A 288,358-nucleotide genomic window follows, 5' to 3' on the forward strand; every position below is an offset into this window, starting at 1 on the left:
GAAGGCCTGAATAGCTCCAGTGGGTCAGCAGAACCCTTCATTCATTTAGAACCTTGCCCATCTGAGACCTTTAGATGTTCATTTGTATTACAGAGAGCCAGGAAGAGGAAAGAAGGGTCAGTATTTGACAGGATCAAAATTTGAGGAATAGGAAGATTTTTCTAGGGTAATACCTGACTCTGATAGAGCCTCCTTGTGCCCCTACCATGAAAACTGAGAGTCAAGGTGACTGGCCCACACAAAACTAGAGCTGGCCAGAGGGTCAGTCCAGACTGAACCCCTTGATAGCAGAGCAGGAACACTAACTGAGTTATTCCTCCTTTCTTTCTCCGTTACCTTGGGTGGTCAGCGATGGATTTGCAGCCGTTTGGCTAATCCCAGTGCTTGACTGAACTTTTCAGCAGGTGTTGAGGAACAGGGTTGGCTGAAGAATCAGGCAGAGAACAGGAGCTGGGAAAGTAGCATTAAGAAGGGGAGGGAAATGAACAGCTCTGTGGTGAGGTGGGGGGGGCCCTCTGCTTTTTCTGAAAGGCCACTAATGCTCCATGTCAATATAACATTGCTCTGAGTTGCAATATTACTTTAAAGAATCAACCAAGGTGGAGCAGTAATGAACTGAACCAGCTACGCCCAGGAAAGAACTCTGGGAGATGAATAAGAACCATTACATTGAATTCCCAATCCCTATATTTTTGCCTGCCTGCATTTTTGATTTCCTTCACAGGCTAATTGTACATTATTTCAGAGTCTTATTCTTTTTGTACAGCAAAATAACAGTTTGGACATGTACACTTATTTTGTATTTAATTTATACTTTAATATATTTAACATGTATTGGTCATCCTGCCATCTAGGGGGAGGGGGTGGGGGGAAGGAGGGGAAAAATTGGAACAAAAGGTTTGGCAATTGTCAATGCTGTAAAATTACCCATGCATATAACTTGTAAATATAAATCTATTAATTTTTTTTTTTTTAAAAGAATCAACCAAGGGAACTAGTGCATTTTCATTTCTCTTCTGCTCACCCCAGGTGTGTATGCAGGCTCCCTGCAGGATTTGACAGATTTCAGCAATCATTATTTATTTATTTACTATTTTTTAATTTTTAATTTTTATTTATTTTATTTGAAAAAAGTAAGAAAAAAAACAAAAACAGGAAAGAAATACAAAGTAAAATAAAGCAAAACAAAAGAAAACATTGTCATAAGCCCAGCAGAACATCAAGGAGAATTCAAAATATATAACAACAAATTACCCCATCAAGAAAGTTATATGTTAGAAGAAATTATATCCAGGAATATCCATTTTCTTTACTTCCATGTAAATTGTCGTTTTGATTGTCGGTAAATATCATTCAGGACCTGCAGTCTTTTATTGTAGCTGCTGATGAGTCTTGTACAATTCTAATTGTAGCATATCTTTTTCTTGTTTTTCGTAAAGCTTTCTCTTTGATCTGGGGGGTTTAAAAGTTTGGCAATAATATTCCTGTGTGTTTTCCACAAAGGAGCTTTTGGAAGTGGTGACGGATTTTTTTTTCTATTTCTACTTTTCCTTGTGTTCTATCACTCCAGGACAATTTTTTGGGCTTATTTCCTGCATTTTTGTGACAAGGATCTCTTTTTGGTCACAACTTTCTGAAAGTCCGATTATTCTTATGTTTTCCTTTCCTGATCTGTTCTCCAGATCTGTTGTTTTTCTTTTGTTTCACATTCTATTCTGTTTTCTAATTCTTATAATCTGTTTTGTTATTTCTTGGTCTCTCATAACTTCACTGGCTTCCCCTTGTCTGATTCTAATTTTCAAAGAATTATTTTCATCTTTGAGACCCTATACCTCCTTTTCTAGCTGGTTAACTTTTTTTTCATAAACTTATTGTTTTCCTTGGATGGTTTTTATTTTTTTAGTTTTTCCTCAATGTCTCTCATTTGATTTTTAAATTCTTTTTTGAGTTCTATAAATTCTCTCTGGGCAGGAAGTAATTTTTACTCTTTGGGTAAAAGTCTTTTTTTTAACTAAAGTGTTCTCCTTTGAAGATAAATCCTGATCTTCCCTGCTCTTATAATGTTTCCATGGTAGGGTTCTTTCTTCTTTGCTGATTCATTTTTTTAAAAAATAAAAGATATTAGAGTAAGCACCTCTAATCTTGGAGTGGGGGAATGATGCCTCAAGCTTCTCTTTAGCTTTCCACTCTGACCAGGAACCCCAAACCAAGAGCTCCTCCTGCAAGTGCCCACAACCAGCAGCATCTTTACCTCTTCCCCCCTTCCCCCCTTTCCCCTTCTCCCCCACTTACCTGATGCTGGTTCCTTCTCACCCAGGGCCAAGTCTCAGCAGCACAGCTGGACCTGGCATTCCTAATCAGCTGTGGTTTAGTCTTCCCCAACTCAAACCCCAACTCCCCAAACAGTCTGGTAGGTGAAAGTTTCTGTGGTTCCCACTGAGGCTCCAATCACACATTTAGAGCCTCTGGATTCCCCACATGGTATTTTCTCAGAGCTAACCGGGAGGTGTTTGCCCTTCAGACAGCTTAATCATGGCCCACAGTCTTTTTTAGGATCTTCTAGGATTGTATTGGGAGGACCCAGTTCTGCCCCAAATCCTCTTGATTTTTCACCAATCTATATTTTCCCTGAGGCACAAATTTGTTCTATTTGTGGGGGGAATTGGGATAGCTTGAAATTTACCAACCTACTCTGCTATTTTCCCAGAATCCTCTGCAGTCATTTATTTTAAAAAAGTTTTAAACGCAAAAATCTATTTTAAAATACTGATTTCCCAAAGCAGAATTTAACATGGTGTGATTATAAGGACTGATTTTGGCTTGAAAGAAGAGGGGAGAAAATATACCTTCTTTCCTTCTTTGTGGAGATGGGGCCACTATGGGTGTGCAACATAGCATGTACTGTCAGACTCAGTGGGTGTGTTGATTTTATCAAGGAACACCTCCCCTTCACCTCCACTCCTTTATTACTTGCATGATTAGGGCCAAAGAAAGAGAGAAAGAGGGGGAAGGAAGGAAGGAAAGAAGGAAGGAAGGAAGGAAGCAGGGAGGAGAGAAGCAGGGAAAAAGGGAAGGGAGAGAGAAAAGGAGGAAAGGAAGGAAATAGGAGGGAAAGAAAGAAAGTAGCAGGGGAAGGAAAGAAGGAAAGGAAGGAGGGAAGAAAGAAGGAAGGAAAGGAGGGAGGAAGCAGAGAAGGGAAGGAAGGAATGAAGAGGAAGGGAAGAAGGAAGGGAGGGAGGGAGGAAAGAAGGAAGGAATGACAAAGAGGGAGAAAAAGAAGAGAAGGGGAGAGAATGGAAGAAAAGAAGCAATTAATTTCTTCATATGTGCTGAGCACCATACTAAGAAGTGGGGAAAAAGCAAATTTAATCTTTGGCTCCAAGGAACTTGCATTCTGCTGAGTGAGACAGCGCATCCGGGCGAGTGGTGACCAGAGAAAGGTGTTTTTGTTTGACAAGTCACAGTAACTCCCAATGGCACAGAGGGGCAGTCAATCGATCTGTCCTTTGCAGAAGCAATAATATGGTTGTTTTGATTGTGGTTCTAGAAGTAGGGAGAGTGGGAGGAGGGGATGCAGGCAGCAGCAAGCATCTAGTGAGAAGGTCAGGCTGGAGCTCCTTACCAGTCCCGGGGGACCCAGGAGGGGAAGGTCTGGTGATGAGAGGGTTAAGTATTGTAGGGCACAGTCTCTGGTCTAGACAGCAACACAAAGATGGCTTTAGAGCATGTCATTACATGGGAGAGCCCGAGCGCAGACGCCCAGTCTGGCCTAAGCAGCCTCTCAATTGGCTTTAGCAAAACAAGCTTCTTCATAACTTGAGGGAAAGGCAATCATGAGACAAGAGGCTCAGCCCAGAGAGACAGCAGTCACCCGCCGGGACAGCCAGCCATCTATCCGGCCATAGAACCACTCACCTAATGACCTGAAAGCATTCCAAGGCAGACCACGGAGACTTTGCAATTTCATTGGGAGCCACTGGAGTAATCAGAGAAAGGTTAAATATTAACAGAAAATAGAGCATCAGGATTATATAAGCAAGCAAGCAAGCACAAGCCATTCATTGTTCTGCGTGGAAGCAGCCAAGTTTCCCTCAGGTTTATTGGAGCAGCCATCAGCCTTTGTGGTAGAGTCAGGCTCCCTAGAAACACAATGGAGCAAGATGTCGGGCCTGGGATTGGGAGGACATCGTGGTCTGCTGCTGTCTCTTCCCCCCCCCCCCTCCTCCATTTTCCTTATATTACTTTTATACACTGCATGGTTCCTGGGGGATATGAATAAAAATAAAATTTTAAAAGAAAAGGGAAAAATACTGATTTCACAAAACCTTCAGAAAGGATGCTCTTTGTAGGCACTTCCAGGAAAATGTTTTTAAGGGAAGATCGGGGACTAGGACATGTTATGAAACAGCATCTCCCTGATTTAGCACAGGGCATGGGGCGGTGTCTGCCTGGGCAAGAGGTACCATTGTGGGCCCCTCTGCTTCAGAGAATGAAGCTTCAGCAACAGATTAGGTAAAACCAGGTATTCAGTGCGAACCCATAGGCCTCCAGGTGGGGGTGGGGGAGGTGAGTGGAAATTCTAGAGAGCAGCCCTGGCTTAGCATCTGGTGTCAATCTGCCCTAATGTGGGGCAAGGTGAATCCATGAAATGATCATTCACAGGAGAAACTGGTCAGAGAAAACATAACAGGAAAGCAAAGTTTATACATACTTATAAATGCACACGGGGCAGCTGAGGTAGCTCAGTAGAGAGAATGCCAGTTTTAGAGTCAGAAACTCATCTTCCTGAGTTCAAATCTGGCCTCAGACACCTTCTAGCTGGGTGACCCTGAACAAGTCACTTTATCTTTTTTGCCTCAGTTTCCTCTTCTGTAATATGAGCCGGAGAAAGTATCTTTGCAAAGAAAAACCCCAAATGGAGGCACCGGGAGTCCAAAATGACTGTACAACCACCACAGCATATATATTCAAATACATATATATGTATGGCTATATATGATGTCTATACTATGTTGCCTCTGCAAAGAAGGGAAAGAGCTACATTTCCTTCTCTCTTCTTTGGAGCTAAGATTAATTCTTAGTTACACAATAACAAATTCTACTTTGAATCCTCCAGTTTGGTGTGGAAGAGAGGTTAATTGAGGCTCTCCAATCGTCCTGATCTCTCTCTGGCCACTGGACCCAGATGGCTCTGAGGGGAAAGTAAGGCAGGTGACCTTGCACAGCCCTCCCTCACTTCAGTCCAATTCACTTACCTGTCACGGCATCCCCGCCCTGATGCCATGGTCTCTTCGAGAAGGAAGGACAAACAATAACAATAAAAATAACCCCAATAATGTAAATCAGTGAGAGCTTCCTCTGAAGGTCTAGGACAGCTGGGTCTTCGATGACTACCTTTGGGGTAATGAAGGTTAGCTCCTCTTCCCTAATCTGAAAAACCTTTGCAAGGATCCGGCAGACCTCTAAGAGTGGAGTTACTGAGGATTTTAATTTTTCTGGCTGTCACCTATCCCAAAGGGAGATAGATCCCAAACACTTATTCTTTTAAGACAGAAAGCTAACTACTAATAAAAGCAGAACACCAGAAGCTTCCAGGTCTTGTAAAGTCATTGATAAGTTATCCTCTTGCCCCAGGACAAAACTATCTCCAAAGCATCTTTAATAGGCCCCAAACCTTTCTATGTTAGTTTTTTTGGGGGGGAGGAAAGAAGGCTTATTCATTCTTATAATATTTCTATAGAATTTTATGGTTTATAAAGTGCCATGCAAATATTATTTCACTTGATGCCTCTGAGAGATAGAACTATAAGCCCCATTAGTCAGATAAGAAAGTTGAAGGGGACAGATAAAATGATTTGCCCATTTAGTGAATACGTGTCTGAGACTGGATTTGAACAGAAATTTTCCTGATTCTGGGGCCAATGCTCTATGGGCCCTAGCTGCCCTCTTCCAGCCTTATTTCTCATGTGGAGGGCACATTATACACTCTTTTGGAAAGACTTCTGGGGCTTCACCTAGCTCTGTTCTGTATTGTCTGGAGTTCTGTCAACATGTTGTCCAGGTATCCAGTGCTATGTACTTCAGGTATCATGGGATGGCTCAGGTGAGTTGTGGAAAGCCCCAAGACCGTCCAAGATAGGGTCTAATTGCTACCTGCTATACTTTTGGGCCCAGCCTTTCAAGAGGCTCTCTCTGCTTTAGATGTGACTTCTCATCATGTTTGGCAAAATGAGCACTTTGCAAACTTGAATGCATTATCAAAATGGTAGCTAGTATCATTATTGTCGGCCCCTCTACCCTTCCCTTTTCTGTAATTATACAGACCTAGACATTTCCATGCTGTGCTCAGCCTTCCTAATTGTTAGCTCCCTGCCTGTGATATTGGAGGTAAAAAACCGATCGGATGCAACTGAGCAAGATGACTTCCTTCCCCATAAAACCCTCGGTGCCGCTTTATTTTCCCTGGCCCAGCATGGAGGTTGCCTTTGGATGCCCTAGGTTCCGGGCTGTGGACGCAGGCAGGTACAACCCCAGATGTCCCCAGCTGCCCTAATCTTAGAGATGATGGCTCCCAGCCCCAGGATCAGAGTGCTTTCTGCTGCCCTGGTGACGAACAGGAAGCTCCAGTCTTCTCTGGCAGTAAGTACCAGGAAAGACGAATCTGGGACCCCAAAGACCAAGGAGAAGCCTTTCTATGGATCATCTCTACCCTACGGTCATTGTCTAGAGACCCTTAGAGATCGCTTTGGTTTTATCTTTCCCCTCTTGCCCTTGTCTCTCCTTTCAAGCCTCTTCCCCTCCCCTTTAGAAACTAAGTGCTCATGAATAGAGATTGTTCCAATCATTGTACTTCTGTCCCCAGGAGCATAATAAATGTTTCTCGATCAATTCCCTTGTATAAATTAAAATATAGAAAATTAGAGTCAGTATGATTCTGTCACAAAAAGCTGCTAAATTGCTCACAATGGACTGGAACAGCATCCCAGAAAGTTGAGAAGTGATCTCTGAATAACTAACTTCTGGAAGAAATTCAACCGCAGTAAGGTGGTTTTTTAACTGGGAGAAGGACTTGGAAAGTCTGGCTAAGGGGAAAAACATTTGTAGATTCAAATACCATGTTGTTGTCATTATTTAGAGTAGTCTCATAAAGAAAATCTCTCTTTATACATATACATGTAGGGATGTGTATATATATGCACAGACAGGATATATATATATGTATATAAGTAGGATATATATATGCACACATATATATCTTCTCTCTGTGTAAATATACATGTGTGTATATATATATATATCCTACATATGTATACCCATAAAACATACTATATATAAAGTATCTAAACATACACATATATGTATACATAATACACACACATATGTCTCTCCGTGTGCAGGTATGTCCCTTTCTCTCTTTCTTCCTCCTTCTTCCTCTCTCTTGCTCTTCCTCCTCCTCGTCCTCCTCCTTTTTCTCTTCCTCCTCCTAATTTCTCTTTCTCTCTCCCTTTCCCTCTTCCTCCTCCTTTTTCTCTTCCTCCTCCTAATTTCTCTTTCTCTCTCCCTTTCCCTCTTCCTCCTCCTTTTTCTCTTCCTCCTCCTAATTTCTCTTTCTCTCTCCCTTTCCCTCTTCCTCCTCCTGATGGAGCTAGTATTACAGCTGCTACCAGAGAAATGGGGATTTTTTGGATTAGCCATAAACATCCCCACCTGATCTCTTTCTTTTCCTCCTAGTCCCATTTCTGATTTCTTCAAAATCATTCCAGATTTGTGATGTTATCCTGGAACTCCCCTTAGTTCCAGTGGCCTTCTTGCTGAGCTCTTCCAGAAACTCAATTTCATTTATGGGCCCAGGGTAGCCTGCCTTTATTCCCCTGCTCACCCTGTTCCTGACTTTCTCTGGACTTCAAAATGATGCTCCAAAGATGGCTACCTTCCTTTCCTCTCCCTTTTCCCCATCCAGCGCTTTTTCATTCTTTTTCTTTTGTGCATTGTCTTAGAAGCTTCTTGTGAGCAGGAATTATCTTATTTGGTTGTATCTGTATCCTCTGGGCTTAGCACAGTGTCTGACACATAGTAACTGCTTCCTTCCTTTGATTTCTCCCAAACGGATAGCAGCTGAGAGCATTTGGTCCAGAGCTGGCAAGCCCACATGGTCCCTCAGTTCACATTTCTTGGTTGGGCAATGAGCTGAGTCCAGAATTACTTAGGAGTCAATCAGGCCAGATCACAACAACTTTGGGAAACAACTTTCCCAGCGACCCCCGATGGTCCTGCGGTGCGAATGCTCCCCTTAGTACTATTCTCCTGAAGATGCTCTGTGTCTTGGGATCATGGAACACTGAACTCAGCAGTCACAATCCAAGTGGTCCAAAGCACAAGTCAAGGACATGTAGTGGGAGCAGCTTGTTACTAATGAGAACTGTAATAAAGACCCCCAAAAAGTATACAGGAGGGAGAGACTTGATAACCTGGGCAGCCTCAGTGCTCCTTGGGAATCGTGAAATGATCAGGGCAATTAGGTGGCTCTAGAGTGCATTGAGTTCAAATCCCACCTCAGGAGCTTCCCATCTGGGTGATCCCAGTCAAGTCATTTAACCGGTTTGCCCCAGTTTTCTCATCTGTAAAATAAACTGGAGAAGGAAATGGCAAATCACCCCAGTATCTTTGCCAAGAAAACCTCAAATGGGGTCATGAAGAATCAGGTATGACTGAAGTAATTGGATAGTGGCAACTACTGGGCATCAGGAAGGCATAGTGGGAAAAGCACTGCATTTGGGGTTTGGTGACCTGGATTCAAATCCCAATTAGGATACTTATTGGCCATGTGATCCCTAAGCATGTGTCTTACCCTCCCTGGACAGAGACGCACAGAGTATTCATTTGTGTCCAAGCTGTAGTAGAGTATTCTGAGATCATATTGGTCTGATCAGCTGCAGTTGGACACACTGGGACTCAACTCTAACATAGTCATTGGTCCTCTTCGAGAACGAAGAATAATCACCAACGTGCATGTGTACACATGCATATACACATACACACAGACACATATATGCACATGTGTGTGTATATATATATAATAGACGACCTCAAATCTCTAAATCTATGTTCTGTGACTAGGCAAGGCCATGGAGAAGAATTATATGTGATATACAGATAATTATGCCATCTGTACCAATTGAGGGATCAGTTGAGATCAGAATAAATATGCCAACCTGCACATTTAAATCCTAATTGCCAATATTCACATAACAAACAGAGGCAGAAAATACTTCAGAGTAAAATTTAAAGAAATGTAAATTGATACAAACTAAGTAATTTTTCTGACATTAACCATACATTTCTCTTAATCATTGTTCATAAGAAGTAGGTCAATACTAGGGAGGAGATAACCAGAAGCAATACAAACTCCTTGATCCCAAAAGTGAGATTAAAAGGAGTAGAAGGGAGAAGAAAGGCAAATAATTAGAGTTTAAGTGGGGGTACCTATCAACTGGAGAATGGGTGGAGCAATTAGAGTATTTGGATGTCATGAAATATTATTCCATAAGAAATGACACAATTTCAGAGAATGATGGTTAATATGAATGGATGCCCAGTGAAGTAAATGGAACCATTTTATACAGAAAAAATAAAAACTAAAGAAAAATAATTTTGAAAGATGTAAGAATTCTAATTGATGTAATGACCAATCATTTCTCCAGAGAATCTATAATGAATGGAACATACTAGCTCTCTCCTGACAGAGCAATGATAGAAACAAAATGGAGAAAACCTCCATTTTTGGATATTGCCAGTGTGTTGGATTCATTCATGCTTTCCCTCTTCAATTCAGTCTTAATGACTTCCCAGCATCCTTTAAGTCTCAACTAAAAATAAGTAACAAAACTTATAGAAACCTTTTCTAGCCCTTTAATTCTAGCTCCTTTCAATTCCTACTTTTCCTGTATGATGCCTGCTTTGTACACATTTGTTGGCATGATGTCTCTCCCATTAGATAGTAAGTTTCTTAACTTATAACATAAAAGGAATTAACTTCTGCTTCTTTTTGGATTCCCGGTGCTTAGCATAGTGCTTGGCACATAGTAGGTCCTTAATAAACACTGAATGATTTTCTTGACTATATGATTTGTTGCTTATTTATTAAAAATAAATTTCCTCTTCTCTTTTGATTGTTATTTTGGGGGACAGTGTTGCAGATAAGAGAGAGGAAAGTAAGCAATAGTGATGACCCCCAAAAGTCATTAAAACATTTTTTAAATGCTGAGAAGAGAACAGAAGGAAACATAGGCAACAAAAACAGCTTTGAAAGTTATATGTGGAATTTATCATGTGCTTAAAAAAACATGCAGTAAGAAATGGAGATTCAGTTTAATATTTAGTTCTCTTAGTCTTCACTTAAATGCTCTTTTTTGATGTTTAAATATTTTACTCCAGATGAAAAATAAAATTCACAAAAGGCGGGGGATAGTAAACTTTTTTTTTTCAATTACTACCTATTTAGTGCTGATTTTCCTTATTCTTCTTTCAGGAGAATTTCTGACCTATGGCAATGCAGATTTTTTCAGAGCTCCAACCTGAAACAAAACACAGCTTGATATTGGTTTTATCTCTGATGTTGCTGTGGCAGTTTTCCTCTCTCAGAGTGAGTTGATAGTACCCAGCTCTTCCCTATAAACTGATTCCCTCTCTGAATAAAAAAGATGTATTGTGCTTCCCATTTGGCCTTTTGCTTTCTGGAATGAGTCTCTCTCTTTTTTTTTTTTTCTTTCAAAACCACCAAGAAGAAAGCAGAAAAAGGGCTTAGATACATCATCTGCTTGATAGTCCCATGGCTATCTTCCCCAACAAGAAAGGATTGATTGCCTTGCACCCTTCTTTTACATAACTCAATACAAGAAGTTCCTGATTGTTCATTTCTACTTTATGACAGAAATTTCTTGACACCGAGTTGATGTTTCAATGCTTTTTATGACCTGCTTCTTAAAGGAGCAATAAAAAAAAATCCAAATCATACTAAGTTGTGGAATTTTAATATCAATTTCTCTAGAAATTCCTTATTTTCACTCACTTCCTTGTGTATTTGTTTCTTGTGCTCATTTTGGTTAATTTTATTTCTTCCTTTAATTTCCTCGGCGTCTTTATTATCCATTTATTACATCTTGAAACAGGTATGCCTTTGTTTTAAATGCTGTTTGTTATTGTTGTTTCCATACATTCTTCTTCTGTTAATTTTACCTGCTTCTTTTAATCTGTAATATGATTTTATTGTATTATTTTTCATTTGTTTCTTTATCCCTTTTTAGTGTTTTTAATTTCCCTTTGGGGAATTCCTGACAATTTGGCCTTTGTGAGTGTTTCTGCTACTGTTTCAGGGCAATGTTGAGGAACTATCCTTTCTCATTCTACCATCTTCCTATAAGATTATTGTTCAGTCATGTCTGACTCTTTGTGACCTCGTGCTCTGTAAAAGACATTAGTCTGTGGGGTTTTCTTGGCAAAGATACTGGATTGGTTTGCCATTTCCTTCTTTATTCCATAAGATGAGATTTTTTTGCTTTTCTGAACATCTTAAAATACATTTGAACATAGCAGCACGATGCTAATCATAGCTGGCATTTATTTAGTGCTTTGAGGTTTATGCTGATTATCATTTTATTCCTTTTTCATAAATGCAAAAACAGGGCCAGTGAAATTAAGTGATATGCCCACGGTCAGACAGTGGGATTCCGATATAGATTCTTCCTGGCTTTGAGCCTCACCCTCTAAGCAGTGGTTTCCTTACACAGACATTTACATCTTGATAATGGAGCTAAATCACTCTTTTTATTGTATATTCTTTTCCTTGGCTCCCAGTTCTGAAGTTGTGGGACACTAATGACAGCCCCTCTTCGATACTAGCATATTCTACAGCTGACCACAATAAGACTAAATGCCACAGGAGACACATGGAGGGCAGAGAGCAAGTTGAGTGAACTAACCAGAATTTGGTTTGACCAGAAGAGCAACAGTTTTTCATAGGATGGATTTTTTAAAAATGCTTTTAAAAAACCATATTTGAAGTCAATGAATTTTTGTCAACATATATTATTTGCTAAGTATCAATGGCGTCACTTTCTGCATAATAACCCACAGTCTGAGTAGGCCCATCTTTTCTGCCTTGGTGGAAAACGACTTTCCCTTCTCTGTCTTAATTTAGTGAAATTTCACAGAAACCTTGTTTCACTTTGAAGTAAATATTTTGTCCAGTTGAGTCATTCCTATGGGTGTCCCAAAGGCCTCTGTCTTGCATCTTCTTCTCTTCCAACCTTTAGACTATTTCGTTTGGTCAGCTCGTTAATTCCTAAGGATTCAATCATCTTCTCTGTGCTGATGACTCCCAAATCTACTTATTTATGTCCTTCTGCTGACTTCCAGGCTCACATCTCCAATTGCCTATTAGACATTTCAAACTAGATGATTTCTACACATCTTAAACTCCCTTCTTTTGTGTAGCAAGAAGATAAATCATAAGATATGGAGAGTAAGCAATCTAAAACTTTTCTTTCTCATAATAAGATGATGAGAGTAAGCAATGGAGAACTTTTTTATGGGCACTGACATTTTCAAGACGTCCTCTCCCTAGGTCAAACAAATTTATTTTAGTTAATAGGATTAACAGATAGAAAGCTTAAATTAATCTCACTGACCCTCAGTTTCCTCCTCTGTAAAATGAGAAAGTTGGATTAAAGGACTTTAAGGTTGCTTTCAGTTTTAAATCTGATTTTTTTGACCTTTCATTAAACACCATGAAAAAAAGAGTCACATCCTACTTTCCTCCCCTCACCAAATTTATAGAAAGATATGGAGAAGAATCACATAGGATGAGCAGGTGTTAAGAGGTCACAATCCACACTGGAAGAGAGATTATGTATAACAATAAGATCATGTATCCATTCAGATATTGAAGTTTCCAGAGAAGTCTCTCAAAATTTCTTTTGTATAGAAAGAACCACTGACTTCACGCACTTAAGGATATATGTGAGATACAAAGATGGTAGTGATACACTCTATTAAAAGGGATCCACATTTTCAGAAATCATATTCACTGAAGAATTGCCACATAAAGGGCTAATTGGCGATAGTAGTAGGACAGCACAATAGGGATGAGGAAAACTGTTCCCAGAATAATGTCCACAGAAACTGTCTTGGGACACTCAAAGGCCAAAACTCATTGGCCAAGAGGAAGCTGAAAAATGAGTTTGGCCAAAACTCCACTCTTGCCTCAATGAAGACTGGAAGGAACTAAAAAAAAAATCATGATTCCCATCTTTGCCTTGCAAATAAATCCTAACCCATCGAGGGCTCATGGCTGTTAATGGTGACAACATTCTGGAAAGTAATTTGGAATTACACACAAAAAGTTATTAAACAGTGTGTGCCCTTTGGCTCAGCTACCCCACTGCTAGGCCCATACCCAAAAGAAGTCAAAGAAAGGAAAACAAAACATTTGCAGTTGCTTTGTTTGCAATGTCAACAAACCAAAAAATCCTGGAAAATATCGATGTCCATCAATTGAAGAACAGCTAAACTGATGAGAAGCAATGTGGAATGTCAATATGATGAGGTACCACCGTTCTAGAAGAAATGAGGGTATCAATGATTCCAAAGGGACATGAAAAGACTTATGTGACCCAGTGCCAAGGAAAATGAGCGGGACTTGGACAACGTCTACTACTGTAACATCATTATTATAGAAATGGACAATTTTAAGAAATTGTGTAAACTGTTCAAGAATGAAATAAGCAGAACCGGGAGGACAATTTATCCAATGAAAACAACAACACTTTAAAAACAACTTTGAAAACTGCAAGAACTAGGATTAAGTCAATGACCATTCAGGATTCCAGAGGACTGATGATATCGTATGCTCTTCATGAAGGAAGAAAGGAATAAGCATTATATACAGCACTTGCTATGTGCAGACACTATGCTAAGTGTTTTATAAATATTATCTCATTTAATTCTCGGCATAACTTTGTTGAGTTAAGGGCTGTTATAATCTCTATTTTATACTTGGGGAAACTGAGGCAAGCAGGATTAATTGCCTTGCCCCAGCTCACATAGCTAGTATGTATGTGAGGCCAGATTTAAATTTAAATCTTCCTCACTTTCTCCTTTCTCCTCATTGTGCCATTTAGGTGCTTTTATCTATTATAAAGAAGTCATAGATTTAGGATGGTGCAGAATGAGACATATATTTTTGAATACAGCCACTAAGGGAATTTATTTTGTTTAACAATATATATTTGTTACAATATATTTTTTATCTTTCTTTTTTTATTAGTAGAATGAACAGTGGTCAGGAGAAAGAGAAAATAGATTTTTAATTTTTTTTAACAACAGAAAGATAAGGAGATGTTACAGTTGTGGGATGTTACAAGCACTTCAGGTGAGATCACTGGATTATTAGTTTTATTTAAACTGTTTTACATTATTATGAGAGATCTCTCATGAAGCAAAAGTCATTTGTAAACATTTATAATATAAAATAAAATGCATCAATACTTTTGTTAAATAATGGGGATAACAGGAAAAAAATGATTAAAATTGAAGATCTCTTGGGATGAATGAATTCGGATGGCAGCCCACCTCAGGATTTTAACGGCACAGTGTTTAAGAAATTCATCCTCATGTCCAAGAGAAATAATAATATTAGCTTTCATGTACCCAGCACCTTCCATCTTCCATCTCTGTCCTACATTCTTGACATGCTCTCCCTATTTATTTTCCTCCTCTTAGTATCCCTGCCCCCTTTAAAACTTGGCTCAGAGCCTGCCTTCTGCAGGAAGCCTTTCTCTCTAAGGTTATGTTCCTTCTATTTTGTACAGGTCATGTAAGTACCTATTTATTTATGTGTTGCCTTCGGGGCAGGACTGGTGTGGCCTTTTATGTGTGTGTAATTGGAATTAGAGATTTCAGAGGGAAAATTTCCCTGAGTGAGATTGGGATCTCTCTCTTGGTCTGAGCTAAAATCTTATCTCGCGCATAAGAAAGCAGGACCAGCTCCTTCCTTCCTTGACTTGGGTACCCAATATTGTTTCAGCATTTTTTCTGCCATTTTGGAGTCGTATCTCCCTCTGCACATGTAATAGCCTGCAAAATACTCTGGGCTTGATTGAAAGCCTAGTCTATGATTGTATCCCCAGGACATCACACTGAGTCTGACACATAGTAAACATTTAATAAATGATTGTTGATTGATGGATTAATAAGTCCTATGAAGTACTTAAAATCTTGTTGGGAATGAAGGCCAAACCCAACAGGGGAAGGGAGTGCCCTGAGAACTGGGTTGGTTATTGTCATATATAACTATATACGTTCTCCACATTTGGATGATAAGGAAACAATGTCTTAGAAGTGCAGTGAGTGGCTGAGTCACACAGAGCACAAACTTAAATATTCATACTCCAAGCCCTATTTTCCCCATCTACATTAAAAAGTGACCTTCTGGGGAAAGGGACCCGTATGTGCAAAAGTGTCTGTGGCAGCCCCTGTTTGTAGTGGCCAGAAACTAGAAACTAAGTGGATGCCCATCATTTGGAGAATGGCTGAATAAATTGTGGTAGATGAATATTATGGAATATTATTGTTCTGTAAGAAATGACCAACAGGATGATTTCAGAAAGGCCTGGAGAGACTTACAGGAACTGATGCTGAGTGAAATGAGCAGAACCAGGAGATTATTATATACTTCAACCATGATACTATATGAGGATCAATTCTGATGGACGTGGCTCTCTTTGGCAATGAGAGAATCCAAATCAGTTCCAATTGATCTGTAATGAACAGAACCAGCTACGTCCAGTGAAAGAACACTGGGAAATGAGTGTGGACTGCTTGCATTTTTGTTTTCCTTCCCAGGTTATTTTTACCTTTCTAAATCTGATTTTTCTTGTGCATCAAGAGAACTGTATGGATCTATACACATATATTGTATTTAAGATATACTTTAACATGTTTAACATGTATGAGACTGGCTGACATCTAGGGGAGGGGTGGAGGGAAAGAAGTGGAAAAGTTGGAACAGAAGTGATTGCAAGGGAAATGTTGAAAAATTACCCATGTATATGTTCTGTCAATTAAAAGCTATAATAATAATAAAAAAGTGACCTTCTGGAGACCACTCCACTCTGGGGCTGACACTCAAACATGCTTCACACCCCATTTACTTAGTAACAAGGACCCATCCAAGACAGACATCTTGCCGTCTTCCCTGCCACTCCCAGAGTCATGTGAACTTTTCCATCTCTTGATCTAGTGACAGTAATCAAATTAATGGCACCTCTGCTATAGGGAAAGGCTGTGACAATCACTGCTGTAGTGGGTCTAGTCCCCTCTTCCAGGGGTCCTCAAACTTTTTTAAATAGGGGACCAGTTCACTGTCCCTCAGACTGTTGGAGGGCTGGACTGTAGTAAAAACCAAAACTTTGTTTTGTGGGCCTTTAAATAAAGAAACTTCATAGCCCTGGGTGAGAGGGATAATCATCCTCAGCTGCTGCATCTGGCCCGCGGGCCGTAGTTTGAGGACCCTGGAACCATAGTTTCCTTCAGTCCATTATATACTGCACATGTCACTTAACCCATTTTCCTCAGTTTCCTCATCTGTAAATGGAGCTGGAGAAGGAAATGGCAAATCTCTTCAGTATCTTTAGCAAGAAAACCCCAAATGGGATCATAGGGAATTAGATATAACTGAAATACAACACAATTAGAATGTGAACTCCTTTAGGTAGGGAATAGGTCTCTCTTTTAAAAAATCCTACCTTCTCAGTGCCTTGCATAGTGACTGATACATGGTAAGTACTTAATAAACATTTGTTCACTCATTCGTCTATTTGTTTAATGATGAGTATGGAGAAACCGTAGGTGTTCTGAATTCTCCAGTGAGATACCCGACCCTTGCCTCTATTGTTTTTTTTTTTTGGGGGGGGGAATAAAAACCAAAACCAATATTGAAAGCATTTCCCTGAGAACACAGCTTGTTATTGGCATATGTAACTATACATTACTAGTATTCCTTTGTATTAAATTGTGCACATTGTGTTGTAATATATACAATAACACATAATTATTATATATATATCAGCCCAGAGCCTGACATATAGCAAGCTTTTAATAAATACTTATTGATTTCCTTAGTTTCCCTTTAGAATAAAAACTCCATGAAGGAAGGACCGCCCTGTGGTTTTTTGCTTTTACCTCCTTTTCTTAGCACTTCCCATAATACCTTTCACTCCAGAAGGAGGGAGGTTATTCTATATGTGTGGAATGAATGAACAAGGAATGAATGAATGGCCCAGGGCTAACTTGAAACATAAGAAACAATTTTTTTTTCTCTCCAAGCTGAGGTTAATTAGGGTAATGACTTCCGGTGTATTTTAGCCGGCCTATCTGCTCTCTCAATTTTACATTTCAGGTTTTGCACTGCTAGAAATAGGAGATGTTTTCTCCCCACAGACATGCGGGAGACGCATCCAAGTTCCAGATGGAATGATACATCTTATGAAGAAGTCAGCATGAGTTCCTTTACAAAAGTCTGCCTTTTAAACCTCTGACCAATGGCCTCCAGTTTTGAATCAACAATAGAATAAATTGAGAAGAGTTGGAACAGGAAAAGTGTTTTTTTGATAAGCTCTACTTGAACTGAGATTTTTTTTTTTAAATTCTTTGGATAGAAACATCCCTTTGCTTGGTAATAGCTTTTAGGTTATGGCTGCCATTGGGGATTTTATTAAATGAGACATTGTAGCTTCTCATTTATTTCTAATTCATCCATAGATTTTTATTACCTACTAAGCGTGCCCTGATTCCGTTCTTGCCTGCTCAAGCACATTTCCTAGTAAACGCCATGTGGTCATTAGTGCCAGGCCCATGGAAGAGGTGCAGGGAAATATGATAATTTATTCCATTTGCTAATATAAATTTATTCCTGGGTAACATTTTCCAGATCAATATGGTTTTGATTATTTTTTTTTAAACCTTCACTTCCTAGCACCAGTTCTTTCATTATTATACCAGAGACCATCTGATTATAATTCAGGCGGCTTGAACTCTTGGCTCTGACATTTACGCTGGCAGCTGATAGCCCTTGAAAGTGCTGGGAGTTAGTTTATGGGATCCACAGGCACTCACTCCTTCATTCCTCCATCCAACAAGCCCAGCTCCATCCTGAAAATGGGGTTGTGAGCACAGACACAAAGCAGGCAATGACCTCAAGGTTCATACATTTAGATCTAAAAGAGACCTGAGGGGTTATTAAGGAGAACCCTCTCAATTTATCAGGTGATAAAACTGAGCCCCAGAAACACAGTGACTTGTAGGAGGTCATAGAGGAAGCGAAGAACAGAGCCAGGATTTGAACCCAGGCTTTGGATGCAGTGTTGATGACCTCAGTGCTGTTGGGAAAGGAGAGTTATAGAATCAGGGCAGATGAATGAGAGGGACATAAACACAGTATAGGGTGTGCCCCAAATCTTAGTGCCCCTTGAAGCCTTAATAAATTTAATCCCACTGAGCCTTTAGAACCCAGTATCTTTCTGCTGTCTTGTGTTGCCTCCTTGTTCTGCTAGACCCTCATGACCTTTAATTGCGAGAACACCCTCTTTTATAGAGTTTTTTTTCCTAATTTTAATTTTTTCTGCTTTGGCAATTGGGGTTAAGTGATTTACCCAGGTTCACACAGCTAGGAAGTGTTAAGTGTCTGAGATCAAATTTGAACTCAGGTCCTCCTATCTTCAGGGCTGGTGCTCTATCCACTGCACCACCCAGCTGCCCCTGATAGAGTTATTGAATCCATCTAAGGTAAAGTGGGTATTAACCAGACCTAGGCATCTTTATTGAACCAAACACTCCAGCAAAGATATAAATGAGTCACCAAAACAATGAAGGAAATGAGGTCCTACTCTTCTTTGAAGAGAATCAATCAATGTGGGAAGGGCTTGGATCAAACAGCAAGCCAGTTCAGAAGCTCCCATTCCAATAGCAGGACTGTCCAGTGGTGGAACAGCTCCAGCCAATCTCTGAGAGACAATCTGCCAATGAGAATGTCTGTCTCTGTCTGTCTCTGTCTCTCTTTCTCTCTCTCTCTTTAGAGAACAATATTGGCTGCTAGGGAGCTGGAATCCATCATAGGGAGGGAACTCATAAGAGGAGAAAAAAAAGAGAAAGTCTTCTCTTCTCCCATTACTCTTAACCAGAGCCAACTGCAGAGACCCAAAGTGAATAGTCAATGGCATTTCAGCCAGTTCCAAATCCACCTAATTGTGCCGTGTCTAGCCCACGAGTCTCCACCTTCGCCACAAGAATAGCAAGAAAGACCTCGTCAAGCACTTTTATAAACTCTAGCAAATTATTTCTACCTCATTCCTTTGATCTGCCAGCCTAGTAGCCCTGCCAAAGCAAGAGTCAAATCTAGTCTGACCCAATCCATTTTTGAGGAAGCCAGCTGGCTCTTTCTGTTCACCACTCACTTTTCTAAGTGTCCCCTAAAACTTCCTAATGAAGCATTTTTGAATTTTGACAGTAACACTGTGACAGAAATCCAGCCCAAGTTTACTACTCTCTGGTGAATAGATTTCACTCTCTTTCTCCCTCCTCTCGTTTAAAAACAGGGTCAACATTTGCTTTGCTTTGGTCCTGTTATACTTTCCTTTTCTCCATGTTCTTTTGACAGATGTTGACAATGGCTTACCCATCACAACCCACATGTCTCATAGAGCTCTAGGAGTTCCTCTGAGCCTAATAAATTGAATTCATCAAGAGTGGCTGGTGTGCTAGATTCCAGTTCCCTTGTAGTCGATATTGTTCTGTCCCATTCTTTCTCACTGGCAGAGAAAACAGAAGTGAAATACCAGTTGAACAGCTGTGTGTGTGTGGGGGGGCTTTCTCTCTGTTCTCATTTATCAATGTCCCGTCTACTCAAAGCTATTCAACCTTTCTTGATCCCACTATGTTCCCCAGTATAAAGAAAGGACATATTTTATTATCCTTTGCTTTCTTTGTCAGCCTGAACTCATTTTGAGGATTATCACTCTTGAAACTCCTCTTCCAGGACCGGGCCATTCTCCTGATTTACTCTCTGTGAGTTGTTGTTGGTTCCATCTTCTCTGTCTGCTTTATTAATGTCCTCCATAATCTAGCACTCCAAGATCTGGCTTCATACAGATCCTAGGTCAAATTATGGAAGGAACCAAGCAAAATAACATTTTCTCTTTTGTTATTCCCCTCCCAGAATTTGTGAAGAAAATCTCTAAATAAAAGCCTGAGCATTATTTGTGTCTAGGTCTTTACAGATGGTATAGCAAGGATCCCTTAGAAACTATGCAAGCACTCAAGGTGAGAACTCACATGTTGAGTGTAGGATAACTCCTTGGGAAATGCAAATAAATGGACCCATGAACAATGAACAAAGGCCATGAAGAATGCAGAAAAACCACAAAGAATATATAACAGAAAGACGAATCTCATTTCCTTTCCCTCTTCATTCTCCTTCCCCAGTCATCTGGGTTTGTAGTGCCATCCTGCGATTTAGATTCCCCTCAGAAGGAATAGAAATTTAGGTTTAGTAGCGGGGAAACTTCTGAGTATTCCAGTAAGCCCCACATGATATCCTCCAGGCACAGCATCATACTAAGATTCCCGATGAAGGGAAACAAATAAGGGAGTGTTAGGAAGCAGCACCCTGCCAGTCTGATAAATCCCCTCTCACTCCAGAGATCCATGCAGGTCTCCTCATTGTCCTCCATCAGGGCTTAGGTTCTCCCAAAAGAGAAATACACTTCGAAGTGCTAGCTAAATAATTCTTCTCCCATGACATCCGTCCTGGCTGAATAACTCACAAGAATAATGGATAATAAATTCTATGTCCTTTGCTCCACCACACTACTGCTTTAGTCCTAGCCAACTCTTTTAAAGGCTAGGGTTGAGTAACTCTTGACACTCTTTCAGAAAGCTAGAGGACAGGAACTGTGATCTTGCATGAGGGTGGACTCCTGATTCCACATTTTCTCCACCATTTTCTCTATAAAATCTCCTCACTGTGGAAGTTCCATTTCCCTCTGGACTTCTCACACTGGAAGTGTGCTCTCTCTTCTATTGTCGTGACTAGATTCTATTTTAAGGAGAATGTCCATGTTTGCTATATCTTCCTTTTAATTTAGGTTGTACTCCTAATTCTTTAGGCTTTACCAGGTTATTGACTTGGGTACCACATTCCCTTCTCCCATCCTATCTTTTCAGCTCCCATTATTTTAATATTTTCCCATTAGAATGTAAGCTCCTGGAGGTCAGGAACTATTTTCCTCTCTGTTTGTATTTGCTTTCCCATTGTTTAGCCCAGAAAGTAAGTGCTTAGTAAATGTTTGTTGACTTGATTGCATGGTTGTCCTCTTCAATCTGCCATGTGACTGAGACTTAGGGTACTGGCCCTGTTGGCTGGAGGTAGGAACTTTTCCTTCAAGCTGTGTGTATGAAATGAAGCAGAGTAATTCCTATGTTCCTTGAACTCAAGGCAACAATTACAACCTCCCATGGAAGGAACCTCTCTTCCATAAAACCAAGTCTACTCTTATGTCTGTTAATCTCTCTTGATTCATAGACAAGATGAAATCACCAAAAAGAGGAACTAAGTCCAATATAGAGGATTCACTTTTATAGGCAAGAGCTAAGCGTGTCTGCCTTCTCCCACAAAATCCATTCAAAAGGAATGTGACTCAACTAATTTACGATGGAACAATCTTGGTTACTGAGATATATTTTGGGGATTCCTTAGTCCTCTCAATGAGGCACCAATGACACAAATACAACCTCCATAGAGATATGTTCTCAAAATCCCCCTGTGAGCTCACCAAGTTGATCACTCCTTGATCAACCCTTTACATTAAAAAACCAAGTGGGCTAATGAGTTTCCTATGCAACCATCCTTTTAAGAGAAGATTCCCCCTTTTCTTTTCTTTGGAATTGTTTCTCTGGCTTCATATATTCATTCTTGAGTTTTCTGACTCTTTTCAGCTAAGTTATTTTATGGCATTTTAGGATAGAGAATTCAATCATTTCTTTGAATTCTATATTCTTTTAAAATTTAGAGTGTATACAGAGAAAGAACTCTGGGAGATGACTATGAACCACTACATAGAATTCCTAATCTCTTTATTTTTGTCTGCCTGCATTTTTGATTTCCTTCACAGGATAATTGTATATTATTTCAAAGTCCAATTCTTTTTGTACAGCAAAATAACTGTTTGGACATGTATACATGTATTGTATTTAACTTATACTTTAGTATATTTAACATGTATTGGTCAACCTGCCATCTGGGGGAAGGGGTGGGGGGAAGAAGGGGAAAAGTTAGAAAAAAGGTTTTGCAACTGTCAATGCTGAAAAATTACCCATGCATATATCTTGTAAAATTACCCATGCATATATCTTGTAAATAAAAAGCTATAATAATAAAAAAAAGAAAAAAATTCCCATCCTAGAGGGAGATTCAAAAAAAATTTAGGTTGTATAAAAGAAAATACTTGGTTTTGTTTTTATTCTTTATCACAAATTCCAAGATGGAATAAGGTAAATCTGTCTCTTATCCCCACCCACACACGACTCCCATTACTTTTTTCCTCAGTAACCATTTCATCTCTGTATGTCAGAGTTGCATTCAGAATAGTAGCCTTCCCCCACCCCCCACATTGGTTTCTCCAGCTCTTAAAGAATGAAGCTATCATGAAGGCAAGTCAAGAAATTGTGACTGTTTGGGACAGAAGAAGATCTCCAGCAGATGTCCAAATAGCTAAAGTTCTCTGTTACTCCCATATATCCATGTTTCTGAGCCAGGCTTATGGTATTCTTGAACTCATTTACTTCCTTCTTTTGTCCAAGTGATCTCTCGTACATGCTGATGAAAATAACATTGTTGATGTCTATCTCTATTGATCTTCACTTATATATCCTTCACCACACTTATTGGATTTCCTTACATGAGTATATTTTTATAGTGATAGAACTGAAAGAAGGTATAACCCTGCTTAGAGTCATATTCCAGGAATGGACCTTATCCCACCAAGTCTCAGTGATAGCAAATTTGGCTCCTTGCATTAGGATCTGTATTTCAGTTTATTTTGTGAGGAAAATGTTCTCAAAAGCCCCAAAGTCTTATTACTCTATGACCGTATCAAGTATATCAGGAAACTACCTTCTTCAACTCCCAACATTATAGCTAGATTAGCTATTGGCCATCTTGCAGTCATATTCCAATTTTTTTAGGCAGTTCCCTTCTTTTTCCTCTACTTTAATCAGTTGTTTTATTATTGGTACCTTGAATTTTTTTCTATAGTGAATTTCTTGGTATATCTACTCTTATCTTTCCTGTATTATAGCTACTCTTTAAATTTGGTGGATTTTGTGATATTTGCTTCATTGAATTGAAAAGAAGATGTTGACCAGTGCCTTTACTGTGATATATAGACTAGAATATAGTCTATATTCTATATAGTCTATATTATTCTTATATTCTATTAAGTCTATATTCTATAGTCTATATTATAAGAATAATCAGAAAATGATTTTAATGGATGAGACAAGAAGCAACATGAACTTGAAATCAAGTGAATTCTAAAACCAGAGAAACAATGGCCATGACAAGGAGGGGAAAAGACATAAAGAGCAGATCTAACAGTACTTGGCAACTGATTGGATGTAGCAGTTGAGAGATGAAAGAAATGAAGTATGATCCTGAAGTCTCAGACTTGGATTATGGAAAAAATGATAGTGCCATTATGAAAACAGGCAACACATGAGAAAAACTAGGGCTTAAAAGAGAGAGGGAAATGAGGAATTTCATTCTAGCATTTGTTGAATCTATCTATCTATACATATATATATATATATATATATATATATATTATAGATAAAAACAATAATATAGGATGGAAGCTCCATGAAGGCAGGTGAAGTTTTGGGTGGCACATTTGGAATTTCTGTGGCAAAAGAAGTTTGGGCATATACAAGGTTGTATTTCTGTAACTAGAAAAAATCCCATTTGTTATGTCCACTCCACTGATCATCTTTAGACTCCTTTATTCTCTTCAATTTAGAGAATTTTGTCTTAGGGAAGCATCACTTGATTTTTACGTCAAAGGGAAAGCTATGTGAAGTAGAGTATGGAGTGCCACTCTTGGAGTAAGGAAGCCTTCTCATAAATTCAAATCTGACCTCAGACTTTTAACTGTGTGACCTTGGGCAAATCACTTAACTTTGTTTGCCTCAGTTTGTAAAATAAGCTGCAGAAGGAAATGGCAAATCACTCCAGCATCTTTGGCAAGAAAACCCCAAATGAAGTCATGAAGAATCAAATGTAAACCACAAACAAAAACTTGAACTTTGAGCTTTGCCATACAGTTATAGTTTGTGTACTTTGGAGAGTTGGTGATGAGGATGGCAGGAGGAAATCAGACTGGGGACTTCCATGACAACCCCAAATTCCAAAGGGACATGTTTAGGCTGTGACCCTGGGCTGCAGTGGCTGATGAAATCACTGGTTCAGAATTAGGCTCTGATGAAACAAGAAACCAATTCCTATGACCACTGAAGATGACTTTTTAAGTCTCAAAGTTTCAGAGAAGTTATTGGCACACACTGGTAGGGAGAACGTTCTATATTTTAGAATTCTATATTTCTATATAACTTTCTAGATCACTGTCTATACTTATGAAATTACAGGTGTGCTTAAAAAATGTAACCATCAAAAGACAAACTCTGGGGGTCCTGAAGTTGGGGAAGAAGAGAAATGAACATATTAGGAGAAACAGTGAGATCCACAATCATGCAGTACAAAGGGAGTTGAAAGAGAAATATGACTTTAGAAAGTATAATACTTTGCTGATTTTTCTGTGCCAAAAATTCCAAATTATGTGCAAATAGTTTTTTAATGCAAAAAGTCACCTTTTCAAAATTCTTTTTGTCCAATTACATATAAATTTTTTATCACTGAAAAATTTTCTTGAGTTCCAAATTGCCTTCCTTCTTCTTTGCCTCTCCCTCATTGAAAAGGCAAGTAATTTGATATAGTGTGGTCATGCAAAGTGTATTTCCATATTAGTCATGATGTGAAAGAAAACAGACCAAAAAACCCCCCAAGAAAAATAAAGTTAACAAAGTATGCTTTGATCTGCTTTCAGACTCCATCAATTCTTTCTCTAAAGATGGATAGCATTTTTTAAAATCTTAAATCCTTTGAAATTGTCTTAGATCATTGTATTACTAAGAATAGCTAAGTCATTCACAAATAACCACCATATAATACTGTTTTGGTTCTGCTCACTTCACTTTACATCAGTTCAAATGACTCTTCCCAGATTTTTCTGAAAGCATCCTGCAAGTAATTTCTTATAGAACAATAGTATTCCACTTAAGAAAAAAAAAAAAAAAAACACAACGTAATTCAACTATTCCCCAATTGATGGGAATTTCCTTAATTTTCAATTCTTTGATCCCACAAAAAAAGAACTTCTCTATATAGTTTTGTATAAGTAGTTCTTTTTTTTCCCTTTTTTTTTTTTTTTTTTTTTTTAATCTCTTTGGGACACAGACTTGGTAGTGGTATTGCTGGATCAAAAGGTATGCACGGTTTTATTGCTCTGTGGGCAAAGTTCCAAATTGCTCCCCAAATTGTTAGATCAATTCACAACTTCATTAATAGCTAATTAGTGTCTCAATTTCCCACATCCCTTTCAATATTTTCCTTTTCACTCATATTAGTCAATCGGAGAGGTATGAGGTGGTATTTCAGAGCTGTTAATTTGCATTTTTTAATCAATAGTGATTTTGAGCATTTTTTATATGAGTAAAGATAGCTTGATTTCTTAATCTGAAAACTACCTATTCATATTCATTGCATATCACTTGGGAATGACTTGTACTCCTATAAAATTGATTTACTTCTCTATATAATTGAGAAATTTGGCCTTATCAGAAAAGTTTGCTGAAAATCTCCCCTCCTCCCAGTTTTCTCCTTCCCTTTTAATCTTGACTGCATTGGTTTCCTTTTAAACTTAATGTAATCAAAATTATCCATTTTACATATCATAATATTATCTCTTAAATTCTTCCCTTATCCACAGATGTGATAGGTAAACCATTCCATTTCCCTTTAATTTGCTTATGGTGTCCCTTTGTGTCTAGATCATGTACTCAGTTTGACTTTATATTGGCATATAATATAAGATGTTGGTCTGTACCTAGTTTCTGGCAGAGTGTTTTCCAATATTCCCAGAAAATTCTGTTAAATGGCAAATTTTTACCCCCCAAACTTGGCTCTTTGAGTTTATCAAACATAAGATTGCTATTGCCAGATCATACTCTGTATTGTGTATCTAATCTATTCTGCTGATCCACCATCCTATTACTTAACCAGTAGCATATTGCTTTGATAATTACCATTTTTATAATAAAGTTTGAGGTCTAGTATGGCTTAGTATTCTTGATCTTTTATTTTTCTGGATGAATTATTATTTTTCTCCATAAAACCGTTTTTTTTTTTTAAATAAATTTGGTATGGCATTGAATAGCAAATTACTTTAGGTAGAATTGTCCTTTTTATTATATTAGCTTGGTCTACTCATGAGCAATTAATATTTTTCCAATTGCTTAGATATGCCTTTATTTGTGTGAAAAATGCTTTGTAATCATGTTCATATGGTTCCTGGATTTGTTTTGTCAAATAGACTCAAGTATTTTATATTATCTAGAGTTATTTTAAATGAAATTTCTCTTTCAATCTCTTGCTACTGGACTTTGTTGGTAATATGCTGATGAGTTATGTGGATTTTTATATCCTGCAATTTTGCTGAAATTGTTCATTATTTCAATTAGTTTTAATTGATTCTCTAAGGATACCATCATATCATCTGCAAAGGATTGTAGTTTTGTTTCCTCGTTGCATATTCTAATTCCTTCAATTTCTTTTTCTTCTCTTATTTCTATAGCTAACATTTCTATAACAATATTGAACAAGAGTGGTGCAATGGGCACCCTTACTTCATTCATGATCTTATGGAGAAGGCTTCTCTAGCTTATTGTTACAGATAATGTTGGCTGTGGTTTTAGATAAATGCTACTCATGTTTTTTGAAGGAAATTCCATTTATTCCAATGTTTTCTAGTATTTTTTAACAGGAAGGAGTTGTGTACTTTGTCAAAAGCTTTCTCCACATCTATTAAAATAATCACAAGAGTTTTATTATTATATAAAGTGGACTGGAGAAGGATATGTTAAACCACTCAAATATTTTTGCCAAGAAAACCTCAAATGGGATCATAAAGCATTCAACATAACTGCAATGACTGAAGAACAATAGTCAATTATGCTGATCCTTTTCCTTGCATTGAACCAGCCCTGCATTCCTGTATAAATTCCATCTGGTCACAGTGTATGATCTTTGTGATATATTGCTGCAATCTCCTTACTTGTACTTTACTTAAATTTTTTTGCATCAATGTTCATTAGGAAAATTGGTCTATAGTTTTTTTCTTTATTTTTTTTTTTGTTTGTTTCTGGTTTAAGTTGCAGCATATTTATGTCATAAAAGATATTTAGTAGGACTCCTGTGCTTATTTTTTCCAATAGTTTATATGGTATTAGAATGATTTATTCTTTAGATATTTGGTAGAATTCACTTCTGAATTTATCTTGCCCTGAGGATTTTTTGTTTGGGAGATCATTGATGTCTTGTTCAATTTCTTTTTCTATGACACGGTTTTTGAAATATTCTGTTTCTTCTGATGATCTGGGCAATTTATGTTTTTGTAAATGTTTATCCATTTCACTTAAGTTGTTAGATTTATTGTCAGATAATTTGACAAATATGTCCTAATAATTGCTTTAACTTCATCTTCATTAGTGGAGAATTCAACCTTTTTATTTCTGATATTGGCAATTTGCTTTTCTCTTTCTTTTTTTAAAAAAATCAAATTAATTAATGGTTTGTCTCTTTTATTGTTTTTTTTCCCCATACAGCCAGCTTCTAGTTTTATTTATTAGTTCAATAGTTTTCTTACTTTGGAAAATTAAGTTTATTAATTTCTCCTCTGATTTTTTGGGATTTACAGTTTGATATTTAATTAGGAATTTTTAATTTGTTCTTTTTAAAATTTTTTATAATTGCATGCTCAATTCATTCATCTGCTCTTTTTCTATTTTACTGATGTAAACAGTTGTAAATATAAATTTCCCCTATGCTTTGACTGCATCCTACAAATTTTGGTGTGTTGCCTCATCTGAATGAAATACTTAATGAAATTATTGTTTCTATGATCTTTGATCCAACCATTCTTTAGGATTCAATTATTTAGTTTTCGGTTAAAAAATAAATAAATGTGAAAATAGTATGCTTTGATCCACATTCAATCTCCATAGTTCTTTGTCTGAATGTGAATGGCATTTTCCATCCAAAGTCTATTGGAATTGTCTTGGATCATCACATGATCTTTCTGTTATTGTACACAATGTTTTCCTGGTTCTACTTACTTTTCTTAGAATCAGTTCACGAAAGTCTTTCCAAGCTTTTCTGAAATCAGTCTGTTCATCATTTCTTATTGAGCAATAGTATTCCATTTCATTCATATACCATAACTTATTTAGTCATTGCTCCACTTGATGGGCATCCATTCATTGTCCAACTTCTTGCCATCACAAAAAGAGCTGCTGCAAATATTTTTATACACATGGATCCATTTTCTTTTTTTTCCTGAGGCAATTGGGGTTAAGTTACATTCCTTATCTTATTTAATTAGATGTATTTCTGATTTTGCTTTGTCTGAGTTAATAACTGCTACTCTTGCTATTTTTTACTTCAGCAGAAGTATTATAGATTCTGCTCCAGCCTCTTGCCTTTACTCTGTGTGTCTCTCTGCTTCAGGTGTGTTTATTGTAAACAGTTTATTATATGATTGTTGTTTTTAATCTACTTTGCTATCTACTTCCACTTTACAGAGGAGTTTATCTCATTCACATTCACAGTCATGACTAATACTATTTCCATCCATTGTGTTCTCCTTTTCTCTCTCTTCTTTTACCCAGTCCCTCCTCAAAAATGTTTTGCTTCTGACCATTGCCTCTCCCAATCTGCCCTCCTTCTTCCTCTTTTCTTATTTCCCTCCCTTCCTACTTCTCTGCAGAGTAAAAGATTTCTAATGCAACTGAGTGTGTATATTATTCCCTCTTTGAGCCAATGCCAATAAGAGTAAAGTTCAGGCATTGCTCCCCCCTCCTCTGTTTCCCCCTCCACTCTAAAAGCTCTCTCATGATTTTTTTTTTTAAATGTGAGATTTACCTCTGCCTTTCGTCACCCCTAAATTTTATTTTTTGGATAACATCCCATTATAGTCAATTCACACCCATGTTCTCTATTTACACTATTTCTAACTGCTCCAATAATGATAATTCTTAGGTATTACAAGTATCATCTTTCCATGTAAAGAGTCTAATCTTATTGAATCCCTTGTGATTTCTCTTTCTTGTTTACTTTTTTATGTTTCTCGAGTTTTGTATTTGAAAGTATAATTTTCTATTCAACCGTGGTTTTTCTCATGAAGAATGCTTAAAATTCCCAATTAAAGGTCCATTTTTCTCCCTGAAGGATTATATGGTTTTATTGGTAGGTGATTCTTAGTTATAATCCTACATCCTTTGCCCTCTGGAATATCATATTCCAAGCCCCCTGATCCTTTAATGTAGAAGCTGCTAAATTTTGTGTTACTTGATTGTGGCTACATATACTTATTGTTTTTTTCTGGCTGCTTGTAATATTTTCTCCATGATCTGGAGGTCTGGAATTTTCCTACAATATTCCTGGGAACTTTATTTTGTGATCTCTTTCAGGAGGTGATAGACTGGTGGATTCTTTCAATTTCTATATTATCTTCTGGTTCTACAACATCAGGACAGTTTTCCTTTATAATTTCTTGAAATATGATGTTTAGGGTCGTATTTTTAGTCATGTCATTCAGATAGCCCAACAATTCTTAAATTATTTATCAGTTTATTTTTCTGATAAGTTGTTCCTTCAATGAGATAGTTTGCATTTCTTCTATTTTGATTTTGTTTTGTTTCTTGATGTCTCTTGGAGTCATTAGTTTCTACTTGCCCAATTCTAATTTTTATGAAATTACTTTCTCCACTGAGGTTTTAAAAGTACCCCCTTTTTTTTTTATTTGGCCAATTCTACTTTATAAGGAGTTCTTTTCAGTGAGATTTTGTGCCTCTATTAACATCTGGCCTATTCTCTTTTTTAAAGATATTTTCTTCAGTATTTTTTTGTCCCTTCTTTACCAAAATGTCGACTCCCCCCACCATGATTTTCTTGCAGCCCTTTCATTTCTTTTCCAATTTTTCTCTACCTCTTGATTTTTAAAATTAAAAGTTCCTCCAAGATCTGAGACTAATTTACATTTTTCTCTGAGGCTTTGAATAGAACTGCTTTGATTTCATTGTCTTCTTCTGAATTTGTGTTTTGATCTTCTCTGTCACCACAGTAACTAATTATGGTCAGGTTCTTTTAAAAAAATTTTGTTCATCTCTACCAGCCTATTTCTTGACTTTTAACATTATGTTAGTCAGGCTCTGCTCCTGGTGCGGAAGGGGGTGGAGGGAAGCACTGTTCTAAGCTCCAGAATTTTCATGTTGCTATTTCCAGAACAAGTTCTGGGAGAGGACGTGCAAGTTTTCAGTTCTTCCAAAGTAGTATGATCTAATAAGAGGTATGGTCACTGCTCTCCTGGCCTGGGTTCTGCCCTGTGAGTGACCACAAACCTGTTATTCACCTTAGAACTATGATTAAGGTCCTCCCTTCTCTAAATCTCCTCCTTGCCCTGGGACTCTGATCTGGAACCCTATATGGGCAATACAATATGGGACTCCATATGAGAGTTCTGCTCCCAGTGCCAGCAAAGGGTCTCTTGTAATCTCCTTCTTACCAATTCCAGTCCATTTACAGTCCGTGAGCCTTGAACTCCACAACCCTGTTGTCTCCAAGGCCTGCTGCTAACTTGCTGGGGCACAGCTTATACAGACTGCACTTTACATATATCATATGGTAAAAACCAGATAAATTGATCATCACTTAAAGAATACATCAGCATGTATTCATATATATTGAATTAATTGAATTGTATTGAAGTAATAATTGAACACATCTTCTTGGTGAGAATGAGATCAAAAGCAGCAACTAGCCAAATAATTTTTTTTAATCACTGTTTTTCAATGTTCAGTTAAAATGCATAAATAATAAGTAACCTCCATGTACTATGGAGCTAACTGTAATCTTAATCCCATGCACTACAATAAAATCTTAATCCCATCCCGTTTCCTATGTGAAATAAACAATAAATGGAGTTCCCATCTCCTTACTTTAAAACATATTCATACACAGAGATTGAATCTCAAAAATGAATATAATTAATTTTAAAATTATCTGCTTCTTGGGATAATTTATAGCACTGGCCCATTGAAAAGATAACTGAAAATGAAAACTTGTATGGCCTGAACATGATTGAGCTTCTAGAATCACCCCAAAAGAAACATCAAGGAAGAAATATCTTTAATTGGTCAAAGTAGTTTTTCCTTAAGTACAACTTTGACCATATGATTTCTCAACTCAACCAACCCCAGTGCCTTCCTATTACCATTAAAATAAAACATAAATGCCTCTATTTAGTTTTTAAAGTTCTATATAACCTGGTCTCAACCCATTTTTCATGCCTCGTGGTACATTACTCTTCCCTTGAGGCTATGAAATTCAGTAAAACTGGCTTCTGTTTCTCACTTATGGCATCTTCTCCCATATGGAATGCCCTCCCATCTTACCTCCATCTCATAGAGTCCTTCCCTTCTTTTAAGATTCTGTTCAGGCACCATCTTCATGAAGGCTTTCCTTACTCAACTGCCAAGGTCTTTTCTCTTTCCCTATTTTGTATTTAACTAATAATAAATCTGTTATTTATTAACTTTATAGTTATGCCATACCTTAGATGTACTCGTGCTCTCTCATTAGAATGTAAGCTCCCTGTCAGTGGGGCTGGTTTGATTTCTTTCACTCGTGTCCCCAAAGACTAGCTCAGTACCTGGCACACAGAAGGCACTCAGGAAACCCGCGATTCGTTCCTCAACCTACAGAATAAGTCTCGCCCACTGACATGAGCCCTCCTCTTCTTGATCATAATGCTCCCAGGCAAACTCTATAGCAGTAATCTAGAAAACCAGCGGTACATAGGAGAAAATGGCCTTGTTTGTTTGATTCAAATTTTATTGGAAGTTTACAAATGTATTACAGACATTGGTAAAACGTTATATCCATTTTACAGGGCACAGATCTCAAGCAAAATGTTCAAACGGTCTCTGGCAGACAGCCCACACCAAAGGCCCAATGCACATTCTTTAACAAAGAGCTTGGCAATCTTTGACTCAATAGCACAGACTCAGGCCCACTTCACCTACTTGGTCTCTTTGAGGTTTTGTTTGTGCCCTTGAAATCAAAGTAGGAGAGAGGAAAAACAATCCCTTAACATGAAGGAATGTGTGTGTGTTTAGGATGGGAAAGAGGCCAAAGTCATAATTGGTTAAAGAAGATGGAGACTTTATATTCCTTGAAATACAACTGAGCTGGGGGCACTTGTGGCTAGGGTCCCACTGACTATCGTAAAAAAGCCTGGTGGCCACGGGACAAACCACATGTGGAGGAGGAAAAGGTCTTTGTTGAGAATGGGTCAGTTTTTCTGAGGAAGCCAACCTTGCTGAATGTTCGCCATGTTCTAGATCATTTTCCAGATAAGAGACTCATCGGTGGCCCACACGGCCAGTGTTTGCACTTGGGATCACAGACAGTGAGCTGTAAGGAGCCTCAGAGGTCATTTAACTTATTCCCATCATTTTACAGATGAGAACACTGAAGGCCAACAAAGTGATTTGCCCAAAGTCACATAAAGTAGTAAGCAATGAAGTGAGGATTTGTACCCAGTCCCCTGATTCCATATCCAGTGACCGTATAAATTTTTTTTTTTTTTTTTTGCCCTAACCAACCAATCAACTTTCTGCATCCCCCACCCTGGGTAACAAAACACCTTTCTATCCTATACGTTTGGCCGCTAAATCACAGAAATATTTTCCTAACACTACAAACATTTCCCCTCCCACTCCCATCCCCATTCTGTGAAATCTAGTTTGGTCGGCAGGAAATATGTTTATTAAACATTATACCTCCTAACAATGTCACGTTTTATGGAATTTTCATGTTGATCAGGGTTACTAATCTGAATTTTATTAGGAAATGGAAAAGAAATCCAATTCCCCCAACTTGGATAACTTCTTTAAACTAATCATGCTGACTAACCATAGTCCCTACTGCTCATTAAAAATAGCTGACCACTTGTGGTTCCCAACCTGAGTTGGAAAGTTTCCTTTCCTTTCCTAGCCGAGTCTTATAACCCAAGCAGCCCAGGAAGATGCCTTTTGAAACTGACTTCCAATACTTTTTGCATGTGGGCAAGGATTCCCCTAAATTAAAATGTCATCCTCATTTGGCTACAGGAAAGGTACAGCAGTCACTTTGGGGACCCAAATTATCCAAGCAAACAAGCATCTCAATTCTCTACTTTGCTTTGGGAAACTCAGACTTCTCTGGGACTGAGAGCATTCTTTTCAATTCCTGGATGAGGGGAAAACACAAAGAGCAAATTGTTCCCATGCTGTTTATTTCTCATCTTATTTCCTTACTTGAGGAAGGAATTACGAGAGTCCTAATGCATCATCATAAAAATGAAAGAAAAGGCAAGCGAAGGTTGTTGTATACAAGTTGACAATAAACATAAGAAGAGAGTGTCCAAAGCGTTTCTATCATGAGGTCTAGAAAGCCATGTTCCCCTAGAATCTGTGGGCTTGCTGAGCTTGAAAATGCCCTCACCGCTGATTCCTAGCTGTGTAGCTTTGGTATTGACTTTCAGCTCATGAGATAAGGGCACTTAATATGATCAACTCAGCCACGGCCACTGGCGTCCCCAGAGCACAAAGCTTGGGCTAGAGAATGGGAAGATTGTGGGAATTTTTTTTTTTATCACCACATCTTATTCTATTGCAGGGACATAGAAACAAGAGAGAAAATTGCTTCTGGATCCAAGACTGGTAAGATGAAGGATGCATTTGACTGATTGGTGGGACTAAGTAGATAAAGATAGAAGGTATGAGAAAATGGAGATAAGTAAATGAGAATAGGTGACACTTTCCCCTGCCCACTGATAGGCTGGGAACCAGGAATTACAGTTCTGATATCTCCCTTTCCTCACATTTTCACATCTCAGTGGCCATTCCTGAAGTGATTATTTACAGACAGGAAGACTCAGAGTAATGGGTTTGCCCTTCCTCCCCCCACCCCGTCACCCCCCAAGGAAAGAACAAAAATAATGGGTAGGAGTTGAAAAGTGACAAATTCAGTTTTGAGGTCAGGAACGATTTCCTACCATTTAAGCCACCTCAAAAAGCTATGAATTTTTCCTTTTAAAAGTCTTCTGGCAAAAGATGTAAAATTTCTTCTTGGGTCTTTCAGAGGGGATTCTTTTTTTGGGGGGGGCAGTTTAGATTAAGAGGATCATTAAAGTCCTTCCAACTCTAAAATTCTATGATTCTGTGAATGTAAAAAAAGAGGGTGTGAATAAATGACCCCTAATTCTTTCAGGAAATGATGAGAAAGATAATCTGTCTCGAATGATAAGACAGTTAAGATGTTTGAAATATCTCTTACCCCCATCTCTTCAGCAGTTTGAGTGCATCTATAAGTTTTATTCTCTCACCTTAACTTAGGAGGTTGATTGGTTATTTCAAGTATATTGACTGAAAATCTTCATCAAATTGGGCAAATTCTCTGGCTCTTCAAACACGAGATTCTCAGTTCCAGCTTTATCTATGCAGACAATTGCTCTGAGAATCTCATGCTTAAATTGAGAGGTTCTGGGATAGGGTCGATTCCTTTTTTATTGAATTCATCTGTAAAACAATGTGAACTATATTTCAAATCAAAAGTAGGCGTAAGACAGAAGAGATAAGTACCAAGAATGAAAGAAACAAACTAGGATGTAAAGGGGGAGAAGAAACCAGGGCCAATGTCTCAAGATGGAAAAGTCTTTGATCTTGAGTTAAAAGTGTGCCCCCTCCTGTGATACAGCCAGCCACTTATTCAGCCATAGCTAAACACTCTTTTGAACATAAAAAAAAAGTCTGTCTATGAGAAATCTAGGGAGAGGGCTCAAATCCAAGATTCCTTCAACCAATATCAAGAGATGATTGTGACTGCCACAGAAGCGCTACCTCAGCCTCTCACCCAAATCATGGCAGTGACTCTTGCTTCTTAAAGGATATGCAGGTGAAATGCATGTTCCAAAAGGTCTTACCAAGCTGGAAAAGTCATAGCTATGTAAACAGAGATGGCCCGGATCTGCTGTCTGAGGAACTGGCAAGCTCAATGGGGAGGGGCTCTTCACAGATTATCTCAAGGATGATGATTGTCTCTCAAAGAAGAGAGAAAATCTGTCTTTCTGCTTTCTCTCAGAGACCGTCTCCTAAGTTAGAGAGGTAAGGGACTGCCCACATCGTGGGAATTACAAATCTTTAAAACAGTCCATTAACCAATGTCCCAAACCATTCCTCTACTTAACGAGAGAAGAGAAATTAGAAATCATGAGAGCTAAATACTTACTTGTTAGTGGGCTGGCTTCATATAGGATGCTGATCTACTGGGGATTCCCTGGCTTTTCATAGGACATTTGTTTGATTTGTTTTTCCAGTAACAGTGAAATAATGGTCATGAGTTCTTTCCTACTTTCCCCTTAGTTACTCCGCTCCTCTTGTTATAAATGGCATCTTGGGGGAAGTGGTCTGCGATTGCTGAGTGTTGTTCACGGTCACAGACTAAAAACCAAGTCAGCTGAACTTCTATTAGTTAAAATAATTGAACCAAGGTGGATGTGGAACAACAAAGGGACTATGAAGATGACATCTTGCTTCTTTTGCCTTGTCCCTTAGGAGTAATTAATAGATGTTAATTTCTAGGTCTCTTTTCTTCTTCGGTGGACATGAAATGATCAGAACCTTTTTTTGGCAAGGGAAGTATACGAATACTTTGAAGGGGTGTTGGGGAGCAATGTTACCGAGAGAGTTTCTTTTGTTGGGGGAAATAGGAGACGACTTCTCAGCTGCTCTACAATCATTCAAATTCTCCCCTTTTCAAATTTCCTTTTTGTTCCCATCAATGAAATCAAAACTCCAAATACGTCATGTCTTTCTACCAGAAACCTGCCCCTTAATAAACTGGGGTTGCAGATTATTTCTTAATCAGTTTGCCAAGCAGTTTACAAACTTATTATACAAACATAACACAATTCTCCAGAGGCTCAGATAATTAACAAAGCGCTTAGATATGAAACATAGCATGCGGGAAACTGCCACGACCAACATCTGCATTGCTTTTTTTTTTTTTTAAATCAGTGACAATGACAAATGTTCTATTTATACCTGAAAAGCAAATTATTTTCATATATCCTGCATTGAGTGCCATATATATATATATATATTTCCTTTAAAGCCTTCCTTCCCCCAGACCCATTTAGGATGGGATCTGAAAATCTGCTGATCACTTCCTCTTAATAAAAAGAAAAATACTAAGAAAAGGCATGTACTATACTGGAAAATCATCACGTGCTCCCCACCAAGGCCAGTTACCAATGAGATACGAAGTGTAACACACTTAAATGTAGGTCTCACTAAATGTCAATTCTCTGTTGGATTATCTTAACTGCCATAATCAATGAAGGATGAGAAAGGAGTAGAAGCAACGTAGGTGCTTCTCTGTGTTGTATTTTTAAATAGAATCAAAGTAGGAAAATTAGCATTAAGGTAGACAACACAAGCCCAAATGACCTCTTTAAATAAATGTGCAGTCCTTGCCTTATGACCCCAACCTTCCAGTTGGAAATCTTCCTTCTCTATGGTTTCTCCTTTTATAGCCAATGGGATTAATTATTAACCCCAGTTCTCTTGGCTTGTTCAGGTAAGCCAGATCCCTCGACCACTGAAGGTTTCCTACACTAGACACGTTTTTTCTTGAAGGGTACCCTTCAATTTCCACCTTGAAACCAGAAAGAGACAAGGGAAGCAGTTCTCCCAACAGGATCTCGGTTAGTTGGCAAACCACTGGCCTCCACTTCTGTTCTCACTAATTTCCATAAAATTTCTACCTTTGACATGCTCCCTGTTTACAATTTACCTTGCCTTTTGATGAACAACCCAGAGAAAAAGAAATCACCTCAAACTCTGTCCCACCTGTTTGAATTCCCTTTTCACTCGAGCTCCCAGAATTCTAATTCACTCGTTTTAAGGCTATTGGGTTGTCTATCGATGACGGCAGTCCTCCCTCTGCCTTGGTCAAGAAAAGCAGATAACATAATCCAGGAAACAACAGCACCACACTCAGAACAGGGCCATGCAGACACCACACAATGGAACCACGGACACTTTAAAAAAAAAAATTCCCCAAGGAATAGATCAATATGAAGCAACTCAATGTCCCCAATGGAGATGGCACTTCTCATTGGACTTCACTGACACTGGCTAGCTTCTCAAATTGGCGAAAGTTACAATTGCAATTTTCAAAAAAATGACTATTGCTGGATAGAAAGCAACTTCTACTGAGGGTGTGAGCAGACTTCAGTAAATAAACCCTGTAGACTCCTTTAGATGGAATGAAGCATCAGATGCTTGTGTAGCTATGTTGTTTTTTTTATTTTCCAGCCACAGAGTCACTGTCTTGTGTATGTGCGTATATACACACACACAATATATATGTATATACTCCTTTGAAAAAAATGTCTCACTGATATATAACAAATTTTATATAGAAATCTAAAAAGGGAAAGAAAAAACCGATGGCCTGAAACCATCTTTGAATTCTACTTGACAATGCTGGCTGTTCATGCAATTTCCCACTGAGTCCTACGATATAGAAATTCCTCTGATATTACAAAATACAAAAATATTTTTTATCAGAACTCTCATTTACATTGCATTTACAATGGACATGTAAATAACTTAGTCTTGGGTACTGGCTGATCAACAAATCACTTACTGGAAAAAAAAAGTCCTGAAAAATGAGAGAGTAAGAGAAGCGAGGAGTAAATAATTCGCTAACCTGTGGTAACTGAACACAGATCGGAGGGAAAGGAACGCGACCCCTTAGACAAAGGGACAGTCCGAAGTGTTTCCAAAGTGAGATGTGCAAAAAATATATATATATATTCACCATGCCAAGAACCGTGACTATCTCTAGAAGCTGATCCCTAACCTCGCCTCCATCTGGGTCGCCAGGGCCTTGAGTGACAAACAAGGGAAAAGCGCTTTAAATTGGAAAACAGTGCAAGTGGATGGATTTACATTCTGGGCTCCCGCCTGCTGCAGGAGGCAGGGCGGGCATTAAGATATGATGCAGTTTTTGCTCTTTTGTCTTTTTCGGCTGTGCAACTGTCCTCTGCCCCCCAACGTGGAGGATTTGGGGACGCCGTAGGAGCTGTATTTGTGCAGCAGCTCTTCGCTGGTGACGTACCGAAGCCGGGCCGGTTGGGGGATGGGCTCCCCCAGGAAATAGCCCTCGTTGTCGGACTCGGAAGAGGAGGAGCAGGTGGAGCACCAGTCGTACTCGGCAAAGTAGGGTCCCCAGCGCTCCCCAAAGGCGTTCTGCAAAGCCAGGTCGGAGACAGTCCGCGGGCACTGGCCGTACAGTTCCCGGCGGGATCCCTGCTCCAGGCTCTCCCTGTAGCTCCTCTGATGCATGAACTGGTCGTAGTCCTCCCGGGCTCGCAGGGGGGGCCGTTCTTTCAACCTGCACACGGCCTCCCTCTCGCTGGCCAGGTGGAGGGCGTTGTCCGAACGAGACCTCCGGGAGCGGCGTGAGCGGTGGGGCCTAAAGCGGCGGGCATCGTCTCGGGGGCTGGCCCGCCGGCGCGTACGTTCGCTCATCGGCTGGATCCGGACCCCATCTTGGCCCGGCAGCTTACTGCCGGCTATGCCCCCGTCGAGGTCAAAGCTCTGGTGCATCCTTCCCCGGGACTGCAGGTCCCTGTATCTGATAGGCGTGGACAGCTGGTGGAGGTTGCTCTCCATGTCCTGGTACTGCTGGGCAGACAGGAGGCTGCGCACGGACTCGGCACTGCGAAACTGCATGGAGGAATTCAGGGTTCCCATGTTGCTCAGTTTCTCCGAGACATTCATCCCCGAGTCTTTGCTCAGATCCGGCATGGAAAATCGGGAGAGATGCTCCTGTCGCTTCGCGCCGCCTTCCGCCGAGAGGCCTAAGGGAAAAGAGAGGATTATATAAATTAATGGGTAGGGATGGGACCAAGGGGGGGAAATCCTCAAAGGACCCAAGATCTAAACCTGCAGGTGCTGGGAGGCCCTCCTCCTGCTTCATCCTCCTTTACACTTGCAGAAATGAAGCCTGGGGAAGTGAAGTGTGAATTACCTATATTGTGTGTGCTCATTTTACAAATGGGGAAACTGAGGAAAAAAGTGATCCAATAACTTGATGTGATATGTATAGATGTACATATGAAATGTAAGATTCACACCCAGGTGCCTCTCCCTCCAAGAGGAGCAGGATTTCCAGGACTCCGCCCCACCTCTCAGTACAATTTACATTTGTTGTTCACCGATCTCTCAGAGGTCCTCCACCCTAGGGGTCCTTCCCCTGGGAATGATGCCCTCCTTAAGTGGAGATTAGACCCTTTAGGAAGTCACATTTATTTTTTCAGACCATTTAATCATTTAGCAAATGACCAAGCTAAATGGTGCCCTAGTGTCCTGAAAGGGATGGACATACTCCCCAGGGGCAGCTTCTCCTCCTGTAAAGCTTTCTTTTACTAAGTGGCAGGTATCCTAATGGCACCCCACCCCCTCGTTGAGCCGGGGTTCCCCGCGGCTCCCAGCTGGACTGCTCCACCGTTCATTGCAGTGGCCACTTGGACTCTGGCCACTGGAAGAAAATTGATGGGCGTCCTTGTAACTGTCTATTCCCTTTCTAGGGAAAGCCATTTGTTAGTCTGGGACCAAGGGGAAGATTCAGAACAAGGTAGGCAGCATCAGGGCCCCTTTGAAGGCGTGATGAGTCGTTTCTGCCTTTTCCAATAAAGTGCAACATTCCGCTCCCTCTCATGGAGCCCCATTTTTGCACCCAGCTGCGCAAGCAACGTAAATTGTCCAAAGTCGCAATCTCAGCCAGAGTAAGGCTGGAAGCTAGTGGAAACCTCCTTATTTGATCAAAAAGAAAAAAAGGAAATAAGGAAATGAAATCCCCCAAATCAAATTCATGTTGGTAATTAACAGTAGATACGGCATAAAAAAGGGTAGTAGAAAACCTAGGTTCAAACTCTCATTCAGACATTTAGTAGCTTGGATTCCAGTTTCTTCAACTGTAAACGAGCAGCTGAATCTGGTGACCTTCACGGTCCCTTTCCGGGCCTGAATTTGACATTCTGTGACTCCCAGTTCAGCGCTCTTTCCGTGGCACCAAACCACATTCTGCGCTAACCACAACACCCAGATGACACCATTCCCTGCACTCACCCCAGTCCTTCTGTAAAATCCTAGGATTTTTATACATGACAAGTGGGGTGTTGTATATCATAGATAAGCATCCAGAGAGAAGGTGAAGTTGGAAGAAACAAATCCCCAAAGTTGATTTGCAACAGTCTAATCATTTCCAGAGCCTGCTCCGATGTGGAGGCTCCGATAGAAGGTTATAATGTATGATGATGAATGAGCGGCAGGAGACGGTGAACTTTTAAAGGAGAAAAAAAAATTTTAAATCTCCCAAATCACATTTACCAAGAAAAGTGATCCAGGCAGGCCCCAGTAATACAGATGGTATTCATTTCTCTTCAGAAGGCTTTTTACCTGAGCCCTCTAATAGAATTAAGACCTGCATGAATAACCCCTCCAAATATCATAAATTCCTAAACATGCTGTCTTCCTGACTAACCGTCTACGACCCCAAAGTGAAGCATGAACAGGGGAGCAGATCTGTGTTTCAACAGAGGGGTCAGTCTGGTGCTAAGGAAAGGCAGTGGTCCCTACTGTGTCGGTAGGAGATGATCTCCCCTCTCTGTTGGCCAGTGCATAGCAAGAGAGACCTTAGTGCAATCTTGATCATCCCCAAAAAAGGAAATCGGCTGTAGGAAGAGCAGCACTGATCTCCTGCATTGCTCCCTGAAACTCCAGAGTTTATCATTAATTATTCTCAACAGTAAACACAATGTATGTGGGGAGCAGGGGAAGGAGGTGGGGATGTGTTTGTGAGTTTGAATAACTCATGGCATTCCTATTCGTGAGCAACCTGAAAGATTGAGATTCTTCTCTTGCATAATTCGTACCCAAGTTGGGCAAGAAAAATTGAGGGGAGAATTTGGCCCCCCAGACTCCAAGAATGCTTATGTTTATAGAAAAACCTAAAGCTGTGGCTAGGATCTGTATTATCCCCAAGTTTCCTCCAACCAAAAAACTTGGGAGAAGAAAGCAACCTTCTTGATTCCTAGCAAGTTTGGATATTGAAAAATTATACCAATTATAAATTCAAACAAATTGAGTTTCCCAACTTAAAGAAATAAAAATAACCTGCCTCACACCTGTCAATCTTGTTATGTCTTCCTATTCATTATGGATCCTACCATCTGGGAATGCTCCAATTTGAAGAAAAATGAGGGTTCATAATTAGCCCCCAAATATGCAGCCTCACAAAACTGTTGGAGCCTCTTACTAATCAGAGAGACAAAAATACTGAAAATTAGCAACTCGCATGACTCGTAGATGGCAGGATGATGGGCTACATCAGCCACTGAGAACCATTCCATTGGCAGTGATAGGCCAAGTGAAACTGAGCTTATGTTGTTATTCAGATATCTCTTATTCTCAAACTTGATGCAAGGGATCAAACATATTTACTAATCCAATTTACCAGATAATTACCCGTGACTGCATTTTGGTTGGCCCATGCAGCTCCGCCCTCTGGATTATAGACTTAAAAAACAAACAAACAACTTTTTAATGATCTCTTGGAATCCTAGAACTAGAAGGTGTCACGGAATTCACTTAATCCAATCCTCTCGATTGACAGAGGAAGAGACTGGCTCAGGGTGGTGAAATGACTTGACCTAAAGTCATAAAGCTAATAAGCATCCAGAGTTGAGATTGGAATTTTGGTCCTCCCTCATATTTTCCCATGAATTTCCTCTTTTTTTTTTTTTGCTATATCTACTTTTGGCAAGAGCCACCCCATATAACTAAAAATTTTAAAAATGATATGGATCAAGTAAATTATGAACCACTGTATTCAGCATGGGAGAGTAGCTAAAAGGGCTGTCTTTGGAATAAAGAAGTAGGTTCAAACTTTGCCTTTGAATCATGCAAGTGATGTGACCATGGTTAGCATCCTAACCAACTCTTTAAGACTCTTGAATTGAGGTTTTTTAAATAATGTATTCTTGGATCCTATCAAGAATAGAGATCAACCTTCAGTAGTCTTGTTGATCTGTATCTGTGGCATAATGTATTTCTAAGCTAAGACTTTCTTACATGGATAAAGCAGCCCAATACTGAAATGGATTTTAAAATGTCACCAAAGTCAACTTCTCTTCTATGAATATTAGCATTGGTTCTTCCAAAAACAGGTAGACTAAAACCTGAGTTGAAAGGAAGATTCTATTCCCTAGCTAAAAATTAACAATGTTTTTGTTTGGCAAGAGTTTGGCAAGAAAAACCTGGACAACAACAAGGAATTGTAAAACTGATGGCCTTTTTTCTTTCATTCTTTCTTAGAATGGAAAATTGCTTGTCCACAGGACTCCTCTGCTTGTTTCTCTCAAGTAATGGAGAGCTTGTGCAAGAAACTGATTCAACAGGCCCAGAATTCAAGCCTCCTGTTTATCTTTACCACAAAAGTTAGTGTGATCACCAATAATAGCAATGTCCATTCTCTGTCTCAACTATCCATTTTTTATGTAATGGGGAGGTTCTTCTCTATTAGGAATAAAGTGAATTTCAAACCTTTGTTTTAGCCTATGGTTAAATTTGTCAAGGCAAAGGTTTTGGAAACAGCATTTCAGAGACACTGGTGCTACTTTGCACATAACATTTCTCCTCTGGAAACTGGACTTCAAGCCCTTTCAAGTCCACAAAAATCAGGAAAAAGAACAGAGGAAAACAAATTGGACATAACTGACTATCTCATTTTCACTGAAAACAATGAGGTGCACTTAATTTCTGGAGAAAGGAAGGGCAATCTTAATTTAGAGGCAGCCATTTTATATGCAATTACATTTCTTAGAGGTGGTGTGACAGTGCATTGCACTCAATGTCAAGCAATCCTGCTTCTTATACATATTGGCTTGTGAGAGAACAAATCCATTAATGTCTTGATGCCTTAAGCCTCGATATCTCTAAGACAATAAGTTGCAAGTGAGAGCTATCCTACAAAAATGAAAGGACTTTTCTCACCTGGAAGCTCCTTATACTAAAGAAATCACAAGTCCAATGCCCAATTTATCCCTTACATTTCTAATTTTTCCCTCCTTCCTACACTGACACCTAATAGGTGGTGCTTGTATTTGATAAACTATGAGTACAAATTTGGATTTTGGTCCATATTCACGGCTAATCCCCCTGACTCTCCACATATTTATACAGAATCACCAAATCTCAGAGTTGGAAGGGAAACCAGTGGGTCCAAATGGTAAAAGAGTAAGATCCCAATCTACTATATCACTTATAAGCATCCCAAGGCATCCAATCACAATACTAGACTAAAGTCCTTAGGAAATATGTTCCTTCAAGGAACCTGAATTGACTACTTCTAATTTTGCCCTTTTGACCCAAGAAGACCTCTTTTACAGTGTCAGTCATTAGATGTTGTTGTTGGGTCTTTTCTTCTCCAGGATAAATACCCCCCATTCCTTCAGTCAGTCTTCAGATGGCCTATTTCCAAAACTTATCCCTATCAAGGTGATCCTTTCCTGGAGATCAACACTGTTCCTAAAACACGGCATCCAAAGCCAAACCCAGGACTTTAGATGTGATCTGACAAGGACTAAGAGAATCTCCTTGTTTTGGAAATTATGTCTCCCTTTATGTCATCTAGCTAGTTGCTCTTTCTTTCTTCTTTTTCCCTCCCACAACAAACTACCGACTCGTATTGAGTTGGACTGTCGTCCCCTGGGACTCTCAGCTCTTTTTCGTGTTAATTGTTACCTGACCACGTCTGCCCCATCTAATACTTGTAAAATTGATTTTTGGAATCCCAGAGTACAGCTTTACAGTTAGCTATGTTAACATTCATCTTAATTATATCTAATTCATGGCACTGCATCATCTACCACTCAATCAATTAGCTAACCAGTTTAGCTTTCTGTCCTTTGCAAATTTGACAAACATGGATGCCTTCTTTGACTTTGTTCAAATTGTCAGTCCAACTATGAAACATGAAAGGGCTGGGGCATAAATTGGGTTAAAGCTATAATCAGGGCTCCTTTCAAGATGACATTGACCCATTGATGATGACTTATTGAATCTGACGATACTATCCATTTATATAGGCCCTATTTTTCCCATACGAAAAACTTAGAATTTCTGTTGAATGTTACATCTCTACAAAATTCCTCTGATATGTTTAAGCTGGTTACCCTGATGAAATCACATTGGCTTTTGATTATTACTGTTTTCCTTTCTAAACCAAAGCTCAGAAGTCATCCTTGCAATAATGCATTTTTGAATCAAATTCTCTGGCCCTGATTTGAAGTCTCCAACTTCTTCCAGAGCATTTGCCTTCTTGAGTTCTGAGGCATCTCTTTTATTCTCTGACAGTGTTAGGTCATTAAACTAGCTGATTTTTTTTTTAATTCTTCAGTATGCCAGGACGTAGTTAGCTCTGGCTCTTAACTAGAAAGTCTCTGGGTTCTTTCTTACTTTCTCCTCACTTATCTTCAACATTAAGGCCTTATTAATCATTTTTTTTTTTTAACTTTTCCACTTCCCCAAAACATTGTCCTTAGGAGAGAAAACAGAAGCAAGATAACAGTGGAATAGTTTAGGTTTCTCATCATCAATAATTCCATCCCTCCTGAACAACAAACACTCCTAGCCTTTCTTTACTCCCCTGTAACAAAGCTTTTTGTTTTTTAAAGAAGTCCTTATTTATAGCATTTTGTTAGTCACTTTCTATGTGCCAAACATTCTGAAAATGCTTTTCAGAATGCACTGGAGATACAAAGGAAAAACTTTCCCAATCCTCAAGGAGATTACAATCTCATGAAGGACAAAACCTGTCTTTATAAAAACGTAATATGCATTTGTATCGTCCATCCTGCCATCTTCCTATAATTCATGCTGATAATACACTTTACTTTTTGTTACCCTCATCCTACTTATTACTCCATTAAACTGTTTTGATGTGGCAGGGAGGAAATCAAATCGGGTGAGTCAGAGAAGAGAATCCTTAAAAGCACGTGACATGTCCTTTGTGTGCAACCTGACCAGCACTAGCCCCAGAGGATCAAAAGCTAATTACAAAGTACAGATGTTTTTAGCCAGGTGTCTGTCTCGGGGTCCCTTTCCTAAACGAGTCGATTGATCTCACCCTATTAGGAAGGCACATCAGTCCAACTGGTAACAGCTGGAGAGAGAGAAAACAAGCTGAAGGACAGAGGTTACATACCACGGCATGTTTCTTAGCAACAGGACTTGGGCTATTTCAAAGACCGTGCTTGCATGTGTGTACAAGGTGACTTTTCTGGGACGGTTATTGGTGGGTGGGATGCAGAAACCTGAGAAGGAGCATAAACCCTGCTAGTCACTGAGAGTCACAGAGTCTGAGAGTCACAGAGTCTGAGAGTCACAGAGTCTGAGAGTCACAGAGTCTGAGAGTCACTGCCGCTTCCTCCAGCCCATCCCCAAAAGGAATCAGCCTGGCAAATGTCATAGCCGCTTCCTCCAGCCCATCCCCAAATGGCTGCCCAGGCTCTGCTTGAAGACTTCCAGGGAAGGAGGGGGAACCACATCTTCCCAAACCATCCTTTTCTCTGTGGGCCAGCTCTGATTGTTAAGAAACTTTTTCTGCCATTAAGCTTAAAATCTGCCTCTTTTCATCTTCCACTCATTGCTTCCTGTTCCTCAAATACTTCTACATGACATCCCTTCAGATATTGGACGTGATTTCAAAGTCCCTTGGTCACTGCAGGATGGCACCCTTTTAGCAACTTGGCTGTAGAGTGTAGCCTAAGGCAGGACTGCCAAACTCAAATAGAAGCAGATCCTTGTTAGAAAACAAATGAACATTATATTGCACTGCATTTTTATTTTTTGGCTGAGACAATCGGAGTTAAGTGACTTGCCCAGGGTCACACAGCCAGGAAGTGTTAAGTGTCTGAGGTCAGATTTGAACTCAGGTCCTCCTGAAGTCAGGACTGGTGCTCCACCCATTGCACCACCCAGCTGCCCCTTGCATTTTTATTTTGTTAAAACATTTCCAAATTATGTTTGTCCGGAAGTTTTGTCGGCACAAGCCAGATACCTCCGACCTAAGGCACTGAAGGTACTAAGAGATCTGGCGAGCATCACACAGACCATACAGGTTGGAGGCGGAGCTTGAATCCAGGTCCATGGGGCTGCAAGGACAGCTCCCTCTCTATCACACTATGTAGCCTCTTCTAAGGAAAACTTTTCAAATGAAGAGAACCTTTTTTCAACACAGAGATCAGCTTACACACTGGGGATGCGTGCAGACAGATCTGCCCCCTGAATCTCAGTCCAATGCCGGTCAGGCAGACATTAGGTACTTAATAAGCGTTTACTGAATGAATGATCAACTATAACCAAGAGCCAGCTGATTGCATCTGCTCGATACACAAGGAGAACAAAGTACTGATATGCCATTGAGGCATCAGATGCTCAAGTGAAAGCAGAGTTGAGGTCTTAGGTAGCAACTGCCTGGGGGAGGGAGAGCATTTGGAACTCAAAATTTTAAAAAATGAATGTTAAAAAAGTTACATGTAATTGGGAAATATTCACACATATGTATGTATGTACATGTCCACAACATACACATACACAATACACACACCTATACATGCATACACAATATATATACATACTATAAATTCACACACACACAATACAACATGCATACCCACACACATGTACACATATATACACATACAATACAAATTGCACACACATACACATATGCATACATAATACACACATACTACACATGTGTCTATATATATGCACAACACACAGATATACCTACAGTGTACTTGAATGCAATACAACATACATGCACATATACACATATACATAGACCCATACACAATATATGTGTGTCTATATATGCAAAAATACATGCACATATTTATGTATATATACATATACTTGTATATACACCTATATATTTGTGCGTATATACATACATGCGTGTATATACACACATACATATATATTTGTACACACATATGTATTTGTACACACACACACACACACACATATATATTTGTACCCAGACGCCCATGTAAGCCCCAAGCTGCTGAGAGCTCAGGCCCGGGGGAGCCCCTTCCTTCTTTACTCTGCCCTCTCTGACTTGGCAAGCGTGTGCCCAAAGAGCAGCCAGCCGTAAGCCGGCCACACACCTGCCATCTGGTCCCGTTGCCCCAGAGAGACCAGACTTGGCGTAGTCTCTCTGTGTCTGACCTCTCCTGGGTGAAGACCGGGCACCAAACCCAGGAGGGTGAGCAGAGCTCTTCTGGCCTGGCCCATGCAAGCCTGTGGCTGCCTCTGCCACTGTGCACAAGGGCAGTTTCCCCAACCCCCAAATATAGTTTAAGGCCCAGAAGGGCCCTTTTCTGGAACTGCTCCTGCCCAGTTTGGGAACGATGGGATCACTCAGGGAATGTTCCTGTGGCCTGGAAGAGTCAGATGGAACATGTGACGGCGGCAGTCCTCCCAACTAACACACTATATGTTCATCCTGATAACGGGGAGCATAGCACCAGGATGGGGGCTAAGAGCGGACACACTCCTTTGTTAGCCTCTGGGTCCCGGGTTCTGCTCGTCATTAGGACGAGGGAAGAGCACAAAGTCAGTCAGTCCCCCCTGCCGCACGCCAGATCTGGCGGTGAGTGCTGGGGACACCGGGCGAGGGGGGTCTAGGCTGGTGCAATGTTTACAGTCTCACGGAGGAGAAAACGCGCAAACAATTACAGTCAAACCGGGACGGATGGGGAGGCTTCATGTGGGGCTTTCTGCTTGGACTGGCCAGCTCTTCTCTGTTTGTTCCCAGCCTTAGCACATAGTAGGCACTTTAAATGTTTGCTGACTGAAGAAAGCCAGGAGGTGGAGGAAAGGAGGGAGCACGTGAGGCGGCTGCTGAAAATGTCCAGATTGGGGGACGGAGCGTCTTGTGCCGGGACCAACGACAGGGCCATCATTCCTGGATGGCAAAGAACATGGCGGCAGGGGGACGGTGAGAAGGGTGAGGATCCCATTTACACTAACACACCTAACAGGTTCTCGTCACTTGCAGACCGCCAATAAGGGGGCACCTTTGCTGCACGAGTCAGCCCAGATCCCGCCCCTGGCACAGCTCCCACAGTGAGGGAGCTTTTCCTAAAGCTTTTCTCCGCCACTCCCCAGGCCAAACCCTGACTGAACAAGCCCTGTCCCCCATCCCAGAGCTTCAAATACTTGAGGACGGCCCCCGCTGCTCCAGGCTAATTATCCCCAGTTCTGTTGACCTCTCTATCCTGGGGATGAACGTCCAGGTTCCACGCCATCGTTTGCATTCACTGGCTTTGTCATTTGAAAGCTGCAACAGCCTCTCCAACCTTTGGGTTCCCATCCCCATTGGAGTCTGTTCTGAATTACAAACCATCCCCAAGGATGATGGATGATGGCGCTCTGTGATGAACAAAACGCTTGTCACGGCAGCTTTTTGAGTTCAGAAGTGGAAGTATTGATGATGATGATGATGATGGAGGAAAGTGAGGTCTTCGACAGCTATAGTGGCAAAGCTGGCGAAGGTCCCACCTGGAAGTGGGAGCCAGGCTTTCTGCCCTCAGGCCACTTTCTTCCCAAGGTAAAAAGCTGCCTCTGATGCTGGAGAGCAATCCCTTCCCTGTTTACCCATCAAACACAGTCACCAAGAGACTAGGAGCTTTCTAGATTTCCTCAAGGTTCCCCTGGAAGAGAAGGCACTAGCGGCTGAGGGGAAAAGCAGACTCTTCCCCTAGAAGAGGGTGCTTGTAAGTGAGTGGGTGTTCCCCAGGACACTCCCTGCCCCCCTCCCCATTACCACTCTCTGATTCTTGGGCAGTTCAGGCTCTGCTTGCACAATGCTCTTTTGAGGTTTCTTTTCCTGGAAGGGCCGCCCTCCTGAGTGGGTGGGGTAGGCAGTGGCTTGGACAGTATCAGTGGAGGAACGCGGGAAGGCCTCCCTGACCCCCAGATCACTCCATAGCCATCTGCCGCAGGGTCCGAGCAGGGTATCCTCTGGTTTGAAGTCTCTACGGCCCCTGATTTGTGTCCACAAGTATGCTGGCTGAGGGGACTAGTCCGGACTCAGCCTGGAGCTTCCACATCAGCATGGCTCAGGTGGTTAGAGCTTTGTCAGAGAGCGGAGGGGAAGGGGAGGGGAGCACGGAAAGGTGGGGAGAGCCCCAGGGCAGGTGAGTCTAACTGAGACGGGAGCAGTGCCCAGTGCTGAGAGGCAGGCTAGAGAAATGAGCCACAGTTAGGGGCAAGGATGGGGCCAGATGGGCCAAAGGGTGGGCCAGCATCAACACACCATTTGGCCTCCTCTCACAAGGCTCCCTTTCATTCACGGGAATTTCAACCAAAATGGCTTTTTTATAGTCGGTCATATGTGGTTGTCCATTTTCCCTCTCCGTCCCTTGGCCCCGGCTCTGAATGTAATCCTTCATCTGCATCTCTCAGACTTCCTATTTTCTTTCTAATTTCATCTCCGGGGCCGCCTCCCCCAGCCGAGAGGTCACCTCCAGGCGGCCTCCACTAGGCAGGGGCCCTGCTCCACAGCCCGATCCCAGGGCAATCGGGGAATGGCTAATGCAAGAAATTCAAAAACAGAATTCGACGTCGATGATGTTCACTTATCATTTTCTAAGCTAATGGGTGGCCTACGGGGATCCGTTCTTATTTAAGTTTGACACCACTGGGCTACAGGAGATCTTAACTCATCCCCTCAGCTTCCCTCACACAATCACCTTGTGCTCATTTTTTATATACATACAGACATACACCCATAAAAAATTATATATATACATATATGTGTGTGTGTGTAGTACATCTATATAATAGAAACTCCTATATACCTATACAATACTACATATAATATATTTTATATGTGTATATACATTTATGTGTATATGTGAAGTACACCTATATAATATAAACTATAGACAAATCTATAAGTAATATGTAGGTACCTATATAAAATACAGAACATATACTGGACATACACACTTGGATTCCAGTATATGTTCACCTATATATTCTATATATTTATATACCAGTATACCATAAACCTACCTACCTACATATATATATTCTTTATACATCTGTATATTTTCTGTACCTATTCCCCAATGTGCCATGTACCTACACACACACACACACACACACACACATTCTTTATACGTGTATATTCTACCTACATACCAATATACCATATACCTACATATATATGTGTGTGTATAGTACGTATGTATATAAACACACACACATATCCACATAATTCTTTATACCTGTGTTTATAAAGGATATACACCAACATACCATTCACTATATATATATTCTTTATGCCTATATATTCTATCCATATTCTTTATACCTATGTAAATTCTCTATACCTATACACCGATATACCATATACGATACACAAACTCACACAGCCCCATACTTTATACCTACGATATTCCCATACACTGTACATCTGTTGTTGATTCTTCACTTTGAAGACCACCAGTGACATCTCTGGTGCATGAATTGGCCCCGGGCGAGGCAGAATTGCCCAAGAGCATCCGCCCCAGTCTCCTTCCCAGAGCTACCTGAGCCCAGTGTCAAGGACAAAAGTCAGGATAACGGATGCTGGCCCGGGGGTGGCAGATGATGGTGACACCTTCAGGGTCTCATCTAAGCTCTCTGAGCACCTGCTCCGGCTGCCTCACGGCCACGGGGCCGCATTGTTCTCCTCCGCCCTTTCTGTGGGGGAAGCCTTCATGTACTGGGGATGGCAACATCCCAGACTCACGGGTTTGAGGCCCGTCAGTGACCCTCAGCCTGGTTCATTTAGCCTGTCTGCCAGGGAGCGGCTGCTGTGCACGTATGGCTTCGTGGAGCCACAGGTGGAGTATAAGGGCTGCTCATCCATCCCTGGGGTCTACTTTACCATATATATTGTACCTATTTATACACACATATACACATACATCTGTCTCGATCTCTACCTCTGTTACCTCCCCCAACAGAAAGTAAGCTATTTGAAGGCAGGGACTAGTTTCCGCTTTTGTGCCCCAGTAACAGCAGAGCTTGGCAGATCAGGGGTTTTGTTTGATGTTTAGCCGATTGTACATCTCATGATTTTGCCAGGTGCAGCCCTGGCCTCCTCCTGCTGGGGTTTGGGGAGGTCCTCACCCTGGACCTTTTTCCCCGGACCCCAGGAAGCCAGAGGTCATCACCGAGCCATGTCTCTGGAGGAAGAGAAGATAAAGGCAGCCCGCATGGGAAGAGCAAGCATCGGCAGATGCCACATGAATGCATTTACAGGGCGATTTTCCCTGCTACAGAATGACCTTGGAGATTACGAGGCTGAGAAGGGAACAGTTACATAATTGCAATGAATGAAAGTCGATTAATGAGAGGGAGTCTTGCTGCCATCAGACCTGATGCTTTCTAGGAACTCACTGGTTTTCTTCAGGGCTATCTGACTTGGGCTGGGAATTGGTGGTCCCCTTCTACGGGTTCGCTCACAGAACACCCAAAGTGCATTCTATGGAGCAACACTGGGGTCTCTATGTCTGCACAAGCTGGACAGGGAGAAAAAACAAATTTCCTCGCTGGAAGCCAGTCCAAGGTTACATGATAGGATGCCCAGCTGAGGGCAGAGGGGCAGAGGGGTACATCTGAGGAAGGAGGCAATCTTTTCTGACTCTTGAGGAGGACTTTGGAGAACCAGGAGAGAGCATTACAGAATGAAAAGCATGGACACTGTAATCAGACAAACTGATTAAAATTCTGGCTCTTTTTACCTGTGTGATCTCAACTAAGCCACTTCCTTTCTGTGAGCCTCAAGTTTCCTCAACTATAAAATTAATAGGTTGGATTAGATGACTTTCAAGGTCCTTTCTAGCTTCAAATCGATTTTTTCCCAGAATCTATCTGCCTTTCTAGATTTTTCTAGATTTAAATCTAAATAATTTTATATCATTACCTCCCTGTGTCATGGTTCTCTTCAAGAATGAACAATATTGGAATCAGCATCTTTGCAATTCTCAATCTTAAGAGAAATGTTTGGGGCACTGACCTGTCCAGGGTCACACATCTACTAAGACTTGAGTCACAATTGGAACACATCTTTCCAACTCTAAATCGCTTCAGAAAGGTTTCAGAACCGAAAGCCTCTTCCCCTACATTTCACCCCAAAATTTAAAAAAAAATTTTATTATATAGCGCATCACTCTGTTGGTGATTCGAGGTGTTGAAAGGGAAAACAAAACCCTCCCCACAGCTTGTTCTGAGGTAGAAGAGGTGCAAAGTTATTCACAGCTGTTTTGCAACTGAAAATATCTGGAGCCCATTAGGGGAGCATGACAAATCAGGGTAAGCATTTGCAGAACTTGTAGGTGCTAGGTTCTGGCGCTGGCTTCCAACCCATCTCTATTCCGCCCACACCCTACCTCCATTCCCAAGCCCCCCAAAGTCCGTTGGGGATCCAGCTGCTGAGAGCTAGACTTAAGCTTCTCTGATCAAGGCTAAAAGGATGTCGCCTAAAGACACATCCTGTAGTCAGTGGTCAGCCTCTGAATTCCTCCCAACTGCCCATGGAGCGATGGACTCCTTACTGTTTTCCATTAAAACTTTCTTACGGTGTCTGATCAAATTTTGCCAAATCCTCTTCTGGCACTCACCCAACTCCCCACCTACAGTCAGTGAATCTTGACTCTTAGCATCCATCTTCCCTCCTCTCCAAAGGTTTCTTCTCTCTGCCAATAACCCAAAGCCCCTTCCCTGTCCCATTACCCTCATTTTGTTCTTCCTTGCAGAACTCGCAGGCCACCCGATGGGTCACGGTCCTTTGTCCCCCTCCTTGGGAAATGCTAAACAAAAATGTCATGTCCGTTTCTATCTTTTGGAAATTTGACACTAAGCCTCTACCAAATCCATAGCTCAGGCTGGGGCTCCAACAAGAGCAGGGTTATTTAATCTTTTTTTTTTTTTTTTTTTTTTTTTTTTTAATGTCAAGGACTCCCTTTGACAAGTCTGGTGAAACCTATGGAACATTTTTCCTTATAATGTTTTTAAATATATACAATAAAAAGCATGGGATTACAAAGAAAATTAATTATGTTAAAATATAATTGTTAAAGTCTTAAAAAGCAAACAAAACTTCACAGACCCCACGTTTAGAACTCTTGCTCTGAAAAATACAAATACGTTCCTCAAGGGTGGGAATTCTTTAATTTTGCATTATTAGCGTTTAGGATAGTGTCTGTCACGTAGTAGGTGCTTAAGAAGCAGTTGGCAGATTGGGAAAGGTGAATAAAATATGATCCAAGGATCCAAATGATGTTCGCTTAAAGGTAAACCTTTAATGAGATATAGTTTCAGATTCTACCTAAGCAATCAGCTCAGACCAGGGCCCTATGAGAGTGCAATGGTAACCCCAACAATGGCATGTATTTTTCATTCTACAAATGAGCTGTAATGGGCAGCTAAGTGGAGTGGTGGATAGAGCACCAGGCCTGAAGTCAGGAAGACCTGAGTTCAAATGTGGTCTCAGACATTTAACACTTCCTTGCTGTGTGACCCTGGGCAAGTCACTTAACCTCCAATTGCCTCAGCAAAAACAAACCAATTAATTAATTAATTTTAGAATAGGCTATAAATATGTTAAATAACCTGGCTGAGGTCACATGAGATTGTGAGACCGAAGAGGTCCAACCCTGCTCATTTTACCAATGAGGTAGCAACCTACTCAAGATCATACAGTAAATAATGGAAGAAACTTCTTTACAAAATCCCAAGGAAGGGCTCATGGAGTCTGGGCTTACAAAGTCTCCATCTCGGGGATCCCATCCCCTCATCAAACATTCTGGGGGGAAGTAGGATCATGGATTGTTGTGTCCTTTCCTCTTTCCACTGCAGAAAGGCGGAGAAACAGAGTGAGAGCAATGAATGAGGCATTCTGGACCAGCTGGTGATGCTGGGGCTCTACTAATGTGGCATTGGTGGCAGCGGAGGGTGCTGGCCCTGATCCACCTCCTCTCAGCTGAGACCCTGCCAGCTGCCAGGGCAGCAGATGGGCCAGGCAGCTGTGGTGAGGGGAACAGAACAGAGAGGGTATGGTTACAAGCGGGTGAAGGATGATATACTGAGGCTCTTGTGACAGTTGGCGTAACCTTCCAAATTTGGCTTCATCCGGGGAAAGATAGAGTTCTCTCTGAAGTGTTTTCCTAGCAGACAATGGCTTATTGTTTGGGATTTCTCTTAACTGCTACTATCTGGATCAAGATCAGTGACTGGTATCACCAGGTGACACTCCTTTTCTGAAGAACAGATGCTTTGATTTCCTGCTGTCTTTCCCCCCTTCTCCCATCAAGATAATCCAGCGACTCCCTTGTGTTGACATAACTGGGCCTGCTAAGTCATATTTTTTTTACATCAATAACATGGTCTGAGTTTTCGCCTTATAGCCCTCAGATGGGCAAAGATGACAAGAAAGGAAAATGACAAGTGTTGGAGGGGCTGTGGGAAAACAGGCGCATTAATACATCGTAAGTGGAACTGTGGATCGGTTCGGCCATTTGGAAGTGGGTGGTTTGGACTCGTGCCTCAAAAGTTACTAAACTGTGCATACCATTTGATGCAGTAATATTATCAGGCACATGCCCTAAAGAGATCAAAGAAAGATGAAAAGGAGCCATCTGCACAATAATATTTATAGCAGCTCTCTCTGTGGTGGAAAGGACTGAAAAGTAAGGGCGTGCCCATCAATTGAGGAATGGCTGAACAAATTATAGCATATGAATACTGTAATAGAATACGATCGTCCCATAACATGTCGAAGGGGATGATTTCAGAGATATCTGGGAAACCTCTAGGAACTGATGCAGGGGACAGTGAGGAGGACCAAGAGAAAAACGTATACAAGTCCAAGGACATGACAAAAACAAGCCACTTTGAAAGACATAACGACTGTGATCAATGCAATGGTCAACCAGGATTCCAGAGGACTCAGAAGGAATTATATCTCTTAAGTCATCGAGAGATAGGACACAGAATAATCGCTACACTTTTAGATGTGGCCAGTGAGGGGGATTTGTTTTGTTTGACTGTATAGATTGATTACAAGGCTTTTAATCAATGGAAAAAGTAAAATAAGAAATAGATGAAAATGGTTTAATATAGTTGGGTTCTGTGATTATGCATGGAAAGAAAAAATAGAAAGAATACCCCCAAAGCTATAAATTAAAACCTTCAAACTCTCTCAGAGGCTAGAAACCCATTGAAAGATGGAGACTGCTTTTACCCTAATTATCTTGGCAAAGCATTTTAGGTCATCAAATGAATCAATAAATATTTCTTAAGTGCTTACTATGTGATAGACACTGTACTAAACACTAAAGGAAAAAGAGAAAAAGCTACAAAGGCCATTACCCTCAGGAAGCTTATATTCTAATGGGAGAAACACAGTTTCAACTGAGATTATACAAGACACATACAGAGTAGATACAAGTGAACCTTAAGATGGACAGATTACCTTATACTTCTCTGCCCCTGCATTCTCCCATATTTCAGCCTTGTACAACTTTTTCTGACTCCATTGAGAACTTTTTTTGTTTTTTTTTGGCAAAGATAGGGGTGTAGTTTGCCATTTCCTTTTCTAGCTCATTTGACAGGAAACTGAAGCAGTTAAGTAATTTACTCAGGATCACCCAGCTAGTAGTATCAGTAGCTTCAACATCTGAGGCTGACTTTGAACTTAGGTCTTCCTGAGTCCAAGACCAGTGCCCTATCCAATGTGCCATCCAGCTGCCCCACAATATCACATAGTCCCTGCTACAGAAGGGATTATATTCCACTGGGGGAAACATGATCACACCTTTACGATAAATCATCACACAATGTTTCCTTTTCTCCCAAATCTTTGATTCCCTAGAAAGACGTCAACATTGCAAGGAGATAGGAGACCGATAACATCTGAATGGGAGCTTGGACCAGCAGTCCCACAGCCATGACCAAGGATAAAGCTTTAAACACTCAGGCTTTTTCAAGACTCATTGAGTTGAGCTTCATTGAAAGAATTCATTCTAAATTGTGGCTTCCCTGGGTTAACCTGGACCATTAAGCCCAGCTTCCTGTCACTTGGATGAAGAGATCCATGCCATTAAAACAGTAGTGCTCCCCAAATGAAACCGTCTTAAGAAAGACCCAATGGAAATGCCATTCACCAAGTGGCAAAGTCATATTGCATCTCTCTCTTTTGATAATCAGAGCTCTCCTGAAATCCTGGACATGTGCCTAGTTTTATGATAGCTACATGGATATAATTCCTTGAAAGACATTTCTTTGGCTTAAGAGTCACTGTGATTATGGATCTGTCTGCCTGATTTAAAAAAAAAAAAAAAAAGAATAATCCTAAGCGTTCAATCTTTATTCCTAAAACTTCCAGTGGCTTGTTTCCCCCCACTCTAATTCCATTGCTTTTACTGATTGCATTTTTTGGGGTATATACTTCCTTATATTCATGTATTATATTAATAACTAATATATTAATATATTAATACATATTCATGTATTATATAATGAATAATATATTCATACATTGCAGAAGGTAAATTTGCTGAGGGGAAGAAACATTCTATCCAGGATTTCCCTATTTCAATTAGATTACAGCAGGTACCTTTTGAGAGGCAGCCAGATGGTGCAGCGGAAGGAGCACCAGGACTGAAGACAGGAATATCTTAATTGAAATCTGACCCAAGACATTTTCTAGCTGTGTGACTCTGGGCAAGTCACTTAACCCCTATTTCCATCAGTTCCTCAACTGTAAAATGGGGACATCTTAGAGAAGAAAAATGGCAAACCACTCCAGTATCTTTGCTAAGAAAACCCCAAATGGGGTTACAACCATTAGCACCACCACACTACAATGACCTGATTATGTTCAGGGTACTAGGGAATAGAGACAAAAATAAAACTTCTCCTGATGCTTGGTGAGTGGGATTCTGAGAAGTCAGTCTCAGCCTGTGGGTATCAGAGACAGGACTTGAACCCAATTTTCCTCACTCTGAGGCTAGCTCTCTCTTTACTCCATCACGGCTCTCTCTCCCAGGTACTTTGTACATATTTATAAATTGATTGTATGTAGACTTAGACAAATAGTGCTTGGAGCATTATGGCCCTAGAATCATGAGCCCTGAATACAAATCCCAATTCTGCCATTTACTACCTGTGTGACTTGGGACAACTCATTTCCTATTCTCCTCAGTTTCCTTCATTGTAAAGTGACTCTGAGCACCTTACTTCCTCTGTTCTGGACCTCCATTTCCTCTTCTGTAAAATGAGGAATTGAATTTAGATAACTTCTCAGTTGCCTTTACATTTTTAAAAAATAATTTATTTTATTACATTTTTCATATCTTCTTAAGTAATAGCTAAAGGCCTAAATCTGGCTGACTGTAGCAATAAGAGGAAAAACTCTTAATAAGCCCACAAAACATATTTCTTTTTAGCTTTCTATTTTGAATGTTCACTGTTTAAGTAAAGGCTTTTTCCTTAACCAGAGAGCTCTTAGCTCATATTGGCTACCGGTATCTGCTGAGTCCTGTTCCTGGTACAAAATTTCAACACATGAGGGAAATTCCTGCTTATTTCCACAGACTAAGTGTTGTAATCAAGGCAGGAACTTTTTCTGTAAAAAAAATTCACCTTGGCCTTGCAAATTTTAAGCAGAAGGAAAATTAGTACCAGAGTTTATGAACTTTTCTTTGATCATTTTATCTTAAGATCCTAAATATAGATGTTTACTGGACAGGCTTTGAATTGAGAAGATTTAGTTGGTTCAAATCTTGCCTGTGTGGCCATGGACAATCCAATAAATCCCTCTTCGTCTCAGTTTTCTTGTCTATAAAATGGGGATAACAACACTTATACCTCATCCCTTACAATATTGTTGTGGCCTTCAATGAGGTCATTTACATCAAGCATATTGTCAGATTGTTAGACACTTATGAAAATAGCAGTACTTCATCATTATTATTATAATTGTGGGAGGCATCTGGTAGAGTAGGAAGAGTTCTGTACCAGTTCTCATAGATTTCAATTTAAATCCTGGTTCTCCCACTTCTGCCTGGGGGTCCAAGTAGAGGTTCCTAATTTCTCTGTTTTACTTTAATCTTGAGCATAAAAGGAATTGGTTGGAAAGATTGTTGTTTGCATTTTGTTCTCAAATAGGGACCATGATACATCAGGGAGGTGACGCTATGACATACAAGTGGATTGAATTTAAGTGAGGGAGGACTGTGCAAGGTCACCTGCCTCACTTTCCCCTCAGAGCCATCTGGGACAAGTGACAAGAAGTCAAGCTTTAAAGCCCCTTCTTTCTCCAAGGCCTAGAGTTCTGTTCGTTTCCTTCTCAGGTTCCTATGCAAGCCTTTGCTCTCCTCTGCTTTCTAAGATCCCTCTTGGGCAAAGGTCTGTAACTTGTGCTCCATGAACTTGTTTTTAAAAATATCCTGTCACCTGTATTTTTCTTTGTGAGACTTAAAAACATTATTGGAGAAGGGGTTCATAGGTTTTGTCAGACTGCAGAAGGAGGTATAAAACAGAAAAGAGATGAAGAATTCCTGCTCTCCCAAATGGGGTTCATGTCCCTATTTTCTTAGAGGTTTATAGTAAGGTTGAATTTAATTTTAAAAAAAGTGGTTTGTAAATACATCATGATTCTATATAATGAAAAAAGTCATAATACTGGATCATAAATTCAGGGATCAGGGGCTCTCAGGGCAGATTCACTCAACTATTGGGATGAGGTTTCTGGGCCAATCCTTGGGGTCAGCTGCTGCTAATTCTCACTTGAGGTGGGAGAAACACTGAAGAAGCTGACTTGCCCAAGTTCACACAGATAGAAGCAGCAAGGCCAAGATTTGACTTCAGTATCTACCACAGACCCAGACTTGAGAGAGGCTTTAGAGACCGGTATATCCAGATGCGATGAATGGAGGAGAACTGTTTAAGTGTGGCTGTGAATGGGTGGGAGATGGTCCATCCGCCCTCCCTCCCAAATTTGATTTTTTCTAAAGCATCATTCTCCCTACTTGACAGACCACAGAAAAACAGATCTGCTGTGGAAAGACATCTTACAGGTATTTAGCTCAACTTATTTATTTTATGGATAAAGAAAGGGATCCCTAGAGAAGCTGACTTGCCCTCTCAGGCTAAGATTCCAATCCAACCCAACATTCTTTGCCTCTCATTTCCTCTTCCCAATGTCACAAAGGGCAGAAATTTAGCAAAGTCGTCCCATCTGTTCACTTGGCAAACCTGACCCCTTGAGAAGACAGAGAATTGACAGGGGGGGCCCGGAAGTGGTCAGTTCTGGCAGCTGGCAGACTCTCTGCTGGCTCAATTTGGGTGTGTCAAGGAGAGCCCGAGGGATGCACAAGCAAGCCCTAGATTCTCCTGTCTGCGGGGGGCTGGGTGCAGTCTGTGCTTAAACCAGACAGCTTCACGAGCCCGTTTCAATTGGAGGGGCCAGCTCCGTGTTTCGCTGTCTGGCGGCTATCTCGGGGAGCTTGAGTCCGCTTCTCCTAATCAGACACGAGAAGATCTGACCTGGACCAATCTTTGCGGCAAAACGAAGTCAACGGGGAATTCTCTGAGAAGTTAATTGATACTGACTGAAAAAAAATTTGCTGAAACAAATGAGAAGACAAGCTGAACAAGATGACAGTCTTTTCTTTCTGAGTCTGGGTGGTCGGTCCCATTAGCATTAATAGGTATTACACACGCATAATTAGGCCAAGCTTCTAATAGCCTCTTTTAGCTTACACATGACTGGAAATTCAGATCTGGGAGGAAAAACCATCATCTTTCTTCCAGCACGTGCCGCTGAAAACAGGCTGACGTTCCAGAAAGACAAAGCTTGTCTTCAAGAATCCATAATTGGAGTGAAAAAGGAGGTGAAGGGGATCATAATTTTCATAACTGCCAGGAGCTGTAGAGGTCCCATAGTCTAACTGGTTGATTATATGGATAAGAATAGGGACGTCTCTAGCGGTGAAAGGAGCGGCTAGATGGCACAATGGATAGAACACTGGGTTTCATCTTTCTGAATTCAAATCCGACTTCAGATAATTACTCTTTGTGTGACCCTGGGCAAATCACTAAATCCCTATTTGCCTCAGTTTCCTTATCTGTCAAATGAGCTTGAGAAGGAAATGGCCAACCACTCCACTATCTTTGCCAAGAAAATTTCAAAAGGGGTCATAAAGAGTTGGACACAATCGAAAATGACCAAACAATAACATTATAGAGTGAAAAGACTTGTGGAGGGTCATATAATTAAGCAGAAAAGCTAGGAGTCAGCTCTAAGCAAGTTTCTTGCTCTCTCCAGTTGTCTAATGGGACATCCACTGTGATCATAGTTCTGCCTTTCTTTTATCTCCAGCACTTAGCTACCTCCTTCACAAAGGTTCATTGATTGACTCTCCTCCCTTGCTTGCCAATTCTTGTTCTTGCTTTAGGGACAAAAATAACTCAATCAATAGTCACCATCAATTATCAGATAGTGATTGTAAATTGACTGCTCATAGACTCTACTCCAATCTCTCATTCTGCCTGGACCAAAATTCCCTTCTCTGGCCATCTCTAATCAACACACATTTTTTTTTTTTTTAAAGTACCTTCTCACCAGATGAAGATATAAAGGCAAAAGTGAGAGAGGTTTCCTGCCTTCAAGGAGCTTACATTTGAATGAGGGTGGGTAGACAGGGAACACTGCTTTGCTGTTCTCAAGGTGACTTTGAATATTTTTTGCATACATGTGTGAGCTGTCTGCTCTCTCATTAAAATGTGAGCTCTTTGGGGCCAGTGACTGTCTTAATTTTGTCTCTGTAGCCCATCCAATGTCTAGCATAGCCTTGGCAAATAGAAATAAGTGGTTGCATTGACTAATTCTCCCTCTCCCGCTTTGCTTCTCTGGAATTGGGAGCAGGGAAACCCACAGAAAATCTGCAAATGTCATCTAGCAACTTACTCTTAAGGACTTTGTCCTTACTCAGTCCTAACAATTCCCAAGGGCCAAATTGGACTGCCATGAATTCTATTTCTTTGTCCAATGCTTGCCCATCAATAGACGGTTAATGGATGGGGCAGAGAGCAAAATAAGGAAAGAACAGTAACCACAGCAAGAAAAAGCAGCAGAAATAAGATGGTCCTAAAAAAATCGGGAGGGAGTGGGTTATGGAAGAAAGGAATATCTCTGAAGACGAAAGAAGGCTCCCAGGATCCCCAGAAGGGAGAGGAGAGGGAAATAGTGTAGTATGGAAGAGAAGGAGGATGGATTTGGAGTCAGAGGTTCATATTTTGGTGCTGGAACTCAATATCTGAATGACTTTGGACAAGTGACTTCTGCTGGACCTTAGTTTCCTCATTTGTGAGAAGACCTTTAAAGTCCCTCTAGCTTCAAATCTACAAAATGGTAACTTTCACATAGTGTAAGAGGCTCCACTGGTTTACTAACTTTGACCTGGCAGTAGTAAATACATCAAGATTTATTTTAAGTGAAAACTTGATTTTCCTTGGACTTCCCATATTATTTTCATGGGCTCAGGGATAGGGATATTAGTTCAAGTACCAACCAAATCCTAAGGTTCAGCTTATCATCCTTTGGACTTTCAACATAAGCCAGCTCTGACTCCAGAAAGCTCCTCAAGAAAAGACCCAGGTAAATAAAATCTGACCTGCAGATGGAAAATGGATGCAAACTTGGTCTAATTTTTCTAGGGCTCTCATGTTGTTCTTGACAGGTGAGAGCAGAGCTCTGCCAGGAAAGAGCATGTGAGGAAAGGATCAAGTCCCTCAGAGACTTCCAGGGCTGCTGATTTCCTCTGGGGAAGCCATGTCTATGAATGCAGAGGGCTGGTGGCCTGTTTTCAGCAGAAACTGGGGAGACCAGACTAGCAATAACCAGCTTTCACAGAACATTCTGAACTTGGCAAAATGCTTTTTCAAATTTGATTTTTCCCAACCTGAGAGGTCAGTGCTACTCTGATTCCTGTTTTACAGAGAAGTAAACTGAGGACAGTAGCTTTGTCTAGAGTCACAGACATGTCACCCCCGAGGGAAGATTTGAATTCAAAATTTTTAACTCCAGGTCTAGCATTCTCTTTAGAGTAGATGAAGTCAGTTTTGTACAATCTATCCTGAAGATGACAAGAGTCACAGATTAAGAACAGGAAGGAAAGAGCCCCAAGATCATTTAGTTCAACCTCCAACTTTCTAACTGGGACAGCTGAGACTGAGCAAAGTCAATCACTAGCTCTCAGTGATGGAAGTTGCAGATTGCTCTATGAATGTAAACCATTCTCAGCTTGTTTTTGTCTAGAACCTCCTTAACAATGCTCATTGGCTGATGCTATACCATTCAGAGTGGTCTCAAGCTCCAAGAGTTTAACTAAGTTGCCTAAAGTCACATAGTCAATTATTGTTTTAGTTTGGAGGAAATCCCAATAAATCTGGGTGCACTGAAGGGTTGACAGGAGAACTGTCCAAAGAAAACCACAGTTTTATTTGCTGAAAGGCACCTGGGACAGTTAGCTTTTGTCATTATTTTACTTGGTCTTATTTGTGACAGTCATCCCTGGGAGACGTGTCCAAGGCAGGATGACAAGGAAAAAATGATGCAAGAGTAATGATGTGGAGACCTTCGCAGAAGACCTTCCCCAAGCAAGACTAATCACAAACTAAGAGCATCGCTTTCTGCCATGTTCTTCTGCCATCTTTTTCCCTCTGACAGGTGAAAATCTGGAGAAAGCTAATGAAAGACCAACCTTAAAGTGTCCCATTCCAGCTGCCAATCATGGGCTATACCATATTTGCTTTGTAAGACAGAAGAGACAAAACTGGCCCCTATTTGAGATTCTCGAAAAAGCTCCACAGCTTTTCCAGAGTTTGGGGCTGGACCCAACTTTCCAACATGTTTGGCTGAGCCTTGTCCTTTTTTCATTTGGAATCCACGCTGTGTATTTTAAGGAATTTCCCATCCACATGTTTCACATTAATTTGCACTTAACTCATTAAGATGCTATTTAGTGTACAGAAAGATGTTTGATGTTCAAGATGTCTTTAGAGCCCTTTAAGGGGGAGGCTGTTTCCAATTGCCTTAAGGCCAAGAAAGGATGCACAGGAACCCTGGAATGGAGGATGGTGGTGGTCGGCTTCCTTGTCTGCTTGATTCATTCATTTGTTCCACCAACAAATATTTACTAAACACCTACTATGTGCCAGAGAAAAGAACAGAATACCAGGATTGTCTCTTTCCTTTGGCTTCTGATAGGATCTACTAAATTGAGCCAAATATATTCATCTGCCAGTGGCTGTTGGGTAATATAGAGCTAATCTGGCTCTTTCTAAACATTTAATGGACAGACCAGGGCCAGTTTACCTCTCCATATGGATAAGCAATAGTGGTAGTAGTAGTAGTGATGAGATCTATTTCTATTTACCACTCCTGGTGCCGATTTTAGCTCTTGAGCAGCAGCAGCAATAATTTTATATAGTACTTTAATGTCTGTAATACATTTTACTACATTATCACATTTTATCCTCATAACACTCTCTGAGGAAAGTATTATTATCCTTTTTTATGATGTTGTTCAATCATTAAATCATGTCCACCTTTTTGTAACCCCATGAACTCTTCTATATTCCACTGTCTCTCAAGGTCTGTGCAAGGTCATGTTTGTTGTTTCCATGACACTCTACCTATCTCATCCTTGGTTATCTCCCTTTTCCTTTTTCCTTCGGTCTTCAATTGGAGAGGAATGAATCGTGCTGATTCCAAGCATGGCATCCTTTACACCATTCCACCTAGCAGCCGGTCTCAGAAGCCGAGACCATGTGGCAGAGGATGGGAGTTAGGGGTAAGGAGTAGGAATTTATTCTTACTAGTCCTCCAGAGGCATCTAACAATTGAGGGAAAGAGGGTTGTTAAAGTTCCTACAAGGTCTATGGGTATGCATTTCACTTATGATCCAGGTTTTATGCAGATAGGGATAGGGGTGAAGGAAGGAAGCATGAGGCATAAAAGAATAACATACAAAATTTGGATAGTGAAAGAGAACCTCCATTTAATTACTATACACATTGGCTCCATCCAATAGAATGTAAGCTCTTTGAGGGCAGGGACTGTTTCGTATCTGTTGCCAGTGCTATATAAAACACTGTGCTAAATAAGTGCTTAATCCTTATTTGTCAAATTGTTAAATTGGATTGATTATTAATATCACAGATATTAATCTATCATAGATGCAGAGCTGAAAGAATCTTCTAAGGCCACCTAGTACAACCACATCATTTTATTGACCTCGTTCATGGCAATTCAATCATTTACTCAAGGTCATAAGGTGTGAAATATGGCCCTAGGCCCTTTCATGCCATGGACCGATCTCTTTTTTTATTGTATCTCGCTGCCTCCTTATCCCAAAAGCACTCTGGGGGATGTCACAAATGAGAGTGAACCAGCAAGAATGATTCATTCATTGACTGGGGGTGTCTAAGACATGGCTCAGGCTGGATCTGTGTGGGATCTTCTGAGATCTGAGATGAAATAGCTGTTACTCTTTTAGTGGATAAATGAAGAAGATTCAGAAATGGTCAAGTGTTGGGGAGAGAAGGAGTATCAGGGTTTAAAATAAAATCACTCAAATCACAGGAAGGCATGTGAGCCATCGGGTTTCTCCTTTCTAATGACCAATACCCCAGAGAGGCCTAAAGCTCAAAGTTATAAAAAGGGAACTTTGTGATAAATGGAGTAGCAGACTTCATGAGTATACTTTGTAGTATATATACATATAAACAACTTTCCAGCTCAAAATCGCTCTCTACCCACCGTCCCGTCAGAACCATCTCTCGAGGCAAAATGAATTCAAATGAGCAAAATTTTCTACCATACAACAATCATGATTATTTACCCTGATAATCTCATTCATTATGGACATACAATGGGTTTAATAATTGAATTCTATACTAAAACTATTGTATGTCCATAGTGACTTGGAGACCATCCATTAAAAAATCCCTCCATTGAGATTTCCTTTCATTTATCTCCTGCTTTCTCTTATTCACCAGGTGAGAACACTCTCTTTAAATGAGATCATCAGTGTGAAGGCACTTTGCAACCAGAAGTATCAAGCCTGTGGGATAAGATTTGAACTCAGGAGTCTTCTGGCTTCCAAATCCACTGCTACATCAACTACATCACATTTTCTCTCTTGGAATATCCAGAATTAGAGCAACTCATCAGAGATTCGGACGAGAAGTGTGTTTGGTCAAAACTGTCTGTGGATTCTATCGATGTTTGGTATTGTGTTCACAAAGAGACTTCACATGCTCAAAACTATCTGCCCCACTGGCTTGAAATCCCAATCACTAAAACGTCCCCAGTGGGAAGCAGTCCGGTGCTTAAGGGTTCTCTTTCGAAGGCCCTCTGGGTTTCACCAATTACCACTGATTAATTTCTCACTTTGTCTGTTAATGCGTTCAGGGATAAGTTGCTGGATAGGGAAACTTGGAAGAACAATTACTCGATGACAGTAATAAGCCCTGGTTGGCAGCTTAAAGATGCCAGGCTAGATGACTGGCTAGTAATGAGACATCCCTTTCTGCAGGGGTCGAGGAAAGCAGTGAGAAGGTAGAGAAAGGAGGGGCTCATTGTCTGACAACTTCTCAAAGGACTGAGAAGTCCCTTTGGTCAGTCTAGAAGGATGATGAGCAGGAAAAACTGGGCCCTTTGAGGGCGTGGCCTCTGAAGTGTGGCTCTGGAAGCTAATGTGTGCCAGCTGGAGAGGATGAGTTTTTAACCAACTATTTAAACAAAAGCTTTGGGTTAACAGACAATTAGACAAGCTATGCAAACGAATACTGAGGCAGTTTCTTCATAAAATTAAATTTAGAAACGTTTTGCATTACAGGGATTAAAAACACCATTTCAGCAATGCTCAGTAAACTGAGCTGCGTCCCTCGGCTGCCCCACATATCCAAACTGCCGCTTTAACATTCTTTTCCAGTTTGCTAATGATGCCCTCAACAATCCGCAGCATTTGGGGGTTGCACAAAACAATCTCCATTGCCAAGGTGTGGAGGTTGTGCATCTGAAGGGTGTGTATCCACTGCAAAAATTCCACCCTGACCCAGGGAGACAGTAGGTCTTTCTTTCCTGCATTCACGGTTTCAGTTCAGATAGGACTCTAATGCTCTAATTTCAGGTCCATGTCATGCTTTCTGCTGATTTATGGCAATCAGGAATTGAGGCTTGAGAATGGTAACAGCACAGAGTTTTGTCTTTAGACTGGTTCTATTCTCCTAAAAATCTCATCAGAACCTGCCAAGAAACCCAGCCCAGTCATACTATCCTCTGCTTATCTATAGCAACAGAACACACCCATAGGGTAATCCTATTGATCTCTTGGAACTCCCCATCAAAATCCTGGATTTTTTTTTTCCCCCAAAGAGCTCCCCAGAGAGCCTGGGGCCTTCACTCATCCTGCTCTGGGCATTACCAGGCTGTAGAAGCAAGTTTGGATTTTTAGACTTAAACAAAAACATGGGAAGAGCTATTCCAGAATGGTAGTGATTTCCTCCTCACATTCAGGTAGAGTGTGGCCTGGATGGTCCCTTGCATGACTTATTCTATGAAAGAAAAGAGTGTGTATATCTAATTATTCAGTCCAAACCTTAAAAATCATTATTTAAAAAAATGCCCTAAGTGGTGCAATAGAGAGAGCTGGCCAGAGCCAGGAAGATCTGGATTAAAAGCCAGGATCAGACATTTAGCAGCTATTATGACTCTGAGCTTTGTTAGTTCCTTAACTTCTGTTCACCTCTGTTTCCTCATCAGTAAAATGGGGCAAACAATATTCCCCATCTCCCAAGGTTATTGTAATGTTAAAATGAGATAATATTTGTAACGGTTTTTTGCAAACCTTAAAACATAATATTACCAATAAGCCTTTGTTTGAAGACTTCCAAATGGGAAATGGAAGCCACTATCCCCCAAGGCAGCTCAATGCATTCTGGGATGGCTCCATTTGTTAGGAAGTTTTCCCCTATTTCAAGTCTAAATTTGTTGCCTTTCAATCTACTGCTTCTTACTTCAGACCTCTGAAGTTAAGTAGGGAGGGAGGGGAGGAAAAGGGAGAGGAAGAGGGAAGAATGAGAGGAAAGAAGAAGAAGAAAAAGAAGGAGGAGGAGGAAGAGAAGGAAGAAAAAAAGGAGGAGGACAAAGAAGAGAGGGAGAGAGAGAGAGAGGAGGAGGAGGAGGAGGAGGAGGAGGAGAGAGACACACAGAGATAGAGAGACTCTCTCTTTGAAGGAACAATCTTTCAAGCCAACTCTCATAAACCTCTCGGGTATCCTTCTGTGCAACTGAAGTGTCCTCATATGGGATGAATTTCAGGCCTTCCCTGTCCTGGTTTCCCTCTTTGCTCCTTCTCCAGTTTATTGAAGTTTTCCTCAGATTGGAATTGAAGGTCATACTGTGGAAATGAGCTACCCAGAGGGAGCACAGGAGCCATTAGGGTCAGATTTACTTCCTCCAGGGTGCTACTACCAGGGCACTCCTCTGCCTGCCTCAGACTCTGCATCTTGTCTTCCTCTTCCTCTTGAGTCTCCTATGCTGGACTCTGACTTTGGCTGTCGTCTTCAGACGCTCTCCCTGTGATTCCGGCCCCTCTTCAAGCCTCAGTTTCCCTATCTGTACAAACACTTGCTTATATGGGCTCTAAGATACCTTCCAACTATCAATTTATGTCCCCGAATACTTGCCCCCTACCCCCAGTCTGTGCTGATGAACTATCTGAACATGATGGGGTTATAAGCCAAGATCCAGGTGCTAATGCTCCCCCACCAGACTGTGTCCAGAAGGTGGGGGGGAGGAGTGGGGAGAGGTGGAATGGGGGTGGGTGGGTGCCCTGCCTGACTCGGTCTATAAATGCACAATAAGGGACGGATTGTCTGTTCCGAAAAGAGGTCTGCCCGCTCCTGGTTCCAAACCAAACGTGATGGGGAACAAAACAGGAGGCAGCAGGGCCCTCTGCTTCCCAAACCACTATAGTGACATTGTTCTCGGGGATGCTCGAGGGAAAACGCTGCCTCTCAAAAGGCCTGTTCTCTTTGCCAGACTAACTACAACCTAGTCATTTGATAATGTAAATTACTGACCACTGAAGGGGGGAAAACCATCAATTAAACCCCACTTTGGCTCCAGGCTCAAGGTGTTTAGGCGTCCTCGTTACTCACAGACTGCAGTCTTAAAATTTAAAGACACACTGGCTTCTCAGAATGAGGCTGCTTGCTTTCCAGGGCCAGTTTTTCCAAAATCCACTAAATCTTCGGACCGGAGCGAAGATGGGGGGGAGGAGGGGGAAGATCCTGCCACAAAGAAACCCCAGTAACCTCTCTCCACCTACATGTGTATGGGGGCTTAGAAAAGCCTGACTTTGCAAATCTAGCCAAAGACATGGACTTGCAGCACATATGTGTTCACATGCAACTCTCCAGGCTATTTTCAGCCGGTGACTAATTAAAAAAGCTACTTTTGTGGGATTTGCCGCAATCTCTCTCCCACGCTGTTGCGTCTGACAGGCCCTTGGACGCACAAAGGCCTAAAATGCATGGGGGTGGGGGAACAACACTCTCCTGGAGAAAAAAAAATAGTAGCAAGCACAGATCTGAAGCTAAAGGAGGAGGAAGCACCACCCCAAGCTCAGGAGGAGTTATACTGTCCAAGCATCAACACCCGAGAGAAAAAATCTCCAAGCCATGGCATTTAATTCAGAGCAGAGAACAACCCAGTCCCTTCCCTAGCAGAACAAACTGGATGTGCCCCAAATAGCCTGTTGCACTTTGTAAGAATGGTAATTTTTTTTCCATCATCAAGATGTGATTCTGGGATAACTTCCCTGAGTGGGAGCCAGGGGCAGAAACTCCAGAGGTACTGAGAAGTTAGCGAATTGGCTCAAGGGCACACAGAGGATTGGGGCAGAGGCATCCTTGGCCCCTGCCTCCTTCAGGAACTGAGACTCTTGAACTCCTGCACATTTAGAGGTGCCTCTGAAAATCTCTACACTCCTTTCCTTGTTTCCCTGGACCACCCCCACATTACTGTCTGCTCCCTGCTCGCCTCTCCCATTGCTGAGCACAGAAAATTTCTTTGGCATAAGTTTACGGCTCATTATTTCCAGGGAAAAGTCATTTAGGAGGTGGAGTTAAGATGGTAGCAACCCAGCTGAACTCTCCCAACAATTCCCTTTCAAACAATTTTAAAATAGCTCCTCAAATCAAATTTGGAAGCAGCGGAGCCAACAAGAGGCTCCTGGGAGATATTTTTTCCAGCCTAAGACTTAACTTAGAAGGTTGGCAAGAGAGGTCGTTGACACTAGGGTGGGAGCCAGTCTGGAGTACATGTGTAGCTATTATAGCAGTGGGCCTGGGAGGCAGTCACAACAATGGCAGCAGTAGCAACTTCCAGAGCTTCCAGCCCAGAGACCATAAGGAAGGTCAGGCAACTAGCCGGGGTCCCTCTGCTGACACTGAATGCAGCTGGACCTGATTAGAAACTCTATTATATTGCCCACAGCCATTCTGGGTCACAGTTCTAGAACAGAGGAGAGAGAGCTTCTCATTGGTCACAAGAGAGCAAGAGTCCCAGTCCCAGTTCCAGAGCTGAAAAGAGCCCTAGTGGACCTAAACCCAGGAAGAATTGAAGAAAAAGATAAAAATGATAGAGAAGAAATTGGAGGAAACAAAGTGTGCAAGAATATTTGAAAAAGAGAACAACAGTTTGGTAAAAGAAGCACAAAAATGTTGGAGAAAATAACACCTTAAAAAACAGAATTGGACTAATGGTTAAAAAAAAAAAGGCACAAAAATTGAAGAAAATAAATACTTAAAATAGCAGAATTGGCCAAATGGAACAAGAGATATAAAAGCTCATAGGAGAAAGTAATTCCTTAAAAATTAGAAGCTGGGAAATGGAAGATGATTCCATAAATCAACAAGAAACAATTTTTAAAAAGTCAAAAAAATGAAAAAATAAACAAACCCAACAATTGACTTGGTAAATCAAAGAGAGATAATTTAAGAATTACTGCATTATTGGAAAGCTATGGTAAAAAAAAAAAGAGTCTAGATATCATATATCAAGAAATTATAAAAGAAAACTATCTGATATTTTAGATCTAGAATCAACCAATTACCTTTTGTGAAAGAGATTCCAAAATGAAACCTCCCAGGAATATTATAGTCAAATTCCAGAGCTCAAGATCCAGGAGAAAACATTACAGGCCCTCAAGAAAGAGATAATTCAGATATTGTGGAACCACAGTCAAAATCATACAAGATTTACTCCTTTATCACATTAGAATGTGATATTCCAAAAAGCAAAGGAACTAGGATTAAAACCAAGAATAACCAACACTGCAAAACTGAGTCTAAACTTTCAGGGGGAAAATGGATATTTAATGAAATAGAGGACTTTCAAGCATTCCTCATGAAGACCACAGTTGAATAGAAAATATGATAATCAGGAAAACATAAAAAAAAATAAACTTGAAAACTAATCATCAGAGACTCTGATGTGTGTATTCCTGTCTGGGAAGTTGATACATGTAACTTCCAAAAAACTTTAACATTAAATGGCCCTTAGAAGGTATTTCTATTGATAGAAGACATAAATTGAGTTTATTAGATTGAGATGACCTCAAAAAATATGGAATATTTTATTATCCCAATATATTATTATTACATACATGTATTCCCAATACATTGGGATAAAAAGAAAGGGAAAGATGGAAAGGGGAACATTTTCCCACATAAAAGAGGCATATAAGGAAGAGCTTTTATAATGGAGCAGAGGAGTGACTGGCAATGCTTGAACCTCATTCTCATCACAATTTACTCAAAAAGGAAAGAATATATACACACATACATACCTAAACACATTCAGTTGGGCGTAAGGATCTAGCTTAGCTAAATGGGAAATAGGAGGGAAAGAGGGAGATGATAAAAGAGAAAACAAATTCTCTTGGACCAGAAGCAAAATGGACTTTTAAGAAGAGATAGGAGAGAGACACAGAGACAGAGAAACACAAATTACAGAGAGAGAGAGAGAGAGAGAGAAAGAAACAGAATGAAGGAAAACACAATAGTCCTAATTGTGAATGTGATGAGCTCCCCCACAGAATAGAAGTAGATAGAAGAATGGATTACAAATTAGAATCCACCAATATGTTCTTTGTGAAAGACACTTAAACACATAAAAATAGTTAAAAATTTAAAAGCTGGAACAAATGTGCTTCAGCTGAAGTAAGAAAAAGGCAGGTATATGATCATGATCTCAGACAAAGAAAAAAGCAAAAAAAGACCTAATTAAAAGAGATACTCAGGGAAACTACATATTGCTTGCTAGAAGATAGCATAGACAATGAAGCAATATCAAAAAATTTCACAGCAAGTTTCTCTGATAAAAGCCTTATTTCTCAAATATATAGGGAAATTTATAAATTTATAAAATTAACAACCATTCCCTAATTGATAAATGTTCAAAGGATATAAATTTTTTTTTTCCTGGTTCTTGAAGAAAGTTTTCTGAGGAAGAAATCAAAGCTATTTACAGCCATATGAAAAAAAATGCTCTGAATCATTATAGATTAGAGAAATGCAAATTAAAACAACCCCGAGGCACTACCTCACACCTATTAAAAATGACAAATTTTAAACGAGAATGAGGGAACATTAAAAAAAATTGTTGATGAAATTGTGTACTGGTCCAAATATTATGGAGAACAATTTTAACTTTGCCAAAGGGACTATAAAACTGCATATCCTTTCATCCAGTAGTACCACTAGATCTGTACCTAAAGAGCTTTTAAAACAAGGTGGCAGAGGACCCTTATGCACAAAAATATTTCTAGCAGCTCTTTTTATGCTGGCAAAGAACTGGAAATTGTATGGATGCTCATCAATCGGGAAATAGCTGAACAAGTTGGGGCAGATGATAGTAATGGAATATTATTATAAGAAATGACAAGGGAGGTAGTTTCATAAAAACATGGCAAGACCTGTATGAACTAATACAAAGTGAAGTCACTTTGTGCAGATCATTGTGCAGAGTAATAGCAATGCTATAATGATCAACCACGAAAGACTGATATTCTAATCAGTGCAATGATCCACGGTGATCCAAGGCAATTCTAAAGCAGCTAGGTGGTACAGTGAACTGTGACTGAGTCAGAAAGACTGCTCCTGGCTTCAGCATTAATTTGCTGTAGTATCAGCCCTGACTAGGATTCAGCTTATTCATCTGTAGAATGGGACCAATGAGAGCTTCTTCCCTTCCCTGGGCAAGAAGGGAAATGGAGAGATCTCAAATCTGGAACTAGGAGGAACCTGAGAGGTTGCCCCTTGTCCAACCCCTCCATTTTCCAGAGAAAGAAACTGAGGCTCAAGGAGATTAAGACCTAATCAGAGGTCAGGAAGGAACTGGATGTAAAAGTGCTCATTCCCCCCATACTACATCCTTTCCCTAAGTTTTCAAGTGTGGAAGGAAGGAAAGGGAAGTAAGCGTGATCCCTCCCCGCTATGTTAATGATACTACTGCCCCTCTCCCTCTCTTCCGGGGGCAGAGTCTTCTGCCTTGGCAGCCAGGCAGGCCCGGTGTGTGTCTACGTGATCGCACACACCTACAGACCGCAGAGATCCCTTGGGCTCAGCTGTATTCCTCTGGCCCAGGTGAGAAATCACACCTTCCCCACTCCCCAGCGGGATGCTCTGGGGGCGGATTGGGGGCTGCCCCCGGCTTTGTCCCGCCTCCCCTTCTCTCCCTCACTCCCCCCCAGCCTCAGGGACCGCAAGGATGCTAGATGGGCGACAGGACCGAGCGGAGCCCAGCAGCTTGGGCTTACCTGTGGCATTGGACAGGGCCAACGACTCCATGGAGCCCCGCGGGGTTTGCTCCGTGGGCGTGAGGTCCTCTGTGTACTTCATGGCGCTGAGCGGGTGGCGGGTGCGGCAGGGCTGGGAGGCCAGGCCGCCCTCCTCCTCCTCCTCCTCGTACTTGGGGACTTTGAGGTTCCCGCGGGGTTCGCTGAAGCTCTGGTTGGACATGTCGCTGTAGCTCTCCTGGGAGCGGAGCCTGGCCGGGTAGTAGTCCTCCCGGCACTCCTTCATGAAGCTGCCGCCGTGGCCCTTCATGGCCAGGGAGGAGCTCCTCTTGGGGTTGCCGAAGTGCTTGGGCCACATGTCGGGCTGCGGGGCCCCGGCCACCTGTCCGGGGCTGTAGGAAGTCCTCATGTTGCACTGGCTGAGGAGCTGCATGGGGCTCTGGGACGGGCTCTGCTCCAGCTTGTTCCCGTAGTGGTACAGCTCGTCCCGGCTGCGCCAGATGTGCTCCCTGTTGAGGCTGGGCGTCTGGCTGGACAGGCTGAGCAGGTCCATCTGCAGGGACAGCGGGTCCACGTCGGCAGAGAGCCGGTTGGGGGTGACCTGCAGCTGGCCGCACGGGTTGAGCAGGGACTCCTCGGCCTTGCCTTTGTTCTTGCCGATCTTGGCGCTGCGCCGGGACTCCTTGGCGCGGGCGTTCTGGAACGCCGAGTCCGACGAGTCGGAGCCGTTGGGATCCTCTCCGGCGCTGCAGGCCCGCGAGCAGAAGATCTGGCCTTGCTTGGGCAGGAAGGGCCGGCCCAGGAGGGACTTCTTGCAGTGGGCGCAGCAGAAGCAGGCCTCGGTGGCGTGCCAGTGCTGGCCGTCGTAGGTCATCTGACCCTGGTCGATGCCTGGGGGAAGGACAAGGAGGGAGAAAACATCAGTCTTCCAGCAGGCTCGGGACGCCAGAACCCCTCTTCTCCGCTAACCGGAGGCTCCATGTGTAGTGGGAAACACCCTGGCTCTGGACTCAAGGGACAGGGATTCGAATCTTGCTCTTTACATAAGTTATTTAAATTTCTTTCCATATAATAGGAGGGGTGAACTAGAGCCTCCCTTTTAGCCAGCTCTAGCCAACCTTTGCTTCCTCGCCTCTGGTGAATCCCAAAAATCAGTGATCGCAGTCTCATTTCATATCCCCCTGAAGTGGCCACTGATAATGTCCAAATCTGGCAGGTGACAGCCTCTCTGTCTGAAGATTAGGAGAGCTAAGTTCAGACTGGCTTGCCACAAGCAGCAGGTTAGCCTCCAAATAATAACAGCTGATAATAGCTAACATTGATAAAGCACCTACTGTGTGCTGGGCACTGTGCTTTACAATTAGCAAGCCACTGGATTCTCACAACAATATTAGGAGGAGGTAATAATAATAGCTAACATTGATAAAGCACTTACTATGTGCTGGGCATTATGCTTTACAATTATTATGCCATTTGAGTCAACAACACTAGGAAGTAGTAATGGTAATAATAATAATAATAATAACAACAATAACACTGATAAAGTACTAGGTGCCAAGAGCTATGCTAAACACTTTATGATTCTTATCTCATATTTTATCTTCACCACTCTAGAAGGAAGATGCTATTATCTCCATTTTACAAATAAGGAAACTAAGGCAAACAGGAGTTAGGTGACATGACCATGGTCATACAACGAGTATCTGAGGTCACCCCTGAACTCAGGTCTTGCCGATCCCAAGGGGAGCTGAGTGATGCAGTACAAGGGTGCCAAGAAGTATCCTCTCCCTGAGGTCAAATCCAGCCTCAGGCATTTCCTAGCTGCGTGACTCTGAACAAGTCACTTACTCCAGCTTGCCTCAGTTTTCTTATCTGTAAAATGAGCTGGAGAAGGAAAAGTCAAACCAGTCCAGTATTTTTGCCACGAAAACCCCAAATGGGGACATGAAGACTTGGGCTCGACTGAAATGACTCAAGGACAATAACAACCTCCTGATTCCACAGCTAGAGAGCTATCCACTGAACCACCCACTCCCAAACACAAAGATTGTGGGATCAGAGACTAGAGTTGAATGGGACCTCGGGGGCTTCCCTTCTCTTTACAGATGAGAAAACTGAGGTCCAAGGAGATGAGCGGCATCCAGTCTGGAGGCTGCAGAGGAGGGATTTGGGCCCAGAGCCGGGGAGCTGTCCACTATAATCCCCAGCCACAAAGACACACTGATTTCACTCTGATGAAGTCACAAAGCCTGGAAGCAATCGTCTCTCGAGTGCCTCCGCCCCTAGCCCCCACTTTCCCCATATTAAATATGACTCATTTCCTTTAAGAAAAGATGTCTTGGTGGGAGAATCTAGAGGAATAAACTGGCTCGGTGAGTCGGCTGTGATTCCACAAGCAGCCTGTATCATCAGCGGGCTCTCACAGGGCCCAGGCCGGACGCTGATGAAGGTCCCTGCTCTTGGGAGGAGGGGACTCCTGAGCCTAACTAACTAGGAGCTGATGGGCCCAGGACCTTCTCTGCCAGACAGGTCCAGCTGTACAGTCTTGCTGGGAACTGGGCTGGGAGAAAGGGGGGTGAACCTGGGGCAATGGGGAGGAAGGCAGAGAAGGCGGCTAGAGCTGAAAGGGCATCGGGGCTAGAAGTTGGAAGACTCAGCCTTTCAGCTTCTACCTGAGGGACTTCAGCCAAGATAATCTAGCTCTCTGAGCCTTGGTATACTCATCTGTAAAGTGGGGCCAATAATATCTCCACCTAACTCCTGGAGGGAAGGTCTTCTGCAGAATATAGGATTTGAGTTGAGCCTTGAAGGATGAGACTGAAGTGAGAGGGTAGAGAATTCCGTTTTTTATTTTAATTTTTTTGGGGGGAAAGAATTTCTGGATCCAGGACTAAGCTGCTGCAAAAGCTGATGATTGGACATGTTCCTGAAGGCAATCAATCACAAAAATGCATCTAAATTAATACTCTGTGCCTCAGTTTCCTCATTTGTAAGCGCCTAGAGGAGCTTTGGTCAAGATCCTGTGATTGATGATGCCCTTCCTTCTCCCAGCAGGTGGAGGGAGAAACAATGGCAAAGGGCCATGAATGGGTCTTTAGTCTTCAGAAGGGGAGGATGAACAGGGAGTATTCTTCCTCATAAAGGTTTTGAAAACCCTCTTTCTCAGCAGGGAGGAAACAATTCCAACCTATTTACTGACTGACCCTCCCAAGCAGGGCTCCGAAGCTAACACCATTTTCTCAAGATGGACTTTTAATGATGTGGTGGGGGGAAATTGAGCAAGGAGGTGGCTGGCAGAGGTCCCTAGCAATGCGGGGGGAAAAGCCAGCCAGAAGCTCCTCTTCCCCCTTTCCTGCCGGCCCGGCGAGGTGGGTTCCCCAAGGAGTATGAGGAGATGGGCCCTGGTTAGGCTGAGCTCTCACTGCTTCCACAAATAATGAGGGGAGCCCGATGGTCTGTGTTTGAGCAGAGGATTAAGGAACAGGAGGGAGCAGAGTGGAGGAGGGGGTGAGGGGGACAAAAGAAAGAGATGAAAAGTGGAAAGAAGTGCTCTGTGAACTAGCTGGGAGAAGGCGGCCAATCCCTGCCAGGTTCTGCACTTCTGTTTCTGGCCTAGAACAAGAATCTGAGAAGCTCTGGGGCAGCATTAGTGCTCGTTGGTGAGAAGAGCTGATCTGGAACCAAGCTTTCCTCTATCCCTTTCCCTGGAGAATTGGAAGGTCCCACCTCCTCCAAAACCTGTCTATGGCTTTTTCCTTTCAGCATTCACATCCCCGGGACAGTTGGAGGAAACCGAGATTTGGCCAAGATCCAGGAGCAAGGATTCTAGCATCCTTTCCCGCCTCCTTGGGTAGCCAGAGTCCCTTAGGAAGAGGTCCCATCCAGGCCAGTCTACCCAACCAAACAGTTCTACAACACTTGGGTCTCCTTTCTCCAATTAAATATACATGGTCGAGTCTTATATTCTCTTAGGGACAGGATAAGACTGGACCAGAGATTTCACTGGGGACTCCCAGGTAAGAAAACCCCCTTCTAAGACCCACAAGTCATGTTTGAAAGACTTTGCTCTTCTAGGGGCGGAAGGTAAAACTTATTCAGCAGAGTGGGATCGGGGGCTACGGATGAGGGAGACGGGGGTCAGTGCCTGGCAGTGGCTCCAAGAGTTCCTGAGCCTAGGGCTCTCTATAAGTGACTCTTAAAGCACCAAACAAACACAAGTTCTTATCTGAAATCACAGTGACGCCAACCTTGCTCTTAAGGTTCACTCTGAATGTCTTACCTTTCCCAACCCTTCCTGTAGCCCCGTGAAGCCAATTAGGCTCCGAGTTGGAGATAGATTTTGATTCCCTTTTTTACAGATGAGGGAAGTGAGTCACCCAGAGAGATCATCTGCTCAAGGTCACCTAGCTAGGAAGTGCAAGAGCCAAGATTCCAATGGAGACAGTTGGCTTCCTTTCCATGACCCCAGAGCTGTCTGGTTTTAAAATGCTTTAGGCTGAAAGGGATGTCCCTCCCTCCCTCCTCGGTAGAGACAGGGAATTATGGGTGTGGGCTACTGAGCAGAGTGGGGGACTCTGAGCTAGGAAGGCCCGAGTTCAAATTCAACCTCAGATACTTAGCAGCTGTGTGACCCTGGCAAGCTCTTAACCTTCATTTACCTCAGTTTATTGGGATAACACTAGTATGGATCTCCCAGTGTTGTGAGGATCGAATGAGATCATATATGTAAATTGTTAAACATCTGTTAGCTATTATCATTATTATATTATTAGTACAACTGTTAGACATGATAAATGTGTTGGTAACTTTAGCTCAAATACCTTTTTTTTCCTCTTTCACTTCAAATGAAATTGGGGTATATTCCCAAATGGATGTGATTTAAGATAAAAAACTTCATAAAAAATAAGAGAAAGCTTTTAAAATGTATTTCAAATTTGTGCATCAAATATCAAATGTAAGGGATAATAAACATGTACTCTTAGACATATATACATACATTCATATATATATATTCAGGGGTCCTCAAACTACAGCCAGCAGGCCAGATGCGGCAGCTGAGGATGTTTATCCCCCTCACCCAGGGCTATGAAGTTTCTTTATTTAAAGGCCCACAAAACAAAGTTTTTATTTTTACTATAGTCCGGCCCTCGAACAGTCTGAGGGACAGTGAACTGGCCCCCTATTTAAAAAGTTTGAGGACCCCTGCATATATGCATGTGTGATATAACCTTCAGGAGGAGGGCTGATGTACTTGATAACTTAACATGCACATGGGAGCTCTGTTCAAAGGTAAAATTGTGACTGTCTCTTTTGTAACTAAAATAAAAGGTAAAATTGTGAATGTCTCTTTTGTAAGTACCCAAAAATGCCCTTCAGCATCTGACCCCAGTGGGAATGGCAGCAAAGTATTCCCTTTAGGTGGCAATGTTCTCCCTGGTCTAACCCAAGAGTCAATGGACATGAGTGTGACTCCTATGACTACCACTTCCTTTTCTGGGCAATCTTGGACCCTCTCTGGGTTAGCCCTGGAGGATCCCTAAAGACTCATCCTCCCTTGGAGCTCTAAGTTAAGTCTATAAGAACAGGAGAGCCTTTATTATCATATTATATAGGACTTCTACCATCTTAAAGATCCGTCCATCTTCTGTTATAAATAATAGCTAACATATTTACTATGTACTGGGCACTGTGCTTTTCAATGATCTCATTTGATCCTCTCAACAACCCTGGGAAGGTTTCTCATTTTACATTTAAGGAAACTGAGGCAAACAGGGCAAAGTGACTTGCCCAGCTGGTAAGTGTCTGAGACTGGGTTTGAACTCAGGGCTTCCTGACCCCAGTAGGTCCCGCAGTGCACCACATAGCCATAACTGAAATACAACTGCAGACTGGAGCAAGAGGCAAGTTATGAGATGAATATGGAACTTGGAGTTGAAAGACTGGGATTTGAATCCTGTTCATCCCATTTACTTGCTTTGAGACGGACCCTCCCAGCCCTCCCACCCAGAGAGTAGCTCTGAAAACTTCCCTAACTTTGTAACTTGGGTCACAGCAAGGCTACTGAGGGAGATGCACTGAATCCTCATATTTTACATTTACCAAACTATCATTTGGGGGCACCTACCGGGGGGGGCAGGTATACTGAGGCTCGAGTAGCCAGAGCTCACCCAGAGGATCAGCCCTGCCCATCCTGGAGCACTCAAAGCAGCCAGGTCACCTTTAGGTTCCCCATGAACTCCGCCCATCGCCCAAAAGAGTCCCGTTCTGAGAACAGGTAATTGGCCATGAGAGCTATATCTTCGGAAAGAGGATTTTGACTGCTGGACCTGGTCCCCCCATTCCCATCTTCCTCCGGGCCAAATCTCTTCTGACAAACTCTTCTTCTATCCCAGCCTACAATTAGACTTCTGAGAATGAACAGGACCAATGATTTAGAACTGCAAGGACCTTAAAAGCCATCTAGTATAATTCCATGATTTTACAGATGAGGAAACTGAGGTCAATAATTATCTGAGGTGAAATAACTCCCGGTCACATTACTAGGAAGTGATTTAGGATGAATCTGAACTCAGGTCTTCTACCTCCAAACTGTTTGATGAGATAGAGGAAGATTCCTCCCCAAATGTTCTCCTTAAGTACAGTGTTCCCGCCATGTTTTTTATAAGGGCAAAGGAGCAGAATGTCAGTGGTTTCTCTGTCCTGGGAGACCCACAGAGACAGCTGGAGCCTGACCAAGAGGGCAGTCCGGAGGAGTCCCGGCTCGCGGGGCCCTTGAAAGAGGAATGTTGGGGGGTTTGGGGGGAGAGGCAGCCGATGGAAGGGAGCGGCGTTGAAAAAGCAACTGCATAAACTCCCACAGCTTTGGATGCTCTGCTGACCCATTCCTGAACCCCACACATCTGGAAATGGGCCTGTCCCTTCCACGTCCCTTCCCTGCCTGCTTTACAAGCCCTGTAAGCATTTTTCTGAGAGCGCACGTGCCTACGGCTGCTCCATCCTTAGGTCTGTTTATAGGACTGTTTACTCGGCCGGGTGCGGGGAACGGAGACCGTTTCCCTAGCAACCGGTCCCTGGTATGAGTTTGCAGAGAGCTGCTGTATAAATATGGGATATCTGGATAAGAGGGATCGCTTGCAAAGCTCTGGGATTGTGTGTAAGTACAAACTGCAAAGCACCATACTTTTTCCTGGGGGAAGGAAAATTCTATTTTGCAGCAGAGCCTGCATCTTCTTCACAGTGGAGGGTATTTTTAGCTTCGCGTCCAATGAGATTGCAGGCAGCTGATGAGGATGGCACCTTTCCCATAAAACGTAGATCCTCCCCTCCTTTTTTGTGGAAAAAGGAAGAGAAGGAGGGAGAGTCACACTGTGTTTGAGAAGACGGAAGGGAGGAAGGGACCCAATAAAGTCAGGATCCTGAGGTCGGCTGGACCTCCTCCTGCAGCTGTGTGGTCAGACACACCCGAGGATGGGGGCAGAGGGAGAGGAAGGAGACGGGGATGGGGGATGGGGGATGGGGCTGGCCCTTATCAGAAAACATACTCCACATGGATCATTCTCATTACTGAAGAAGTATCAGCTGCTAGCAAACTAAGGGAATTTCTGTGTTTTTCTAAGTTGGTAAGTTTATATTATTAGAAGTCAAGCTAATTTTCCCATTTTACAGTTGAAGAAACTGAGGCACAAAGGGGCAAAGGGTACGTGTAAGCTTCCAGATTGAGAGCTGGAAAGGATCTTGGAACTCAACAAAATCTAGTCTTCTCAGATTGCATGTGAGAAAACTGAAGCCCTTAGCTTATATTTAATGATTTTTTTTTTGTTCTATAGAGTTTAAATGAGTTAGACTTTGGCATCCAGTCCATCTCCTCTAAAGAGAGAAGGAGACATCTTTCATAAAAGAGAAGCATCACAGACCTGAAAGCAGAAGCTTTAACCCCCTCAGAAAAGGAGCAACTTGTCGAAAATCATCAGACAGTCCAAAAACAAACATTAAAATTCACCAGAAAAATCAATCCCATCCCTGATCTTAATACCTGCCCTCTCTCCTTCCCTTTCCAACATCCCTGGGCAGCAATTTATTCATCTGGAAAATTCAGGCCAGGGCCTGAATGCCTTTGGGGGGCCCTCAGATCTGGAATCTTAACCAGTTGCTTAAGAGTCTCCCTTAAGATGCTTTCTTCTCCTTCCCCTCCCCCTGCATCCCTCACCATCACTCCCCTCAAGGAAAAAACAACACACCCTCTGGAGAGCCAATGGCTCCCCAGCGCTTTCCTTAAGAGGCGATGCTTTGAAAGAGCAAGGATTTCTCCCCCTCCTCTTTTGGGCAGGGGGAAGAGTAGAATTAGGTCAATTTGTAGCATACCAGAGCAATAGAAGAGAGGATGCTTTAGAGCAGAAGTATTCTCCAGGGTGAGCTTTAACATCAGGGCTGAGAAAAGACACATACTGGGGAAGAGACCCAGGCTTTGAAAAGTCAGAGCTGAGTGAGTAAGCAGTCCCTTGGCACCCGTTGGGCACCGAGAGGGCCGATGATCTTTATCAGTCTCCTTGTCTGATGCCGTTAAAAAAACTCCCAGGATTAGTCACCGTATGAACAAATCCCTTCTGATGACACAGGGGGGATTTAACAAAGAAAAAAGCCTTCCCATCCACCCACCCCTCTTCTCTGTCCAGCTGAATTCTCTCCTTCATCATAATGACTCCTAAGTGGGCCTAAATGGCTTGGCACACTACCTCTCCATCTATTTCCTTCAGGTAGATAGTTGGCAGAGGCTGCAGAGACTCTCTAGCATTGCAACAGCAGCCCCAGGAGATGCTGCCGCCAGCTCCATCCCACACAAGCCGCCTGTCCTGGCCCAGTCCTTCCCAGGAGGCTTCCGCCAGGCTCGCAGAGGCAAGCTGAATGGCTGCGGAGTGACGTCTGTTCCCCTTCTCTGCACAGCCCCCAGCGCCTGCCAAGGAGCCACTGGCCTTCTCGTCCTGTGTGGGGTCTGTCTACAGAGACAGACTACACTGTTGTTTCCCAAAGGGACTGTGGGTCAGAGGCCCACTGACATAGGGCTGGAAGGGACACCTAACCCTCTGCCTTAGCTTTGGACACTTTGGTTTTATTCACTTTATATTTACAGTGTGTGTGTGTGTGTGTGTGTGTACAAGGTAAAAACAATATATTATACAGATATAGATATATTACATCTGTACAGTATATGTATGTTTGCATGTATTTGATTTCTGAGAATGATTTAGAACTAAATAGGATCTTACAAGCACTCTCTCATACACACACACCCCTTAGAGACCCTATATATATATGGGCCTTTAAGTTTCTTTGTACCTCTAAATCAATCGTCCATCATTCTCAGAAATGTACATATGCATGTGTAAAGGAAGGGAAGGGAAGGGAAGGGAAGGGGGAGAGAGAGGGAGGGAGGGAGGGAAAAAGGGAGAGACAGAGAGGAAAAAGGGAGAGAGAGAGACAAAGAGAGACAGAAGGAGGGGGAAAGAGATGGAGAGAGAGGCGGAGAGACATGGAGGAAGGGAGGGAGAAAGGGAAAGACAGACACACAGACAGAGACAAATAGAGGGAGGAGAGAATGTGTATGTGTCTGTGTGTAAGATTTCTGAGGACAGGCTCTAATATATATAATATTACATTAATATATGAAAATATATAATATTTTAAAACATAATTATCTTATAGGCCAATGTATTTCCACACATACATGTAAGCTCACTTGCACTGGTAGTATTTCATCATCGGTATGTGTATCCCAATGACTCCCCCAGTCCATGAGCAACAGAATGAGATTTGAGTTTGTCTGTTCTACGACATCACCTTTGAGGGGCCATGGCTCGGCCCACAAAGGGAGCCCCTGGGTGGCTGTGCAGGGGGATGCCTTACCTATGTGCTGGGCGCAGGCGTCGCAGTACTCTGCGTACAGGGATTCGAAGCAGCGGCAGCAGTAAGGTCTCCCTTCCTTCATGATGTAGCGCTGACCGCCCAGCACCGCTTCACACTCAAAGCAGCAGAAATGCTTCATGTGCCAATGGCGGCCCTCGGCCTCTGTGCATTCGTCTGCAAAGATGATCTGGGGGAGGGGGAGAATAAAAGCAGGCTTGAGTGTGGGGAAGTTGCTGAGATTTGGGGCACATCTCCTTGGAGACCAATGACCATCCCTCAAGATTGAAAAGCAAAGACAAATGGCTGCCCACATCCCTCTTAGTTTCAGCTGGTCAGTGGTCTTCTAGACTAGATAATGATGGCCAGAAGGAAAGATAGGGTGGTGTAATGGGTGCAGAGCTGAACCTGGGTTCAAATCCCACCATTGGCTTTGTGACTATGGGCTCTCAACATCCCCAAGCAGCTCTTCCAGAATTTAAGCGGCAAAATAGGTAATAAATTGCTTTTATCTGAAGCCCCCTACACCAATTAAAGGCCAATGTCTTTTTTATAAGGAAGGGTTGAGGATGCAGGATGGGCCTGCACCTTCAACAGTGTTGGTAACTCACAGAATAAAACTTCCCTCTGTCAACAGGGCTCATCACAAGCCGGTCTATTCCTTGTCCTGAAGCATTATTTGATGGGGGCACTATGAGAGTAAGTGACTTTCCCAGGATCACACAGTACTTTTCAGAGTCAAGATTGAATTCGGCCTTCCTGAAGATGAGACCGGTTCCTGACATATATTCACTCAGTATAAGAGAAAGGGAAGGGAATCAGCATTTTTTATGGAGCCTACTATGTGCCAGGAACAGTACTAAGTGCTTTATAAATATTATCTCCTTTGACCCTGCAAACAACACTGAGAGATCAGGGCTGTTATTATTCCCATTTAAAGATGAAGAAACTGAAGAACCTCATTAAATGACTTGTTCAGGATCACACAACTAGTAATGTCTGAGGCCAGATTTGATAGGTCTTCCTGACTCCCAGTCCAGTGCTATCCACTACACTACCTAGCTGCCTTAAAAGAACATTTAAGTGACTACTGTAAGGAAAGAGCATTTATTAAGTGACTATTATAAGGTAAGAAAAGAGCACTTATTAAGTGACTACTGTAAGATAAGAGCATTTATCAAGTGACTACTTAAGGTAAGAAAAGAACATTTATTAAGTGACTACTATAAAGTAAGAAAAGAGCATTTATTAAGTGACTACTGTATGCAAAGCATTACACAAATATTATCAGATCCTCACAACAACCCTGCAAAGTCGATGCCACCAAGCTGCCACACACTTCTCTGAGGGCAGATGGCCCCGCTCACCTTTTTACTGATAGTCTGGACACGCATCTTATCCCCAGTGGGGCAGAAACTGTGTCATATCAGTTTCTCCTTCATTCTTAACATACTGCTTTGTACACAGCAGGTGCTCAATAACTTTCAAATTGAATCTAGTTCTTTGTCCAAATAGTAAGAAACTCCCTGATAGACCTAAGCCCCAAACCTTTCCCAGTTGCAATGCTGTTCAGGTTGGGAATTTCTCTTACACAAGCTTCTGCCCTCTTGCCAGGATTTCTTTTTTTCTGAATGTTAGATCAACACTAAGGAACAGTCAGAGAGAAATTAGTTTGGGGCTATAGGTGACTGACAAAAAAATTCTCAAAATCTAAGGTACTCAGTTCTGTGCTAAACCAGCATTTATTGATGATCTTTGCTAAAGCACCAGACGCAGAGTCAGGAAGATTAATCGACATGAGTTCAAATCTGGTGTCAGATACGTCCTAGTTGTGTCACTTAACCCTGTTTGCCTCAGTTTCTCTGTGTGTAAAATGAGCTGGAGAAGGAAATGGCCAACTATCCTGGTATCTCTGCCAAGAAAACCCCAAATCGGGTCACAGAGGATCAGATGATTAAACAATGGCAGCAAGGAGATTTCAATGAGGATATTCCCTTTACTAATTACCAATTACTCTGCAAGTTACAGTCTTAGAAGAATTGGCTGGGACATAAATCGTCTTGGAATCACATAATCAGCAGGACTTAAATCCTGATTTTCTTGACTCAGAGGCCAGTGTTCTCTATTTACTGCCTCTCCCCAAAGGCAGATAAGTTAGAAAAGGAAACTCTTGTTTCTAATGGCCAGACATACATCCAAAACTTGGGGGCAAGGGTCCTTTAAGAGAAGTGAGATCTCAAGATCCCCAGGACCTTATCCTCATATGTTGGGGCCTATAACTGGTCCAAAGCCAAGAGAAGCTGATTGTGGGGCTCCTTGGCCGTAGCAAACACTTTTCAAGCAGGAAAGAAGATACACTGCCATGATTGATCCTGGTGAGGATGCCCCTAGATAGACATTCTGGTCCTTGGGATGGGTGGGACTCCTAATTAACTTTTTGTCTCCTAAGTTTACAAAAAAAGTAGTGGAGCCCCTAGGTTCCTCTGATGGCTCCCTGAACCCGGGTGGCAGGCAGGGCACCTGGTGCCCACGCCTGCTAGCCAGGGGAAGGCTCCGGGCTGGCAGGGCCCACTCTTACCTCGTCACAGGCTGCACAGCGAGGCTTCAGGCACTCGGCATGGTGCCTGCCACAGTACATCTTCCCATCCTGGTAGAAGTAGATCAGGTCCACGAGGAGCTCGTTACACACTGTGCACATGAAGCACGAGGGGTGCCAGCACACCCCATGCCCGGCCCTCGACGCAAAGACCGCAATGTCGCCTCCATTAATCTGGCCTCCGCACTGCAGGAGAGAGGAAGAGGGGCACCAGCTGAGAAGGGGCCTTGGGGCTGGGGGGCGGCCTCCTTTTGGGAGGAAAATGGACAGAAGCCCAGTCTCCCAGTCCCACAAAGCCCTGGTTAACACTGAGCAGATGGAAGGATCAGCATTGTCTTCCTATTAGAGCCATTATTTTCTCTGCCTTTGAAGGAGCTTTGGGGGCCCCTCATCTCACTCCAATGTGAATGGTCAGGATGTAGCTAGTTTGGTCTTTTGCGGCTTTTGCCCAAACTTACCTGTTCACAAATGGCTCCTGTCATAGTGACTGGAAACGGCCTGACATTTCCTCGGCCCAGATTCTCCCGTTTCCTTTGGTTGCTGAAGAGTTTGAGCTCCCTCTTTTCCTCCTCATCCAGGGAATTGCAATATCGAACCTAGAGACACAGAGAAATCATGGAAAGATGGAGCTCATTAGGACTGTCTCTGAGCCTCCAAGATGGATAGATGGAGGTTGATTGACTGTCCCCACTTACGTTTTAATGACCTTTTGACATATGGTCACTTAAAGAAAACCTTTATAAGGATCAGTTTAAGGTAAAAAGGGGAACAGAAAACTAGGAAACTGTGGAACTATCCCATATTCCTCTTCTGAGTCAGGCTTGAAAGATCTGCCCATTGTCTGTGGGCCAGGCTTGGGCCTGTGTGCATTTACTTTACAATGACTGAAATGATCCCCTCAGCTCTCTCCTCTTTTGATTGGAGGGCTGGGAGGTGGGTTACTAAACTCCCAGTGCCTTCCTTCATAGAGGTCAGAAACTGGACTCAGCTCACTCCTCTCTGCATCCACTGATCTGCCTGGATTCACCTGCACTGAGCAAGACAACCCCAAGACTATCTTCTGGTCTCTCCCCACCCCCATTCCCTGCTTCCTTTTGTATGTTGTTCCTCTCTACTCCCCTTAGTAGATTATGAGCTCCTTGAGTTCAGTATTAATTGTATAGCCAGCACTTTGGACAGTTCCTGGAACACAATAGGTGCTTAATATATGTTAACTGGATTGAACCTTCAGTTTTTCCAATTAGCTTGAAATCCAAATTGTATTTTTTAAAGGGAGGTAGAGCTGAATAGAGACTCAATGAAAGGGTTGGACCTCTTCCTAGATTTGCCATGAATCTCACATGACTCCCCACTGCAAGACACCAACTCAACTAGTCTAGGGAGCTGTGATGGGCCCTCTTGCACCTGATACTTCTCCTATCTGGAGCAGTCCTGTCTTGTTTATGGGTGACTTCAGTGAAATGATGCCAAGGGAGTGGTGGGGAGGGAGAAGAGGGTCTCAGAAATTCCTTCCAAGGCATTTTGGGCACTGACGTGCACACACAAGCATATTTACTTAGGGGCGTGTGTTTGGGAAGTGAAGCAGAAGGGGCTTGGTTTTTCTATTTGCATTTGCTTTTGGTGAGGGAGCTAAGCAGACAAACTCCAGGACTTTTATTTTTTTCATCTCAGGCTATCTTTTGGAGCTTAAAATTTGCCCCCCTTCCCCAAATACAATGAGCCAAGCAAGATGAAGGAACTCTCCGCCATTTCCTTTAGGTTCGGTCTACAGAAGCCCATCTTGGGACTGAATATCAGATGGACGACTTCCAACTCATTAAAGAAAAACGAGTCCCAACAGCTGGATGTGAATCTTGCCTCACTTTACAGGAACACTCCCTCTTAGATTCACTTTCCTCATCTGTAAAAGGGGGATAATAATGGCATGGGGCTGTTGTGAAGATGAACCGGGATAATGTATCTAAAACTCTTGGCAATTGCTGCAGCACTCTGTTAGCTATTATTATTATTATTAAATGATTCAAGGGGCATTTCTCCTTTGATGAGGTCCATAGAGGTCATTTTGTGCAGCCCTCTTTAGAGATGAAGTGACTTTTCTAAGGTCCCGCAGCCATCCGGGGACACGGCCAAAGAAAGGCCCCAGACCTGTTAGAGCTGGGCCCAGTGGTTTCTCTGAAAGCCCAGCACGTGGCTTCTGCCTATGATCAGGTTGTCTGATTTGAGGGAAGAAGTGAATGGTTGGCATATTTACCTTACCAATTATCTTTTGTTCTAAAATGAGCATGCTGAATGGGCCTAATTTGCCCACTGATTTGAACGTATTAAATTGTCACTAACATGAAAAGGCAATTTGTACGGTATCGCTTTTCATTTTTTTTTAAACACCCATGAGCCACAGTTCCCCATCCGGAGAGATCCGCTGATGGATAAAGATAGAAAAAGTAGCTGTGTGATTGTGCTCGAGAGAGAGACTGTGAGCAGCCCCACCAAACACGTATTTAGGGTTTATGGACAAACTTTTAAAAGAATCTTGAAAAATTCTGTATACTCATTCCTGAATTGGCTCATTAGGCATTTTTACAAGTCTCTCTTTTGATTTTAAAGGGGAAAGGGAAAACCTATTTAGATAAAACTAGGTCTGGATTAAATGGCAGCATTTTAATAATCTATTGTATAGCATAAAGCAATACTGGGGGTATTATCAAGAGAAGGCCCAAACGTGCAGGTCCAGGACAGATCTTATTTAGAGCCTGAAAATCACCCTGCCTTTCCCCTTTTTCCTTCAGATAAAATGAGTCAAAGATATAGAAATGCTCAAACACATCCTTTAGGATTCGGTCTTCAGGGCCCAACCTGGGAGTGTCAAATAGATGACACCATCTCACAAAGACATTTCTTTCTTTCATTAGATCTTAATCTGGACCTTTTATATGAGCCTTGTAAATGTCTAGGAGTAGAAAGCAGCTTCTCTTTATGGGATTATCTCCCTTCCCCTCCCCCAGCATTTAAAGAAAAATTCATTTCCAGTTTATAAATCTCATTGCCTGAGGCATGAGGGGTCATAAAAAGCATATTTCAAAATTCACACTCATAGGTGAGTTCAGAGATTGGAAACGTTCGGGGCTCTGACTTGTTTGTTAAAGAAGCATGTGCTGCCAAAGGTTTTGTGGAGTTTTTAAGAGCCTATTTTCTTTCATCTGGGCAATTTTGGGTCGTTGGGGACTTTGCAGACGGGTGTTAGGACGAACAAACTTCAAAATCCAAAATGTGAGCGTTCCCAGAAGTTCCCAGTGCTTAATAATTATTTCTAATGACATCCTAGGTTTAACATTAAATTAACAAATTTTCACCAAATTAAAAGAAATCGACTCAATAGTGACAAAAATGCAGACAGCCATTCTTCAGACACTAGCTGTTGTTTCAGTTTTCTCATCTATAAAATGGGAAAATAATAGCCCGTCTCTCCTTAGGTTGATATGAGGTCAAAGAGACAAAGTACTTTCTAGGCCTTGAAGCATTACATAAATGCCAGCCTTGATAAACGATTACTCATGTGTCCAGAATGACAAATCTAGCCATCTGGCTCACTCTACTCCCCACTCAATGCATAGGTACTGGTGGCAAAAAGTCATGAGAGCCCCAGTGCATTTACCAGGCCAGAACTGGTATTCCAACCAGTTCTAACAACTGCAGTCACCAAATGGACAGATTTTCCTTCTCAGATTGAGCAAGTATGGACACGAGCTGCTGATTTCATTGTGCACATGTTCCAGGTCGTCCCCCTGGGACGCCACATGGGATGATAGCTTCCAATCTGAAGCCCTGACTTAGATACCCCCCCCTTCCCCAGGAATCTAAGCGAGTTTTCTTTGGCTCACACAAACTAAACAGAAATCCAAGTCTCAACTATAAAGACCCAGCTTTGTCTTTGAAGAAGCCTCTGGTGCTGGTACAGGGATTAGCCCCACCATGCCTTTACTCTTCCAGGAACGGTCTGAGGCTCCTTACCTCATTGTCGTGGGGAGGCAGCTGATGCAAGAGCTGTTTGATCCTCAGCTTCTCTCCAGGACTGTTGACATAGGGCACCTTCTCTTCTGGGAGGCAGCTATAATACTGGTGAACCTGGGGGTTAGAAAGCAGACAGCGGTTACCACCCTGGCCGATGCACTCAGACTGCCCCATATGTGCTAACTCACCACGCAGGGACAAGGCCCTTGGACCAGACCAGCACCTGACCCGGTGGGTGAGTCCCGCTCCGGGGAGGACGTGTCTGTCATCCAGGGAAAAGCTAAGATGCTTCGCCCTTGCCCGGAGCTCGGGTAAATCCAAGCCCCGTCCCAGCAAAGGGCGCGGGGCCTTCACGGGAGGGCTTCCCAAAGGCTGGACTTTTACCATTTTCTCAGGTAGACTCCGGTACGCTGGTGTGCATCCCTGGCCAAGGGGATATGTCAGTGCCTGTTTCTGCACTGAGGGGAAAGCTGCACCTTGGCATTCGACACACTCCTCAGGAACCTCAGCCTCCACCTACTTCAAGCCCTCCGGCTCTGGCCCGCCGTGGCAAGGAAGCATCCCAGCAGGCTGAAGGCTGGGAGCAGAATGCTCGATCCTGGGCTCCCCAGCGTGTCATTAGAAATAATCATTAAGGCATTAAGGAGCGACAACTTCTGGGAAGGCTCCTGTCTTGGATTTTGATGTTCGTTTGTCTCAACACCCGTCTGCAAAGTCCCCACTGACCCCAAATTGCCCAGGTTTGAAAGAAAATAGGCTCTTAAAAACTCCACAAAACCTACTTTAGGCCCAAGAGTGGAAAACAATAGGATAAAAAGAAAAGGATGTTTGGGGGAGGCCGGGAAGGAGCCTGTACACGGTCCTGATGATGTCATGGAAAACTCAAGAATCCGTCACCGTCACCTGTGGCTCCCGTAGAGAAAGGTATTCATTTGGTGGGGCTCGGCAGAGGGAAGGCAGGGAGATCAAATCAAGTGGATCCTGCCCAAGTTCTGGGATTTTTTTTTTGATAAGTGTTAAAGATTTTGAGAGTGCTAGGTGAAGAGACTGGGAAAATCTAAATGCATTTAAGCACTAACATTCTGACTGATAGGTGCCCTCTTAGCTTTGTAATAACCAGTTTAAAAAATACAAGAAAGTCATCTTTTTTCACACATACAGATCTATCTGTATATGTCTGTGTGTATGTATGCAGGGTCTTAACAGAGAACCAAGACAAGCTAATCACAGAATGGCCGAGTCGGGACTAGTGGCTTCCGTGCTATGAGCCTGGGGGCTTTTGGCAAGAAGAGACACAGAAGCAAGGCACAAAGATGGTCGCAAATCACCTTCTGTTCCTCCAGTTCATGAATAAGATACAGGTATTAACAATGCTTTAGCTACACACACACACACAGACCAAGTGAGACATAATTTAGGACCAGAAGCTGACCGCTGGCCAATCATCTTCTCGTAGGTTAAGAAACTGCTGCTTGGAGTGGTGGGCCAGGCTCTGGATTTGGAATGAGAAAGGCTGGGGATGTAGGAAAATCTCCCTCCAATACGGGTCTTCACCTTTGCAACTTTAAAGTCTTGTCTATGACATGGAGAGGGCAAGTGACTTATTTATTCAGAGTCATACAGCTACAAGGCCTGAAGTCCAGATGTTTGTGGCTCTCGGACCAACCTCCCACCTCCTACACCATGTGACTCAGAAAACCTGTCACTTCATGTCTCTCTGAGCCTCAGTTTCCCCAGCTTGAAACGCAGAGGTCGACCTTGATCTTTTCTCTGAGGTCCTTTCCCATTCTAAGACTAGGATAATGAAAAAAAAAAAAGACTAGGATATTATGATTTAAGATGCTACATAATGCCCTTATTCTTCCCTTTAGAAGGGAGGGCTCTTATATGCTATTCCTCTTGGGAAATAAGTAAGTTTAATGAATCCCGGGCTCTGGGAATGTGGGGCTGCTGAATGCTCCGGGCCTTTGGGCCAGTTACCTGCAAGGGCCTTTGGTTCCACATCAGTTCATCAACCTCACAATTCCTGTTATGTTTATATCACATTAGGAGCAATTATTAATACCGAGTGATTCATTATTCATGCTGGAATAATAAGGATGGTACAATTCCAGCTTGATTCTGAGTGTGTGTGTGTGTGTGTATGTGTGCTCAGCCACAATCCAAAGCCCTCCCTAGGGGCTCTTGGGAGCTTAGAAAGCTCAGCCAAATCCTTGGTCTCAGGGCCTAGGCCTATGACTGGCTGGGCTGGGCTAGGCTTCTGCAGAGTCTCCTCCAGGCCAGATATATCCCATATCAAATGGGCTTTGCAATAGCTTTTTTTTTTTTTTTTTTTTTTTAATTTGGAAATTCAAGTGACTGTGCAAGAGGATGAAATAATGGCCATAAACACCTCACTTTGTTTTGTTCACCTCAACTTGCTTTATAATGATTTCACTATTATTATCATCATCCTTATTATTATTGTATTGTATGGCATGCAGATTGCTAGCTATGGAATCAGGAATACCTGGGTCAAATCCTGCTTCTGATACAGTCCCTCCCTAACTGTTATATATTTATTTTTTCTTTAATCTTTATTTAGTTATCTTAACAAATATGACAATATTTGATAATAAATCAATCTTTCCTTCCATTCTCACTCCCTTTTTCCCTGTCTTCCTTCCCCCTCTCTTTCTTCTCTCCTTTTCTCTATTCTTTCTTTTCTCCCTCCCTCTTCTCTCCTTCCCTTCCTTCCTCCTTTCCTTTCCTTCCCTCCCTCCCTCCTCCTCTCTCTCTCATTCCTGCTTTCCTTATCCTTTCCTTCACTTTCTCTTTTCTCTCCTTCCTTCTTTCCCTCCTTTATTCTTTTGTCCTGCATCCTCAGTGCCAAGCATGATATCCGACATATTGTGAGTATTTAATAAATCAGTCAACAAACATCAATGACTGAATGACCACTTTTTGGGGCCACAGGCAATTTTCTAAGATTCAGTTGAGTACCCACCTGCATCACTATAGGGATGAGCTCTTTACATCAGTAAAATCATAAGTCCAGACCAAAAAAATGTTACTAATCATCATTATTAAGCTCATGAAAATCAAACCATAATAGAGGTCTAAGTTATGAGATTTTGTGAGTCAGTATTAACTTGTTGCTTAACAGGAAGAAACTGATATCTATGGGCCAGTTTCAAAATTATTTAGAGGATTCATTACTGAGATTGACTTTCATCTGTCCAATGATCAAGTCATCCAGTTCCTCTCATTGTCATTCTAGGCTCCAGAGAGAATCGTAGAATTATGAATGGAAAAAAGCTTTGGAGATCATTGAGTCAAAACTTCTCATTTCACAGATGAAGAAAATGGGAAACCAGAGAAGTGATGATCCACCAAAAGTGCTAGAACCCATGACTCCGATTCCCAATCAAAATGGCCTTTTCCATTTTACCATGAGCTTTAGTCTTCATGAATATCATGTCACTCGTCAGTCTGGTGACTCTCATTATTTATATGGTCATTTTACCAGCCTCATGTAATCAGAAAGTGTAGTGGACTGCTTCGGGGAGGGCTGGATCACCATCTGTCAGGGATGTTGGAGTACAGATTCGTTTTTCAGTTATAAGTTTTGATTGGACGCCCAGTGAGATCCCTTCTGACAATAACATTCTTTCATCTTTATCCTCTGAATACTTGACACTAAATTAATCAGTCAACAAACATTTATTAGGGGTTTACTATGTGCTAAATGTTGGGGATACAAAATTTTCCTCTCTCAATCCAAATGAAAATCTACTGAGAATATCCTCTTAATGGGAGACTACAGGAGAAATTGATGAAAATAAAAGCTTGTTGATGAATCTTGTCTTTAGAATCACTTGATAATCCAGGAAGAAAAATACATTTCTCTAGCACTGTCCAAGAACGGTCCCCCTTTCCCCCTTGGCAATCTTCACCAGAATACAGAGGAAGCAGATGGATTGGAGAGAGTAGGCAAAAAATAGCTCTCCTGAATTCCAGATCTGTTTCTGGCTGAATTCGGAAATGGTGAATATGTTTTCCCTCCATCTTTCTCCATAATAAAACTACTGTATAGCCCAAAATAAATAGAAAGAAAGCAACCAGTGAGGGGAAATATTCAGTGTACTTCCTGGCACTACAAAAACCCATTTGGCTCCATCCAGCCTTGAAAAGTCCTGTGTATGATTTCTTTTTGCCCAAACATATTTTACTCACTAACGTCCATGAGGAAATAAACAAGTCTCTGGACAACAACTGCCAGTAAGCCATCCTTGACCATTTGGATCCTTCTTTTCACCCCCCAGCTTCTTTGCTGAGCATCTACCTACCCAAAAGTCAGCATGAGAGTGGGACTTAAGCAGCAAGTTCAGAGCCAGATTTGGATCTTAAGTCAGGGTTTCTTAACCTGGGATCCATGAACAGTTTGGAAAATATTTTGAAAAATTTTATTTCAATATGATTGGTTTCCTCTGTATACCTTTGTCTTTTAGGCATTTGAAAATATTGTTGTGAGAAAGGATCTTTACTAGATGGCCAAAGGGAATGTGACAAAATAGGTTAAGTTTTGCTGGAGGGTGACTTTTCCTTCACCCAAGACACTTCAGACATTCTACCAAACACGGTCATGGAGAGCCTTGGGTTAAAGTCTTGGTTTAAGCCTTTGCAAATGGGAGGGAGGTTCATTTCCTCTCTGGGCTGGGAAGAGATTTAGAGAGAATAAAGAGACTGAGGTTCTGGGACCTCACCCAGTTTGCAATGAATTTGTGCTGGTAAAGAAGGAACTGATGATTTGACGGCATTTCTCCTGGGCACAGAGGGAGAGTCACATGCTAGTGGGGGAAGTGTTGAGAAGGGGAGGGGGATGGGGTTTCGATTTGGGGAAAAGCACAATAATAAATAATGACATCTGGCACCAGACTCTCCTCCACTTTCCCAAGGATTTTCACTCACTTCTGTTTTGATAGCCCTACTTCGTATCAATCTAGCAAGGTAGATAAGCCAGATATAGTGCAGAAAGATCTGTAGTCAAATCCCACTTGGATCCTTGTCACTTGGATAATTAATTATAGGTCGGGCATTTAACCCTCCCAGAATCTTAGCTTCTTCATCTGTGAAATGGGGATAATCACACACACTTGCAGTAGTGCCACATGGGGCTGTTTGTGAGACTCAAATGAGATACTGGGTAGAAAGAGTTATGTAGATCTTGAAGAGCTCTAGAAAGGCCAGTTCTTATTATTTGAGAAACAACCTGTACACCTGTATAGCTATAATACAAAATCTAGACATAGAAAGAAGCTGGGTTCGAATTCTGCTTCCATCATATTAGTTGTGGAGCTATGGGAAAGTTTTTTTTAACCACCTTGCTCAGTTTCCTCACTGGTAAAAATGGGATTTATTAAAATAACACTTTTGTGAGGAGGAAATGTGCTTGACACACCTTAAAGCACCACAGACAGGTTAGTTGTTAGGCTATTATTATTACTTCCATTTTCTAAATGTGGAGAATGAAATAAAGGTAAATAAAATAAAAATAAATGTCTTGGTCAAAGTCACCATGTTAATGAAAAATCTCCTCACTTTTGAGCCCAGAGCTGTCCCCATCTGCCCCCCCCCCAACCCAACCACACACAGTATTCCATTTCTCATCTGCAGTCCTCCTTCATCACTCACACTTCTTAGCATCCTTCAATGCTCAGCCTAAGCACCATATTCCACATGAGGCTTTTATTTTTAAAAAGTTTTACTCATGTGTTTTGTTTTTACATCACAAACACTTACAGATTGCTTCCACTTGCTGAGAGGTCTCTTCTAACAAAGTGAAGCAGTTAAATAAAGCTAACAATGCAACAATGTCATTTGAAAGTGCATGAAACATCTCACATCTGTAGCAACTCTATTAAAAAAGAACAAAAATGTATTTTCTCTCCCATTCAACCCCCTACTTCAGCGCTTGCTGTCAAACAAAATAAATTCCATCAATGGCTGTATACAAAAATATGTGTGTATGTGTTTATATGTGTGTGTATACAGATTCCAAAGTTGAAAGTTCTTCCTGGTCGCTCCCTAGCACGCAGCCATTAATGCCATCCCTGAAATTACTTTATAATTTTTTAAATCCTCTATCTAGATCTGGAAGGGACCCCAGAAAACATCTAGTCCAACCTTGTCATTTAATAGATGAATAAAATGAGGCACAAGGAAGTTGAATATCTTGCCCAGTCATACAGAGCCAGCTCCTTCCCCTGCCACGTCTTGTTTTTTTGTTTCTCCTGATAGACTGTAAGCTTCTTGAAGGTAAGGGCTAAGCCTCTTAGCCCAGTGTCTGTCACAAAGCTTCTCAGGAAGCTGAAAGAACACTGGTGCTGGGTCTGGGTTCAAATTCCATTTTTGATGATACCAGAACCTCAGTTCTCATATCTGTGAAATAAAGAGACCAAATGACCTCTGATGTGAGTCTCTTCCAACCCTAAATCTCTGATCACACAGGTTTTCTTTCTGCCAGCCCAGAGTATTTCCTTATAAAATGGTTAATGTCTTTGAGGTCAAGGGCAGAAGCCTATGGGAGTCACGGGGAGACAATCCAGACTGAATCCAGAAGCCAAGCCTAGGGAAGGGTCAGACCTTGACCCTTCTCACATCCCAATGCCCTTCCTCTTTAGCTCCAACTCCCAGTGGGAATGCTAGCGGACAGGGAGAAGGAGAAGGAGAGGGGGATTCAGAATGTTCAGAAATGGAACTCTCATCTCTGGCGCACTATTCCATGAACTAAAACTTGGGGAAGATTTTATAGAAGCCTATATTAACCAAGGGACTAATCACAACATTGGGTCTTTATTTCCTGATCTCCCTAGCCTGCATTTTAAGAGAATTGGAACCTCCTTGCCTCTCAGTTAATCTACCTGCCACATGGAAAGGCAATCAATGGTGACCCCAGAGGAGGGATGACAAGCAGAAATGGGCCACCTTGGAGAGCGGTGTCGGAGAAAAACCAAGCCATACAACACCGCACGCATCTCCAGTACCAAGTTGGGTTTTGTTGTTGTTTTGTTTTATTAAAAGTGCCCATTGGTTCCCCAGGTAGATATTTCAATGATATTCATTTAACAAAGCAATTCTGAGCACAGAGAATGGATAAGGGACTTCTTTTGCCTGTGCTTCTGTCCCCCATCCCTTTGCAAAAATTCTTTGGTGCAAGAACTCTGCAAATAACCTTCATTAGTAGCATCTGAGAGGATAAATGGAGTGCTATTTAATAGCACCCACCTCCAATCCCCCCAATCTTTTCTCTTAGATATGCAGATGCCAAGTTAAATTGGCTGACCTCTGAAACAATTTTGGGGGGGAAGCACAGTTTAATATCTAAGCAATATCTCTGCCATATTTATTCCTTTTCCACAATTTCAAATCAAAATCAGAAATGAAAAGCTCAAGTGAGGGATTGCAACAGAGATGTCTCTGAAAGGAGAAAGCAAGTGGCTAAGTTGGAACAAGTTCCCTCCAGGCCCTGGCTTCCCTAATGTGCTGATGGATTCTCATACAAACAATGGCAAAAATGGGACAAAGTGGTAAGAGAGAAGCAAAGTAAATCTGGATCATTCCCTCCATTGTGCCAGGGGTAAACAGTTAAATAACTTCTGAAAAAGAAAAAAAGAAAGAAAAGAAAAGGAAGAAAGGAAAGAAAAGAAAGAAAGAAAATCAGAAAAAAGAAAGAAAGAAATCAGAAAGAAAAAAGAAAGAAAGAAAGAAAGAAAGAAAAAGAAAGAAAGAAAGAAAGAAAAGAGAGAAGGGGAGGAAGGGAAAAAAGTAAGGAAAGAAAATTACTGACAATGTGGTATTTCTTTAGAGAGAGGATAGAGGACAAGTCTTGTAGGAAAAGCTAGAACGTTCTTTAAAGCTAAGCCAATTGCATTTGAATAAATTGAGGAAAATGATCTCATTTCTTCCTAAATTCATGTACTATAACTTCAAGTCACATTAGTGAATCTTTCTCCTTCCCATGACTCCTTACCTCGTTTCCCTTTTAAGGTCCGTTCTTCATTCAGAAGATTAAACTGTCCATTCTAGTTAGGATAGACATTTCCTTTTGGTTAAGTGAATAATCTGTTAGTTAAGAGCATCATCCTGTCTTTTTTTTTTTTTTTTTTTTTTTTTAAGTTCCAGGAATCTGAAGTCCCAGAACTGCATAAAAAAGGAATGTGGGAGCTTGGGTAAGAGCATGTGGTACAGAACCTGGTTTTGCTTCATGTGTAAAAATCCCTGTGGGCACACGTGTCCTTATCTGAAAAAAAAAATGAGGGTTTCAGACTGAATTCCCTGAGGTCCCTCCAACTTTACATGGAGCAATTCCAAGATGATGGCTGCTAGGCTATGTTTCCCCTTGTCTGTGTGCACTCAGGTCACACTTAGAGCTACGAGTGACCTTCCAGGCCTTCCAGGCCATCCCTCTGGTTTTATAGGTAAGGTCCAGAGGCTTCAGCTGTCTTGCCCGAAGTCATACATGTAGGTACAAGCAGAAACAAGTTTCAGACCCAGGGCCTGACTCCAACTCTCTGTGTCTGTCTCTGTTTCTGTCTTTGTCTCTCTATCTCTCTATTTCTGTGTCTCTGTAGTTTATCTCTGTCTGTGTGTGTTTCTGTCTCTCTGTATTTCTCCATCTCTGTCTCTGTATTTCCTTGTCTCTATCTTTCTCTGTCTCAGTCTCTCTGCCTCTCTGTCTCTCCTCTTCTCAGCAATTGGGGTTAAGTGACTTCCCAAGAACCACACAGCTAGTTTGAAGCTTCCCATCCCAGCACGTGATCCACTCTGGTGCCAGAGATATCACAAGTGCAAACCACCCGAGAAGCTCCTTGGAATCTGGAGCGGTTTCCTTCTCATCTCTGGATCACCACCTCTGAGCCGGCTACGGCAGATGCCGGTCGAGTGGATTGATTAAGCAGGGCACATGTGTAGGCAGGAGCCTGAAAACCAAATCATTACAGATCCTTCCTATTTCTACCCTTGAGAGCCCCGGATTTGTGGCCTGAAGCTCTCCTTGCACCCCCTGGAAAGTCCTTGCAGATGGGCCTCTAGATACAAAGACAATGCAATTCACACATTGCTGACAAATGGGGGCCACGGTCTCTGGCTCAGGGTCAGGAAGGACATTGGGATCCGCAAAATGACTCTGATGAATTCCCATGCTCCAGCTCCGCCCTCGGGTCTACCATAATCTCACGAATAAAGCAATTTTAAAAAATGCCTCTGCTCCAAGGACAAGAGTTCTCACTTTCTAGGGGGTTTAAAAAACCAAACTCTACCAGTGTCCCAATTGGGTACTTCCTTCGCCAGCTCAGGAGAGGGTCTTTGTTAAGAACTTATGAATAAAAGGCTCAGACCTCTTGTAGACTTTTTGGCTAGACACGATAAAACGCCTGTTAGGAACAGACACAGGTGGGCAATTCCACAATTCTCCAGGTGTCTTGATTCCAAAGGGCACCCAAGACTAAGCGTTAACTTCTTCCTGTTAGCAGAGTTGACTGACTTAAGATCCCTAGGCTACCATATCCACATGTATAAACATATATTTATTCAAAACACACATATGCACAGTACACACATGTACACACACTAGGTATGGCAGCATATGTGTGTGCATATGTATTATACATGCACAATCTGCTACCATAGTGTGTATACACACATATATATATACACAAATCAGCCTTTCAATATATATATATATACATATACACAAATCAACATGCATATATACACAAATCAACATATATATATACACACACACATCAACATGTAATATACATATACACAAATCAAGTATATATGTGTACACACATATACATAAATCAGCATTTCAGTATATGTGTACATATATACAAGTCAACATTTATATATGTACACATCAACATATCAATATATGTGTACAATACATAAATAAACATTTATATATCTACATATTCACATCAACTTTTCAATATCTATGTACATATACACAAACATTTATATATATACAAATCATTTCAAGATTTATGCACATCTATACAAATAAACATATATATATACATATATACAAATCAACATTTTGATATATATGTACATATACACAAATAAACATTTATACACACACACACACACTCAACACACATATACATACACATGTACAAATCAATATTTCATTGTGGAAACCATATTGAATCTGGGGTCAGGAGACATCAATTTAAAATCTCTTTGCCACTTAGCAGCGATAAGATTTGAGCACATTACTAAGACGCAATCTCCTTATCTATAAAATGAAATTTCTATAGACTTAAATAATAGAAAAACTTAAATATGTACAAATAAAATTAAAACATTTAAAACCAATTTAAATGGTTGGTGTCTATATCCAATCAGATGATATATGTTAACCATCTAGCAACTTTTATAACACTGCTATGTAAATGTCAGGCATTAATATTTGTTTGGCGAATTTTCCATAGAAAAATCTATAATTCTATCCTGGTCTGCCACAAGCCCCGAGAAGGCTCCTGGTCTTTCTCTTTTGCTGTCCTGCTGCCACATATCCAAGCAATTCAAATCTTGATAGATCGGAGCTAATTTCAGAAGGGATCTTTGCTCTACACATAGTGATTCAGAATATTCCAATGCCAAATAAAAACTTTTTAGATTACCTCATTCTGAATTATTCACATTATGGCTTTTCCTTATTAATATAAACCAGAGATGAGAATTCTTTGGGGATAGGGAAAGCTAAAGCCAACTTGCCTCCTTTTGATTTCAAGTAACCCTTTAATTCAATTCAGCAAATATTAAGTGATAGTAATTATGCTGGTTAGTGAGGCTACACACATGGAATAAGATGCAGCTCCTGATTTTGAGAAGTCTATAATCTACTTATTAATATTATTAATAGCTAATATATTTGATGTAATCAATTAAGTTACCTACTTACCATGTGCCAAAATAAAATTAACAGCTTATAGCAAACTTTGAATGGCCATGGAAATATATGAAAATATATCATATTAAATTCAACCAACTATCTCCAGTTATCATTCTTATGGTGGCGTTGTTCTGGCCACTGCTTCTACAGAGGCCGGAAATGAATTTCCCCAGAGTATCTGACATTGTAAAGCTTCTGCAGAATTAAGAAAAAAGAGCAGTTGAAAATCTATGAACAGTGATTAATCTGCTAATTATTATTTCACAGGGCAGTGATAACAGATGAGAACTTATCAGCCCAGTGAACAGTGGGATAGAAGCAGAACTGTTAGCCTTCATTAATACTCTTCTAACAAGCAACTCAGCCTCCTTCCCTTCATCTCCTTTACTTTTCCACCAAGCTCTCAATCTCTGGGTGCTACTTTTAAGTCTTTACTTAATCTTCTCTCTCCTTAATTAGCTATTATCTGGAACTGCCAAATCTTATTTTATTTATTGCTCTCTCTGGTATCAGTAATCCTTGATAGAAAAAAGAAAGATTTTCCACTTCTGATATAGAAAAATGCTATTAATATTTAACATTAATTAACATTAAAATAATATCTCCAAGTCCTTCCTATTTATTGTATACAGTTTCTTAGATGTATGAGAGTGGGCTCATCAATTTTTTTTTTTGATTGATGATACAATGATCTTATCCTATTTCTTTACCCTTCTGCTCTGTTTGCTAAAATGCTCATTAAGTAGAGGCAAAGACTTCTAAAATAAAGTAGCGATGAAGAAATTCCTGAGGTGAATCTAATAATTTTAGAAAATGACAATCAACTGCTCAAATGTCCATAAAAATCCCATTGGCATGCCTCATCATGGTATCAATTAGTTCTTGAAGGTTATGGTGTCGGGGTCCAAGATTTTACAACACTGGACCAGAGATGAACCATTAGAACCTGCCCAGTCAAGTTCCAAGAGTTCACTCCAGTACTTTGTCTACCAGATAATGATCTTTTTTTGGGGGGTGAGGAGGAAGCCTGCAATTTAAAGGGTTTTTTTTTATATTATTAATGTATGACGGGGTAGACATCTGGATCAGTGAAGAGAATTCTCACACCAGTAAACTTACAGATATTTTAAATATTGAAATAAAAATTTTAAATCCTTTAAGGTCTGATCTCTTATTGTCTACTGAAGCAAGTGCAAGTTTCTTAGTCTGGAGTTGGTGACATTCCATCATCTCCCTTTCCCAACAATTCCTTCCAAGTATCTCAGTCACACTAGCCTATTTATTTGCCTCACACACACCCTGTACTTTCCTCCCTCTGTGCCTTTCCAATATGAGTGCCTTTCCAATAGCTGGAATTCTATCCCTAATGAGGAGTCAAGATACCAATCTCTGTAGGCAACTGTGCCAAAGTACCATGAACATTAGGTCAACATTCGATAATGAGAACATAACAAACTTTTCTCTGCACAGAGATGTGAACAACGAAGCTGGCAATTCTAAAAACAATTAGTATTTATTATCAGAATCAATTACATGATTCTTAAAAAAAATAGACCATTATGTTGTTTTGATCCACATTTAGAGTAGAAAGTATTCTCTGAGCATCTGTCAATGAAAGGGTAATATGATACAGGATTGCACTGAGTAGCAGTAGGTGAAGGCCTTGGATTGTCTACAGAATGGTCACAGAGTTATTAAATGGATCTGATATTTAAGTGACTTAAGCTAACAATACAGCTAGGTTCCTTCCCCTGTTACCTACAGTCTTAGGGAATTGGTGGGAATCCTGAGAGCAGGATCACCTAGGCTGAATTGGAAGTGGGATTTAAACTCAACTCTTTCTGCCTCCAAGATCAGTACTTTCTAATAATTTCACTTCTCAAAGATTTAAAGCCAAAGAAGACAGGAAAAAAAATCCCTGAGTCCAACTCTCTAGTTTTACAGACAGAGGCCCAGAGGAATTAAGTGACTTAGCCAACAATTCACAAGTTCTAAGTAGAGAACTGAGATTAGTTACCTCATGCCGACTCTGAATCCATGTCTCTTTCTGTTATCCTGCATATGCATGGTCATTTGGAATAATTAATAGTAATTAATAAATCCAGGCCCTGAATGATGTAATTAATAAATCCAGACCCTGAATGACCTCAGAAGTCATTCTGTCCAACCACCTTATTTTACTTGTGAGGAACCCAAGGTTGGGGCAATGTGCCAGGTCCCATAAGCAGAAAGCGGCAGAGCTGGGGGTGACTCCAGAACCAGAACCAGAACCAGAACCAGAGCTCTTTTCATTATATAATTGGTTTCCTCCCTTTTGATAATCTCAAGGTATTACACCTTGCCTGTTCTTACACACACGGAAGGGAATGGGCTCATAATCTTTGCCCAGAGAAAAATAGCTTGAGAGAAATTACACAATTTGCCCCAGATGATACAGGCAAAGCTTCAATGTGAACAGAAGATCTCAGACACCCCTGCTTCTGGAATCTATGCCCCAAATCATGCGATTTGAAATATTCTTTTTCTACTCAGAGGAATGGTATAGAAAAAAATCCACCAGACTGGAGGTCAAGAAGCATGACTTAGCTCAGAAATAAACTCTATCAAGCCTTTCATGCCTCATCCATAAAGGGATGAGGTTGGGTGAAATCAAAGGGATTAAATAAGTAGCCCTCCTTAGGCTACTCCTCCTGAATACAGCCCAAATCAGATTAAAATGTAATTGTACATGAAAACACTTCCAATCATCTTTTTACCCCCTTCTTTTTCAACTGTGATATGGAAATGCTTTATTCCTTAAGTTCAGAACAAAATAAGTAAAAATTTTAAAAAGAAAAAAACACAATAGAATATAATGTTAAAATGTGATTTTCTAAGTCAAAATATGGCCCAGAAAGATCTTTATGTACAATATACGATGTAATGGTCCCATTCGGATGCCACTGGATTTGTGACCTCTATGATTTCTTCCATTCCTTCCACTGGATAATCCTTATGATGTCTTCTCTTTGGTCAGGAGTTTCACAATTCAAAACCCTCTAGGTTCTTGTTACACAAGTAGGTGATACTGACATTAATCTCTCCATGTTCTATATACTCAGGTTAGATTTTCCTTTTCCATTTCAACTCAATCTCCTGAAAGTTATAACTAGTAACTAGTACAATTAGTTAACAATATTAACAGATATTTTTCAAGCGCCTATAAGTGACACTGAGTAAAGGAAAAGGGATATATAAAGGCAAAAACAAGAGCCCATGTCCTCATAAAGATTATATTCCACTGGGGAATACCTTATGTAGGTAAAAACATAATGAACAGATTAAAAAAAAAACAATAAAAAGGTAAGTTCAAGGTGGGGAGAGCCCTAACATCTGAGGAAGATTCAAATGCAGGAAGTGGCACCCGAGCTGTGCTCAGGATTCTAGAAAGCAGAGGTCAGGAGGGAAGGCATTCCAGACTCCAGGAGATGGAAAGTTGACTGACAGAAGAGTATAATATGAAACAGAACAGAGACCACACTCAGTACATTCTAAATCAAGTCTTCCTCTAGAAATCTGCCCCTCCCTCCTTTTGATTTTCCAATTTCTATTAGTGGTACTATTAAATTTCCTCATCACTGAGAATCAAAACCCCAGGGCCATTTTGGATTCTACTCTCTCTTGTTGCAAAACTGCTGAATCCCACTAATTTTATACCAGAATGCTTTTCATGTATCTCTTTCTTCCTACTCCCACTCCATCAGCCAAACTCAGGCACTTATTTCCTACTACATGGACTTTTTCAATAATCATTCAACTGGTACCCTTAAACCCTATTATTCTTTCCTTTCTGACACTGTTACAGATTCATTTTTTTTCTAAAGCACAGCACATAGATATTTTTCAAGCGCCTATAAGTGACACTGAGTAAAGGAAAGGGATATAAAGGCAAAAACAAGAGCCCATGTCCTCATAAAGATTATATTCCACTGGGGAATACCTTATGAAGGTAAAAACATAATGAACAGATTAAAAAAAAACAATAAAAAGGTAAGTTCAAGGTGGGGAGAGCCCTAACATTTAAAAGCACTACTTTTCTGCTCAAAAATGTTCAACAAATTTACTAAGTGAAGCCCAGTGGTGGGTAGTGGTTAATTAGAGGCCTGTACATCCACTTCAAAGTACCTCCTCCACTAGATTGGGAATTCCTTGAAAGCAGAGATTATTTTTTTTTACTTTTCTCTGAATCCCTAGGGTTTAGGACAGTGCCTGGCACATAGTAGGTGCTTAATAAATGCTTACCATCTACCTGATTAATTTCATGGATTTTTAAGTAGGTTAGTCTCACATTTACGTCTTGAATTTCGTTTTTTTTTTTTTTTTTAAGTGCCTAGGACATTTTTTCTTTTCTTTTTAAAAAATTTCTGTTTCCTAGAAATTTGTTTCTTTTAGCTCCTGGTTTTATCATCAAAGAGAACAGACATATACCTCTTTTGGGATCCTGGTAGCACCGAATTCCAGTCAGAAGTGAACTTAGAGGTCATCTAGTTCCAACTAGGCCTAAAGTATATTTTCCTCAGTTTCCTTATCTGTAAAATGAGCTGGAGAAGGAAATGGCAAAGCTCTCCAGGATCTATGCCAAGAAAACCCCAAGTGAGATCATAGACATGGTTACGGACTGAAATTTCAAGCAATTGAATGGAATAGCCAATGCTTTTAGTGAGCTCCTGATTCTCCTTAATTTTGCTTTCTGTAAGGCTATTCCATGAGGAAATTCCAGTGCATTCCAATGAGACAACCAGCTGTGTCCACACTTCCCCTCCAGCTTTCCTCTGTGTTTATCATCTCCTCTTGGATACTGAACTCAAAAGCCCTGGGAATAGCAATAGTAGATAATGATATTAAAAAAGCAGTAGTAACATGTTTTGCCACAAGGATCATGGGGTATTTGTACCTGACTTATAGCTGAAATCTTTCATCTATGTGGTCTCTTCCATCAAAAAGTGATTTCGAGAGCAAATTATCCCCAGAGCTCAGCACAATGCTTTGCACATTTGTTATTTGAGTTATGTCCAATTCTTCTCAACCCCATTTGAGGTTTACTTGGCAAAGATACTGGAGTAGTTTAACATTCCTTCTCCAGCACATTTTACAAATAAGGAAACTGAGGCAAAGAGGGTTACATGACTTGCCCAAGGTCACACAGCTAATGTCTATGGCCAAATTTGAATTCAAGAAGATAAATCTTCTTGACTCAAGGCCCTGCAACTCTACTGCACCACCTGGCTTAGTAAACATTTAATAAATATTTTATTCATCGAAATAAATGCATCTGTCATAGTCTTATATAGAATAAGGGTTCAATAATTGTTTGCTGAATAAATATATGCTCTGAATAAGCATTCAAAGCTATTATAAAATCAAAATTAGGGATCCAATAAAAAGCTACTCTTACTCACACCTAAAGACTTTGATCTAATTAGTCTTTATAATGGCTCCATTAAAGGCATATGCCCTGAGAGAGGCCAGGGAAAATTCTTCAGGGAAGTCGGTTCTTCTAGAAAGACCAAACTTTTTGGCAATTTTGCACATGATAGCAGGAGAGAATAGAGTCCAAGATGGCCCTAGAGTTTTGATCCTCAGTAATGAGGAAATTAATAGTACTAATAGATGCATGGAAATAATGTCTAGTTATGCAAACATTAATACTCAAGAGGATCTAGGGATGGGGCAATTGGAGTTAGGTTGGAAGCAGTCATGTTGAGTGTGTTGATTCTTCAATATCTCTGAAGAAGGTTCTAAAGGGCAGGGATGGTTTTGCTGTTGCTTTTGTAGTCTCAGGAAATAGCAATGGGCTCACATTATGTATCTGTGGAACTGAGTTTAATTCTTAAAAAAAAAATCCTATTATTTATCCTTTTGTTTTTACATTGGTAATTTCCCTCTCCCTCTCATCCTGCCCTCACCCCAGTAGAAAGAAAAAAACATTTAAGCCAAATAAATGGACATGATGACTAAGTCTAATTGCAGATGCAACATTTCACACCCAGAATCTTCCACCTCTTTATCCAGATGTGGGAAGTATGTTTCATCATTATTCATTTTCTGGAAACAGGAATGGTCATTAAACCTAGAATGCCTTTTAGTGGCTTTAAAAATATTGTAATATGTAGTCTGTGTGTTTTGTTTTTCCAGATCTGCTTTCTTCACTCTGCATTAGTTCATGCAAATCTTTCCACATCTCTGAAATCCTCATGATTTTTCTTTCTTATTATGGTGCAACAGCATTCTGTTACATTCAGATACTACTTGTTTAGTTGTTACTCAACCAATGGGCAACACTGTTTCCAGTTCTGTGTATGTTTTTGTGTGTTTTACTAACACACACACACACACACACACACACACACACGCTACTCTTAATATTTTACATTTGGAAGCCTTTCTTCCTGTCTTTGACACCCTTGGGTTATATTACCAGCAGAGGGATCTCTGGGATCAAAGGTAATTAAATGATTTTCCCCTTATCTTTCAAAGCTGTTTGCATGTAGTCTCCCTCAGTTTCTTGAGACTAGGGGCTGTGTTTTTGCTTTCCTTGCATCCCTAGTACCTAGTACAGAAGCTGGTATACAGCCAGGGCTTAATAGATGTTTAATCTCTCTGGATCTTAATTTCTCATCTGTAAAATGAGAGGGTTAGGCAAGAATTGTCTTTATTCAGTCCTTAGCACAATATCATGCACATGAGATGTTTAATAAATGCTTCCTATCCATCACAGAGGTTTGATGATTACTTAATTAGGTAGGCTATAAAAGGGTTCCATTGGTCTAGAACAAGGGTTCTTCTGATTGATAGTTTTCCAGAATATTACTGTTCTGTAAGAAATGACCAACAGGATGATTTCAGAAAGGCCTGGAGAGACTTACATGAACTGATGCTGAGTGAAATGAGCAGGACCAGGAGATCATTATATACTTCAACAACAATACTATATGATAACCAGTTCTGATGGACCTGGCCATCCTCAGCAACAAGATCAACCAAATCATTTCCAATGGAGCAGTAATGAACTGAACCAGCTATGCCCAGAAAAAGAACTCTGGGAGATGACTAAAAAAACCATTACATTGAATTCCCAATCCCTATATTTATGCATACCTGCATTTTTAATTTCCTTCACAAGCTAATTGTACAATATTTCAGAGTCTGATTCTTTTTGTACAGCAAAATAACGTTTTGGTCACGTATACTTATTGTGTATCTAATTTATATTTTAATATATTTAATATCTACTGATCATCCTGCCATCTAGGGGAAGGGGTGGGGGGGGGGGTAAGAGGTAAAAAATTGGGAACAAGAGGTTTGGCAATTGTTAATGCTGTAAAGTTACCCATGCATATATCCTGTAAATAAAAGGCTATTAAATAAAAAAAAAAATAAAATTTAAAAAAAAAAAAAAGATAGTTTTCCAGAGCACAAGACCATTTGCTGTTCTACCAACAGAGAATGTCCCTGAATGAATTCCAAGGTAGAATTACAAATATTGAATGAAATTCAAAACTAATCAGAAGCCGAGGGCCCACAGATGAAGAATCACCTCCTCAGAAAGCTTCCGAGCTTTCTGAGGGCAGGGATTATTTATTTCATTTTTATCTCTGTACATTACAGGCTCTTAAATTACACTTATTGATCGACCCAGCTGATCTCATTTGGCTAGCGGTTCTGACCTTCCAGTGGGTTTGCCATGGTGGCTGTCAAACCTTGCTTCATCCGCAATGAGCCTGCTTGTATATGAAATCACTCAGAAGTCCGAGATGATGGTCCCATTGGCAATCTGCTCTTCTACAAGGCATTTATGGAAATGGTTAGAACCATTTTCCTTTCAAGCTGAGCACTGGGAAATCCAATAGTTACTCTTCCTTCTCTGGCTTGTAAATGAGCTAGGCCTTGAATGGGAATCCCATCCAGCATACATCAGCCACAAGTCTGTACAGGTCCAGTCTGGTCTTGCGCTGCTACTCCCTGAGCTCATCTGGCAAAGTACTTAAGGCCCCAGGACTGGAGGAGTTCGAGGTCCATCTCTGACAGCTCCATTAAAAACGAGTTTATTAATTGGCAGTTTTATTTAAGGCTGCACACTGATGCATACTTAACATTGTCATCCAATGACATCAGTGCATTTCAGAGGCCAAAGTCAACGTTACAGTGCTCCTGAAATGACTTCTCATCCACAGTGTGGGAGGTCAATTTGGAGCTTCACCCATCCCTCCAAATCCCAGAGTCAGAAGCATTTGAGAGAAAGACAGTAACAGAGAAAGAGAGAGACAGTCAGAAATCGAGACAGAGAGAAGAGTATATAGTAGTAGTAGTAGTAGCATGCAAGATGCAATTTAGGAGAAATTTAATCTAATTCAGTCTTAGTAAGAGACATCCCAGTGTCATCAACAACAGCAACTCTGCTTCCATTCCATTCTCAGCGTGCTTAGAAAGAAAAGGACATAACGAAGATGAGACTCTTTAAAAGAAGAATGGAAAAGTCTAATGATGGTTTTGATGGGTTTTTAGAAGGTTCATTAGGTTCTATTTTCCTCCCTAGAGTCGTCCTACTAGGCAGAATCACCCACTGGGCACGGGGAGAGAAACAACTTTGTCTTCTCCCTGCCTCAGCACCCAGCACAAATAGCTACTCAAATAGAAATAGCTGCAAAGTTGATGGAAAGTGAACGGTGACCTCAGTGGACTAGCATCATGACCCCTGAGCCAGGAGTGGCGAACGATAGCCATATGATTAATGATACGGTCATCCTCAGCAGTATCGGGGCTTAGAGTTGGGGGAGGAGAAGGAAACTATAAGTAAAGGTCCCTGGAAGGGATTCAAAATCATCTTTGTTTCCATTTTAACATATGGACAGGCCATGCATCCTCTTTATAGCTTGGAATGTACTGACTTCCTTCATCTTAGGCTGAACAGGGGTGGGGGAGGGACAGCTTTAACTCTTCCATGACCCCACTCTTAATTCCTAGGGACATTCATTTAAGATTTGGGTGTATAAAAATAATAGCTGACAAGAATCATGTTAAGCTTCCTGAAGCACTTCAAATACATCCTCTCCTCTGATCCTCCTAACAATCCTAGTATTATTTCTACAAATGAATAAACTGAGGCTCAGAAAGGAAAAGTAAATTGCCTATAGTCCCAGAGCTAACATAAAATCAAATTCTGGCCTAGGTCTTCCTGAATCCAATTGCAATAATATTTCTATTAAGTTACTACCTTTTGAACAAAACCCACTGAAATGACACCTACAAGAAAAATGAAATGAATTTTCTATGGAAAAAAATGGGGTGGAGTGGAAAAAAAGCACAGAAGTAGATTTGGCTCAGATACATGTTCAACTTTGGGCAAGTGCTTTATCTCTCCAGGTTTTGTTTCATTATCTGTAAAAGGAGGAGGCTGGGCAGGGAATTATTTTGCCTTTCTTTGTTTCCCAAGTGATTAGCATGTTGCCTCGCTCACAGTAAGGACTTAATAAATGCACACTATTAAGCACAAGACTTCATGGCCACTTGTTGGGTAGGTCATAGTGGGGATTCCATTGGTTTACAGCAAAAGTTCCTAGCCTGGGATCCCTAAAATTTTAAAAATATATTTTAATAATTTTATTTCAATATAAATGATCTTTTGTAGTTCTCTATATGTCTACTTTGTGCATTTAAAAATTTAATTCCAAGAGGGGTGTATCACTGCCAGCTGCAAAATGGATCTATGAAAAAGAAACCAAACTTAAGAATCCTTCATCTGTAGGTTGGACATGGTCACTGAGGTCTCTTCCAGTAGTCAAATTCTGTACCTAGTTGGTCATCAGAATCACATTTGGCTCTAAATCTTGTGATGGTAGCTGCTTGAGATGTGCTAAAATGACATGAGTAAAGAGACACAAAAAGTTGGTAGAAAGTGTCCTAGTTGGTTAGAAAAGCTCCTCTCTTTTTGAATTGAACAAGATAATGGAAGCCAGGGGTAGAGAAGAAAAATAATTGGATTCAGAGAACATGGGAAGATTTGTATGAACAGAGTGATTTCACATGCAAAGAAATAGCAAGCAGGGGAACAATATATCCAGTGACTACAATAATACCAAGAAATAGATCAGTAAAAGGAAGCTAATCTCTGTGTAATTAAAAAAAAACCAGAATGATCCCAGAGGACCAAACATACCTTCCTCCTCTCAGAGGGGGTAGATTGTGAAGACATAATATCATGGAATCAATTGTTTTGTTTTTGATTCAGGAGGTCCAATGGGGGAAGGAAGAAGTAAGATGTATGTATCCACAAATAACAATGATACAGGAACAAAAGGCATCATTAAAACTTTTTTTTTTTAAAATCAACAAGCATCTATCAAACATCTATTGCAAACCAAGCATTGTGCTAAGTTCTGGGGATTCAAAGAAGCAAAATCATCCCCGGTCTTCATGGTCTAATGAGAGGTGCAACATGCAGATGATGTCAAACAAAGTATATACAGGGTAAATTGGGGAAGATCTCAAGGAATAATCTCTAGCATAAAACAAGTCTGCTGATTTAGAGCTGAGCAGACCTTAGAAATTATCTAATCCAACCTTTTTAGTTTGTGCAGCTAGGTTCCAATTAGTGTGAAAAATGAATACCGTCGAGTGATCACGTGTTTCAATTCACACTATTAAAGTTATAATTATGTAAAATATGGTAGTTGGCTCCAGCCTAATGGAAATATGCAGTGAGAATTCAGATGATGCTATCACTTCATGGGAATCATCATTCACACCAACATGGACCTAACTGCAAATAAGGAAACTGTGGCTCAGTAAAGTTAAGCGGTAGAGTTTGATGTCATGTCCTATTACTCCAAAGTCAACATTTCTCTCAATGTTGGCCAGAATAAGCCAAATATATTACTTGTTGGTCATGCATCGACTCATGAAATTCTAGAATTGAAAAAGAAAATCTTGTCTAAAGCATTGAATCCTTCTGTATCATCACCAGCAAAAGAGGTTATTTAGTCTCTGTTTAAATACTCCTTAATTTAGGGCTGCTTTAATCGTCAGATAGCATTGAACCAAAACATGCCTCCCTGTAACTACCACACATTATCCCTGGTTTTCTACTCGAGGGCCACAAAGAACAAAATGAACCTATTTTCCATAAGAAAACCGTTCAAATATGTGAAGATAGTTATCATCCCCTCCAAACCCAAACTCTTCTTTCCAAGCTAAATATCTTTGTCAAGTAAGCTTCAGGTTATCCAACGTACAATCAGCTCCTCTGCAGTCAGACTCTTTAATCACCTGAACCTGTTTCAAGAGCCAGGAGCACGCAGTTTAATAGACCCATCACTCAACACCAGGGGATATCAATTAAGGTTTAGAAGCTCATGCTCCGATGTCCTTCAAACCTTCTATGAACTGATTGAAAAGATGGGAGAGTTCTCCTTTCTAAATTGAAGGAGGTCACTGATTTGCTCCCATTTAGATTGAAAACTGGGAAACCAACAAGATTAAGGGCTACGTATTCATTTTCTCTGTGCTAAAAAGGAAAAAAAAAAAAACAAAGCAATAAAACAGCACTGAAAGTTTTTTAAATCCTGAAAAACATAGTAAAGTACCCAAAAAAAGTTATCCACCACATTGCTAAATGAGTTAAGCTTCATTGCCCCTCCCCTGCAGAGTGGATTCAAACTCCTCCAAAACTCCCAGTTCTAATAGTCTCAGCCTCAGCAGGGGACCCATCCCTTGCTGTTAGAACTGTGGGCTCAGGCTGTAGCCCATCCTTCTTTGCTTTTCCAATCACAATGGTACTACACAAACTCCTTGTATGGTTGGCCATTGCATAATGAGGTCATGAATTCAACAGAGCCTTCCAATTATCCTCTCCTCTCTCTCCAGGAGTCCCCCCCTCCACAATCAATAAACCCAGCCATAGACAAACAGCTTCCTGTGAAATGGAATTATTTTCATTTGTGCTTGTACCCCAGGCCAAGGCATCTTGGGCAATGTAGTCCTCTCCCACCTTGGCCAAAGAGCACAATTCTATACAAGGCAAGTCTGTCTTCTGAGACATTTAGTAACTGGCACCTCATCATGAGGTACTGGGCCATAAAACAATCCCTTCGGAGGCTTATGCTATTTAAAGTAGAGGGAGGCCCCACTAACTTGGATTGAGCATTTAAAACAATGCTTTTTGACAAGCTGGAGGATTAACACATCCTTTCTCCAAACTATAAGGATTATCAGACCCCTAAAAAAGGAAAAAATGGATTTTCCTTTGAGGACTGTTTCATAACTTGCTACTTACACATGCTGGGTCTTTTTATCTCAGGAACCCTTGAAAAGGAGCTCTTTGTGGGAGGGTCTCTGTCAATTTGGCTGGAAAAGCCATACCGCTCCCTCCTGAAAATTATCACTACTTTCTCATGCTTCATTTCTCATTCTAAAGCTCTAGTGCCTTTTCCAGGAAAAGTGGGCATTTGTGCTTCAAAAGATTCTGCACTTCCCTTAAAACACACACACACAACAAAAACCCAACCCACAAACGGCTTTGCCTGGTATTCAAAGGCCTCCACAATCTGGCAGCAATCTACTTTTCCAGCCTTATCTCACACTACTCCCACATGTACTCTTGACTCCACCTAAACTGGATGATCATCCACCATTCTCATCTCGCCCTTTCCCATCTCCATGTGTTTGCACACAGGTTAGAATAACAATCATCCCAGCACATTTATGTAGGACTTTTAGGTGTAGGAAGCTTTTTATGCAAATGGACACCTAGGGAGTTAGATGGCACGATGGGTAATCCAAGGGATCTGGAGGCAGGAAGCCTTGAGTTCAAATCCAGCTTCAGACATTTAGCACTGATCAAATCCCTTAAACTATCAACCTCAGTTTCCTCATCTGTAAAATGGGGATACTAACAGCACCAGTCTCCAAGGGTTGTGGTAAGGATTGAATGAGATAATATGAATGAGTAAAGTGCTTTGAAAAACTTGTTATGTATAAAAAGTTATGTAAATATTATTTAAATATATATAAATACACGAGAGAGAGAGAGAGAGAGACAGACAGACAGACACAGAGAGGGACAGAGAGAGAGAGTGTTATGTAAATGCTAGGTAACTATTATCTACTCATTTGAACTCAGGTCTTTCTGCATCTAAGCACTATACCATAGTGTCTCTTTAGATGAGCTTTTACCCCAACTTTTGTCTCCAATTCTTCCCTATTAAAGAAGTTCCCTTCCTTTAAGGCTCAGTGTATATGTCACCTCTTCCATGATATCTTCATTGACCCATGTCCCTTTCCCGCTACCCCCATTTTATTCCAATGCTCATTTATGTTCCATCTGTTACTCTCAATACTTGAGGGTGGAGCCTATGACTTCTTTCCTTGCTAGAGGGGTCTTGAATACATAAAGTTATCTAATAAATATTGATTGAATAAAACTGACTTTCATTTTAAGTCCTTTTCAATTTATGTCATTCTCTGCTGTACCGGGAAGCTTGTGTATCCATGTGGGAAGAAGGCCTGCTGCCTACCAATATGGTATACTTAGGAAAACAAGAGGAAGTTTCCCTTTCTATAATCACTGAAATTCTACCATGAGACATATACTCCTTTGTGTAAAGCACTACCCTTTCTTTACTCATGATCCTTTAAAAAAAAAAAGAAAGTAAATCCTCCAGAAGAAGAGTAATATGTTAAGTCTTTAAAACTATAAAGCAAATACATTTGACAGATCTTATTCAACCTTAAAGAAAATGAATATTCTCTAGGGCTGTTCCTGTCTATGCTAGAGGCCAGTGGAAGCGAGTAAAATTTTAGATAAGATGGAATATCTCATAGTTTTCAATAAATTCACATTGCTGCATTCCTCCTTTCTATAGAATTCCCCATCCCATTCCATATATCTCCTCACCCATCATCACTCCCACATAGCCCTTCTCCACAAATCTACTGTTTCTCAGCAAATCTTCCATTTCATAAATCAGAGCTCATTAGGGCTAGAAGAATTTCAGCAATCATAAAATCCAGCCCTCTACATTCTGTCGACAAGGAAACTGAGGTCCAGTGAGGTTCAGGTCCAGGGTCAGGAGGGGAACTTGAGGGCTTTTGCTTCTCATTCCAGTTCAACCTCAGGACTGTAACAGTTTCAAACTATACGTTTCCACAAACTCGGAATTTCCAAGTCGGAAAGGACCTCAGAAGTTATTATTCATTTCAACCAGTATCTGAACACAAGATCCCAAACAAGAGGCCATTCAGCCTGTGATTGGAGATCTCCAGTGATAGGGCACTCATGCTGGAGCAATGAACAGACTGAAATAGGTCACTAACCAGTTACCTGTATAATTTTGGTAAGTCGTTTCCTCTCCCCTAAGTGACATTTTCCTCAGTTATAAAATGAAGCAGATTGGATTGGATGACTTAAAAGGATCCTCCCTTCTAGGTTTAAATCATTGACCCTATGACCTCCTGAGATAGGCCAGTCCATTTTGGGGCAGGGCTATCCATCTTACTCTATTGTTCTAATCTCATTTTTCCTCACCCCGTCCCTCTTCTGCCAGGTAAACAAATTGCTCCTTTTGAATTTGGGTAGAAGCTGTGATCAGATACCTTATTCTTCCTTTTGCATTGTTCCCCTCATTTCCTCTCTCTGACTCCCAACCGGGACTCTAGACCATGAGCCAATAAGAGAATGATTTGGGCAAAGAGCAATTTCCCTCTGTTGAACTCATCTAGCATGTGTGAGTATCTGTATCACACCATCTGCAGGTCATTGTTAGACAAAGCCCCGGCCAGTTGGTCGTTATCTTGCCTTCCCTTCTACATCATCTACCCTTCTGTATTTTTCACATTGCCTACCTAGCACATCCTACCTGCTCAATTACCAATTGATTTACCCATAGTTAAAAATAATAGTTGATAGGCACAGTTATCACAAAGTTCTGCTACCTTCCAACCCTACACAAGGCTAACAACTGTTTCAGGATCTGGTCCTAAAGATCCTGTATAGTGGATAGGAAAAAACTCGGAGTCAGGAAGTCCCAGTTTCAAATCCCGCCTCTGATACCAACAGTTCTGTAATCTGGGGAAACCACTCAATCTCTGACCCTGTTTTTTTTTTTTTTTTTTCATCTGTAAAATTGAGATGAAGATAATAGCATCTAAATTTACAGAGTTGTGGAGAGAAAAGGACTGTATAAACTGAAACTATCATATAAATGTAAGTTACTGTTGTTATTTTTGCTGTAGGAGAAGCTAAAATAATAAGCTGCTTTCTTTCCCCTGCTCTTGATAGCCCCCTTGCCCACTATAACTCAAGGAAAGGGGAAGATGGACAGGGAGACAGATTGAGATTCAATACACGAACAAAGAAGCTTCCAATTAGTGCCACAGGGACAGGCTGGCTGTCTCGGGACACAAAGAGGCTTCATATGCCTTTATAATTATAATAGATCTCAGCTCCAGGAAGGAAATAAAGAAATACATGGTCTTCCTTTTGTCCAGGAGGTAGCAATGGAAGAGAGGTGACTTCGTGTGGGAAATGGTGCCCATGGGTACAGTGCCATGCCAAGAGGGCTAAACTCAGGAGAAGTGGATTCCCAGCTCTGTTACTATGTGACTTAATATCCCCAAGCCTCAGTTTCCTCATCTGAAAAAATGAATGGGATTGGTCCCTACATCAACCAACACACATTTATGAGTTCTCACTCTGCACAAATCACCAGGGATACATTTGTAAAAATACAAAGATACATTTGTTAAAAGTGAGATAGTCTCTGCCTTCAAGGAGCTTCCGTTCCACTTGGGGGTGGAGAACTTACAGATCTAGAAACAGAAGAGACCTGAATTGTCAGAGTCTAAGCCTTTCATTTTACAAATGAGGAAACTGAGGCCCATGGAGATAAAGTGGCTTGAAAAACCTTCCCAAATGGCTTTTGCACTAAATAAACATACAGTGATGGGCGGGACTGAGGGGGAAATTAGAGAAGATCTCTGGCAGGAATGACACTTGAACTGAGCCTCGAAGGGAGCCAGGGGTTTCCGGAGCTGAGGAGGGAGCGCATTCCAGGCCCGGGGACCCAGACTGGGCACATTCCATCCTCGGCTCTCTGATCTTCACTGTGAGCTGCTCATCATCTTGCTCACTTTGCTGCTGCTGCTGTTGTTGTTTTTACAAGGGAAGGCTCAGTGGAGGCCAGGAGGGGGGTCTATCCGGAAATGACTTGAGATAGAAAAACAAACGGCATTAGGAAAACTTTTTTAAAAATCAAAGAAGCGTCTTCAAGCTGAGGCTGGGAGCCTGGATGACCTCCTTGGCAGGGATGCTGAGAGGAGATTCCTGCACTGGGTGGGAGGCTGGAGAGGAGGCCCACTTCAGATCCTTTCCAAACCTAAAATCCTGTGACTGAGAGGGAGGAAAGAGAGAACAGGAAAGGCAGAGGGAGGAACAAAAAGGAACAGGAGAGGAAGAAGGAGATTGGGAAGGGAGTGGGCATGGCAGGGTGTGGGGAAGGAACTTTCTAGGGTGTTGGGAAAGTTTTCATCGGCTCAGAGGGAGTTCACTAAAAGCAAAGATGTTCCACAAGGAAGAAGAAAACAAATCCTGGGAGACTTTTCCACCTTAAGCCCTGCCCAAGAGGCTTGCCAACTGGGGCTCAGGAGGAGTGAGTACTGAGGATTCTCAGGGAGCCGTGGCTCACACTCAGAATACAAGAAAGGAGACTTTCTGCAGGAGGCCTGGCCCCCTGGTTACTAGAATTTGCTCCTCTACAAACACCGTCCTTCTGCTCCAGGGGTGTGAACTATTCAGACAGACAGACAGATGGAGAGATGGATAGAGACAGAGAAATGGATTGATGGATAGATGAATGGATGATTAGAGATATAGATAGAAGGATCAACAGATGGACAGATGGACAGATGAACAGATGGACAGATAGATAGATGGATAGATAGGTAGATGGATAGATGGAGGAGTAGATAAATAGATGAAAGATGGATATAGACAAAATAGACCTGGATGGACAAGACAGATGGACAGAGATAGGTAGGTAGAAGATGGATAAAGAAATGGATGGATGGATGAATGGATGGATGGTAGATGACTTGGATAGAGATAAATAAATAGATATATGGATCAACAGATAGAAAGATGGCTAGATGGATGAATAGATGGACACACAGATGAATGGGCAGATAGGTGGATATATGGATAAATATGTAGGTACATAGATAGATGGATGGATAGATATGTTAGGTAGATGGATGGATGGATGGATGAATGGATAGATAAATACATGAAAGATGGATAGAGATAAGAGATAGGTAAGCAGGTGGATGGATAGACAGAAAGATAAATAGATAGATGGATGGATGGATAAATAATGAACAAAGACAGGATAGATAGATGATGAATAGATATATAGATGTAAGGATGGATGATAAATCATGTATTGATGATGGATATAAAGAAAACATGAGACAGAGATAATATATTAATCTAATAGTAATATATTAATAATAGATGTAGAGTTATCAAATATCCATTATCTTGATAATTGTATTGTATTTTAATATAGTTGGTTTCCTTGGCAATCCTATTTTGCATTTTAAAACATTCTGAGAAAAGTCCATAGGGTCCTACAGAATGTCCACAGGATAAAATAGGTTGAGAATCCCTGGTCTGGTGCATGCTCTCATCTCACAAATGGGGAATCTGGTGCCCAGAGAAATGAAATAATTTGTTAGGGTTCACACAGGTAATCACATCTGGGATTGGACCCTTGTTCTTTCTTTCCTTAGAACAAGGGTTCTAAATCTGGGTTCCATGAACTTAAAAAACAACCTATTCTAATAGCTATATTTCAAAATAATTGGTTCCCTAGATAACCCTGCATGTTTTATTTCATGTAAACACTCTTTTCAAAAATGGGGTCCATAGGCATCACCAGGCTGCCCAAGGGGCCTGTGCTAAAAAGGTTAAGAACTTCTGATCTATTCTGTGTGTGTCTTATATAACCTTTTTGATATTCATGCTCTCTCCCTCATTAAATGTAAATTTCTTAATGAACTATTAAGGACATATGAAGAAAGACACTATCTACATCCAGAGAAAGAACTAATAAATAAAATACACATAGAATAATCTTACATATATATATATGTTATGTATATTTATGTATATGTGTGTGTCTATACATATATAGACATAAAACACACACAGCTATTTGTGTCTAATGGTAGCCATCTCTGAGAGGGGAGGGGAAAAAGAAATTTACATGATAATTTTCTTATTTATTTAAAAGGAACAGTAAGTTGTGCATAGTAGTTTTATATGCAATCTTCGTTTTTATTGTACTACATTATGAAAATGCTTTATTCCATATATTAAAAAATAAAAAAAGAATGTAAGCTTCTTGAGGGCAAGAATTATTTCTGTCTCCCCTTTCCCACTTAGCAGAGTACCTAGTACATTGTAAGTGCTTAATAAATGCTTGCTCATTGATTTACTGATACAAGGAAAGTGAGGGGATTGGTCCTTCCTAAATAACACTGAGATGGAGACCAACGCCATCTTCACACAATTCAAAATCTGCTGCCCCAAAAAGTCCTTTTTTGGGTCTCCTGGAGGTCTCCACAGAGGGTCACAGGAGAGATTCTGTCTCCTTTTTTCCCCCTCTTCCCCAATCTGAGGTCTAAGACAGCCTTTATATGACCCCCTCCATTCTCCCTGCAGTTGGATCCTGGCTGGGTTTGCTGTTTGATTCTGAAACAATGAGTGATGGAGCAAGCCTTGCCAATCCTCCTCTCTCCTTTGAGTCATTGGGAGGATGTCCACGCCAGGGGGTTTGGTTCAGTCCAGTCATCCTGAGGACAGTGACGGCACATGCTCCTGCTTATATGTCGACCACAGACTGATGCTGACACAGTAGTTGGGTTGTTACAGCAAAAAAAAAAAAAAAAAAAAAAAAAAAAAAAAAAAAAAAAAAAAAAAAAAAAAAAAACCTAGCAAGGGTCCAGATTTTCTAGAAAAGCGTGAGTCAAGACTGAGTCAGAATGTTTGCTTTGGGAATAAACAGTCATTCTTTCAACGTTACGTCTGTTGGATCTGAAGTCATTGTCATCTGTCCTTCCACTAAAGAAAGCCAAAAGTGGAATTTTATCACGTTCTTCAGGCTAGGTATTTTAGAAAAGAAGTACAGGGCTGTGGGTTCCAGATATCTCTACTTAGAACCTACAAAATTAACATGTCACATTGCCCTCCATCCTTAGAAAGATGTTCTAGAGCACCATGGAAAAAATGGAAAAGATATCAGAAGTCACCAAATCTTAGCTTTAGAGCTGGGAGAAATTTCAGAGGCCAGGGGCCAGGTGACTTGCCCACAGTATGGCTGCTAATAAATGACAGAGTTGGGATTTGACCAGCCTCTTGTTCTCAAACCCAGCTGTCCCTCTTTCCACACTCTCTGATGCTCCTTAATATGGAGATTTGATGATCCCTCTTGCTGTTGGTTAGGGAAATCAAGAGCTGTGGGGTTCTGGGGTCCACAATTTCTCTTGCTTGTGCTTTTAAAAGCAGCTGCCTGATTCTGGGTGGGCTACTTTATTTCAATTCATTGTTTAGTCATTTCAGTCAGTCTCACTCTTCATGATTCCATTTGGGGTTTTCTTGGCACTAGAATGGTTTAGCATTTCCTTCTCTGGCTCATTTGACAGATGAGGAAACTGAGGCAAATAACATTAAGTGTCTTAAGAGCCCAAGCTCACCAAGCTAAGTGTCCAAGGCTTCCTGACTCCAGGCCCAACACTCTGTGCAATGTACTCCCCATCTGCCCCTAATTCAATTTAACCAACATTTATCAAGATCCTACTTTATACAAGGAGAAACTTGTGCTATCCTATAGGAAGAGAAAGAAAGACGAAACAGTTTTACTGCTCTCAAGAAGATTATATTCTCTTTTTCAGTAAACAGAGGAAGGAAAACAATTCAGGGGATGAGGAGGTTTCCTAAAAGAAGCTTAAGGATTACAATAAACAGAGAAAGGGCAGTAGCAGGGAACACCCTGGCCAAAGACTGACGGTGTACGGTGAGGGCAAGGGGACAGGGGCCAATCTGATTGGAACCTTTGAAAGGAAAGAAGGGAAGCAAAGCTGAGGAGAAGAGGTTGGATTCCCTTTGAGAAAGGCTTTCAACACTGGGGAGAAGATTTTGAACTCTATTCTAGAGGCAATAGGGAGCCTCTGAATATTGTTGAGTAGAGATAGAGCACATTTCTGCTTTTAGGCAGCTCTGTGTAAGAGAGATTGGAGAGGGGAAAGACTGGGAGCAGGAAGACCAATCAGGAGGGCACCAAAGTGGTTTGGATAAAAGCAGATGAAGCTCTGAACCTGGGAGGTAGCCAAGAATATAAGAGACAGAACTAGCAACAAGGTACGGAGGAAAACTTGGAGTCCTGAGTTCAAATTCAGACCTGCTACTTATTGCCTAAGAGACATAAATTAAGTCATGTAAGCTTTTTGTAGCTCTGTTTTCTTATTGGTAAAATGAGGTGTTTCAGATGACTTCTAAGGTCCTTTACAATTCTAAATCTATCTACCTCCATATTTAGTTATATCTATAGTCTATCTAGACGTACCTATATATATACATATGCATACTATACACACACACACACACACACACAAGCCCCTCTATGGTGGATAGAAAACTGGACTTGGAATGAAACAAATAGAAATCTTCTGAAATATACTAGTTAGATGACCCAGGCCATATATTTCAAAGTAGTCAGTCTATAAGGATAGAATGCATTTTCTCAACGGGAGTTCCCTATCCCAACAAAATCCCAGTTCTGGTCCAAATCAAACCACCATTTTGGCACTCCCTACTTTCCAGGCTTGTTTTGAGCCTCATATAAGATAATGTAAGTAAAAGATTTTTTGTTATATAAATGTAGGCTGTTATCATTACATGCAAGAGCATCATTCAAAGAGAAGGAAAAGATACAAACATGAGCACGCTGAGATCCTAGGATGTTCAGATCCGAACATCCTGCTCAGAACCTTACAGACACATGGTGCATTTGAGGGAAATAAGCATCTTTGGGGGGTGGGGGGTGGAATCTGCCCTGACTTTGGATACTCTAGCAAACTGTGCCGAGAAGTAAGGGAGCCAGAAGACCAAAGCGAGAAGGAAATTTGAAAGTACACACAGAAGGCAGGCCACCCACATCCTGGTCTTTACTCTATGTTCTTCCTTTGGAACACAAGAGGAAAATGATTGCACCCAACCCTTCCCTCGCTGTGAGCAGACACAGACGTGGGGAAGTAGCACCCCGTGCTTTGCTAAATAAATACGTTGGTAACAATGTCAAGGCAACCGCCACAAGATGAGTTTTTGCTTTGGTCTAGCCCAGAATCAGTAGCCTGACATGGCACCTCCTTTCCTCCAGGGTAATAATGAGAAGAAAAGGAGCCGCCTCACCAATTTTTATAGGGCTCTTAGTCTTACAAAGCTCTTTCCTCACCATTATCCACTTATAAAAATGATTCTCACCACATACCTGTGAGATTGATTGGGTAAGAATTATTGCACCCGTTTGACGATCAGTGGAGAAACTGAGATCCGGGGAGGAAAATATCAGTTTCCTAATTGGAAGCCAGGATGGACAAAGATTCTGAGGCTCCCGATTGAAGTCACTGTTTTGCATTCCCTTTCAAACACAAAGTTTGAAGAGATGCAAATTAAATTAAAATGGCTTTCCTTCCCTTGCTTTTCAGACTAATCACCTGAAACCACATCCAATTTACAAAGATGAGATTGGTTTTCCACTGAGCCAAGAACAGCTCATTCTTTCCCTTTTTGTATCATCTGTAAAACGAGGCAAGCTCCAAAGATCATACAGTTATCAGATTTTTTAGCTGACAGGAACCTTAGACCTCATTTGGTTTAATTTCTCTATTTTACAAATGAAGAAACAGAGGCCCGTGGAACTAAAGTATATGTCTAAGTTGCTTAAGTATCGAGTAGTAAAACCCAGGCAAAGGATAACAGATTCAGGGCTAGAAAAGACCTTAAAGGGCTGAGTTCAATCCCTTCCCCATTTTATAGATAAGCAGACTGAGGCCTGTATGATCTGTCCAAGGGGTAGTTACACAGCTAGTAAGTGGAAGAGTTAGGCTCACAATCCCTTTTAAGCTGGTTAGAATGTCAGCTCCTCGAAGGCAGGTCTTTTTTACTTCTGTCTTTGTGATCCCCACGATCAGCCCCAGTTTCTGGTACAGAGAAGGCACTTACAAGGCTGTTTGGCTGACCTATTGGGACTGATAAATCCTCAAGAAAAAAAGAAATACTCCTCATATACACCTGCTGGGACTGATAGATCCTCATGAAAAAAGAAATGCTCCTCATATACCTTTTAATTGGGAGCACAAAGAGGAATACAAATTCTTCATTTCTCTTGTGCCCCAAAGGGTTCAGCTTCCATGACATTAACATGACGGGCCTTCTTAGAAGATGAAAAAATTCTGACAGTCACTGGGAGGTATGTCTTAACCCTTGAATAAAGTGATGATATGAAAGGTTTCTTACAAAAATTAAAGCACCTTTATATTTTGCCTCCAGTGACTGGAGTTTAATATATTCACCCATAATTCCTCTTGCTAGAGAGGAAGATGCTCCTAAACACAGACAAGGAAAAGGGAGCTATCAGAGCAAGAGGCAATGTGAGGAAGCAAAGCTTTAGAGGACTCCATGTTCTAATCTTAATCTGAATACAGAGGTATCTTTAAATTCATAACCAGTCCCATCAACCCTGGATTTAAAAATAAATAAGTGGAGTTGTCGGTTCTCTTTATCCAATAGCATCCAGCTTTTTTTTAGTAAGCTGATATTTCATTAGACAAATACAGAGTCCATCAGCTGATGTCCAGAGATCTTGTCTCTCTGTAGGACAATTCATGGTTCTCATCGTTTCTATTTTATAGATTCAAGTAAGGAAGAAGAGGAAAAGACAGATTCTCTTCCAAGCTGAAAGGACAAACAGAAAGAACCCTCGGAGATGGGAATACTGTTTCCTTTGGCACCATTCACCCGGCTTATTTGATAGCATGAATCATCCTCCTTCAAAACAAGCCCATGAAACATCAACCTTATTTCCTCCCTGCAGTATACAAGTATATGGCTCCCACTCCGCCCTCCAAATGGCAAGTGTTCATTTTTTTGTATCGGTAGACTCAACAGATGAACCCAAGTTTCCCAGTTATTTGTAATTAAAGATGACGAGTTTAGTTGAATGACCCTGGGCAAGTCACTTAACCCTAATTACCTCAGGGGAAAAAAAAGATTAGGATGAGTGGCAAGATTGTTTTAGAGCTAAGAAGTAAGTTAGAGTTGGGGGGACAAGAGCTTTATACCAGGATACACATATTCAATAATGTGCATTTCCCCTCTGTAGAGAACCAGAGTCGGCCATCATGTTCTTCACGCAGAAACAAGATGAACTGAAGCTGGGTAGGCAGTTCAAACTCCCTCTTTCCCCTGCCTCCTGGCCAAAAGTCCTCTTTATAGTGGGTGGGATGGAGAGCTAGACCCCCTTACCCAAATCCACCACTCAGAGACATTCCCAGATACAAACAGAAAGCATTTATTTGGTCCTTGCAAGGAGAGGTCCAAGCATACCAATTGGACAAAGTCCAGCATGGCGTGGCCCATGTCAGAAAACACGGAATGGATTAAATAGCAAAAAGACTTGGGTTCAACTCACCCTTCCTGTTGATTTTTTTATTCATTGATAAACTGAAAAGGAAGTAGTCTTTGACCAATGGTCAGCAACATTGTCTACTTCCTGTGGGTCACATAACTTTCTGAAGCTTAGACCTAGGGTTTGACCTTTTCTGCACTACAGCTTTCTGAGAATAGGAATCATGTGGCTTCCTGGAACTTAGGCCTAAGGTCTTACAGACGCTGAGAAATCTTTCCCTGGTCCCATTCAATTGTGCTCCTCTTCCTTTCCCAGCATTCTTGGGAATAGGCTAGAATCTTTAGGAAATGGGTTATCCCTTCTCTTGGCAAGACTGTCTGCAAATCTACCTCCACTGCCACTCTCTCTCTTCAAATGCTTTTGCCCCATAGGAAAGCTTTCCTCCGGGTTCTCTAGATAAAGCAGGGACCGAAAGCCAGGAACTTGATATTTATGTCAAACAAGTTACTGTTCTCAAGGGAAAAAAATCATCAGTGACTGGATGGCTGAAGATTGGTTAATCCAGAGAACTTGGAGACCCATGTCACATCCTGGAGTGAATAAGAAAGAAGGGGGGGGGGACTTCTAGCAGCTGAGGGAAGAATGAAATGTGCAAGTGAACCCAAGATGGAAAATAACATGGTGTCCATAGCTTGGGCATAGGAACCACGCCACAATCACCAACCCATCTCTTCAATCTACAACGTGCACTTGCAATGTACAAAGCAGTGGCTAATACAGACACGAAAGGGAGACAGCTGCTCTTCTCAGAAAAGTTCCATTCCACCCGGAGACAGATGAGGAAATGCAGGTAATCTCAAGAGAGAGATCAACACTTGGGAGGATCAGAAAAGGCCTAGAGGGAGAGGGCACACCTGAGCCTGGGAGCAAGGCAGATGTTTTGAGAGATGGAGAAAAGAAAGGAATGGCTTCTAGGCATGGGGGAGGGTGTGGATATGAAAAGAATATATGAAAAGAATGGGGGAAGAGCTGTCATATGGAAGGGGAATTATAGGGTTATCCTTGGCCCAAGGGGACAGGACAAAAAAAAAAAAAAAAGACAAGAATTTGAGTCTGACCATAAAGGAACATTTTCTACCAGAGGTCTGTCCAAAAGAGAAATGGATTAACCCAGGAGTTAATGGATTTCCAAGGAATGATCAATTATGGGGAATGGTAAACTACAGGAGGTTCTTGTTGAAGTCCACTTAGCCTTAATTAGATGCCATCCTTTATGATTGAGAAGTGACTTATCTAAGTTCACCCAGGAAGACAATGGTGGGGCAGAGACTTGAGGATGAATACTTTCCTGGGCTTTGCTCAAAGGACTCTCAGAGAGCACAGAGGCAAGACTGTAAAATGGGCATGATAATATCTCCTAGAGTTTTTATGGGGATCAATTCAGGTAATAATTTGTCAAGCATTGAGCACAGAATCATAATAAACCCATAATAAAAGCTTGTTTCTTTTCTTTCTTCTTTAGCTTGCCCAATGACACACAAGAAAGAACTGGAATTTAAATAATGTTCCTCAGTCTTCAAGAAAGAACTGGAATTTAAATAGTGTTCCTCAGTTTTCAAATCCATTTTCTCCCACACTACACTACCTTAAATAGTCACTGGGAATGTCTGAGGGATCTCCCAGAAATCCCTGGGAGTTCCTAGCACCTGCCTCACTTTGTCCACCATATTCCTGTCCAGAAATCATCAATCAACCAGCGTTTATTAAGCAACTCTGCTGTGCAAGATTCTGGGGTTACAAACACAAAGAGAAAATAAGTTCCTGTATCCAGGACCTTCCATTGTATTGGGAGAGTCAACTGGTACACATATGGAAAACGTGCGTATACCCAGTCCACTCAAGATAAATAAAAGGTAATGGGAGGGAGAGATACCAGCAGCTGAGGAGATCAAGAAAGGCTTCGCGTAGGAGGAAGAGCTGCAGCTGAACTTGGAAGGGGACTGGGAACTCCAAGAGGTCATGGAGAAGAAGACCCACATTTTAGGTCTAGGGGAAAACCCGGCAAAGACAGAAAATGCAGCCATGTGTATGAATAATAGCCAAAAGACTGGTCTGACTAGACTGGAGTGTACATGTATAATAAGGCTAAAAAGCTAACTTGGAGCCTGGTTGGAAGGGGCTTTAAAAACAAACACAAGGGTTTATATTTGACCCCAGAAGAAGAAGAGGCCTCTGGGGAATGTTGAAAGCTCAAGATGGAAAAGGTGACTTTGAATTAATTTCCAGGTGCGCCCTCAGAATTTCCATTAGCCCATCTGCAAAATGGGTATAATACTGCTTAGTACCCTCACTGGCGGTGTTGCATGAGGTTCCAAAAAGATAAAATAAGTAAAGTACTTTGAAATCTTTAAAGCTCCATAAAAATGTCAGTTATTAATATTATTATTATAGTTGGATGGTGATAGATGGGTTCCCTTGTGCCAAAATATGTAAAGTCAGGATTTGTGTGTCAGGGAAGAATGCAGAGAAAAAAGCAAGAAAATAAAAGCGGGTTCCTTTAATCAAACCAATGATATTTACAGCCCGTGGGGGGTGCCAAAATATTCTAGGAAATGCCGACGTCTTTGTGACTCAAGTATAGCCAAGCTCGATATCTCAACATGGGGGCATATCTCTGGAAAGAACAAGGTTAGACTTTCTCCTTCCCCTCTGGAAATGAGCCTCACCTCAAAGTTCTCAGACAATGAAAAATGTAGCTCCCCCAACTTTTGGTCTGGGCCCAATTTTCCCAAACATCCTCCGAGACCGGGTTCTAAAAGTCCCCCAAATTTGCCTTGGATCGGCAACAAGCTGACCTCAGTCTACTCCCACCACTTCCCACTTAGCCTGCCTCCTGGTACCCAGAGCCAGACTTTGGGGCAAGACGGCCCAGCTTTGATTCTTCCTGGCACAATGAGGAGTAAAGAAGGGCAGCGTTACCTGTTCGGGTTTCAGCCCCGGTGGGACCCAAGCGTACTCCTCCAAGGCGCAGCCTGAGTCGTCATCTGAGGTCGAGTTCCTCTGGAAGTCAAACATGAGCTTGCTGACCGTCTTCTCCATTTCCAAAGGCATCACCGTCACAATGTGCTCCTCCTGGGGACACTTGCAGTGCAGGCAGATCTTCCTGTAAGCAGGAAGGAGGCTTGGTGAGGGAGAATGCAGAGAGGAAAGAAAGCATTTTCCAGAGAGCTGCCAATCACTGCAGCCCCCATCGGGAAATCAAAACATTCTTGGCAACGAGCCTCCGGCAGGGCCCCAGAGCATCCGAAGCAACGGATGTGTAGGTATACCTTCCATGATGGGAATGGAGACACACAGGCAGCCCTGGAGGATTATGGGCAGGGAGGGAAGAGGCATTAATGTAATACCTCCTGTGGGCCAGGTACTCTGCTAAGAATTTTAGAAATATTATCCCATTTGATCCTCATAACACCTCGGGAGGTAGGTGCTGTTAGGATCCTCATTTTACAGAGAGGAAACTGAGGCAAACACTTGCCCAAAGTCCCGCAACTAGTAAGTTTCTGAAACTGGATTTGAACTCAGGACTTCCTGACTCTTGGTGCAGTGCTCTGCCTCCTGTGGCTCCTAGCTAACTAACAGAGTGACTTGAACATGAATTCAGCTTCCCTTTTATGAAGTTTCTCTTAGGTAAAGACAATAGGTTTGCACGTGTGTGTGTGCATTTTTTTTAGTTAAGTAGAAAGTTTAAAGACTACAAATAAAAATTCATTGATAGTTAAATATCTGCAAGAAGAAATTACCACCAAACTTGATATTCCTATCATAATTTAAAAAATAATAATGATAAGAAGGATGAGGAAACAACATAACAGTACTAAGAGATGAAATGTATAATGGTTAGTTCTGGTCTCCAAAGGATTCAGGGAAGGAGGGAGGGAAGGAAGGAAAAAAGGAAGGGAAAGAAGAAGGGAAGGAGGGAAGAAAGAAGGGAGGGAAGGGGGGAGGGAAGGAAGGAGGAAGTAAGTAAGGAACAAAGAAAGGGAGGGAAAGAAGAAGGGAAGGAGGGAAGAAAGAAGAAGGGAAGGAGGGAAGAAAGAAAGGAGGAAGGGAGGGAGGAAAAGAGGAAGGAAGGAAGGAAGGAATGAAGGAAGGAAGGAAGGAAGGAGGAAGGAAGGAAGGAAAGAAGGAAGGAAGGAAGGAGGGAAAGAAGGAAGGAAGGAAGGAAGGAGGGAAGAGTCTGCAGTAAGTGCCTACTGTGTGCCAGACACCTTTCAAATATTATCTCATTTGATCATGGATACAATCTTTCAGGAAACTAGGCAACACTGAGACTGTGAGTTATACACAAAGTTGCCCATAACTGACATTAATGGAGGAAGTTTCTGTACCAGCAATTGGTCCAGACCTTTAAAAACCATCATCACCACCATTGTTGTTGATTATATGAGGTAATATATGTAAAAGTACTCTGCATACTTTAAAGTGATATATAAATGCAATTTAAGATGATGATGAAAGAGGAGGAGGAAATGGAGAAGAAACTTGATTGCAAAGAGATAAATATAATGCTTCCCTCCCTTCCTTTGCAGAAGTGAGGATGCACAGCTATAAAATGTTCCCTATAAGTCAGATTTTATTAAGAAATTGATCAGCTTACTGAATGCTCTATTCTTCTTTCTCTTAAAAAACATCTTCAGTCTGAATAACTGTGAAGAAGGACAAGGAAGATACAAAAGAAAATGCAGGGCTAAAGATAATGATGAAATCCACTTAAAACACAACAGTAATAATCACTGATTTCTACAAAGTGGTTTGTTTAAGGCAGCATGGCACACTGTTGTAAAGAGTCAGCCTCAAAATCAAGAAATCTGGGTTTGAGTCCATGTCGTTGACATATACAGAATAAAAATTTCAGAGCTCTAGGCAACTCCCTGAGACTATAAGTGGTAGAGGAGGTGTCTACCTGTTTCTATAAAGGGAATTTCCTCTCCTGGGAGCTCCTTATAACAAAGAAATTTAAGATCCAGATCCTGTCCTCATCCCTATAGAATGATTTAAAGTTAAAAAAAATACTTTATATATAGGATTTCATGTAATTACATTCAAGCAACATGTATACTACAGATATTATCCTTCACTTCCTACCCCCCCTTTTTTGGTTTAGATCTCTTGGTACAGAATTGGCCAATGCAGAGCCATGACTCATCTGTGAGTTACACTATTTAAATATTTGCCGGGGACATTGAAAAGGTTAAGTCCCTTCCTTCTAGTCACAAAGCTGGCTTATGTCAGCAGAGATTTGAACTCAGGTCTTCTTGATTCTATCCATTAGGCCTCAAGGCTTCCCTAGAATCTTTTAGCAGAGAAAAACAAGATTTTCTGGAAAGGATTTGGATGTAACAATTAACTGAATGAAATTCTTTTCTAAGTGAAAAGCAGAGATAGATTTCTTCCCTGAATTAGACTAGCTAAAGGATTCTCTTAGGAAAGAAATGTCTACCTCTATTTCAGAGAGCTGGAGATTTGAAATCCTAATTAGAAACCCAATTGTTCTCTACCTTAATTGTTTTTACATATCCAGGAAGTCCATGCATCTGTGAGTTTCAAGCAAAGGTACATAAAGATACAATCCTTCCCCAGAACTGAGTTTTCTCTTTTAAGGTTACCATCTGTTCCCTCTTCTCTGGGCACAAGAAGGATGAAGCTATATAAAAACCGATGTAAGCCCCAAAGGGAGGGAGAAAATTAACCATGATTTTTCTACTCCAAACAAAAAAGGGCAGGGACAACTCCAAAATAATAAATAGTTCAATTTCTTCTACTGCAGTTTTCCTGATTCCTAATGTGGGGAGCCTTCAAAGCCATTCATCTTAAGTACTCTGGATCCAGATTTGCACCTAAGTTTCCACTTTACCCTTTATAACACAAAAATGTACTTCAGAAAAAAAAGAAAGAAAAAAAAGAAAAAGAAAAAGAAAAAAAAAGTCAGGAGGCTCCACTGAGCCAGGCCACAGAGCCCTGCCAGATTCTCTCATTTCCTGCTTTCCATCAGATCTAAGACGCCCACAGCCCCAAAACACACTGTATGTCTGGTTTGCATCTACCAAGTCAAAGGGGCTCAGTCTGGCCTCTGGCTGTTACCTTCAAAAATAATCACAGCATAATTTAATGGGAACGCTTTAATTAATCAGCTACTGTGAAGAGGCCAGGACTGCAGAGAAGCTTTCACAGAGTTTCTTATGCGAGTTTATGACTTGAGGAAAAAGAGCTAAACGTGTGTTGAAGTTAATTTTACTAAGTTATTCAGTGACTAATACTTAAAAAAACTAGAAAAATCACACATTTATTTTCATAAAACTTAAAGCAATTTTACCCAGTGCAGTCCCCAGAATATCCATTAAGGAGCCTCATTTATACAGCAAGACAGGGAATAGCAAAATATTTAAAGTTGGAGGAACTAACAAAATAAACCAAAACATCAGGAGAAAGAAAAAAAAAAGAAAGAAACACAACCTGGAAGAAATAAGCCCCAGAATTGGAGAAGCAGACAGAAAGCACTAATGTCAAATACATGGAAGGGAAGGACTAGGAAAAGGGGAACCAGCATCCACTGAACCACACAGATGAATGTTGCCTGATACAGTCCAAGGACAGGACAATGACATAATCCTGGCTGGTGTCCTGGCCCAGACTAGGCACACTGGGCAGAGGGAGAAGCGGGAAGGAAAAAGAGAAAATTTTGATGGCATCCACAGGCCAGCCAAGCCGCCACAGTGCTTGTCAATGCTCAACTTAACTTGCCTCTTAGATCCATTTCTCTGCATCTGTGGGGCGAGAAAAGCATCCTAGAGAATGCAAGATGTTCTCCCCACCACCTGACTGAGCAAAAGGATTCTATTTTAAGTGGCTGGGATGGCTTAGAGCTCTGTCAGCCTGGAGCCTCAGAGCTCACTGCTTGTAAAGATTCCACCAACAGGAGGACAGCGACTCGGCTGGAACCAAAGAGGAGCTCATCTTGTGACTAGCACGTGTACCAAAAAAACATGATTTGAAAAAACACACATTTACAAAAATACATATATGTGTACATGTGTTTGTATATATACATATATGCATGTGCATATGTATATATAGACATAGATGGAAGGAAAGAGGGAGGGAGAGAAGAAGGAAGGAAGAAAGGAAGGAAGGAAGGAAGAAAGGAAGGAAGGAAGGAATAAAGGAAGGAAGGAAAGAAGGAAGGGAAGGAAGGAAGGAAGGAGGGAAAGAAGGAAGGAAAGGAAGAAAAAAAGGAGGGAGGGAAGGAGAGAGAGAGAGAAAGAGAAAAAAAAGAAACAAACTTGGGACTCATTACCTTGAGGCACAAAAGAAATGGAAACAACAGCAAAAATCCCAAAATCCTTCAAAGGACCCTTTACCTCTATCTTTTTGACTGTTGTTATTTGTTTTCTAGTGGTATTCAACATTCTGTGACCCATTTGGTGTTTTCTTGGCAAAGACACTACTACAATAGTTTGGCATTTCCATCTCTAGTTCATTTTATAGGTGAGGAAATTGGGCCAAACAGGGTGAAGTGACTTGCCCAGAGTCACACAGCAAGTAAGTGTCTGAGGCCAGATTTGAACTCATGATGATTAGTCTTCCTGACCGCAGGTCCAGCACTACCCATTGTACCACCTAGTTACCTTTTCTGGCTATTCTTCCCCTCATTTACAACATTCACTAAAATTGTGCAAATTTTTTGAAGCCAAGAATCTTTTCACTAGTGTCTTTATAACCTCAGGGCCCAGCCCAGTATGGACCATAGTAAATAAATAAATTCTGGCTGAGTGATTGGTATGATAAATAGAAAAGCTACTTGTATTTATCATTTGCAACTATTTCTTTAGGATATTGCACATTGTGTGATTGGCACAGAGTCAAGACTTGGATTCAAATATCTCTGACATTTATTAGTTGTAGGATTCAGAATAAATCATTTAAACCTTGTTGTGCCTCAGTTGTCCCATAAATAAAATGGGGCAAGGGAGGGGAGGGGGGGAAGTTGAACTCTATAGCCTATAAAATCCCTTGTAGCTTTTTATCTCTAAGATCTTATGTTGTTTTAAGCCAGTAGAACATAAAATCCTTGTAAGTAGGGATTATTTCATTCACTGAATCTCTATCTTCAGTACCTAGCACATAGCAGGCACTTAAGAAAATGCATGTCTGTTGACTGGAAAGATATTCCCATAGTTAAAGAAACCATGAATCCTAGCCATAATGGCAGCTTCTCCAGGATGTTCTGGAGAGGCGCTAGCATGTTTACATCCAATCACCCAAAGCCCAGCGACGTAATCTGGTAATGTGGCCCAAGATCAGCAGAAAAGCCAAGTCGCTCACTTGCTTTGGCGGGAATCAAGTTTTGACACCCAATGGCCCCTCAGTTCTTTCTTTTGCTGTAATGATTAAAGCTTTTCCTTGAAACACAGTGAATTCTGGGGATTGTGTGGATTATGTTTTAGTTTTTATTTTTTAATAGACATTTATGAAACTAGAAGTTGCTGGTAAGCAGGATTTCTTTTTATAATCTTGGCAGGGAGCATGGATTTCATTCTGTCAGGGCTGACATTCTACCTGCACATAATTGGGTTTGTGAATGACAGATTTCTTAAGGAAAAGGCCATGATTCAGAGAAGACATTCAGCATTCTCTTTGCACTCTCACCTCCCCCCCTCCAAAAGTCACAGCTATTATTCATTCACTTCTTCATCACAGAAACTACATCCAGCAATTATATGGAAAACTCAATAATCGTAGGTGTACTAGAGCCTCGTCCAAAGGTCTCTCACAACCCCTTTGTGCTGTTCCATAACATCCAAACCATTTGGAGGTAGCAAATCTTGAGGGAGCTCTTTTCAAAATATTCCTGATTCTCTTTAATTCAATCCCACTAACATTATTCGATGCTTCCTATGTGCCTGTTACTGGGATGAGTACAAAAATGAAAAATAGTCCACCTTCTCGAGCATGTCTTTAGAGAAGTATTGACCCTCAAACTCCATGACCATATATTCTAAGCTGCTGAGATCATCTTCACTAAGACATTACCATGAATGACTACCTAAGTGTTCATGGGGAAGTGAGAAAGAAAGGAAAAAGAAGACTGGATCAAGTGGGACGAGGCTTTGGTTCTATTACCTTTCTATTACCTAAGTTCATAAAACAAAATAAAATAAAATATATGGGATTAAAAAGGAGAACCAATTATATTGGAATTCAATGATCACAGTTTAAAACCAAATACAATCAGTTCATGGACCATAGATTAAGAATCCTTAGACCAGAAAAGTCTTTAATAATTATAATAATAATAACTTACATTAAGAAAAGATGATCTTAGATTATATTAGTATTATTCTGATTGTATTACTGTGGGGAACCCCTGGTGTGGAAAACTCCCTTCCGTGAAATAGATCAGCAATTTGTCTAGAACATAGCTTTACAGAGTTCTCTAGAGCACTAAGAGGTTAATTGATATTTCCTTGGTCACACAGCATAGTACATATTAGAAATGGGATTCGAATCCAGGTTTTTCTGACTCTCTATACAGGTTACCATATTTTCTTCTGACTCCTGAAGGTCTTTTTCAAAGCCTTATAAATTTCAGATTTCTGACTCTAATTTGAGGAAGATGAAAATCTGTGGCTCAAAGTAAGTGAGGGTTAATTGTGTGAAACAATGAGCCATGATATTCCCCTTTTTGGATTACAGGGTATTGGGAGTTGGAAATGGTGATGGTGGGAGGACATACAGGGAAAAGAGAGAGGAAAAGAAGGGAAAGAGAAAGAGAAGGTTTTCTCAAGAGAACGTAAGCTCTTTGAAGGCAGGGGTTGTTTTAATTTTCAGTTTTAATATCATTGTATCTTCCCAGTGCCTGGCTCCATAATGGCTCCTTACTAGGTTCTTCCTGATCTAGAATGTGCCCTTCTCCATCAGTATTAATGTGGTATCTAAAATCAAAGGATTGTCCCTCTCTAACAGCCACTGGAGTTCAGCTACCCATCAGAAATCCTTCAGGAACATGAGCCTTCTCAAGTGGCACTGGCAACCCAAACCCTCTCTCCAGGACAGTCTCCTGCAACAGGATTCAGGATGGTGTGGCACTGGGCTGGCATCCCCACCTAGGGCATGTCTGCGGCATTGGGATGGTGGGAAGAATGCTCTACACAAGCACATCTTATGCCTTGGCGTAAATTCCCCATCTCTTTCCACTCTCAATTTCCCCTCCAGATTGGGTTCTTGAGACCGAGTTTAGGATTGGCATAGGTCCCACTTCTGATGAAGGGTCAAAGGCGAGGGTGTGTGGGAAGGATGCTTAAAGGCGAGTTCAGATTTCACACAGTGACAACACATTGTAGAGGAGAGATCAATAACAACAGGTTCCACTCAACACAGCCCAGGCTCCTGAAGGACGTGTTTAAGGGTCAGTATGACAACATCCTCTTGTGCTGGAGAGAAAGGGCTGAAATTACCCAGCACCCTCTCATGTTTTGTGAAAATGGACAAATATGAATGATACAACTAAGTGCTGGAAGGAACATACAATAATTAGTAGAAGGCCCTTTAAGGGTCCTTCATTTAACACACAGAGAAACTGAGGGCCAGAAGTCAAATACTTGCCTAAAATTAGAGGAAGTCACAGAATTGGTTGTTGTTTGATCTTTGTTCTTGAAGAAGCCCATGACATCAAAGGAGGGGATGCCATGACATACAAGTGAATTGGATTGAAGTGAGGGAGGATTGGGCAAGGTCCCCTGCCTCACTTTCCCCTCCAGAGCCATCGAGTGGCCAGATATAGATCAAGATGATTGGAGATGGCCCTAGATGAAATGGGAGACCTCGACCTTTTTAAGCTAAGGTCTTCAACTTCAATTCAGTCAAGCCTGCACCCATTCAGGGACTATGGCTAGGAAGCAATTGAGGCAAAGAAACTCCTTTTATCTACTCTGAAAAAATCTGAATAAATCTTAACACACTGGGTATCTAATAAGTGGTTATTAACTGACTAGTGAGAGTCAGCAGACAACTAGCCCAATCCACACATGAAAATAACATACCTGAGGAACACTTCCCCAATCTCTGCTTGAAGATCTCCAAGGTGGGAAAAATCCACTATCTCTAGAACATAGTTCATTCCACTTCGGGGAGAGCTCCAGTTGTTAAGAAGCAATTCCCAACTTCAAGCTCAAATTAACCTTTTTTGCAACTTTTGCCACAAATTACAAGGCAGAGTCAGAATTCGAACCCAGTTCTTCCGACACTCCAAGCCCTCATCTTTTCTACTGTACTACTCAGGAACAGCCCTGATTCTGAGCCTTTTTTTTTTTTTTTTTTTGGTTAAGTGTTAGTTTATGGAGTGATATTTCAAATGTGAAGAAAGCCAGGGTCAGATTTCATCCAAAGTGTTCCACCCCCCTGAACTCCCAGGAATGAGTCTGGCCTGAGAGAAGGGTGTAACATGCCAGGAAAACAAACATAACATTAGCATGGAACAAATATGCAGTACACAACTCAGAGAAATGGATCCTCCTGGGCCACGTCGCCACGGCGGCACACACGCACGTTGGGGTGGGGGAGAAGATTTCCCCACAAGGGGAGACACCACAAAATTTCTCCCGAGTCCTGGGAGGTAAAGAGTTAAGTCTCCCAAGAAAAATCATGTAGGATAACTTGGTCCTAGCTGACATAAACTTTCCATGATCTGTCCTAAGAGAAAGAAACGGAGCAGGGGCAATGGAAGACTAAATAGTTGGCTTCAGAATGTGTCTTTGTACTTTTAAATATTGGTGTGTTGACTATTCTGAGAATTCATAATTCTTCCAGTAAAAGGATGGGGTTGTCCTGGGAGAGTAAACCCGGGAGAGGCTGGAACAGGGTCTAGTTTTCCCAGGCTGGGGTTCAGAACTTTCATTTTTTTCAAGAACCATATCGCCGATTTAGGCCAAGGCAAAGCAACAGCCTTAATTGAACTACACCGCCTTTCTCTGCCGCCTTTTGACTTAAGGTCAGAGATCTAGAGCTGGACAGGATCCTCAGGGCCATCTGGTCTATCCCCTAATTTACATATGAGGATCTGAAGCCTGGGGAGAATAAATGACCTAAGATCACAGGACCACAGAGCTATAGTTGGAAGGGATCCGGGGGGCCTCCTAGTCTGGCTCCCCAAAGAAACTGAAGAGACAGAAAGGGCTAAGTGACTTTTCCAAGAATATGAAGGATTAGAGGTGGGATTTCCATTTTCCTTTTTTAATGCTGAAAGTAGCTGAAAGTAAAGAAAACAGCTGGGGCTGCATGAGGGTACAAAGGAAGGAAGGTCAGAATTACATTCATGAAGTAAAGCCCCAATATTCCAAAAGGTGCTCAATAGAAGGAAAGGATTTCTTAAAAAACAAGGGATGTCTGGAAACAGAGTTTGCCTTTAAAGGTGGTGAACTCCCTGTCACTGGAGATATTCAAGTAAGAGCTGGATGAATGACCACTTACTCTATCAGAGATAGTTTAGAAGGGAGTCATGGTTGGGGTCAGGGCAGCTAGGTGATGCTGCAGTGGACAGTGTTGGGCTTGGAGTCAGAAAGACTCAAGTTTCTGAGTTCGAATCCAACTTCTGACACTAGCTGTGTGACCTTAGGCAAACCATTTACTACCTAGCCTCAGTTTCCTCATGTGTAAAAGGAGCTGGAGAAGTTAACAGCAAACCACTCCAGTATCTTTGCCAAGAAAACCCCAAATGGGCTCACCAAGAGTCAGACATAACTAAGCAACAGCAGTAACAGCAGCAGGTAGTGTAAGCAGCTACATGCTGCAGCAGATAAAAGTTCCAGCCCTGAAGACAGGGAGATTCACCTTCCCGAGTTCAAATCCATCCTCAGACACTTACTGGCTATAAGACCTTCGAACAAAAGTCAGACATGAATGAAAAACGACCCAGTAACAGCAAACAGGGTCAAGGTTAGGGTTGGCTGGATTCTCCCTGAGATGGATCCTCCAAGTGCAGCTCTTTGTCCAGTGACGATGCCCCTCTGTTCTAAAAGCTCCCTCTTGCCTTAAGATTAAATAAAAAGTTTGGCTTTTGGCCTTTAAAACCCTTCAAATTTGATCCTAGTCTAGCTTTTCCAGCTCGAGACCCATCAGTCCCTTTTAATAATCTACATTATGGTCAAAATTAGCTTATTTGTTGTGCTCCAAACATGACATTCCATCTCTTCAGCCTCCACATACAGGGTTCTCCTGGGGTTGGAACATTGGCCTTCCTCAACTCCAACTCCCAAAAGCCTTAGCTGCCTTCCAAGCTCAACCCAACCTCCAGATATACAAAGCTTTTCCTAGGACAGAGTCCTGCTTATAATGGGTGTTTAATGCATGCATATTCATTCATTCATTCATTCATCCATCTCCGGTTGTTAGTGCCTTATTCACTCCTACCCCCCACATTTATAGGGGTCCATTTGTATTCATGTTCCTTTTTTTTTTTGTTCTAATAGGATGTAATCTACTTGGTGGCATGGAATGTCTTGTTTTTGTCTTTGTATCTCTGACACATAGTAGGTATTCAAGCAATGCTTGCTGAATGGCTCCCTTCTAATTGTGGACTCCTATGATTCAATGAGTTGCAGACCTGGCTGGCCCAGAGTTAAAGAGGCACGTTTTGTCTCAAGTCACTTTAACACACACCTCTGCTCAAAAGTCCTTCTGGTGAAGGTGGCAAGCAGGGGAGGCAGAAGCTACGAAACTACAGGAAATGAACGGGAAACCTACAGCAACTGTCCATTTACAGGCACGATAACATACTTTCCTCATTTTTTCCCTCCAATCCAGTAACCTGATTTCCTCCCTCCTCTCTCTCATAAAGATGCCAGTGGTTAGATAGAGATAAGCATAAATTCAAATTAGAGCACTGAGCCAAACCTCTGCCTAAAATGTTAGGAATTTTCTTAGCTGGGGGCTCTGAGCTACTGTAATTGTAGACTTAAACTTTTTTTTTTTTTTTTTTTTTTAATGTGAGCTCCAAAAAGCAGCAGAAGAGGAGACTACACGGACCTGAAAAACTTTATGATAAGCACAATTAGCCAAGTATTCTGAAGTGGTAGTTTTTATTCCCAGGGATGAGCAGGAGAGCACAGTGACAAGGATGTCAGGCCAGCTGCACGCTCCGGAGTGACGCTCGTAGCCACTGGAGTTATATGTACATACTGGCTTTTCTTTCTTGGGCCAAATAGAATAATCCAATTCCGTTCTAAATTTAATCCAGCCCTTCTTGTGTCCTTCTGACCGTCTGTTTAGTCACTTTATGTTAACTGCCCATTGGAAGAACCTCTGAATATAGCCCGGATCCCAATCTGGGTTTCTTTAAAGATACTGCATCCAGGGAGTAGTTTGCCTGTAAGATTTTCCACTTGTTTTTGAGATTAAATTTTGATGTAATTGATGCGATTCCTCTCCATTGCCAAAGCCATCCTGCATTTATTTTCTTTATATTCCATCTGTACTTTAATTTGTAGATGGACTTCCCCCACCCCATTAGAATAGAAGCTCCTTAAGAGTAGGGTCTGGTTTTTCTTTTAGCTTTTTATTTTCAAAATATATGCACAGTTTTCAACATTCACCCTTGCAAAACCTGTATTCCAAATTTTTTCTCTCTCCCTTAAACAGCAAGTAATCCAATGCATGTTAAACATGTGCAATTCTTCTATGCATATTCCACAATTATCATGCTGGACAAGAAAAATCAGATCAAAAAGGAAAAAAAGAGAAAGAAATAAAAAAGCAAGCAAACAACAACAAGAATGGTGAAGATACTACATTGTGATCCACATTCAGTCCCTGTTTTATTTTTCTAATGCTTAGCGATTGCCTAACGGAGGGATGAGACGAGCCTCGTCGTCATGGACCAGGAAGGATCCCTGGGTACATTTACAGTTTGTTTGTTCTCTGGCTCTTTTCCTTGGTGCTCAAACAGTGAAAGATGGAGTCAGACATGAACCTTGACGTTTGCCGTTTCTGAGAAATAGTTTCCTTGCACATGCAGAGGCTGAGAGGGAGAGATGGCAACCCAGAACCAGCTGGGTATGAGGCTGGTGTGCCAAAGCTCGCTGCCTGCTTCCATCAAACTCCTAGCACTCCCCCTCTGGCTCCATTGGCTCGACCATCTGTGCTAAGAAAGGCCTCCCTCTCTGGAGGCCTGCTGGAGTCAAAGTAATCTAACTTTCTATGACAATTGTTTCCTCTTATTAATTTGCAAATTTACAGCATGATGAAGAAATGCGTACTGTGCTCTACTTTGCATTAGACTGGCTTCTGGCTTTCCAGTGGTACAAGTGAGTCACTTTTCCTTTGACAGTCTCCTGGGTGAATTTTCTCAGAAGCCTAAACCTTTCTGAAGGGTTCTCTCTGCTTTCTAATTTGCATTTATGATTGCCCACCTGCAAGCTATTAGGGAGGAACTGTCTTCCTTCCAACTTCTATTGGACACCTACTACACGAGAGCAATGGAAGAGAGAGACAACTGATAATGACCTTGACCCTACCCTCCAGAAATACAGTAGTGGAGAGCAGGCGGATTACTGGGGTATGAAGAAAAATGTGATGAGCCCCAAAAGGATGACCAAGAAACTTCAGGCTCTCGAGGACTGGCAAGGTGCTCACTGGGCTTTACACTTGGTTGAAGGCAAATTCATTAGGTTGGATGGGAGGAAGTAAAAACAAATTTCTATGAAGTTCATCTGCAAAAAATTCTATTTATACTTTTGATTCTAGGAAATCAGGGATCACCTAGGATATATTCATGGGCATATATGTAAATGGAACATTTCACTGGGTACCCACTAATTAAAAAAAAAACATTTATTTACCTTTCTAATTCCAAGTCCATTATTCTTTCCCTGCACCATACTGCCTCCAGCCTCAGTTAGCAAGAGTGCTTTACTGGTATCCTCATGATGGCAGGAAAATTCAAAGAAGTCTCCTGGCACACGACTTGCCATCTCCTGCCTCACAAAATGCTGAACTTATTGAAGGAAAGGTATAAGAGGCACCCACAACCCACAAGAGGCACACAGATAAGAGTTTTAGGGTGATTTGGATATATTAAATCTAGTGTTTTTCTTCCATCCTAACTTTAAAGGCCTGGAAATTAAGACTCCAGGAAATAATTCACCCAAGAGGGTCACAGCAAGCTATAGCCTCGGATATAAAATTTGCCACATGAGTAGCCTTTTCCATCTCTCAGTGATCTGAAGGACAGATAACGGAGCATATCTTCCTCTGGTCCCTAGCCACAAGATGGCTTCCATCAGCTGAGGAGTCACATTGTCCATAGATGGTGAAGGCAGAGCAGTTCTGCTGTTTATATCCCTGCTATCTTGGAGGCAAGAAGCTGGGTATCTGGGGAAGCTCAGGTCGCCTCGTCTGCCTGTCAGAACTATTACCATATTAAGAATACACAAAGTAGGTAAAGTAGGGGCACTCCAAGGGGAGAGATCGGTTTATTTTACTTCATCCAGAACCCGATTTTTAAAATATTTAGGCTTTTGATGATGCAAACGTTTTGCTAGTAGGTTTCAGGAATAATATTTGGGGGGGGTAGGGAAGTAAAAGGACTATTTAAGAGAGCAAAAAATCTAGAAATGGAAGGGAGACTCAGAGATCAGCAAAATCAACTTCCTCATTTGAATGAAAAGGAAACTGAGGCTGAAGGGCTTAAAGGCAGGTGGTAGCAGAGCAGAAATTTAAGTCATGTCCCAATGTTCTTTATTTCTATTACATATCATCTAGTTTCCAAGTTCTCTAGAAAATGGAAACAAAGCTACTTACATTTTTCTTATCATTCCAGACTGGATTCTCAGATGAGAATAATTCCCAGATCACTAGACTAGTATCTTTTCTTCTACCCAGTAACACTCCTCCCAGTGGCAGGGATATCAGCCTTATAGCCAAAAGAAGCCCAAAAGAGGGAAGAATCTATAGGCACAAACACTATTAGGATCTCGTTTGGAAAGGGGCAAAGAATTGCCTATCACTTGGGGAATAGCTGAACATTATCGTAAATGAATGTAATGGAAAATGATTGAAAGGCAATGATTTCGCAAAAACTCAGACAGACATATGCACCGATGAATGGAATGGGGAGAACCATTTACACAATAACAGCAATATTCTGAAGACGAACAACTTTGAAAGCCTGAAGAACTCTGATCAATGCAACGTTCATCTGTGACTCCATAGGACTAATGATGATGCAAATTATTCACCTCCGACCAAAGAAGTGATGTTCCCAAGATGCATTTGTTTTTGACACAGCTAAACTCTGGCTCTACATTCAAATCCCATTTCTGGTCCTTACCCATATGAGTGACTTTAGGCAAATCACTTCTATTAACTCCTATAAGTCTTAATTTCCTCAGTAGTAAAATTTCCATTGCTTCATTATACATATTTGTGACAAAGTCTTTGTTTCTTTTTCCCCCTCCAATGGGAGGGAAGATATAGAATGTAGAAAAAATATTTGCTTATTGAAATAAAATAAAGATTTTTTAAAAAGAGTATTCAGCAAAAACACTGGATAGTCTTTTCAGTATCAGTGATAAAGAGCCTTTGTTGGGCATCATTATCCAGACTGAGGCTGACCAAGTTCTATTTCTATATATCACAGTTGAAAATGCTCAGAAAGCTGCCATCTCGTTTCTCATTAAGCTAAGGAATAATTCAATCCTGCTGGTATGAACTGTCCAGTGTGAAATGAATGCCTACTGTGTGTTCAAAACCCCATTATATACTGAGGAGTTTAGCAAACATTTATTAAGGGCCCACTTATGCAGGGGACTGTACAGGATACCAAGGATATAGGGGCAAAACCAAAGTAATCCCTGTTCTCCATGACCTTATAGCCCATTGGGTTTATAAACAAGCCCACAAATAAGTAAATACAAGATAATTCCATGAGGGAAAGAGCAGGAATAGATGGAAGGATCAGAGATGTAGGAAATGGCAAATGAGTTGAGCCTTAAAAAAATTAAGGATTTTAAGAAATCCAAGTTTGGAATGAGCCCTCCAGGTATGAAGGACAACCAGACAACAAAGGCACAGAGCTGGAAGATAGCATGGATAGACAGCATTCAGGGAACCCTTAAGAAGTTACTTTAGCTAGAACAGAGATGAGGATGAAACGTAAGCTGGGTTTGAGATTGTAGAAGGCTTTAAATGACAAACTGTGGAATTTTTTATTCTAGAGCAGAAGGAAGCCCCAAAGGTTTTTGAGCAGAGGAGTGACATGGTCAGACTTGTCAGAAATATGACTTACAGGAGACTGAAACTAGTGAGGCCATTAAGGAGTCTATAGCAATGGTCTAAGTGAGAAGTATAAGGTTGAACTAACTGTATGAATAAAGTAGGGATGGGACTGTGGGAAAAACTCTGGCTCTACATTCAAATCCCATTTCTGGTCCTTACCCATATGAGTGACTTTAGGCAAGTCACTTCTATTAACTCCTATTAGTCTTAATTTCCTCAGTAGTAAAGAAGGGTTGGTTGAGATGGCTGCTGAGTTCCTGCTCCATCTCTGGATCTATAATCTGATAATATGTCTTGGAGGCAGAGTCAGTGAGATGGTGAACAGGGCAGGGTGGGTCAGAGGAAAGAATCAAGGGATCCACTGAAGCTGGGGGCTTGGATGACTGGGAAAATGATGGTGTGCTTCCCTGAAATGGGGAAGTTTTGGGGAGGGATAGATGGTAGTGGGAGGGATGGCAAGGCCATCTAAGGGGTTCCATTTTGGATGAGCCAAGTTTGAAATCCCAATGGCATATTCAAGCAGATGTCTGCCAGGCAAGCCGGGCTAAAATTCAGGGGAGAAATCTGGGCTAAAATGCTCACACTGCCACCTGACAACACTTCTAGCCTGTCGTAATGTAGCAGATGTAGGGCTAGCAGGAATTTAAGAACTCATCTAGTCCAAATCCTAGAAACTGAGCCAGAGAGAGGCTAAATGACAGTCAACAATTACTAGGTACCTGTCTCTGTCCTGCCTCTGCCACATCATGTGGATCTCACACAGATAGTTAAGAAGAAGACTGGGGATTTGAACTCGGGTCTCTGGACTCAGAATCCTCCACAAGTGTGTCCTTCTCATCAGACTGGGAGGGCAGTGCCCTCCTATTGTATACCATCCTCACCCCCCCTAGTCACCTCATCCATGTACAATGAAATGGGCAGTTTTCCAGCCCTGCTCACAGAGAGGCCCCCCAATCATTGGAAAGGCACAGTAAATTCTTAAGTGGCTGCTTATTAATAACATTGTAAGTTTACATTAGAGCACCTTTCATCCAAAGAGGCTGGCCAACAGCATATATGAGAAATCCTTTCGGCTGCAGTGGAACAAGGCCAGCTGGCATCCCCTTCCCTCAGGGGCTTGGCTTGGGGGAGTTTTGGCTCCAGGCACACCCTTCCAAACTTGTCAAAGGCTCTTATTAATATCCATGATGATGGGCTCAACACAAAACCAGCAAAAGGAGGCCAAAGAGAAAGACAACCCCACAGAGCTCTGGGAAGTAAGTGCCAAAGAACTGGGGTTCAGAGGGGTGGGGAGAGGGATGGAGGGGTTGACCAAGACATGGGGTGTGAGAAACAAGACCCATGGCTCTAGATTGGTGCAGATGCAGAAAGGGAAGAGGAGTTTCAGAAGAGATTCAGCTCGAATCAAGCAAGCTGAGAGATCTCCTAAGGGAAGAAGATGAGAGAGATACAAGGTTCTGGCTACATTTCTCGAGTTTTATCTCCAAGCCAGACTTTGGGGTTTTGTTCTGGGACAAAAAGCAATCCTCCCAGCTTTGTAGCCGAGACAGGAAGGAGGGAAGTAAGCAGGGAGAAAATAACATTTCCTTATTTCACATGAGGTTGGAAAGAAGCCCTTGATGAATTGAATTCACATGGTCCATGGGGGTAATGGGTTTGAAAATGGTTTTAATATTTGTTCTGTTTCAGGTCAATGATGCATGGCTTGAAGTCACAGAGTGAGCCCAATGGCTGATGGATGTGGCCATTCCCACTTGTCCCCATCCATAAGGTTACTCAGCCAAGTATTCTCTTTGGAGAAGTCACTTAGTGAATATGTGATTGAACAGCAAAAAGACTGTGGAAAATTCTCAGAAATGTAGGCTAACAGGAGCAAGAACCAAGGCATATCAATTATCCTTCTACATGAGGCTCAAGTGACTTTAGCTTACTCATCTATAAAATGAAGGTTATCTGCACTGAATTCTACAAATCACAATAATGCAGCCTCTCTTAAAAAGGATACAGATAAGGATAAATGGACCTGTGATTTCACTGATGTAGAGAACTCCCAGGTAAGGAAGCTCCTTCTACCAATGCAGGTCAGCACTTTCTCTATGATTTAAGAGTCACAAAAAGTTGCTTAAAGCAATGAGAAGTTAAGTCACTTGTTCATGGACACAGAGCCAGTATGGATCAAAGGCATCTATCTTCCCACTATTGAATGCTATTCTAGCTCTTCAGAGTAAAAGGGGAAAAAAATAACTGATGGTGGCAAATTTTTCTGAGAATTACTATGGGGTTCAAATGAGATAATTATGTAAAATGTTCTGTAAATCTAAATCAATGTATAAATGGTGATGGTAGTAATAGTTGGAGTTGGAGTAGTAGTAGTGGTGGTGATGGTAGGTAATAGTAGTAGTAATAATAATGACTACAAGTAGCAGTAGTGTAATGGTAGTAGTAATAACTAATAGTAGTAGAACTGGTGGTGGTAGTAGTAGTAATCGTTGGAGTTGGAGTAGGAGTAGTAGTAGTGGTGGTGGTAGTAGTAGTAATAGCTAGCAGTAGTAGTAGTGGTGATGATGATAGGTAACAGTAATAGTGATAATAATGACTACAAGTAGTAGTAGTAGTAGTAGTAGTAGCAGCAGCAACTAATAGTAGTAGAATTGATGGTGGTAGTAGTAGTAGGAATAACAGTAGTTAATGGTGGTGGTGGAGGTAATAATAGTAATAACAGTAGTAAAAGTAATTATTAAGCTAAACTCTGAGTCATTTCAGATCTCATAGACACAGTAATGCAAAGTTTGATGTCATCAGCACAAAATTATTTGCAACCAAGAATAGCAGCAAACCTCCACCATCTATAGGAAATTCCTTTTCCACTTGGAGTCTTCTCCAAAATGGTGGCAAATGCCTTTGGCAAACATAAACGTTTTCTTGTTTTCTGCCTTACTCCATGTAAATAGACCGAGGGTTGTCAATATTCCTATAAGGTTACAAGTAATAGAAAACCATGTCTCTAAAGATTCCAAGTTGAGGATAACCCAGTGATGCGTCAGAAAACTCCAAGATCGCTGTAAGATGTGACAAATAGGGCAAGAGACACAATGTCAAAGACAGATTGGGCTAATTAATCCCTCGCCTTCACTGACATCCAGGTAATATCAAGAGGTCCAGAGGCAGACCCCCTTCCCCCCCAGTCTTTAAGCTCTATGAAAGACCATGGACAAGGTGACTCATGATAATAAAGTAGTAGTAGTAGTAGTAGTAACAGTAATAGGAGGAGGAGGAGGAAGAAGAATAGAAGAAGCTGCCATCTGCACTGATGGAGAGAATGCCCCATCACTAAGGGTACCCAGAAATCATTGATTTCGAATAAGAAAAGACCTTAGGACATTATATGGTCTAACTTTCTCACTTTGCAGATGAGGAAACAGATTTAGAAAAATGAAATGCTTTCTTTGTCCAATATCACACAGGTAATAATGAAAGTGATGGTTTTAATGATAAATAATCCCATTTGTATACCACCATAAGGTCTGCAAAGCATTTTATACATGTTAACTCAACCTGACCCTCCCATCTACCCTACGAGGTATTATTTCTATTTTTTTTTTTAACAAATGAAGAAACTGAGATAGAGACTCTCAGCCTTGCTTTTTATCCTCTTTGTTATCTAGCTTTCAGCAAGTGGGCAGTCAAAATTTAAATATGGGACCTTTGACTTCAGACACAGACTAAAAAAATCAGTTAAATATGGAAACCCAGGGACCATCTACCTGTGGCTTGGCTGCAATCTAACTTGAAGAAAAGGCTCAAGACTGAACATTATCCACATCCCTCTCTGAAGATTTTCTTAAGCACGAGAACATGTCTTCTGTTTTCTCTGCCTTCTTTTCCTCTCAAGTACTCAGCAGATAGTACACAGTGAAATATTTGTTTTCATCTTTGATGTTTGGAAAATTTCTTGCAAATTCAATACATCCAGATCATATGATAGTTACTAGCTCAGACACTCAATTCTCAGCAGCCAAACTGTTCAGAGTTTTGAACTATTTTTAAGACCTTCAAGGACACACCAGAGTCCTATTTAGGGAATCCCAGATAAGCAGCCAAATTGACAGATTGAAAGTAGGGCAAGTTCAAGCTCGTTTGATCAATCACACCCAGTAAGTTGCTATCTACCTGTCCTCCCTCCAGAGCCCATTCCAATAAGAAAGCTGAATTTGTGGTGCCAAGGGCAGATCAAGACTATTCTTAGAACAACTGCACCTTCACCTTTGTTTTCTAACAAGATGTATTTTCAAAACAAGCTCAACCTGAATAGGAAACAAGACTTGCCTCCGCCATATTGCTGTCCACAGAGCAGCTTCTGGCCAACTGGTGGTTGGGAATGAATGCGATAGATAAATAGATAGAGCTTGGGCTCCACGCTATCTGTGGGTGGGTTTGTCACCACTGGAAGAAAGGCGGGTTGGGGGTATGGATGAGACTTTAAATGCCAAAACAGTTGGAGGCTTAAGTCAGGGACAGGCCCAATACACAAATATAGTGGAAAAAACTGGATCTGGACTCAGAAGACATGGGTTGAAATCTTGATTCTCCTCCTTATTATCTGTGAGGTCTTTGGCAAATGACTCTACCTCTGTTTCCTCATTTGTAAAATTAGGAGGATGGAACAGATGACTTATTTAAACTCTTTGAGGTCTAAATCTGTGATCCCTGGCTGAGGTGATGTGGGATGCTTTTATATAGTGAGTTTCTCAAAAGAGGGGAAACTGAAGAAAGGTCTGTTGGGAAAAAGTCTGACAAGAAGAGCTCTGTAAAGCAAAGCAGATGGCAAGGCTGGCATTTCTCTGGGGGCATCCTGTCAGAAAGGGTGGATAAAGAACCCAATTTAGTCCTAATCAAAGACAATGGCAGCTTTACCACGGGGCCCAGGGGCCCTGGGCACAAATGAACTCACTTCACTGGGGGAGAAAAAGAAGAACAAAACCTCAATGAACAGGAGCCCAACTACCAAGACTCCTCAAATAAGTAGGATGCTCATTTAACTTTTAGGAAAAAGAGGCAGATGCGAAGAAGGGAAGCCATGTTACAGATTTACTAGGCAACAGCTATTTACAAATAAATTGTCCAAGTGAACCAAGAACTTATAGCTTCTAAAGTGTACCTTAGGTGAAGGGTATCATTCAGCAGAGAGCAGCTTTTTTTTTCTTTTTTTAAACAGTATTTTATTTTTCCAGATACATGCAAAGATAATTTTCAACATTCTTCTTTGCAAAATCTTGTGTTCCAAATTTTTTCCCTCCCTCCTTCCCTCTCCCCTCCCCTAAACTACAAGAAAGAAAACAACTTTTCTTGTATCCTCGATGGGAATCATACTTTGGCGAAGGTTTGAAAAAGGTGACCTCTATGGTGCTTTCCAAAGTCTACAATTCTGATTCTAGGTCCTAAAAATAGCACTCACCTTCTTCTCACTTAGTGGCTATATGACATAAAGAAATCATTTTATAGATCTGAGCTTCAATGTATTTTTCTTTTTAAGCTGCAAAAGGGAGATGATTCTCACATTATTTGTTACGTCTGACTGAAAAAAGCAAACCTAGCACCTAGCAGTTTCTGCCCCAGAGGAAGCAACTTACTGAACAGTCATGGAAAGAATATTATTGGAAATAATATTGGAATAATATTAATAATAATAATAATATTGGAAATAATTGGAATATTATTGGAAATAATATGTGATTGGTCATATACACACTACGGTACAAATCCCTTCATCATCTCTGGGCCTTGGTTCTTCATAGGAAAAATGAATTGGCTAATATGATAGAAAAGAAAAGTGATAAATGTTGGAGAAAGTATGGGAAAATGGAACACTGATGCATTGTTGGTAGAATTGTAAAGTGATCCAACTATTCTGGAGAGCAATTCGAAACTATATCCAAAGGGCTGTCAAATGGGTTATACCCTTTGATCCAGCAATACCATTACTAGGTCTGTATCCCAAAGAGATCATAAAAAAGGGAAAAGGACCTGTATGTGCAAAAGTGTTTGTAGCATCTCTTTTTGTAGTGGCAAAAATTTGGAAATCAAAGGGATACCCATCAATTGGGGGATGGCTGAACAAATTGTGCTATATAAATGTAATGGAACACTATTGTGCTATAAGAAATGATGAGCAGGTGGTTTTCAGAAAAACCTGGAAAGACTTACATGAACTGATGCAGAGTGAGGTGAGCAGAACCAGGAAAACATTGTATTCAGCAACAGCAAAATTGTGCAATGATCAATCATGAATAGCTTAGTTCTTCTCAACAATGCAAAGTTCCATGACGATTCCAAAAGACTCGTGATGGAAAATACCATCCACACCCAGAGAAAGAACTATGATATCTGAATGCAGATTCAAGCATATTATTTTCATTTTTTAAACATTTGCTTTTTTGTGTCTTTCTTTCTTGTGGTTTTTCCTTTTGTGTTCTGATTCTTCTTTCACAACATGACTTATATGGAAATATATTTAACATGATTGTACAGCCTATACTGAATTTCTTGCTATCTTGGAAAGGGGGGGAGGGAAGGGATGGAGGGAAAACAATTTGGAACTCAAAAATCTTAAAAAAAAATGTTGAAAACCTTCCTTATATGTAAGTAGGAAAAAAGGAAGACGAATTCAAATCTCACCATAGATACTTAGTATTTGTGACCCTGGCCAAGTCACAGACTCTGTCTGCCTCAGTTTCCTCATCTGTAAATAAAAGGGGTTGGATCTCGTGGTCTAAGATCCTTTACAGTTTTAGATGAATGATCAGATTGTGCTTTGTTATTTCCTAAAGGTTAATGACCACCAATAGCAATGAATTTCCCCCTTTTGAATCCATTAAGCATTTAAAACTGTTTTCGATTCAGAAACCTCTCTGGTCCTTAGTGGGTTTTTTTTGGAGGGATAGCAAAGGTATGCTCCCCTCTCAGAGCTAGATGCACTCTGTATTTATGTGAGAGAATTCAATATTTAAGGCAATAATTGCAGGTATTTCTAATAATACTTCAAGAAGTATAAAATATTTTGCATATATTTTCTCATTTATGTCTCCCAATGACTTCTGCCTGAGACTTGACAATTTGGTAAATATAATGATTTCTTCAGTTACTGAACCTACCCTCTAAAATCTACCCACATCAGGAATGACTTGGCTGACATTTTACTCTGAACGGAGACGGTGTAAATGTAGCTTTTGGGTGATGGGCCACCCTTGCCAGACCCCAAGTGGTTTGCCACATTTCTACACTTTACCCTGATGTAATTTTAGTTTCTTATTCTGTGACTGAACAGGGCTGAGTTCCATCAGGACCAACTAGTTCCCAGTAGAAGAATCAGTGGATGTCTGTTGAGACAATTCAAGTTCCCGACTCAGTCCCACCACTGACTAACTCCTTGAGTTTTGCAGAGCTTTAGACCCTCCCCTCCCCTCTAAAATCAAGGGGTTGAACCACGTCCAGATTTTTAACTTTCTTGTGTTCTAGACCCCTCTAGAAGTCTGAGGAAGCCTATAAAGTCCTTCTTGTTTACATTCATAATAATAAAGATAATAATGAATTAATAATTATATTAATAACTGAAGGAAATACTAAATTTCAGTTAGAGATTGGGCAGATAAACATACAATATTTTTTCCATCCAAGTTCAAATCATGTGAAATTACCCACAAATCCCTTGGGGGGAAGTGTCTGCGACCTCCAGGTTAAGAACCCCTGCCAGAGGATGATGTTGGGGGTCAGGTGGTCTCTGATCCTGAGGTTTTTCTGTGGCACAAAGCACGATGTTGCTTTACTTCCCTGGTTTTTGAACCAGTGGCATGTGATCACCTAAACCATGACATTTACAAAGGCCATGCTGGTTCCAAATAATGGATGAAGTGACACATTTCATGTCTGACACAGAAACATCCATTGCTCTGTCTTCATGAAAGAGAAATAACCAAAAGGAGTTCAGATGCTGGCTGGGAAGTGATCAATAGGGATTAGATGGCTAATCACGCCTAGGATCAGAGCTTTGGAGCTGGTAGGCCCCTCCATGGAGCCCAGTTCCCTCATTTTACAATGAGGGAAACTGAGTCCCAGTTAAGCTAAATGATTTTTTCTGGGGTCAAAGAGCTAGTAAGTGTAAAAATGGAATATGAACCCAGCCCATCCCAGCTCTAAATCAGAATTTTTGTCACACTAAATAGCATGATATTGGAACAGGGATTCTTAAACTGGATATATGTCCACAAATATTCTCCCCCCCCTCAAAAAAAAAGGTCCATGGATCAATTTCAGCATATCTGTAAACTCTGATGGAGAAAATTACATCTTTATTGTGATTTCCTTTGAAATCTTATATATTTATATTTTTAAAAATGTTATTCAGATAAAGGCTTCATACCATCGGGTTGCCCAGGGGGCATCCGGCACATAAAAAAATGGGGGGTCCCTTTACTAAGGGATCTAGACAATGATCTAGTAGGAAAAGGTAAAATCAGAAGAAATTATCATTTTAAAAATATACAGACACACACACACACACACACACACACACACACATACATATTCTCCCTTACTTCCAGAGACTCCAAAACAACTCACTTGAAATCAGATCCGATCCCCTGGTCATAATACAGCACAGTTGTTTCTCAATGAAATCCTGGAACATTCATGAACTTCAGTCTCTTAGGGCTCTGGACTGATAAACGTACGCCAAGGAGCCTGAAAACTGGCCTGCTGCCCAGCTGAGAGGATATGCTAAGAATTCTCATCCCTAGTCCCTCTTAACTTTGGAATGGGTTGAGGAAAATCCATGAAGCTCCATTTAATAAAAAGGAAAAGGTGGTGGGTAGGTATGGAGGAAGCAATCCAAGGGAGGGTGGGGGGCACAGTGGAAATAGGGAGGAGATCCCAGGGGATTTTGCCTCTGATGGGTCCTGAAGGGGCACAAGCATGAGAAAGATAGAGCTTCTGGGACTTAATAGAGGCTACCGTCCTTAGGAAGAGGAGGCAGGAGAACCGGATTGGCTGCTATTTCTCCTTCAGGCGTGCTTTGGGGATCCTGAGAGAGATTCTTTGGCAAGGATTGGCAGCTGGATTTCCAAACTGGGTCAAACCTCAGATGGCTTTGGTGCCCGTAACTCTGACCATCCACAAACATCTGGCTTCCTCATCTTCATTCTCTACTTCCAGCTAGCCGGTGGCCAAATCCTTCTTGGAGAACCAAAGCCAAATGGGGTGGGGGTTTCAGGGTAGGGGTTAGGAGAGGAATCTAGCTCAGGGCCAAAGCTTTCAGTCCTAGTGTCTGGAGAACACAGCTCGAAATAGACTGCACGTGAAGACATGCTCCTGGTAAGAAACACACCTTTCCGTGGCACACATTTCCTAAAAGGCCTGGCTGACCATACAGCTTTTAATTGGCCAAAGTAAGCCACAAGCAGAATTTTAAAATACCTGCATGATGCTGTCTTGTTGGGATTAGTTAATGACAACTTGGAAGGGAATAAGCATTTATATAATACCTACTGTGTACCAGGCATTCTGCTTACAATTTGTGAGCGAGGTCTATTCCTAAATCCCGTTTTACAGTTGAGGAAATTGAGGGAAAATGGGGGAGGGAGAGACATTTTACAGTGAAGAAACAAGACATACCCACTAAAGTACCCCTAGCTGGATTTGAACTCAAGTCTAACTCTGAAATTTGATCATCCAAGGTTGTCTTCTGATTCATCAGCTGTAGCCCACCCCATTAAACTTGAGCTCAGGCTTTCATAATGGAATAAAATGCCCCCCACACACACTGGGGTTCTCTGATCCCTAACCCTCCCACCCACCTTTAAAAAAGCTTCACCTCTCTCTGCACTTCTTCCCGGGGGAACATAACTCTCCCCACAAAATCCAGGTCTCAGGCCCCAAACAAAGGACTCCGGTAAGGCGGCCGAGAAGGCTCCAAACTGGAGTCTGGGCTAAGAATAAGTATCTCTGGCTGAGAAGTTCCAAGTGTCCGAGCCCACGTGCGTTTTCCTTTTGCACCCACAAACACAAAAGTGGGTTTGGCTGAAGTAAAAGAATGAAACAGTCAAAAATAGGGGGTGGGGGAGGAGGAGACCAGAGTGACAAGGACTAGCAGACACAGTGACTGGGCAGGGGGGAGGGAAGAAGGAGCTGTAAGTAAGTACGGAGCTCCTGGGGGCCATTCATTTTTTTGGTACGAGAAGCTGCTTGAGGATAAAATTTCATTCAAAAAGATGGAACCAGAAAAGAAAGGGATTCAGAGTGGGAGGCTTCAAGTTTCTGTCCTTAGCAACACTGAGTCCTTGAAATGATCAGCAGGAGAGACTTACTGAACTGATGCTCAGTGAAATGAGCAGAACCAAGAGATCATTATACACAGTAATAAGATTATAAAACTATCAATTCTGATGGACGTGGCTCTCTTCAACACTGACGTGATTCAGGCCATTTCCGATGGTCTTGTGATGGAGAGAACCATTTGCCAGACACAGAATTGTGGAGCCTGAGTGTGAATCACAACATAGTTTTTTTCTTTTTTGTTGTTGTTTGCTTGCTTTTTGTTTTCTTTCTCAATTTTTCCCTTTTGATCTGATTTTTCTTGTGCAGCACAATAATTGTGGAAATATATATAAAAAGAAAGGAAGAGGGGAAGGGAGAAAAAAAATTTGGAGCACAAAGGTTTTGCAAGGGTGAATGTTGAAAATTATCTATGTATATGTTTTGAAAATAAAAAGCTTTAAAAAACAATGAATCCTTGAGCGATTTATTTAACCTGTCTGTGCCTTACTTTACTTATACCTGCAAGATGAAGAGGTTGGACTTAATGGTCCATAAGGTTCCTTCCAGTTCCAATAATAATAATGATATCAAAATTAATATTAATAATGTCTTATATTTTATAATACTTTAGGGTTTACAGAATATATTATACCATAGTAACTCCTCTTCTTTTATTCTCACAAAAACCATGTCAAATAAATGCTACTTTTAAAAAATATAGGTTTTATTATTGTTCCTAAATGAGGAAACATTGAATTTCTTTGGGTCCCATGGCTAAAATATGTCTGAGACAGTGCTGAAACCCAAGTTCCTCATTCCTCCAAGCCCATGCTTCAGCTACTCTATGACACTAAGGGTTTAATCAGGTCTTAAAGAGAAGTCAGATAGTCTCTCATTTTCATCAGAATTAACAGTAACCAATAAACCAAATAAACCACCACCAGTCGGGTGCTGAGCTTTCTATTCCCAGTTCTGCCTGATTTCTGCTTTCGAATGCTCCTCAGGTCTATCAGATTTGTTCATGGTGACCTTGAAATGGAGAGGACTTTGGTTGGTGTGCTGAGAGATGGAAGTATTGATCGCTCCCTTAGTGCTCGCTATGTGATCTTGGGTCCCAAGTGAGGCGTTTGCAAAAAGCACAGGGACTGAGAGGCCACAGAGCTTTAAAAAGTAAGTAAACAGCTAGAGGATCTAAGTTCAGACACAGGGCTGGTTTGTGTATCCTCCTCCTATTCAATGCGTCTATATGTACACATGCATATATACATATATGTACACATGGCGAACAATCATACATGTGCATTTGTGTAAACAGCAAAAGTATGCTATGAACATGCTTCATACATAAGCAGTAAGGTATGCATTGAATGCACACTAAGACACATGTGTATAAATACGTATCACAACATAATAAACGTGCACAATCTGTACACATATGAACACGTGTGCAAATACATGCATGTACACTCATGTACAACCTATACATGTATAAATACAAACACATATAAATATATCCATGCATATATATATATATATATATATATATATATATATATACTCATGTATATATACTTATATATAAGTTGTGGCAAGCCAACATAAGTGCATCTTGTACGTTATTAGTTTATTTCCATATTGTCCCCTCATTAGAATTCGACTTCCTTGGGTCTCAAGTTACTATGTAAAATGAAATGGTTGGATTTGATGGAGCCTCTAATGTCCCTTTCAGTTCTAAACCTATGATCCCGTGAACTGCCAAGTAGGGATGCAAATACTTAATCTATGCCACATCATTAGGGCCCAATAATAACAGTTTGCATTTATATAAGTTAGAACTATCAAGGACTTTCATATACATAATCAAATGAGGTAACATCCTTCAAGCACTTTGCAAACCTTCAAGCACTCTATAAATACAAGCTGTAATGATGATGGCCTCATTGGTCTGAAGAAATAAGGGATACAAGTATTTCTACTCTCATTTTACTGGGGAGGACACCGAAGCTTAAATGAAAAATAAATCTCAGGTCCCTGACACAAAGCAAGTGCTTAATAAATGTTTGCAGCCTCGACTTGACTTGAAATCACCCAGAAAAGTCCTGTATTAATAGAAAGTTTTATGTGCCAGAACCAACGAGGTGACTTTAAAAAGTCACACAGGACAGGGGATTTTCAAGCCCAATGCTGTGTCCCTGCACTAAGGAGGAATGAAGCCAGATTCTTTTGGCCTTGAGAACACAGCTTTAGCTCATTTTCCAGGTCTGTACTGGTCACAGTTATAAGAACTCCACAGCACGGATATTCTGAGGTTGGGAAAAAGCAGCTGCTCTTAGACTTTGGGACTAAAACACCTTTCTTGGCATGAAGGGGAGGGAAAAGGAGAAGCCCTCAAGGCTGCTGAAGATGTCGTCTGTCATTGATACAAAGGAAAAACCAGGTGGATTGAATCATGAGAAGGGGGGAGGGGATAGAAGAGGGGGGCCCAATTTTTCTTAAAAAGCCATATCTCCCACCCCCCAAGCTGAAATATTCCATATGGTGGCACAAGTTGAGCCCAGGAACTTTTCAGGAACCAATCGGGGATGAGATTGCAGATCATGAGGCTACATTTTGGAGAACTGGGAGAAAAACATGTCAAGGAATGGGGGGAGGGAGGGCAGGATAAAAGTACCATGCTGCCTGCACACATATATTCATTCTGTCTCTCTGTCTCTCTGTGATTCTGTCTCTCTCCAAAAAGAAGAAGCAAAAGAGAGATCAGGCTAAATCACCATTCTGACTTGAATCCTCCAGTTAGCTAAATGTAACCTGTCAGCTGCCAAAGTCAGAACAGGTCTTTAAAGGCGCCTGGGCTCTGGGACAGCCTTTAATGATCTTAATTGCTCCATCCATTCGCTTTCCCTTTCTACAGGGAACAGTAGCCCTAGACAAGGAAGAGCACTTTATCAATTAAACAAATTGAAGATAGGGTGGGGGAAGGGCAGAATGAAAAGGAGGAGGAGTCTCAATTTTAGCTTCTAGTGTAAATAGAATTTGAATTTAGCACCGAAAGAGACATGGTATGTTTTGGGCCAGTGAACTCGGTTGTTCCCAGAAGTGCATCCCACAGCTCTAGGATATTTTAAGAATACTGTGCCTTTATCATCTTTTACTTTTCACCTTAATCCAACTCATAAGTTGCTTTTTTTTTTTTTTAGTCATATCTTCCTCTAAACTTGCAAAGATTTTTTTTTTTTTTGGATAATATAAAGGCCTTCTTCCCAGATCAGAATACTTTATTATTAGATTAGATTAGATTCCTTAGATTCTAGGGCTTAGTCTCTTACTTGCTAGAGCTAACAAGATCATATTGATTTTTCCAAGACTTTTTATAGATTCTAAAGACTGAAGAAAATGTTTAATTTTCACATCAAAAATTCTATCATCTATCAATTTATTTTCTCCAATCTATCTACTATATAGTAGATGGATTTATTTATTTACTATATATCTAAATTTAATGTCCGTCTGTCTGTCCATCCATTCTCTCTCTCTCTCTCTCTCTCTCTCTCTCTCTCTCTCTCTCTCATCTATCTATCTATCTCCAAGGGAAAGGCAATCCATTTCCAAGCATCTGAGGACACCCGAATTTCCAAAATACAGCCATTATTTCAAAGTTGAGACTTACTCCTGATCCCCGGGGAGCATTAGGACTGACCCATCTGTGAAAGCAATCAGCGGTGGAATAAGCTTATTCTGCCTCCAGCGAGGAAGCCAACCGGCTTCAGAGACAAGTCTGGCAGAGACAGTTTAAAAACAGACCCAGGAAAGAGATGAAAGAGCAGAGCCGATCCCCGTCTCACCCACTAGAGAGCCAGCCTGTGGTTGTTTAGCTAAAGGAGCCCTCCACGGCGGGCACCCCGGAAATTTTCCCCCTGCCTGTGGTCACTGAAAGGCTGGCAGTCTCACCGAAGGGAGAAAAAAAAAATCTCTCTCCCTGGGGAAATGCAACCCCGGGGCAGGCTGAGTTCTGCCACAGCAGAGCTGCCTGGTTAAGGATGGTACAGCATCTGGGGCAAACCACATCTACCGGGAGGACCCAGCTCGCCACGGATTGTTTCCAGTTCCCCGAAGGGTCCTTTGGCCTCTGGCTCTGTTCAGTCCCACGAAAAAGAGGAGAAGGGAGAGCCGTGGATTTAGGCTATTCTGTAGTGACTCGAGTGGGTAGCTCAGAACCAGCGTTCGTATAAGCCTCGGTTAGAAGGGCAGGAGCAAAAACAAACAAACACAAATAAAACAGGAGAACCGACTAGGAAAACACCACCATGGAAACAGATGGAGGTAACGGCAGAGGCGTTCATTTCTTCCCAGACAGGCAGGCACATTTGGGAGCTGCGTTGGCCCTTAGTAGGTCTCACAGCTGAAAAACCCAGCTTAAATGAGGCAAACAGAATCCTTCTCCTCCCTCCACCCCATCCCCCCAAACCTGGAAGTTAAACCCCGAGCCCTCTTCCTTGAGAGCACTTAATGAATGCAACTGTCCAGATCTGAAACAACGCTGCCTCTGTAGCCACACTAAGCTAGCTGGGCTGGAACCCTCCTCCTCCTCCTCTTCCTCTTCCTCCTCCTCCTCCTCCTCCTCCTCCTCCTCCTCCTCCTCCTCTTCTTCCAGCACCGGGGCTCGAGCTTTAGACCTGGGGAGGACTTCCCGCAGCTACGACACACAATTTAACAATTAACCTTTCCGGCACGAAGCTAAGAATAGGGGGGGAGGGGGAAGTGGCCCGAAGAGCTTTTGGACCAAGTTAATGTGTCATACTTTGGGCTCCTACCAAAATCCCCTCTGCAGGGAGGCTCTTTCTGCCCCTGCTTCGCCGCGGCCGCCGGCCGCTCCAACTTGGGGAACGCGAGCTCGTTTCATACTTGCCTCCGCCGAGGATGAAGATGGGAGCCAAGGCGTCCGGAGCCTCCCCTCCGCCGGTCAGTTCCTCCGGCTCACTTTGCTCAGGCGCCGGACTTCCGAGACAGCAAAGCGGGCGCCGGCCAAAGGCAGCATCTTGTTTGCCCGGCCCGGCCCGTTCCCCGCTCGGGAGCCGGGAAGGACTGGCTTGTGCCGGAGCCCTCCCGGAGCCACAGACGTAAACGGAGGCGAATGTGGCATCCGAGGGCAGCTGGCTTGCGTGGCGGAGGCGAGCTCCCCGAATTCGGCTCCTAGCCCGGCGGGGGGGACGGGAGGGGGGGGGGTCCTCCTGCCTCTTCCGAGCCGAGCCGAGGGAGTCCAGCGCCGGCCTCCCCTGCTCCTGGCCCTGCCCTTCTTCACTGAGCGAGCCGACGAGGCAGCCAGAAGACGTGCACCGTGCTGTGGCAGCCCGAGACGTTTAACGAGCATCCACGTAAGCTCATCGCAAAAGAATTGTCAGCTCCGGAGCGAGCGAGCGAGCGAGCGAGAATCATCGCTGTAGCAATGCTCCCATCCCCTGCATGCTAATGAGGCCGTGATGTCAGCAAGTCAGAGGAGCTGCATCTGGACAGTTGATTTGGCTCCCCCCCTCCCGGCCCAGCCCTCCGTAATTTATTTACATGGAAATCAGGCTTCTCTCCCAAATCAATAATCCCCCAGGCAGGGCAGAGGAGAGAAATCCTCTCAACTGGCTTAGCGGTTTTTGCTCCGAGTAGCTTGGATGCCTCGGTTCACCCCCACCCCCTCCAGCTGTTAAAAAAAAAAATGGGCCATTTAAAAAGATGCTGTTTTTTCTCTTTGGAGGAGGCGATCAGATCTGGGCACGCTGACCATCCTGAGTGGCTGTTTTGGATTAAGTGCCTGCCTCTCTGTCTAGCTCTGCAAGAAGAGAATTACTGTTCCAACATTTAATAAACTGAGCTGACCATTCAAAGAACTTGGTCGGTTTTTTGCCTCCCCCCCCCACCCCCCGGCGACTAACTTCACTTCGGTTCATCGGCCTTTCTGGGGGAGTAAATGTTGGTTTGGATCGCCTCAACTGCCCTGTTTTCCCTTTACCTCAATCTGAAAAGCTGCTGAGGGTTTTTCCCCTGGGGGGGGGGAGATGTTTTCCACGGCCTCTTCTCCCCCCCCTCCAAACGTGAATGGCAGACACCAAAGCCGGGGCCATTTGGGGAGGGGGGATGTGGGTCATTATTATTTTTTTCATTCCACAGATGAAGGATTTTGAGCCTTCAAGGATTTTAACACAATAAGGAGTTTATGAATATGATTAAAAACACTGGGGGGGGGGGTAAGACATGGAAGGCAGGGAAACTGAGTATGTTCTCTCATGCACAGAAACGTCCCCAAGGGTCCCCAAATCATTCAGCCACCTTCTATCCTCTCAATCCTGTAGAGCCTCCCATGATGAAGATCTCTCCCCCTACAGCTGGAGTCTCTGATGCTTCAAATGACTTTTTTTGTTCCATGTGGGGAAGTGAAATTATGTCTTTTGTTATATGTAATTGTATTAAGAATGCTTTAATAATTTCTCCCGAGTTCACAGAAGCCCTTTCATATTTGGACCTGGAATAACTTTTCACTCACAGAAATAGACTCTAACAATATAAGAAGGTGAGTAATGCATCACTTTAACCTTTATTGCTCACATAACTCAGATGGGGGGGGGGGAGTTGTGTGTGAAAGAATGACCTTTATTATCTTCTCTACCTCAATGACAAATGTTTACTTCTTCAGATCGCTTATGGACCAGTGAAGCAGTGGAACACAGGTCACAGTTGAATCGAATATGGAACTTTGGCCAAGTCATAGCAAAGCATCGTCAGAAAAACTATGGATTTTCCATCTGAGGCCTTGAGTTCAAAGGCTGCCTGTGACACTTAGAACTTGACCTTCTTAAATTACTTAAACTGTTTCACTCTCAGTCTCTTCACTTTTAAAACAAAGATTTTGGACAAGATGGTCTCTAAGGTTCCTTTTGCTCAAAATCACAAATAAATGTACTTCAATTTTCAACAGTGAAACAGACATACAGCCTACTCTAGCTACATTAGAAATGTATTAGGATAAGATGTGTATAAAAACACTTAAAAATGTAAGGGGCTAAACTCTGTATAAACATATGCATAGATATTTACATGTGTGTATATATACATATTTAAAAATATAAGCATAAAATTATATATTTATAAATATATTAACATAAAATAGATAAATATGGATATGTCTTTAGAAAATTTTAAGAATGAGGATATCCATCTACCTGGGATGGTATAAGGTGGTTTTATCTGTAGAAGTAAGAGGCCTGATCCAATGGATATTCATGCTACATTATCCAAAGGCTCTACAATGCCAGTTCTGTGGGCACTCCCTGTCCAGATTAGGATTGTGACATGGAAAACTCAGTAAACATCTAAAGAGCCAGCATGAGATTGTGGATAGAATGCTGAACTTGAAAGTCAAGAAGGCCTAGACTGAGTCTTGCCTCTGACATCAACATTTTGGGTGTCATCTCTGCCTTCTCATGTATAAAACTGACATAACAGTGTCTGTATTACCAGCTTCCCAAGGTTTCGGGGACTCACCAATGAACAAACATGATGGAAGTTACTTTGCAAACTTTATACTGCTGTGTAAAATTATCGTTACTATTATTATTAGGCAAAGTAATGAATCGCTAGGGCCAAAAAGCTTCCATCACTAGTGCCTAATTTTTAGCTGTGGTCAGGATGATTGATCAGTAATATTCCAAACCTTTCTAGCTTGGTGGGATGTACCTCTGGGGACTTATTCTTTTCTCTGTAGTCTTTTTTTGGGAAGAGAGGCAATATAAAAGTATACCACTTCTGTGATGAACTAGAGTCAGTTTTAATGAGAAGCAGGGGGAAAATCAAGATGACTTCCTGAAGTCCCTTATGACTCCATGATTGTACACTCAGCTATATGAGAAAACAGTCAGATGATCCTTTGCATAACAACTCACATTATTAAGGTCAAAATCCCTTTGTCAACATTTCCTTATGGCAACCGTTATCATCCTGGGGTTCATACTGTTCTAGATAGCTAGTGATGGCCAAAGGAAGAAAACATGTTTATCAGATGCAAAGATAATACCATGTTAAATAGGGTTAACTGCTAGCAACTTGAAAGACAGGAATAGAATTCTAAATAACTTTGACAAATTGGGGGAGGGCAAAGCACAAGGATGTACGTGTGCGCGCACGCTACAAATTTGCTGAAGGACAAATCAAAAACTTTTAGAATAAAAACAAACAATATAAGGAGAGAGGATAATATATATTAATATAATATACTAATATAATTAGAGGAGAGAACAGACTTACAGATAAAGCCAACAAACATAAAAGTAAGACAAAGGCGCACAGTACAAAGGCAGATTCACCTCTGAGAGAAACCTGTCAGAAACAGACAGGGTCAAATGCTACACATGAAACAATCACTCTCTATACCACAGAAGGAAGAATCCACATTGATGAGATCATGGATCCACATTGATGAGATCATGGATCTGTTGGTGTTTAAATGCAGGATGATCAATCACATGTCTAGTGCCTGCTGGTACAAGGCTCTATGAAGATATATGAGGAAGAGTCATTGCTGATCTTATGGAAAGTGATAAGGGGGTAGGGGAAACAAAAGGTGGAGTAGTGGATAAAGGATTAGCTCTGGCATCAGAAGCACCTGAGTTCAAATCCAGCCTCAGACACTCACTAGCTCTGTGACCTTGAGCAAGTCACTTAATTCTTCCTCAATTTCCTCATCTGTAAAATGAACTAGAGAAGGAAATGGCAAAGTATTCCTGGATCTTTGTCAAGAAAACCCCAAATGGGGTCTTATTTAGATGGCTGAAATAATTCAACAACAAAAGGGGAACACAGAACATATACAGGTAATAAATACATGAATGATGCCATGGTACAAAATACTACAAAATCTCAGAGGGAGGAAAGGTTATTTTTAGGGTGAGTGGCTGGAGGAAGTTTCACATAAAAGAGGACATTTGAATTGTGTCTTGAAGGACAGAGAGGATTCATATAAATGGAGGTGTAAAGTTGGGAAGATGGAGAGGACATTCATGACGACAAAAAAGATCAAAAAGGCATAAAGCATTAAAAGACCTAGGATTACAAATACTATGAAGATGATTCTATGGTTCATCAGCACTATGGTTAAAAAAAAAAAAGTTGAAGGAGGGAGAAAACTGCATTATGCAGCTGTGTATTAAAATATGACATGCAAGAGCTAGGAAATAATCCTACTATATTCTGTATTAGTAAATACCTGATTAGGGGATTATGAGAAAATAAAGGAATCAGAACTAGTTAGCTTAGAGGAGAGAAAGCAAAGAACTAGCAACCTTATTCTCTCTCAACAGCTGAAACGATTTTGGGGTGAAGACACTGAAATGCCTTTCTCATCTCCAAGTAGGGAAAGAAGAAGAAACAAGTTCTGATCAAATCCCAAAGGAATTTCAGCTGGACATCAGGATGAATTTTGGACAGTTGACTCAGACGTGGACTACAAAGGGAAAATGTAGAACATCTGTAATTAAATAGGGGCAGTTTCAATTAGAGGATGATCAGAAAGATGTCTTGGAGTCCTTTCTGTTTCTCTGTTACTCCTGATGCCCCAAAGAATCCCCTTATTTTGAGGAATATTATCAAAGTCTCAGAAGTATCTTTAAAAAGTTAATTCACTCTAAAACAGTCAACAAATATAGCAACCTAGTCTTTGACAAACCCAAAGATCCCAGCTTTTGGGATAAGAACTTACTGTCTGATAAAAATTGCTGGGAAAATTGGAAACTAATATGGCAGAAAATAGGCATTGATCCATACTTAACGCCGTACACCAAGATAAGGTCAAAATGGGTTCATGACCTAGGCATAAAGAATGAAATTATTAATAAATTAGAGGAACATAGGATAGTTTACCTCTCAGACCTGTGGAAGGGGAAGGTTTTTATGACCAAAGCAGAACTAGAGATCATTACTGATCACAAAATAGAAAATTTCGATTATACCAAACTGAAAAGTTTTTGTACAAACAAAACTAATGCAGACAAGATTAGAAGGGAAGCAATAAACTGGGAAAATATTTTTACAGTCAAAGGTTCTGATAAAGGCCTCATTTCCAAAATATATAGAGAATTAACTCTAATTTATAAAAAATCAAGCCATTCTCCAATTGAAAAATGGTCAAAGGATATGAACAGACAATTCTCAGATGAAGAAATTGAAACTATTTCTAGTCATATGAAAAGATGCTCCAAGTCATTATTAATCAGAGAAATGCAAATTAAGACAACTCTAAGATACCACTACACACCTGTCAGATTGGCTAAGATGACAGGAAAAAATAATGATGATTGTTGGAGGGGATGTGGGAAAACTGGGACATTGATGCATTGTTGGTGGAGTTGTGAACGAATCCAACCATTTTGGAGAGTAGTTTGGAACTATGCTCAAAAAGTTATCAAACTGTGCATACCCTTTGATCCAGCAGTGTTACTACTGGGATTATATCCCAAAGAGATTATAAAGAAGGGAAAGGGACCTGTATGTGCACGAATGTTTGTGGCAGCCCTTTTTGTAGTGGCTAAAAACTGGAAACTGAATGGATATCCATCAGTTGGAGAATGGCTGAATAAATTGTGGTATATGAATATTATGGAATATTACTGTTCTGTAAGAAATGACCAACAGGATAATTTCAGAAAGGCCTGGAGAGACTTACACGAACTGATGCTGAGTGAAATGAACAGGACCAGATCATTATATACTTCAACAACAATACTAGATGATGACCAGTTCTGATGGATCAGGCCATCCTCAGCAACGAGATCAACCAAATCATTTCTAATGGAGCAGTAATGAACTGAACTAGCTATACCCAGAAAAAGAACTCTGGGAGATGACTAAAAACCATTACATTGAATTCCCAGTCCCTATATTTATGCACACCTGCATCTTTGATTTCCTTCACAAGCTAATTGTACAATAATTCAGAGTCTGATTCTTTTTGTACAGCAAAATAATGTTTTGGTCATGTATACTTATTGTGTATCTAAGTTATATTTTAATATATTTAACATCTACTGGTCATCCTGCCATTTAGGGGAGGGGGTGGGGGGGGTAAGAGGTGAAAAATTGGAACAAGAGGTTTGGCAATTGTTAATGCTGTAAAGTTACCCATGTATATATATCCTGTAAATTAAAGGCTATTAAATAAAAAAAAAATAAAAAAAAAAGTTAATTCACTCTAATTTTAAACAAACCACAATCACCATCATCAATAATATAAAGACCTATGGTCTGCAGAGCTTTTTCAGAAAGAGGTGGTAGGGTATGAGAGACAGAAAAAGAGAAAGAAAGGGTAAAGGAAAGATATTGAGAAAGAGAGAGGTAAAAATCAGTCCCGGGTACAAAGAGACTGATAATTGCTAGTTCAGCGTCTTTGTTTACATTAAGCCATGTGAAGTCTGGAGGCAAAACATGAAGATTTTTTGAGGTCATGGGATCAAAGGATCACAGACTTAGAGCTGGAAGGGATAGTAGAGGCCCTTACATCCAACCCCTCATTTTACAAATGAGGAAACAGATACAAGAAGTTGTGTAACTACCCCCAAATCACACTGATAGTGAAAGAAGCAGAATTTGAACCCAAGTCTTTTTTCACTTTGGACTGCACCGTAATGGCTTTCTCAGATTTACTATTCTCTTAACTATTTCTATGTTATAGTAGCCAAACACATAGGTAAAAGGGATTTGTCCGAGATGACGCAGTGGTTGTATCTACTCGGTAGCAGAAGAGCTGTTTAAGAAGTAAGCACTGTCAGCTGATGGTTTAAGGAGCTTTTAGGGATCCATGATCTCCCTGGCATGGGCGCATGTTCCTTTGCTGACCCAACAATGATCTTTCTGCAGCTTGGTAGATTTTTTTTTTTTTTACCAGTTGCTGGGACTCTACGAGTCAGAACTAAGCTCATGGAAAATCTCTAACAACTTAACTAGGCTGGCCTTTTAACAACAAACAAATCTGGCCCATGCCTGAAGCCCCTGATTCTTGAGAGGACCTGGCAAAAGGAGGATGTTGGTAGAGAAAAGGGCAAAGAATAGTGAAGGGCCTCGAATTCATGGCATGGGATGCTCAGATGAAGGAAGTGAAGGAGCTTGGTCAGGAGAAAAGAAGACTTAGGTGGTAAAGGGAGGTGATAACTACCATTAAGTATTTAAAGGACTATAATGAGAAAGAAGGAAGAGATTTTGTTCTATTTGGTCCCAAGGGAAGAAGTAAGAGTAGTGGAGGGAAGCTATAAAAAGTCAGATTCTGGCTCAATCTCAGGAAGTTTTTTTTCTAAAAATCAGAGCAATCCTAAAGCAGAATGGGAAGTTTCAGGGGTCAGTGAGTTCCCTGTGACTAGAGGTATTCAAGAAAAGGCTGAATGGGAATGAGTACTTGTTGGGAATATTGGGAAGGAGATTCTCCATCAGGTATTAGTTGAACTTCATAATCTCAGAGATCCTGCTAACTGAGATCTCCTGGATTTGAATCTGTGGTGCTTCGGAACGTATTTCATGCGTACGAAATATTCTTTGTTAGACTCAATATTCTTATTCATTAAACTTTAAATGAGCCTCCTGTCAACCACCCCCACAGACCCCCCAACCCTGTTATTTATTCTCCTCTGTTAAGCCTGGTTAGTCAAACGAGAAAGAATCTGGAACATGGAGGGATTTCACAAATCAAAAAAAAAAATGCTACTCCTATCTTCTCCCACCTCTTTTAGGGATGATTGTTATTATTGTTTTTTTTTTTTAAACAGCAATGAACTAAACTTGTTTATTGTTACAAATTTCCATGAAAATATCATTAAAAACCACATGATATCCTGGCAAATATCGGCTTTATCTAAGACAAAGAAAATATGCCACTTGATATAGCAGCTTCTTGTAATTACTAATTTTCATTAAACAGCAAGCGGATGCCTGCATTCTATGTTAACTTGTTCAGAGAACAACCCACCCAAGGCTTTTTATCCTTCCAGTTTAAGAGTCAGTGATCATATTTTTCCCTCCCTTATTTTCTCCCTATTTCCCTTCCTTCTTCCCTCCCACTTCCCTTTCTCCCTTCCTTCCTTCTTTCTCCCTCCCTCCTCCCTATATCCCTTCTTTTCTCCCTTTTTACTTCCCTCTCTATTTCCCTTCTTCCTTTCCTACTTCCCTCCTTTCCTTCCTTCCTTCCTTCCTTCCTTCCTTCCTTCCTTCCTTCCTTCCTTCCTTCCTTCCTTCCTTCCTTCCTTCCTTCCTTCTTTCCTTCCTTCCTTCTTTCCTTCCTTCCTTCCTTCCTTCCTCCCTCCTGCCTTCCCTTCCTCCCTTCCATCCATCCTTCCTTTCTCCCTCTCTCCTTCCCTCCATTCTTCCTTCCTTCCTTCTTTCCTTGCTTTATTCTTCACTCCCTCCATGAAGGTTTTCCCACCTTAAGCTTCCCTCCCAATTTTTTCACTGGATACATGAATTACCCTAGGAAATGCTGCAGAAACTGAATAGTTACAAGTCCCATATCAATAGTACAGGCTTGAGATGGTGAGTTATTCCCCGGGAAGAACAGGTATCTGACATACAACTTCCTTGGTGAACTTCCCTATGTCCCCTCTGTGCCAGCTTTCTCATCAAGCAATTCTCACTCTCCATGACCATTGTAGTTGAACTGCAAATGGCTATGTTGGCGAAGGGAGGAGGGAGGGCTGTGGAAACTGCAGGATTGAGAATCAGAGAAACTGGATTCAAACCTCCATTTGCCCCATAGTAATTCCTAATATACCAGGACAAGCAGGATGCTACAGGCCCATAAGCTCTTGTCAGGACCAGATGAAAGAAATGAGGATGTTTAACCTGGAGAAGAAGATATCCAGAGGTGTTATCATAACAGTTTTCAATATATGGAAGGGGTATCATGGAAGGAGGTCAAGTCTAGGTCCAATGGGGGTAATATTTAAAGGCAAATGTAAATTTGCCATTGAGAAAAAACTTCCTAAGAATGAGAGGTATCCCAAACAGAAGTATCCCAAGAAGGAGTAGGGGTCCTCCTCATTGGAGACCTTCAATTAGAGATTACACTAGTATTTGTTGGGTATGACATATGAGGGAATTCTTTTTCCAGTATGGGTTAGACTAGACGGTCATGGAGGCCGCTTCCTAACTTGGAAGTTCTATTCTGCCGACATACCCTAGTCAAGTCATTGGAGCTCTCTGTTCTTTCATCTGTAAAATGAGAGGTTTGGGTTAGACGGCTGTTCAGATGTCTGAGATCTCGTGGAGTCTCAATGTTTCAGCCTACTCTGATTACATTTAACAAATTCTAGAGCCACAGTGATTTTGTTGTTATTGTTGGGAAGACTGGGAAGAATATTCTCCATCAGGTACTGGTTGAACTATATAGCTCAAAGGTCCTGCCATCTTTGAGGTCTCCTGGGTTTGAATCTGTGGTACTTCAGAATGTATTTTATGCATCCAAAGCCTTCTTTGTTCTACTCAATATTCTCATTCATCAAACTTCGATCATGTCTGCCATAAAGATCCCATTTTGGGGTCTTTATGGCAAAGATATTGAAGCGGTTGGCCATTTCCTTCTCCTATGATGAGAAAATTGAGGCAAGCAAAGTTAAGTGACTTGCCCAGGATCACAGAACTGGGAAAGGTCTGAGGAAGATGAGTCTTCCTGACTCCAGACTTGGAATCCCATCTAGTGTATGCCCTTTTGGCCCACCAATGAATTTAGTATATTGCTAAGACCCCTACTTCTGGTGTCCATGTCAAAGTGGCTGCTTGGGAAAGATGCTGGTCATTAGATTTCCCTTCTGGACATAGAGATGATACAGGGAAGATTCTTGCTCAGGGATGGTTGATTTGATGGCTAATGAGGTCCCTTCATGTTCCAAACTCTGTTCACAATTTGATGCTCTCAGGCTAGGGCTTCCTCTGGACCGATTCCATCCCTCTGTAAGGGATGTACTTTTTGCCACCATCTTGCTCAGAAAATGGTCATGGGAGTCCAAGCATGATGCCGAAATTCAAAAACAAAGGGCAAATTATAGGCATCAGAACGAGAAACTCCAGTCCCAAATTAGGCAGTAGGAGAGTTTTAATTATGCACTAGAAATGCACTTCCCTTTAGAAGAGCTTGTAAAATTAACTCTAACATAGAACAGAAAAAAAAACCTAAAACCAGCAAGAGGCCCCAACAGCTGAAGGAGGGAAACATTCACAGTCACTTAAAATTCCAAGGGTTTTCTAGTATCCTAACATTGAGAAACTTCACCTTTGGACTATCAGTGGGGGAAGAAGGCAGGGGTGACCTTTAAGACCTTCTGGCTTATCGACAGCTTATAATGTCTGAACCAGACTCTCAGGAATAATCTCTCTTTCCCCCAAATGGGGCCTTACTGATTCACTTACAGTCCAGGAGTTTGAACACATAGTTTATTCTTGTTTCTCTGCCCAAGGTGAAACTGCCAAATGGACATAGTGCTTGGGACTCGTAAAGGTCATGAAGAAACTGGCCCTTGGGAACACCGGCTCATCCTGGATTTGGGAATTCGCTAGAGCCTCTTCTCCGATGGGCCGGGGAGGGGAGCACCCCGCGTCGGGCGTCTAACTCCACAAAGAATGTGGTAGCCAGCTTCTGAGTCATCGCCCAAGAGGCGCATACCATTGTCCTTAAATGGCACTGGGAGCTGCTCTGGAGCTGGATCCCAGCAAAGGATCCCCTAGCGCACAACAGCATCCAGTTAGAGTGGCCATGGAGAAAATATTATCAGCCCAGCCAATGGGGAGGTATATGCAAGAAGCAGCTTGCCATGCTGAAAAGGAGGGGAAAGTCCATTGGGCAGAAAGGCATCCAACCTGACTCACTCCTCCCCAACAGAGCAAGGGACCCTCAACAAACCCTCCTTTTACAGATGAGTAAATTGAGGCACAGGAGGATTAGATGACATACAAAGTCACACAGATGCCAGAGGCAGGATTGGATCCCACGCCATTTCAGTACAAACATCTTGTCTTTTTTTAAGATGAAAGAAACAAAGCTCAGAGACATCATGTTGGCTTGCTCAAGGTCACAGAGGCAATCAAAAGCAGAGCTAGAAATCAAAGCCAGGTCTGAAGCCTATTCTCCTTTCTCTAAAGTTTGCAGTTTTTGCTCTCTCCCTTTTTCAAAACTCAGTTTTCTCATCTATAAACTGGGTACCAAACACCTGTTTCTAGTAAATCTCACAGGGAACTAATGACATAAGAAAATCTAAGGAACTAATGAGAGAAGAAATGTTCATATGCTTTGAAAATTATATAGTACTTTACAAATGCAAGGTATCATTACTAAAACAGCAAATGTGACCTACATTTAGAAGGCAGAAAAGACAGGACCTTTTTAGAGAAATTCCTTCCAAATCAGTTCAGAGGGCTCACTCTCCTAAAGCAGGAATTCAGTGGGGGCTGAAGCCCCGCTTATATCCTCCAGTTTTCATCCCTTAGACTCCAATTCTCAGATTCAATGTTTGAAAGGACTGACCTCAAGATGGAAGCAGCCCTAAACTCAGTATAAAGCAGAACCTCCTAACAACAGAATGGAGTAACCTTAAAAAGTAGTGAGCTGCTCATCATTAGAGATAGCCAGTAAAAGACAGCTGATCAGTCTTTTAGGCTATCAATAGAAGAGATTCACACTTCAGGGAGGGGTAATGCTATATAATCTCCCAGGAGTCTTTCAACTCTAAGAGTTTATATATTTCCCATAACAGGACTATGAGGTGAGGAAATCAGCTTTGACATTCTACTCTACCGACCTTTGCAGGCTTCAATGACTATTCCCATAAAATGGGGCTCTTCCTATTATTACAAGAAGGACTAAAAGACTGAAGAAATAACATCTGATAGAAAATGCTGACCTCCCTTAAGTGATAGAAAACCTTGAGACTTATAAAAACCTATAACAATAACCCTAAAAAATGGAGTTGATATGGATTGATGATTCTCTTACCTCTACCACTAGAAATACTTTTCTAGTTTCCCTCTGCTTCCCTCTTTCCTTCTATGGACTAACTGACCCATGAAGTAGCAGGTGGCTCCAGGTATAGGGAAGACCAGAGAAAGGCCTTTCTTTCTTCACTGTTGTCTTCTGTCCACAAAAATTATTAAAGAAACTGACCCTTAAAGATCTCAAAGTCTAAATTTTGCATTGAATGCATATAAATTTAAGGTGAACTTCACAACCATCTGACAAGAAAAATGTCACCAGCCCCAATTTACTGATACAGAAACTGAAGTAAGATAAGTGGAGTGACTTGTCCTGTGGGACACAGCTAGGGAAGATCAGAGTTGAAATCCAGGCTTTACTGCCTCCAAAAACAGCACTTTCTCCTTTGAACTCCCCTGTGCACACTTTACCTTCTGGAAATTGGGCCAAACAACTCAGAAGTGGATGTGGCTCAATCACTATAACCCAGGATGGATTAGGTTGGACAATTAGCCTCCAGAAGTCACTATATCAGACTTAGCTCCAGAGAAGTAAAGCAGAGTTGGGGGGAGGGAAGAAAAGTTAGACCAAAGGGGAGAAGGGAAAGAGGAGAGAGAAGAGGGGAAGGGGAAAAGGGAAGAGGAGGAAGATGGGGGTGTATGGACAGAGAAGAAGAAGAAGAAGAAGAAGAAGAGAGAGAGAGAGAGAGAGAGAGAGAGAGAGAGAGAGAGAGAGAGAGAGAGAGAGAAAACCCTTGAGAACATACAGTACCTTAGATAAGAATGGAAATATATCTTAGGATTATTTTTAATGCCCTTGACACTCATGGACATCCAAAATGCTTATAAGGCACCTGTGTACCAGTTATGTGGTACTATGTTCTAAATGGTTTAAACAGTCAGCAACCATCACCAGACTTAGCAATGAAGGGCTCCCCAAGAGCAAGAGAGAAAAGGTCTCGGTACAGGTAAATATTTCAGAGCCAGAACCTATCTTTACAACTACACTGGATTCATGACCTGGCCACAATCCCATGGAATTCTCTCAATAAGAATCAAGATTTTCCTGGAATTCTAATAACATTGTCACAAGACTGTGCAAACCCTTGAACCTTGGGATACTATTGCTACTAGTCCTATACCCAAAAGAGATCAACGAAACAGGAAAGAGTTGCTTACATACAAAAAAAATGCTTGCAGCAGCTCTTTTGATAGTAGCGAAAAACCAAAAACTAATGAAGGCCCATTAACTGAGAGCAGGCTGATTAAATTATAGTAACAGAGTAAAATAGAATATTGTGAAAGGGAGAGTTTCTGAGAAACCTGGGAAGATTTTTATGGACTGATGCAAAGAGAAGTGAGCAGAGCCAGGAGAATAAGGTATATAGTGAAACATTATAAAGAGAAACAGCTTCAAAAGACTTGAGAACTCCATTCCAATCCCTGATCACTACGATTCTAATCCTCCCCTCTCAGAGAAGTGAAGGTCTTGATGTACAAAATGAGACATATCTATATATGAAAAATGTAAGGGTTTGTCTTGCTTGACAATATTTATTTTTTCTATTTTCTCATTTTCATTCCTTTCTAGGCTGTACTCTTGACTTTCTAAAGAAAACCAAGAAAACTACTTCACCCTCAAAATACCCAATACCTTTTCAGCATTTCCCTGGGACTGGTAGGTCCCTCCTCAAAATCTCTATTTTAGGGAAGATGTCTATACCAACCATGTCTCCTTTACTCTCCAGATCCACTCTGGATCCTCCGGACTTTATCACCTATGCCCACCACCCTCTTTCAGCTCCTTTTTCTGGTCAGTCTTTCCCCTTTAGAATGTAAGTTCCATGAAGCCAGGAATTCCCTTTCTTTCTGCTTGTGTTTGTATCCCAATTTGGACACAGCAAGCACTAAATACATGTTTGTTGATTTAATCATGACTCCTTTAAATTGGAGTAAGAAAAAAATAACTCTTTTTATTTTAATGTAAAATTAATTTTTTTAACAAAGGAATCAAGTTAATCACTTACTGAAAGAGAGAGATCCATTTTGTTTGACTGTGTTTCAGTATTATAAGGCTTTGTTTTTCTTTTTTCTTTTCTAATTTGGGAAGGAGAAGGGTGGGAGGGAAAGAGAGTAAATGATTGTTAACTGGGAAAAAAATAAAAGTTCATAGAAAAAACATTGGACAGAGTCAGGAGACTCCCATTCTTAATAAATGCTTGTTGACTGATTGACTGGGGAATGATACTCGGGAGGAACTTTCTCATTAACAAAATAGGGATGCAAACACTTAACTTACTGGATTATTATGAAGATATTACTACGTATCTATATACCTTATATATATAGCATATAACATATGCTATGTATATTATATTATATATGACATATATAATCTAATATATACTATATACTCATAGATGTAAAGACATTTTGAGAAACTAAGTGATATTCAAATTTAGTGAATAAATAATTTAATTAATAAATTTCAAGTTTGATAAATGCTATGATAACGTTTTTATTCTTTCACTAAAATATTCCTCCAATCCCTCACCGTGGCATATAGTGAGAACACATGCCAAGGAAATCATGGCTCCTGGAAAAAACTAACTAAAGCATCGTGACTTTCTTCTACTTATGCACACACAGAGTATGCCAGCTGGACTGGTGAGTGAAAAAACATTTTCACTGACACATTCAGTAGGATATAAGCTCCCTAGGGCCAGATATGTATGTACTCTTTATTTGTAACCCCAGCACTTGGTATAGTATCTAGCACATAGTAAGTGCCTGATAATTGCTATTTGGTTGACTGAAAATTTTCAGGGGAACAGAACAGAAAATTTGAAATAAATATATTTTGGGTATCATGGATTTTGCTCCTTTCCTTCAACTTTGGTGAAATCTGGGGACTCTTCTTCAGAACAATGCTTTTAAATACATAAAATAAAATATATGGATTATAAAGGAAACTAATTATACTGAAATATAGTTATCAAAATAAGAAAAAAAGTTTACGGACTTACTCTCCTCCCTTTCTTAAGAACTTCTGCCCTATCTGTATCCAAAGAAATCATAAAAAAAAGAGAAAATTACCCACATGTGCAAAAAAAATAGATGTAGCAGTCTTTTTTTGTAGTAGTAAGGAATTTGAAGATAAATGGATGCTCATCAATTGGGAAATAGCTGACAAAGTCATGATATATAAATATAACAGAATATTATTGTTCTATAACAAATGATGAGCAGGCTGGTTTCAGAGAGGGCTGGAGAGACTTACATGAACTGATGCTGAGTGAAGTGAGCAGAACCAAGAGAACATTGTACAAAGTAACAAGATTATGTGACGATCAACAGTGAAGGACTTGGCTCTTCTCAACAATGTGGTGACTCCAGGCAATTCTAATAGACTTAGGAAGGAAAATGCCATAGAGAGAACTATGGAGACTGAATATGGATTGAAGCAAAGTATTTCCACTTTTTGTTTGTTTGTTTTTTCTTTCTCATGTTTTTTATTTTGGTCTGATTTTTCTTGTACAACATGACAAATGGAAATATGTTTAAAAGAATTGTACATATTTAGCCTATATCAGATTGCTTGCTATCTTGGGGAGGGGGGAGAAAAGACAGGGAGGGAAGGAGAAAAAATTGGAACACAAAGTCTTACAAAAACAAATCTTGAAAACTATCTTTACATGGATATAGAAAATAAAATACTATTGAAAATTTCAAAACAAACAAATGTCTACTTAGACTAAAAGGACTTGGATTGAAATCAGGCAAGTCATTTAAGTCCCATGGGGTTCAGTTTCTCTTGGAAAATGACTGGCTTGCTCTGTATCTGACAAGACCCAAATGTATGGAGGTTCACTTGGGCAGTGCTCTCCTCCAGGAGCTACAGATTCCTCTTTTCATGTACCTCTTGGGGAGTAGAGGTGGGGGGAGGACCATATCACAGGTCACTGATTCACAACAAGCCCATCTAGTTCCATTCCTGAAATTTAACAGATTAGAAAATGGAGGCACAGAGAATGAAGCGATCTGCTCTGGATCAGAACTGGGATTTTAACTCAAGTCATCTCCCTCTAAAATCTAGTCTTTCCCCCAGTATACCACGCCACTGTTCTGTCCTTAAGACAAGCCCATTTTGGCAGACTAATCCTAATACAGGAGCCTAATCATTCTGTCGCCTCTTCTCAGGGACCCACCACTACCAGCTGATAAGGAATCTTGCTTGGCGCCATTAACTAACTTTCCTTTAGATTTCTTTTCCAAACTGAAGTCAGAGCCAGCCTCTCCTTTTCCCACCCCCTACCCACCAAATAAATAAATAATGTTTAAATAATGATGCTTTTTTTTTTTTTAAGAAGGAAAAGGGCATATTTAATGTCATCTCCCTAGCAGTCTAGCTGAAATGTTGCATCTCAACTTAAGGTAAATAAACCTAGTCCTGTACTTCTAATTCAATATTTTTCTTGGGTCCTTTCCCTGCCTCAGAAAGGTCCTCTCTTTTCTGCCACCCTCATCTCCCTGTTCCCTTCCCCCGCAAGCAAATGTCTCTAAAAAGGACATTCATAAATCTTCATCTTATCTCATGGTATGTCTCCCAGAGATCTGAACCTTTGATCAGTTACACAAATTAATTTTCCATTTACATTACAGGGTAACGATTTATTCTACAGTAAAACTAACCAGCCCTGAAAGTCCACTTTAGCCTATAGCTTGGCTGCGGGCCAGGAGGCTGGGTTTTTTGGCTTGTTTTCTCTATTTTATACTGTCTGGGTTAACGTTTACATTACAGAGTCTTCCTTTACTGCTCGCTGCAGTCGGCCCAGCTCGTCCTCTCCATGCTAATAATACAGACGGCCCGTTGACTGCACCCGTCTAAAATCGTCCAGTGGCACTCTGGGTGTTCTGAGTGTTTGGGGAGTGAGGCAGGAGGGAGATGGAAAGATGATTGTTGTAAACCTGGGAAGCAGAGTGGGTGGTATGACAGAAAGCAAACTCAATTTGGAATCAGAGGAATTGGGTTCTGTCCCTGGCAGGCTTCTGGGCCTCAGTTTCTTTATCTGAAAAATTATTAAATTAGAAGAAGAGCTAAAGATCTGTGGTCCCACGAGATGATTTCTTTTCTCATCTGGCAAAGAAGTAGGCTGGATTAGAAAATCTCTAGAGTTCTCTCCAACACAAGTCAACCTGAGTATTTTCCAAAACTGAAAGCACCCAATCCCTTTCTGTTTTCATTTTTGGCAGAGTTGAATGGAGGTCATTGTTTTTTTCCCTCTTCCTGCCTCCAATGGTTCTACATCCTTGCTTCTATCTAACCTTCTACACTAAAGTTCTTAACCTGGAGGCAATGAACTTTAAAAAAAAATTAACTGTATTTCAATACAATTAACTTCCTTTGTAATTGTACGTATTTCCTTTTATGAATCTTTACGAAATATTCTGGGAAAAGATCCAGAGATATCATCAGACTTCCCAAGGGGTCAAGGGCATGATAAAGGTTGAGCAGCCTTGATTTAGAACCTAGATATCAGGGGTCTAATTTGAAGTGCAATCCAACTTCCCTAATTTGAAGTCCATTGAGGGAAAGGTTAGTACTGTCTAAGCCTTTATATAAATGCTGTCAAGGAATAACCATAAAGGGTATATGGTAATTTAATTTTTTTCATCATATTCTCCCTTGGCTCTGCCCTTTATTTTGATATAAAATTACTGTTGGGATGATAAATGCAAGATGGAAGAGTGAAATGATCAAAGGGAACTGAGTAGAATATAAACTCCTTAAGGGTAGGAAGTCTTTCATTTTTGTCTCTACAGAGAAAACTAGTCTTAGCAACTAGCTCGGGGTGCTGCTATATAGATTAGGTATCAATACAGAACTGGACCTAATTGAAGGGAGCTAGGCTCCTTTTCCCCCATCCCCATCCATCTAAAAGTCCAAGACTGTGAGCAGATAAATAAATTCACACACATACACTCATGGAAATTTTCAAAAAAAATAAATTAGCAAGATTTAAAATGAACAAAGAAAAGAAGGGCAGGGAAACAACTGAAAAAGACCATAGTAAAATTGATTTAGCTAAATTATTGGAAGCAACACAGACAGACAGAGGGAAAACCTACACAAAGTGTTCTCAAATGAATCAGTGACATATTCAGGATATTAATTGAGTAAGAACCAGAGAGCTAAAATAATCCTAAAATCAAAGAATTTGAAGAAAGAGAAAGATCTCATGAGGACATGAGATGCTACTTCTTCCCCATGTGGGGTGTTCAGATCACAAAGTGCACATGTCCTTATTTTCATCTCTCAGTACCTGATCTCATTGAACTTCAGAGCTGGAAGGGAGCCCCAGCCACCATCTTATTCAGCCCCTATTTGCAAAGAATTCCCATCACAACATAATTAATAGTTGTCCAGCTTTTATTTGAATGTGTAATTATATTAATATTTTTAATAATAATATAATTGTATATGTGATTAATTATATAAACAATATATCATATAAATATATTTTTATAAATATATATATTTATTGATATAATGTAAATATTTCTCTCCCAGCCCCATCCTTATCCCCTTGCCACTTAATTTTGCCACTTGTTCCTTCAGTCCAGTGTACCAACTCTGCTTTCTGGGGATAAGCAAAATTTCAGAAGTGCCAGGTGACATTTGGGTGAAGTGACAAGGAGACCCCAACACTAATTTTTATAGGATACCAGTACCAGGATTCTGCTGAAATTGAAATCATGGGTCCCAAAAGTTGCTGTATTGTCTGATTTTGCCTTATGTTTATGATTGTGTCAGTGAATCCATTAATATTAAGCATCTACCATGTGCCAGGCATTGTACTAGACTGGGAATACACATATGAGGAGTGAAAAGATAATCCCTGCTTTCAATAAGTTTTCATTCTAATGAGATAGACAATGAGAGAAAGAGCAGAGACACAGAGAGATACATACAGCATAAAGTTATTAAATGTGTACATTCATATATAAATATATGTAAAACTATTAAAATTTCACCAGGAGGCTTGGGAGAGAGGTCATTAGCAGTAGGAGGGAATCAAGAAAGGGTCAGTGCAAAGACCATGTTTGAGCAGCATCTTATAAGAAGATCTATGGTCACTCTGGCTAGTCGCTGCCCACTACGGTGGCTCAGTGCCACCAGAACGCCCTGGCCCATATTCATTTCTGTCTTGTGCCTTGTCATCTCAAGAAAGTTACAAAATCGGAAAGAGATGCCAGAGGTAGTAATGTGGTAATGGATGTAGCAATTAATCTTCCAATTGAAAATGTCAAAAGATAATTACCAATTCATTCTCAGGAAGGGAGCCCTGCCTGCTTAGGTAGGGCTGGCCGGCCAGTTACCTCAGCTGCAGCCCAGGGCACTCACTGTCCCAGCCCATGTGTCCCAATACAACATGGAAACATCCTTGGCTGCTCTGTGAACTCCCATTTTGGTCCTTTTACCTGGTTTGGTTCTTTCTGCCAGTTTTTGTACTGTGGATAAAGAGTGAAATGGAGCTAGCCATAGTGAAAAAAAGAGAGAAAACTGGTGTGTGTGAAAGAGCGAGAGAGAGCGAGAGAGAGAGAGAGAGAGAGAGAGAGAGAGAGAGAGAGAGAGAGAGAGCGCTAGAGAGTTACACCCTTCAGGTGTCCTAGCAAGGTCAAGGTTTTGTCACAGCCTGGGAAAGGCTGGCAAACACAGGATTAGAAGGCATCTTATCTCAAGGGCTGGAACGGTGTGTGGACCACATCCAACATTCATCCTGTTCCACACTCATCTGGAGCTTTTTACGCAAGGACTCAGGAGATGCCTCAGAAACACCTGCCCTGTCACCACGGTCCATATGGCTTTACTGTTCCACCAGCAGGCACTAATAGGTTCTGTGCCTCTAATGAAACCTCAAATCACAGGAAATGTGACCTCTGAGGGGCTGGAGAGGTGCCTCTGGAGTCTTGGTTTGGTGGCCGCCTCCCTGTTCTATATCACTAGTTCATATTCAAATTAATTATGTGTATTGGTAGCTTCCCCCTGGGAGTCCACAGGCTCACATAGGTTCATCAGAAGAGGAAGGATGTCTGACCCAATGCTCTTATTTTGCAGATGAGGAGACAGAAGCCCAGAGGACGAGTCATTTGCCCAAGGTCACCTAGGGAACAAGTAGCAGTGTTGGGATTCAAACCAAGTTTCTTTGACTATAAACAAATGTTCTTTCCATTGAACCCAAATGCTCCTGACTGTTGCTTGGGGACCAAGGGATTATTTCTATTAGCGCAGGAGCCCCCATTACAACAGACCAGTAAGAATTCTTCAGTTAGGAACTTCATTCTTAAGTACAAGGAATATAGGAAATGCAGCTGTCCCTTACATTTCAGCTTCTAATCCTTTATCTGGACTGTCTCAGTAGTCTCCTCCCTATCGCAAACATCTATCCACTTTAACCCATCCTCCACAAAGCCACTAAATTACATGTTTCCTTAAACCAGATCATAGCATTCTCCTTTGTTCAGTACACTTTAGCTGCCTCCTATTACCTCTAGGATCAAATCTGAATTTCATTGTTGAGCATTTAAATCTCTTTACAACCTGGCCATCTTCCTACTTTGCAATCTTGTTGAAATTTATTCTCCTGCTCCTCCCATACTCACTGCTTGGAACATGTGGCTCTCTGTTTCCTGTATTTATGTTTTTGAAATGACTGCCCTTCTATTCCCAGAATCCTCTCCTTCCTCCCTCAAAATTCAGCCTAACTACCACATATTATGTGTAAACTTTCCTGGATCTTTCCTACTTTTTATTTGTTTTGATTTAAAAAGTTTTTAAATATTTATTCCACCATACCCCTACCTCAATAACCACAGAAAAACCAGAATTCTCTTGAATCAGAGTGTGAACTAGGCAAGAATAAGGACTAGATACCCCTATTGAATCACTCAGCCAAAATATTTTAAACTAACTAAGGTAGAAATCTTTGAAAAACATGAAGGAATGAAATGACATAGCATAGGAAGTTTATTGGTCCTTTCCTTCTCAATTAGGATGGAAGCTCCTCGTAGGCAAGGCTATTTTACTTTGTCTTGTATCTCAGCTTTTAGCTGACACATAATGCAGTTTGTTGATTGATTGGTTGGCTGGTGGAGGTCTCAAAGGCCTCCATTCATGGAGACAAAGTTAAATGGAAGCTAGCAGTCAGTTAGCTTGGGGAATTGTTTCTTTCAGGCCAAGATAATAGTAATTTCTGCAGGGAAAGTGTTATTTTTTTTAAAAAAGTGATTATCCAAATGTCTGTGACTGGTTTGAACCTTTCCCATCAAAACTTTTTGAAAAACTCAGCTGTTCAAGTCTTCTTTGGCATGGGAAACCTGACTGCTACAAGCTGCCACTTTTGGCTCTCATATAAAGGACCTGACTTGCACCTCGAATTTCTACTACTTCACTGAATATACTCTCGCAATTCTCCCCATAGTCCTAGTTCAGTCTCAAATTAAGCACAGAAGGTTAATACACTCATTCCAAAGGGGCTGGTTCTATAGCTCCCAAAGTCCCTATTAATTAAAAAAAAATTCTGGTTCCACTTCAAAATTCCCATTTCCATGGACGCCTTGGTTGGAAGTATTCTAAAGATGTACTCCAATCCCCCGCTGATCTACTTCACAGTTAAGGGTCCTTCTGCACAGTTAAGAATCATTCCATACTTATCTTGTGTGTACTGATATTATATATATATATATATATATATATATATATATATATATATATATATATATGTTACTTTCCTCCACTCCCAACTGCAAGGTCCTTGAGTATAGAGATGATTTCATTTATGTCTTTGTCATTCTTTCCTGAACCTCCATTTCTGAAACAAGCCTGCAGATCAGCCATCCTCATTCATCAGGCTTCATTACCCTGTGCTGCTTGGGGGCCTCCACCCGGAACCCCTTTTTCATCTCTCCTCTTATGGGTTGTCTTCTTCCATTAGAATATAAGCTCCCTGAGGACAGGAGCTGTCTTATTTTTGCTTGCCTTTGTATCACAAGGACTTAGTACAATGCTTGGCACATATCTCGCTGACTGAATATATGATTACTCAAGGTCACACAAGGAAAGCTGGGATTTGACCTCCAATCCTGATTCCAGGTTCAATGCCCTCTCAGGTATCAGTGCCTCCCGATCTTTCCTTTCCTTTAAATCACTAGTGCCAAAACCCTCCCCCACATTTCATTTTCTTTCTGTAAAATCCAATCTCTACCTCTTCTCTCCTTAACTCTTCCCTTCTCTAAAATGCACTTACACTTGTATGTTCTATTTGAAGGTGCTCAATAAATGCTGATTCGTTTAACAGGATTAAAGGGAGGTCAAGAGGTTAAATGACTAGTTCAGGGTCTCAAAGCAAGTGGGTAGCCAGGCTGAGCTGAGAATTGAAGCTTCCCATATGGTCAGTGCTTCAGAACAAAGCCCAAGCAGGATATCATTGCTTCTTTAATTGGACAATAAGTGGTCTTTAATAAAGAAAATTAATTTAATTAGAACTCACACTGGCATTTCAATTCTAATATATCTCGGATACAAACAATTCTGAAAAAAAAGCCTTTGAGATCAAAATGGGTATTTACCAGTTCTGGACCAACAATGGAATCTGTCCTTCATTTAATGAAAAACCCAGAAGACTTTTCAGTCTTTGTCTAATTTTCAGAATCCAGCTACAAACCTTGCAAGCTCTTACCATCCTCCACAAAAACTTATGTAATTGGAATTCACTCACTTTAAAATCATTACAATACAAAGCTGAGCACATATCACTTCTCCCCCACCTTCCTTTCCTTCTCCCCCTCTTTTTCTCCACCTTTCTCTCCCCTTCCCCCTCTTTCCTTCCCTTTCTTTCCCTCTCTCTCTCTCCCCTCCCCTTCTCTTTCCTCTTTCTCTCAAAGGCAATTCAGTATGCCAGATGAATATTCAACTTCACACTAGAAATAATTCACTGAACCTCAGTTAATTTGTCGACATCATTTATACTGGTTTCTTGATAATGATCTCTTTAGGCAGAGACTTTGACATGCAATTCCTTTTTATCCTTTGAAGCGAAGTATTTCTTAGTTTCAAACTGGCTAATAAATGGGCAGATCACTCACTATCTTATTTCCAAGATCCTTTCCCCCAAAACTCCCCAGCAGGAAAAGGTCCTGTCATGTAGCCTAAGCCAAGGTCCAATACACAAGAGGAGAATGGTCATCTGGTTATGATGTTCCATTTACTAAGCTGATGGCAAACACAGAAAGGTCAGATTTTCAACTGTCAGAAGCTTGAACATTTAAACCACAGGATCAATCAGCAGTCACATCAAAGGGACCAGCTGAGAAGTCAATAAGAGAAGCTCAGATGGTAACTCTAATTCCTTCATTCTAGAATATATCACTTTTCTTTTCTTTTTATTTTCTTTAATTGAGCCTACCAATAATTTGCCTCAAAATGCAAGATTTTGCAAATTATTTCTCCCATTGAGATCTTTAGGGAAATGGAACCCAGTCAAGTCAACAAGCATTTATTAAGTGCCTACGATGTGCTAGGCTCTGTACTAAGTACTAAACATACAAAGAAAAGTCAGCACCTGCTCTCAGTGAGCTCAGATTCTAATGAACTAACCCTCGGTTAGCAAGTCACTTAATCTCTTAATGCCTCAGTTTCTTCATATGTAAATAATGTGGTTGGGCTTAATAGCCAGCTCTACAGCTATGATTCTAGGAAGGTGCTGGGCAAAAGCCAAAAGGAAAGGAGGTGAGAGTCAACTCACACAGCTGAAGTGGAGGAAATTGGATTCCTCAATAAAAAGCATCATTTTGAGCTGTTCAAGGAAGCCAGCACATTCTGGATTCACAGGCCATTTAAAAACATTTGCTCATTACCTACACTCCTCTTGCCACCCACCCCCCCAACACATCTCCAACCCTCCTTCTCCTTAGCAACACCATCCCCCAGCAGAAGGAACATTTCAAAAACTGGCTGCTTGTGGTAGGGAGAACTACCACTTTGTGCTCTGGGGGGGAGGATCATTTCCCCCCCCCCAAATTACAGCTCACTGCAAAAGGCTTTCACCCCCCAGAGCAAGCACAGAACAACCCCATTTCCATACAGCTCATCATTCCACAGATTCAAAGACAGCATCCCTCCAATCACATCTCTTGAAGGGATGAGAAACCAGCTGGCCAAGCCTAATTAGGGCTCCATCCTCCCAGATAGCACACATTTAGTGTCAGAACCATGCAGAGAATCAAATCTTCCCACTCTAGGAATCTTTGAGGTCCTTTAGTCATCGTGGTGCACAGGAAAGAGGGTTAGCTTTTAAGTCAGAGGATCTGGGTGTGCGTCCCGGGTCTGGCCTCTGCTTCCTGTGGGAAAGTCACAACCTCCCTGGTCTAAGCTTCCTGAGTTCTAAAATAAGGCTATTATACCAAATGGCCTCTAAGATCACTTCAGCTGCAAAGTCTCTGCTTCTAGTCCACCTTCTCATGCACTCATTAGATACTTTTTGTATACCTTCCTCATGGAATCTGAAAATGATAGTCTGAGAAAGGAGGGACTTTGGCAGCTACAGCCTTAAACAAGTCAGAAAAAGAAGCCCCTCTCTGACATACTCAACATGTGGCCATCCACCTCTACTGGAAGCCTTTAAGAGGAGGGCAACTTGGGCCAGTCGGGGCCATTTTGATAGGGCTACACTGATTGATAGGAAACTTTCTCTTTCACCAAACCTCAGTTTGTCCCTTAGCGCTATCTATTCCACTGTTCCAGTTCTGTTCTCCCAGGCCAAGTTCCATTAACCATTTCCACTAACCTTCAGATACTTGGAAGACAGCTACCAAACCCTAGGAAGTCTGCTTTTCTCTCATGATTTATTTATAATATATGTGCCAGAATCAAAGTGTTCATTGGAAGGGCTCTTACAGGCCATCTAGTGAGATGCGGATTTGTAGAGGAATGCCCACCATGGGTAGACATTCAGCCGCCATCTTAAGATCTCCAGTAAAGGGCAAATTCTACTCTCTGCTTCTGCTTGAGCCCTTTAGAGTAAAAATCATAAGCTTGTTTTTGTTCCATGGACCCAGGTATCTCCTCAGGTTCTTAAAGCAAGTACATAAAGTTACTAAAGAAATCAATTTTATTAGAATAATTCTATTGAGATAGTTTTTTTTTTTAAAGTTCATGAACCTCAGGTCAAGAGCTCCTCCTTTAGAATGGAGAAGTCTAATGTTTCTTTGATATGTCTACTTTTATGTGATAATTTTGCAAGAAGCTCTCATTTTCCATGTTTTATCCTTTATTTCAAATATCTTCCATATCCACTTAACCTTAGTCATGATTTCCAGTTTTTTTGTCAACCTACCACCCTCCAGATTGTTGAACAAAGTCCATGCTAGAAGAAGGCACTCAATAATAAATTTACTGTGGTCCAAGCCACAAAAGAATTATTTCCATTCCTCTCATCGCTTACTGTTCTCTTAAGTGACTTCCATGGATACTGTGAATTCACATGGTTACTAATGAACAGAGTGAGTTGGAAAGGACTTCAATGATTATCTTCCCAATTCTATTCCTGAAAAAGCACCATCATTACAACATACCCACCAAGGAGTCATCCACCTCGTGCATGAAGACTTCTAATGCAGGAGAGATGTCATTCCCTCTCAGTGCAGCCCTTGCCACTTATGGCCAGCACTAAATCTTAAAAGGTAGTTCTAGACTTAACTTTCCTCTTTGTAACTTCCTCTGATCACTGCTGGCTCTTCCTCTGGATCCAAACAAACCAAGTGCCGCCCTCACAATTTCTAAAGAGAGCTAGTCTGTTCCTCCTTTTATTCTCCAAGTTAAAAGATGCTCATTTTTTTCAAGTGCCCTGGACTCAAAGCCCTTTCCTTCTGGACGAACTCCAGGTACTCATTGTTGTTCATCAAAACATAAATACCCTTTAGCCCCTACAACGTAAGCCCGGCATTATCCCAGGGAATGGAAGAAAATGGAAGACATGATTCCTAACCCTCAATTTTCACGCCAGGTAGAGTATTTTGCTGGTGCACACTAATTTAAAGGGTTAAGAAATGAATATGAACATGAAGCTAAAGCAAAAACTCCTGCCATATCAATCATCTCTGCCCCACTTATTCGTTCCAGGTGTGGAGTGACAAGCTGACTACAACTGACTTAGAATCTCAGTAGCCTCTGCATCAGTGATGAGCAATTCAGGGAACTGGAATCTGACAACGTTCCCAGCTCGGAGATACACTGCAGCGCTCTGCCCTGCCACCGAGATGCCTCGCTCCCCATTGGTACCCTCGACTCCCATCCCCCCTGGCTCCAGCTCAGTTGTTCAGCCCAAGAGGCATGTAATCAAACCTTGCAAGCATTCGGTTACACTGAGTCAGTTTACACAAAATGACAAAACATGACACAATAGACTTTGATGTAAAAGGGGGAAGCTTCCTTCAGGAAAGGGGGAGGGAATGAGCCATGAGATTCCCATTAACATTTCTGCAAACTTACAAAGGTTCATTTCCCATGCATGGCAGGGGAAAAATGGAGAGGCAGAAATTTGGGACTTGCTCACTTCCATGTCTGTTACTCATCATGATTTCTCTGACTTGCAAGTCTGCAACTTTCTCTTTCATGTCTGACTGGGCCAGCTCATTATAAGTTTGCTTACCCTTCAGTTTATCTTATTTATTAAGGGAATATACCATGCAATATTAGTAGTGCAAAGACATTATGCAAAGCACTAGAATATAAAGATAAAATAAAATAAGCCCTGCCCTCAAGGAGTTTATATCTTATCTTTCAATTTTATATATATATATATATATATATATATATATATGTATGTATGTATATGCCAGGTAGATTTCACACTTTAGAGTAGCTCCCATTTTGTGCAATTTCTTAATTTTAATGTTTTCATGAACAGTTTAAGAAAATTGAAAAAAATATCCCTGCTTACATATCCAAGCATAATTTACATAGTTATATCATATTATATACATTATCACAGTATATATTCAGGTATCATTTAATTAAGACCCATGGAAGGTGCTTAATAAATGTTTGCTGAATGTTTAGTAAATAAGGGTGACCAATAGCAGAAAGTGATTCTTAGTAAGTCAAATTTTGTTATTGATTCTGAGCATCTGGAGACAGAATAAGTAGGATAGGATGATTCTCTTACTTTTCTGTTTCTCTGCTTCATGGAAAGATATAATTCACTTGCATCCAGTACCATACTGTTCATAGAGTAGACACCCAAAATATGTCATAGAGTAGATACTGAATGCCAAAGAAAATGTACAGACCAGTTTTCAGCAGCAAATGGACCCATTTGAGGGTCATGACCCTCATCTCTGTTACTTGCAAATCTGGGCCACTGCAAAGGAATTAGAATCTGAATGGCATATGTTGTGTTCTGAATTTGAACTTAAAGAAGAATATACATATTGCTCAGTACCACACCGTATTTCTATAAAAATAGATCATGTGCTAGGGCTCAGAGACATAAGTATATGTGAAAGAGCAGAATTGAATACATTCATTGCAATAAAGAATAGTAAACTATTGCAGGAAATACTTGCAAATAAGTCTATATTTGGAGACTTAAGAATGACATACTGAATAAATGAGTGGTCAAAGAACTGTCACCTTGGGAAGAATCTAGGTTGGCTCCCAGACTACCCAATGTGAAAGCCCTAATTGAATTCTAATAAAGATGATAATAATAGCTTAAATTTATATAATACATTACTATTAAAAAGCTTTGTACATCCCTCCATCATCTCTAGTGAAGTTATATTTGGCATCTCTCCATTTCCTGGTCCTCTCCTTCCCCTAATAATCCTATCTATTCTAAGATGTATGCTACCCTAAGACAGTGAAAGTTATTGTACTTAGAGACCCTCCAGGTCAGTCTCTATTTAAGCAATGTGGAATAGTGGAAAGAAAGAAAGAACGTTAGTTTTGGAAACAAATATTTTTGGCTTGAATTCTAACTCTGTGACCTGTTCCCTGTGAAAGTGGGCAATTATTTTTTCTGGGACACAACCTGCACATCTATAAAATGAAGGGGTTAGACTAAGAGATCTTTAACCAGCTTTAAATTCCATGATGTTTGATTCTCTAAAGGGCCCCATACATCAAAATTATTCCTCTATCTCTCTTTTATCATCTCAGTAAATGGGAATAGCTTTATTATTAGAAATTGGACTAACTTCAGCAAGGTAGAGTAAAATAATTTGATTAAACTAATCTACATTAAATAGAAATGATAGATAACTCTTTTAAGGTTGTTTGACTTTTAATTTTATTGATATCTTTTGTCTTTCTATTACCCTTATTTCCAAATGTATTCCTCTCTCCTCCTCTCAGAAGGTTATCCCTGCAACAGGCTTTCTGAATCCTGGAGTCAGTGAACTTTTTGCTGTTTATTTTGATAACTGTCTTTGAATATAATTAATTTACTTTATAATTTTAGGTATCTTTATGTATTTAAAATATCATTCTGAGAAGAGGTTCATATGTTTTACTAAACTGAGAATGGGATCTAAGGTACAAAGAAAGTTTTAAAAGCTACTATTATATAACAAAAAAGAAAAAAGAGATGGGAAACAACTCAGCAAAACCAACTGACATATCACAACAAAATGCTTATATTATATGAAATATTTCACACCCATCTCTGCAAAGAATGGGTCATAGGATCGATGGTGCCTTCTCACATTTTTTCTTAGCAGGCCCAAACTGGTCAATATAATTTCACATTATTCAATTTTGATTATTTTGTTTTCTTCCCACATTGTTTCCCTGTTTCCACCATAATCATCATTTCCCATGTTTTGTAGTTCACTATATTTGTGTTTTGTCATTATCCAGAATTGGCCTTTAGATTCTTACTCGCTGATTAAAAAATTATAATGGAAGAAAATCTTTTTTTGTGAATATATTATGCCTGCTGTAGCTTTCTGCCCCAAACATTTGCCCCTACATTCAGGCAGAACCAGTGGGTGTGTTGCTTTTAAAAATTCCTGACCCCAGGACAAAGAACTTGGTGAATAGCTGAGCACATGGAAGGGAAGGGCTGGAATGAGGAGCAGGAGATCCTGGTAACTTTAACTGTGGTCTCAGGCAAACTAACTTGGTGATGTTCCTTCCCCAAAAGACCTTGTAAAATCAGTGATTCTCGGGTAATACAGACTCTGGTCATTGTTCATGCAGGCTGATCACTCCAGGGTCTGTGTACACCAGGGACCTTTATCACTAGAATCCTAATCAAATCAATACCGCTGTCGGTCCCAGAAACTGTGAGACAATCTGTTCTCTCTGTGGCTCCCAGGATTGTTCAGAACTATACATCCTTCCCTGGCCACATCCTCTATATATTTCATCTCCCCGATCGGAATGGATATTCACCGGTATCACAGATCCACTTAGCTTCTGCATTTCTCTCTCAATGCTTAGTACAGGGCTTAGCAAGTAATTAAAAATATTTTCTCACTTAATGATTCATTCATTCTGAGAAACCCCATGAGTTCCTAGAGACCCCTTGTGTTAAATGTCCCTCATCTCCTGTCCCTCAACAAATGGCCTCTAATCTCTCTCCCACCTGGCACTAGAGTAGGCTGGACGAGATCGAGTTCAAGGTGAGGTCCCAGGAGATGGTGAAAACTTGCTTACTCTATGGTGACAGCAAACAGCTGTTCCAGGAGCTGCACCTCTGGTCCCCACTCATGGTACCCTCCCCCTCGACCCTTCTGGAAGCTCTGATACTTCATTTGAGAAACATTGCTCTGTGTAAAGCCCAAATTAAAGGGGTTATAACATTGCCTAAAAATAACAAATGCATTCACTACTCTAAATGCTGAATTACTTTTTAATGCATGGTGATTGAATTCCACACCAGCTGAGGTCCGTCTCTATCCTGCAATGTCCACAGCAGGCTATATTTGGAAGGGAACCTTGACTGAGGCTGCAATTTTGCTGATGTAATCTGCGTGGTCTTCTGATTTAGCTAAATACAAAGCTATCCATTCAGGCAATTTCTTGAAGCAAAATCCATGACTTATGGTTTTCCCAAGCTCTCACACATGGGCAGTGCAGTGCATGTATTATACATACACATATAGGTGTATAGCACATGAGAGCATGTGTGCACATGTATGCATCTACGAGTGTGTAAAACATGAATACATTCACATATGTGATATGTGTACAGATAGGTATACAGATCTACTTGATGGTCCAGCCACACTGGATCACTTGCTTTTGTTTAAATTAGATACTGGAATTAATTACCCCCAAGCCTTTGTTTGTCCAAATCCTATTCAAAGCCAAATTCAAATGTTCCTCCCCCATGAAATCATAACTGATCCACTTACCTAAAAATGGCTTCTCCTTCTGGGAATATTGTTTTCATTTTTCTAAAGATGCCTATCCTATTTTCCCAGCTCCCCCTCCCCCCCCTTATTCCACTATTCCAATGCTGTGGAGCATTTCCCTCCAATGACACAGACTCCAACAAATCTGTACAATTCTTATCCATGTCTTCCCATAGATTTGCTACACTGATTTAGTCAATATGCATTCATTATGTACCTACTAAGGATGGACCTCTAAAGATAAAAGGAAAGCAAAAGACACTATTCCTGCCCTCAAGGAGAATACAATCTAAAAGGAGAGACAACTTGGAAAGAACTAAATGTATACAAGAAAGATATGGGATAGATGGAAGGTAATCTGAAACAGAGGGGACTAGCATAGGTAGACAGGAGATAGTCCATTCTTTCCTTTAATATCATGAAGATGTCAACAGAACCCAGGGGTCATCCAGAGGCTATCCCTTGCTCCTGTCACGTGACCAGGCCATCTTTTTCACTCATACATTTCTCTGATGAAGCTTCTTTGCAATTTTATACTTGGAATGAATTCCCCACTGCTCTTATGTGAATACTCCATGTGTCTCTCCATTGTTCTCTGCATGACCTGCAGCTTTTTTTTTTTTTGGGGGGGGGGTGATGCAATCAAGATTTTCCATCATATAATAGTCATTTTGTGCATTCCTCTTACCTCCCTCTGGAGGTAAGTTTTTGGAGGGCAGGGACCCTATCTTATTCTTCTTAGTATTTCCCAAAGCACTGAGCACTGGCTTTGCACATAGTAGGTTGTAATTTAGTTAATGATGGTCGAAGGAATGACCGGTACAGCATCGAAGGCAGATGTGGAATGGTAAGCCTGAAAAATCAAAGGGCAGCTTGTAATAGATGTGAAGGCAGTCACAGAAGGGGTTTCATCATTAGCCTTTTTGATGGAGTAGCTTTGACCTGGGTCTCAACAACCACCCATAGACAAGTTCATGATCAGTTCTTGAAATTCCAACTGAACCTTCCCTGTTAGTGTCAGTATTTTAAAATACAACCTCTCAAGGGCCTTCAAACAGATGTGAGTTAATAATAATAGATTTATTTATTTCGGTTTGAAAACAGCTCCCTCTTCTTTCACCACAGCAGACGCTGAAACTCTCTGGAGGGGTTGACTGTCCAGTGGAAGCCCAGGAAAATGTTAATGAATACAATTCAATAAATATTTAATGACTCTTTCCCTCAACTCCCGATGCGATTAAGCAGCAGCCTCATTATTAAAACCTACTTTTGCCTTCTCTTTTTTTATTTATGAGTTTTGTTCTTTTATAGTTGTGTACCACCAGGCACAGAGATCCAGAAGTCATTGATACAGTGTGGAAAGAAACAAACACACAGATGATCTCAATGCAAAGAATCCTCCAGCAATGAACAGCTTCCCTCCCCCACTTCTGCCCCCACTTTTGTCTATAAGACAAAGAGATGGGGATACAGAGGGAGACATGGGCAGATGAGGAAGAGTCTGTGGGAAGCTTGTGAGTATTTGATGTCAAGGATTAAATAGGATCTGAGACTTAGACCTGGAAGGTATCTTAGAGACCATGTAGTCTAACCTCCATCCCTTCACAGGTTAACACACTGAGTTCAGAGATTTCAAATGACCTTTTCAAGGTCACACAGGTAGCAAGTACTAGCCATGTTCTCAAGGTCATATAGGGAGTATCAGGGACAAGATGGAACTATGGAGTCAGGATTTATTCTCCAGAGAAGAAATAGGAAAGACACAGCCCCCACCCTCACCCCCAACCAGTTTCTACCTTGCATTCATCTCACCAGGGATTTTAAAGAAATTTGGTCAATGTTTTTCTGCCCCACGGATTCCTCCTTGGACCCCATGCATATATTAAAAAGTTACCTTCCCCTCTCAGCCATTTTCACTTCCTGCTACTACTTACCTAATTTGGGGGAGGGCGGGGGGAGAGGGAATAGGTGAATGTCTGGGTTTGGGATTTCACTGGGGTAAAGAATCTCTACAGTTTCCTTAATGCACAGACAGGGTTCAGTGATTTGCTCAGGCACTTACCTTCAAAACTCCTATTACAGTACTCTATCTACTAGACCACACTGTCTGATACTCTTCTTATCAGAAAGCAAACCTTCTCATAACAAAAACACTCAGAATCTTTTGTGACTCCCCTTCCTCTCCCTGCCTCCTCTTTGGGAATGTACTCTAAAAATGTGTTGATGTAATTTATTTTAATAAAGATACTTTCCTCCAAATACCCAAATAACCTTGCTAAAATTGTAACTAACTGAGCCAATCATTGAAATCTTCCTGGACCCAATTTTTAATCTGTAAATAAGGGAAGTGGACTTGATATCTTATGTAGTTCTTTCCAGTTCTAAATCTATGATCCTACATCCTTCTCCCTCCAAAAACCATCTTTGATTTTTAATTGTTGACATATTAATGAAGAGGCAAAATTTCATTTTAACTCTCAAAACACGGCATTAACGATATAATAATAGCTAATTAATTTATTCATTTAATAAATTAACGATTAATTAATTAATAAAATAACTGAGAATTTTTTGTTGGCCTCTCTACAATCCCTTGATTTACTATGCTGTAGGCAATATGGCCACTTGGTACCATTTTGATGACTCCATGTTAGTTCGTACAAGTCTTCTTACTCAAAAATTCTTTACATTGGATTTCCTTACAATAAAATGATATTTCATTATATTCATAGACTACATTTTATTCATCTCTTCCTCAATCACTGAGCATTCATTTCATGTTCTGATTTCTATTCTCATAAAATACTGCTCTGAACATTTTAGTCCATCCACGTCTTTGCTTTCTGTCACTATACTAACTAACCTCCTTGGGATTTAGTTCCACTTTAGCTTTTCAGAAAACTTAACAAAAAGGTGAACAGAAAAGAGAGGCAGAAAGAACAAAATTGCTTTAAACCTCACTGCCTGATTGCCTTTAGAGCTGTTTACAATTCTTCATGCTTTGGCCCCCAGGCCAGGGTTCATTTTTTGCGGCTACATGGAAGCTCCAAACAAACAAGACTTACCGTATAGAAATTGCCAAACTAGAGCGTACAAATGAACCCCTGAGCAAAGTCATGACACTGATTCTTCCATGAAACCTCTAACCCAGAAATGCATCACCCATGACCAAACTCAATTCAAAGATCACGTCATGGCCTCCCATGCACATGACACCGCTCGCAATTGGAGCGTATGTTCCAGCCTTCCCCAACAAAAGGAAAATTATATGGCTGAGTTAAACCAGTGGCTCCCAACCTTTATGGGGCGATGGTGCCAGGTTTCTGGCTAAGTCCACCACAGTTCTATGAACTCCCCTTCTTTCTCGCAACTCTCCCCATTCTCAGTTGGACACGCTCTGATCCGCAAGGCGGTCTGGGTTGCTTTAAACCCCAGATTTGGAATTAGAAAACAGGGAGGTTAAAGCTGCCTGAGCCTAACAGAAGATTTGAGATGACAGAACTGAAGAGCAGATGGACAGCCGGGACCCACCCTGGACATACCATGGAGCCAGGAAGGGAAGGGCACATCTTGGTTAGCAGGCATTCTGGGTTGATGGTGAGGCTGTGTGTCTGGATGCATGTGGTGGCATTGGGTTGAGATGCTAGAGGGTAGGGCAGGGCTCATGACTGGGTGGTGGCCCCTGGTAAATTGCCACCTTCAAGTCCAGTCCATGGTCAGGCAAACTGAGGGGGAAAAAACTAGTTTGGGAGCAAGAGCTAATGATGGATAATTTCACCAACTCCAAGCACTCTAGGGATCAATTTAAGTGAACGATAGCCAGAAAACCTCCAGGATATAATAGATAGGAAAGAGAATACACCATTGGTCATATAGTGACAGTTTCTTTAAAATGGTGGGAGGTTATCAATGTAAGGGATCTAGGGCAGCATGAAAGCTTTACTTATGGCTCTTAAAGCAAAAGTGAAAGTTTAAAAAACCACCACAAGTTACATTAATGATATAATAACAGAAAATGCTTTAAAATTTGTAAAAACATGAGAGGCACACAAGAGTACTCTAAACCAATACACAATGTGTGTTGGGGGGGGGGACAAGTTTTCAGAGTAATTTGTAAAAATTAGGGGAAAATAAGATACTGTGTACCTTTGTCAATGACAATGGGAATTGTAGCCCTTTCATCAATGATTTTGGGGAGTTGTGGCCCCTATCCTGTTTGTCAAACTGGCCTCTTTGTTTTAAAAAATCCATAAGGGACCCCTGGTCCATATCTGGCCATTGGACCCAGAAGGCTCTGGTGAAGAGAGTGAAGTTGGTGACTTTGCACAACTCTCCCTCCCTTCAATCCAATTCACCTGCAGGTCATAGTATCACCTCCCTGATGTTGTGGTCCCCTTCGAGAATGAAGGATGAGCAACAAGGAAACCCTAAGAAGCAGCTAAAGTTGCTACTGGCTATAGGCTAATAGCTAATGTTAGAAGTCTGAATCTTGAAACCATGTTTTTAAATGTATGAAATAAAATACATAGGGCTGCAAAAAACCAAAAACAATTACATATATAATATATATTACATATATAATGTATATTACACATATATATAATATATATTACACACATAGTATATAACATATATATATTTATGTTACATATATAATATATACTTCTATACATGCCTATATACAATGTAATACTTATAAAGCATATCATACTCAATTATTATTAATATATAACATATGTGTTTATGTGTGTATGAGTGTGTATATTGTGTATGTTCAAAGATCCTCAAGCTAGGAGCACTGATGAGCCCAGATTCATATACTACTTTCTATTATATATTTTGGGATCAAATCCTGCCTCAGACACTTAGTAGCTCTGTGACTTTGGCCAAATAATCTAACTGAGCTTCAGTTTCCTCTTCAGTAAAATGGGGATAATGATAGTGCCTATCTCCATAAGGATAAAGTGAGAAAACACATATAAAAGGCTTTGCAAGCCTTTCAAGTACTATATAAATATTAACTATTATCATTGACAATGCTCAGTTCAATTCAGCAAATATTTACAGATTTTCTGCTTTTGCAAGGTGAGGTACTAGACATCAGGGATACGAAGGAGAAACACAACACCTCCAGAAGGTGATACGGTTATCTCTTTCCTATTGAGGGGTTGGGGCAAAGCACCCCTGAGATCTGGAAAATCTATGTAAAAATGTTAGCCCTCCCTTCGTACCAAAGAAGTGTCACAATTCACCTTCACTGTTACAATAAAGGTCTCCATCCTTCTGGATGCACTCCTCTCCAACCTATTTTTCTCACAATCGCCAAGATCATTTCCCTAAAGTGCAGATCTGACCATGTGATTCTTCTATTCAAGCACCTTCAATTACTTCTAGGAAAGTTTGTATTCCTTAGTTCAATATTTAAAACTATTCAAAGGCTGGCTCCAGCTCACTTTTCCTAGAATTATTTCATATTATATTTCCTATTATTTCCTTCTTCTCTCTCCCTCCCTCTCTTCCTTCTTCCCTCTCTCTCCCTCAATGGAATGGAATAACACATGGAATAAACAATGGAATAACAAGACAGAATACCCTCATGCTGAAGGATTTTAAGTAATGAGCCTATGCATGGTAAATTAGCTAGTAACTGTCAGAGCTAAGAGTAGACTCTGGGTTTCACAAATCACAGTCTTTCCACTTCACTCTATGGCCTCTCACCTTTATCTTTTCTCCTCCTCTGGTATTTACTTTGACCTTTTCTCTAATCTGTGAATGACATGACTGCATATGGACGGCTAATTTTGAAATGTCTCCAGCACTTGTAACCAGTCATTCCCTGGAAAGTTAGTCAATTTATTCTTTCTTAATGTCATTCACTTCCTGACACACCTAACGTCTCCTAACTCTTTTTTTCTTTTTCCCAGGAGTTATTTCCTTTTAAATTTCCTTATCGACACATTCTGCTCTGACATACCAGTGACTTCCTAAGAGATAACTTATCCCAGACATCCTTCAAATCTCAGCTAAAACCTCACCTTCTCCGAGAAGCTGTCGCTCACCCCCCCCTCGATACTGTTGTCTTCCTTCTCTCAGTTGGCCCCAATTTATCCTGTATGTACTTTGTTTGCATGTAGTTGTTGTGATGCATCTCCCCATTAAACGATGAGCTCCTAAAGACAAGGAAATGATTTTTTGGTCCTTTTGTTATATCCCCATCACTTAGCACAGGGCCTAGCACTTAGCAGGCCATTAATAAATAATTGCTGATTTGATTTTACTCCCCTACTACCTGTGTAGAGAATTTCCCATAAAAATATTTGAAACAAATACACTGTTTTTACAGTGTATTTTTAGCACTTTTAGCTCTTTTAGCAAATTGGAACCATCATCCATTATATTTGATCTTAGCATTTACCTCTTATTTGTACCACTGTGTTAGGTTTGTTGCTTCTCATTCTTGAATAAATAAATTAATGAATGAATGAATGGAAAAGCACTTCTCAGACCCTCTATACAAAGCACTATATATGGAAATAGAAATAGGAGACCATCCTTACTCTCAAGCAGCTCATATTCTATTATGGGGAAACCAAAAGATCTAGAAACTTTCAGCTAAAAAGTCCCAGGAGTCCTAGAAAGGCAGCAGCAGTCACTAGTAATGCATCTTCCTCCATGGCAATCCTATTAAAGAAAACCTTCTCTGCCTTTGATGTTGAAACAGTATCTTAAAGAAAGTATCCATCCTAAGTAGACAAGAAGCATCTGAGTTTCTAAGAGACTAGTGCTGGGGAGAAAGTGCTGGGATCAAATTCTGCTTGAAACACTTTGGAACAGTGTAATTGTGGGCAAATCACTTCCTAATTTATAACATTGAGACACTAGTAGCAGCACCTGCCTAAAAAAGATGAACATATGTCAGGTGCTTTTTCAAACTTAAAAATGCCATAGAAATGTGAGTGATTACTATTATCTTTCATTTCTTGATTCTAAACTATATATATACATATATATATTTTCCTCCCTGAGGCAATTGGGGTTAAGTGAGTTGCCCAGGGCCCCACAGCTAGGAAGTATTAAGTGTCTAAGGTCGGATTTGCACTCAGGTCCTCCTTACTTTAGGGCTGGTGCTCTATGCACTGCACCACCTAGCTGCCCCCTAAACCATATTTTCAAATATAATTTTCACAGCCTCTGCTGCGCATGCCTTTGTGTTGATGTTACGGAATACTATGGCATATGAGGATATAGCTTGAAGAATCTTGTCCAGCTATTCATAGAATTTCTCACTTTCCTTTGCAGCTAAGCATGTTGTGGGGGGAAGGGGACCTCTCAAGGGTCTTAGGCGGTTGTCTGGAATACTAAGAAGTTCAGTGGCTTTAGAACCAGGTCTTGGGTCCTCAGAGACTTGATGCTGGGTCATCCCGAGTCCAAAACTGGCTCTCTATCCACTATTTAATAATAATTAGAGCAGATCTAATGCTTTAAGTTTTTCCAAATGTTTTCCAAATATCTCATTTGATCTTTACAACAACCCTAGAATTAGATGTTATTATTTTCCTCATTTTATAGTGGAAAGAATTGAGGCAGACAAAGATTAACTGACTTGTCTGTCCAAGATCACCCAGCTAGTCACTGTCTGAGGTCAGACGTAGGCCCTCCTACCCATGTCACCTCATTAACCTTCACTCCCCCCCACTGCAGTACTCTCTGGTCTGGCTCCATGGGCCATATTTGTCTCTGAACACACTTCATTGTCTGTCACCAAGTCTTTCCACTGAGTGACCACCATGCCATAATCTCCCTCCTCACCTTGGTCTCCTAAATTTCCCTTGCTTCATTTAAGAATTAGCTCAAATTCCAGGGGGCCTGCCCAGGTCCCTCTAGAGAGCTCTGGGTAACCTTACTTCTAAGGTTACCATCCATATACCATATATTTAACTTGTAGAAACTTGTTTATCTATTGTCTCCCCCACTAGGAATGTGATCTCCTTGAGGGCATGGACTGCTGACTAACACCCCCCTCTCCCCAAAGCCCTAACATAATGCCTTACATGTAGGACAGGATTAATCTGTGTTTGTTGATTGACTAACTAAATGCTTGTTGACTGACTGAAAAGAACTCTTCCAAATGACTCACGTCTCAAATTAGGACAAGGTAGGGTGAGGCAATTTAAGCTTTCAGTCTGGACAGCATTGATTGCATCATTGCTTAAAAACCAGCTTCTGCCAGTGTCTGCTGCTTCTCACTTCTCTGACCCATTCTAGGTTCCAAAGCAGGCTTGGCTTGCCTTAGGCACTACCCTGCCCTTGCTCTGAGACTTCCACTAGAGCTCCCAGCTCTCTTGCCTCAGGCAATACTTAGAGCACTGGAGAGCAGTCATCCCCCAGCGGCCTTCCTGGCTCATCTCTTCTTCCTCACTTTAACCAGCAGATACCTCCATAAAACCTCTTAACAGTCAATCAAACAGACATGCATTTATTATGCCCCTTTTATATGAACCAAGCGTCCTAACACTGAAAAAACACCCAAAGAAAGAACCAGCCCTTTCTCCAAAGAAGTTCATGTCCCATCTTCTTACATAGCAATCCACAATGCACTGGCCTCCTGCCATCATGGGAAATGGAGTCTTTGCTCCCTCAGTGAGCACTCCCACTGAGGTCCTTGAATTTCCCACTCTGGCTAAGCTCAGTATACTTTTATTTAACTCTGTATCATTCCACATTCTTCTTTCACTTATAGAGAGAATCCTGATGTAGATGCTGTTCAATTTGTAGTATTACTCACTCCGCCTAAAATCACACATTCGTCATACCAACACTTAAATTAATGTTTATAGATGGTGTTTGAACTGTGCGATTTTTAATGGTTCCAAAGCCACCCTTGTCACTGAAGATAGTTTCTATTTTTGTCCATTTCACAAGTTATCATGGCCACCTGGCCACCCACCTTCTGGGGATAAAAGCTGTTCAGTATTAGGTGGGGGGGGGGTCTTCACAGAACAGATACAGCCTATCGTTGAGCCCAAACTCTTCACCCAGTAGAATAATCTAGAGAGGGAACTCCTTGAACAAAAGCTTCAAGAACCCAGAGTTCTAAGTTACTGTTTGCTTGTCCACCTGGACACAGTAATTCTAACCCAAATCAACCCAATTTAGGATGAATTTTGGATATATCATAATCCAGATTTCATTATTGCTCTTTAAACCCCCACACAGATACATTGGTTAGTCCCCTGAACTAGGGTGATTCTCTTTCCTTCTTTGTCTCTATGCTATTTGTCTCTCTGTGTATTTATCTCTCTGTGTGTCTGTTTCTCTGTCTTTTTCATCTCTTTGTCTGTCTCTCTCTGTCTGTCTCTCTTTCTCCCTCTCTGTCTCTGTCTCCATCTCTCTTTGTCTCTATCTCTGTGTCTGTGTGTGTCTGTCTCTCTCTCTGGGTATCTGTCTGTCTCTGTCTCTGTCTCTGTTTCTTTCGCTCTCCTGCTGTAATTCAAAAAATCACCCAATCGAGCACAGCATGGGGACTTTATGAGATCCCCATCACTCCCCTGGGCTAGAAATCCCATCTGTTGGGTTTTTTTTTTTTTTTTTTTTTGCACATCTGGCTTTTGAGCTGGTCAGCACCAAACATGTGATCCTAGTTAGAGATAATAGGGCAGGGTAGCCCTCCGAGTCTAGGGTTCTGCTTCCCACTGCAAGACTATCTCCAATCAGTTTCTCCAGCAGATAAGGAATGACTTCAAGCCGGGCCCCAGCATAGCTTCCAATATGACGGATCTCTGCAAGGAAGTGCTAGCTGATCTCTGAAGCCCAGATTATTCCCAGGAGTCCCTATATTTCATCAAACACTCTACTTTTCAGTTGAAATGGCAGAAAGCTAGCCAACAGCTCAGAATTGTATACAGTTTAAAATGTGGTTTTCTAAGGACCGTTATTACCATAATTTTTTGTCTGGATCTGTGGTTTCATCAATGTAGGGAATTGCCAGTGAGGAAATCCCCTCTACCCATGCAAATCAGCAGTTGTTTTGCAACTTATAGTTGGAGTTACCTGGGACCTCGAGAGGTTGCGGGATTTAGACAAATCACCCAGCAAATATAGGTCAGAGATGAAACTTGCAAGCTCATCTTCCAATGCCAGCACACCATCAATAACATTTTAGAGCATCTCAATGTAATAATAACAATATGAGAAAGTATTCTTTGGAATACTCTTGGTGGAATATTTTGGAATATTCTTGGTGGAACCTTCCACCAAGGACAGTTCACCATTCCCCCTCTGATCTCCCTCCCACCTGACATAGGAGTTGTTCATCTAAGGTCTGGGAACACTTTAAAAATTATTTTGATAGTCGTTTGTCAATTTAATTGATTTACTTTACATTTTACAAAGGTTTATCAATATAATCGGTGCCTATGTATTTTATATTATATAATAAGAACTTTAGTCTGAGAAGGGGTTCCTCAGTTTTGTCAGATTGTTTGAGGGGCCTGTGAGAAAAGACTAAAATCTCTGCTCAAGTCATCTCCATAAATTCAGGTTTTTATTAACTCTACGGATAGTATCAAGTCATCTTCATATAAATCCAGGCCATCATTAACCTCAGTTTATAGCTAAAGACACGAACTCACTTAAATGATGTGGCTTTTCAGGGATACTTGTCCATTTTTTCTCCAGGAGGGAAGAATAAGAAAGGGGAAATCTTAAAAGGGTGCAATGAAAATGAGGAGAAAGGAGGGCAGGGAGAGTTGAGAGAGAAGAAGCAATTGAGGAAGGAATAAGGAAAAAAAAGAAAGAGATTCAGTAAAGAAACACATGGGGACAATGTGTAGAGGAAAGAGGGGAGAGGAAAAGCAGTGGCAAAGGGGTGGAGATGGCAGAGAGAGGGAGAAAAGGAGCTCATGTATATAAGAGGAGAGGGAGAAATGAATGAGAGGAAAGAAGGAGGAGGAGCAAAGATAAGAAGAAAAAGAAAAGAATTAAGAAGATAACCAAGAGATTGATGGGAAGAAAGAGAAGAAATGGTTTCCCAAACAAGTTTTAAAGCACTAGATAAAACCAATTGTAGAACAAATAGAAGTATAAAACACATAGTCTGAAATCACATATTTGGTAGTGGAATTGAGCCTAGAATTCAACTGTCATGACTTTTGGTCCCCAGGTTCTCTCCACTGCCCAGAGCTACCTCTTCTAATCTATCAGTCAACAAAAGGGAATTTCTTGGGTCCCACCTGCTTTGGGGCAAGAAAGGCACTGTGAGGATCACATAGAAATAGAAGGTGCATCTGATCTCCGGGGGCTGAGGATCTAAGTAGGAATGAGAGAGAAGAGGCAGAAACCCCAGAAAAGCCAACTCATCCAAATGAAACTTGACATGCGGTGTACTAAGGTTTTAGAAAGCAATTTACACACATTATTTCATTTGATCCTTCTAACAACTCTAGGAGGAAGGTGCTGATGTCCTGATTTTAGAGATGAGTAAAATAAAGCCCAGAAGGGTGAAATAGGCACAGTGCTTGAGGCAGCATCCAGTCCATGGGGCTTCTCTTTCATACAGTTTAATTCTCTTACTGTATCATGCTGCTCCCTGAATATAAAATAGAAGAATATGGTATGATGGATAAAGATCAGAATTAGGAAAAGCTGGGTTGAGATCTTGCCTCTGACACATCTTGGGCAAATCACCTAACCTCTCAATGGCCAAGGCAACTCTCTCAAATTATAAGTTGTAAAGCAGTGGCTGATTTGCACTGGTGGAAGGAATTTCCTCATCAGGGAGTTTCCTGTGGTAAGGCAGGGAAATTGCAGGTCCAATATCTCTCGGACCTTCGAAGCTGGTATCTTACTCCATCTTTCTCTTTAATCACCATTGTTTTCCTCTCATTGATCTATTTCACTTAATGCTCCCCTGTCTAGGAAAGGCAATGGAAAAGGGAGGGGCAGAAGCATTTATATAGTGCCATTGTGCTGTTTTTCAGTCATTCTCAGTCACATCTTACTTTCTGTGACCTCATTGGAGGTTTTCCTAACAAAGATATGGAGTGGTTGGCCATTTCCTTCTCCAGCTCATTTTACAGTTGAGGAAGTGGAGGCAAACAAGTGACATTCTCAGTGTCACACAGCTGGTGAGTATCTGAGGTCAGATTTGATTTCAAGTCTCAATGACTTCAGATCTAGCTCGCTGACCACTGGGATACCCAGCTGACTAATACTGCTTCATGAGAGTAGGAACTTCCCCCCACACACACACACCTTTTCTTTGTCTCTCTCAACTCTTGGCATATTGTTTGGTACATAGTAGGAACTTAACGATTATTGGCTTAATTGAGTGATTAACATATTATGGCTAAATCTCACTGTGACATCCTGAATCCTTACCATAATCATTCAAAACCAGGCAAGTAATTTCCTGAGGCACAACTCTGAGCTGACATCAGAGTCCAGGCAGTGTCACCTTCTCCGAGTACTAATGACATTATTTTACCCAATTTCCTTTCTTTTTTTCCTAGACAGACAGAAGAGCATTAAGTGAAGTAGACTTATGAGGGGGAAACAATGGTGATTAAAGAGAATGAAGCATAGCTCAGATGGAGTATGGTGCCAGCTGGATATGGAGGTCAGCCAGAAGATGGTTACCCTAGCTGGGATAAATGGCTCATTAGGAAAGCAGTGGGAGATGGAGGGAGAAAGATCCTCATTATGGATCACCTCGATCAGGGGATCTTCACCTTCTTGGTTCCCTTGGACATGGTGAAACCTCAGTATCCCTTCACAGATTATTGTTTTCCCTTCATTCTCAATGACATCAGTAAGGCAATATATTGGCTTGTTCAAGTGGACTGGATTTAAATGAGGGAGGGCTGTGCAAAGCCACTTGCTTCACTTTCTCCTCCAGAGTCATCTGCATCCTAGGGATGCAGATCAGGATGACTGGAGATGCCCCAGATGCGGTGAGAGACCCTGGCCTTTTTGAGCTAAAGACTTTTTTAGATCTCAAGTTGTTGGTTCTAAAGGCACCCAGTATAGGATTACAAAGGAATCCAAGTCTACTGAAATAGTTATTTTATTAAGTTATTCTTAGGTTCACCGTCCTGGTCCAAACTAGTAGGCAAGCTGTGCGGCAGTGGGGGTTGTTCCCATTTTCGTTGTCCCTCCAGTTTTCATGCTACCTTTGTTGACTATATTTTGGATTTCTCGGGCCAGTGATAGGTCCCCTGGCGTACTTCACAGCCCAGCTGATGACACTCAAGGCTCATGGCTGCAACATGACCTCAATAGCTTAGGGCCATAGAGATACCAATCACCCTGCCCTCCCCCCCCACCAATATACACACAGAAACTGAGGCCTCTATGAGCTCATGTGATGCAGTGAAATGCCCCAGATTTGGAGTCAGAACCCTTGGTTTTAAATCCCAGCTACACCACTTGCCCCCTTAGCGACCTTAGATAAATCACTTCATGTATGAGAGCCTCCAAAGGAAAACTGGAACAACTAAATTAGCCCTCAGCTCCTCTTCAGCTCTACATGTATGACTGGAAATCTGCCTTGGTTAGACCTCATACTAGGACTTCGATATCTCCGAGTGCCCAGGACAGGTGGAGTCCAGGAATACTTTCATTTAAACAATAATGTCTTGGAAGGGATTGCAAGGATCACAGGAGCTGAGCTAAAAGGACTTCTGAGACCATCCTCTTATTTTACAGATGAAGTACCTGAGGCAGAGTGACATGAAGGGATGATATATCCCACAGATCACAGGGTAAAAGAGCCAGGATTCTAAAGTCAGCTCATTGGGACACAGATTTATAGTTTGAAAGGACCTGGGTGAGGAGAGGAGGGAGGGGTCATCTAGTCTACCTCCTCCTTTGAGGGAAACACAAAAAAAGATTTAGGATTCACCAAAGTCACTTTTACATTCAAAGGCAGTGGTTTTTCCCACCATGAAATGTGAGCCATCACAAAGCTTGGAAAGTGACCTGGGTGGTCCTGATAGATCCGACCTCGGATCAGAACGTCCCCTGGAACTTTGAGCACTGCCTGCATACAGACATATGAGAAAGCAGCCTTACCCCCCAGACTCTGAGGACTGAAGAGAGGCCCCATCAAACCAAACTCATCCCATATTAGTCCCCCCCCCCAACAGACCCCAACAGCCTCTCAACAGATGTCAAACCAGTTAAGAATCATGGCAGGCTGGGTAAGCACCAAACAAAATTGAGTCACATGGATTCTTGTTGCCATCTCCACTGTGTGTGTGTAAAAAATTAGTGAAAGGAGAAGTGGCCTCATGCCAGGGCTATGCAATTCATGCCAGAAGATGCTCTGTCATGAGGAAAAGTCTCAGAGGCCATGCAGTTCCCTAGTCCAGTCCCTGGATGTGCAACACCCGAGTCATTTCAGTGAGCTTCGCCTTGACTTCCAGTGAAATCATTAATGATTTTCCTCGAGGCTCTGACAACCTTTCTGAGCCCACCCACGGAACTCCCTAATAAGAAGGAATGATCTGAGACTGTTCCCTCTTCCACCCCTACATTTTTCCTTCTCCTGGAAAATGTCAAAATACTATCCTGGCAGAAAGAGCTCCCCTCGATTGCCATGCAAAAGTAACAAAATATGAAGGATGCCATGCCAAAAAATGGCATCACAGCCTAAACTCCCGGAACGCTGGAAAAAAAATTGGTTTCCCATTTAGATTTTGACAAAGGAGCTTTTAAAAATATGCCTTTTCCTAGTCCTCAGTGTGATTTCCTTATGGCTTTACAAGATACAGAATTGAAGCAATTACAATCTCCAGGTTGAATATTAGTGAGCTAATAAGAATTCCTCAGGTCTCCTGCGATTGACAGCTCCCAAGCTTGATAGCTGAGTTTGTATTCAGGTACAATATGACCAAGTACTTATCAGAAAAGATTTTAAAAACAAACACATACAGAGTGAATGTCTTCTGAAGTAGTTTTTAAGCTACTTAAAAAAAAAATGCTGTATAATGGGGAATTGATCAAAAGCCAGCCTTTGAAGCTCTGGGTTCAAATGCTGCCTCTGACCTATATTAGCTATTTTAAGACCTGAGTATTACTGAACCTCTTGAGCAGTTCTCTCAGACTACATCCCTTAGGCGTCTCAAACTCAGAAGTCAAAAACCGAAGTCTTTTTTTTTTAAAGCTATGGGGGTTAATTGAGTTGTTCAGGGTCACACAGCTCATATGTATCTGAGGTTGGATTGGAACTAGGGTCCTCCTGACTTAGAAGTCATACCCAGAAATAATTTTCTTCCTAAATTCCCTGTTTCTGTCAAGGCCATCATCATTCTTCTCTCATTACTCAGGTATGGATGCTTCATTTTCACTTCCTGATTCCCCACTAATTGTCAAGTCTGGTTCATTCCATCCTCACAAAGGCCCCCTTTCAATTCCCAAGCACCCCAGACCAGGACTTCCTCACACTTTGTTTGGACAAGTCCAATGATTTCCTCACTGGTCTTTTACCATGCATTCTCCACTCAGCCACCAAAACATGAAGCTTCTGTAGCTCCCCAGTACCTTTCTTAAAATCCATGCTCCTCCCATTTGTCATTTGGATAAAAAAAAAAATGAATAACCATTTATTAAGCACTCAGACTATATGCCAGGTTTCTAGAATCCAATAATAAGCACATTTGAGCTACAAAGGGGGATTAGGGGAGGGCACCCAGGCACATATCAGGGGACTGCACAGTTTGAGTTAACATAAAATGAAAGCATACCTCTGGGAGCAAAGTTCAAGTTCCAGTGGGAAGAGATGGACCCATGAATAATAGGTAGCAAAGCTTGGGAATGGCCAGGGCGGTTTTCACAGTTTGAATTCAACCTAACTCCATTCTGACAACAAATAACCCGGTAACTCACTTTCTATCCACTTACTCTTGTCTCTCTTCAATTTTGTACAGGCTGCACCCATGGCCGGAACACCCTCATGGCCGTTGCCTCCTGAAGGTTCCCTTCCTGCTCAGCTCATCTGTCAACCCTCTTTAAGACCTTTCCTGAACACCCCAGTTCCCTGCATCTTAATGTTTTGTTTTGTTATTTGTTTTGTTTGTTTGTTTGTGTGCTTGTTTTTGTTTTTTGAAAGGGTGGCTAGCCTATGTTCCTTTCTCTGTGAACAATTCTGACAACCTGGGCAAATGTAACCTCCTTGAGGGAAGGGATCATCTCAGTTTCATATTTATATCTCCTCTAGCCCACACAGTACCCGGTACCGAGCAGCCATGGAAGAAATGAATGCCGATTGATCTAGCCCAGGGTCTGGATCTCATTAAAGAATCACTGATCTTTTCAAGTCCCATCCCCCACGATTGTACTTTCTGGCCTCCAGTTCCCCTTTAAATCCTAATGCTGTTTCTCTTCCCTGGAAATGTCCTCCTGGGGAAGCAGCAGGACCTCACTGGCTGCCAGAGTGGCCCTCCCTCCCTCCCCAAATAACTGCCGAGGCCATAAACACTGGGCCTAAAATGGTAAGCACTGGTCCAGACCTTTCCACCCCTCCCATTCCTCTATCTCTGTGCCCCTAAGGATAACAATCTTGTCTAAAGGAAGTCTTGGGGAAAGGAGCCAAGTACTTTTCCTACAGAGGAAGGTGGGAGGAGGCCAGCAAGGAAATCTGCTTGATAAAACTCTGTCTCCAAGAAATGCAGTCTTGCAAAGCTCATTAAGGAAATGAGAAAGTTGTTGCAATTACTTTAATGGAAATGCAACGAAAAAGAAAGAAAGAAAAACAGCTTTGTGGGACTGGAAGGGAAGGCCCGGGGAAGCCAGGCCAACTTTATCGACAGACAGCACCCCAGTAAGCTCGGTGCCTCCTAACAGAGCTTTCTTGTCTAACCCCCCCCCCCCAAGTGCGGGAATTGCCCCCAATCTCCTGGCCATTTCTTGCAGACAGGACATTTAATCATCCCCGAGCCTCCACCACAGAAATCTAAAGCAAATGATTCACACTTTTCAAAGGAATTTGTCTTCCAGAACAAGAACCGTGTTTTTCTCTGCTCCAGCCCAACAAAGTGTTCCTTTTGGCAGAGCAGAAATAAAAGTGGTTCGAGGGGGCCTGTCTGGGCTGATGTGTGCCTTTCTTATAACTTCATCTGAGCTAACGGCTCCAAACCAGTGGGTATCAGAAATCTGGGGGGGGGGGGAGGTAGGGGGGAGCAATTCAGAAACTTAGAACACAGGATCATTTTTGAATCTCCCCCCCCCCCCACTAAGGGAAGATTTATTGGGGGATGAGTACCATCCAAAGGCCATCAATTCTTCAGCTGTCCTGACACCTTCATCTGAATTACCCAGTGTTCAGAAGGCCCGGGGAACTGATTATTTTTTAAAAGGCACTGCCCCCCCCCCCACCCCCTCCCCGTGGTATTCGTGCAGCCTCTATCCACAGTCCCTCTGTCTGCTTCTCTAATTAGGCCATTGGGTGCACAGATACAAACATCTGTTTGAAGAGAGCAGAAATACCAAAGTATACAAATGATTCACACTGGCTAAACAAAGGCAAACACAGGATGAGGGCCAAGCCAATGGGGAAGGGGAGGGGAAGCGGGCCCTAATGGCCCAAATCATTTAATATGGGTGGGAACTCCACTTTGGCAATCTCAGACTTCATTCCAGTTTGGAATTCACTTAATCTTGATTCTCAGTCTCGCTTTTTCTATTTTTTTTCCTAAAAATAAAATTTGAGATCATTGACAATTTTTATTAAGCTGTTTACTTTGTTTTAAAAAGCCAATAGTTCCTTGCAAATATATACACACATACAGAGAAAGAGATAAAGATGACAGAGAGAGACATTGATCCTCAAAAAAAAAGTGAGGATCATGGGACGCCTAGTGCTTTTTTTTTTTTTTTTTTTTTCCCCAAGCTGCTTCTCCTCTCCCAAATTAATTTTGGGGACTTAGCTCTTTCAGTTGAGGCACACTGACCAGAGAGTAACAAAACACACACCACATACCACCCACCCCCACTCCAACCTCCTGAACAAAGCTAAGACAGTTGAAGCTATTTTAACTTCTATGAGACACAGCTGTCGATGGGGTTCAAGATTTGCTTTCTGTCATTCCACACAAATCCTGGCCAGCCCCCGACAGCTGAGATGACACGGGCTGCCTTTGGGGACTGGCAGCTATAGATGAGTGTCAACTCCTACAGAGCCCTGCACCCCAGCCCTAATGGCAAAATCAGGGCAAAAAATGGATCTGAAATACCTACAGCTTCAGGGAATTCAAAGATGCTGGATGAGTTGGAAGTGACTGCTTCTGAGGTTCTTAACTATTTTTTTTTTTTTTTTTTTACATCATGCAGTCTGCTGCTGCGTATGGAATAATATATATATATATATATATATATACACACACACACACAATAATATAATATAGTTACATGTGCAATATATTATATATAATATATATAATTGTATTAAATGCACAATATTAAAAAAAAAAAAAAAAAACAACCCACAAGTTCATGGACTGAAAGCTAAGAAATTTCAATCATTCAATCACTAAGCAGTTGTTAAGCACCTCCCCTGGAGGGCCAGGGGATAGGAAAGGGAAAAAGCTACAAGAATATGCACTAAAATAAAGAAAATAAAGGGAGTGGTAGGGGCACTAGGCTCAGACTTGGAAAGGGACAGGAAGGACCTTAAGGGGCGTGTGGAGCGATCCTCTCAGCGGGAGGTAGGAAGTCACTTGGCTCAGTTATACGCGTGGAGAGACAGATCTCGCGTTGGAAGCCAGAGTAAGCCACCCTAAATGTTGCCGCCCCTCGCGCTACCCCTCACTACCACAGAGGAAGGCCGGCTTCAGGTCTCGGTTAGGAGGTGACCCCGTGCCTCCTCTCCAAGAGAGCACTTAGTGCTTTTGCCAAGCGTCTTCCACACTAGCTCAGAAGATCAGAAGAAGAACTGAGGCACTGGAAGGTTCACCGACTTGGCCAAGATCACCACCGAGCTCCCCCTCCCCTCCCCGGCACACCGGCAGCCCATTGGTCAGATCGCCTCGGTGCCCCATCCCCGGCTGCCAGCTCCGGGCAGCCTCCGGCCCCACTCAGTCTGTCAGCTGCACACGAGGCTGCCCCAGGCTGGGGCTCACGGCCACCGGCCGCCTTCTCGGGGGGACTCACGGGCACCGCCCCCCGGCCGGGCCGGTCACTGCGCCCCCCACCCCATCCCGGCCACTCACCGAGGTCAGGCCAGCATCGCTCCGCTCGCACGCGGCCGCCGCACAGGGGTCCCGCAGTCCGGACCGGGGAGGGGGCGCCCTACGGGGGGCAGCTGGGGGTCTCCCACCGGCTGAGAGGCGGCGGCGGCGGCAGCTGCTGGGGGGCACGGCGTGAGCACTGGGGCAGCGGCTGCATTCTCGCTCTGAGCAGTGGGGCTAGCGCAGGGCCATAGCCCGCGGCCCGGCTGCGGGAGCCCGGGCAGAGCCGGGAGCCGCCGGGGCGGCCAGCTCAGTGGGCAGCGGAGCCTCGATCCGGGTGGCCGGCCCCGGCCCCTGGCCTGCGGGGGTCGCTGCTGCTGGGGCTGGGGCAGAGGCGGCAGGACCTGGGGCAGTTGGGGCTGCTGCTCGGGCTGCAGCTGAGCCTAAGCCTGATGTTGCTGCTGCTGCTGCTGCTGAAGCTGCTGCTGCTGAAGCTGCTGCTGCTGCTGCTGCTAGGACTCCGGCTGCAAGGGCCGCCCCCCCAACTCGGAGCTTATTGGTGAAAATGCTGAGCTGCAGGCCAATCCTGGTTCCGTTCCCAAATTTAGATTTCAATCAAGAGACCCATAACCTTTCCAGGGGAAGGGGGAGGGAGAAGGTAATGGGGGAGAGCAGGAAAACCAAGCACCTTAGCAGGGCTCCAGGGGCCAGCTCAGCCACCCACCGTCTCGGAGGCCCCAGTTCCAGGGAGCTCGGGCTATAGGCCCTATCCTGGACAGACTTAGAGAACACAACTTCCAAAAAAAAAAAAAAAAAAAAGCACAGTCTCACTCTTAAACCTGACAACTCAAGGCCATGGGAAACAGCTAGGTGGTCTCCAGTAACTCTAGAGAAGAGATCTAAGTTCCACCTCAAACCTACTTGTGTGATCCCCCGCAAGTTACTTAACTTTTTTATGCCTCAGTTTCTCCTTCTGCAAAACTGGGATGGATAACACCATTTACTTCAAGGAACTTTTGTGAAGCCCAACTGGGATAACATAGGAAAAGTGCTTTAAAGCCTTGCTATAATTGGCCTCATAGAATCTCCATTAGAGGCACTGATCCCAATAAGATCAGAGAAAGGCAAAGATGGGAGGATGACAGGGACATCCGAAATCTCAGAATACAAGTCCTTCATTTTGAGAATAGTTTACATAGGGCTTAAAATTCCAAGGCATTTCGTCCATATCTCATTTTACAGGTGAGAAAACTGAGGTGACTTGCCCAAAGTCACATTTGGGCATCCAGACCTCAATGCCTTAGCCATAGGCTGTTTGGCTGTTGGTGTGGGTTTGACTGGGATACCTGGTGCTGGGATACCTAGGTGGCATTACAAGCAAGACGGGACCCTCAGCCTGGGCCCTGTCTTTGGGACTGAGGACATTTCTCCATTGAACATCTTCCATATTCATCCTTTTCTCTCCACCCACTTGGCTACCAGCCTAGTTTGGGACCTCATTCATTCTCACTGATCTTTACAGCTAGTTCACCCTGCTTCCGGACTACCCCTTTCCATCCCTCTTCCACAAAGCCACCAAACTGATATCAGTCTTTGCATCCTGCTCAACTAGTGCTCTAGTAGCTAGCTAGCTTCCCATTGCCGCCAATGCCCCCAAATGCCCATGCTGGGAACGCCTCCAAACCCTGAAGCATAAAGACCATCTCCAAAGGCTTGTGATTCTCATTATTCCCCTTCACCCAGTCTACATCAAAGCCAAATGGCCCACTTGCAGTTCCATCTCCTGATTCCATACCTTTGCACTCTACTACCAGGAGTGCACTTCCTTCTAACTTCTTAGAATTCCTAGATTCCTGCCACTTCCTAAAGAGGCTTTTCCTGATCCACCCCTTCTCCTATCTCCCCCTTCCTTCTCCCAATTACTCTGTCTATATAATTATATTGAGTTATGTGTATATGTTGTTTTCCATCAAGAGAATATAAACATTTTGTTGTTATAGTCTTTTGTATTCCCAGCACTTGGCATATGGTCAGTGCTTAATAAATGCTTGTTTAATTGTTAAATTGACCAGATTAAGGACTCTTAATTTTTTTTTAATCATAGAATCCTAGAAGGCAGTGGACTCTTTCTCAGACTGTTTTAAATGCACAAAATATAACACCTAGGATTACAAAGAAATCAATCATGTTAAAAAATAGAGCTAACTTTTAAAATAATGAGTTCACAGACCCTAAGTTAAGAATCCCTGGACTAGATGACCTTTTAGTACTTTCCAGGTCCAACACCTCTGAGACCTTTGAAATTCTTAGTCTGCTTAGGGAGACAGGACTTAGTTAACACTTCCAGGCATCTGTGATCTCCCTAATTGCTAACTCCCTCCAGCATCACAGATTGTAACCCATGGATGCCTTCTTCTCACGAGTTGCAATATACATAAAAAGAAAACAAACAATAAAAAGTAACATATGCTAAAATACTGAATGATTGCATTCTCCAACATGAATTCTTTAATGACGAATATTGAGTGTTGACTGAAACCTTTACCATATTGCTACGTTTTGATTTCCATGTACAGATCAAATTTAGACTTCATTGTCAAATGAGAGAGAAGATTAAGTGGAATCTTTTCAGTATTACTTAGTGGATTTGTAAATGTCTTAGATGATGGAGTGGAGAGGAAAATTATGAAGCTCATAGGGGGAATGCCCAATTGTTGGGGGCCTGCCAATATGGTACTCTTAAGAATAAGAGAATCCAAAGGGAATTAGCCAATTTGGAGGAATGGTATGCATTAAAGAGACTGAAATTCAGTAATAATAAAAAGCTGTTTACATCAGATCACATCTTTATTGCCTGAAAGGTGCAGAAAATATAAGACCCCACTGGGCCTTGTGTTTGTTGCCGGCTTTAAAAAAAAAAAAAGCAGAAAAAATGCAAGGGTGAAAGCTATTGTCAAAGATCTGCTGGATAGGCAAGATTTTTTGGTAGATCCAATGACATTGGTAGCTTTGGGCAATATTATTCTGCTTAACATAAAGGCTGAGTGTAGATGCATGTTCACAAAAGGTATTCGCCATTGTCCTGGAGGATGGCCAGTACAGAGAAGGATTCCTATAGTTGATGAAAGTCTCCATTTATGAATGGCATCAAACTCTGAAAACCCACAAGATTAGATTTTTGATTGCTCTTTCATGAAACTTTTTTTGTGTGAAGCTAAATAATCCACATATGAAAAACTAAATGGATGAAAGAAGGCTCTTATTCTTTTAACAAGCATTTTGTAAACACCCATTATTTACTAGGAATTGGGTTTTGTGTCTGTAGATGCAAAAACTAAAATGAAATAAACCTTTCCTTCAAGAAACTTAGATTGTTGTGATGGGGGAAAAAATCCAAATAAATACATTGTTTCCAGGGCTTGATAAAATCAGTACAAAGTCACGTAAATAGAAGTATCTACAAGCTTTCATCAATTACAGAAAATCCTTCTTTGTACTGTACAGAAACCTGGAAAGATTAAGAGAGGTCTATGCAGCTGTCTCACTTGAGGGGAGCTTGAAGGAAGCAGAGGGGAAGAGGGAATTCATTTCAAGCTCTGGTGACAGTTTTTGCCAAGTCTTGGAGGCAGGATATTGAGGCAGGGGGTGATGAGGTCCTGTGCAGCTGGATGACAGTCCACTGAAGTGGTCTCATCTATCTTGGACAAATACTGCAGATGGCCCACAATCCAGATCTGAGATTCAGTAAGGACAAGAGAGAGCTGAATAGCATTTGAAAAGTTTCACAGTTTAAACATATTTAAGATTTTTTCAAGAATTAACACAAACATACTTCTGGTGCTGCTCTGTGGCTGTGGATTATGGAATTAGACAGTCTCAGAAGAATCAACATTGTAGATGGCCCCAAGAGCAATTGAGCGATTCATCATCCCACAGGGGTTTATGGAGCCCCTTGCTATGTCCCAGGGACTTCATTGGAGATACAGAGAAAAATGAAACAATCTCTGAAGTGGAGAAGCCTACATCCCAAAGAAGAGACAGATATATAGCTAAACATATATAGGTATATAAAGATATATACATACAGATAGAAATATACAAGGCAAGAATATACAAGATGTGTATAAAGTAAATCCAAAAGGGTATTAAATACCATATGATTCATGGAGACATATGTAAGAAGCAGTATGAGGCATCTAGCTTGGATTGTGACTAGAATACTGAGCCTGGAGGGAAAAAAATCCAGAATTTAAATTTAGCTTCAGACCCTTAGTTGTGTGAAAGTCGTTTAAACCTCTCAGCCTCAGTTTCCTTAACTGTAAAATGAGCATATCACCCATCTCATGAAGTTGTGAGGATTAAATGAGATTGTACATATAAAGCGCTTAGCACATTGCTTGGCACATAGTAGGTGCTTAATAAATGCTTATTTCCTTCCCTCCCTTCTTAAAGATATTAAAGAACTATATGATCAGAAAAAAAGATGATTTTGTCTATAACATGAGTGAGGGATAACAGATGAACAGCCTGTGTACTTCATTAATCATCCATAATGTTAAAAAAATAGAAAAAGACACCCCCACCTCCAATGTGTTAGATATATCTTCTGTGAAAAATTAATGACAAGATGTGAAGATGTGGATGAATTATAATCTGTGCTGATGGAGACAGATCCAAAAAGCACTGCCTTCTCTAGAGATATGAACCAAGGGTTCTGTAAGATCTTAGACAGCTAGAAGAAAAAGCATTTATTTACTATTTGTTAATCACTGTGCTAAGTGCTAGAAATACAGTTTCAAGGAAAAAGAGACAATCCCTGCCCTCAAAGAGTTTATATTCTAAAGGGAGAAGATAACATATGAAAAGAGGACAAGGGAGGTGAAAGAATATTCTGATTCTGGGCTAGGTTAGACAATGAGCAAGATCAACTTGGAAATGTCCTTCACTGGAGGATCCCTGATTATTCAGAGGAAGAGTCACTGGGTGGAAGCAGAACAGGCTAGAGAATGTGAGGTTGAGCTGATTTAGAAAGTTCAAAGGGAGACAGGACTGGATAATGATAGAAGAACTAGCTTGAGAAAATAGTATTCAAGTTGGGTTTTATTAGGTGAGAATTTATCAGGTAGAAATGGAAGGGGAAGTTCACGTAGAAAGGATGTAAAAAGGGGGCAGGCAGTTGGAAGCTGAAAATATGGAAATTCCCTTCATTTCCAATGCCTTCTGCAGATCTCTTAGTCAAATGAGCAGTGGTATAATGGAAAAGATACTGAGGCTGGGAATAGACCTGAGTTCAAGAAAAAAGAACACTGATATAAGAGTGAAAAGCAAGAGCAGCACTCCAACCCTGGGTTCAAATATGAGCTCTGCTACTGGTTAAGTCTATAGCTATCTGGAGAAATCATCTAAATTTCTCTAGGTATCGATGTAACCTATAAAATAAGGTTCTCTGGTGTCCCTTGAATCTCTAACATGCTGAGATCCCATGACTCAAACCCTACCTGTTTTCCAAACTAAACCTCCTTCATGAGAAAGTCTTTTCTGAGGGTAGCCAGAGCTGAAAATGATCTTTTCCATTCTATTCATTTCAGTAATAGCTCCCATTTACATACTGTTTCATGCCTTTCAAAGTACTTTCCTAAGAAGGATGAGCTTTGCAGATGGAAAAAAGGGCTCAAAGATGGTCCAAGGTCAATTCAATCCAATTAGACATGCATATATTAAGCATTTACTTTGGGGGAGGCAGCAGGCACTGGGATGGGAGTACAAAGGCCAAAAAAAAAAAGTCTGCCCCTTAGAGTTGGTATTCTCTAGGAGGGATACAATTTCTATATGGATAAGTAAATATAATAGAATTTAAGGAGGGAAGAGCCCTCTAACAAATTAGGGGGAATAAGAACAGTATGCCCATCGGAAGAGTTCTATTTGAGAGGAGTATTCTATGAGAATGAAGTTAGGAGAGAGAACATTTAGTCCGTGCATCCAATTGGGGAGATCATAGAATTATTGATTAAAGCTGGAGAGGGACCTTTGAGACCATTGAACCCAATTTCCTAATTTTACAGAGGAGAAAAAGGAAGGAGAGGGAGGTCAAATGACTTGAGCAGGGGTCACCAGACAGTATGCAGCAGAAGACAGAAGCATTCAGCTTGTCTCAGCTCCCCCCCATGGATGTCTAAAGTGGACCAATAAACATGATGATACAAGGGCAATATTAGTGTTAAGGGGCAAAGGGAGATTCAATCTAGGGGCTCTAGAAAAAGATGAGGAAGAAGTATTTGCTTTCTGGAAGAATGGACAATCCCAGTTAAAAGTGGACCCCACTGTGTTCCTCGGTAAATTATTAAGTGATTTATACATGCAAGTGTCCATGATCACTGTTCCTGAGTACATGGTCTCTGACAAAGGGAGTCTCAATTAAACTCAATCTGTGCTTTGGGACCTCTATTTGGTCAATGAAGCAGAAAAGATTTTGCATTGTGTGCAGAAGTTTCCATTGTAAAAGCTTAGTAGGGTACCTTGCATTGTGTATGTGTATTTGTGTGTGTGTGAATTTGACTTTTACTTGACCTATGACTTGGTCTCCATGGGCAACTCCCTCCCTCACTAATGCAGGTCTGAACCTTTTCTGCAATTTTTAGTCTGGGGAATGAAATGTTAAGTGGTTTGGTCAGGGTCATATAATCAGTGTCAGAGATCGGACTTGAACCCGGTCTTCCTCATTTCAAGATCAATTCAGTGTCCACACTGCCAAGTTGCATGTAATGTTTGGTTAAAAAACCTAGATTGATTTGTACATGGAAAGCTAATGGAATGAATGGTGGATTGATTCCCAGACCAGCCACTTACTGTCAGAAGTGATAGAGACGAGATATTGCTTCTCTGGGTCTTAGTTTCCTCATATGTAAAATGGGGAATAGGACCAAATGACTATAACTTTCTAGTTCTAAATCTATCATCCTATGAATTAGCCTAAGTATTTACCTATGGGACAGACTATCTGCTAAATGATGGGAATATAAAGGAAGGTGAAAGGAAGGTCTGTTCCTTCAAGGAATTCACATTTTAAGGGAAGGTGGGCGGTGCCTGTGTAAATTAAATAGATAATAATCTCAAAGGGAAGTCATTTGGGACAGGTAGACAAATAGAATCTGCTGCTGCTGTGATTCAAGAAGGAGGTGAGGAGGGTCTGAACTAGGGTGATAAATGTGTGGATGGGGAGAAGATGCAAGAGATGTAGGGAAGGAAGACATAACAAGGTTTGGCACTAGAAATGGGGGAATGAGAAGAACTGGAAATGATCCTCCCCCTCAGAAGACGAGATTTCAGCTGAGAAAGGCAGGAATGGAAGTGAGAGAAAGGTTCAATAATGTCTGGAAGAGTCCTTGGTGTTCTCAGTGAGAATAAAGCAACAGACCTTAATCCCTTGACCTCAAAACAGAGATGCTAAACCAATTGCTGAATAATATGCCCCAAATGCTTTGGACTCTTCAGGAAGAATCTAGGTGGTGGAGAGGAAGGGTAATCCTATTGTCCTCTCACAGGCAACCTGTCACTCATTTCCCATGCCCAACATGTGGCCTTGCTCCAAACAGGTGCTTAATACAGAGTTGTTAGGTGAAATTAAAGAAGACATCCATTTCTTTTGCAAAATTATCTTATTAGACTGGAGACTCAGATAAAAATTATTTCACCAAAGAATGAAGAAAAGAATAGTGTATCAATAGCATATTTTAAATATATCGAAACATTTCACTAAAGATACTGAATTCTCCAACACGGAATTCTAGAGGCAGTGTGACGGAGAGAAAACTGGGCTCCAAGTCAAGAAGTCGGGAATCAAATTTTATCTCCCACACTTAACTAGCCATGTGACTCCCGGCGCTATGGACTGGAGGTGCCAAACATGTGGCCTGCAGGCCATAATATTTACATAGATAATATTAATATATGTTCTTCTAAGTCAATATGCAGCCTACCAGAATCCTTATAAGTTTGAATTAATCAATTAGTCAGCCAACTACCATTTTAAAACACCTACAAAATGTGCTTTGCTAAGTGCCGAGAACAGAAAGAAATGTAAAAACCAAACAGTCTCTGATCTGAAAGCATTCACAGTCTAATGGGGGAGACTGCATTCTATAAGATATGTACAAATAAGATCAAGAATAAATTGAGAAAAAAATTTAAAAAAAGAATAATTGAGGATAGTCGCAGAAGAATGGCGCTGCATTAAGGAAGACTTAATTCTGCAAAGTTTACTTGCAGAAGATGGGATTTGAGCTGAGATTTTAAGGAAGCGAGGAGGCAAGGATGAAGAGAGGGAGCCAGGAACAGGGGGACAGCCTGGGAAAATGTTTGCAGTGGTAGGATGGACAGTTATAGCGCTCCTTTACCTAGGATCATAAAACCAGAACATATTAGATGTGAAACTTAACCACAGGTTTTCTAGCTTCAAGGTTTGTTTCCAATGCAATCTATCACATAGATCTTTTTGGTTGGTATTATTATCATTATTGTTCGTTAAACCTAAAAACTAACATCCAAGATACATGAATTTTTCCCGTATATCTGAATAGCCTTTACATTCTTCCAGTAGACCCCATTAGATTAAGAGAAAATACAGCTTAGATTTCCATTTTGTAGTTTTACAGTCTAGTATCAAACTGTAGAGATCCCGAGGCTGACTACCTACCTAGCCTCAGTGATTTCCTACAGGGCCTTCATGTGTGCCATTCCCCCTTCTCACAGAACTGCCACAAGAACTTACAGAAGAAGTTTCACAGCTGTATGATTCACAGCAGTATGAAAATGATTAGTGGGGGAGGATGAAACTATTGATTAAAAGCAATGTGATTTGAGGAGTGATCCTTGCTTTCCTTTCCCATTTCCTGAATAGCTGAGCCTCTTAAATCAGAAAAGGATCATGGGATTTTGCATAGGACAGGAGTCACTTTATATTTACCTAAAGGGACCTATTTATGCTTTGCCTTTAAGTTCCATCCTGAAGGGCTCAGTGAATTGGCTCTGCTGGGCCCTGAATTCACCAGCCTGCGTAGGGGTAATTTCCATTAATTTCTGCAATGATTAAGAGGTCAATTTATACAACTCTGATAATTGCCCAGCTCGGGAGTGAAAATGCATCAAAATTATCTATGCCAAAGCAAGAATAATTACGGACCAAAATGATGGCAGGCACTTATCAGCTAGAGCGTCAGGGCTTTCTTTTGAGCCCTGGAAATCATGAGATAGCAAAAAGTCAGCTCTTCAAATTGGTTTGTTGTGTAAGTGGGAGGGTGGGGGATGGGGAGAGAGCTTTCTACTCCAGCAATCTTTGGCAGCCCTAGGTTACAGGACAGTGATAGGAAGAAGTCTATGAGAAGGAAGGATTTTGTTTTTGTCATTTGCAAACCAGAAATTGAGAGGTTCAGAGATCTGGAGCTGAAAGAGGCCTTCAAGGTCCCCTAGTCCATCCTTTTCATCTTCAAGACCATTGAGGTCAATGACTTTTTTGTTCAAGATTACATAGCTAGGATTTGAATCAAGGATCTCTAATTCCTTTGAATTTAATCCAAAGCTTTATCTAATGTATCAAAATAACAAGTAATAATAATAAATAGTAAAATTTTTCCATAAGATCCACCCATAAGAAAACTGCTTCTGTTTATATTCACTAAATCAACTGACAGTTACCTTTACTTGTCCTGTGGAGTGATAACTGCTCTCTATGAGTTTTCTACCTAGTTATCACATGGCCATGAAGATAATGGAAGCAGGAGCTCTGGAGTTCTCCCAGCTTGGTTAGATATTGAAGATGCTAAAGTCATTCACTTCATCCCAGGCTCTAGTCATTCATCCTGATTTTTATCCTTTTTACCATCTGGACTTCAATGACTCAGGAAGAGAGAGTGAGGCTGACGACTTTGCACAGTTCTGCGAAGGGCTAAGTGAGGGAGAGCTGGGCAAAGTTATCAGTCTCACTTAGATCTAATTCACACACAAGTCAAGACATCACTCATCACATCATTGGTTCTCTTCCAAATGAAGGATGAGCAACATGAACATTCTTAAAACTAGCTGGTGCAGTGGATAGAGCACTAGGTCTAGAGCCAAGAAAAGCTGAGTTCAAATCTGTGTGATCTCAGCTTACCTCAGTTTCCTCAACTGTAAAATTGGAATCATAATATCACCTAACACTTCAGGGTTGTCACTAAATTAGACTAAATTCGATAAAATTTGTAAAGTGCGTAGCACAGTGCCTGGCACGTAGTAGGCACTTAATAAATGGTGTTCCCTTCCCTGCCCCCAATGCTTTGAGGTCCAAAATTTGCATTTCTCTTTAAAAAGCAGATAGAGAATAGAGATGATATTCCCATTCTCCATCATTCACTAATCAATGGTTCCCAAACCATGGAGAAACTGATGGAACTGGAGATGAAAGCCTAACGCTTGTCAAATACTTGTCAAAATCTAAGACTTTCCCAGGCCCTGCACTTGCTTCTCTTTTTGTCTTCAGAGTTCATTTAGCTTTAAGCTCACACTCTTTATTTTAATACACACTGCATTTTAACAAGTAGGTCAAAGTCATTTTACCCTGCAATATGATTACCATAGTAATCGCTATATTTTATAACTAGCAAAGTGCTCCCAGGGAGACCAGTAGGGACAGCCACACTCTGTAACAAAAATAATCATTTCAGCCCAGCAGAAAGGGGGCTTTTTCCACAACTCCTGGCACAACGGTTCATTTCCGAGGCTCCCACGATATTTGGCAACGACAAATGACGAACGCTAACGGCTGGCTAATGAAGCATTCAAAGCAAGTTACGTTCAATATCTTTTATGCCTTTTTTAAAAATTTTTTTCCATGGGGTTGGTAATGGCTGGTATTCAAGAGAAATATGTAACTCAACAGGGGCCTAGTATATGAGCATTATTGGCTAATGTTACAGAATCAGAGGGCTCAGAAAAACCCAAGCGGTCATCTTGCTCACGCTCCTTTCCTGACGTCTGACCATCCCCTTCACCATGTGCTTATTCAGTCTCTGCTTGAACACTTGCAGGGAACAAAGGGAATTCAGACACTCTGGAAGATATTTAGGATGAAAACTTGCCCCAAACACTCTCCTCCCACCTTAATACAAAGACATTTCACAGGAAATCTTGACAATGAACTCTATCCAAATAATTTAGCTTGTGTAAGAAAACAGATTGTTCCCTCCTACTCTCCAAACTGCCATTAAAGGATACTTTGTTAGCAGATACGTGTGTGTGTGTGTGTGTGTGTGTGTGTGTGTGTTGTGTGAGATGGAAAAATGCGTACTCCACGCCTTATCCTACAGCATCACTCAACTCAGCCTTTGTGGTAATAGAGTCCATTAAAGAGAGTAGGTGAAAAAAAATGTCATCACCACTGATGGATGGGCTTGTCAAGGAAGTTAGGTGTTTATGGTTATCTGTTGCTTCAAGGTTAATAAGGGGCATCTGTTGGACTGGGACCAGCATGTATTTTTCAATCCTCAGTCCTCACAAATTCAACATAAAAAGACAGAAATCTGCATCGTGGGAAATACATTAACTCCTTCAGGACACTAGGACATCATTTAAAATTGCAATAACTTTATTTCTTCTCCTTTTATATCCTCCTAACTGATCATTTGCTAAGATCCTTTGTCTTGCATCTCCATTTCTATCTCTCCATTTCTATCTCAAGCCCTCATCGCCTCTCACCAGACTTATTCTCATAGCTTATGTACTGGTCTCTCCCCTCCTCAAAACATACTCCACACAGACACCAAAGTGGGAGCAGTTAGATGGCTTCATGGAGGATGTCTGAGCTTGGAATCAGAAAGGTATGGTGTGTGTGTGTGTGTGTGTGTGTGTGTGTGTGTGTATGTGTGTGTTGTATGAGATGGAAAAACGAGCACTCTATTCCTTATCCTAAAGCATCACTCAGTTCAGCCTTCATGGTAAATCCAGCCACAGATATTTACCAGTTGGGTGAGAGAATTGGGCAAGTCACTTCTACTATCTGCCTCAGTTTCCTCATCTGTAAAATGGAGATAATAATAGTACCTACCTCCCAGGTTGCAGTGAGAATTAAATAAGTTAACATGTGAAGTGCTTTGTGAACATTAAAATGCTACATAAATGCTAGCTGGCTGTGACTGTTATTGTTTTTATGATTACCTTTACTATGCCATCAAGTTAAATGAAGGATCAGCGATTTAGTCAGTGCAGAAACTCCCTCTGATGAGGTCGGATGCAATCCAGTTATGGCTTAATTGATTCTGTTAAGAGAACAGATGTCATAACTTTGGTGCTGGAAGGGACTTTTCTGATTTTATAGCTGAGGAAACTCAAATCCAAAGAGGTTGTGAATTGTACAGTTGTGCACAGAAGGTATAAGAGGCGGGATAGATTTAAAACCCCATGTTCTGACTTCAGGGCTATTGATCTTTCCACCAAGAGTCATCTCAGGTTCAGAAAGACTATTTATCTTTTCTATGGTCACACAGTTTGTAAGTACGGGATGCAGAAATCAGCCCTGGCTCTTCCTGACTTGTCATGGCTCCAGTTGATTAAATGAGCAATTCAGGGCAATGCAGGTTTGTGTAGCTTTAAGAAAATTCAATATTAGAAAAATCCCAAATTTACAACTTTAATAATCAGAAGCTGATTATTCTCCCTACAAAAGGATTAATCACTTTACAAAAGGATTCGCCACAGGCTTCTCTCAAATTGTCAGGTCCGCTAGCGAATTTAAACCTGCTACGTTTTACCCCCCAAAATGTGATTTACACATAACAGTTCAGAAGTGGGCTATAGCATAAATGGAGATTTGCTCACAGAGCCTTCCCTAGAAGCCTTCAAGTGTTAACACACCACCCAGCTTGACTAATATGCTCCTGAGGAATAGCTTACTCACCTGGCAGGAGGTGGCCCATTAATTTAGAATTTCTTTAAAAAATTAACAACCGTTTATGGAAACCACACAGATTTTGGCTGCCAAAACCATTGAGTTTGGCAAACACCTCAACTCTGACAACGCGACATCTCAGGATGCAAAGGAAATGAGACAAAAGTGGATTCAGGAAAGGGCAGCAGCATTCTGTGACCTCGGAGACAACGTCAGAGGGAGATAGAATCTCGGATTAGGCTGACAATGTCAACCTCCCATTTCTATCCTTTAAAATGTGGCACAATAGATAGAACACGGGGCCTCCAGCAGGCAATACCTGTGTTCAAATTCAACCTCAGACATTTACTAGTTGTGTGACCCTGCCCAAGTCATTTAACCCTGTTTGCCTCAGTTTTTTCATTGGTGAAAATAATTTGTAGAAAGAAATGGCAAACTACTCCTGTCAAGAAAACTCCAAATAGGGTCAAGAAGAGTTGGACATTATTGAAATAATAAACAAGAGTAATTTGTTAATAGTTCTCTACTTTGGGCAGGGAAGGGGGTAGAAGAATGGTTTTATCTCAGGAGGATGGTAAGAGAGGCGGGTGTGTGGTATAGGACTAGAGGGAATCCTGGATTTGTAGTCAGGAAGAGCTGGGTGTGAATCTTACCTCAGACACTTATTGGCTGTATGATTGGCTGTATGGCAATTTCTTTGACTCTGACTCTATCTGTAAAATGGGGATAATAATAGCTGCCTCATGGGGTTGTAAGTCTCCAGGTACAAAAAATGCTTTGTAAATTTTAAAGTGCTTTATAAATGCCAACTACAGTGATGATGATAATGCAATTGATGAGGATGATGGTGGCGGTAATGATGTGTTTGTGTGGACCCACGCACACGTAGGCAACGATCACACCTCCTTCTTAATGTGGAATATTAATCTGTATGCTGGAGCGTGGCTATTTTTACATTTGAATGATGTTGCTGCAATTTGGATGAGATAGCACTGTTCTGCTCCATAGCTCCACAGCTTCCTAGGTTGCCAAAAAGTCCTCACGAGACATCACTCCCATCCGTGTATTAATAGACAGAGCAGAATCGACTGATAAAATTTTTAGTATCAATTTATGAAAAGTACACCAGAAATTCCTTATCCCCTTGTGCTTCTGACACCCAATATGCCTGTCATTTCTGAGGCTTGGCAGCAAGATTCTGGTAGAATGTGAATGAGGTCTTTGAGAATATCAGATTGGATAAGTCCCTTCTGTTTGTGGATGGTAGAAAGATGCATTTTATAGAAATTCCTTCTATTTTTTTTTTGAGCCACATTTTTGAGCTTTCTTGGGATTTGGATCTAGCCATTATTGTCTATGGAATTATTGGAATAAAACTTATAATTTTCATGCAGTTTACAGGAAATCCAGAGTATTTTGACTTAATTTTGAAAGCTAAATCTTTAGAAAAAGTCTGGACCTCAGAGGTCATAACAACAACATTATCATCAACAACACTACCATCTAGTATTTACATAGTTTGAGGCTTTACAATTTGTTGTTCAGTCATTTTTCAGTCGTGTCTTAGTTTCTATGACCCCATTTGGGATTTTCTTGGCAGAGATACTGGAATGGTTTGCCATTTCCTTCTTCAATTCATTTTATGGATAAAGAAACTGAGGCAGACATTGAGGTGACTTGCCCGTGGTCACATAGTTAATAAGTATCTGAGGCTAGATTTGAATTCAGTTCCTTTCTACTCCAAGCCCAGCGCTCTATCCACTGTACCACTCAGCTGCCTCCAGTCTAATAAATAGCCAAAGACAAATTCCTTGTGTAACAAATTTGACAAGTAGTCATGGAGCCATTACTAGAACAACTTCCAGTGAATGGGAAACTCATTAACTATCGAAGCAATCTCTTCCACTTTCTCTAAATTGTTAGGAAGTTGTTTTTCTTTCCCTATCACTAAGCCCAAATTTGCCCCTGTGACCCACATCCAAAATTCCTAGTTCTGTCCTCTGGGACCAGGCAGATTAAATGTAATTCCTCTTGTCTAATAGAATATAAACTCACTGAGAGCAAGAATTGCTTCAATTTTGCCTTTGCATCCATCCCTGGCATGTAGCAGTAAAGTGTCCGGCACACAATAGGTGCTTAACAAATATTGAATTGAAGTGAATTCCACATTTTTCTCATGGGAAGAAATGGCTAAATCTCAATTTAAATGGAAGATAGGTCCTACACAAAAGTATATACATATGGGGTGTCCCAAAGTTTTAAGTTTTAATAGTTTAAATCTATTTATCTACAAATATACTCACATCTCCAAAGTCTTAGTGTAAAAATTTTGCATATATAAATATATATATATATATTATACATACATATAGATAGATATACATTTAATATACACACAGAGATATATAAATGATTAGAAATAAAGAAAAAAGAGAAAGGAAGGAAGGAAGGAAGGAAGGAAGGAAGGAAGGAAGGAAGGGAGGGAGGAAGGGAGGGAGGAAGGGAGGGAGGAAGGTAGGGAGGAAGGTAGGGAGAGAGGGAGAGAAGAAAGAGAAGAAGAAAGGAAGGAAAGAATAGAGAGAGAGAAAGAAAATGGATATAATAGACAGATAGACACACATACTTAGAAAAACTAGTTCACTTTTCCTGACAGAGTCTTAATTTCTAAAATGAGGAAGTTTCTAAGGATTTAAGGTTTGGAGCTAGCAAGGACTTTGAAAGAGATTATGTCAAAGGTCTCCATTTCCAGCCCTAAAAATTCAGGTGTTTTGACTCCTTTTGGATGCCATTTAGGGTACAGGCTTGACAGACTGCCTCTTCACCTTGCTCTACTCTTTGGAGGGAAGAAAGGGGGGATTTGTCAATAGCAGCAGAATGGCAATAACAAGCATTTAGTAAGCACCTACTGCAAGCCAGGAGGTCACTGTGCTAAGATTTCCAGATGCAAAGAAAAGCAAAAGAAAAAAACAGCAAAAAAAAAAAAAAATCCTGCTGACAAGGAACTCAGAAGTTAATGAGGGAACAATATGCAACAACTATTTCTAATGGAAATTAAGGTGATCAGGTTAATAGAGAGAAGGCTTTCTGAGCTAAGAAGACCTTGAAAAGGCTTCTTGAGGAAGAGCAGGGTTTTAGCTCTGATCTGAAGGGAACCAGAGAAGGAAATGGAAGTGAGAAGTGAGAGGGCTCCAAGTGTGGAAGATAGCAAGGAAAAGCCCGGTGGCCAATGTCACTGGATCAGAAACTACATGAAGGAGAAGGGGGATAAGGTGGAAGAAGAAAGAGACCAGGGCCGAGTAGGAAGGTCTCTTCATGCCATAGAAGATTTTCTATTTGGTCCTGGGGGTGATGGGGCCTCATGACTGGAGCTAGGCTTTGGGATGATCACTGTGACAGACAGAGCAGGACAGACCTAGTGGGGGGAGGCCCGAGGCAGGAAGACTGGGCAGGAGGCCAGGGGAACAGCCCAGACCTGAGGGGACGAGGATCTGGTTAAGCTGGTGGCGGTGTACCAGGAGAGAAATGTTGTGAAGATAGATTCAGCAGGACACGGCCGGCCGGTTGTGGAGGGGGGTGAGAGAGAAGAAGGTAGCACGTAAGGTGAAAGTCTGGATGGCTGAAGGATGATGGTTTCCTTGATAGGAATAGAGATGTTATTAATGACCTCAATTCTGGCCACATTGAGTCTAAGAGGTCAACAGTCCAACAATAAACGATTGGAGATCTGAGGCAGGAGGTGGATGATAATTACCTGCCTAGAGGTGATAACGGTATCCATGGGAGCTAATGAAATTACCAGCAGTATAGAAAGAGAAGAATAATACTGAGGACAGAGAGCCACAGATAGTATTCACCTATAAGAAGATCAAGCAAAGGAGACTGAGAAGGAGTAATCAAGACAGATCAAAGGAGAGCAGGATGGAAGGGTACCAAATGTGATGGGCAGATCCATGTGGTGCAAACACAAAGCATTGATGGTTATAAGAAGATAGATCAAAATAGGAATGGCCCTCAGGGGCCACCAAGGTCAACTCCCTGAGTCTACAGATGGAGAAAGTGAGGCTCCATAAAGACACTTGTCCAAATTCATAGTTAGTATATGTCAGTAGCAGGATTTGAATCCAGGTCCCCGGATGATTTTTTTTCCCACTTTCTACTAGTATATGTGCCTAGAGAATGCTTCTTCCTTTGACAAGTGCTTCTTGGCAGTGGCGACATGTTTTCCATCATTATTTTTATCCCCATAAATATAAAACAGTACAACCCATACATGCTGGTTGGTCCTTTGGGAAATGCTCTGCAGTTCTGGGCAGGGCTGTCTCCCAGTTCTGCTATGAAGGCCACCTCATCTCTAGGAGGCCATAGTGGGAGAACTAAGTCTGACAAAGAGTAAAAGTCCTTTCTGAACAGGCGCACCATTAGTGGCTTATGTGGCAAAGATCATAGGAGAATAAATTTAGATCTGAAAGGAATCCTATAGATCACTGGGGGTAACCCACCTCAATATAAAGATGAGGAAACTGAGACTGAAAGGGTTATTTAATAATACTTTATATTTAAGGAGGGAAAGTAGAACTATCTTTCTGATCTTTTAGATTAGAACCAGACTAACTTGTTTAACAGAGAGGGTGTAAGCTTTGAGGGAATGAACTGATTCATTGTGTCTTTGTAGCCCAAATAACTAAAGCAATTCCTAGAACATAGTAGGAACTTGATAAATGCTTAAAATAATAGATGATTGCTGGGTTTTCAAGCCAATTTAAATCAAGAGGCATTTTTCTAAGAATTACATTTACCTTAAAAAAAAAAAGAATTAAATTAACCGACATTTATTAAAGGGCAGCAAGGTAGCCCAATGGATAGAGAGCTGATTCTGGAGTCAGGGAGACCTGGATTCAAATTCAACCTCAGATACTGTGTGACCCTGGGCAAGCTACTTAATCTTGTTTGCCTTGGTTTCTCATCTATAAAATGAATTGGAGAAGGAAATGACCAACCACTCAAAAAGAAAAAACCCAAATGGGGTCATGAAGTGACTAAACAACAGCATTTAAGAAACCAATATGTGCCAGGCACCTTGCAACTGGAGGGGTTCAAGGACAAGAATGAAATGGTCCCTGCCCTCAAGAAGCTTACATTGTTCTGGAACAGCGGAAGCATGACACATAAATGAATGAGTAAATGCAAAGTCTAGGAGAACTAGAACAAACAATTCAAGAGGGAGAGAGCCTTACAAATGGGGGAGGTAGGGGAAGGCTCAGGAAAGACTTGGTGGAGGAAAGAGAGAACGGATTCTAAGATATATCTGACTCTGAAATCTTCACATGAACAGCTGAAAAAGATCCAACTGCTCTCATGACATGACCAACTTAACCATGAAATCCCCGTTGACTTGGACGGAGTAAAAAGAAAATTACCCTCTTCTTGTCATTAGCAAATATTTACTATGTGCCCTGAAGGGACCCACACTCAAGTAAATAGTATGTAGTTTAAAACATGGGGCTAGAAATAGACCCGTAAGGGGCCTGCATTCAAAGAGAATCAGAGAAATAAATACAAATTTCGGTATCACTAGGTATAGAGATTGCATATACACTTATACTGTAATTACATATCCAGAGAGATATGTACCCAAGAGAGCTGGGAGTATGCAGATTATGGAGGGTGGTAAGTGGTTCTAGCTAATCAGGAAGGCTTCTGTAGTCTGGGAAATAAAAGCTGGAAACATGTCCTAATTATCGCTATTGTATGACTCAAGTGCCAAAAGCTAACGTGGGAACACGAGTTTTGAACCTGAGTCAAAATGAAATCACTTGGAATGTTTCAGGCCTTCTCCCTCAGACGACCCTCCCCCTTTTCTCTTTCTCCTCTTTTTTTTTTCCCAGTGGCACTTCACATACCGTCAATGGCAGCCTGCAGAGGTACAGATCATTCAAATATTTTGAGCAGCAGCCATTGTGATTGGCACATTAATGATGCCTTTAATGACTGCTTTTCAATTCACTTGTTTAAAAATAAAACGTGTGCTAGGTCCCATGGAACAGCCCTGGAAAGGAGAGCAGATAATTCCAATGTGAGGTGGACTACTTTGAGAGGGGAAGGAGGAAAGCTCAGTGCTTTGATGTGTTAAGAAAATTTACTACACGAGCTAAAAAAAAGTGGGCCAGCCAGCCATCGGCTACAGAGCTATATCATCCAGAAAGATTCCTCAGGCCCAGAAACATCAAACAAGAATTCACATCTATTTCAAGAAGAGACGAAGGAATTGACCCAACTTCCCTGGATCTGTTCTCCTACCCTTTGGAAGGAGGAAATCTGGATACGTATTAATTCTTCCCAAAAGATAAGGGCAATACGGTCTAGTGGTTAAAGTGCTAGACCTGGAATCAGAAATCCTGCTTCTAATACTTAGTAGTTATGTGACCATGGGCAAGCCTTTTAGAAGCTCTGTTATCTCCTCTAATAGGATGGTCCTAATTCAGCTCGAGTTCTATGTTCCTCTTTAATACTAAAAGAGATAATGGTTAAAAGTTTAAATTCTAGGCCTTCCCAAACAAATATTCTAGAAAGGAATATCCCCTTTCTTTCTGCCTATTCTAAAATAAGTCACTATATCATATGTGTGTATATATATATATATATACATATATATCACATATAATGTGTATATATACATATTTATATTATATATGTGTATGTATACACACACACATATATATATATATATATATATATATATATATATATATATATATATATACATATACACACATATACACATGTATATCCCTTAGAGGATATGAATAGTCAATTTTCAAAGGAAGGAATCTAGGTTATCAACAACCACATAGAAAATGCTTCAAATCACTCATGAGAAGGACAAATTAAAGCAACTCTGAGGTTCAATCTCATACCTGTCAGATGCAGAGAAGACAAAAATGGAAAGCAAAAAGGATTGGAGTATTTATGGGGAATCAAGCACATTAATGCCTCTGTCCATTTAACTGTGAATTGGTTCAGACATTGTGAGAAGCAATTTAAGAATCCTGGCCTCCAAGTCAGTAAACTGTGAATCCTCAAAGTATGTGATATCATCCCTGGATCCATACCCCAAGAGAGCAAAGAAAGAGAAAAAGGACCTCTATGCACAGAAATATTTGTAACTACTCTTCTTGTGGTATCAAAAAACAGGAAACTAAGTAGGTGGGTGCTTATCAATTGAGTAATAGCTGAAGAAATTACGATAGATGAATGGAATAGAATATTATTATGGCCTAAGAAATAATGAAAAGGACAGTTTCAGGGAACTATGGGAAGATCTTTATGAATTGATGAAGAGTGAAATGAAAAGGACCAAAAGAACAACAGAAAAGAATGTAAAGAAAAACAGCTTTAAAACTCATAAGAACATTGATATCTGTGTGATGACCAATCATGATTCTAGAGTATCAGTAATGACGTATATGACTGGGAGGTGACAGACTCAGGATCTGAATGAGATATTTTGAGACATGGATATTTATTTTGCTCAAACTTGTTATATGTTACAAGGATTTCATTCCCCCCCAACAGAATAAAATGGAACAAAGAGTGAAAATGGGGATAGGATTGTGCCCTGTTCCCCTGCAACCTCAGCCCTCAAATGAGAAGAACATTGAAGGAAAGCAGAAACAAATCACAGACCAGAAGGACAGTTTTGAAAGTTACATGTTGAATATTTTATGTACTTAAAAAGAAAAGCAAGCTATGCATAATTGAAATTCACAGTTTCATTTCTCCTTATGTTCCACACAATACAGAAATGCTCATTCTGTTTTTGTTCAAAATTTCAAAAATGAATTTACTGTTAAAAAAAAAAGAAAATTAAAATATTAAACTACTCCCTAGCAGAAAGAACCTCCTTGCTATGTGGGGCCTCCATTTATGGAGGTTACCTTTGAAATACTGACTTAGCCTGACATTTCCTAAGTTAGCATGCTAATAATAGCACTTATATAGCATTAATATAGCACTTAGCATTTCTATAGCATTTTAAGATTTGAAAAGTGCTTTATGTGTTACCTCATTTGATCCTTACAACAATGCTGTGGGGAAATTCTTTTATTATCTTCATTTTACCTTTGAGAAACTGAGTCTGGGATACATTAAGTAACCTTTCTAAGGTCACAGAGCTAGAAATGGTCAAAAGCAGTATTTGAATATGGGTCATTTTCTAACTTCAAGTTCTATGCTTTATTGATTCTGAAGCCTCAATGGCTGTCAAAAAAGGAGCAGCAGATTCTCTTTGTAGCTGGGACTGTTTTGCAAAACAATGACACTATTGTAATTTTTCAAAATACCTGAACTTTTTACTCCAGCCCCATCCTTCTCCAGCATATCCCAGAACTAAGAATCTCAATCATGACACATATCTCCAGGGGGTCTTTTTGCTGGTAGGCAAATATTACAAAGCTAGGAGCTAAAACTATGTTTTGTAATGGGACTTTTTCCTGGGAAGATATCATGTCATTGGTGTGATAATTTTAATCATCAGTCTAATTTTCACATAATGTAAGTAATCCATTGATTGAGAGTCTTATAGGATTATAGAGCTTCAATGAAAGTATCCATTGAATTGAATCCTCTCAGTACTAGCTTCTCTAATGGTTGGACTTAGCAATCTTTCCATTGTCTGGAAGGTCCCCAAGAAGGCCTTTCCTTATGGTATCTAGTACAAGAAAGATTGAATAGGAACATAGACAGATCACTAGTGTGGATGTCTGGAAAATCTAGATTTAAATCCCACTTGCTGCACACTGGCTTATAAATCCAAAGCAAATCATCTAACCTCTCAAGGGGCCCAGAACAGGACTTTAAAATCCTAAGTTGTTTAATATCTATCTGAATTGGTAGAGGCTGCTCCCTCCCTGAGAATTCCCCAGACTAATAAAAATATTTAATTATTCTGGAAATACTTGTGAATTTGGTAATGCTCTGACATCCCCCATCTTTAGCATCCCTTCTCTTCTATGAAATGAATGAGTTGGCATGAAATTGACAAAGATCTTAAAACATGGAAAAATTTAGTGCAGGGAAGCCTGTGAGAAGACAGATATTCAAATAAAGGGCTGATGGAGCTGTGGACTGGGGTCCAACTATTCTGGAAAACAATTTGGAATTATGTGAGAAAGTTACTTCATACTCTTTGATGCAGTAAAATACCCCAAGGAGATCAATGACAGAAAGAAAGGTTCCACATGTAACAAAATATTCATAACAGTATTTTTGGTCTGGACATGTGATTTTATCAGTACAACAAACTCCCCATGGGGGAAGAAAAGACATTCTCTTCCAATACAAATCTGCAACTGTTCCCTAATTTACAGTCTTAAGATTTTACAATTTCTTTTGTCTCTTTCCTAGCAGCTTTCTCAGCTAAAGAGATATTGGCCCTTGTGGCTCTCTCCTGTAATTGGGGAGTTTCTGCCCAGGACTATATCCTAGAACATCCCTAGAACATCCATGTTTTATTCTTTATTCTTGACAATGATCTTCCCTACCTGCCCTAGCACAGAGTCTCCTTTCCCCTTTTCTACCTCTCTTACTTATAAACTTCACCCCTTAAAATACAAGTTTCTTAAGGGCAAAAACTCTTTTTTTTGGCTTATTCCTAGCACTTGCTTAGCATGTGTGCTTAAAATAGTGATGAGCAAACGTGCACTCTGTTTCTGTTTCTTTGTCTCTCTTTCTTTTTCTCCTCTTCCTCAGCTTCCCCTTGTTTTGTTCCCTCCCTTCTTCCTTCATGTCCTACTCCTAACATTGACAGGTTAAGTGAGTTGCTCAGGGTCATACAGCCAGTATATTAGAGGTCAGACTTGAAGCTAAGTCTTCTTCAATTATCACACCAGAATACCTCTTAAATAGCATTCCTATTTATAACAGTAAACAAACAAACAAAACTGACGCCAATGTGTCTATTGATGGGGGATTACTTGAATAATACATGAAATTGTATAAAACCCAAATATGAAGAATATAGAGAAACATGGCTGATTTTATATTAGCTGATGCAGAGAAAAATCAGAATGGAATGATTGCAATAATAAAGATAACATCTCTAAAAGGCAACAAAACATAGGTCAAATATAAATGGACAATGCTACCACCAAATTCTTAAATTTATAGAAACATCTTTTCTGTTAATCTTTCATAATCCTTTCCAAATATTCCAATAAAAATGGAAAGCTATATGTATAATCATTCATAATTATATTGTGAGGTTTTCTGCTTAACTATGTTTTATAGGAAAGAGAGAACTCTTTCTCATAGTTTGATAATTTGTTGATAAGAGATTGCTGTGTCAAAACTAAATGTATCTCATAAATGAATGAGTGAATTGTTAAGTGATCAAAGGATATGAACAAATAGGTTTCAGTTGAAAAAATTAAAAGTATCCCTGATCATGTGAAAAAATGTTCTTAGTCTCTATTGGTTAGAGAAAGCAAATTTAAACAAGTTTGAGGTACCACACCTATCAGATTGGCTAATATGACAGATAACGAAGATGATAAATGTTGGAAAAGATGTGAGAAAATTACAACACTAATTGTTGGTGGATTTGTGAAGGGATCCAACCATTGTGGAGAGCAATTTGAAATGTTGCTCAAAGGACAATCAAACTGTGCTTTGATCCAGCAATATTGCTATTAGGTTTGTATCCCATAGAGTTCATAAAAAATGGAAAAAGGACCTACACACAAAAAAATATTTATAGCACCTTTTTGTGGTGACAAAGAATTGGAAATTGAGAAGATGCTCATCAATTGACGAATGGCTGAATAAGTTATGGTATTTGAATGTGATTGAACGCTATTGTGCTATAAGAAATGACAATCCAGGATTAAAACCTGGAAAGACTTACATAACGTGATGATGAGTGAAGTGAGTAGAACCAAGAGAACATTGTGCACTAACACCAACATTGTGTGATAATCAACTTTGATGAACTTAACTGTTCTTAGCAATACAGTAATCTAAGTTAATTCCAAAAGACTCATGATGGAAAATGCTATCCACAATCAGAAAAAGAACTATGGAATCTGAATGCAGATTGAAGTATACAATTTTCACTTCCTCCCCCCCCCACTTTCTTATATTTTTCCCCATTTAGTTCTAATTCTTCTTTTATAACTTGACTAATGTGGAAATATGTTTAATATGATTACACATGTATAATCTAAAGCAGATTGCTTGCTGTCTTGGGGAGGGAGGGAGGAAGAAAATCTTATAAAAGTGAATGTTGAAAACTATCTTTATATGTAAGTGGGAAAAATAAAATACCATTAAATAGAGGGAAAAATGAATGGGTACAGCTATTTTGCAGAGTGGGTGGTCCATATTTTCAGACTTTAAAATATTTTACTGATATTTTATTTTTTCAATTATATAGAAAGACAAATTTTAACATTCGTTTTCAGACTATTTTTGATGTATTTATCAATTGTGGTTTTATTCCCCCATCGCTTTTTCTTTCCTTTAAGATTGTTCTTTGTCATATGGAATGGTTGGGGTAGGGGGAGGAACTGGGGATATTTTGGTGATGTAAAAAACAAAAGCTATCAAAAATGTATTTTTAAAAAATGAATGGGTGGAATTAGGTTATCTTTCAGATGTCTTCTAGCTCTAAAATTGCTCTCCCTCTGTCTCTCCTTCCCTCTAGTCTTTTTGCTTCAGTTATCCTATCTTTTTTATTTTTCAAATTCATATTTTAAGCTTACCAAGGCCATTTACCAGCACTCTTTATTTAAGTTTTATAGGCCAAAGGGAATATTAAACCTGGTTTTGGACAAATTCCTCAAAGGTACCTTCAGGAGCTGAATTTCCCATTATTTCTGGGGTCCAGTGATTCTAGACTTCAATTCTTTAAAATAACAGTGACTTCCAGTAGAAGGTAAGTTCTTGAAGGTAAGACAAGATTGATTTCATTTTTGGGTTTGGATTGCCATCTCTTATAGTATTTGGAACATAATAGGTTCTGAATAAATGCTTGATGAATGTATTGTATCCCTCAAGCAGTAAGCTCCTTGAGATCAGAGACAGTTTTCTTTTTGACGTTGGATTGCTATATTCTATAATGGTATCTGGCACATAGTAGGTGTGGACTTCCTGATTCATTAAATCATCTGTGTCCCCCAATATATATTGCCACTTCTCTGTGTCTGTAAGTTCACATGACCAAAGACATCTCACAGAATCAAAAATCTTACAATTTTCAAATTCGAAGGAATATTGGCTACCACAATCACAACCTCCTGGTAATCAGCCTCTGGAAATCTGGCTTGATCATTGCTCAGACAACAACAGCATCAGATCTAAAGCCTTTCCAGTTTGGATCCATACCATGTGAGCGCTGGCTCTGCTCTGGCCTCTGAGATCAGGTTTAAAATAAGATATTGGTGATGGGAAATGAAAGGGGGAGGAGAAAGGAAAGGGGAAGAGGAGACCTTGAGCAAGGGAAGGAAAAAGAAAGAGGAATTTAATCACTGGCCCTCAAGATTACTGAATTCTAAGGTTAAAAAAAAGCTAGAATGGAAGCATTTGGCAGCAAGGTGACTGACAGAATTCCACATTTATACATGTATAATTCAATTCTAGAGATGTAGCTCATCCAGGGTTGGCAGCCCTTGTGATCTTATCTTCTTGATGCTTTTTGAGGTCAGAATAATTATGTCTCAACCTTAACATTATTTTCCAGCAAGGCTTAGCATTGAATAGGCTGGGGGGATTTATTCAAAATACTATATGTTCTAGGTACAAAGCACAATTAAAAGAGTTTAAATGCATTAAGATCTTTGGGGAGTTTAAAAAGTGGTCTTGCCTTTCGGTAAACATATTTGTGCGAATTCAGTTGGCTTTAGCACATTAACAACAGGCTAGGATGCCTCAAATTCTGCAGAACTTTTGAGCCAATTACCACATGATGATTAAATAAGTTGGGCAGCAGTCCTATAACTGGAATAATTATGCTTTCCAGATGTGTGCAGTCTTGCACTACAGGAATACATCATTTGCTGTTCAGCTGCAAATGAATTCTATGCATCCTATTTCTGAATCTCAACTTTTCTTTCAAATGTTCCCATAAGAGTTTGAATGCTGGAGCTAAAGTAAACAGTTATTGCATTTATTATTTTTCTTTATTTTGCCCATTACAAGCAGAAAAGAGGCTAGTAAATATTCTTTAACCTCTAGATCTCAGGCAAAGAAGGTTAAAGTTTGGTTTGTAAAGGAAGCACGGCATGAGGAAGAGCAAGGGGTCTTGGTCTGAATGCTCTGGAAAGATGCCAGGGATTCTGTGAACTTGGAGAAGAAAAGTGACATCTTCTTTTCTCCTAACCTCTAAGTGAAATTGAGTATTTCCTTAAAATACATGATTCTGAGGAGTCCACTGGCTTTAACAGACTGTGAAAGGTATCCATGATGCAAAAGAAAAAAAAGGACTAAAGAAAGGAAGGAGAGAAGGGAGGAAGGAAAGAAGCAAACAAGGAAGGAAGGAGGGAGAGAAGGGGGAGGGAGAGAAGGGAAAGAGGGACAGGACAGAGGGAAGGAGGGAGGAAATGAAGAAAGAAGGAAAGAAGAAGAAAGAAAAAAAGAAGAAAGGAAGAAAAAAGAAAGGAAAGAAGAAAGAAATGAAAAAGAGAAAAGAATTCTGATTCTTAAAGAAAAAAAACTCTTTGGATCTAGACTTAGAAAGCCTGAGTTTGAGCCACTGATTGATTTACTGTACAACCTTGGACAAGTGATCCTGGTGATTCAACTAAATGATCTCAGAATCACAGATTTTTCCAAGCTGGAAGGGACCCCAGTGATGCTCTAGTCACTTGAAAAAGATTTCCCTCTAGAATGAAGCCAACAAGTATAATCTCTGCTTTTCCTGACGACCTTCAATGAGTGGAAACCGAGGCACACCCCAAGCTGCCTGATCCATTCTTGGACAGCCCAAATATTCAACTGTTTTTCTTTCTAGCCAACTTAAGTTTGTCCACCTGTTGGGCTCAAGTGCTACTCTCTGGGACGAAACAGATGTAGATATTTGCTGGTGGACGCGTTTCTTTCACACATATTCTCCTCACTTCCCTGACCCCCAGAAGACATAAGGTCCTTGAGGGCAGGGAGGGATTTCTTTCATTTTGTTTTTGCAGCCCCAGTTCATAGCACAGCTTCTGGCACACAGCAGAAGCTTAATAAAAGCATGTTGGATTAGATTAAAATCTAATGCTACTCATGACAGAATCCCTCAGTTCCTTGAATTCAGCTTTCAGAGGATCTCTGGAATTAGAAAGGACATAGAGACTCATTTTTCAGATGAGGAAACTGAGGTCCAGGGAGGTTTCCCAAGGTCACACAGCTAGTAAGTATCTGGGGCAGAATCTGAGCCCAGGTTCTCTGCCTCCAGAGAAGATACTCATCAATTTATTTTTCATGCTTCCTCTTATGTCTCCTTGATCTCTCCATTCCTTTTGAGCATTAAATTCTATGACCCTACATGATTTATAAAGTACTTCCCACTCTTAAAAATCTATCATTTTAGTCAGTGGCCAAATTATGAAATCATCACAAATAATTAGGCATCCTCCAGTGTTTCAGAATATATTGAGAAGCTACAAACGACCCCACGTTCCTATGAAATAATGCAAACCAGGCAGGTAAACTCCTGGCAGCATTTCAGATAAGCATGCCCCCTGACTCTGAATTATATAGAAACAACTTCTCATGAAATTATTCTGGGTCAAGATGGCTCTGGTGAAAGCGTGTTCCTTACCGCTGAGAACACAGTCTTTCTCCTCCTGTGCAGGTAAGAATATAGAAGCAGTGCAGCAAATTACATAGAATACTTGTCCCTGTAGGATTTCTTTGCTGTGTCAGAGAGACCTGTTCTCCACTTTTGGTGAGCTGATCTAGCACTGAAGCTGAGTCCAAGGCTACAATTCAGTATATTTCCATGCTTAGTCACCATGGAGCTCTTATCTTCTGCCTCGCTCTGTGCTAAGTCAATGTGGACTTCGGAGCTGGCAGGGAAGCAAGGTCATCTGCCTCACTCTGTATACCTGTGGGCCAGGGTCTACCCAGTATCTCGTGAGCCTTCGGGGATGGGGTAAGGTCATCTCTTGGATGTTCCTCAAGTCTTCTTGACCTCAAGCACAACCCACATACAGCATCACACTGGCCCAGGCGTGACTACAAACGAGATCCCATCAGGGATCCCACCTGGACAAATAACACCATCCAAGCATGAAGGCTATTATTTCCACTGCCATTCTCAGCTAAATTACAAATAGTTTTGCATACCATCTCCTTAGTTGCAGTATCTTACTCCATCTTTCAAGAATATCAAGGTAATAGTAAGAGCCCTGGCTTTGAGTTCATATCCCAGTTCTGTATCACCTTAAATAAATCACTTAAATTCTCTTAGTCTCAGTTTCTCCAACTATCAAATTAGGCAGTTGGAAACCTAGCCCAGTTCTAAATACTAGTATCCTACTACTACCTGAGGTAAATTAGAAATAACTGGCAAAGGCATAGTGTCACATTTGTTTGGTGTGTTTCAACTGTTAGTTGAACTGTTTTCCAGCCTATTTTAAACCTCTTTGTTTTAATATAGAAATGTTTTCTATGACTGCACATGTACAAAACCAAATAAAAAAATAAAAATCTTTGTTTTATACAGGATGGCTCACTGGGGAGGGGAGGGAAAAGAGACACATTTGGAAACGAAGGTGATATCAAAATAAAAGACGTTAAAAAAAAGGTTTTAAAAGGGAAATCATTGGCAAAGAAGAGAGAATTGGGAAATGGGAATGGGAGCTCAAACCTTAGGGGGCTGATAAAGTAATTATACCTATTTGCATGGCTGGGTTACAAGCATTCTGTTATTAAATGGCTATTGCACCACATTCTATTCAGGGACCTGCTGATGAATTGGACAAGGCCCATCACATTGAGCCAAGACCAAGAGAAAGAGGATCAGGAAGCAGAGAATCAAAAATATTAAAACTGGATCTTAGAGATTATCTGGTTTTAAACTCCAGCCTTTTTTAGATGAGAAAATGGAAGTACTAAGACCCTGGTCTTTTAACTCTAACCTCATACACTGTGTTAGATATCTTGGCACACTGAACAGACTACTGGACTTAGTGTTCTGGAAAATAATAGTAACAATAATAATTGCTATTATTATTATTATTACATTTATATTATATACTAAAACCTTTCTAAATATCATCTCATTTGATCCTCCCAACAACCCTAGGAAATGAGTGCTAATATTATTATCCCCATTTTCCAGTTGAGAAAACTGAGGCAGATATTACCTATGGGTAAGTGACTTGTCCATGGTGATACCATTAGTAAATGTCCAAGGTTGAATTTAAATTCAGGTTTCTCTGACTCCAGACCCAGTGCTCCATTAGCTGTGCCATCTATTTAACATCTCTATACATCAATTTCTTTAACTGGAATAATAAAATCACCTCTCTCTCAAGGTTGTTGTAAGGATAAATTGAATAATATTTGTAAAGTGCTTTGCAAGCCTTAAAACACTAGATTAATGGTAGTTCATCATTTTTTTTTGTAGCCCATACTACAGATTCCTATTAAAGATGGGATCACATGAAATTTTTATCTCCCTGGGAATTCATACAAGATTTTAACAGAATATTATGGGATTATTCTGGTCCTAAAATAATCCATTTCAGAAGATATAGAGGAACATCTAATTTAATCCAGCAAGCACATACAATTCCTTGCTATTATTCTGAGGCACTGTGCCTTGGAGATAAGAGCATAAATAGCAAACAATCCCTGTTCTCAAGGAGCTTACTTCTGCTGAAGCATTAACAAGAGGGAATAGAGTCTCAACATCTCTCACAGATTTTTGTATAAACATTCAGTCAGCCTCAAAGGCTAATTCTGACTCTAATTAGTCAAGGTAAAAATCCTATCCAAGTGTTCCTGGAATTCTGGTACCATTTCCTTTGCAGTGAGAACCATCAATGGTTTGATGAAACTTTAGCATCTTTTGTTGTTATAAGGATATTTTGTTGTTATTCAGAGAGAGATTTTGTTGATTGTTACACAAGAGATTTTGTTGTTATACAGGGATTTTGTTGGTTTGTTATACAGGGACTTTGTTGGTTGTTATACAGGGATTTTGTTGTTATACAGGGATTTTGTTGTTTGTTACACAGGAAGTTTGTTGGTTGTTGTACAGGGATTTTGTTGTTATACAGGGATTTTGTTGGTTGTTACACAGGAATTTTGTTGGTTGTTATACAGGGATTTTGTTGTTACACAGGGATTTTGTTGGTTGTTACACAGGGATTTTGTTGGTTGTTACACAGGGATTTTGTTGGTTGTTATACAGGGATTTTGTTGGTTGTTATACAGGGATTTGTGTTTTCTTTAGCTATTGTTACACAGATTTTGTTATAATGAGATTCATTGTAATAGGACCTGGCTCATCTCTCAATAGAGAAACAGGGGGTGAGGACTGGGACACTGTCTTTTTTATACCCAGATACCAGAGGGTATTGAAGTAGGAACCAGTTCTCTAATGAGGAAACCAGCACTCCAACATCACTGACCTGAAAGCCATTTGTTCCCTAGAAGGTAAGATGAGTAATACATAATCAAAAGGCACAGGGATTAATATTAAGTCTAGAAGGAAAAGGCCACCTAGGACGGGCCATTCTTGTCCTCCTTTTATGTAAAGGACAAGGGTAGATCATTACTCAAACCCCGGGTTTTTTTTTTTTTTTTTGAGTGTTGGCAACATGGGCAGCCTCTTTTTATTCCATTACTTTCAATGATGCCCTGCTAGTTAAAAGCAAGCCCTGTGAGATCAGCTGGGGTCCTCTAATTTAAGATGCTATGTCCTCAGAGTCAGACTTCTGGCAAGGCTAAGGTGAGTCATTTGAGCGCTAAGTCACTTGAAAGGGAGGAAAAGTCAAAAGCAGCAGCTGCAGCGATGCTCAAATGCCACGCGGGCTTGGAGCTATCCTCGTCTGGCACCCTGGGGTTGGGAGTCTGAAGAGCCGGAGGATTGAAATAAAATCTCTCTTTTTCAATCCTTGGCTTTAAGCACCTTTACAAAGGAAAAAAGGGGGGTAAGGGGGAGGAAAGGAGGGGAAAGACAATACATAATAAGACAAACAGAACCCCAACTATACCAGGGAGTTAGTTGATTTTTCTCACATTAGCAGGGACCCGAGAAAGACCAAACAGACCTCAAAGAGGGTCAACACATAAGTAATATCTTGAAGCTGTGTCTCTTTGTAGAGGTCCAGAGCCCTCCCTCAATCAGGTGCTCACAAGATACTTGTCACAATGACGAAGCAAGAGACTGAATTTGAAATCCAATATGGAAGCAAAGTTTGGTGTACAAGAGCTTGTGTACCTGGGTGGTCCAATCCAAAAGACATTCAAAGCCTATCGAGTCCATGACTCAGTGCTCAGAGACTAGAGATACAAAATAACAATAAAAAACCAGCACCTGTCCTCAAGGAGCTTATATTCTCTAGTAGGAGGACACAGTTAATAAACAGTAACTATATAGAGATTTTGTTGTTATAGAGATTTATAATAAGTACTTATCACATGGTATCAGGGGCTATGTTAGGAATGAATAAGAACACACTTCCTCCTTGAGTGGCTAATAAGTTGGGAGCTTTGGAAAGGTTTCTCATTGGAGACACAAGAGCTGAACCTTGAGGGAATCCAAGAATCGCAGGATGGGGAAGTGACAGAGGACTATGTTTCTAGTGGAGAGATGAATCTGTGCAGATTCACAGAAAATGGAAGACTGTGTTTGGGGAAGGGCAAGGATATCAGTTGGGAGATACTCTTTGGACATCAGTTTCTTATTTGAAGATTTCTTACTGCAAAATTGTAATCCAAAGACCAAAAACTACATTGTTTTATTATTATTTTATTATTTATTTAATAATTTAACAAATATTATTAATATTTATTATTAAACTATATTAAGTTTACTATTAATATTCTATATTAAGAATGAGTAGGGATAACAGACTAGGATGAAGAGACACTTGGGAAGTGACACTATTAGAATTACATTGATCAGTGAAACAGGATAGAAAATGGCGCGCATGTCAGAGGGACTGGAAAAAGAAAAGTTGGATGGTCTTTACTTTTTGAAGATAGAGAGTAAAAAATGACGTTACACTTTAAGGAACACCATGTGGACGATTGTAAAACACAAAGAGGGTATCTTTTCTCAAGAAATTTAACTCAACTCAAATATTTATTGAACACTTACTATGTGCATTTCACTGGGGAGACACAGAGAGTAAATGGAACTGTCCCCTAATTGTGGGAAGTTTGCATTCTTCTACAAGATATAATTGGGGGTTTCCAAAATGAATTCATGAAAAATGGAAACCTAGGACCATTGATTCTGGATTTAAAGCCCTTAGATATTAATTCCTCCAGTCTCCCCATTTTACAGATGGAGAAACTGAGACCCAGAGAGATGGAAATGATTTGCCTAAAATCATACATTATAGAAAAAATAAAATAAAATGAATGCATTTTGATCTCTAAGTTCCCTTCCAGATCTCAATGACAGAAATGCAAAATTGAAGTTTTGGAAGAGACTTCAGCACCTGAATAGGATAGTCCAGTATAACAATCTAAAAAATGCATAGCTATAACCAACAACATTGGTATCCCAGAAAACAGCACAAAATTTGACTTTTCAGATCAACTGCTAAAGAAAGTTGGGAGGACACTCCAAGGAACCACCCCAGGGGAAAGATACAGGAACATCCTGAGGTCACTTCAGAAGACACTGCTTTTAAATAAGGAACCCTCTGGATAAGAGTTTATCAAGTGTAATTTTTGTTGCTCTCTAAATTTCAAGGTGCTGGTGGCTAAATTCCATTGTTCCACCCTACTTATGGCTCCCTGTCAAGTTATTACCTAGTGAAAAGTTCTTAACTAAGAGCCCTTGGGACCCGCAAAGCATCTTTGGATAGACTTTTGGAAAAGGAGTCCATGAATTTAGATGAGAAAATTATACCCTTATTTTCAGTAAAGTTAAGCATTCTTTATGCATTCTGAAAAGTGGCTCTATAAGCTTCACCAGATTGCCAAGGGAGCCCATGACACAAAAATATTTAAAAACCTCTGATCTAGTTTTTAAAGATATCTAGACTCCAGTAAATTGCTCTGGAAGAAGCCCCATTCCAACTAGAAGGATGTTTTCTTTACATCACGTCCAAACCTGCCTCATCTGTTTGTTCTTTTTATTTCTGCCCCGTAGGGCCAAGAAGAATTGACTCCCTTTTCTAATTCTTCATCTGCCTGAAGACAACTCCCTCTCAGCACATTCTCCCTTACAATATCTTCTTTTCTCTGGGTTAAACATCCCCAGTCCTCCAATAAATCTCTGAATGGCATCTCCCAAGGCATTGTTTTTTTCCTCTTCAGCATCATAACAACAACGACATTTATATAGCTCTTTAAGGCTTGTAAGCATTTTACAAATATCTCATTTTATCCTCCTAACAACCCTGAGAGGTAGGTAATATTATTACTTCCATTACAATTGAGAGAACTGTAACAACAGAGGTTAAATGACTTACCTAGGCCTAGTACTATAGCTACAAAGTGTCTAAGGTAGGATTTGAATTCAGGCTTTCCTAACTTCAGGTCCAAAACTCTATCTAAAGACAAGATTGGGTGAGATGACTTCTGAGGTTTTTTCCCAGCTCTTAATCAATGACCTCACACTCCTTTTCATCCCAGTGAAACTATTTTCCATCTCCCAATATCCTTTCTAAAATGTGGCTCCCAGAAATAAACTTAGCATTCATTCTAGGGATGATAGGACCAGGGCAGAGCACAAGACTCTCACCTCATTCACTCCCAACAACAGACCAAAGCAACCCAATTATCGGCCAGTTCTGAGTTTGTCATTCATGAAAACCCTCAGATCTTCCCCCCACATTCGGGCCAACCCACTCTTTTCGGTGTCGATATCTTTGTGGATACTGATTCGGTGCTCTCCTCCATTGGATATCTATCCCAGCTTCCATCATCTGCACATATAATGATCACTTCACATAAGCTTCCATCCAAAGAAATCATGGACTGAAACACTCGACACCTTAGGACTAAGGAAGGGGCTGGGAGATACTCTACCAGTGACTTTCCTCCAACTTGCCATTAGAATATTGCTCGAGTCTATGATTTGAATGAGAGGCAGCATTGCCTAGTAGTAGAGGGGAATTCAAATCCAGCTCCTGATGGATGCTACTTGTATAAACTTGGTCGCCTCTTAGCCCCTTGGTGCCCCCAAACAATGGAGAAAGGGGTGGGGCAGTATTTTAAAGTGCCTACTATGTGCCAGGAACTGTGCTAAGCAATTTATAAATATTATTGATTGGGTCCTGACAATAATCTTGTGAGGTAGGCACTATTATAATCCTCATTTTATAACTGAGAAAATTGAGGCAGATAGAGATAAATGTGCTGAGTAAGCTAGTAAGTGTCAAACTGAATTTGAATTCATCTTCCTGACTCCACCCAGTGTTCACAGTGGCACCTTCCACCTGCCCCCAATCAAGGCTTTTAAGTCAGAGTGCAGTTGCTGAGTATTGGGGAGGCAGTCTCATTCGCAATACTGGATCTCAAGGAAAAGGTTCTGGGTTCAAATCCCATTTCTGATGTTCACTCCCTCAGAGTGCTTAACACTAGTTCTAGGTCTAGACCTAGGAGACTATATAGAACTCTTAATGACAACAGCCTCCTCTCTAAAATAAGGACAATCTTTTAAACACCAATATCCTGCATCACTAGAGAAGTCATAAAATGAATGCCATAGTTTCTAAAAAAAAAAATTGTAGTTGAAGGTCACCCAAAAGGCAATGGAGAGGTGCATTGTGGGCACAAGAAGGAGCCATTCCATTACAAATAAAACATTGCAAAAGAGAGATGGTACAATGATGCCATCAGGGAAACATATGGCCAAGAAAAAATATATATGGGCCAGCCTCAAGGCGAGAGTGAGGGACAATGGAGCAAAGGCTCAATACTTAAAAAAAAAAAAAAAAAAAAAAAAAAAAAAAAAAAAAAAGGAGGCAGAATGCTTCTGGTACACACATCAGATTGGATGGACCCCATCCAATAGATTTATGGCAGACTGTGGATAAGAGAAACCCTTGATGGGCAGGCAACGATCACAATTTGTCACTGGAGGTAGTTCCAAAATCAATGAGATCATAGATCTTCTAGAATATCTGAGATTTTGTGAGTTACCCACTATAGCTTGTTAGCTGCTTGAGGGCAGATCAGCATCATATATTTTAATTTTGTGTAAGTCACTTTAATAGCTCCTAGCAGGAGTCAACAAACTACAGCCTGAGGGCCAAATACCACCCCCTGTTTTTGCATGGCTTGCAAGCAAGGAATGCTTTTTTACATTTTAAAAACTTCATTTTAAAAATGAGGCTCCTGTAGCAGACCAGACTTGGCCAGTCAGCGGTACTTTGCTGACCCGGCTTATAGCAAAAATTCACCAGGAGAGGAAAAGAGAAGATTCGGTTTCATTTTCCAATTCTTCCATTGACAGGGCAGGATATGGTACCCACAGGGACTGTTCTCCCCACCTACCCATGGCAGAAACCGTCACCATCTCCCCGAGGGAGAAGAAAAGAAGCATGCTAAACTTAGAATATGCTATGTGCTTTGGAGGGAGGAGAGTTGCATTTTATGAAATCCTCTTTGCCTTTAATGTGGCTTATTTCAAACAGATCACATGGACAGCATCGACTTGTAAGAAAGCTTTAAAATTCAGCATCTTCAAGGAATCAGATAACAGAGAGGTCAGGGAGGGAGCAAAACTGACTCAGAGGCTGGAGAGAAAAGGAATATTAAAAGAAGTAAAACAAAGAAATCAGTCTGCAAGTATTTGTCAAAGATCCAAAATATGGGAAATGCTGTGGGAAACCAGAACAAGATCTCCAGTGGTTACCATCCTCACCCTCTTTGCAGATACTTTGCAGTAAGTCAAACTAATACAGTGGCTGGACCAATAACTCTGAAGCTTCAAGATCTGGGTTCAAATACTGCCTCTGGCACTTGCCACCTCTCTCATCATTAGTTAATTTCCTTATACCTCAGTTTCCCCCAGTGATGGTTGAACAAGATGGTCTTTGAAGCCCTTTCCAGCAATTAACTTCTGACCCTCTATAATTGGTATTTTCTTATCTATTTAGATATTGTACTAGAACATAAGCTCCTTGAGGGCAGGGGAATTTTGCTGCTGTTTCTGTATCACCAGCGTCTGGCACAGGGATTGACCAGCTCTGGACTATATAGATATTCTAGAAATCCTAGCATTCACATTTAACCCTGGAAGTAAAACAAACACCATTTCTATGTCCATAGTTCATTAATCATTTTTCAAGGTTGAGATTAAGTAGACACTTAATAAATGTTTCTGAAAATTGAAAGACATGATTGATTCTGTCCTACCCTCCCAAAGCATAGATTCAAAGCTGTTCCAAAGCTCTGCCCAGTCTATACTCTCTCATCACTAACAACAAAGGGACAAAGTAGACAGATGCTGTTCCTCCAGCTGCCAGCAAAGCAAATATACACATACATATCCTCACAGATATTCCAAGGCAAATTACCTTAGGAAATTCCTTGACACATTTAAACCTAGATATATAATTACAATGGGGGAATGGTAAGCAGTGCTACCCCAGACCTTTTTTTTTTTAAACCAAGTCTCTTCACAAAGACCCATGATTGCTGAACACACGACTTATCTTGGGCACAAGGCGAGTGCCGGCACCCTGGGAAATAGCCTCCGTTATAATCACTTCAGAGATTGTTCCACTTTAATAATGGGCATCCATCAAATGAGGCCTTGGAAATAAAACGGGCAGTTACAGATAGCGAAGACTGTATTTACAGCAGAGGAGAACAAGAAGAGATAAGCCCGTGCTTTTTCCCCCCCTTTTAATCTTGGAAGCCATTTTTCATCAGCTGAAACAGGCAGCTAACCCCCATTCCTTCACACAGAGCAGTCCTACCTAAAAGTCAAGAACACCAGAGCTGGAAGGGAGCAGTGATTTCTCTTCCTTCATTTAACAGATGGGAAAACTGAGTCTCAGAGGAATAAAGTTTCTTGTCCAGCATCACATTGCAAGTCAGCTAGACTTTAATCAACTTTTAAGAACCTGCTTTGAAGAAAATTAAGTATAAAGAGACAAATCATGAAAGACTCCTTACCCTCAAAAAGTTGACATTTTATCAGGACTATGCACACATACTACAAAAGGATATGTACATTTACACACACATATATATGCAGCTAAGTGACAGAGTAGACACTAAACCTGTAGTTAGGGAGCTCTGAGATCCAATCCAGCCTCAGACACTTACTGTGTGGCCTTGGGCAAGTCACTTAATCTGTTTGCCTCAGTTTCCTCAACTGTAAAATAAGTTGGAGAAAGTAATGGCAAAACCACTCCACTATCTTTGTCAAGAAAATCTCAAAAGGGGTATAAAGAGTTGGACATTACTGAAATGACTAAAGAACAACAATATACAAAATCTATAAAAATAAATATGAAAAATCTATAGAATATTAAAAAATGAATACAAAATCTATAAAAATAAAAATGAAGTGAGAGATGCTAGCAACTAAGGGAGGATTTAAAAAGATAGGCCTCTGATAGCTGATGAAAGTCCTTTGAAAAAAACTAGGGATTTTAAGAAACGAGGTGAAGAAGAAAGCCATCTTAGGCATAAGAGACAGCCTGTATCAAAACATGGAGACATGGAGGTGGGCGAAGGGAGTGTCTTGAGTGAGGGAGAGCAAGGAGATCAGAATGTGCATCCTTATCTCATGGCCCCTAGTTTGATGCTCTTTCCCCTATATAATAGCTAGGATTTGGAGAGAGTTTTAGAGTCTGCAAAATGCTTAATGATTCCAGTAGCATCAGTGAAGATCCCAACACCAGAGGATGATGAATGAACTATGAGAGTGGAAAGGACATTCATTTTACTTCCAGGGGCAAAAGGGAATGCTCAGATATCTAGAGCATCTTAAACATAATTGAATTTCTTGGAGATGCTACGAAATGATCTTATGGAATGGTGCTGGTATGTCTACTGTATACTCATGGACAGGAGAACCTGAATGGAAGCAACTGATCATTCTATGTGGGCCTTCTGGCCAAGCCAGAATTTTCTATCAAAACAAACACAATTGTGGTCAATCCATATTTTAAGTGTTTGACTCAAAGACTAGAAGACAAAAGTTTCCAAGTAGTTGTAGAAATAAATGACAATTGGGAGAGAGAGAAAGGGAGAGAAAGAGAGAGAGAGAGAGAGAGAAAGAGAGAGAGAGAGAGAGAGAGAGAGAGAGAGAGAGAGAGAAAGGGAGAGATTGAGAGAGAGAGAGATACAAGGAAGGAAGTCAACATTACAGAGGTTTTATAACATAAATGAGAAATTTAGACTGGTATGTGTTTGGGTTGGAGAAGGCAGCTTTTGAGAAAATAATCCTAGAAAATCTCAATGCAAAACAATAATAGGAGATTGGCGAATTTCACTGACTTAACTTGTTACTATGGATTTAGAATCTTAGAACTAGAAGGAACCTTGCTGGCCATCTAGACCCACCCCTACCTAGAAAAGAATCCCATACTTAATGAATGGTCTTTGCACAGTCCCTTCTTATTGTTGTTTGTTGCTTCCAATAGTATCTGACACTTCATGAGCCCATTTGGGGTTTTCTTGGCAAAGATTCTGAAGCAGTTTGACGTTTCCTTTTCTAGCTTATTTGTACATATTAGGAACTGAGTCAAACAGGGTTAAGTGACTTGTCTAGGATCACACAGCTAAAATGTCTGAGTTCAGATTTGAATTTGTAAAGACAAATCTTACTGATTCCCAGCCCAGTTCTCTATTCACTGTGCCACTTAGAAAAAGTAGTAGATTTGGAGGCCACAAATCTGATTTCACATTTGTCACCAACTAAGTGACCTTGGATAAGTCTCTAAGATGCTCTAAAGATGCAGTTACTTCTCATGTAAATGAGATTGGACTGGATTAGATAATCTCAAAGTTTCTGTAAAAACTGTACATTTATAATCCTGGCATTCTACTACCTCCTTTTAAAAAAGAGGATCTTTTTTTTTTTAAATCCAAATAAAATATAGCAGCATCCAAATTGTTAACATATTGCTAACACCTTTTAAACATATTTAAATTAAGTATAAGCTTCATTTCCCCTTCTCTTTTTAAACTTGTAATATATTCTAATGAAAACACAGTGCTTAATAATAATGCTAGAATACAATGTGTGAAATTACTTGAAAAATTATCTTAAATGTATTTTAATAAGCAATCTGAAGTTGCTAAATAATGTCTTGGTTAAATATGTTTTCTTTAAAAATAGCTTTTCTTCCAATTTACCTGAAATCAATCAGAGAGCCGGGCCCCATGGGGCCTCATGATGGCTCATCAGCTGCCAGAGTGGATTTCCCTCCCAGCACTTGGGAACAGTATTGTTGAGCTTGATAATTTCAATAAGATCCCAAGCAGCACAATCATTTTGCTCTCCTGTCCAAATGGGGAAAAACAGCAACAACTAACAACAAGAACCCCTTCCTCCTCCTCTTTTTCCTCCTCCTCCTCATCTTCCTCCTTCTCTTAGTCCTCCTCCTCCCCAGGGAGCCAGCACTAGCTTTGTTACCTGGATACCTGTCGTTGAGAAATACACCCGCTGAATGCTCGAAATGTGAGAGAGGAGAAGAAAAAGGAAGGGAGGTGGTGGGTGACCTGTATCTATTATCTTGGGGACATAGGCAGCCCTTTCCTTAGTTCCCTAAATTTAACGAAGAGATCAGAAAAGTCAGATAGAGCAACCCTTTCATTTACAGATGAGGAAACTGAGGCACAGAGAGATCACATGACTTGCCCAACAGCACAAAGGTAGTAAGTAGCAGAGCTGGAATTAAAATCTAGGATTCTTTTTATTCCCACACCAGTGTTCTTTCCATTGCATCTTGATGCCTCCTTCAAGGTCATGGTCAAGAATCCACTTTCTTCATTACAAAATCTTCCCTGAGCATGTGGAGTTAGGGGACCTGAGTGAGAATGCTAACTATGATGCTTATAGCTAAAAGTTCTTGGCTAAGTCATTGACATCCCCAGACTTTACTTTCATTGTCTGTCACAGCAGAAGGTTACATTCTCAGGTCCATCAACTCTAAGCCCAGAGCTGTATAAGAGGCTAGAGAGCTAGAAAGCATATTGGGACTAGTGTCAGGAATACCCGAGTTCAAATTGGGCACTGGATATTCCTTAGCTGTGTCAACTGGGACGCATTCTTACATGCTGTCTGCCTCAGTTTCCCCATTTGTAAAATGGGAAAATATTCCTACAGTGCTTGGCACATTGACTAAAGTATGGGACAGATATATCAGCTCCTCCCAAGACAACCCAGTTCTGTGGTATGAGGAAAGGGGGAGAGGGGAGAGGGAGGAGGAGGAAAAGGAGGAAGAGGAGGAAGAGGAAGAGAAGAAAAAGGAGGAGAAAGAGAAGCAAGAGGAAAACGGGAAGGAGGAGGATAGGAAAAGGAGGAAGAGGAAGAACTGAAAGGAGAAAGAAGAAGAGGAGAGGAAGAGGAAGAAGAAAAAGGAGAAGGAGAAGGAAGAGGAAGAGGAGAGAAAGAGAAGGAAGAAGAGAAAGGAGGAGGAGGAGGAGAAAGGAGTTCACTAATTTGCTTCACATACATGACCTGCAGATTAACAGTGTCTGTGATGCTGTTTTGTGCATGTCTTTAACATGACCTTGATGGTGTTTCTCTCATTACCGAGTATTACCCAGGGATGTGGTACATTTACAACCCCACCTATCCCTGTTCATGAGTAAGGTATTCCAAATGAGCCCGCTAATGAACAATAACAAAACCCCCACGGAAATTGTTTCCTCTCCCCTACTGACAAGTAATTGGGCTTTTTCATCCTGCTTGCACAATCAGGCTTCACTTGGGATTGCCAAGGGTCTGGAATTGGAGAATCTCTTAAAGAGCCAGGGCAGGCTCTCCCCCGAGACAAGAACCTCCCCAGAACCTCACCGTCTGGCACTGGATGCAAGGCAGGAAGAAGGGGAGTTCAAATCCTGTCTGATACTTATTAGCTAACCAGCTCCGTAGAAATCACTTAAAATGCCCGAGCCTCAGTTCCTTTGTCTGTAAAATGAGACCGATACTAGCTAGTGCATTTTCCTTAACCAGGTGGCTGTGACCAGATAAGAGAGAATATCCCTAACCTACCTTACAAAGTACTTAAAGTGCTATAAATGTAAATTACTGCCATGATAATGACAGCAAGTATTTCTATATTATACTTAAATTATTTCTGGTGTGGAAGGGAAAGAAGGTGCTCCTAGGAGTGAGAAATGTTATAGCATGAACATCATAATAATTTTTATTATGATGTTAATTGCTAATCATTGGTAATGATTATTGATAACTATTTGCAAATAGCTTTGCTATTGGACAACAGTAATAATTCATCATAATAACACGATCACAGTGACTCAAAATAATAATGTTAAATAGCATTTATATAGCACTTGAAAGTTTGCAAAAAATTTGATGTAATTTCTTTCATTTGATTCTCATAATAAGTGTGTGGAGCAGAGACTATAAAACCTATTTGCAGATGAATCAAGACTCTAGATATAAAATTTTGCTAGTATTTTGACCCACTTGCCCAGTAAATATCTGTGGCCAGATGGGAACTCAGAAATATACTACTATTAAACCCATTTTACAGAGGAATCAAGACTCTAGATATGAAATTTTGCTGATATGAACAGAATCATTGCATTATTGACTTGACTAGACTTCATTTTTAAAGTAAGATAATTCTCATAAAGCAGTAGCCATTTGTAATTGTTTATAATATAAATATAAAACATGAATAATTTTTAAAAGAGTATTTATTAACCACCTACTATGTGTCAGGCACTGGACTAACTGCTGGCAGGGAATGCCAAGGAGACTAAAAGACACTGACCCATTTGCTTAGTAAGTTTCTAGGGCCATATGGGAACTCAGGACTTAACTCCAAGCGGTACCCTCTCCTATGCTTGGGGTTGGGGAAGGACATCTTCAATTTGGAATCTGGAAGGCCCGGGTTCAAATGCTGTCCTCTGCCACTGGAGAGGGACCCTGGGCAAATTACTTCATCTCTCAGGCGCAGTTTTCTTATCTGTAAAATGGAGATGATGATGGCTGTGGTACCTTGTTGCCAAACTCAGATGAGCTGATGGACATAGAGCTCTGTGTTAATGGTAGGAAAGGATATTACTCTCATGGCTATTTTTCAGTAAATCAGAAACAGACTGACTGCTACACGTCCTCATTCTATACCTCTTGGTGGCGTATTTTCAGGTAAGATGGCGGCACCTGAGAGAAGCCCCATGTTCCAAGAGCCCCTGGACAAGGCTAGCCTCCCTGAAGAGGAAAGGAAATGTCAAACACCAGCCGGAGCCTAAATTATAAGCTGTTCTCACTGACTCTACAATCTTTAGAAAAATGCGCCCTGGGGAATGAAGAATAGCTGAAGGCGGCCAAAAATAAGGCCTTTGGGAAGAAAAGCAAGAAAGCAACCATTATTTTTAGCAGTTTCCTATTGTTTGTCTTTGGAGGGGGGAGGGGATGCTTTCCCCCCTTTTCTTTTTCTAAGGCTTCCCTTTGAAATTAGTCACAGGGGGCTGGCAGGACGCTGGGAGCCAGGGGAGCGCAGCCGCCAGCTCGCAGAACATGGGGCCAGCCCGTGCGGATTGGCCCTGCCGCCATATGGAAAGAGCTAGCTCTGGGGCCCCGGGACCCTCGGAGGCCATTGGGGAAGGGCCAGCAGGAGGTCACCAAAACTGAGTCAAGTTTCACCACATTAGAGGGAGGAGTTTTCCTGAGAACGGTGGAAAACTTGACCCAACCAAGCGCTCCAGAAACCACAGATGCAATGGGGGGAAGAGGAGGAGAGACAGAGACAGAGCCAGTGGAGACACAAGGAGAGACAGACAGAGGGAGAGATAGGTCCTACAACTTCAGAGACAGGGCCAGGTAACATCCCAAGGCCCTTCTGGCACCTTATCATGCTGCTGGCTCAAGCCTTGGTTTACATCATCTCCCCATCCTCCTCTCTCCCCTGTTGGGATCAAACTCCTCCCAATGCCTTCCGTTACAGAGGGCAGAAACAGGACTCAGCACGTCCCATCTGGCATCCGCTGCCTTTGTCTGGATCCAGCTCCGCAAAACAAAATGCCCCCTGGTATTCTGCCACCCTTGCCAGCCTCCTTTGTGGTGCCGTCTCCCCTCATGAGAACGTAAGCTCCCTGAAGACAGGAACTGCCTTTCTTTTCCTCATTTGGGTCCCCAGCAATGTGCCCGGCACCTAAGAGATGCTTAATGAATATTGATTGAATTGAATAATTAATATTAAGATGGAAGTTCACTGGGCAACTCTAATACAGAGAACCCCCTTCCTTGCTGCTTGTCCTCTGAATGCTGTTGAGTGTGGGCAGCCTGTTCACGCCGAGACCCATAAATGCTTTTTCTTAGCAAAATTGTTTCTTTTCCACTAGCCTGCTTTTTTTTTTTTTTTTATTATCTGACCTTTTCCAATTATGCCTTCATTTTAATTATACATAATTGTCCTTAGTGGGAAATAAATAGAGGCAAATCTCTTCATTATCATGATTGCAAGAGAAATTATATGTTCTTCTATACCTTTGAAAAATCTTAAGCTGCGAGCGATAGCTTTGGAAAAATTTGAACAATCTGAAGGCTCCAGGTGTCCCCATGCAGACCTAAAAGGACAGCTGGAGATTTGTATGGGTTCTGCTGACAGAATAACGACTCTTCATGATGTCACGAAAAAAAGAAAGTGATTCTGACAATTTCTGTTTGATTTATGGTCTGGAAGAGATTCCCTCCAAAGGTACCCAGAGCCCAACAGAGGCTCTCGATGTTTCTGGCTCTTGGGCACTCCCTACTCAGTCGGGGATTCATTTTTCCGACTCTGATCTCTCAAGTCTCTGATTTCTAGTCTTTCTGACCCTATCTAGGCAACATATCCCTATCTTATGTTTTCCTGAACTTATTTTCTGTTCTTTGCTTTGCCTAAGATCTCGGTCTTTCTTTCTGATCCTAACCTGGAATCCAACTTGCCTCAATGGCCCCTGCTCAACAGGGCTGCAGGAAAAGCCCTGTCCTTGAATTACTCTTCTTTAATTACTTTGATGTTTCTCAGATCATCTATTGAGAAACAATGGGCTTCCCAGTCACCATGCTGGACCAACTCACTGAAAAGCCAACTGGTCCCATTTGTCAAGAGTCTATTTCCCATTTGTCTTAGTCATCGGCTCAAACAGATGGGTGAGCAATCATTCATACCAATTTGACACATGCTTGGTGCCCTCTACATGCAGTGAAACAGGCCTCAGGGACAGATACTGAGTAGATCCATGATCTGTTCATTGTGGGCTTTTTACTGATATTTACTGTGTAAATCAGTTTCTACTTCTGTAAAATGGGCATAACAACAACATTGATATATCATGGGTGTCATGAGGATCAAATGAGGTGACATAAAGACATCAGACACCAAAATTCCTACTTATGGCTCCATGAATTAGCAAACCTTGAAGTGCTTTGGAAATTCCAGCTATTATTATCCTTTCTGGTGGTCATCCTGTGTATGTGTATGTGTGTGTTTTATCTTAAAGGGGTGGTCTACCATTCTCCTCCATCATTAATTTCATGCTTTTGTCCTTTCACCTTAAATTGGAAAGAGCCAGGTATATAAAAACAAAAACACGGCAAATATGGAAATATCTTTTACATGACTTCACAGGTGTAATCAATATCATACTGCTCAAGGAGTAAAGAAGGGAAGGAGGGAGCAATTTTAGAATTCAAAAATTTTTTTAAATGGTCAAGTTTTTTTTTTACATGTAATTGGTTAATATTTAATGAAATAAAATTTAAAAATAAATTTAAAAGTAGAAAGCAACATAGAGCCTGGCCATGAGGAAAATAATTTAATGAGGAGAGCAAGGGATATGAAGCTGCAATCAGAAAGAGCTAAGTTCATCTTCTGCCTCTGGTCCACACTGGCCATGCAGCCTTCAACCAGTCATGTCACCCTAATAGTTTCCTCATCTATAAAATGAGTAGGTCAGAATCGATGGCCTCAAAGGTCTATGATCCTATATGGTCGTCCACTTACCATGTATTGGGTGAAAAAATTCAGGTATGAGATGAAAAAATAAGAGACGCTGAGCTCTGTTCTGCTGGTGAGTTTCTGTTGAGAACTAAACAAAGCTACCTGAAAAATCACCTGGGAGAGAGTTAACTCCATTGGGAAGATGCCTTCATGGAGAAAGTGATCCCTGAAAAGAGATATAGCTAGGGAGATATGTCTTACATGAACTTGATGTTGTTTATTCACGTCCAACTCTTCATGAGCCCATTCAGGGCTTTTTTGGCAAAGACATTGGAGTGGTTTGCCATTTCCTTCTCTAAGTCATTTTTTAGAAATGAAAACTGAGGGAAATAGGATGAAATGACTTGCCTAAGTATCCATGAAGTATGTACGTAGTAAGTATCCATAAAAATGAGCTTCCTAACTCTAGTTCTGGTACTCTATCCACTGCAGTCCCTAGCTGACCCAACAATAATAACAAAATGCAATCTGATTGTAATAAATCAAGGCAGGTAACAGTGAATTAAGGCCAGAAAGCTTAGCTAGAGCCAGGTCGGGAAGGGCCTTAGATGCCAGCTTAGTAGTTTACAATTTTTACTTCTAAGCAATAGGAAGTTATTGATGATTTTTGATCTGCCCATTTGGAAGAGTATGTTGGGAGTTGTGTGGGGGTAGTTTAGAGAGGATAGAATCAAGAAGTAATGAGGCTGAACAATGTAGTGTCTGTGAGTAGAGAACAGGGAAAAATGAGAAAGCCAAGGTGGCGACTGATTATTGGGGGGAAGGAAAGATGGAGGCAAAGCTGATCTTTGGAAGACGGCAATGATGTGGCTACCAGAAACAGAAGTAGGGAATGTGGGCACGGGGGAATGAGTTTTTGCAGTTGTTGCGAGTGGTGGTGGTGATTAATTTAGTTTGAGACATGTTGAGTTTGAGGTGGTGGCAGATATCCAGCTGGCAGCTGGAGACAAAAGACTGGGGTTCATGGAAGGTTAAACTTCAGTGTCTAGATTAGGGAGCCCAGAGATGCATAGAGATGTATTGGAGTGATGGCAGTGGATGGAATCACAGAGGGGGAAAAAGAAAGGAAGGGCCATAAATAGGTTTTGGGGAGACATCGATGGTAAGGGGGTACCAGAAGGAAAAGGAACACAGGGAGAAAATGGAGGAGCAGTTAGGGAAAGATTAGATTATCTCTAAAAATGGGCAAACAAGTAAAAAGCATGGAAATTCTGACACATTTTAGAGGGATCAAAGGCCAGAGAAGTCCTCAAAGGAAGAGATAAAACTTGAAAGTCATTCACTAGAAAGACTCATTTTCCTGTTAAAGTTTTGACATCTCCTTGTAGTTCTCAGAATGAGAACAAGGCTTATATCTGAAGTAAAGTTTTAGCAATTTGGCTTATCTTTGAACATGCTGTCTCATCCCCACTCCCTTCTATTCCCATATTCCCCACTAAAAGTTGGCTTCTGAAACCACGTGCCCATTGACCTGACAACTTCACTAGTCATATTGTCCAAGGAGCCAAAGAAAGAAGGTAAATTCTCATATATATACAAAAAAATGTGAACAGAGGCCTTTTTTGTAGTAGCAAAGAACCAGTTGGGACAACCCAATTTGGGAGAAGACTTGTATGAAGTGAAGTTAAGGAGGACTAAGAAAACAATTCACAGGAATCACCACAGGAGTACTAAGAAATATGACCTTGAAGACCTTCAAAATTCAGGCCAATGTAACAACTAGTTGTGATCAGAGAGTGTGGAATATGTTTAATGATTCTTATTGGAGAAAAGACAGAATAAAGGCTCATACAGAATGAAGCATTTTTACCAATTTGGTTTTCATTAGTTATACCTCTCTGTGATGAAAGTTTTGTGGTAAGAAAAAGAAGGTCCTTGGAAACTGGAAGGTAACATGTTATAATAGTTAGGGCATCAGACCTGCTCTCAAATCCTACCCCATTTTAATATTGCTACCTTAATTTCTATTCCTCACCTTACATTGTGAAGAATATTGAAATTTTCTTTTCCCCCCTCTCTTTTTCCATTGCCACCCACAAAAACCTCTTCTCTTCTAGATTTTATTTATGAGGCTGTTAGATTCTATAGTCTAAAATCCTTCCAGATTTAAATTTATGATTTTATTTTATATACACGTACATATATATCACAATATATGATACATAATATGTATAATTATATGTATATGTATGTACACATATAATTTTAAAAGAGCATCAATGATCATTTTTAAAAGGATGAAATTTATTCACTCTCTATTTGACCTCTGGATCCCAGGTGCTTAGCATCATGTTTTACTTACTAAATGCTGACTGAATCATATTGGACACGTCCATATATCTGCTTAGCTCACAGGACCATAGATTTTGAGCTATCTTTAGCTACCTTAAAAATCATCTGGTTCAACTGTCTCATTTTACAGATGAGGAAACTGAGGCACAGAAAGATGAAACCATTTATTCAGGGACCATGCTGGTCTTCTCCCTTATAATTCAGCACTGTTTCTATACAGTTCAAGCCTGAATACGTCAGCCATAGTAACATTGCCCACTCACCAACCAACTCATCCCCTACAGATTCACATTTGGAAATTCTTGTTATTTTATCAGCCACACCCTTAATTATTTTTATTGCCACAAAGCTATTTTTTTTTCCTCTTCTTCCCTTCTCTTTGATAGAAGCAGAGCCAAATTTAGTCCACTGCTCCATGCAGGAATTCAATAACCCTGCTTGGAAAATCGTTTTCATATTGCTGCCTTTCATTTTTTACTCTTAGCATGAAAATATTCCAATTCCCTTTGTTTCTTCCCTTCCCATAGCCACCCGGCGAGCAGACATCTTCATTGACCTAGCTGCTGTGACTCACCCAGCTTGCCTAGATGCATCTAGAGTTTCTCTCACAAGTCTTTATTCTTCCAAACCCACGCAGATTTGTGTCATCAGCAAATTTCACCCAGAGAGAGCTGACATTTACATACTATAGCTGGAGTCAGCAATGGCCAGCTTTCGAAATAGCTAATGAGAAAGGTGTTGGTCTGTGGGAATAAATATTGGACAATTAGAAATTTCTAGAAGAAAAAGCATCCTTTTAGCCTGAGAGTCAGAAATCCATCCTTTGTTGCCCGTCCCCCTCTCCCCTTCTCTTCTTTGTCTTCTCAGGCTGCTGTGGATAACAGGGGGCAGAGGAAGAAGAGGGAGCATCTGGCAAATTTAATGTCAGAAAAAAGCTGTCTGTCCTGCCTAGAGCCCCAGGATGGGTTAAAGAGTAATGTTGGGAGGCGAGATCAACTTGGAATTTGGACAAATCTTACTTCAGACACATGGGACTGTGAATAAGTCCCTTAAACCTTGCATAGCCTCATTTTGCTTATCTGTAAAGTGGAAATAAGAAAATGTGTACTTCCTACACTGCCTGAGGTAGTGGGAATAGCGCTTTGCAGACTTAAAGCATCACATCTATGCACATCAATATATTTTAGCACTTCTAGGGGGAAGGTTCCTATACTTATATGGGATCTGTGAGATTATTGATAGAGGAGTCTCCTTTGACCAATGCTGGCTACTTTATACTTTCAAGTTAAGTGACTTAGCCAAGATCTCACAAGTATGATATGTCAGAGAGAGGATTTGAAATCAGATCTTTCTTACTTCATGACTACATCACCTAGTCACCACAGACAAAATGACTATCTATAAGTTAATCATATAAGGACTAGGTCCTGGGTAAAGATTGCATCTCCCAATGCTGGTGAATAGTAGGTTTAGGGGAGATGAAAGCAGGTGTGTGTCATGGTACAAGAGGAAGGGGAAATCAACCCATATTTGTCATTCACATGGGAGAAAATAAAAAGTGTCATGTTTGCTAAGGGTGAGGATTTCCTTTACATAAATGGTAGTTTGTTTGTTTGTTTGTTTGTTTTTTAGCAAATGTTGGTTAAGGTGAATTGTCATCCCTTTACAAGTTAGGTTCACAAGGGCTAGTGATTAAGAAACTTTGGGTTTAATGGGGAATGGTAAGGGGGCTTAAGACCTATGTTCAAGACCTAAGCATATACTGGAAGCATGACCTTGGGCAAGGCATCTAAACATTCAGGGCTTTAGTCAGCTCTCTAAGGACCGAGACATCAACCTACCCTGATAAAGGAGGACTTCTTTCATCCTGAACTTCCTTATGCCATATTTCTATGCAAGTTGCTAAAGTACCATCAAACACTATACTAGTGCCATTTTAAGCCTTAGTCTCACAATCTAAAAAGCTAGACTTCCCGTGGGGGTGACTGAGAGACCTGAATTATCATTTACTTTTGCATTTTTTTTTTTACTAAAAGCATAATCATTACCTGAAATTAATAGTTGTTTTTCTCTGTTTTTTTTTTGTGTGTGTGTGTGGGTAATTTGTTTTTGTTTTTTTAATGTTTTTTTAATTGATTTTAGTGAGCAAAGTTCCAGCCCCTCCATATCTTCCTATCTCGAGTCTCATTTCTTTTGTAAAGCTACCAGTAAAGACCTACTGAGCACATGGAAGGTACCAAAAAAAAAGACAACAAGGCAGACATGGTAGACTAATCTTGGAATCAGAGATAAGGTTTCAAGAGTCTCTTTGAGACACATCAAGACTGTATAACACTGCCTTTACTTCATTTCTTAGTGCTCAAAGAAACTCGCCAAGACTTAAGATTCCAATCAGATGGTGAAGGGTATTTGAGGGAGATTCCTGTACATGGGCTCCCTAAATAAATGAAATTGCAGGATTGGTGCTCAGAAAAGAAAAAAAATCCAAAAAGCATCAGAGTGGCCCCTTTGGCTTCCTATACATTGTCCCCCCCCTTTTGGAAGCTGACTGCTTCCCCAGTTCTTTTTCTACATATCCATGTCCTAGAGGGTATCATTAATGCCCACTATCCTACACCAGGCATCCGGCCGTGTATTACACCCAGGATCACCCAGATGTATCCCGAGCATCTTTCCATAGTCTTCTGGGTCACTTATAATTAAGATTCTTCCATGGCTCCTAGCAAAACTATTAATTACTATGGCTAAATAGAAGGTATTTGAAAGGGAGTAATATAAACATCGAAGTGTAATCAGGTACCTTGTTTACTAATCAGAATTATTCAAGTCTTAGTTCTGGAAGAGACCTGAAAGTTCATCTCCCATAATGCCTTCTTTTAATCGATAAGAAAAGGTTAAAGCATGCTTGCTTTGAATCTTTGTGAATCAACATAGCATCAAAGAGATCCCTTAGAATTTAAAGAGAGTTCTGACATTAGATGAGGGATCCTGGACAAGTCCTTAACTCAGTCGATTTCTTTCTGACTCACTTTCCTTATCTGCAAAACACAGAAGAGGATAATTGCCTCACTTCTCAGGGTGGTTTTAGGGAGAGGATTTGTTCAGTTTTTGCCACAATCAGGAAACCTCTGGCCATTGGCTTTTTATTGTAAAAAGTTCCCTTTTCCCCTATTCTCAATCAATACTTTCTTTCTCATTTTAAGGTCAAGCAAGAAGAGAAGGAGAAGTTAGCAGTATAACTGTCTGCTCAGCCCTTTCCCCACCAGCCAAGCTTCTAAGTCCCTGCAAGCTCCACCCTCCCCCAAGGTTCCCAAGTGCTCCTCATTTGCTGATTAATATGCACCGACTGGTCCCTTAGCAACTGTTAATGTTCACAGGATTAGGTCCTAAACTCCAGTTGGAGGCAGATTTGGCCTGGTACATTTGCTTTCTTGTAAGGACTTAAGAGTCACACGCTCAAGCTCTAGCACAAATTGTAAACATACATACTCACAGAGCATAGTGAGGCTTTGAGGAAGAAGTAGGATCTGGAAGCTGGGAGGATATAAAGAGGGGAAAGAGAGGGAATGGAGGGATCATGGAAGAAGGGATAAAGGAAAGAGGTGAGAAAGGGAAAAGAGGTACAAGAAGGTAGAGTGGGGTGACAGGAAGGAACCAAGAGAGTGAGATGGAGTGAGAGAAGAAAGGGAAAGGAGAAAGAAGGAGTGAGAAAGAGAATGAGAGACTTATGGACAGAGAGAATGGAAGATGGAGGAGACAGTAAGGAAAGAAGGGAAGGAGAAAGGGAAACAGGGAGTTGAGAAGGAGAAAAAGAAGTTTGTACTGAAGGGAGGAAAAGGAAAGAATAAGAGACTAACAAGGAATGAATGAGAAAGAAGAAAGAATAATGAGAGGTGAAGGGGAGAGAGAGATAGAGACACATAGACACACACACACACAAAGAGACAGAGACAGAGAGACACAGACACACAGACAGACACACACACACAGACAGAGACAGAGACACGGACAGAGACATGGAAGGAGAGGAAAGAAGAGTCAGGGAGAGGGAGAAGGAGAGAAAAGTAGAGGGCAAACAAGAGGGAGAAGAAAAAGAGGAACATAGAGTGAAGGTTAAAAAAAAAGAGGGGATGATGGAAGGAAGAAGAATAGAATGAAGAAGAGGAAGAGCTACAGATGCACCAATGACAAGGATTGATAAAGTGCCAGCAATAGTCTCCTCAAGTGTTACCTACATGACATTAGGGTCATAGTCCAAAAGATAGAGAACTGTTTTTTCATGTAGGATTTTGGGCAGAAAGAAGAGATGAATAATTTCTTTTCTTTAACTCTATGCACCAAGCCTGATCTCTATTTTCATAGAAGCAGAGGAACAGAAAGGGCACTTCAGGGGCTTGGCCACTGAGTCAGAAGTCAGAGAACCAGTGAAAGCTATTGAAAGAACAAGAGAATCCCTCCCCATACCACCTGCCCCCCCTTGCCCTACCCTAAACCATGTACTGCTTATATCTTCTGGGCCCAACTCAGAACTCACCTATAGTACCTGTCCCATCTATATTTACATGTTGATGGGCTCTTTCTCTCCTTGACTTGTCTTGTTCTCAATTCTCTCTCGACTGGCTATATTTTCCCCATAAACTCTATGCTCCTTAGTACATCTTCACAGATGACTAAGATTAAACCTTCCACAAAGCAAGTGCTTAAGACAATTCAGTTAAATTGGAGAAAACTGATCCACAATCAATCAGCCAGCATTTATGAAGCTCCTACGAGGTGCCAAGGCTGGATGGCAATAAATGCCTGTCTTCAGCATGGGCTAAGCGCCATATAGTACATGTCAGGCTGATCCAGGTCCTGCCCTCTGGAGAAGCGCCCAAAATGCTGATTTGGTTCACATGTCTTCGGTTTGTAGACTCACACTTTTTCTATCGCTATCTCTGACAGGATTCAATTTTCCATGGAGTTGCTGTCAACCATAGCTTGAGGGTAACATGTATGGCAAGCTGACAGGATCCCGAGGAGGAAAAATTGGCAGCTGCCCCCCGTCTCCCCCCACCAACTCAAGTTCAGACTAAGGCCTTGGGAGCTGTGGTCTTTGCGGTATGCACTGGGGTCTTTCCCATTTATTACTGTTATAAATTATACATTATATGATAATAACAGTTGACATTTACATAGCATTTTGTACTTTTCAAAGCTGTTCCACATTCATTGCCTCATTTGATCAAGTCTCACAACAACCCTTATGAGGGGTTGGTGGGGCTAGAGTGCCTGTCTCCATTTTACAGATGGAAGAGACACAGATGGAGAAAGCTTAAATTAAGAAATGTCATGAAAAAGGATGGTTCCTGGGCCTGAATACCAGCTCAATTTGTTCATGAGCAAGGAATTTTCCTTCCCTGGGCCTCAGTTTCTACAGCTGTAAAATCTGGTGCTTATTTGAGATGAGCTCTAAGGTCCCTTTGAGCCCCAAATCCATCATCATCTGATTCTACAGGCTTAATCACCCACCAAAGCAGTTCTTATTATATTGTTTTTTTTTTTTTTTTTTTTTTTTTTTTTTTTTTTTTTTTTTTTTTTTTTTTTTTTTTTTGCTAAAGAAAGGGAATTGAGTGAAAGAGAAAATAAATGTTTATAAATGGGGGAAAATTTCAATGAAAAAAAGCTATTGAAAATTCCAAATGAGAGCTAATGAGGGACTAAATGAGGGTGAGTGGCCAGGTGTGTGGAAAGAAGAGAATGGATACAAGGGCTGATGAGGAAATAGGACCAACAACTAATTTGGGATGGGGAATAAGGAGACTTGCAAGTCATAGATGCCTGAGAGGTCTTGACCTCTCTCTGTACAATTCCCCATGACCTTCCTTGGTCTAAATCCAATGGTTTTTTCTTCCTTCTTGACTTCTCTCCAGACCTCCACACTATAACCACTCCCCTCCTCCAAGATACTCTCTTTTCACTGGATTTTCATGATAATACCACCATGGCTTTCCTCCAATGTTCTATTGGGATGGAATGTAAGTTCTGTGAGAAAGGGGCTGCTGCATTTTTGCCTTTATATTCCCAGAATCTTATACATAGCAGGCGCTTGATCAATCTTGACTGTTTGACCTCTAAACTGGGTGGCTCAGTGGTCAATGAGGTGATTGAGTCAGGAAGACCCAAGTCCAGACTTTGCCTCAGATATAGACCCCGGTCCTGGTCTCTGCCCTGGGTCATCTTCTCTCCATCTGTTCTCTCTCAGACATTTCACTGGCTTCCATGGACTTAGCAATCATCCCTGTAGAGCTCTTATCTCTCTCTGGACAACCAGTCTCACATCTCCAGGGCCTTGTGTATATCTTTCTAACCAAAATACCACTTTCATCTAAAACTCAACACACACAAAACACAACTCATTCTTAATCCTTCTAAATGTCCTTTTCTTCCTAACGGTTTCTGTTGAAGACCTCATGGTCCTCTGAGGAATAAGAGTCAAGATCTCTCAAGCATCTTTTACTTGTAAGTTTCCTCTTCCCCTTATCCAAGCATTTACCAAATCTTATTGGTCCCATTTCTACAACACCCCTTTCATCCATTTCTTTCTCTTCACATACATGACCACCCACTCTCATTTAGTCCCCCATTGTCTTTCACCTAGAATATTCAATAGATGCCCCCCCACCACTTAAATATTTTTTCCCATTAACAACCATTTATTTTTTCTTTCACCCAATTTCCCTACGTTGGAAAAAAAAAGAAACACAAGATAATAAATATGCATATTAATGTACAAAAATATGCAAGAGAAATACTTGTAATAAATATGCATGTTCAAACAAAACAAATTCCTATGTATGTCATCTCCTACATTCAAAGGAGCTGCTTCCCTTTCCAAAGCATTCTCCACAGAGCTGCCAAATTTACCTTCCTACAGGACAGACCTGATCACTTCATTTCTCTTCTAAAGGAGCATCCATGGCTCCCAGTTGCCTCTAGCATAAGATGCAATTTCCTCTGTTTAATATTTAAAGCTCTTCACAGTTTGACTCTAATGTATACTTCTAGATGGATTACAAATTATTACTCTGGAATAGTCCACTCTTCAGCTAAAGCAGCCTTGGTTGTTCTTTGGGTATAACATTCTACTTCTTGACTAGGTGATTTTAAACAGACCATCCTCCATGTGCACAATGTTCTGTTTCCTCACCTACTTTCCTTTCAAAGCCTTGCCCAGAGTTTCATCCTAAAAGTCATCCTTTCCTGATCTCCTCAGCTTTAAATGTACCCTGTCCCAAGAAGCTTGTGTTGTTATTTTTCAGTCATGTGGGTTTCTCAGCAAAGATACAGCCATTTCCTTCTACAGCTTATTTGGCAGATGAGGAAATTGATACAAATGGGGGTTAATAAGTATCTGAGGCCAAATGTCTTCCTGACTCCAGACCTAGCACTCTCTCTACTGTACCACCTAGCTTTTATTTTGTATTAATCTGTTTTTTCTCCTATTAGAATGTAAGTTCATTAAAAGCAGGGAAGATTTCTGGGTTTTTTTTTTTTTTTTTTTGGTCTATGTCTTTCCAGCATCCAGCCTGGTGGAATGCACACAGTAGGTGTTTAATCAATGCTTGCTCTTAGAATTTGCCCAAGGCCACATAAGAAGCTATTGGTGGAAATGGGCTTAAAGCCCAAGTCTCTTGACTTTCAATCTAGTCCACTCCATCTTTGGATTCACTGCTCCATCCCTCAGAAGATGGAAGGTCAACCAGTGGCTCTTACACTCTGACATCTATCTTAGAGCGTTTAATTGAAGCTGGAACAATTGCTGTGAGGATTCATTTGTGAAGCATTCAGTGCTGTTCTGTGTAGATTCAGTGTCTCTTCCAGGACAACAAAAGCGAGGGACAGAACATGGAATCTCTAGTTGTCCCATCTAGGAGCTGAGACAAAGCTTCCTCACATCCCAATCAGCCAATCCTATTTAATTTCAATTTTCCAAAGTGTCGTCTCATCATAAATTAAACTGGGTTGCGAACTCCCAAAGCAACACAAAATGGCAAAAATAGAAGCCTTTGAAACTTATTTAATTAAATGTCTCAGTGACCTTGAGGAAATACATTAGTCATGTGCAGGAGTAGTGTGTGATGGTAATAACAATAATAATACTAATGAAGATAATGCTTGGCACTTAGCAAATGTTAATTAATGAAAGCCACAGAATTCACTGGGAGGTAGGTAAGCAGGGGCTTGTCTGGCTTACATATGAGGAGTCAGATAAAAAATCTGAGTAATTTCCTTAAAGAGTAAGCTAGTGCATTCTTGACTCAGATAGGGAGGTAATTATATTTCAACACCCCCCTCCCCTTTGAAGCTGCAGAAAGAGAGAGATTTTAGCTTTATGCATGTTTTAATTGGTTTCCATTCAGTACTAAGATAAGCATTAATGGGTGGTATAAATAAATGATGGTAAAAAAAATAATAAATGGGTGGTAAAATAAATAAATAAAAGCATAAATGTGTTTTTTGACAGAGGAGGCAGTGGTGTACTGTGGCTGTACTTGGACCTAGAGTCTGAAAAGCCGGGTTCAAATCCTATTTTTGTTGTTTCCCAGACCTGTGATCATATATGCATTTAAGCTTTTCAAAGTCTCAGACCCTCTCTAAGAACCAAAGTTACTGACACAATGGGCTCACCGTTGGTATGATGGCCTATGTTCCTGCTTTAACTAATTCTAGACATAATGGAGCCCCAAATCCCTGAATGAAGCGAGCTCTTCACCAAGAGTCTAACAAAAACGTCCAATGGGAAGTGGTCCATACAGAATTCAGAAGGGCCAGGACCCAACCACCAGCTCCTGATGTATAACTTACAAGGGCATCTTCTCTTAAAAATACTCTGGCACACCTGGGCCCATTGTTAGAGACACTGACAAGTGAGCACTTGCTTATCCAGTGTCTTCTCCAATTATTTATTTGGGGCTGATTTCTCTCCTCTAAGTGTATCACAGATTGACAGATATTGGTAGGTTTTGTTTCTGGGCAATTAGATTAAGGGCAGGGATAGGTTTTTGCCTCTTTTTGTAACCCCCGGGCTTAGAACATTGCCTAGCACATAGTAGGCACTTAATATATGGTAACTGATTTATCTTATTTTTTTCCTGTTAACAAAATATTTGCAAGCACAGTCCAAGAAGGAGAAAAATCTACCAAATTGAGACTTGTTCTGTAAAATATTCTATCCAAGTTCTGCTTTAAATTATTGCCCCCCCCACCCCACTCCAGAGCACTTAAAATATGGTTTGCTTTAAGAAAGGGAAAAAAAAAAGGATTTACCCATTACCTCCTATGTGGTTATATCAAGTGAATTCAGGGAAAATCAATATATCAAACCTAAGAGACTGGAGGTTGGTTGCATTCAAATAAAACCAAGTTTTATTAAGCAAATAATGTGTTCTGAGGGCTGGTCTGTGTGTTGGGGGTGGGCAAGGGCTAGTTTGAAACTATTATTATTTAGCCTTTGGCTTAAGATGCGCTAGGTACTAGGAGTACAAAGAGAGGAGTAAGATCATTTCCACCTAATGAATGGATGCTCTACTGGAAAAAACGTGAACAGATAAGAAATATAAGACAAATAGTAATTAGAACAAAAGCCAACATTTCCATAGTACTCAAAGATTGGAGAAATACTTTACACATGAGATTCTATTTAGCCCTGGTGGGAAGGCAGCTGCTGTTACCATCCCTATGTTACAGATGAGAAAACTGAAGCTGAGAGAGTAAATGACTTGGCCAGAGTCACATAGGTAGTAAGTGTATGAAGCAGGATTTGAATTTGAGTGCAGGGCTCTTACCCAATGTGTCCCCATGGGCCGTGTCTATCTATCTGTGGGCAGGGGAAGTGAAAGGGCTCAGTGCAAGGAGCGCCGGTCCCGGAGTCAGGAGCCTCTGAGCTCATATCTGGCTTCAGACACTTGCTAACAGTCACCTGTTTGCCTCAGTCTCCTTATCTGTAAAAATGAGTTGGAAAAAGAAATGGCAAACCAATTCGTTATCTTTGCCAAGAAAACTCCAAATGGGGTCATAAAGAATTGGACAATTGAAATAATTCAATAACACACACATATATACACACATGTTCAATTGTGTCCAATTCTGTGACTCCAAACTTTAGGGGGTTTTCTTGGCAACAATACTAAACTGGTTTGCCATTTCTTTTTCCAACTTACTTTTACAGATGAAGAAACTGAGGCAAACAAGATTAAGCGACTTGCCCAGGATCACACAGTCAATATTCAAGGCTGGATTTGAACTTAGGGCTTCCAGATTCCAGATCTGGCATTCTCTGCACTGTGGTCCTACTTGGCTGTTTTGCTAAGTATATAGTACATACATATAATAGTTAACATAAACACAACTATTATGTTATTATAATAATGAATACTTAGAGAGGACTTTAGTTGGCAAGGATTTTTCAAATATGTACCATATTTCATCTTCGCAACCATCTTGGGAGGTAGCTGTTATTATTATTTCCCTTATAGAGATGAGAAAACTAAGGCAAACAGGGTTCAGTTGACTTATCCACTGTCACATTCTGAAGGAGGAGGATTCATGCTCGGGTTCTCCTGACTGCAAGCATGGCATGTTATCCACTATACTGTCTAACTCCAAAATCAGTACAAAAGTAACCCAAATATACAACAAGCCACATAGAGGAGGCTCCTCTCTGGAGTGAGTTCTAGGTCCATCTGTTCATCATGATCCCCACTTGGGATACAGTACCGAGCAGCTCACAGGGAACATGACCCTTCCTTCCTTTCATCAGGGGCCTTTGCTGGTTTACCTCCAAGACTTTTCTCTTACTTCATTATTCCCTCCAGAGGACTTGCTTATTGACATTCTTCTGGCTTCCCTGATAATTGGTTCCCCATGTAGATCTCTCCTTATGTTATCATTTGCAAAAAAAAAAATTAATCCAGGTCACAGTGCCAAGAATGAAGAACCCATAAACAGTTAAGAGGGATTTCCACACACAGCATGATCCCCTAGTTGTTTCTGCACCAAAGAGGCTGTCCGGGACAATCGGTGATGGCCAATTTTATTTTTTTAAAATTTATTTCACAATTTTAACAGACTTTTATGAACTGCTTATTATACCAAGTAGAAGGGGTGCCCTGCTACGGACCTGTAGAAGGGTATGGATGTGGATGAATGGGGATGTAAATCAAATCCACACTGAGGAGATCCAGTTCTATGTCAGCATGTCAGAGCCTACAAGGCACTTGTGGTCGCCTCTGGGAAAGACAAAGACCAAAACAAGACAGCCCTTCCTGCTAGGGCTTGTATTCTGCTCTCTGGATATGGGCTTCCCCTTGGCAGGTAAAAGAAAACCCAGTTTAAAAGATACCCCATAGACTAATTCACATCCCCATGTCTAACCATTTCTCTTTGATATATAATAGCTAACACTAATGTCAAAAGCCAACATAGCAGAAAAGAGAGAAGGCAGAAATAACTTTTTTTGCAAGATAAAAGGCATGTAAAAATGTATATAGCTTAGACATTAATAATAATATAGCAGTAAAGGGATAAAGGAGAAATAACTTTTACTATGATGTAAAGACAAAATGCATCAAGAACTGGAACCTGAGTGGATGCCCATCAATTGGGGAATGGCTGAACAAGTTGTGGTATATCAATGTAATGGAACATTATTGTTCTGTAAGAAACACTCAGCAGGAGGATTTCAGAGAGGCCTGGAGAGACTTACAGGAATTGATGCTGAATGAAGTGAGTAAAACCAAAAGAACATTGTACCCAGCAACAAGATTATATGATGATCAATTCTGATGGACGTGTCTCTCTTCAACAATGAGATGATTCAGACTAGTTCCAATAGGATTGTGATCAAAGAGCCAACTGCACCCAGAGAAAGGACTGTGGGAACTGAGTGTGCATCACAATATAGTTTTTTCACCTTTTTTGTTGTCGTTTGCTTACTTTTTGTTTTTGTTTTTTTCCTTTTTGATCGGTTGTACAGCATGATAAATGTAGAAATATGTATAGAAGAACTGTACATATTTAACATACATTGGATTACTTTCTGTCTAAGGGGGAAGGGAGAGAGAAAAATTTCGAACACAAGGTTTTGCAAAGGTGAATGTTGAAAACTCTTTGCACACACACACACACACACACACACACACACACACACACACACACACATTTTGCTGAGGCAATTGGGGTTAAGTGACTTGCCCAGGGTCACACAGCTAGAAAATGTTAAGTGTCTGAGGCCAGATTTGAACTCAGGTCCTTTTGACTTCAGGGCTGGTGCTCTAACCATTATATCACCTAACTGCCCTTGCTTTGCATATATTTTGAAAATAAAAAGCTATATTTAAAAAAAATAAGATGAGATGTTCATAAAAAAGACAAAATTTAAATTTAAATAAACATAAATATTATTTATAAATTATATATATACATTATAAAAAATAAACAAAATAAATATAAATAAAATTTAAAAAGTAGAATTTAAATATATTTTTATAAGAAAAAAACAATGATCTACCACCCTTGGCTAATCTGTAGTAGCAACAATAGTGAAAGGTGAGAAAGAAAAATAGAAGCGTTGTTACCAGCGACCTGGGCTGCCTCTCTTGGGGAAGGCCCAGATCTCACCTTGTCACATTACTCAAAGGAAGGTAGTCCACCTTTCAGTTGGACTCCTGGCTGCTCAACTGCACTGGAAATGCTCATTTGAAGGCATTGTTGTCGATGACATCTGTCCTGCCTTGTAGTGTCCAGGGATAAGGTGTTCTGAACATGGCTTTATGATGGACATTAATGTTTTTCTCAAGGAGTTGGGGGCTTGTCTGGGGAGCAGTCCAAATTATATCACACAACTTTGTGGAAGTGACATATAGTTAAAATGAACAAGGACAGCGTCCAAGGGGGTACATATTAAGCTTTTCAAAGGATGGGAAAAAAAGAAATCACCCCCACACTTCTCTTATGATGATGTGAGAGACAGTAAAAGTGAAGGGATGGTTTTATATAGATGTACCCCAATTCTTTAAAAAATAAACCCCAAATTAGCAGAGTTTCTTTCCCATTTCTCCCTTTTCCCCAACCTCTTTAAGTCACTTGTCTACTTAAAATTCCAACAACTTTTCTCTTCTGTAAAATGAAGGGGTCAGACTTAGTGATGTCTGAGCTACATCCAGTTCTAGAGCTATGAATCTTATAAAATAGCCCTTTTCATTTCTGGACACATGGAAGCTGTAGAGACTTCTTCGGAAATCTGTCTGCTGGGAGCTCCATTAGAGCTACTTGGAACAAGCTTAATCCTTCTTCCATATGAGACCTCTTCAAATATTTGAAGAAAGAAATGATGTGGGGCAAGTCCCTTTATTCATATAGACTTTATTTATATGGATTTTATCATTTTCAAAAATGAGAGAATTAGTAAGTAAGGTACAGTGGAACATTCCCTGGCTGTGGACTCTGCAGAACAGGATTCATATCTCATCTCCGAGGCTTACTGTGTCACTTTGGGCTCACTTAACCTCCAGGGACCCCACTGTCTCCATTTATAAAATACTGGGGATGACATTGGACTGAATAGTCTCTCATTAATAATTCCATGTTTCCTCTTGGTCTTCTCTTCCCCAGATCCTTCACCTGAAAATGTTATATATTTGAATCACTTCCCCATCCCAGTTTCTCTGCTCTAGACATACTCCTGTTTGTCAATGTCCCTCTAAAAAAAAGAAAACCAAAAACGTGGTGTCCAGATGTGATCCAGCTGTCACTGAGGACAATAGCACAGTATGCTTCTATTAATTTAGAATCAGGGAATCTAGAGGTCAGCTCCAACTAAGAGGCTCTACTTGTATGGCTCTAAAACAGGAATTTAAAACAAAATTTGCCCTGAGGGGACTCCAGAGCAAAACTGGGGCCTGATTACAGGATCTACTGCTGGAGTACTGAGCTTCTCTCTGTCCCAGAGTTATAATTAATATAGCCATCACCTTGTTGGTTTTTTCTTCTCTAAGGTTTTTTTTTTGGTAGCTCATGGCTCCTCCTCATAGGAGAAATGTAAAAACCAGAGTTAGGACATAATTAATAAGAATACAAATAAAGTTTGACAAAATGAAAGACCCATACTTCAAAGGATAATGCTGATAGTATCTGACCTAAAAAATGTTGGACCAGGAAACAGGAACGGTTAATCCAAGTGTGGCCCTGCATTTCTCCCCTCCTCCAGGAATAATTAGGCTTTCATTTGAATTAGGGAGGTTCCCTAAGCTTTCTTCTCTTAAAGCTGACAAAAGATTCCTCCCAGGCCAATCACTGCCATCTTCCTGGTTGGCAGACTAAAAAATGTCGAAGGTGATAATTTGCTATTTGAAAAGGGGCTTATTTGTATAATTAATAATTCAATTAGCTTGGATATTCTAGGCCATTTATATTTCAATTATAACAGTCTCACACCCCTCCCCCAAGTGGAGTTAACTCAAGAGAGCAGCTCTTCGGCACATCTAGAGAAATGATGTTTCATGTAACACTAAGCCTCTAAGGACGTCCTTGGCTCAGCAATAAACCCGGGCGGAATTTCCACTGGTCGCTGGAATGTAGCTTGAGGAGACGGGATCAACTATCCAGTTGAACATTAGTTATGGTTGTTCTTTAAACAACTTTCCAAACTGGAAGGGCTGAAGGTCTCTAGCCGCTCTTTCAGTTAAACAAAGAGTTAATCCAGCCAACCTTCCAAAGGGTCCAGGGAGACCGCCGGTCACATACAAAGCACTCTTCTGGAATTTAAAAAAAAGTAGTTCCTCTGTCTCTTCTCCAGGATGGCCAGCACACCACCGGCTGCTCACCTCCCCCTTAAACCTCCTCGTAAGATTTAAACTACGCTGGCTAATATGGGAAGAACACAGAATTACTGAGCACTGAGAATCACCGGTGTGAACATGGGGACCATGGCCCCTGTGCCATGGAAGGGCTCGATTCTCTATTTATACTAACACCTTTGAGGAGGGACGGGGCTACACATCCTGGAGAAAGAATGGATGGTAGAAAAGGAAGAGGGAAGAGGCAGAGGAATAGTCTTTCCCCCCAGCCCCAGTTCCACCTCAGTTTCCTAATCCTTTTGGCTGTAACCCATCCACCTCCACCCCCCTGAGCGAAACCCAACAACTGTCTCTCAGCCTGTTCACTCCAGACTGACAGAATGGAATGCTCCTGTTTGACTGGGACCACCCACACAATCCCAGCTCCAATTGGCCGGGAGGGCCCAGTTGTGGAGAGGAACATCTTGCCTGTTTCCCAAGGAGGGATGAGTCACCTTGGTCAGGCTGTACGCCTGGTCTAAGACTGGTCTGGGGGCAGTTGGAAGGAGGGAGGTCAGGGGCTCCCCTGGAAACAAAAGGGAATGTTGGAAAATGAGGGGAAAATGGGAATAATCATAATTGCTGTCTTTCACAAAGTACTTGAAGGTCTGCAAAGGACTTTGCAAATATTACCTCACTTAGTGTAGAGTTAATATCCCTATTTTACAGATGAAGAAACTGTGGTAGAATGATTTGTCCAAATGGGTAATAAGTATCAGAGGCTGGTTTGAATTCAAGCTTATTCAGTCATTTCAAATCTGCCTGCCTCAGCTTCCTCATTTGTCAAACAGAGATTACAATCTCTATTATAAGAATTATGAGGATCGAATGAGATAATATTTGCAGAGTACTTTGCCAAGCCTGAAGTGCTATATATAAATGGGAGCAACAAGGCCCCTGATGTTGCTTGCTTGGCCTAAAATACAGGGCTCCCCAAAGTCATGGGGTTGTTTTAAGCCATTTAAATTTAAAACAAAACTGAAGGACATCCCGAAGGACAACAAATCTCATTTTAAAATTTGAGGAACACTGGGAAAAGCTGCCCCACCCCAGACATTTCTTCCATTAACCTGAGTTATTCCTTTTACAGGGATCGAAACTCCAGTCAGGGAGAAAGGGTGAAGGTTGAAACTATTTTGGACCATTAACAACTTCATTCTCACAGATCAAGATACTGGGGGTAGAGGAAGATGGAATGAAAGGAAAGGGAAAGAGATAAAAAGCAGGCTGGAAACAGACCTTTCCATGGTGCTCTTTTGCCTTGGAGACCAGAGCTGTGGAGGGAAGTCTTTAATAAGGGGCGGCAGCCTGCCTGGTCCTGTCATGTCATCCTAGAGCTGACCTTATCCTCTTTCTCTAAGGTTTTTAGAGGATAGCAAGTCTCAGATTTCCATAGGACACCCTTTGTGTAGTTACCCGGAGAGCTACAGAATGGCCTCTCATCCAAGTCCCAGCGACGTGTCCCCCTCGTACACAGAACTGTTTATATTAAAAATCCCATCTGTTGCAAGGGGCCTCACCAAATGAAACCTAATTGTTTTCATCCCTTTAAAATGCATGGTCATGTACATTTATAGGCTTCAAATGGAAATGATTAGCATGAGTAGGGCGCCTTGTTGGTCTGTCCCAATCAGGTATTAAAGGAGACTAAGGAGAAAAAGAAAAACAGAGAGGGAAAAACCTCCAGTGGTCCTGTAGATGCTGATTACATACATTATTTAAGTGAAATTGCCATAGGATAGAAAATTGCTTTATTACTTTGGACAAATTTCATCAGAAAATCCTGCATCTTTGCATCTGACTTGATTAAAAGTGAACCTGAGGATGGCAGGACTCATGCATCTTGAATTTTCCCTTTTGGCTCTTTTCTTTAAGACCCTTATAAATAAAATACTGATCTGCAATCAGATGCTACTGGATCACAGATAGGAGGTTATTTTCAAAGCAAAAAGACCAGCTTCCTCCTCTGCTTTTTCAGAAACTATCATATTGTCAGGCCCCGATCCTTTCCATCTATTATACGTCTCAACTTTATGAAGCAAAACTTCAATATAGGGGATACGGGGAGGGGGAGAGGAAGGGAGGCTGGGGGAAATATCCAAAAGATATCAATCATGTCTTTGGCCTTTGCTAGCCCATGAGACAATTTCATCATAGATTATTCCCTCAAGTACAATGCAACCCTGGATGTCAGATAGCTCAAGGGAACGCTGGCAAGAAAACAAGCTAATGGAGAAAAATAGCAACCCCCATCTGCATCCCAATCCCTAAAAGTCTTATCTATTTCCTTCCCTTTCTCTTTAATTACCATAAGATTTAGCAAATACAGTAATAGGGAAACTAGTTTCCAAAGACCAGCAGTGATTAAATCCTTGCTTCAATGTGTTGGCTGAAAGCTACTTTCAGGGCTTTGGCCACAGCTGCTGCCTTTCCTGCTGTGCTAACACTCAGAATACACAAAATGTGGATTCCAGGTGAGCCAGTTGATGACTTAAGATTTTTAAAAATGGAATGTTTCTGTTCTATTTAGAATTGCCGCTGATTGGGGCCAACCGACACCTCTGAGATCATCTAGCTCTGGGGTTCTTGACCCTTTTCTGATGTTATAAACACCTATGTTAAAGTCGGATGAATCCTGTGGACCCATTCTCCCAATAATGCTTTAAATGAATAACATGAAGTGCAAAGGCTTACAAAAGATCTTTCAATCCTATTTTAAGATAGTTAACAAAACAGATATATATATTTAAAACCCAGCAGACTCATCCACCACAGGTTAAAAACTCCTGATCTAGTCTAACATACTTATTTTACAGGTGTACGGATACCCAGGAAAGCTGTAACCTAGCAATCTGACCTCGCTAAAAATAAAACAGGCTACCTTTGGAAATAACAAGATCCCCTTCATTAGAGATTTTCAAGCAAAAAAAAATGGGTAGGTTATAAGGGGATTCATTTTTACATACAGATTGGAATAGAGGCCTTCTGTGGCCTCTTCCAGTGCAGAAATTCGGTGACCTTCTCAAGGCCACACAAAGAGCAAGTTAATTAAGAGAGGCAGGCATTGGAAACCCAGTTCTTTTCATTTCATTATGTAATATATGGCGAAGGACTGAATTTTTATACCAAAAGGCTGGACTTGCCACCATGATTTAAAGCAGCCAGTGGAATTGACTATTTGTCAGTGGAATCAAATTCACTGTCCAAGCAGACAGAGGAAAAGAACTATTTGATAGAAAAACCAGGCTCTGATGTTTTAAAGATCAACTCCCACTCCTCCCCCTTCATTTCTTCCATAGTTTCTTCTCAATAAAAGTTTTAAAAGTACTGTCATTTCAACATGATCATTAAAAAAAAAAAATGCATAATGGGTTTGAAGCCAGAACTGAAGAGTTTTAAGCCAGTTAACTGAAGAGCAGTAATTAAGCGTTAGAGAGCCTGGCCCATAGCTTGGATTGAAAATGAGCCAGAAAGGGAATGAGCACATTTGAATTTTACCTTATCCTTAAATTCAGCCATTTGTTTAAGAAGTTAGGATGTTGTTGTTGTTTTTACATTGTAAAGATCCAAATCTTTTGGAGAAGGTGGATAACTCTCCTATCAGACATTGTCAAATACAAACTTAATCAACATAGCAGCAATAACAAGAAGGGGATATTACATGTTATGCTAAATACAAATGTCAGAAAAATATCTTCTGAAACATTCCCCATCCAATAACCCCCTTCCCTGACAAAAGCTTACTTCACTGGCTCTCGAACTGTCAGAAAGAGAAGATGAAAACTTTCCTCCTGACCCTTAAAGTTCTATCTGCTATGTACCTAACTTTCCAGATTTATTGTCCTTCACACATTTTGTCAAACTCTGTGTCAGTATCTCTCTTCCTGAACTTGAGCCCTCATTCTCCTTCACCATGATTTTGAAAGAGCTGTACCCCATGCCAGTAATTCACTCCCTGGTCACTTCTACTTGCTGGAATCTTTCTCTTTATTTAAAGCTCAATTCAAGTACCAACTTGTACACTAAGCCTTTCCTGATACACCTAACTCTCCCTATTTTCTCCCTTTTCAAATTACTTGTATTCATTGACCAAGTAGAATGTAAGCTCCTGGGGGCAAACGGTTTTGCATGTCCTCAGATCTTAGCACAATGCTGTCAAATTGACTTGAGGTCAACTTTAGACTAGTGGATTATATGAAATTATATACATGATAAATTTTTATTTCTCAGAGAAGAGTGCTTAGGTATAGAGGTAAATTAAGTTAATGAGTATTTATTAAGCAATTAGGGGCAGCTAGGTTGCTTGGGCACTGGGCTTAGAATCAGAAAGACTCATGTTCATGAATTCAAATCCAACTTCAGATATTTTGTAGCTGGAAGACCCTGGACAAGTCACTTAATCCTATTTGCTTCAGTTTTCTCATCTATAAAATGAGCTGGAGAAATAAATCACAAAAATAAACATCAGTAGAAAAAAAATCTAAAAAGGGTCATGAAGAGTTAGATATGACTGAACCAAATGAACAAATCAAGCAACTACTATGTGCCAGTTAGCCAGTAAGCATTTGTTAAATACCTACTATGTGCCAGGTATTGACTAAGTGCTGAGGATACAAAAGAAGCAAAATACAGTCCTCATCCTCAAGGACCTCCCAATCTAAAGGTGAAGATGATAAGTGAGCACATATGTATAAACTATATAGAAGATAAATAGGAAATACTGAAAAGGAGGAAGAATAAACAGGGATGGGGAAAGGAAAGGCTTCTCATAGAAGATGGTATGTTTGTTGGATCTTAAAGGAAGACAGGGAAACCAGGAGATGAGGAGGAAGAGCAAGTTCCAGGCATGGGGGACAGCCAGAGAAAATGCCCAGAGCCAAGAGATGGCCTGTCTTGTTTATGAAACAGCCAGGAGATCAGTGTCACTGGATCAAAGAGTATTCCGTGGGGAGTGAGTTATAAGAAGATTGGAAAATGGAGTAGGGGTTGGATTATAAAGAACTTTGAAAACCAAATAGAGGATTTTTCATTTGATCCTGGAGGTGATGGAAGAGCTGCTGAGCAGTGTGTGGATATGTGTGTGTGTGTGTGTGTGTGTGTGTGTGTGTGTATTTGTATCATAGTGTCAGACACTATGGGAAGTGTTGGAAATACAAAGAAAGGCAACTAAATAGATTCCCCCCCCAAAAAAAAAAATCCTGGCTCTCAAGGAGTTTATAGTTTTATTAAGGAGACAACATGCAAACAACTCTGCACAAGTAGAGATATACAGAATAAATGATAAATTGATAAAAAAGACATTAGTATTAAGGAGGACCCAGAAAAGTTTCTTGTAGAAAGTGAGATTTTGGCTGAGACATGAAGACATTCCGGGAAGCCAGGAGGCAGAGCTGTGGATGGATAGAATTCCAAGTCAGTAAAAATGTAAGAAGTTGGGAAATGGAACATCTTGTACAAGGAGCAAGAAGGAGGGCAACATCAGTTGATCTGAGAGTACCTTTGGGGAATAAGACACAAGAAGACTGGAAATGCAGGAAAAGGCCAGGTTATGAAGGATTTGAAAAGCCCAAAGGCAGATTTTATATGTGACCTGATTGTAATAAAGAACAACCAAAGTTCATTGAATAGGCAGGGACATAGTCAAACATATGTTTAAAAAGATCCCTTTGATAACTATGGATTAGAGTGGGAACAGACATGAGGCAGGAGATCAGCCAGAAGACCCCTGCAACAGTAATGGGATGAAGTGACAAAGTGTTAAGTCACAGGAAAGAGTTAACAGAGGGAGATGAAAGGAAGTGGCAGCATTGATTGTAGATGGTTTTCTTAGCAAGTTTAACCAGAAAAGGAAAGAGAGATATAAGACAATTGCAAACAGGGAAGGACAGATCCAGTGAGGTTTATTTTGAAAATGAGGGAGACAAGGTCATGCTAGTAGGCAATAGACAAACAGCCACTAGATAGAGAAAAAGTGATAATTAGAGAGGTGATAGGGATGATAGAGGGGGCAATTTGCTGAAGAAGACAGAATAGAATTGTAATATTTGTGCATTAGAGGGATTAGCATTGCCCAAAAGGGCTACCTCTTTTTGTGAGATAGAGTTCAAAGGAGGAAGACTTCTGAGTGGTATGAGATGAGAAGACAGATACATAAGGAAAGTAAGCCTCTAAAGTATTAGGAAGTCTGGTAAAACAGGTCCAACCCAGAACTTAAAAGTCAGAAAATTTTGGGCTGAATTTCTACCTTAGAGACTAACTAGCTCTTTAACTATGGAAAAGTAATTTGGTGTCTCTGAGCCTCAATTTACTCATTTGTAAAACAAAACAAAGCAAAAAAAAAAAAAAGCAACAACCTAGCTCCCTCCCCCCATAACAATAGTACCTACTCCCTAAGATTAGGATGACCATCAAATGAGATAAAGGCTTTACAAAGTTTAAAATGTTCTGTAAATACAAGTTGTTACTATTAGGGGAAGCAAGACTTTGGTTCTGAAACAGAAAAAAAAAAACTCTGGAAAATGAACCAGAGGAGTCTTTCCCCACTTTTTGTTTGGGACCAAGTCAGGAAGAAGTTACATGGTCAACAGTAAATGACCAAGAACATGAACAGGATGTTTGGATCTGAGCACAAAAGAAATACAATCAGCTCTTCATTTGGGGAAAGTTGTTTGGTTCTGTTGTGAGAGATCTGGAGGAGACTCCTCATTAGAAAAGGGCCTGGAAAGCATCAGGCCAGTCATTTATTCTCAGAGAAGTAGCTGTCAGACTAGCTCAACCTGGCTTCCTGACATGCAGGTGTAACCTTTCGAAATGCAAATGTTCTCATCCGCCATTAAGCCAATCTGCTGTTAAAGACTCACTCCTGGAAAGTCTCAGGCTTTTAGATACAGAATTAGAAGAGGCCTTAGGGGCTAGTTAGCCCATCCTTCTCATTTAAAAGATGAGTAAACTGAAGCCCTGGAAGGAGAATCAAAAGTGGGATTTGAACTCAGATTTTCTTCCTTTACAATCTTTATCCTCTTTTCTTAATGTACCATGCATCCTTCAATTCAATTAAAGACAATAAGCATTTAGTAAATGCTAGGCACTGTATCAGACATTGGACAGAAAAAAAATGAAAGTCATGAAAAATGCTTTAAATCACTAATAATTAGACAAACACAAATTAAGGAAACTTTGAGATTCTGTCACACACCCATCGGACTGGCCATCAGATTGACAAAAAAAAAAAAAAAATGTGTACATTCATGAGCCATGTGAATTGAACTGTCCAGCCATTCTTGAAAGCAATTTAGAACTATGTTCCAAAAGTTATTAAACCGTGTATAGCCTTCGACCTTGCAAAACTATTACTAGGTCTAACACCAAAGAGATCAAAGGAAGAGGAAAAGGACCAATTGGTTAAAAAAAAATTGCATTAGTTCTTTTCGTGATGTCAAAGAACTGATGGCTGAGAGCATGACCATCAACTGGACAATAACTGAATTATAATTTATTTATTTTTATTTATAATTTATATATAATATAAATTTAATTTATAAATTTATTTATATTTTAATATATAAATGAGATGGAATAATTCTATATTGTGAAATAAGAAATGGTAGAGGGGGTAGTTTCAGAGTAATCTGGGAAGAATTGTTTGTATTGATGGAGAGTAAATTGAGGAGAACCAGGAGAATAATTTATACAACATTGAAAGGGAACAGAGCATTTAGTAAGCACCTATTATGTGCCAGACATTGTGCTAAGTACACTATCATCTCTCTTGATCCTCACAGCAACCCAGAGAGGGTAGTTTTATATTATCTCCATTTTACAATTGAGGAAACTGAAGCAGAGAAATGACTTTCCCAGGAATCACACAGCTATTAAATAATTATAACAATAGTATCAAAAAGACAAACAGCTTTTAAAGATTTAGGAACTCTGATGAGTGCAATGACCAACCACAATTGTAGAGGATTCATGATGAAACATGCTGCCCACCTCCTGACAGAGGTGATGAACTCAGAACTGCAGATTGAGATGAATATTTTTTGGATGTTGCCAATGTGGAAATTTGTTGCTTGACTATACATGTTTTTAAAAGAGGTTTTTGTTTTTCTTTCTTTCTCATTGTAGGAGAAGGGGGAAGGGAGAGAAAGTGGATTTCTGTTGATTAAACAAAATTAAAAACAAATATCTTTAGAAAAAAAAGAAAAGAAATAGTTCCTACCCTCAAGGAGCTTATATTCTACAACTGGAGGGATTCAACAGTTACAAAGATAAGTAAATGCAAAGCATATGCAAAATAAATGCAGTGTAGTTGGGGAAGGGTCATTAATAACTAGGGGGAACCAGGAAAAGCTTCTTGTAGGAGTTGACCGTGAAGCTGGATCTTAAAGTGAGGAGCGAATGCATTCCAAGCATTGGAGTACAACTGGTGAAAGGCTCAGAAATGATAACAAGAACAAAGAACAGCACGTGGACCATTGTGGACCACTGTGGACCACTGTAGCCATGTTTCCTAGAAAATAGTTGTTACCGGCTGTTCAATGCCCAGATGAAAGGACTGAGTGTGGTGACCCCAAACCCAGTGATAGGAAGGTACCCTCTTTCTACTCTTTGGAAGATCAACTCTGATTTTGGGGAATTTGGGGAGAGTTTCCTTCAAGCTGGGTTCAAATGTTGACCTTCTTAACCATAGTCACGTGACATAAACTGGAAGAGAAAGTCTGTTCTCTCTAAGAATGTTAGAGCCGAAAAGACAAATAGCTGGCAACTGATGGAAGAAAGTTATCCTTCCTTGTTCTAGGAATGTGTTCCATCACCCATAATCCTCCCTCCTGTCTGCCTTTCCCAGACCCCACCCCATCTACTTTTCAAACACTCTCTAAAATCATCTAGAATTTCATTCAAACGATGCAAACAGGTCATCAAGAGTATCAATCTTTTCCTCTAATTTGGGAACTGTATTGGCTAGTCACATTAAAAAGTCCACGAGTGATTTTGTAATGTATGCTGACAAATCACTTGGCAGATACTGCCTGTTGCTGCAACAAGCTTCTCTGTCCGAGGAGTGTAGCAATGGTAACCAAATATATACACTCCTAATGAAGCAACAGAGATGATAAGAAATCCATCTCGTGTCTGACTCGAAGCTCTGGGGAACCAAAGTCATATTAAAAAAGGAAAATAGGGATCTATTGTATAAGATGGATGCTCGGTTGGAATGATTTCCAGATGGGTCTACGCAGCTCAAAAAGAGAGATTACAAGAGCATTAGGCAAAGTTCACATGGAGGGTAGCATTCAGTCATAAACAATTTATTTGGGGAATTCACAACAGCTTTATCTGGAATAATTAACATTTTCTATGAGGACAGATGCCATTCACAAAGGGGATACTCTGAGTTCTCTTGGTCACCTGGCAGCTCACAACTGAGGGATTACAAAGTCTCCTCATCTTCCAAGTCTTTGGAGGTTGTTTGATGGAACAATGCCTGAATTTCACAGGACGTGTCCATTATACAGCTCTAAAGAGGAAGTTCCAGCAGAAATGCGCTGTTGAGCCGGAGGCAGAAAGAATCCTCCCATCCAAAAGCCCAGCCTTATGCCCATCCTGAGAATCTATCAACACCTCGAGATTGCAACATGGTAAAATTCGCACAAACCTGAGATGAGAGCTGATGGTATTCTCGGGCCACTTGGAGGTCATGGGTTGCTTTTTTTGTGAAGGGAGAAGGGGGCAAGAGAGGGAAAAGAAGAACAAGGCAAGAGGAGCTAGAATCAAAATTCTGAAAAAGTTGGCAAAATCATCAATTGTATTTCTTATGCTCTGCTCTCTCCAAGTGCATTTCAATTTAGGAAATATTGAGTATCTGTATCCTGTTTTACCAAACTCACTTCTCCATTACCCCGTCAGCATCCCTAGTTTCTGTCAAAGCTCAACTCAAATGTCACTTCTTATATGAGACCTTTCTTGATTCCCCTCAGCTGTGAGGGCCTCCCACCAAAATATAAATTTGTATTTATTTTGTATCTAGCATGGATACAAGACCTGTTCCCATAGCAAACAACTATATCTACTTTCTGAGGATGAATTTAGATGGCTATGGACTTAGTGCCAGGTCCCATACTAACAGCTGGTACACAGAAAGGCAAAATATGTAGTTCCCATATTCAAGGAGCTCAGAGTCTAGTGGAGGAGACACTATGTAAACAACTAAGCATATATATGTATATACAAATAGTGCATTATTATATAGTACATGGGAAAGAGCTCTATTTCTGGAAACAAAGGTTGAGTTCAAAGCCTACACTCTGATTTCAAGCAAGTCATTTAATTTTTATAAACTTGAGTATTCTTTATCTATAAAATGGGTAAATTGGACTAGTGGTCTCTGGGGTCTTTTCAAGTCCTATAATTCTGTAATTTTCTTTTAATCATTAAGGAGAGTGAGGTACTCAGTATGAATTCTAAGGTACCTGTCAACTGGGACAGGAATAAAAAGTAACACATCACAGCAACAAGATCAATCAATCAATAGACATTTATTAAGCACCTGCTGTATACTAGACATTATATAAAACACTGGAGGTACAAAGAGTGGCAAAGGTAGTGCTTGCCCTCAGGGAACTTACAATCCAAAGGAGAAGAAATGTAAAAAAAAAATAGTAGCTGGTCAGCTTTAGGTTAGATCCATGAAAAAACTGGAAACAAAGGTTGGGTTCAAATCCTACACTCTGTGATTTCAGGCAAGTCATTTAATTTTTATAAACCTGAGTTTTCTTTATCTACAAAATGGGGAAGTTGGACGAATGGTCTCTGAGGTCTTTTTGGGTCTGCAAGGTAGGCAGAATAAACAGGAAATAATTAACCAAGGGCAGGCACTAGAACTAAGAGGTGTTGGAGAAGGATTCCTGTAGGAGGTCCGATTTTGGTTGGAACTTAAAGGACACTGGGAAGTCTCTAGTCGAATTGGAGGATGGAGAGTGTTCCAGGTATAGGGAACAGCCAGAGAAAATGCTCAGAGCTGAAAGAGGGAGGATCTTGTTCATCAGAACAACCAGGAGGAGGTGTGTGTCAGGGGGTAAAAAAGGATTTGGGGTCAGATGACCATTGTTCAACTAGATGGCGCTGCAGTGGACAGAGCTGAGTTCAAATTTGTCCTCAGACAATTATTACATATGTGACAGTGGACAAGTCATTTAACCCTGTTTGCCTCAGTTTTCCCATCTGTAAAATGGGAGAGCTAGAGTAGAAAGATGACTCCTATGTCCCTTCAAGTTCCAAAAGTATAATTCTAGGAGGTTAGGACAGGTTTGTAAGCTGATCACACATATAAGGGACAGTCCAGGCTAGTTGTTTCAGCTGACTGGCTACTATTTGAACCCACTTCCTCGGATTGGCCTTAGGATCCCTGCACATTCTGAGTAATAAAGGTCTTTTCTGTAAGTCACTAGAACAAAAATAAAATGTGCTATAAAAACAACACATCCTCTATTTTAACCCCTAGAAGCTGTCTTCCAGAAGAAAATAAAATCTATGACATAGCTCCTATTACCAGAATGCAATATTTAATCTGGAGTCGGGACCTGCTGTTAAGTATACCTGAAGCACTTTGGTCACATTACACCCCATCTCTAGGTGTGATTTCTCCCCAGTGAAATGACAGGGTGATCCCGGGTGGCCTTAGAAGCCTCGGCAGCCCTGAACCTATGATCCTTTAATTCTAAAAGTTCATCTGGTCTGAGTTCCCTGTTTTATAGAAGTCAGAGTTAGAGAAGTTTTCTCCCTGTTGGTGGGAGATCAGAGCCCAAGACCTAAGTAGATAGACTGACTTTCAGGTAGAGGTTTCCCCCATCACACTACATGAAACTAAATCTATAGATTAGAATCACAGAATTTCAGAGCAGGAGAGAGCTTACTTAGATACTATCTGCTGCAACCTCCTCATCTTACACATGGAGAGATTAGATATAGGAAGTCTGGTTGGGAGGTTTTTTTTTTTTTCTCCCCTTCTTCAATAAATCTCTTAACTATGGTCTTGACTATCTAGAAATCCTCAGTCTTCACACAAAAGAAAAGAATAATTAATTTTCTTTTTTCCTGCCATTTCATAAACCTAGTTATGTATTTTTCTAAAAATGCACCAAGCATCATTATGATTTGATTTGTTTCTAAGGTTAGAGACCTATCTTACTCTGAATTAACATAATATTCATTTTTTTCTAAAGGAAAAGTCTTATTTTAATTCCAGAAAGTGTTTCTTCAAGGATGTAAAAAAAAAAAAATCAAAGTCCATACATGAGGAATGATTCAACTTTGGAATTCTTAATCAAATAGAAGAGGGGCCGGAACTGGGGTTGTGAATAAGCCTTTATTAGCAAATGGAAAGAAAAGCTGTGTCCTGTTTCCAGCTGAATCAAAGGGAAAAGTGAACCTCAAACACTATCATTTCCTTAAACCTAATGGGGAAAAATCTCTAGACAGACATAGGAGCTTGTCACTTTGCAGCTGATATAAAAAATAAATATTCCAAGGGAAGGTGTCCTGGGAGCAAGAGCACAGGCCAGCACAAAGCGGACTCTGGTTTTCTCTTCTTGCAGGGAATGTAGAAAAGACATATATTTCTGAGGAAACCATCTCTTTATTGTGGGGCCTTGTCTCCGGTCACCTGGTGGAACACACATGGATTGGGCATAATCTGTGACTTGGGAAGGACTAAAAGAAAGCACACACATCCGAAGCCACCTGCAGCATCGGCTCCTGGACTGAATTTTGTCTGCCCCGGCCGTGGAGAACAAAGAAGGGATTGTCCGGCCTGGGCTCATCTTGGAAGTCTCCACGCAAGAATGCGTTTACCAAGGGGAATTCCTTGGGGATGAGAAGGCGAGTGAGATGAGAGAGATAGCACCCAAGTGAAGATGGCTCGGATGCAGAGGCAGCCCTGGGACCCAGGCCCAGACAGGTCAGTGGCAAGGGAGCCCTGGCCATCCAGAACGGCCCACGCAGCCCCTTCCCTTCCCTGCCTCAGTGGGGCATCTCTGGGGCTGCCCACACAGCGCGAGGAGCCAGGGGCTGGGAGGATGGAGGATGGAGTCCCGGCGGATCTCTGGGTGAGTGCCCAGACAGAGCCAACCTGAGGAGGCCCCAGGCATCCTGGCAAGCCAGAGCCAGTCTGTCTGCCGATCTACCCACCCACACCCCGCCGATCCAGGGAGTCGCACGGAAGCCCATAAAAGTCCTCTGTTGTACGGAAAGCGCCCAGTCAGACTTCCCCACTCCTCCTAAGCGCTGTCTCTCAGAAGCCGTTCCTCCTTCAAAGCCTGGCTCAACTGCCACTCCCTCCCAGAAGCCTTCGCATCCCCTACTTTCCGGAGGGCTTTCTCCCCATATTGCTTCTGGCTTTACCCACTCGTGCCCATGTGTTTTCTCCCACAGAAGATGCTGCTCATGGACTGGGCTAGTCTCAGTTTTGCTTAATTTGCTCAACCCTGATCAGTGTCTCGCATACAAAAGACACTCAGAATACAGGTGTCCCCAAAGTCTCAGAATGTGGGGTATCCCCAAAGTCTAGTGCACCTTTAAGCTCTAAAGGTTAATATATAAGCTATAAGATCTATTTTTATTGATAAAACTTTACTTCTAGGATAAGTTAATGTATATATTAAATACTATATAAAATGCATAAATTATAGTCTATTTTTATTTATACAATTTTCTTTTTAGAATATTTTAATGTATAATATTAAATACTACATAAAATATATTTGTTTATAAAATTTATATTTTATATATTTATGTTATATAAAATCTTTTATTTATAAAAATTATTTCCAGAATTCACTAACATAATGTGTTACATATTATATTTTAACATATTTATAAAATATAAAAATTAAAGCCATAAAGGCATATAATATATAAGTTATATGTACTGTGCATAGAGTTGTGAACTGTTCCAACCATTCTGGAATATAATTTTGATCTATGCTCAAAAGGCTATAAAACTGTAGATACCCTTTGATTCCGCAGCTAGATCTATATCTCAAAGACATCCAAAAAAAGCATAAAAGGATGGATTTGTACAAAAGTATTTATAGCAGCTCTTTTTGCAGTGGCTAAGAAATCAAAGGGATGCCAACCAATTGGTTAAACAAGCTGGGGTGTATGGTTGTAATAAAACAATATTGTGTCATAAGAAATGACAAGTGGGATGATTTAGAAACAACCCGGACAGACTAACATAAACTGATGCATAGAGAAGTGAACACAACTAGGAAAACATTATACACGGTAACAGTAATATTGGTCAGTGAAGAATTTAGCTATTCTAAGCAATACAACAATCTAAGATAATTCCAAAGGTCTAATAAAGAAGCATATTATCTGCCCTCAGAGAAAGAACTGATATTAATTGAATATGGACTGAAGTATGCTATTTTTCACTCCTTTCTTTCATTTTTTTTCTTTTGTGTCTTCTTGTATAAAATGACTAATATGAAAATGTTTTACATAATTGCACATGTATAACCTATATCTGATGAATAATCTATTTCTCAAGGAATGAGGAAGGAGGAATAAAATTTGGAATTCAAAACTTTAAATAAATGTTAAAAAGCCAGAAGTATATATATATATATAAATTGTTACATAAATATGCTTGTATATAATGTATAAATTATATATAAATATATTTGCTTATATGTACTAATAAAGATATTGGCCAATCATTCCAATATCTTTGCCAGGAAAAACCCAAATGGCATCACAAAGAGTCTGACATGACTGTAACAACTGAACAACAAAATAAATATATTAAAGTAAAATTGAACTAGGTAAACAAAATGCACAATAACCATAAGAAGAACAAATATGTGAGTACAATATAATTATAATAACCAAGTAGGGCCCCAGGGAAGTGATGAGAAAACAGCCTCCTTTTTGCAGGAGTGCAAGACTATGGCTGTGGAATATGACTTGTACCACCAGTTGGTTGGTTTTGCCATGACTATTTTTATTTTACTATTCATTTTTTTTAATTTTATTTTTAATCTTTGGAACAAAAGATGGCTCACTGGTAAGGGGAGGGAAAGGAAGAAAATATTCAGAAATGAGGGCATTATAAAAGGTAGAAGTAAAACTTTTTAAATGAATTTTAATAATAGCTGACCCTTATATAGCACTGTTGTTGGTTTGGCAGAGTACTTTATAGATATTGCTCCTTTTGATCTTTACAACAATCCACGATGTGAAATAGGGCAGGGACTGGACCTCTGAGGTCATCAGTGGAGGGGAACTCCCAGATGGGAAAACGCCTTCTCCTGATGCAGGTTGGTACCTCCTCTATTTAGGGAGTTTGCCAGAGCACTGAGCAGTTAAATATGATTTACCCAAGATCACTTTGCTCATATGTATCAGCGGTAGAACCGGAAGCCAGCTCTTCCTGGCAAGAAGGCTAATTCCCTATTGCACACTATCTTTTAATACCAATAATTATTATTATAACAACAACAATAATAATTTTCATAAGCTCCGTTCAGAGGCGACCAACCCAACTCAGATAGACACCCCTCCATGACGCAATAGAAATCAGACAGTATTCCCAGTGTCAAAGAGTCTTCTTGGTAGTTGTGATAGAAGCCTTGGGGGTTTCATCAAATTATCAAGATGGCAGGAGGTTCATGCTATCTTACAAATGTCCCCCTGGCTTCCAGGGCCTCGCTCCCTTTTCTCAGCATGGTACCTCTGCCATACCGCAGCGCATACAATGTGATGTGCCAATAGCGGGCACCCGGCAGTGGAAAGAACGGTGAGTGATTCTTGCTAACACCTGGATACTTTGGTCTTGAATTATGAACACAAGCTGCAGAAAATCAAGCCCATTTCTAAATCTGAACACGTCAGTCAAGAGCTGCTGATTGCAGAGACCCTTGAGTGCCAGGATTGTACCACTGGTTACAGTCAGGATCACAAAGCCGATTGTTTACTTTGGCCCAGTGATTCCATTACTAGAATTTCAATTCCAAATGCAGTATTTAAAAGCAAAGAACCCAGCTAAAAAGATTCTTAATTTTTTTTATCAGAAGCAGCATAAAGCAAAATGCCCCTAACTATAAACAACTAATATATCTAATGCCTACAGAGCAGATAAATAAAAGATGGCACAATATTATGACACCGTAAATACGATAAATATGAAGATATCACATGATATGAATCAGGACTAGGAGCACCAGAAGAGAATATATTATACAATGCATTTTTGGTATAGTTCACATGTAAAACACATATTTGACAATAATCAAAAATTGTAGATGGGAAAAATCAAAATTTGAATCCCACTTCTTGTCTCCCTATGTCATAGACGGGAGACTAATTTCTTTCTTTTCTTTTTCTTTCTTTCTTTTTTTTTTTTTTTTGCTGATGTAATTGGGGTTAAGTGACTTGCCCAGGGTCACACAGATAGGAAGTGTTAAGTGTCTGAGCCCACATTTGAACTCAGGACCTCCTTACTTCAGGGCCAGTGCTCTATCCACTGTGCCATCCAGCTGCCCCAGGAGACTAGTTGCTAGCCAGCTCTGGCACGTGCTTCTAAGCTGGAACAGTTTTGAGCAGGGCCTAGTAAGGACTTCCAGCCTAAGTTCAGAAGCTTATTCCCAGGTTACCCACAGTGGACTTAATTAAAAAACATCACTGAGCACCCATCACGTGCCAGGCACTGGGCTAAGCACTGGAGATATCAAAAGAGGCAAGAGATAAAATCTGTTCCCAAGTAGCTTACAATCTAATGGAGAGAATTTCTCAGAGACAGTGATGCAATAGAGGAAAAAAGCTGGATTTGGGGTGGAAGGACTGGAGTCAATCCTTGACTGTGCTACTCACGATTTGGGTGACCTCCAGGCAATTAATCTCACTTCTCAACCTCAGTTCTTCAATTATAAAATGAGGGGGAGGGATTAGCTGGCCCTCAGAGTCCCTTCTACTTCTCAATATGATACTTGCAAAGCCTTCTTCTAAATTATAGAAGGACTGAGATTTGTATTGGCAGAAATCAGTTTGAAACCAACCACAGATGCATTAGCAAGTACTATGTATGTGAACATTTTCATGCCTTCTGATCCTGTACACAACTTTTCTGTCTTTACCAAAGTCACTAGAGAAGTAGAAATAGGGCCACTCAGAATTGAGGGATGCTTCTTATTTGTTTTTGTTTCACAGGTTGCTATGACCAAACTAGTTGGAAATGAGCCACTCTAAATTTACTGAGGTTAACCTGTGGATAGTAGACCTAATTGGTCACTGAGACCATCCCTCACGTCTTCATCATGGTAGAACCTATTGATGCTTGGGTTCTATTGGTGTACCCTTTGAGAACAAAGGGTGTCTTTGTGATACAAGGAAACTGGAGCAAAACTGTGCAAAGTTAGTCTATATTAAGACTTAAAAAAAAGAATTCTACCATTGGTCGGGTATGACATGGGGAAACACAATTTCTTTAGATGACTAAATTTACTGATGGGCCTGTAAATAGAAAATTAACTAATTAACAAATATTTGGTCCCATGCAAGTGCCAAAGAACCAATTGGTTTTTCCTTCTAATGTATCATTAAAATGACTAAAATAGTGCCGCCCCCCAGTCCAGAAATTTCCTAATGACCAAATCAGCAATACCTTTATAACCAACTACAACACATGTACACATACAACACAATCATCTGTTTTAAAATTTGGTTCATCCATATGACCACATACTAGGAGTTGGCTGCTATCATTTTCTTCTCCATTATACTTTAATATATGAATTTTAGCTTGCTTAAAAAATACTCCAATGGAGAATATGGTTATTCTTGGTCATGGATGCAGAAAAATTCTTTAATTAACCTGCACTTATCAAACAAAAATGACAGAAAAAGGTCTCGAGCCATTGACTGGAAATGAGAAAAGTTCAATATGGAAACTAAGAACTCATCTCACCATTATGGCACAGAGCATATGGCTGACAGGTACAGGATAAAAGAGCTATGGCTGGTGAGCAGTTGACATGGGAAAGGGGAAAGATC

At 40.8% G+C, this 288,358-nt stretch overlaps 1 protein-coding gene across 2 annotated transcripts; it reads right to left on the minus strand.

The window, feature by feature from the left end:
• Positions 1-32,730: 32,730 nt before the first annotated feature.
• On the minus strand, positions 32,731-208,665 carry PRICKLE2 (prickle planar cell polarity protein 2). Of its 2 annotated transcripts, none has more exons than XM_023498094.2 (8): positions 207,948-208,665; positions 127,693-127,876; positions 90,055-90,168; positions 86,505-86,642; positions 86,029-86,232; positions 83,454-83,640; positions 73,575-74,444; positions 32,731-39,410 (listed from the first exon to the last, which is right to left on the minus strand). In XM_023498094.2, the coding sequence occupies exons 2-8, from the start codon at positions 127,822-127,824 to the stop codon at positions 38,536-38,538; spliced, it is 2,520 nt and encodes an 839-aa protein (XP_023353862.1). In that variant the 5' UTR covers positions 127,825-127,876; positions 207,948-208,665; the 3' UTR covers positions 32,731-38,535. The 2 variants fall into 2 exon arrangements, with proteins under 2 accessions (XP_023353862.1, XP_023353861.1); XM_023498093.2 differs by lacking the exon at positions 207,948-208,665 and adding an exon at positions 158,255-158,814.
• Between the last annotated feature and the right edge of the window lie 79,693 nt (positions 208,666-288,358).

The sequence above is a fragment of the Sarcophilus harrisii genome, chromosome 1, assembly GCF_902635505.1.
Source record: "Sarcophilus harrisii chromosome 1, mSarHar1.11, whole genome shotgun sequence".
NCBI lineage: Eukaryota > Metazoa > Chordata > Mammalia > Dasyuromorphia > Dasyuridae > Sarcophilus > Sarcophilus harrisii.

What these genes read in the sequence shown, in the direction of transcription:
- PRICKLE2 (XM_023498094.2), bottom strand. Translation starts at nt 127,824, where the DNA reads ATGCCTTTGGAAATGGAGAAGACGGTCAGCAAGCTCATGTTTGACTTC. An exon ending in CAGGAGCCATTTGTGAACAG is followed by an intron (nt 86,233 to 86,504) that starts GTAAGTTTGGGC and finishes TCTCTCCTGCAG; the next exon opens with TGCGGAGGCCAGATTAATGG. An exon ending in CGCCTGCGCCCAGCACATAG is followed by an intron (nt 74,445 to 83,453) that starts GTAAGGCATCCC and finishes TCCTTCCCCCAG; the next exon opens with GCATCGACCAGGGTCAGATG.